Genomic DNA, 282,401 nt, shown 5'->3' with positions numbered 1-282,401 from the left:
CCAGCCTATCTCTCCTTTAAGACTGAAGGACTTACTCTCCCAGCTTCTGAGAAGGCTATGCATTGACAGACCTCTTCAGTCATTTTCTTAATTTAGAATGGTACCTTATCCAAAATCATGCCCCTTGTAGGAGCAGCTTGCAAGAAATGACTGATCAATGGGTGATGGTTAAGACCAGACTTCCTCACCTCAATAAGGGAAAATTCTAAAGAATTTTCCCAGCTTCAGAACCTCCCACAGGGTTGGCTGAGCCCTGGTTGTGACCGTACTGAAGCTCATTTTCTCCTTCTGCCCAATCTTGCTTCCATGCCTTTCCTCCACAGATTCTGAGAGCATCTACCATTGAAGAGGCATTATACACCCAAGTGGAATGACTTAGCCAGTTAGTGTCAGCCAGCCTTTCCATCAGCCACCACAGTACTGGCACAGCTGATTCATGAACAGAGAAGACATGGTAACAAGGAGGAAAGCTATACATGGGTCCAGCAGCATGATCTCCCACTGATCAAGGTTAATTTAACTATTCCCATGGCCAAATGATCAACCTGCTGGCAACAGGAATCATTGTACGATCTCTTGAAGATACCAAACAGCCCCTTGCTGAAAAGGAAACCATATTGGACTCCTCCCACCCTGGATGAGGCAGTCATTCATTTCAGCATGAATAGACTCATGTTCTATGGGTTTGCCCTTGCTGCCTGCTGAGCCTCAGCCAACATGACTGTCCAAGGGCTTCTGTTGTATTTGGTCCACCATTATGGCATCCCACATATCATTGCATCCAATCAAGGAACCCACTGCATAGCAGAGGAGATGTAGCACTAGGCATATGGCCATTGAATCCACTTGGGACCCATCCCACGGCATACCACCCAGAAAGCTTGGCTGAAGTACCAGCCTGGAGATGATACCCCATGAGGATAAAGTGCCACCCTCCAAGGTGCAGTCATGCTCTGAATCAATCACCATTGGATGATGCTGTATCCATCAAAGGAGAACACCTAGGAGTGGGATCAAATGTGTGGAAGCAGAAGAGTCCCTATATACCATCAGTCCCAGTGACCCACCTGGGGGAATTTGTGCTTTTCATCCTCACAAGTGTAATCACAGGTTTAAAGTTCTTAGTTCCCACAGGGGAAACATTTCTACCAGGAAACACAGCAAGAGTCTTCAGTGAGCTTAAAGCTATACCACCACCCAGCATTTTGGGCCCTTCAGGCCCAATTCCAGCAGCCAAGCAAAAGGTCCTCATGGGGGTAGTTGACTCTTGTTATCAAGAGGCAGTAGAGCTACGATTACACGGTGGAGACAGGGAGACATATGTTTGGTGTCCCAGTAATAACTAGGGCATCTTTTAGTAATTGTGCAATGTTGATGGCAAATGGACAAGGGCAGCAGGTGCAGCCCAAGAAGGACATGATAAACAGGAACTGGAACTCACCAGTTTTAAGAACCTGTCACTCCACTAGGTAAGTCACCTAAATCTTCAGAGGTGCTAATCAACAGTGAGGAGAATCTAAAACGGACTGCAGAGGAGAGAGGGGATGAGTACTGCTTGCAGGCTAATGCCAGCTACAACAGCAGGGGGGTGTCGTTCATCCTATTAACCTTCCTTTTACAAGTTTCTCTCCAGGGCACAGATCCGTTGGGAGTTCTGCAAGAAGCTACTTTCAGAACTCATGTGAGGAAAGCACATCTGCACAAGGCATGGACCATAGATTGCACTACTGCCCTGTCCAGACCAGACATGTCAGTCCTCTGAGGAAGTGCTTTGACTGAAGAGAATTGCTTTGCCCAAAGATGGGCCCCTTTCTGGGGTCCGCTGCCCAATGAGGGCCCCTATCTTGCTTTCTTTTGTTCTCAACTGGGGTTGGTTAGAATACTCCCTGAAAACTTCCTACGTGCTAGTCTCCATCTCAGAGTTGACTTACATGTGACAGTCTCCCCTAGGAAGATGACAGTGTGGGGGAGAAGACAAACAGGTGAATACATTTGTTATTTGTTCTCTGAAGGAAATAAACAATAGCAAATAAAGGGAAGTGGTACTTGGAGAGGATGTGGCATTTAAGCCAGGAACCATACAATAGGCTGAAGCTGGCCATGTGAGGAGCAGGTAGGAGAGAGAGTATGTTTCAGAAGGAGAGATTCTTGGATGAAGGCTCTTCCCAAAGAACTTGGTGTGTTGAAGTACCACTTAGAGCTTTGCAGTCTTTTAAAGGATTTTCTTTCAAACGCAATAGGAGGCTTTTAAAGGATTTTTTAGGACAGAGTAAAATGCTGTGGTTTACTTTTTAAAAAATTCTCTCTGATACACTGCAGAGAACAGGTTGGATGAGAGGAAACCATTAAGGAGTTTATTACAATGTCGTGAAACATGACCTAAAGTTTGCCCTTTTCCTCTAAACCACGTTCCAGGTGCCCCAAACTGTAGAATTCCCTGCCCAGACAGCTCCGACCCACTTTCAGAACCTTCATGGGCCTCTTCCTTATGTCCAACCCCCAAGAACAGATTTCATACACTTAGGACCATGGGGTGTCCGGGAAGAGGCTGTTTGTGGGGCTTGGAAATGGAATGTCCACAGACATGTGTGTGAAGCTCCTGGTGGTAAAGGATGAAGCCAGGACTGGGAAACAAGGAGGGTGAGCTGGGAGGCAGGGGCCTGGGTGGTGGTCTCTCCTTACCCGCCCCCAGGATTCCAAGAATCCTAAATTCAAGGCTCGGTCATCTGGGCCCTTAAAAAGTTGTATTTGTCAAAATAGGAGGATAGAACATACTTTATTTAACAAGTTGTTTTATTGGTTTTGGAACTTAAATTTTTTTAGACATATTGTACATGGCCCTCCGCTTGTAATTTTGCCCTGGGTTCTGTGAATGTTTGGGATGAGCCTGAAAGTCACACTGCCTACAAAGACTGATATATAGACAAAGCTGGCTTCTTGTCACAAGCAGTAGATGCCAGAGGATAATGGAACAATATCCTCAAAGGGTGGAGGAAAATATCTGTTAATCTAGAATTCTCTATCCAGCAAAAATAGCATTCAGAGGTAAGAATAAAGATATCGTCAAGCCAAGACTAAGAGAATTTCCCACTCACAGACCCATAAGGTAGAAAAATAAACCTAGAAGAAAAGATCAGAATGCAAGAATCAATGATGAGTAAAGAATTCAATAGAACAATAGCAAATCAAAGTAAACACTGATTATAGAAAATTACCAAATTTAGACAATAAACACAGGATGAAACTAGCAATCAAATTGAAGGTGAAAGGCAAGATTCAGAGTTAAAACATTCTACAGTCCTTATGATATTGAAAATAAAATGTAAAACATTTTCAGCTATAACTTTTAATATGTTTAAGGTAAACATCTTTTTTTTTAAGATTTGATTTATTTATTTGACAGAGAGAGAGAGAGATCACAAGTAGGCAGAGAGGCAGGCAGAGAGAGAAGGGGAAGCAGGCTCCCCACTGAGCAGAGAGTCCAAAGCGGAGCTCGATCCCAGGACCCTGAGATCATGACCTAAGCTGAAGGCAGCGGCTTAACCCACTGAGCCACCCAGGTGCCCCAAGGTAAACATCTTAAGCAAACATGCAAACAAAAAGAAATTTAAAAAGTAAATAGGAGAGAGCCTGGGTGATCTCAGCTCAGGTTTTTTAAAGATTTTTTTTTTTTTTTTAATTTATTTGACAGAGAGAGACCACAAGTAGGCAGAGAGGCAGGCAGAGAGAGAGAGAGGAGGAAGCAGGCTCCCTGCAGAGCAGAGAGCCCGATGCGGGACTCGATCCCAGGACCCTGAGATCATGACCTGAGCCGAAGGCAGCGGCTTAACCCACTGAGCCACCCAGGTGCCCTCAGCTCAGGTTTTAATCTCAGGTTCATGAGTTCAAGCCCCATATTAGGCTACATGCTGGGCATGGAGCCTATTTAAAAAAATTTTTTTTTTTAAGGTTTTATTAATTTTTGTCAGAGAGAGAGAACACGAGCAAGAGAAGTGGCAGGCAGAAGGAGAAGAAGTCTGCCTGTTGAGCAGGGAGCCTGCTGAGCAGTGGTACTTGATCTCAGAACTCTGGGATCATGACCTGAGCCAAAAGCAGACACTTAACTGTCTGAGCCACCCAAGCATCCCCCTCCAAAAAAAATGTTTTTTAGAGTTAGGATGAAGGACAAAAAAAGCAAAAAGCAAAATAAGCTTAATAATACATACAAAATTGTCTTCATTTCAATATGGAACATCAGGCACTAATTTATTCTTTGTAAATTTTCTCTAACCCAAACCACTGACCATTAAAATACCTCATTTCCCACAATTGTCCTCCAACTATAAATTATTAATTATCTCTGAAGAAAATTTTATGAGTTATTATTCTTTATTCTTATAAAGCTCTTTGGAAGATAGATATTAAAATGTTACAGGAAATCTCATAAACCTGGGACTTTCAAACCAATGAGCTGATTATCAATAACTGCATAGACTCTATTTTCTGTGGGCAATGTAAAACCAAAAAAACACAGCCCTTGTCATCAAACTGCTTGCAGTCTGATTAAGGAGAAACAAGCTATATAAACCACCTGAAAATAAATTCTAGCACAGAAGACCGCAAATGGTAGGAGGCTTGGATTGTATAATGTTACAGCCTGAGCGGCTCAGTCCTTGAAGTGTCCAGCTCTTGGTTTTGGCTCAGTTATGATCTCAGGATCCTGAGACTGAGCCCATTGTAGGGTACCGTGCTTAGTAAGGAGTCTGGTTGAGATTCTCTCTCTCCCTCTGCCTCTGCCCCTCCACCACTCTGTGCTTGCACTAGGTCTCTCGCAAATAAATAAATAAATCTTTTAAAAAAATTTGACAGTTCAGTGCAAGTGGGACCCCTGCCAACCAGGATATCCTGGAGAACTTTGACTGAGTACATGAAATTTGATCTGGGCTTTATGTGAGGGAGAATTTCATTAGAGAAAACTGAGAACAGGTATTAATAAAAGCACTGAAGGGGCACCTGGCAGTCTAGTTGGTTTAGTGTGGGACTCTTGATCTTGTGATTGTGAGTTTGAGCCCCACGTTGGGTGTAGAGATCTTAAATAAAATCTTAAATCTTAAATAAAATCTTAAAAATGAAAAAATAAAAGCACTAAAAATTAAGAAGTGTTGGAGCAAAGAAAGAAAACATTTTTAAGATAAAAGGGTTAGCATTGTATAATATACCGAGAGAGAAATCACTGAATCATAACACTAATATCATCACAAGGAAGAAAATTTTTTTTCCAATTTATTTATTTTCAGAAAAACAGTATTCATTATTTTTTCACCACACCCAGTGCTCCATGCAAGCCGTGCCCTCTATAATACCCACCACCTGGTACCCCAACCTCCCACCCCCCCGCCACTTCAAACCCCTCAGACTGTTTTTCAGAGTCCATAGTCTCTCATGGTTCACCTCCCCTTCCAATTTACCCAAATTCCCTACTCCTCTCTAACGCCCACAAGGAAGAAAATTTTTAAATATTATTTTAAAGACAGTACCAACTTGAATTTTTTTATTTGATTTTCTTTCTTTTATATCTGGTTAATTTTTCAAAAAATAGCAAATATAAATGCAAAATATTAATCATGACTTTCTGAAAATTACATACACAAGTAGCTCAGCTTTTTACTGCTTCCACACACAATTTTATTTCTTAGATTTTCTCTAGCTTTCAAAAAAAAAAAAGAAAGAAAGAAAAAGAAAAAGAACTAGATCTTATATACTGCAGAAGATTCTCCATACTATTGCTATGTTTGAAGTCCAGAGTTTTAGGCTCTTGGCTTATATTTATTTATTTTAAGATTATTTATTTATTTATTTGAGAGAGAGAGAGAGAGAGATAGAACATGAGCAGGGGCTGAGGAACAGCGGGAGAGGGAGAAGCTGGATCCTTGATGAGCAGGGAGCCCGATGAGGGGCTTGATCCCAGGACCCTGAGATCATGACCTGAGCTAAAGGCAGATGCTTAACTGATTGAGCTACCCAGGCACCTCTACATTTATTTATTTTTAACAAGATTTTATTTATTTATTTATTTATGAGAGAGAGAGGAGCAGAGGGAGAGAGACAAGCAGACTCCATGGGGCTTGATTCTACCACCCTGAGATCATGACCTGAGCCAAGAGCCACCCGGCACCTCCTGGTTTATATTTAGAGTCATGATATTAATAACATCTAACATTTATTAAGCAGGTATTGTGTGTGGTATTGTGCTAAGTGCTCTACATGCTATTTTAGTTGATGTTAGCTGTCATAATAGATAAGCCCCAGAATCTCAGTGTCTTAACAAAATAGAAGTTTGTTTCTCACTCATAGGGCATTCAAAATGATGGTTCCTAACAGGCACAAAGCTCTCCTCCAAGATTCGATTTGGGGACCAAGTTTCCTTCCGCGTTGTCGTTCCACCATCTTCAAAAGTGGCTTCCATGAGAAACCTGCAGAAGCTGAAAGAGCAAAGAGGATCACAATGGGAGATGTGGAACTCCATCCCAGGATCCTGGGATCATGACCTGAGCTGAAGGCAGATGCTTAACCCACGGAGCCACAAAGGCATCCCTGAATATACGATCTTGACAAACTAAGAACTTATGTCATCCTCTCTAAAAGTTACCTTCCTAAAATATGTGGTTTTAGGTAGTTAAATCCAAACGTTAAAGATTTCTTTTTTAAGATTGTTTTTCTCTGTTTGGGCCTGAAGAGGGAGACTAGAGAGTAAGCCTGCCCCCTTGTGGTGCGGGCATGAACCTACAGTCTGTTACAAATTTCTTTCCTTGGCTTCTAGTTTACTTACTAACCAACCTACACGTGATGCTGCCTGGTAAGAAATTCACACCAAGGGGCACCTGGGTGGCTCAGTGAGTTAGCCTCTGCCTTCAGCTCAGGTCATGATCTCAGGGTCCTGGGGTGGAGCCCCCTATCGGGCTTTCTGCTTAGCGGGGAGCCTGCTTCCCTTTCTCTCTCTCTGCCTGCCTCTCTGCCAGCTTGTGATTTCTGTCTGTCAAATAAATAAATAAAATCTTTTAAAAAATTAAAAAAGAAAGAAAGAAAGAAAGAAAGAAAAGAAATTCACACCAAATTCAAATTATATATATATATTTTTTAATTTCAAGATACATTCTTTCGTCTAATTCTAAAATTATTGCAACATTTCTAAACCTGTTACAGGGGTGACCAACTTTTAAAACATGGCCCAGACACGTTTACCAGAGGTTACTTCAGTGCTTCACAAACCAGGAAACAAACTCAGCAATGAGTAGGACTTATTTTCAGCCCACTCAAAAGTTAATCAGTGAGCCAGATGAGAAAGCAGATTTCCCAGTTGTGCAATAGGTACGTATGGACTATTCAAATGTAAATGGAGCAGCCCTATGAAGACGGAGAGTCAGAATTTACATAGGGTTCAACATTTCCTACAGTTTTAACAGTACCTAAGCTTACTATGTTATAACACACCCAGCAGATACTTCCCCGCCCTTCCCTGGGTTTAGCAAAACAGGAAGAACATCTAATGTTGTTTAAAAGGCAGTAGATCTAGCAGGTAGCTAAATGGAAATCTGGTATTTCTGCTTCTTCTAACACTTGGTTTCAAATGATTGGGGACAGGTCATATCCTGATGCAGTTTTTAAATATCTCTCCTTTTCTTTAGTCTTATTATTATTTCTTTCTTTTCCCACCACTTGCAAACTCTGAAATACCCATTTCACATGTAGCTACTGAAAGCAGTTAAGAGGAAGAAAAAGTGGTTTTTTTTGTTTTGTTTTGTTTTGTTTTGTTTTAATGTTTGAGAGTAAATGTAAAGCCCTTGGAATCCTTTTTTCTCTCTTTTTTCTTTTTCCCTTTTTTGTATGGAAGATTCATGAGGATAAGCTCATACACTGATATAATGTATTATTCCCATCTAATGAGTTCATTGGGATGGGAACATCCATTTACTATGACTGTGTCAGTATCTCTCTAGAGGAAAAAAGGGGGTGCCAATGGAAATCCAAGATCCTTTACACTTTAGGTTTCTCCTCACCTCTTTACCTCCCCCAGCCTCCTTATCTTTCCCAAACATGGGTATATACCAAGGTCAAGAACAGCACTTGGGCTATATTTTTTTTAGAGACCAAAAGTATACACATAGTCTTATATTGTATAAATATCTATTCTTTGTGGGAGTTCTCTGCCTTCCCTCTGGAGCAGTCATTGATCTCCGTATCACTACAGCCAGGTAAAATTGGTGCAGGGAATGCGGCACCACTCCCTATTCTAGAAATTTCTCCCACAGATGGCCTTAATCAGCTTAGAGATTGAGTCATATGTTCTAGTTCTTGTCCATTTTTCTCTTTGACCTAAATGTTCCAGATCAGCCTTTCCTTACCACTGAACTGATAAATGTGGGCTTAGGAATGAGACCACTTAATTTTTCTTTGTTTGCTTATTTGTTTCTTTGTTTGTTTAGAGAGAGAGAAACAGCACAAGCAGGTGGAGGGGCAGAGGGAGAGGGAGAAGCAGACTCTCCGCTGAGCAGGATGCCCAACGAGGGGCTCCATCCCAGGACCCTGAGATCACGACCCGAGCTGAAGGCAGACGCTTCACCGACTGAGCCACCCAGGTGCCCCACTTAGCTTTGCTTAAAGAGTTCATCATGTGGTCTATTGTGGGATTTGAAGCTTTTATGAAATTAAATGTGCTGTTTAGCGCACCATTGTTGACATTCCCTATTCATGCTTCTTTGTGAAAAATAAAGGTACAGTTTCATGGTACAGCAACATGGACGGGACTGGAAGAGATTATGCCGAGTGAAATAAGTCAAGCAGAGAGAGTCAATTATCATATGGTTTCACTTATTTGTGGAGCATAACAAATAGCATGGAGGACAAGGGGTGTTAGAGAGGAGAAGGGAGTTGGGGTAAATTGGAAGGGGAGGTGAACCACGAGAGACTATGGACTCTGAAAAACAATCTGAGGGGTTTGAAGTGGCGGGGGGGGGTGGGAGGTTGGGGTACCAGGTGGTGGGTATTATAGAGGGCACGGCTTGCATGGAGCACTGGGTGTGGTGAAAAAATAATGAATACTGTTTTTCTGAAAATAAATAAATTGAAAAATAAATAAATAAATAAATGTACAGTTTCTGTAAGAAAATGTTCACGTTTTAAAAAACAAACCAGGGACGCCTGGGTGGCTCAGTTGGTTGGACGACTGCCTTCGGCTCAGGGCGTGATCCTGGAGTCCCGGGATCGAGTCCCACATCAGGCTCCCAGCTCCATGGGGAGTCTGCTTCGCTCTCTGACCTTCTCCTCGCTCATGCTCTCTCTCACTGTCTCTCTCTCTCAAATAAATAAATAAAATCTTTAAAAAAAAAAAAAACCACCCTTTTCTCTATGAATCTCTTTGCGGTATGTGCTGGGTATTGCCAGTCATAATTTGACTATCAGCAGCACATATACAAATTATAATTCCTAAAGAATACTGTCTCACTTATGTTGTAAAATATTCCAAGATTAAATTTCCAAGGTTTAGAATCTAAAGAGTATTTGGTCTTGTGTAGTAAATTTCACCTGTGTGGCCAGATTTCACAAATCTGGCACTATAAATTCACGCTTAAAAAGAAGATGTGATACATATGTATGTATATATATTTGTATATATATATTATAATTACAAATATATCACATATATGTGTGCATGCAAGCACACACACACACGAATACTATGCAGCCATCAAAAGAAATGAAATCTTGCCATTTGCAATGACGTGGATGGAACTAGAGGAACTATTTTTTTTTCAATTTATTTATTTTTAGAAAAACAGTATTCATTATTTTTTCACCACACCCAGTGCTCCATGCAATCCGTGCCCTCTATAATACCCACCACCTGGTACCCCAACCTCCCACCCCCCGCCACTTCAAACCCCTCAGATTGTTTTTCAGAGTCCATAGTCTCTCGTGGTTCACCTTAGAGGGCATTATTTTGAGCGAAATAAGTCAATCAGAGAAAGACAATTATCATATGATCTCCCTGATACGAGAAATTTGATGGCAGGGTGGGGAGTTGTAGGAGGTAGGGAAGGAGGAAATGAAACAAAATGGATTGGGAGGGAGACAAGCCATATGAGACTCTAAATCTCACAAAACTAACTGAGGGTTGCTGGGGGGAGGCGGGTTTAGGAGAAGGTGGTGGAGTTATGGACATTGGGGAGGGTATGTGCTATGGTGAGTGCTGTGGAATGCGTAAACCTGGCATAAACCTGTACCCCTGGGGCTAATAATACATTATATGTTAATAAAAATAATTTTTAAAAAAGTATTCTCCACAAATATTACTCAGCCATAAAAGCAAATGAGATCTTACCATTTAAGACAACACGGATGGATCTAGAGAATATTTCCCTAAGTGAAATACATCAGACAGAGAAAGATAAATTCCCTATGATTTTACTTCTATGTAGAATCTAAGAGTCAAAACAAATGAACAAAGGAGAAACAGACTCTTAAATTCACAGAACAAGTTTGTAGGTAGTTGCTAGAGGGGAGATGGGTGGAGGGATGGATAAAATAGACAACGAGGATTAAGAAGTACAAACTTTCCATTGTAAAAGAAATATGTCATGGAGATGAAAAGTACAGGATGAGAAAATAACCAATAATATTGTAATAATATTGTATGGTGACAGATGGTGACTACACTATTCACAGTGAGCAAGGAGTAGTGTACAGAATTGTCAAATCACTATGTTATACAACTGAAACTAACCTAAAATTGGCCTGTAACCAATAAAATGCAGCAGGAGTGGCCCCCTGAGGCTGGGTCAGAAAAGTTGATGCAACTTCCCATTGGTTTACTGTAATACTTACTCTTAGAGCAAATACGGTAATATGATATATAAAAGCTTCCAAACCCATACCTGGGTGTCAGTAAGTGAATTCATGTACAATAAAGGTGATATTTCTTTCTTTCTTTTTTTTTAGAGGGAAGGAGGAGGGATGGGCAGAAAGGGAGGGAATCCCAAGCAGGCTCCATGCTCAGTGTGGAGCCTGACATGGGACTCAATCTCACAACTCTGAGATCATGACCTGAGCCAAAATCAAGAGTCAGATGCTTAACCAATTGTGTCACCTAGGTGCCCCAAGAAAGGTAATATTTCAAGTTAGCCAAGGAAAAAAGATAGCTTATTCAACAAATAGTATTTATTCAATTCATCTAAGCTATTGGTTTTCATGGCATAAGACTGCCCATAATATCTTCTTTGTCCGTTTTTTTGATAGTGATGTCCCTTTTTTAATTCTTCATGATTTTGTTTTCTTCTTAATCAGCCTTATCAGCAGTTTATTGATTTTATTAGTCTTTCCAAAGTATCGACTTTTGACTGTGTTCATATTCTCTATTTTTTCTATTTAATTGTTTTTCATTCTTATTTTATTTCTTATTTTGCATTTAGTTTGCTTTTCTTTTTTTCTCTTACTTAGTTAATTGACTTTACATCTTTCTTCTTTTATTATATAAGCATTTGAATGTATAAATTTCCCAGTGGTTTTGCTATAGCTCACAAATTTTGGTTCTGTTGTATTTCCATCTTTATTCGGCTCAAAATATTTTCTAATTTCCTTACAATTTCTTCTTTGACTTTTGCGCTATTTAGAAATAGGTTGTTTAATTTCCAAAAATTGGGGGCTTTCCAGATATCTTTCCAGTGTTTATTGCGAATCCCACTTTTGTCACACAGAGGAGTATATTCAGTGTGATTTCAACTCTTACAATTACTGAGGCTTATAGCCCACCGTATGATCTATGTTGGGAAATGTTCTGTGCACCTTCATCTGTCCCCAGCGTAATCATTGCACACATTGATCTAATAACATTCTGGCCCAAGATGGCAAATAGGATCCAGGTAAAAGCAGGCTGGCAGGCTCCATGCTGGGAAACAGACTGCATGTGACCTTGAAGGAGGCAGACTTCAGTAATTCAGAAAATAGAGCACGAACCCTCTGGTTGTTACCACATGTCCTCCACTTTGGGGTCTCCTATGGTCATTCTTCCTGGTTCCATGGGACCTCATGGAACAAAAGACAGCTGTTGGAGGGAAAAAAGAGGGATAATAAATGAAACGAAAACACAATGGAAGGGTTGAAAGGTAACATTGAAGAAATCTCCCAGAAAATACTGTGAAAAGGTAAAGATGTAAGAAGGGAAAGAAAAAATACATATTTTAAAGATTTTATTTATTTAGTTAGTTATTTGAGAGGGAGAGAGATTGGTGGGCAAGGGCAGAGGGAGAGAGAAAGAGCCTCTCAAGCCGACTCCCCGTTAATCTTGGAACCCAACACGGGGCTCAATCTCACAACCCTGAGATCATAACCTGAGCCAAAACAAAGAATCAGATGCTTGCTGGACTGAGCCATCCAGGAGGCCCAGAAGCTAATTTTTTAAAATAAGAGAATAAGTTAAAGTTCAGCAACAAAATAATAGGAATTCCAAAAAGAAGGAACAAAAAACATGGATGGGAAGTTTCAGGACATTCCAAAATGAAAAGTAACTTACTTCTAGCAGTAAGAGGCAGAGGAAAGGGCCCACTGAGTTTCCAGCATAATGGATGAAAATAGACTCATACCAAATAAAAAGGTTTAAAATCTTTTGGTTTGTAAATCTTTTTTGTTGTTGTTGTTGTTGTTTGTAAATCTTTTTAACATTTCTCTCATACAAAACCAAAAAGGTAAATTAAAAAATATAGTAAAATAAAAGGAAAGAATAAAAAAAGAAAAGGGGGAAATATTAAAAACACACAAACTTTCACAACATGACAATTTAGTTGAAATTTCAGAACTCTTAGAACAAAGTGAAGATTTTGTAAGCTCCCAGAGAGAAAAAGAGTCACAAACGATGGATCAAGAGTATAGTCTGGTTTCAGATTCTCAATAGCAGCAGTGTGAAGCAATGCCTTCTAAGTCCTGAAAGGAAATGATTTCCGTCCTAGAATCTTATATGCAAACAAACTATTAATAAATTGTTAGAGTTTAAAAAAAGACATTTTAAGATTCAAAGTCTAAAAACGTACCTCCCATGCATTTGAGAGGCTACTGAAGGTATGCTCCACCAAAACAACCAAGCAAACCAAGAAAGGGGAAAATCTGGGATGTAAAAGCAGAGGATCCCACACAGGACAGAGGTCAAGGGCATCTCAAAGGAGATGTGCATATGATGTAGAGACCTAGTTCAAATTGAAGTGGTATGACTTAAGACATAGACACAATAAAGACTCTTATCACCAAACTATCTGCAGTCATTATATTCTCTGTACCTGGAAGAAAAAATTCCCAGGCAAGCTTGGCTCAAATTCTTTTTATTTATTTATGTATTTATGTATTTATTTATTTGACAGACAGAGATCACAAGTAGGCAGAGAGAGAGGAGGAAGCAGGCTCCCCGATGAGCCGAGAGCTCGATGTGGGGCTCGATCCCAGGACCCTGGAATCATGACCTGAGCCGAATGCAGAGGCTTTAACCCACTGAGCCACCCAGGTTCCCCTTGGCTCGAATTCTTATCTGTATTTGGTGGGCTTTGATCATGTGGCAATGAAGTTTCTCCCCTCTTTTCCATGCCCTACAGACAGGACCACCTGACATTACTCCTTTCACCCCAAGAGGTAGTCTGGTTTGCGCATTCCTGAGAGTGGAAAGTGGGGTTGATGTAGAATATACAGAGCAATCCATTCCTACTGACCATGTTCCCACGGGATAGCCAGTACTGGGCCCACCAGCAAGGCCTGCCCGCTGCCCCAACTGCGGGAAGCCCTATGCTTCCTAAGATTTTGTCTGTCATGCCTCTGCACACTGACTGCCCCAGGAGGGACCCTTGTAACAAAACTCCCAAGGAAGCCAAATTCAGACCATGACCCAGACACTCTCTTCAGTTTATTTTCATCTAAGAAGGGCAATGTTCCTTCTCCGTAAGATTTTACTTGCTTCTCAGTGTTTGTATAGATCACTTTTTGCATGTATTTATCTAAAAATAGTTGACAAGGGACGCCTGGGTGGCTCAGCTGGTTGGAGGACTGCCTTCGGCTAGAGTCGTGGTCCTGGAGTCCCGGGATCGAGTCCCGCCTCGGGCTCCCAGCTCCACGGGGAGTCTGCTTCTCCCTCTGACCTTCTCCTCGCTCATGCTCTCTCTCCCTGTCTCTCTCTCTCAAATAAATAAATAAAATCTTTAAAACAAAAATTTAAAAAGTTGACAAAATGATAGAAAATTGCGAATAAAAAAGAAAAACACTAGGCCGGGGCAAATTACTTCATCTTTTTTAGCCTCAGTTTCCACATCTATAAAAGGGGACCAAAAAAGCCTCACCTCTCAAAGCTGTTGAGAGGAGTAATGAAATACATGTAGACATCGTATATGATACAGATTAGGGGCTCAACTGACGACTGCTATGTCTGTAAAATCTCAGCTTAATAAGATAATTCCTTTAGTGTAGGAGTATGTGTGTGTGACTGTGTGGATTGTGTTTGTATACACACGAAGCGTGGTAAGGATAAAGCAGAAATAACCTACACCAGCTGGGGTCACGGCAGATTCTGGAGAAGGCAACTTTTGACTTCTTACAGAAGAAGTGTGGAGTGTGACCACTCATTGGAGACCCAGGGGCCTGTGAGCTGTGGCAGAATCACCCATTTGGCAAACTGGAATATGCCTCTTACATTTGCTTTTCATATTTTACTCCATAAAATTCCAAAGGTATGCAAAACATAGAGACCAATATAATATGCCCCTGTCGACCTGGCTTTGACAGCTTTCAGTTTAGGGCCAATCTTCTATTATATCCAAGCTACTACTTCTCCATTGCTAGATTATTTATAAATTAATCTCAGAATCATACAATTTAATCTATGAATATTTTAGCATTATGCTTCTTGTATTTCTTGAGGTCTTCTCATTACTTAATAAAATCCTATTTAAAAAAAAACAAAAGGGTAAGTGTATCTGAGTTAGGATATATACTAATGTGGAAAGATCTCATAAATGTATTGTTCAATATGACAAGCTACAGATATCACAATTACGTTTAAAAGATGCAAACAAAAAATAAACAGTGAAATAGGGGTGTGTGGTCTAAAACATATAAGTATATATAGAAGATCACTGCAAAAATGTGCGTCAAACTACTAATCCTGATTACCTCAGAGGAGGGAAGTAGTGATTTAAAGGGTGAACTTGGGGCACCTGGGTGGCTCAATTGATTAAGTGTCTGACTCTTGATTTCGGCTCAGGTGATAATCTTAGGGTGATAAGATCGAACCCTGTCTTGGCCTCTATGCATAGTGCAGAGACTGCTTGATTTTCTCTCTCTCCCTTTGCCCTTCCCCCACTCACTCTTGCCCTTTCTTTCTAAAATAATAAATAAAATCTTTTTTTTTTTTTAAAGAACAGTGAACTTAAGGGGCGCCTGGCTGGCTCAGTCAGTGAAATATATGACTCTTGACTGGGCTCAGGTCATGATCTCAGGGTGTGAGACTGAACCCTGGTGGGGAGCGGGGGCTCCACTTTGGGGATGGAACTGGCTTGAGATTCTCTCTCTACCCCTCCTCTCTCTCTCTTTCTCCCTCCCTCCGTCTCAAAAACAAAACAAAACAAACGAAAAAAAAAAGAAAAAGAGAAAAGGGTGAACCTAAGAATTTTGTCCTGTAGACATATACATTGTTTGACACTCAAATGAGAAACAATATATTCATTATTACTTCCATAATTTTGTTTATAAAAAGAAGAGAATCAAAGCACTCATCTGGGAAATACAGAGAAGTCTCAAGGGTGGATTTGAGTTTCTAGCTATAAAGTGACCTTCCAACCTCCTTCCTAATCGAGTTTTTTTTTCCCCCTGCCAACTAAAAATACACTATCCAGTTCAGGAACCGCGGCTGATCCAAGAGCAGCTGCTGCTGAGGACCTACTCTGCATATTGAAACAACCTTGGAGGATAAAGAGCAGCAGCTCACCGTCACGGTCACCGGCACCTGCACGGGCACCAGCACCAGCTCTGAGGCGCTGGGAGCTCATCCCACTTCTGTCTTGGCCTCCGCATCATCCTCATTGCACATGTTCAGGAGGCAGTCTCTGGCCACTGTTGGCTCTTCCCCCTTCGCGACAGGAAGCTCCTGCAAAGGCTGCAAACGCATTAGTCAGGAGTTGAAGCTGCTTGGGTGCAGAGTTTACATCCTTCTGATCTTTCTCAGCTGGCTGTTCCAGAAGGCACCCCCCACACACACTGCTAGTTCCTTTTCCTCTTGTGTTGTTTTTTTTGTTGTTGTTGGTTTTGTTTTCTTTTTGAGAGAGAAAGAGATACTATTTCTGTTTGGAGGGAGAGCAAAGAGAGATAGGCAAGAAAATTCTTCCCTCACCCCCGACTTTGCCAGGTTCCTCATTTGTTTATAAGGAGGGGGCAGTAAGAAAAACAAACACACACACACATACACACACAAAACAAAACAAAAAAGAGATGGTGTTACCAGTAAAATGGAAACTAGAAATAGAAAAGTTCTGGAAGATGAGCTGTGCTGTAAATGTAAAATACAAGGCACTCAGAATGGTAATAATTCTAAATACAATTTATAATGCAAAGCAAAGACAGTTTAAGAGTCTACAATATATTCTGTATCTAATTTTGATACACGATGTCCTAGTCTTCACACACAAAAATGATGCTGACTTCTCCCATTCATACGGCATGCAGATGCATTTTGAAGAGTTGTTTTCTGTTTTTTTTTTTTTTAAATCATGTGATGGGGCACCTAGGTGCCTCAGTGGGTTAAGTGTCTGTGGCTCAGGTCATGGTCTCAAGGTCCTGGGATAGAGCCCCTGTGTCACTCTCCTTGCTCAGTAGGGAGCCTGTTTCTCTCTCTCTTTCCCTCTGCTTCTCTCCTTGCAAGTAAATGAATAAAATCTCTCTCTCAAGTAAATGAATAAAATCTTTAAAAATAAATAGTTAAAAAATCATGCGATAGCCTGTACAAAGCTTTGCTTACAGCTGCTCCATAAAAATCCCATTGTCCTATAAGATATTTGAGCTGAACTAAACTTTACAGTACCTAGTCCAGGCTTTCTTCTCCAAGTCAGCAGCTTCTTCAGCTCCTGTGTACCTCTCTCTCTCTTCCCAGGACTCATACAGAAGGAACCAGAATCAGAGTAATAGCAACCCTGCCCCCTTAACTGCGCCCCAGGCACGCCTTAACCTTGGCCTCCATGTCCTTATGCTCTGCCCATCCTGATCCTCCTGCAAATCAATCCTGCCAGGATCCCCATGGATTCATCAGCTGGACAAGACTGAGTCTCAATTTGGTCTGATCTCCCCGCCCCACAGATTAGGATTAGGCGGACAAGTCCTCCTCCAGACGGTTCTTTAATGCTTGGAGACTGCTCTTGGGTAATGACAAATATTCTTGGCTTGGTTAAACTTTAGTCAGACTCCTGAAGAATCATCTGCACACTTCCTTGTAAAATACCATTTTAGCCAGAACCCTCCTACCTCTTAACCAGAATGCCCTGCCCTTAATATCTAATCACTTCAAAATCTGATCACGTTCCTCAACCCCCACCGTCCCCCAGGTGATGTCTGGCCACCTGGGCTGTCTTCAGCAAGAATCCTGTTGGGTCAGTTCAACCAGAATCCCTCTTGACCCCTGATGTTCCTGCTCAGTAATTTCCCATCTGCTGACACCCCTTCCCGATTTTGGCTGTAAATTCCCACTTGCCTGGTCTGGTTGTAAAACGACTACAGCCCACAACACAGGTACCCCCAAGAAGTAAGCAACAGTAACAGCAGTAACAACAGAGTGGTACGCATAACACACGGTGTTTCTGACTTTTCTTAACAGCTCCCTCCTGTTAAAATCCCCGGGCCTAAGGAAAGCAACGACAATTCCAACAGGATGTTCACTCTCTACAAAGCACTTCCTCGGTGAGTAGCAGACACGCTAGAAGAGGAGAGGAGTAAATCCCAGCAAGATCCTGAGCAAATTATTTACTCTGAGCCCCTTTCTTTATTTGTAAAATGGGAGAGTCATAACCCCCCAACTCAATTCTTGCCATTTTAACGGAATAATGCCTGGGAAAGCGGGAAGCACGGCACACATGTGACTGGTCCCAAGAGTCATGTCACTGCAACTGCAGACGCCCACTGGAGAGCTGCAGAATCAATGGCTTCTGTTTGGCCATAATTCTTTTTAAAAACTGTGTTTTCTGGAGGTATCGTTTCCTGGAAAAACACGATGACATTGCCAAAAAAAAAAAAAAATTAAGCAGTAAGTCTAATTGCGCACAGTTCCACCACACTGACACAACTCTTAAATTCTTGCCATTGGCCTTCAACATAGTTACTTTTTTTAAAGAGTGTTTTAATCATACTTAGGCAGTTTTTAAAAACCTGAAGGGTCCAAGCAAACAAATGAATCTCCAGGCTCCAGAAAAAAAAAAAAAAAAAAAGAATAATAATAAAATAAAATACTATCAAGACATGTGTTCTGAGCTGCTGAGAAACGGGGCTGGTGCGAGGCTGGGCACTACCAAGACCTGACCTGCTGGGGACGCGTCCGTGCGGCCGGTCCCCTGCGGGAGGGGCTATGCATCCCGCCCCGCCCCGACCACCTGCGGAAGGAAGCAGAAAAGGGGAACCAGCCACCGCCACTACAGTTCCTTCTCCTCTTGCTCTTGGGACACCACCGCCGCGCAGAAAGCAGCTGCATGCGAGCGGACTGCCACAGAGGAGGAGCTTTCGGCCGCAGTCTAAGAACACGGAGGTAACTTTACTTTCCCTCTTCCTCCGCTGGCCTGAGGAATGAACCGAGCCCGTCTTATTTCCCTCTAGGGGCAGCCAAAATATCCCCACTTCCCCCCTCCCCCGTTCCTACCCGCCCGGGAAGAGATGTCCCTTCCCAAGTCCCAGCCAGGTTTCCCCTAGGTCGGGAAGAGGTCTTGGTTTTAGAAATTGGGCATTTCTAAATAAAAAATGTGAGTCGTGCTCTATGGGCGATGTACCTTGATAAGGCAAGGGAAGAAATCACCTGGCTGTGACTCGTAAATTTGTCCCCAGGCAACCGTACTTGAAATAGCCACTGTTTGCAGGACACAGTGCTGGTCCCGAGGGGAGCACCAACGGCTGCCCAAGTTACCCAAGCGGACTGTCTTCTTCACTTGGTGCATGGAACTGGAGCTAGCTTCCACTTCAGGATTTAGGTTTATAGAAAGAAAAGAGAGGTGGGAAGCCACAGACTAGAAGGAACTGAAGACATCTTTCGGTCATTCCAACTGAACTAGGTTGTATCTAACTGGAATGAACTTCCTTTTGCCCCTTTGCTTTGACTACCAAGGAATGTGGACGCCTTGTTGGGCGTCCTCCAGGGAGCCCTTCCCTGACACAGCCCCCTTCCCACCTTCTCCCCCCTCTTCCTGATATAGATCAGCTCCTGGTGACTCATTTGCCCTTACTTCCTGGCCCTTTCAGAGCCCAGGCCTGTGTTTGAAACCTGACATTGTAAAGACGCTTCCTACTTTTGGAGGAGAGGCTCTTCTTCCAGGTGCCTGCGTGGATTTGTGTTCCTCTTGAAAAGAATGGCTGATGTGTGCACCTGGCCTCTCTCCCCTAGGGCTTAGCAGTGGCCGCCATGGGTTCTGTGAATTCCCGAGGTCACAAGGCCGAAGCCCAGGTGGTGATGATAGGCCTCGATTCAGCTGGCAAGACCACGCTCCTGTACAAACTGAAGGGCTACCAGGGGGTGGAGACCCTACCCACTGTTGGTTTCAACGTCGAGCCGCTCAAAGCCCCTGGGCATGTGTCTCTGACAATCTGGGATGTCGGGGGGCAGACCCAGCTGAGGGCCAATTGGAAGGACTACCTGGAAGGCACGGATGTCCTCGTGTATGTTCTGGATAGCACAGATGAAGCACGCTTGTCCGAGGCAGTGGCTGAGCTCGTGGGAGTCCTGAACGATCCACACATGGCCAGTGTCCCTTTCTTGGTGCTGGCCAACAAGCAGGAGGCCCCCGGCGCTCTGCCGCTGCTTGGGATCAGAGACAGGCTGGGCCTGGAGAGATTCCAGGACCGCAGGTGGGAGCTCCGGGCCTGCAGTGCCCTCACCGGAGCCGGGCTGCCCGAGGCCCTGCAGAGCTTGAGAAGGCTCCTGAAATCCCGCTGCCACTGTGTTTCCACGTGAGTGCAGGTGCGACAGGGAGTGGGGAGAGCAAGAAGACTGGGTCCAGGCCGAGCAGTGTGTCTGTGCCCATACGAACTGAAAGCAGCAGCTGGTCCTTGAGAATCTGAAACTCAGTTTATCAAAGAAGTCCTTCTGTGCTTGGACAGGATATTTTCTTCTTGGAGCTTATTGTCACTAGTGTTTATGCTGAAAACTAACTATTCTTTGAATAATAATACTCTAAGGGGGAAAAATGCCTCAACATGCTTCTTTGAGTAACTCATTACCAAGGGTGAACTGAGCAATTGTAATAGAACAATGAATGGTCGTATTACAATTAAGACCTAAATTCACAGAGGGAAAGGTTTCAAAATCAGATTAAAATATCATCTGGACATCGTCACAATGTTAGGAGTGATTTTTCCCTGGTGCCCTGGGTTTGTGGGATGATCACTCTGTGTACAAGCAGCCAGGGCAAGCAGAGTTGGGTAGGTGACTCTGTCCTCATGGAATCTTGGGTTTAGAAGTTCACTGGGGCAGTTGGCCCTGGGCAAGAGGCTGGGAGTTGGGGCCTTCCAAAATGTATCCTTTTCTCTGGCCCTGATGAACTCTTCTCTACCTTTTAGTATCTTGTATTGGTCTTTTTATAAAATGTTTCATTTTTATCTTTTTTTCTTTCTTTTTCCTCTGTGCAGTACCTATCTTTCCTTAAAGGTCAATCAAGGATTTAATTAATTCATTCATTCAATTAACAAATATGTAGAGCATTTAATTTGAGGAAATGGCACTGAGTTTTTAGTTATGAACCAGGCCCTTGAGATGGGAGGTGTGAATTTTGAGGATACATGTAACAGAAATGCTTCTTTCTCATTAAATTTTTTAAAAAGTTGAACATAACATACTACAAGGGTTTTAAGGTGATCTTTACCTAGGAACCATGAAGCTCCTGAAATTATTTACAAAATTATTTATAAAATGTTATGCTTTGAGCCTTTTTGTTGGGTGGGGGGAGATCCACAACTTTTATCAGACTTTCAAAGGCTTTTGTGACTCCCAAAAGTTAAGAAACACTGATCTGGTCTTATCTATCATCCACCAGAGGAATACTTCCTATAATTTGAGTGTTTTAATGGCAAGCAGCTTAGATTTGACACCTGCTCTCATGTTAAGCAGCTCTGTATGTTGGCTTTTCCTACCCTGGACTAAAACCATCCTTATAGCTTCTGATGGTATTCTCCCCTCTCTGGAGTGATACAGTATAAGTGGGCCCTCAATACCCTTCCAATATCTGAGATCCACGAGGTCCCTCTACCCAAATTATTCCCTTCTAACATCAGGTTAGGCATGCTAAATTCTTTCCACTACTTGTCAGTAGATAGGTTCTCCTTTGTCAAGCACAGGAAATGTACAAAGATGCAAAGACAGTTTGGACAAGGCCTCAGGCCTCATGGAGCTCTGGCTGGGGAAGCAGGACAAAACTCCCATAAAAAGACAGACAGAGGCTCAATTCAGCAACTGTTTATTGAGCACTTTCTGGGGCCACGTTCTGTGCTCAGTGCTTTCCATAGATTCCAATCCTCTCAATGCTGCAAAGTGGTATAATTTTCAAGTTGCATAATTGGAAACTGAGGCTGGGGGAGGTTGTGACTTGCTTGAGGCATAGAGCTACTAAGTGACATATCTGGAATTTGAAGCCAGATAGGTCTAGCCCAAATGATGCCTGTATTCTTCCACGACATCATGTTTCTAGAAGGTTTAAGCCAAGGCTGACCTTCAGTCAACCGATGTGATGAGGGAAGCTGTCGAGTCAGAGGGAGGAGACTTCTTGGAAGTATGAGGGGGAGTGAAGGAAGGGCAAGTGGCTGGCGTGGGGTGAGGGGTGGATGAGAGGAATGTATTAAAGAGAAAACAAAACTGGAAAGAACTTTAAGTCCAAGCTGGGTCAGGTTTGGACTTCTCTAATCTGGATTTGGCTCAGGAAAGTGAAACCCCCGGACTTGCCATTTGGGAGTGTAATTTAGTGGCAATGTGGGCTGGAGTGAAAAGAAGGGGGGACACTGGAGTCAGGCAGGCAGAGAGACCAGCTAGCTGCCGTTTGCAGTAACAGAGGAGAGGGCAGGAAGAAAGATGAGAAACTGAAAGCCATTTTTGAAGGAAAGAGCTGAGAGAAGTTGAAGATGGCGTAAGGTTTTGAGTGTATGTGACAGGAGGGATTGGCATGGCCTGAGAAGGTGGGCACAGGAGGAACGCATTGGAATGGGGCCAGGACTGGTGGGTTGTGCTCTGAAAGTGCTGGGTAGGGATGTGTGGACAGCTTCTTCAGATTGCTCTGTTACTCTCCGTCTTCAAGACACCGTACTCTGCCTGATGCACCAGCGGTTCCCATGCACAGAGACTCCTTTCCTCACATGATGTGTCAGTTTTTATTGTGAGCTCATCTTTGGCAGGACTTGTTTGTCCTGCGTGACTCCCATGTGCCCTGGGTTGTGACGGTGTTTCTACACAGTGTGGTTGCACATTAGCATCGACTAGGCTCCTGGAGGTTTCAACTGTTTTAGATCAAACATTATGTTAGTTTCTCTGTTTGGGGCTCACGGCCTCACAGGCGGCATCGATCTGGATTCTGTGCCCATTTATGGCATGGGCCCTAGGATTCAATTTCTGACAGGTGACTTTTTTTTCCCCTCCCACCCATGTCTAAAGAGAGATCACTAGCTTCTTCATACTTTCCTGAGCTGGTGGACCGCGTTTCCAATCCTCTTTAAGGAAGGGGCGTCCCTTTGGTACTCTTGCTTTTCTACCGAGCTCAGATGAAAATTTTCTCTCTTCCAAGCAAGCCTAAGACCATACCTCCTGTTCCCATACAGGTGTTATAACCTTAACCTGGTCCCTAGAGCCTAACCGTGGCTTCTTAATATCTCCATGGACTCCAGGACCCAGCTTACATTTACCTGCTTTGGCTGAGGTTTTGCTCTTCATTTCTGCCACTTGAAGATATCCCTTCTTTGTTCAGGGACCACATGTACGAAAATACAATTTTTGGTGATAGCTTAACCAATATTTCTGTACCTCTGTAATGGGCAAGGGTCCATCTTCTAAGAGCTATCTGAGTGTCCTGAACTGTTTTGATATGTGGCAGGGAGATCTGTACTTAGGAAGATGGCTTGGGTAGCTTACTTGGGGTGGACAGAGGGTCCTGAAGCAGGGAGGCAGCATAGAGGGTGACTGGGATGTCTTTTGACTGACAGGAACACTCTTGCCAATGCTGGGGCAAACAGACATCTGCAGAAGCCATCATGCTATGGGCATTTGTTTCCTTTCTCTTGACAATTGTCAGTCTCCTTTCTGACATCAGGATGGACCACACTCTTGTCCAGCTCTGAAAGCGTGCTTCTTGCCTGGACCAAACAGAGTGGACGGGGGACCAGCAGGTAGTATGTGACAACAGCCGCAAATCCTTGAAGGCAGATGTGCTCTTCACAAGCCTCAGGAGCTCTCCTCTCATCATCCGCCCTGGATAAGATGTGGGAGGAAGGATAACAGATTATCATAAGAACCATGCCCATTAGTGCTTCGTTGGTGTTGACCAGAACTCTCTACTGGTCCCTGCTTGGAGGGACCGAATGCCAAATCAGTCACAGAAGCCCAGCAGGTGAGTTCTGGAACGGGAACTATAAAACTCAGGGCGCCTGGGTGGCTCAGTGGGTTGGGCCGCTGCCTTCAGCTCAGGTCATGATCTCGGGGTCCTGGGATTGAGTCCCGCATCGGGCTCTCTGCTCAGCGGGGAGCCTGCTTCCTCCCTCTCTTTCTGCCTGCCTCTCTGCCTATTTGTGATCTCTCTGTGTCAAATAAATAAATAAAATCTTAAAAAAAAACTTAAAAAAACAAAAAAAACTCTATGGACAGGTGGGGCTGGAGAGCCTCAGAGTCCGAGGGCAGCCTGCCAGCCTTCCATCTCCCCAGCTTCTGAGAAGTTTGCCTTCTGTGGGTTTGGGAATCCCGCGGGATGCGAGGCCCCGTGGGATTTCCCAGGACCCTCTGTGTCTGTGCTCTGGCTTTTCAAGCTTCCAGGTCAGCGAGCAGGCCTGTAGTGATGCTAGCTGTGGCAGCAGGCCTCTGGGGTCACACAACTTAGGGAAGCCTCCTGAACCCCTACTGTTTTTTAGGCTAAGGATGTTTTCCTGTTTGACTCTTGCCCACAATTTTAGGGAACCTCAGATCTCACCCCTGCAGGAAGCTCTCCCTCAGCCCATGCTCACCCCCTTCTGAACTCTCCTGGGGCTGACCCCCTTGTTAGTGCCTGAACTGGGGCTGTTCTACATGTGGGTACATCATCTCTCCAAGGATGGTCTAAGTTCCTAGTGATCAGGGGATGCCTTACCTCCTGTAATCCCCTTCAATATAATGGTTTGAATTTATATCCAATCTAATAGTATTAGGTACTGAGAGCTGCTCATTAAGTACCTGGGTGAATGATGAATAACTGTTTAATGCTACTGAACTGAACCTGGCGGGGAGTCCCCAGGTCCTCTGAACTGTCCAGAGTGAAATCCCCAAATGAGAACTCCAAGAGGCTCATGACCTCGAGAGCCAAAACGGCAGCATGCACCTCTACTTCAGGCATCCTCTGTGGCAAAAACAATAGCAAATAGTCATACATGCGCTTTCTGGACCACGACATGCTCAGAACCACCTGACTTTTAGTCTAAGTAGGAGAGGAACTGCTAAGTGGGGGCCGAGTGAGGAATGGTAGGGGGTGCGGAGGAGACCAAGGCCCTGGAGGTAGGTGGCCAGTGAGGTCACGGGCAGGGCCCAGAGCCAGTGCCCCAGAGGAGCACTGCTGAGGCTCCTCTTCTGAAGAGCAAGGCTGCTCTTCTGCCCAGGCAGGGGCCCGGCCTTGCCCACTCCGGGGCTCCCATCCTTCCTTCTGCTTCCACCCTAACACTGGTGGTGCTGGAGGGAGGGTGGGACTCCATCCTTTCTCAGAGCCTTCCCTGAAGACCACAGGGAAGCTAGCCTTGCCTGCATTGAAGCAAAAGTGACAATGAGTCCAGGCTAGCTAGCCCTTGCAAGTGGGAATTATGCTTCCTTTGCTGCTGGCAACTGAGGGGTAGGGCATAAGTAGTCGGTACGGCAGCCTCAGCCCTTGCTTCCCCACCTGAGGCAGGCCAGGGCCCTCCAGGGCCCTGAAGCGGGAGGTAGGGGGGCAGATGAAAGGGTTTCCCTTCTGCTCATCTGCTCAGAGACATAGACATATTCATATATATATACACAGACACATATACATTACAGAGCTACAAACAGGGAACCTTAGGAAAAAACAAATCACGTTTTCTGGTTTGTTTTTTAAATAGTGCTCTCCTTACCTGAGGGGTACTTTGCCTGCTCCAATTCCCCCACACCTTTCAGAGCCATCAAGCTCCCATTAATCCCTGAGAGTGAGTGAAGGAGCAGGAATGTGCGTCCATGAATGTGGCTATAAATGCAGGACAGCAGGTTATCTGTTTTCCTCTTAAATTAAAATGCCTCTATTCTTTTTTTCTGCAAACACTGTGTACAGTGAGAACTGTTCCAGTTTGGAGAGGTGATTTACCCATCTGAATATGAGGCTGAGTTTCTCCCTTTCTGGCTCATGGATTTTAAAGATTTTTCTCCTTCTACTCTTGGTCAGAATGAATCCTTGGTGGAAGTGAACCACAGGGGCTGGTTTTGATGTGTTGTGGTTTTCAGCTGTCTGTCCTCATGGGTCTACACATGTACCTCCTACTGCCTGGCTGGGAGAGTTGTGTTCCTCCAAGTGGACCAGGTGCCCATGGCCCACATGTGGGGGAGCCAGGACCTTGCCTTTCCTTCTTGTCCTCAAGGATTGTCACACATCCACACCTTAAGTGTCCCAGCCCCAGCCTCAGGTGGGACCTCACCTCACAGAAGACTTGCACTTTCCTCAGAAACAAGATAATATAACTCAGTGGGGTGAGTGGAGGATTGGGGGGGAGGGAGGGGGGCCCTCTCTTCCAGAAGCCCAAGGCCCAGCCTTCAGATAGGGCTAAGTCAAATACGAATGATGAGTTGTTTAGTCTGTGCCTCTTTCAGCAGAGGCTGGCATAAGATGGGAGAGTCCCTGAGTGAACAGGAAGTGGAGAGGCCAACCTTTGCGGCCATCTCTTGGCCTGTAAGGACAAATGCAAATTCAAAATAGGAGGCTTAATTGTCCCTTTTGAAAAGAAGATACTTCTCCCTGTATCCCTTTTCTTAGAGTTTTTTTTTTCCTTTAAGATTTTATTTATTTATTTGACAGACAGAGATCACAAGTAGGCAGAGAGGCAGGCAGAGAGAGAGAAGGAAGCAGGCTCCCCATTGAGCAGAGAGCCTGATGCGGGACCAGATCCCAGGACCCTGAGATCATGACCCGAGCTGAAGGCAGAGGCTTTAACCCACTGAGTCACCCAGGTGCCCTTCTTAGAGCTTTAGACAAGGAATTTCTTTCCCCTGTCTCTTCGAAATGTATGTAAATCCTTGAAAAAGCTAAATAAAGCTAAATAAAGCTGTAGCTAGTTTTAGGACTCAGGAATGTCTTTCTCAAGAACCTGGGACCAATCCCTTTGAAATGTCAACATCAAGGGAGATAGGTCCTGCCTCCCAGTCTGTGGAAGAGTAGGAACCTAACTTGGCAAGTACCTCACTCCACGTTGCAAAACTACTTTCTGTCATGAAGATATGAGAGGTTTGTTTCTGTTTAGGTTAAAGCCAATTAGCTAACAGATGGTGACCCCAATTACCAGGTAAATCTAGGATGAACCTTGTATGACAAATGGTGCTGTCATGCCCTCTGACTTGAGGACTAGTTATTATGTAGGTAATGTGTTGTGTCTGCCTGGCTGTATCAGAGGGTGAGATTCCTTTCTGTCTTTGCAATCTCTAGCTGATTGCTCAGGAGGCACATCACATTCTGGATGAATGCTTATTCAATAACAAAACCGTCTTCCTTCCCTACTACCTTTGTGGAGAGGTTTTCTGGGTTGGCAGATTTGTTTTTTAATTATAATTCCTCAACAGTTCCCATTGGTTTGGCTCTGTGAGCTTCTAGTCACACCCGTGATTAGTAAAATAACATTGGTGAGGGCTAATCAACTGGAATGCCTCCTAGAAGGTTTCTGGAGGACACTTAATTAGGAATGATGAACACGAGTTCAGTATGACCCGAGGCATTCTCCTCTCACAAGATTATGGCAACCTGTGACTGCCTCCAACTTACTGAAAGAAGTGTTTCTTGGTGTGGTGAAGCATGACCCCTGTATCCATTTCCCATACGGGCTGTAAAAGCAGCAGCTCAGGAAAAACAAAACAATTTTAGAAAGAAAAAAAAAAAAGGAGTCTTTTATTTTTACCTCATTGTCTTGATTTCCACTCCTCTGACAACATTCACCCCCAAGGAGATTTGGCTCTACAGCTACAGAGCAGAAGTATTTAAAAATTTTCCATGAGAAGATGGCCTTGTTCTGCCTTGAGATGTCAACCTAGGACCTAATAATGAATTCTTCTCTCTCCCCTGACCCACTCCTCCCCACAAGCAACTTGGAACCTGGAAATATCCATGTGGATATTTTTGCAGCCTACTTCAAGCATGAAATCACAAACCTAAACAAATTAGTTCTCACAAAAGCATTTCTGGTTTTTCAAATAAAAGGAGGAATCACGATTATAAATTACCTCCAGATTATGAACATGATACCATATCATTTTGCCATTTTTATTTACCTTTTTAAATTCCTAAAACTTCAATTTTATAAGGCATGAAATGCTGCCTTAACATGGGGGGAAAATATAAAGGATATAAATAAATGTATACAAACTTTTTTTTTAAAAGATTTTTATTTATTTATTTGATAGACAGAAAGAGATCACAAGTAGGCAGAGAGGCAGGCAGAGAGGGGGAAGCAGGCTCCCCGCTGAGCAGAGAGCCCGACGTGGGGCTCGATCCCAGGACCCTGAGATCATGACCTGAGCTGAAGGCAGAAGCTTAAACCACTGAGCCACCCAGGCACCCCTGTATACAAACATTTTGAGGGTTACGAAAATTCTTCCATGAGCAAATCACTACCAAGATGGAGATGCAACCCCATCCTTTGCTCAAATTATGCAGTTAGGTGCTCTGGTTTGGAGACTGGCCTTAAAGTCGGTCAGAACTGACTAGAACACCAGCTCTGTGCCTCAACAGCTGGGTAACCTGGGCAAATTAGTTAACCCAACTAAGCTCCAGCTGCCTCATCTACAGAATGGGAATGATAATAGGGAGTACTCACAAAGTTCTCATGAGAATTCAGTGAGGTAATTGTCCATCTAGTCAGCTTGAATCTCTTGAGCACCTACTATGTGCCAAACACTGAGCTATGTACAAGAACAGCAGGCTGGAGATACACCATCCCTGTCCTCTGACACACAATCTAGCTTTCGATATGGGACAGCTTTGAAGTCATGCTATGGTATGTTAGAGCTGCATACGAAACACAGAGTTCTGGGGGCCCAGACTTTCCTTGCAGCCTTAGAATCTTCCAGACCCAGACTTGTTCTGGAGTAAAGAGGGTGTCATAGCTGGTGAAAGGGTAGAGGCGGTGGGAGTGAGGTCACAAGGCAGCTCTTGGGAATTCTGAAACCTTGAACACTTAGCCTCCATCTGCCTTCCTACCATATCTACTGACAGCTTCTCCTCTGGCTTTTCCTGGTCCAAAGCACTTTCAATAAAAGTACTGTAAGCCTAGAATTAATATCTCCTCGATGCACTTTATTTTTGTATCCTTTGAGTATACTTGACCTACAATGTTACATTAGTTTCAGGTGTACAACATAGTGACTGGACAGGTTTATACAATGTTTTCTTCACCACATTTTTTTAAAAGATTTTATTTATTTATTTGGCAGAGATCACAAGTAGACAGAGAGGCAGGCAGAGAGAGAGGGGGGAGCAGGCTCCCTGCTGAGCAGAGAGCCTGATGCAGGGCTCGATCCGAGGACCCTGGGATCACGACCTGAGCCGAAGGCAGAGGCTTTAACCACTGAGCCACCCAGGCATCTTCACTGCATTTAAATGCACTCTCCTCTTACAAAGGCTAGTAGGTTGAATGGCCAAAAATAATTTCAGAAGACTGGAAATTGAAGCCCACACTCAATTCCAGTCCTCTTTGAAATTCTACATTTACAGGTTCATTCCTTGGACTTCAGTTTTTAAAAGGAAGTATTGCTAGAAGGAGGGCAGCAAAATTATTTGCACTTTAATGTGGATGAATTCTCAATATCTTTTTAGGAGAAGTTTTGTTAAGAATGCAAAGCTAAAAGTTGAGGACAGCTGAGAAAAGGCAGGCATGCCCCCAGAAACGAAAGAGCTGGAAGTTCACAACTTTGCTCAAGGCCATAGGAATGTGGGCCACCATTCTCTCATTGTCCACACAGCAAGGATTTATTGTGTGCAGAAAGAAGGCCCAAGAGGGAAGGTCTGGGTATGTGGGACTGTCACTTTCTCAGGCACTTGGAAAATGGTGGCTTCAGGCCAGGGAGTGGAGAGCTAACTGGCCAGTCTGGGAGGACCCCTCTGGAATGGGGAGTGAGTGGGGAATGAACCATCTGGCCTCTCCTTCCCCTCCTCCCCACCCCATTATCCATCAGAGGCTGGCCTCCAAGGGCATAGAGCAGGGTAGGCAAGGGTAAAGAATGGCACATGGAAAATAAGCAGCCCAAGCTCTTTTATTTCTGCTCAGTAGAGAGTACTAATGTACAAGGGACAACTAGCCAGAAGGTAGCATCAGTCTTTAACTGGAAAAGCCACTTTTTCCTTAATTGTATCCTATACTTGGAGTGGGGCTTCTCTGGGTACAGGACAAAATCATGATCCATGCAGAAGTGAAGATCACAGAATTCCACGGGCCTAATCCTACCTGGGCAGGGAATTCATTCCTATAAACTAGCATTCCAAACTCTGCAAGGAAGTCATCTGCAAAGGTACCCAGTTCTACCACTCTGAGAATAAAATTAAGTTCTCTAGGGATCAGATGATCCCTAGGAATCAAGAGCTCTGGGCTGTGGGGGGTGAGAAGCTTGCTGGTTATTTTGTTCTGATACAGCTGTGGGTCACAAGGTTCTTACACAAGCTTGGGGGTGGCCTGTGATACCATGAGCCCTTCCTTCCCCTCAGCTGGTGATGATGACTCAGATTTCAGAAAGGAGCTCAACCAGCAGGTTCATCTTGGGGCCCTTCTCAGCCATTTTCTAGATCAACATTAAGAGCTGGTTTCAAACCTGAGAAGCCTGGACATTGACTCCCCAGGCTCTGCCAGCAATATTCTAGTAAGTTTGGGCTAGAATATGATGAGTATACTACCTGAAGGGCATCATGAGGAGGGACAGAGAAAGACAGTTGTGGAGACTTGTGGTTTAAGGTTGGGATATGCAATATACATGTAACTCTACTAAATGCCCAAATCTCACTCACGGGACAACAAAGAAATTAAAAAAAAAAAAAAATAGGGAAACCCCACATGACACAGAAAGAGGAAGAGAGAGTAGCAGGCTCGAGAAAGCAATAAAATTATGGAAGATGGAAAGTGATGTCATAGACCAGACAAAGTGGAAACCTAAGCGGGCTGGGGTGTGTATGTATGTGTGTGTGTGAAGCCCAAAGGACTTCCTCTGTACCAGGCACTGGTCTAAGTGTTGAAGGCACACTGATTCATATAATACCCCAACAATGCTAGAAGTTGTATCCTAATTTTGGGGATGAAGCACAGAGAGGTTTAATAACTTGTCCCAGGTCACACAGCAGAATCTGTAGAGGTGTGGCCCAGAGACCATGCTCTATAGCCTCACAGTGACAAGCAAGCCCTTCTGCGCCAAACCATGGGAGATCTCCAGACTTGGAGTATCAGGAAGCTTCAAAATGGGGCTGAAAATAGAATTGGTAGGAAGCCTGTATGAAGAGACAGACCCTCAGACTCCTTCACTATCTTACTCGGGCCAGGCAAGTGCCCCTGTGCTCCCTGGAGGATACCACTGGTTTATTCACTGGAGGCATTACCCAGTTGAGGATGAGATATCTATTAATGCAAGAGAATTCAGTGAAAGTTCATGAACTGACCGGCGAGGCTATGCAGACCCCTTCCCCACTCAGCTCCTGTGTGCCGGCAGTAAGGTCTTGCACTCCCCAGGCAGGGACTGGGGGCTCCTCTGCAGGAGTTCTGACTGACTGGAGAGAAGGAAATTCAACACTGACATCTGAAGGTCCTCTCATGAAACAGCTGGCTCACCAACTGATCAGTCCTGCCCACAGAGCTGGGACTCATTAACAAGCTTCTAACAGCTTTTTGGTATCTTCCCCTTTTTTCTACCTACATTTTTATCATGGAAAAAGTAAACATACAGGAACTAATGAACACCCATATCCCTATCTTTTAAGTTGTACAATAATTAGCATCTTAACATACTTGCTTCATCTTTAAATATAGAAAAATAAATACAGATACATGTGTTCATACAATGTTTCTCTAAACCATCTGAAGATAAGCTGCAGACATTGTGATATTTCATCCTTACATATTTCAGTAAAATGTCATTATCACACAAAATTGAAATCTATACATAATCCATGATTGCACCTAAGAAAATTTAAAATAATTCCTTAATATAGTCTAACAGTCAATCCATATTGAAATTTCCCTCATTGTCCCTAGAATGCCACTGCATTAGATTATTATATCTCTTCATTCTCCTTCCTAGAGTAGTCCTCTTCCCTTGCTTTTCCCCCACCCCCTTTGGAAGGGACCAGGTCACTTAACTGAAGGAGGGTCTCACAACTGATTTGCCTGATTGTTTCCTTGGGGTATCATTTAACTTGCCCTTGTATCTCCTGTCAACTAGGAGTTAGATCTAAAGGCACAGATAGATTCAGATCAGATGTTTTTGGCAAGGCATACAGGTTTTCTACTTCATATTGCATCACATCAGGAGATAACATCTGCTGTCTCACTAGTAGTGAAGTGAAGTTTGGTAAAGGCAATGACCACTAGACCTCTCCACTGTAAAGATCCACTTTCCCCTCTGCGGGGGCTGTGCATGACATCTGGCACAGAGTGCATATCCTGTCCAAGTCCTTACTCCAATGTAAACAGACTAATAAAGGATAGTGGGACATCTGAGAAGGAGCCTCCAACATGTGAGAGAGACAAAAACAAACAAAAACCAGTAACTCAGAAAAGGAGATTGGTGTGGGAAACAAAAAGAAATTTCCCCTGAACAATAAATATCCTTAGAAATAAGAGAAGATATCACACCCATAGGCAAAATTACTATAAAAAGTATTTAGAAAATAGGAAAGAGCTCTTGGAAATCTACACTGAAAATCAAACACAAAGTTGGAAGATGAGGTAGAAACAAAAATCTCCTGGGGAACCTGGGTGGCTCAGTGGGTTAAGCGTCTGACTCTTGGTTTCGGCTCAGGTTGTGACATCAGGATCATGAAATCAAGCCCTGCATCAGGCTCTGTGCTGAGTGTGAAGCCAGCTTAAGGTACTCTTGCTCTAGACACCAGGGTGGATCAGTTAGGTTAAGCCTCTGCCTTCAGCTCAGGTCATTATCCCGGGCTCCTGGGATGGAGTCCCACATCAGGCTCCCTGGTGAGCGAGGAACCTGCTTCTCCCTCTGCCTGCCACTCCCCCCACTTATGCTCTCTCTCTGTGACAAATAAGTAAATAAAATCTTTAAAAAAAAATTCTCTCTCTCCTTTTGCCTCTTCCTACTCCCTTGCACATGCTCTCACTCTCTCTGGAAAAAAGAAAAAAAAGAAGAAGAAGAAAGAAAGAAAGAAAGGTGAAGGGGGATGAATTATAAGATAAATAAAAAACAAACATTTCCCAGAACACATGAATTTTAGCTTGAAAGGGTCTTTGGAGGGCCCAATACAAATATATTTTATAAAGATAAATACAAAAACATAATATTAGGAAATTTCAGAACATCCTAAAAAGAAAAATAGGTCACATACAACAGATCAAAAGTGAGAATAGCATTAAAACATCTTAATGGCAATACTGAAATTTAAAGGATAATGGAGGAAAGCTTTTAAATTTCTGAGAGCAATTTTAACAATGAAGTTGGACTATAAACCCTTAGAAAAAATTAAATATCTATGAATCCATGCTGATGTAAATAAATAAATGAATGACTAAATAAATGGAGAAAGGACAGCTCTACCTTACAAAAGAATTACATTGACAAATGTAAAAGAAAGGAGGAAAATAGAAAATTACCATTAAGAATATTACAGTAGGGCGCCTGGGTGGCTCAGCGGGTTAAAGCCTCTGCCTTTGGCTCAGGTCATGATCCCAGGGTGCTGGGATCGAGCCCCGCATCGGGCTCTCTGCTCAGCGGGGAGCCTGCTTCCCCCTCTCTCTGACTGCCTCTCTGCCTACTTGTGACCTCTGTCAAATAAATAAATTTTAAAAATCTAAAAACAACAAAAAAAGAATATTACAGTAGTAATATTGATCCCAGAACCCTGGGATCATGACCTGAGCTGAAGGCAGATGCTTAACGACTGAGCCACCCAGGTGCCCTGAGAACGCAAATGTTTTTGGAACATTTCTGAAAGTCTAAAGTTATTTTTGAATAAAAAGTAAGAAAGCATTCTGAGAGAAAATTACTGTTGTAACCTAATCAACCAATCGTGTGAATAGAATAATGACATTTTCAGACAAGCAAGAACTCATGCACCTTTTATCAAGAGGCCACTGGTCGTTGTGTTCCCTCAAGCGGAGAGACCCAGGGCACCTGGGTGGCTCAGTGGGTTAAGACTCTGCCTTCGGCTTAGGTCATGATCTCAGGGTCTTGGGATCGAGTCCCACATCGGGCTCTCTGCTCAGCAGGGAGCCTGCTTCCCTCCTTCTCTCTCTGCCTCCCTCTCTGCCTACTTGTGGTCTGTCAAATAAATAAATAAAATCTTAAAAAAAAAAAAAAAAAAGGGGACGGACCCAAATGGAGACAAGGGACGCGGGCAGCATGAATTCAGGACTAGAGGGGAACAAAGGGGGTTTCCAGACCACAAAGCTACCTATACAGCTGGGAACAAGAGAACCAGTGGTTCCCAGATGTGTCACTTAGGTCTTTTGTCATAAGACAACAGAAACTAATAGTTTACCTTATCTGTTTGATTCTGTCAGTGAAGTTTTCAGTTTTGACAGGTTAGGTTGTCTTATTGGTAAGTATGTAGAAAACCAAGCAAACAAATAACAAAGAAGGGCAATTATCAGCTCCTGGGGAAACAAGTTTGCACTGGAAAGAAATGTAACTATAGTGTACTATAATGGCCCAGTTTTGAACAATTTTTTCATATTCATAACAGTGTACACACTAAATACTCATTTAACCAAAAGTTTCTATTGGGAATATGGGGAAGGGATACATGTGTGAGGGTGGAAATTAGGGGAGAGTGCAAGTCTCGCCTTCCTGGGTCAGAAGAGAATAGGTTGAGTCTTTAGCTGAAAAACAATCAGGAAACAGCAACAGAAACATGGGGCAAAGAAGTACGGAAAATATCAGAAGACACAGCTAAAACAGCTGTTTCTGGGGAAAAGGAATTAGGAGTTCGTAGGGGGTGAGGCAGGAGACTGCTGTTTTTCATTATAAGCCTCTACTTTTACTTCACTTCTTAAGCCAGATATCTGTATTCTTTTTATAAAAATAAAAACATTTTAAATAATAAATAAGTTGAGAGCAACCAAAACACCGTGCATAACCATGCTCACTCCACGGTTAATTTAGGCCTCTAAGGCCAACTCCTTGTAGGCTCAAGCCTTGCCCGCTTGGCTTTCCTTCCTACTCTCCCTGATTCTTAGGGAAGGCTGAGCTTCACCTGGCTGGCCCCAGGGGGCCTCTCCCTTCCTTGGTGCTTCCTTGGCGCCCCTTAGCCGTGGAAGAGTTCCCTGGCGGCCATGCTGCCCTTCGTGTGCCCGCCCCCTCCACACTCCTCGGGACCACTCTGGGCGGCGTCCTGTTCTCTGGCTCTCCCAGAGGAGAGCCCGTGACCTTGAGGAACTTCCCGGCAGAGAAATGCTGTGGGAAAACAAAAACAAAAACAAAACAAAACAAAACATTAAAGAACAAGTTTTTTATCCCCTTCCTTTTTTTTTTCCTGACTTACCTTCCAGAGTCTCCCAGGTTCCTCGGAACATCTTTGCAAGAAAATGCTGCTCCTGCAGCAACTGGCAAAGAAACCATTTAGCTCTTCCGGGCGTACCACAGGCGAGCACCGTGGTCCTGCGGGCCCAGCTCTCCAGCGCTCTCTCCACCCACTTCCTTGCCGCGGCCTCATCCCGGTTGGAGGGCCCTTTGGCGGGGAGCGGATGACGTCAGCGGGGCGTGGCCACGTTGCTTTCTTGGGCCAATGGGATGGGCACAGGTGGTACACTTGGAGCGGCTGGAAATGTGCTTGCTTGCTGGTTCTCACTCTCTTTTGCTTCTGCCAGCGCCATCAGAGGAACAAGCTTGGGCCGGTCCACTGTCTAAGGAGGGTGTGAGACACGTAGAGCAAAGCCGCCGGGGGGGGGGAGGGTGGTGTCCAGAGACCTGAAGTGGGAAGCACAGCCCCTCAGCCACTGCAGACTGAGCACAGTGGAGCAGCCATGCCCAGAGCAGATCAGCCATATCCCAGACGACACGGAGCTCGGAAGGCAAATGCTTCCTGTTGCCCTGAATTGAGACTTTTGTGGTTTTTTTCCTCCCCGTGATACTAACAGACACAGGCATCAAGTGTTGGAAAGTACCCGTCTCCTGTTTTATATCAAGATTTCACATATGGGGTGCCTGGGTGGCTCAGCTGGTTAAGTGTCTGCCTTCTGCTCAGGTCATAATCTCGTCCAGGCATCGAGTCCTGCCTCGGGCTCCCTGCCCAGTGGCGAGTCAGCTTCTCTCCCTACCCTTCCCCCCTGCTTGTGATCTCTCTCACTCTTTCTCAAATAAGTAAATAAAATATTTTTTTAAAAAAGATTTCATGTATATAAAATAATGCTCAGGGACAGTATTCCAAGTACGAGTCTGAGAAGTAGCCATTGTCCCTGCAGTCTCCCCCTCTGCAGGTAGGGGTGCATATTCCTTTGTTGTGGTTGTGTTTATGTTGGACTCCCTTGGGTACAAAGTGATAAAGCATATGCTTAAGTAAGGTAGGATCTCTTTTGCCATCTGCCACACCTTTCTGAAGTTATAACTTCTCTTCCTTAGCTCATAAATGATTAAAGACTTAAGCTATTTTCCTGTGTGAAGTTGTGTTAAACTGCAGGTTGGAATTCTTATATTCCTTGGATTCCCACTTTCATGAGCTCTTGGGGTGTTGCTAGCCACCAGACTCTTTCCCATCTTGGCATTGTTTAGTTGAGCTAACATGAACACACTACTTAGATGGTCTGCTGACAGCAGGTTTAAATAAGGGGTGAGGAGCGGGCAATAGGTTCCAGAAGCCAGAGATCCAGCAATGGATTCAAAGCAGAGACTCCTGTATGATGATCACGAAGCCGAGAGGAAGAAACTATCTTGAAGCAGAAGGGGAAACACACCTTGGTTGGGCAGGACCCACGGGGACCTAACCACACCCAGGCCTGTAACAAAGCATTCCCATCCTTCCAGGCAGTGTCAGCTTTTCTTGGAGCAGAGCTGTTAGGGGTGGTGGGGCAGAGGTAGCGGGTAGAGCTACAGGATGGGGGAGAATCCCTGAAAGCTTGCGGGTCTGGGGCTGTGGAAAGGAAGAAAACCAGAGAGGAAGGACAGGTACATTCATGGGCTGTGGTTCACGAATAGTTTTGATTTAAGAAAATAAATGGAATACTACATTTTCAGAATGCCAGCAGGAATAGCCAGGGCTAGTGTTCTGAATCAGGAATGAGGCTGTATTGGATTTGCTCAGCTAATAAAAGCCTCCCCCCAGGCCCAAGGCATTTTAAACAGATGTCAGGGAACACAGTATGAAGAACCAAGAGGGAGGGAATCAGGAAAAGCAAGGAGATCCCTGTCCAATGGGATCCCAGCCTCAAGGTGAATGGTGCCCTCTGGGAGTGAATCTGGTGGACAGTGAAGATGTGAATTCACAGGAGAATCCTCTCTCCTCTCCTGTTGCCCGAGGATGGCTCAGCTACTAGGCAAACAGGAATATGGTAGAAAGCCAGGGCTGAGTAGGATTAGGCCTGGGGAGATGGGCCAAGCAGGGCTGGCTCCTGATGCGGTGAGCTCAGGTTCACTTTTGGGAGGGATTGGTGTCCTCAGAGATGCCATCTGGGGTAGAATGCGGCCACGAGTCAAGGCAGCTGACAACTCTCAGGAGGTGGCTAGGGCGTGGTTTGGGCTCATGCTTCCCAGGTAGGTTCTGTGAAACTCTAGTCTGAAGGATGGGAAGTGCTGTTGACTCGAACAGAGGCTCCATGGTCCAACAGGCTTGGGAAAGGCTTGGTTCAGTGACACGGAAGAGGTTTTTCCACTAGAGGATATCGGAGTCCTTAATATGATGATGGGAATAGCCAATCTGAAAGACCCATCACAACCATGGAACGCTTTCCACATAGAACATGACATTGAACTGGTGAGCTATGGACAACAACCACTTTCCAGCATGGGGGCTGGGCATCAACTGGTGGCTGGTACTCACAGGGAAAGGACCTGGCTCCTTGCTTGGGGGCACCATCACCACCACTGTCAAGGCCCTCTGCCCTAGCTAGGTCTACTTAGGTTTCAGGGTCAACACGCAAATGAACTGAGGTTTGAGCCAGATGTTGCCCACTCCCCAGGGAAACTGGAGCGCTAACTAAACAAAAAAGAGCAGGAAACAGTCCAATTAAAAGGTATCTAGGCACTTAGCCAGGAGACTGGAACCCAGTGGACCCACAGATCTGTGGTGTATTGACAGTCCCTCAAAAGACCAAGATCAAACCTCCAGGAGCCCCTCTCCACCAGCTGGAGACCTCAAGGTTCCGTGGCACACCTTGGCTCCGGAGATGGGGGGGCAGCCACAGGGAGGACAAGCCCAGGGGTCCAGCTCAGCTGCTCTGGGTAAAATGCAGGCGTGGCCAACCTACAAGCGTAGCTCTCTCCAACTCCCTCCCTGCAGGAGGCTTGGGGACTTCACTGTCCCTGGTGCTCCAGGTCTCTTGTGCTGCTGATACCATTCTCTCCAGATGCTGGTGCAAACCCCTCTTCCCGGAAGCCCAAGTAGAATGTTTTCCTGAAACAGAAGGATGGCAAAAATAAGGAATCCCAAAAGCACTTTCCAATCCAGTCTCAGAGGGTCCAACTGACAAAATGTCTGGGCCTACGGGCTTTTTAATCTTTAATGTGCATGCTCAGAAGCCCCAGGTTTTGGCCAGTCCTGCTCTAGGCAGGAGCACCTGAATGGTTGGTTCTGAGACAGTCTCTCCTGTGAGGGCAGTGGCAATGTCATATATTCAGGGCCTGGACCTAGACACATGCAAAGGCAAATAAATTCTGAGCTTTTATTTGGATAAGAACAGCCTATTGTGTATTTTTTTGCAAGATTATGTATTTGAGGGGCACGTGGGTGGCTCAGTGGGTTAAAGCCTCTGCCTTCAGCTTGGGTCACGGTCACAGGGTCCTGGGATCAGGCCCCACGTCGGGCTCTCTGCTCAGCGGGGAGCCTGCTTCCCCTTCTCTCTCTCTGCCTGCTTCTCTGCCTGCTTGTGATCTCTCTCTGTCAAAATAAATAAATAAAATTTTAAAAAAGATTATTTATTTGAGAGAGAGAGCATGCATGAGTGGGGGTGGTAAGTAGTAGATGCAGAAGGGAAACAGACTCCTTGCTGAGCGAAAAGCCCAATGGGGGGCTCAAACCCAGGACCCCGGGATCATGACCTGAGCCAAAGGCAGACACTTAACAGACTGAGCCCCCCAGGTACCCCGCTTTTGTGTATTTTAATAAACAATTCGTTTAATAAATGAATCTCAGATTATTATTATTTAATTTAATAAACAATTCGTTTAATAAACGAATCTCAGTTTCTGGATCAGGAGAAGAGTTAGCGTCTTGCCCTGAATCCCAGCACTGGTGAGCAGCAGAAGTGGGTTCGAACTCAGCACTGCTGGTGGCAAAGCCAGGACAGTCCAGCTTCAGGTTCCAGCACGTGCCCTCCTTGTGACCTTGGGTGATCGCTAGTCTTTCTCCGTCAGCGTCTTCTGCCACAGAAGGAAAATGATCATCGCTGTCCGTGGAGTTCAAGGGATCACTGCAAGGATCCGATCATACAATGAACAGTAAAGTGCTTTGAAATGGAATAAGTATGCATGCAGGGCGGTAATAACACCCGTCCTTTTCCTAGATACCAAACAACCTGGGCTCCCCAAAGACACCACTGTCTCCAGCTCATGCTTCGCGACTGACTAGGAAAAGGAAAAAGGCCAAGAGGTGCAAGAAGTACGTGGTTTCTAAGGCGGAGACCTTGGTGCCAGGAGCCTGCGAGCCCACAGGAAGTTAGGGAAAGAGATTTCACAAGTGGGAGGCTTTGAACTTAAGCCTGGGAAGAGCAAGACCTCATATTTGCCTTCTACCCCCACCCAAACCTCCTAAAGGCTCCAGACACTAAAAATACTCTGGCCATCTGCTGCCCAGGAAGGCAGTAAGTCACTGGCCTTTGAGCACCAGAATCCAGGCCAGGCCTGGCCTAACGTGGACAGTAGCAGCTGACAAGGCCCCACAGGTAAGTTCACTTCCTCCCAGCCAGGCAGTTATCAATAGCTTGTCCATGCTCAGAAGCTGCAGGAGAGTGCCCTGGGGAAGTGAGGATGACGTTGAAGTGTTCTTGGGCCACAGGTGCCAACTGGGTATGCAGTGAAGAGAGAGAAGCGTGTCCAGGAAGGAGGGGGGCTCCCCGGGAAAGGGTGTTGGCTCCTGTGGTGACAGGCCACTGCTTTATGATCTAGAACAAGGTCATCTCATCAACATCCACAGATCAGGCACTCGACTGCTGTCCTATTACCCTGGGGCCACCAGATGTCACTGTTAACAGGGAGCATGAATATTTGTGGTCTGAGCTGGGGATAGGCATTGCATTTATGGAGACCGTTTAAATTGTGCGCGCTCAGGGGAACACCAGTGAGATCTGTTTCTTGCCTCCAGTTCTTTACTAATGAGATCCTACCCCCAGGTACAGAAGTCAGTCCAATTCCCAACATGTAATAAAAAAAAAATAGCCCCAATTTTTTACTGTAAATACAGTCGCATAAATCAGAAAAGAGAAGCCATCATCAACAAACACATTTGTGGGACGCCTGGGTGGCGCAGTTGGTTGGACGACTGCCTTCGGCTCAGGGCGTGATCCTGGAGTCCCGGGATCGAGTCCCACATCAGGCTCCCAGCTCCATGGGGAGTCTGCTTCGCTCTCTGACCTTCTCCTCGCTCATGCTCTCTCTCACACTCTCTCTGTCTCAAATAAATAAATAAAATCTTTAAAAAAAAAAAAAAACAAACACATTTGTGGGGAAGAGGTACTGTGCTACTCTGCATTGCTGCTCAAATCTGAAAAGGTGGGGACCCCTGAGAGAGTGTCCTCTACTTTGCCGCCCCTCCCCCTGGAAAACCACTGCACCATACAAGTTAACTGCTGTCACCTGACCACTTGGTCCAACCAGGGAAAAATACTAACAGGACAATACAAAACACAAAGTCAAGAGATGAGAGATTGAGAGATTGAGAAACTCAGAGGATCAGAAAGGTGCTTAGGCTAAATTTTTTAGATCATAAAAAAATGAACAAAATTGAATAACTTTCATAACTTGCAAGCTCCTATGAATATGTCTAACGCTGCTGGGATAGGAAGAACACTGGGTCCTACCCCACTAAAATGCTGTGTGGCCTTGGGCAGTTAGCTAAGCCCTCTGAGCCTCCTTGTGTATAAACTGTACCTCCCCAAGGCCCCTTGACAGTATAAGGTTCTAGGACTCGGTGTGGCCTTGAGGTTCCTGGGACTTGTGAAGATGGACACCAAAGATAACAATCTGAGGCCACCAGGGCCGCTTAAGTGACATGGAGAAGGGCTATAAGAATTCAGAGTCCTTCCCTCTGACTCTCAGGGGACTGAGGGAAGGCTTCTGGAAGGGAAGGGATTAAACACATAGGACATAACACCACAGCACGCTCAGCACACTTGATCCCTCCCTTGAAGAGCTGGGAGGTGGCCAGTCAAATATTTTAAGATGTCAGCTTGATCTGTGTTAACATAAGCATCTACGGAAAGCAGTTTCCAAAAATAAATGATAAACTGCTACCTCTCCACCTCTGTCAGTGCATGCATTTCTCGAGAATGGGGGCATGTTCTAGAATACTCTCCACAGCTGGTTTTGTGTGTCCGTGTAGAACAGATCCTCCGTGGATAATAAGTTAGGGCAAGGGGGAGAGAGGAAGGAAGGGGTGTTAGAGTCCTACTTCAAATGTTAAAGTCTCCCCAAAATGTTAATACATGCACAGATAAGAGCTTGAGAACTAGAAACTAAATTTGTAATAGTGGTTCTTCCTGACGATTCTGGGTATAATTATTTTTTTTTCTTTATGCGTATGAATTTTCCATTTTTCGGCAATGCAAAATTATCAATTGTGTCATACATTTTTTATGCAAATACATTCAGGAAGGGTAATGGGGTAAAGTATAATCAGTTAGTTATTAATACCTTAATATTAATGAATGGATGTGAGTTGTTTCCCATAAGGAATTGGTGATGGGAAATCAGTTTTTTCAGGTCTGGGGTCTTGGAGGGTCCAGCAGTGGTTAAGTGGGAGGGGAAAGTGCAGAGACTCTAAAAGGGCGCTGGGTAACAAGCCTGGAGGTTAGTTCACATTATGTTTAGGGCTGCTGGGCCCTACCTGGCACCTCGTGGGCACTTAATTACAATTCAGGATGGCAACAATTAACCTTTCTCATATAAGGCTTTGCCCAGTGATTCTCTGTATAAATTTATCCTTACATTCAAACTCTAGCTTTCATAACAAATAAGAAAAAGTTCGTGGATTTTAATAATAACTTTAAAGAAAAACAAAGGTTTCTCCCCCCAACTTTTGGCATTTTGTCTTCCGTCAAGCCAGTCTCTGGCGAGGTGTTATTTTACACTTTCATACTGCAATCTGTAGACTTTTCCTAGAGCCCGGGTGCCAGTACTTCAGGAACTGTAGAATTAACATAATTAAATACAAGGAAACTATCATTCAGATGGGGAACTGAAATTGGTTATGCTGATTCTTTGCCTCAACAGTTATCTGGAAGGGAAGAATTTGCAAAGGAAATTTACAGTGTAAGCAAATACTGGGGAGGGACAGACTGACTTGTTTGCAGGAATCTAGTTACTTACAATATAAGCCATTAGTAATCCACTGCAAATCATTTTATATATTCATCACAGCAGGCCTTCTACAGTTGGCTCCCAGGTAGCAAATGTGAAGGGATGGGGGGAAGGGTGGGAGATATTAAAGTAAGTGATCCCTAAGGCTCCAAGCAAAATTGAGACTTCCACAATAAATTTTGAACTGTCAGACTCCAAGTAGCTCAAGATACTGAGGCTTGAAAAAGCAACACTGAAGGTAGTGACTTATTTAACTGGATCTGAGATACCATCAATTATAAGATACATCATACTTCGAAAGAAAATGAAAAAGCCCTGCCAACTAACTATGCACAGTACAACACATTCTAGTTTTTAGAATATTAAAATACTGGTGACTAACATAACATAATAAAAAATCAGTTAAAAATTTAAAAAAATATTAAAATATGCAGGAAAAAAATCTGTTTTAGGATCAATGAAATAGAGTATTTTATACCTTGTCTCCAACTCTCTCTGACAGGGAGAGGGCTTCTATCTACCCTGATCTGTTCGGTTTTCACACCGGGACACCAAGGTCTCCCCAACTCCCTTCATTGTGAAAACATTTCGATCTGTCCTCCTTTGGCAGCGGCACGTATCTGCACTCCAAGTTCCTGTCAAAGTCTATAATCCCCATTTCTCTCCCAATCAACACTCAGCAAAAATTCTGTTGAGAGACATCATGTTTTCAGGGCTGCCTGCGGGTTCTGTAGCCCATCCATTTTTTCTCTACTCTGTTTACCCTCGGATTGAGCCAGGTCAGCAGAGAGCAAAGTCCCGGAAACAACTAGGTAATCCCTCATGGAAAGGCTTTTAGATTCCCTCTGGCATCCTGCCTTCAGCCCACATCAGGGACGCCCTTAGAAACAGCCCATTATCCTGAACCTACGGTCAAGGACACAGTGTTCTCTTCATGGTGGCCCACTGGAGACAGTTTCCAGGTCTTCGTGCCAGGGTTTTAAAAAATCAACTTTTTAAAAACTGAGGTAGAACCTATGTAGAGAGAAGCATACCATTCCTAAGTGTACAGCTGAATTATCACAAATTATAACTACCGCGCATATGAAAAAAACAGATGACCAGCAACTCCTGGTAATCCCCTCATGACTTCCCCCATTACTACAGCCAACCATCTTCCCCAAAAGCAGCCTTTACCAGGTTTTCTAACACCACAGTTTGACGTGGTTTTTGGACCTTCTATAAACAAAATCCTACAATATGTATTCTTTTAGTCTTTTTTTTTTCATTTATCATTATGTCTGGGAAATGCATCCCTGTTGTTATGAGTGACATAGTTGTTAATTTTCATTGTATAGTAATCCTTTGTATGTCTGTATCACAATATAATCATGTAGGTTGTTTCCAGTTTGGGATTATTAAATGAATGCTGCCATTCTGGTGCACAAAGCAAGCATTTCTGTAAGGTATATACCTAAGAGAAAGACAGAGAGCTCGCATGAGTCGGGGGAGTGCCAGGGGGAGAAGAAAAGAGAGAACCCCAAACAGACTGCCCACTGAGCCTGAAGCCCAACGTGGGGTTCCACCTGGGACCCTGGGATCATGACCTGAGTGGAAATCAAGAGTCAGAAGCTTAACTGACTGAGCCACCCAGGCGCCCCAAACTCTGGTCTTCCACAATGTTGTCCTAGCTTTCCTAGCCCTTGGCATGTCATTCCCCTAGAACATCTTAGAATCAACTTCTTAATTATCATTTTTTTAAAAGATTTTATTTATTTATTTGACAGACAGAGATCACAGGTAGGCAGAGAGGCAGGCAGAGAGAGAGAGGAAGGGAAGCAGGCTCCCTGCTGAGCAGAGAGCCCAATGTGGGGCTCTATCCCAGAACCCTGGGATCATGACCCGAGCTGAAGGCAGAAGATTTAACCCACTGAGCCACCCAGGTGCCCTTCTTAATAATCATTTTTAAAAAATTTTCTGGGATTTTGATTGGGATGAGATTGAATCGATATATCAATTTGGGGAGAACTGACTTCTTTACAATATTGAGCCTTCTAAAATCTGAAGGTAGCCTATCACTCCACGTATTTGGATCTTATATAATTCTCTCAATAATATTTTATAGTTTATTTTCTTGTACATCTTTCAGTTTTCCTAAATATTAGAATGTTTTGATGCCATAGTAAATGGTATTTTATGTTTTAAACCTTTATTGACAACTGGTTTGCTTTTAATTTCATGGATGCGGTACTGCATTGCTCAGTGCTTCCTTAACTGCTGTTCCACGAAATACCGTTGTGCTTGTTAAAGTGGTCTGGTAAATATGGCGGGAAAGAGTGGGGTTCAACAAGTTCATCAAGTTTCTTTATTGCAGGACTTCTAAAGCCTTTACTGTGATAATATAATATTCCTCAAACTTGTCTGGCTCTACTTATTCAATATTCAACAAATACCATTGTCAAGATACACTGGTGGAGAAGAGAAGTCCCTTTAGGAGATTTGAGGAGGATTTAGCCCAGGAAATGAGGTGCTTACAAAATATACTTAGAGGTTGCGAGGGCAGGTACTTGGCTAAGCTTCTAGGAAGGACTCCCAGATGCCCACAGAACGAACCCACCCCCAAAGGAGACAAGACCAAAGAGGCCACCACTGGAGCGACTCAGCCCACAAACCTCATTCTCGTGCCCCAACTCCAACTGCCTCTCAGTACCTAGGAGGTGGGACACAAATGGCAAAACTCTTTACATGTTACCACAAAATGGCAATAATAATAACAATAGTAAATAAATCAATAAACAGGAGAAAAGGGAGGAATAGTCGAAATGATTTCCATGCTTTTACCCTCCAGATCTCATGGAAGCATTTCTGAAAGGGGAAACCAGTTTTGCATCCAGGACCACAGCCTCCAGCCTCTGCAGGATAAGAAGACAACTGGAAGGAGGGGACAACAATGCAGACCAAGCTCTCCGAGCTACAGAACCACCACAACCTACCACGTGCCTGGTCTACGTGCACCGGACACTTTTCTAGGCATTCATTTCATCTCTGGTTTCACTTCAGTAACCGAAAGACAAATGAGAGGAGGCAACAATATGTTCTTGGAATAAAAAATTACTAGGCTCTACAGTATTCTGTGATCATTGGTTTTATTAATGTGGAACAATTAATGCTAGCTATGAAAACATAGAATTAAACGTGTTATTATTACAAGTTAGAATGTATTCTCTGTTCCCCATCTTGTCATTTAATTGGGAAAAACAAACAAACAAAAAAAACAATTAATGAAAACTTGTCACCATACAATCAATTTGAAATAGGCATTTGAGGAACAACAGTAGAAAAAGAAAGTGTACACAGGAATGCATTACATTTTGACCAACCAAAAAGGTTTGACCCTTTCTGGCTCATAAAGCAAGATACCAGCATTTGCGATTTTGAAAATTCACTGGAACTTTTTCCCTGAACTGGTTCCTCTGTAATACATTTTCTTGAGTTCTACCCATGACTGCCACAGTAACAGTCCTGGCATCAGAACCCACACACTATTGAAAAATACAAGATAGACCCCAAAGTAGAGCCAGTTGTTGGTGTTGAGGTTGGGGCTTCCCATAAGCCAGTCTGGGAAGAAGGTCATCCACCCGCCATACAATTCACACACGCACAGGGTAATCTGTAGGAAATGCCTGTTAGAGAGAAAGAAACAAGGAATCAAACTGCCAGCTCGGTACAGCTTGATACCCCGAGTCCTGACATCTTTTCTCGGACGGCAGCATTAACACAGTCTTCCTCAGCAGAAGACCTCTCTGAAGTTGGACCTCAGGTTTTGCATAGTGCTCCTTTGATGGGGCAAGTCAGTCTGATTCATGGAAGACCCATGCAACCTTGGGAGAGGCAATACTGCCCTTTCTAGATTATTCTTAGAGTTAAATAAGGCCTCTCGGGTATCCTGTTCTATTCTTAGGAAGATTCACTGAGGTCAGACCTCACCCAACAAAGAGAAACTGAGGTTTGAATCTTGCTAGAAGCCACAGTTTTACCTGCTGGAAAAGGGGATGGTAAGAACAGTCCCTTCCTCAACTACAGTGGGCAGTAAACGAGATACATGCATCTGTAAATACTCACAGTGGAGATATTATAAATGGTTGAAGAAATTACCAAATGGGGCAAGCAGTGAGTATCCAACCAAGGTCATGGAGCTGAAGTTATAACAAGATACCAATATCTTATCTTTCATAATAGTGAAAGCATTTAATTTCTCCTGCTAACTATCTAAGTAAAATTGGGTGGGAAAAGGTGGGTTCAATGAACTTGGAGGTTCCATTCAACCTGATATTTTGTGATTGAAGCTTTAAACATGACTTCTTTGATTCAAGATGCTAGAAAATGGAATGCAATTGTGCCTACTTGACACTATTTCTGGAATCGTCCCCAGGATAGCATTCTTTTTGCCCTAGGTCATTGTGTCTGCAAGGAGAGGAAGGGAAAGGGCAGGAGGGAGGGCAGAGAGTTTGAAGACTCAGAATCTGACTGACAGCTGGCGGTTAGTCTTCCATCTCCCTCCTTCCTCTCCCCTCTCTTCTGCCTTCCTCACATCTTCCACAACCTGCTTCTGGAAAGATTTATCTTGCGTATCTAATTTCAAATTATGTAAGAGACTTTACTTGGTGTAAAGTGGAATAGGAGTTTTCTAGAGTGATTTGGGGGTGGAAGGAGGGATGGAAATATGACCCTTTTCTTTTCCAAAATATTGGTGAAAAATCGCCCAATGCTTTTCACACTTTCTTGCCTACACAGGGACTACCTAGTCCCTACGATCACATTTCTCAGCTTTTATTTTGAACGATCTGCAATTATCCTGGCGGCACCACGATTCTTACCTAACTCAGGACAATTTTCATCTTTACTCTACTTTTCATCTAACAAATAAATATGGTTCATAATCTATTCCAAATGCCACATGGGCTTTGGGACAGTTCACATGTGTCCTCTCTTCAGCAGGCCAGGAGGAGGGCACTTACCGATAATACTTCTCTTTGACTATGGCATAAATGAGGACTAATGCCAGAGACCCATCCAGGACAACAGTCAGAATTTCCAAAGATACAATGGTTGGGTCAAAATACAGCCATCTTGCATCAGCTTTGCCATATTCTTTCCCTACAAGTGAAATGCATTTTGTTACTCATCTGGCAACCATTTTTATGACAGTCAGTGGAAATTACCTTTTTTCCCCCTAAGGAGAAGGTAAAAAGAACTGCCACCCCCTACATTCTCCACAATGCCTTCGTAGAAGACAGGAGGAGGACTGAAGCTAAAGCACATTTGCTGGGTGACATGAGTAATAATAACAACGTCATGTGACATTTGTAAAGGGATTTTGTTCCCAAAGTGCATCCTCTTCACCCTTGCCCTTTTCACTATAAGCAGAATTCTAAATTAATTCAACGTGGTCAGATTTTGCAAAGACGATCTTTAACAATTATCTTGGTAAATGCATTACAATTCCTTATTTCAAAATTGCTACATAAAGTCTGTAGATGTAATCTAGATGTGGGAAAATATTTATTAAGGAAACGTTTATTTTTTTAAAAAGTGTTTATGAATAATTGAAGAGAAATTGAGCGCCGAGGGGGCAGTAGGGAGGTGGGGGGATGGTAATGACCAGCCCGGACTACAGAAGGGATCCTGGATGGACACGGGGTGGGGCAGGGGGGCTTCGGTCCAGACAGGGGTCACTAACAACGGCTGCCACAGAAGCCCTCACTGTGGTCACCAGGGAGTAAGTATGCCCTAAGAAATGTTTCCAGGCCCCATTATCAGGATGGTTTCTTCTAGAAAAAATGAAGTGAGAAAGTCATTTTAGGTCCGGTCTGAGAGTCGTGCCTTGGGAGAATCCTCCCTCCTTCCATCCCGTCCTTCCTTCTTCCCTCCTTCTTCTCTCTTTTTTTAATTTATCAAAGTAATACATCCTGGTCCTAAGATCTTACATGATCAGAGTGAAAAATGAAAAGTCCCACCTCTTCTCTGGCTTTCAATACTGTTCTCACATTACTTAGAAAAGGCACGAATGATCAAATATTAGCTACATTATCTGATTGGTTGGAGCAGCAGGACAAAGCTCTAGTCTCTAATAATGGCCCAAGTTACAATCCCTTGGGGCCTGGGACAAAGGGGTCTAATGAAGGCTGTCCCCACAGAAAGGCCAATAAACAGGATTAGCCATTTAATGAGAAAAGACACAGACACAGGCTGAGCAGAGATTCTGAAAGGCCAGACACTACCACTGGCAGGCAGAGCTGCCCTGTCTGTCCTGAGCCCACTGCCAGCCAGGAGCCAATTGGAGAACAACATAATAGTGAAAGCAAGTTTTTCCTCTAAATCTAAACATATATAAAGGGGCACCTGGGTGGGTTAGTTGGCTAAGTCTGCCTCATGATCACAGGGATGGAGCCCCGCATCGGGCTCCCTGCTTCTCCCTCTGCCCGTCCCCCTGCTCATTCTCTCTCTCAAATAAATAAAATCTTAAAAAGAAAACCCATCTACACAAAACCTGAGATGTTCCCACTACGGCACCCAAAAATCTAAGGAATTATCATTAGCGTAAAATGTCAGTGTTTTAGGAACTAAAAGATCAGTGGGTGTTTAGACATTCAAAAATAACCCCATTCATTCATTCTTTAATTCAGCAAAGCTTCTGGAGCACAGGGAAGGCTCTCTGGATGGGGCCTGGGGAATGCAGTATTAACCAGGATGGGGGACACAGGCAGCCTCCGAGGGGCTCCCATTCTGAGGTCAAACTGCACAGTAAGTGAGGGCAACTGAACGTGGGACATGGAGAAAGCGACACTTGGGCCACATGAGGGAGGTGAGGTGTGATCACTTCCTCCTTCTCACTGTCGGTGAGGGAGGGAGCCCCACCCTCGGGTTTTGGGGGTGGCCACACACAACAGGTGGCACTGGACAGATGAGGTTGGTGGCAATTTACAAGTCACCTACACTCACAGCCTGGGGAAAGAGGACACTGCACCCATCGAGCCATGGAGGGGGGCTGGGGGGGTGCTGCACTCAGAACCAGAGTGAACCAGGAGGGGCTTCAGGAGGATGGGGCGGCCCCTGGTTCCTGCGGCAGGACGGGACGGGCTTCTCCCAGGAATCCGGAGGGCTGGCAGGGAACTGAACCCCGCTCCTCGGGGATCTATGGGCACCATGCCTGGTCCTGGGGATGAGGAGGGTCGTTTGGCTCCTACTGAGGAAGCAGAGTGGGGAGGTGACTTGCGGGTTAGGCCATGCGAGGCCCTCTGGATTTTATCAGCTGTCAACACATGTTAGTGGATCTTAATGTCACAAGAGGTGAGCACTGGGCGAAGGGTAGGGTGTTTCAGGGAGGAGCATGCCCAAGGCACAGGCCTGGAGTGGAGAGAACACGGTATGTCTGAAATCATGTTTAACTCAGTAGAGCTGAAGCAGACTCTGTGTGTGTGTGTGTGTGTGTGTGTGTGTGTGTGTGTCCATGCACGCATGGGGCTGAGGTGAATGCCAGAGAGCGAGACAGTCCCAGTGCCTCAAGCCTCTGCTGGTCAACTCTAGCAATTTCTTTGCTGAGTAAACACCCACACAGCAAAAGGGCAAGCAGAGCATTCAAAAGCCTAACGATGGAATCGATATCATTTATTTTGTGACTGACGCCAGGCTCCAACAGAGGCTTAGAGGGAAAGATGCACTGAAGTCTGGAGTAGGATCCCAGTCTCCCAAGGCTGGGCCCTTCATCCTTATAGCGGAGATAAGGAGAAGGTGAGGGGTGACAAAGTCTGTCTTCTTGACCCAGCTTGAGTCAGGCTCCTCGGAGCCTTCTCTTGACGAGGCCCCCACCTAGCGCTCTGTCCTTGGCCCACTTAGCCCGGTTCCAGCAAGAGTCCTATTGGGTCAGTGTAGCAAAAGTCCTCCATTCTTGGTATTTGCTCACATTTCCCCCCCCAGTTTTACTGAGACGTCCCTGACATCTAGCACCATATGAGTTTAACGTGTGCGTCACGATGATGTGCCTTACATAGATCATGAAATGATTACAATGAGTTCAGCAAACATACATTCTTCATATAGATAGAAAAAACAAGAGAAAATGGTGTGTTCTTTTTTTTTGATGAGAACTCTTTGGATCCATTCTCTTGATAACTTACAGCAGTGGTAACTACAGCCATCATATTGTACATTATATCCTCAGTGCTTACCATCTCGTAAATGCAAGTTTGTACTTAAGCACCTTTATCCAGTTTCCTCAATCTCCACCCCCCACCTCTGGTAACCACCAATCCCATCTCTTCTTCTAGGAGTCTGAGCATTTTTTAAAATTAAGATTCCACATAGAAGTGCGGTTATACAGTATTTGTCTTTCTCTGTCTGGCTTGTTTCACTTAGCATAATGCCCTCAAGTTCCAACCATGTTGTCACAATGGCAGCGTTTCTTGTTTTTTTTTTGTTTGTTTGTTTGTTTTTTAATGGTTAAATACTATTCCATTGTGCACATGCATGTGCGTGTGTACACACATATCCACAATACCCCCCTTCAAACTTCTTTATCCATTCATCCGTCGACGGACACTTAGGTTGTCTCCATGCATTGGCTACTGTGAATGATGCTACCATGAACATGGGGGTGCAGATACCTGATTACTCTTGATACCTGATCAAGTTCCTTACCCTCCACGTCATATCCTATCATCCTGGCCTGCCTGCAGCATGAATCCTGTTGAGTTGGTCTATTAAGGGTCCCCACTCTTGATGTTTCTTCTTAGTAATTTTCCATCTATGGATCCCACCTGTTTTCTGGCCATAAAGCTCCACTTGTCCTTGGGTGCATCTGGAGTTGAGCCCGATCTCGTTTCCCTACCCCTAAGACTCCCCTGTAGAGGTACCTCCTGAGTAAATTCTTCTTCATCATCTTTAAGAAGTGTCATGAATAGGGGCGCCTTGGTGGCTCAGAGGGTAAGCCTCTGCCTTCGGCTCAGGTCATGATCTCAGGCTCTTGGGATCGAGCCCCACATCGGGCTCTCTGCTCAGCAGGGAACCTGCTTCCTCCCCCTCTCTCTCTGCCTGCCTCTCTGCCTACTTGTGATCTCTATCAAATAAATAAATAAAATCTTAAAAAAAAAAAAAAAGAAGTGTCATGAATAATTCTTCTTTAATAGGGTCCATGTAATGGTTATAGCCCAGCCCTACATCCTGGTGCATCAAAGGACAGCCCGCAGATCAACATCTGGGAGGCTTCCCCGTAGTCCCTCTAAATCCGAATCTGTATTTTGACAAGAGTCCAAGGCAATCTGGTGCACTTTAACGTCTGAGAAGCTTACATTATCTAGTGGATTTTACATTATCTAGTGGATTTTCATCTTCTTAATAAAGGACACCACCATTAAATGAGTTTTTACCTTTTTTAAGGCAGAAAATGTAAACTGAGGACAACTGACAAAGATCATATCAGACTTGCATTTCAAGGGACTGGGCTAAGGCTGGGCTCTTCGCTTTCTCTGATGCCGGGCCAAGCAGCCAGGGTGGAAGACAATGAATTAGGTTGGTCCTCCGGCCCATGGGCTTCCCCCGCAGCTCTCGGGCACAGTTTGATCTGGCCCACTCATCCCATTACACACACGAAAGTGAATAGCAGCACTTCACTGCTGAGGCGGGGGCTCAGCCTCCCTGAGCTACCACTGGCCAGGACCCGACAGGCCTCAGAGATGACACGCGTTTTGCTTTGAGAAGCACTGATGGTAGCTGCCTCGATTCTCTCAAAGTTTCCTAATACTAGTGATGAACAGCAGTCCCAACACAGGTCCTGGCTGGAGGGCCTGATTCCAGAATTATGGGAGAAATGAGATAAACAATGCAGAATTTCAGACGCAAAATCTGAAAGAAGTTGCCTTGCATAAGGCAATTCTATAATGGTGGCAAAGGACCCTGTTGTTGCCTGGCTCACGTGTTTGTCAGATTTGACACAGTTCACACGAGGAAGTCAATACTAACTGACGGAATGCTGACTGATTTACTGTAGCAGGAAGAAGGTAGTCAAAACGAGGTAATATCTCTGCAGAGCAGGAGGAGTTGGGGAAATTATTTGCAAGACTACACACACACACACGTCATATATATATTTGATAAAGTGAAGGTTGATATTGAAAGTATAGAAAAACACCCAGTTTAAATACTGCAGACCCTTCAATCTGCATTATAAACACATTTTTAAAAAGATTTTATTTATTTATTGGACAGAGAGAGAGAGAGAGAGATCACAAGTAGGCAGAGAGACAGGTGGCCCGGTGGGGTGTGGGGGTGGGTGGGCAGGAAGCAGGCTCCCTGCTGAGCAGAGAGCCTCATGCGGGTCTCAATCCCAGGACCCTGAGATTATGACCTGAGCTGAAGGCAGAGGCTTAACCCACTGAGCCACCCAGGTGCCCCATAAACATATTTTTAATATACAGCTTTACTGAGATATAACTCACGTGTCATATAATTCACCCATTTAAAAAGCATAATTCAGTGGGTTTTAGTATATTCGCAGATCTGAATCATCAGAATGAAATTGTAGTACATTTCATTAATTCCCCAAAGGAAACCCAAACCCGTTAACCAGTCACTCACTCTCCATCCCCTGCCCCCCTCCCCTCCCCAAGTCTAGTCTCAGACAACCACTAATCCACCGTCTGTCTCTAGAGATTCACCTACTCTGGACATTTCATGTAAATGAAATCCTACAATTTGTGCTACAGGTACTCATTTAATTGACAGCCACACTTGCAATTAATCTCCTCAAATATTCCAAATGCAAACATTTTAAATTACTTACACAATGAAGCAATCAAGCCTTCGGAATCTGCAATGTTTCCTACAAAAGACAAGTAGACAAAAGGGCCTTCCTGGAGAGAAGAAAATGAATACAGGTTCTAATTTAACATCACAGCCACAGGATGGGACCCCAGATGCGTGGTGGCATTCCCAGGAGCCCACATCCTGGTCCATGCCCTCCGCCCAGCGCAAGACTGGGTGAGGTGTGAGCCTGGAGCCCAGCCCCCCCACCCCCCTCCCCCCCGCCCTTGCAAACAGATATGTCCAAAGGGAATGTTTATCTAATAAATGCTGTTTTCCAATGATTGGCATTATAAAAACCAGAGGTGTGTTCTTATGGGGAAAAATACGTCAAAAATTTGGCACAAGGAAAGAGCTTAAATATTATATTAAATGGGCTAAATTCTGGATTATTCCAGAGATTTTACATCTTTGAGAAATATCTCAAGGCAGTTCCTTTTTTTTTTTTTTTTAATTTTATTTTGTTTATTTATTTGTCAGAGAGAGAGGGAGAGAGAGCGAGCACAGGCAGACAGAGAGGCAGGCAGAGGCAGAGGGAGAAGCAGGCTCCCTGCCGAGCAAGGAGCCCGATGTGGGACTCGATCCCAGGACGCTGGGATCATGACCTGAGCCGAAGGCAGCTGCTTAACCAACTGAGCCACCCAGGCGTCCCAAGGCAGTTCCTTTTGTCTCATCTCAAAAAACAGCCAGGATCTCTCTTAGCAAAAGTGGCATTCACCTATCTATGTCAGAGTTGAACTAGTTCTTTTTCCTGCACAAGGACAAATTTAGGAAAATTAAAATCCTTACAGGCTACATTTTAAATTTTAGGTAATGAAACAGCTGCAACTACACTGAGTACTTTCCTATCACTGAAGTTTCTTGGCTTAAATCTCAAAACTAATTAATTAGAATTCCCTGGGGTATCTAATTGTCATGTTGCTCCTTTGAACAACTTTTATTGCCAGTCACTACAACTTTTTTTCCCGTTTCTTTTTACTAATGCAATTGTTTATATGACATTAAAGTTATATCTCTGCCTAATCCCTGCTCACTTATCATACTACTTCCCAGAGTTCATCACTCAGAGCCTCTGCTGTATTTAGTTCTGTGGATTATCATCCTAACGCAATATATTTAAACTATTTCTTTCTTTCGTCTTTCTTTCCTTCCTTCCTTTTTTCCCTCCTTTCCTTTTTTTTTTTTTTTTTAAGATTTTATATATTTGACAGAGAGAGACAGAGGGAGAGGGAACACAAGCAGGGGGAGTGAGAGGAGAAGCAGGTTACCCACGGAGAAGGAAGCCCTATGCGGGGCTGGATCCCAGGACCCTGGTATCCGGACCTGAGCCAAAGGCAGATGCTTAACGACTGAGCCACCCAGGCACCCCTACACTGTTATTTCTTTAGATATTCTCAACTGACTGCCAATCCTGAAAAATTATGATTGAACTTACGTCTCCCCTCCACTTATCCACTTTTCAGTTTTTTGATATGGTAGGGGAGGAAAACTTCCTTCTGCCCTCTTAGACTCTGTAGCTGGCCTAAGAATTAAGTGACACAACAGTCTAACAGGAGGAAAGCATACATATTTATTTGATTTACTATTTGTACCCGTACATGGGAGTCCTTAAAAGGAAAACAAGACCCAAAGAAGCTGTTAGGCCCAAAAGCTTATATACTTTTTCACACAGAGAACGATAAATTCTGGAGATGTGACAAGACAAAGGGGCATGGACCAGGGGGCAGTAAATTATGGGAAAGTGACTAAGAAATATATGAGGGAAACCAGTGGAAGATAAGGGTTATTTTAGTAGGTCTGTGTGTATAGGTCCATTTCAGCACTGACTCCCAGTCTCTGGTGATAAGAATGTTCTTCTCTTCCTGGGTACAGGGAAGGCACTTTTCTTGTGGGAAATTTAATGACCTGAATTTAGGTAGAAAGGAGGAGGTCAGAGAGGCCTTCCTACATCTGCTGTTTTCCAATAGCCTTCAGCTCAAAACCATCAATATGCCAAAACAGCAAAGTTTAGAGTGGCATATCCTGCACCCCCCCCTTTAAAAAAAAAAGATTAATTTATTTGAGAGAGAGAGAGACAGAGACAGAGACAGAATGTGTGTGTGGGAGGGGGAAGGGGAGGAGGGACAGAGGGAGAGGGAGAGGTTCTCAAGCGGACTCCGTGCTGAGCATGGAGCCTGACACAAGGCTTGATCTCACAACGAGAACATGACCTGAGCCAAAACCAAGAGCTGATCGCTTAACCGACTGAGCCACCCAGGTGCCCAAATCCTTTCAAATAGCCACATTATATTCTTTAATTCTTCCATTAGTTACCAAATTTGTAACTTAAGTAGTAAACCTAAAAACCTCAGCTTCCTCCTTCATCAGTGTTGCACAGCATCTGGACCTCCCAGTGTATAAGATGAGGATGCTTGCCCCTGTCATGCTTTCTTCCTCTCCTCCCCGTTACCAATGCTCAGCTTCTGCCTACTTTGCTTGTTCACTGCTGAGATTGATGACATTTCCATTCTTGTTCTGTAAACGTATTTGTCTTCCTATTTTATGTGGATTCTAAAAGCTGAAAGTCAACAGCACTTATAATAGGGTGATTAGGTAAATGTCATTCACTGCAAAGGGCTACAACTTCTTTCTCTACAGATCCAGTATTCTGACTTGTGTCATTTAAGAAGAATGCGGCAGCTGGAATATCCTTTAGTACACTTATGAATTTCTGAAAACCATGCTATATTTTAGTTTGCAGTTTGTAATTGCCTTTCTTTTGCTCATATTGAGAGAAGAAACTCGACTTTCTCCCCATCTCATTAATATCTTCCAGCTTCTTACATATCCTCATCTCTGCTAAACAGAAGCTTTAAAGTTGGTTTGTTCTGTCTTTTCTGGACACTTTGTAAGTTACTTACTTGGTAAATGTGGCTTACCTCAGAGTATATGTAAAAATTTTATCTTTTAAGGGAGATTTAAACAAATTACAAGGAGATAAACAGCAATATTTTAAAATAAAAAGTAGTTCCCATCCACTGTGTAACACTTTATTTTCACCAATCTTTTATTTTTAGCAGAGACATAGCAGGAAATCCACACCATTTCCCTGGCTTGGGTTGGGGACTTTCTAGACAAAACATATCCACTGGCCTGGCCAGCAGGAGCAATAAGGCTGGGCTGAATTTGATCCTCTGTAGGTCTTAGTCCATCTATCTGTAAGATGAAAGACAGCCTAAAATTAGATTGTGGATCTCATCCTAAAACTAGACACGACTTCCACTAGCAATCTCTTCAGCTGGAGCCATCAGTGAAACAGGGACTCTGACATTAGGTCCAGGACCCTTCCTCAAAAGCAACTCTGTGGGTAAGAGCAAGAAGGGGATCTGGCAATCTATACCATGCAAGGACCTAGGAATGTACAAATTTTGTCCCTTTCATATCTACCTGTTCAAGTTCTATTCCTTTCTCAAATGCCAACCCAAACTCTCCTTCTTCGAAGAAATCTTCCCAACCTCCTAGTGATAGTTCCTCACTCTACTGTGTTACTAAATGCGTGCTTCTGTGATCAACTGTCTGCCGGTTATGAATCTCCAGTGCCCATTAGATCATACATCTCTGGGGTCTAGGGTGCTGTCTTATCTTAGAATCTTCAAGAACCCAGGATGGTATTTTGTGTTCAGCGTTTGCTAATCTTGAATTAATGACAAGTTCCCATAATGAATTACTTAGAAAGATACCCGGAGGGGCTTTTAGAAGGCATCATATGCTTCTTACTATATTAATGTCTCAAATGTAATGGCAGTATACAGTTGACTCTCAAATAACCCAGGGACCAACCCCTGTGAAGTCAAAAATCCACATATAGGGCGCCTGGGTGGCTCAGTGGGTTGAGCCGCTGCCTTCGGCTCAGGTCATGATCTCAGGGTCCTGGGATCGAGTCCCGCATCGGGCTCTTTGCTCAGCAGAGAGCCTGCTTCCCTCTACCTCTCTCTCTGTCTGCCTCTCTGTCTACTTGTGATCTCTCTCTGTCAAATAAATAAATAAAATCTTTTAAAAAAAAATCCACATATAATTTTTAACTTTCTAAAAACTTACCTACAAATGCCTACTACTGAACTAGAAGCCTCACTGATAACATAAACAGTCAATTGACATATTTTATATGCTATATGTATTATATACTGTATTCTTATAATAAAGTGAGCTAGAAACAATTATTAAGAAAATTATAGGGCAAATACACCTACAGTACTGTACTACCTTTATCAAAACAATCCATGTATAAGTGGACCAGTGCATACAACCCATGATGTTCAAGTGTCAACTGTAATCCATGTCAAGTGTAATAAACATATTCATGCCTTCCCCTGCTGATCAGATGCTGCCTCCTCCCGGAAGCGAAAGCTTCAGTGATTCTCTTGACAGGAAGTAGGTGTCTTTCCTATACAGAACCCCACTGCTTACTTGTTCCCTCCTCAAAACCGTCAGTTCCTTTAGGGCAAAGTCTTTGTCTTTTCTCTCTGTATTCCAAATGCCTGATAGATGGTACATGCTAACAAATATTTACTGAAAGAATAAGAAATAAAAGAAGGGGGAAGGTAGTGGGGGATAACAGAGTTAAACAATAGCGGCAAACATGCAAACAATCCATTTAGAAAATGGGCAAAAGAAATGAAGAGGCATTTCAGTAAAGAGGATCTACGGGCAGCAAACACACACTTGAAAAGATGTTCCACATCATTAGCAGTCAGGGAAATGCCCATGAGAACCACAATGAACTCCACACCTATCAGAATGGATAAAAAAAAAAAGTAGTGATCACAACAAATGCTGATAAGGATGTGGGTCACTTCCACTCTTCTGGTGGGATAAAATGGTACCATTCTGGGAAACTACAGAGTCCATCCATTTATTCTAGAACAAAATATGCAATTACTATAGGACGCCAAAATTGCACTCTTGGGTACCTGGCCCTGAAAAATAAAAACTTACGTTCACACAAAAACGAGCACACAAATGTCCACAGCAGCTTTATGTGTAATAGCTTAAAGCTTGATGCCCTTCAGCAGGAGAATGCTTAAGCAAACCACAGTCCATTCGTACTGGAGCAATTCCAAGCAATGAGAAGGAACCAAACATTGATACACTCAACCGACGACTTGGATGGATTGCCAGGAATTTGCCGAGTGAAGAAAGCCAACTCTGAAGATTATATATACTCTCTGATTCCTTTTATATAACACTTTTTTAAAAGATTTTATTTATTTATTTGACAGAGTGAGACACAGCGAGAGAGGGAACACAAGCAGGGGGAGGGAGAGGGGAAGAAACAGGCTTCCTGCTCAGCGGGGAACCTGATGAGGGGCTCGATCCCAGGACACCAGGATCATAACCTGAGCTAAAGGCAGATGTCGAACGACTGAGCACCCCCCGCCACGACCCTATATAACACTTTTTAGAAAAATATTTTATTTATTTATTTGACAGGGAGAGAGAGTGCAGGCAGGGGGAGCAGCAGGGAGAGAGAGAAGCAGACCTCCCCCCACCCCCAACCCCAGCAGACAGCCTGACGTGGGGCTTGATCCCAGGACCCTGGGATCATGACCTGAGCCAAAGGCAGACGCTTAACTGACTGAGCCACCCAGGCACCCCTCTATAAAACTTTTTGAAATGTCACATTTTAGAAATGGAGGACACATTAGTGGTTGTCAGGGATTAGCGGCTGAAAGAGATGGGGGGAGGGCAAGTGCCAGTGGATTCAAAAGGAAAACACTAGGGATCCCTGTGGTGTTGGAACTATCTGGTATCCTGTTGTGGCGGATATTTGAACCTACCCAGTTGGTAAAATGGTACAGAGATTAATACACACACACACACACACACACACACACACGCATGCATACACACATGTGGATCTCGGGAAATCTGAGTAAGATGAGCGGACTGCATCAACGTCTTGCTTATGACACTACACTATGTTATACTATAGGTTTGGAAAATGTTACTGTGGGGAAAGCTAAGCAAGGTTTACATGGGTTCTCTCCGTATTATAACTTACAACTATGTGTGAATCAACAGTTACCTTCCCCCTCAAAAAAATTAATTAAAAAGCCAGGCAGGTAGAACAAGAGATATGGAAAAAAGAATAACATGACTAATTGAATACCATTTTTTAATCAATTGCCAGGACTATTTTTTTTTTTAAAGATTATTTATATATTTGAGAGAGAGAGAGAGAGAACATGAGCAAGGGGAAGAAGCAGATTCCCCGATTAGCAAGGGAGCCCAATGCCGGACTCAATCCCAGGACCTCAAGATCACGGTCTGAGCTGAAGGCAGATATTTAACTGACTGAGCCACCCAGCACAGCCCCCCACAACCACCTTGCCTTTTTTTAAAATTTAGAATAGGCTGGGTCCTGGCCTCAGAGAGTTTGTCTAGCTGGACAACACCAATTGGAAAAAGATGAGGGTCCAGCGGTTGGGACAGTCAGGAACTTCTAGGAGGACGCAGGCGTAGGGTAGGGCCTTGGCAGGCAGGCTGAGAGATGGAAGGAAGGATAGGGATAATGCCCAGGGGTGCGGAGGGCAGGACATTATGAGGCCTGGTGGGTCCAGACTCTGCCCTGCCCAGTACTGGAGCCAACAGTGACGGCCCCTGCCCCTCCCCTTGGGCGCTCTCACGAGGGCAGAGGGCACTTGCACTTGTGTTCTCAGAAGACCTCTTGCTGGTTTCCACTCCTCCAGGCCTGTACATGAGCTGCTCCTCTGTCCAGAGTACCCCGCCTGGCTTTCTCCCCCTCACCCCCAAAGAATATAAATTTTAAAAATATATTATAGTAAAACATACATAAAATTTAATATTTTAACCATTTTAATTGTACGAGTTAGCAGTGCTAAGTACTTTCATATCCTTAGGCAATTATCACCATCACCCACCTTTGTAACTGAGCCCTTCCCAAACTGAAACTCTGAACCCATTAAACAATAGCTCCTCATTCTCCTCCGACCCCCGGCCCCTGACACACTCCACTTTGTCTCCATGCACGGGACTGCTCTAGGTCCCTCCCGTAAGTGGAATCACAGGACCTGCGTCTTCAGGACTGGTATATTTCTCTGCATCATGTCCGCCAGCTTCCCGGTGTGGTAGCCTGGGCCGGAATTTCCTATCTTTGTAAGGCTGACGAATATTCTATTGTATGTGCCCATCACATTTTGTTCCTCTACTCATCTGTCGATTGGCTACAGTGGAGAGAACTGCTCCGTGCAAGTATCAAAGTCCCTGGTTTCAATTTCTTTGGATAATTATGTAAAAGTGGGCTTGTTGGATCACAGGATAATTCTACGACATTTATTCTGGTGGTATACCTGGACTATTTTAAATACTAAAAATATTATTAAAGGGATACATTACTAAAAGTTTTGTTTTGTTTTTTTAAGTGAAAAGGTATAAAGTGAAAGGTAAAACTCTTTTCCTCCTGATCCCCAATCTCATTCTCCTGAGACACTGCTGGTGAGTTTCATGGAGCCCTCGAGAAGCTTTTCATGGGGTCTCCTCGGTGACTCAGTCAGTTAAGAGTCTGACTCTTGATTTTGGCTCAGGTCATGATCTCAGGGTCATGGGACTGAGCCTCGCGATGGGCTCTGCACTCAGTGTGGAGTTGGCATCAAATTCTCTCCCTTTCCCTCTGCCCCTCCCCCTGCTCACTCTCTGTCTAAAATAAATCTTAAAAAAAAACAACACAAAAAACTTTTAATGTATATGTTGTTATGGAGCCATAAATATTTAAAATATTTTCTTTCTGCTATTACATTTTCAACTATAAACCCCCAGGGTGATGAGGAAAATTTTACCATGTTTGTTTATTTAAATAAATATTCAAGTTCTGTGGATCAGCAATTTTGGTTTAAAAACATACAGAAATTCCTATCAGAGGCGCTAATGATTGAAGGATTGAACTGTAGTTAATTGAGCTGCAAAGAAAATCAACTTAAATGCTACATTGTGTCATAGCAAATAAAAGTAACAACAGCAGGGTCATTTTTTCATTCAAGGTGTTCTGGACATTTAATTTTAGTAACTGTGTTTTGGAGGCTGTTAGGCAACTACCAGTCAAAGCTCAGATTAAAAAAAAAAACAAAAACAAAAAGGCTGGGCTAGACAAGCTACTGTAGTTCAATGACCACTTTAGAGAAAATGCAAAACAATTTACTCATTTCAACCCTTGAAGGAAAATTTAGTGGGGTAAAAAAGGCTTTCTAGAAATAAAAAGGAAAAAGAATCCCTTTTTTTTCTTTTTTGGTAATTTATGTTGGTATTTGTGAAGGCTGAATCTGTATTCAAATGTTTCTGCAAGCCTTTTGTTTTTTAGCTTGTTTGAATGAAGAACCAGAGAAAACAGGACAACATTCATTATTAAGAGTGGGAGAATAAAGTGGAATAGGACAGAACCACTACATAAATCCTGTCAAAATTTATTAGCATTTTCTATTCAGACTCACAAAATCTCAGCCTAATCAGACTTGATTTTTCCATGTCATGGCAACAGCACCCATCATTGTTTCTGGAAGGATCAGCTGCTTCAGCCTCCTACAGCACCTCGATGACAAGGCGTTAGTGACTTCATAAATCTAGGCTGCCCAGCTGTCGTCCCCTTAATGACATGACGCCTCCTGTTTGTTGGAACCTGCTGCGCAGATGGGCTGTCGCCTGGTATTCGGGGGACAGTGCTGGCCTCTTCAGAACTCCAGGGATGGAACAGGCACACAAGTGCTGTTGTTCCTACATGATGGAGGCTTAGTGTTTGGTTTAGAACTTGAAAACATCTCTCCTGTTTTAAGAACATACCCTTCTCCACCAAGACTGTTTTTTCTCTGATTAAGGATTTGAAAGGAAACTTTCTAAAGCTCATCTTAGTTGGACAAGTGCTTTGTCACTTTATTACATGGGGACAGGATGGAAATTAAAAGTTAATCCTGGTATGGAGTACTGTGAGAAGGGTCACGAAAGGGCTAGACGAAGACAGAATTAGCACTCGCTGAACACTGCTGGGTGCCAGGCACCACGCCAAGTGCCCTACATCCTGGCTATTCAAATGTGATCCACGGACCCCAACGTGGGCATCTCTCAGGAGCTTGTTAGAAACGCAGAATTTCAGACCCAGACTTACAGAATCAAATCCGCATTGTTAAATTTCCCTGGGGACTTTCAAATTTGAGAAGCACGGCCCTAAACGACAAAGTCTGACTTAATCCTCACAACAATACTTTGAAGAAAATACTGTTTCCATACCTCATGGATAAGTGCTTTGGTCTGAATGAGCAGCACCCAAGCATGTGTTGAAATTCTATCTCCCAAAGATGATGATGTTAGGTGGGGCCTCTGGGAGGTGCTCAGCTCACGAGGGTAGAGCCCACCTGAATGGGATCGGTGACTCTCTCAGAAGCTCCAGGAAGATTTCCTAGCGTCTTCCACCAAGAGGACACAGCAAGAAGTCACCACCTTCAGAGCAAGGAGAGAGCCCTCCCCTGACATGATGACAGCCCGAATCCTGGACTCCAGCTTCCTGAACTCTGAGAAATACATGTCTGCTGTTTAAGTCACCCAGGCTGTGGTATTTTGTCATAGCAGCCCAAATATATTAAGACAATAAGCAAACATAGACAAAAGGTTTCCTTCCTTCTTTCTCGTCCTCCTTACAGAAAGCATTTTGGTAGGGAAAACGTACTACTGTTCAGAATTTCACAGCTGGTAAACGGCAGAACCAGCTTTCGAGAATGCCTCTGTTAGACCCCAAAGCCTGTACTCTTTCTAACTCTCCTCCCTGGCCCAGGCTTCTTGAATAATGGTCAGACCGTTCTAGAACAGTGCTGAGTACAATCCACTGCACTTAAAAGGCAACTTGTGGCAGGGTGAAGGTGAGGGACAAGGACAGCAAAGCATCAGGAACCCACGTCCTGAGAAATGTTGGAAGACACTGACACTAGGGGGCGCTGCAGGGTAGGGTAGCCAGGGGACTCAGAGGGGCGCAACTAGGACCAACCAAGAGAAATCGTAAAGAGGCTATTTCAGCTCACCCTAAGTAAGAATATTCTTGACACTAGAGCCATATCATTCTGGAAAGATGCTATTGGCTGAAAGTTTTCAAGCAAAGGGTGGATTACCTTCTGTCTGTCTGGGTTACTTGTACAATTCCTATTTCAAGGGGGAGACTGGACTCCTTGGCCCCTACTGCCCCTTCCTAGACTGAGGTGGCTTTCTCGCTTTCCACACACAGTACTGGGCAACCCTTTAGATGTGTCCATCATGACGCATGCCATGCCAAGTCTACCCCCAGTCCCCAGACAGTGGACGGCTGTGGAAAACTGTAGTTTACACTGTGACAGCCACTGCTTTGACAACAGGTGATGACGCAGAGGACAAGGAGGGACAAGGAGGGATGACAGGACTCCAGAGCGGACAACTCACAGGCTGGCTGCTGGCTGACAAGGCAGCCTATCCCAAAAGTCACATTCAGAAAGGGACACTGTGGGCCAAGGAAATTCTTGCTCTCTGGAACAGAAATGGACAAATAGGAGTGAATCCAAACTGATTCTGAAAACTAATTATGTAGGCGAGGTCGTGAGAGGCCAACAACTGGACGTGATGAATAAAAAGTTACAAGGAAGCATATGGGAATGGTTCGCTAGGGCTGCCATAACACGGTACCGCCAGCTGGGTGGCATGGAGCCACGTCTGCTGTCTCATGGTTCTAGAAGCTGGCTGTCCAGGATCAAGGTGTCCGCAGGGTTGGTTCCTCCTGAGGGTTGTGAGGGAGAACCCGGCCCATAACTTCCTCCAGCTTTTGGTGGTTTGCAGAAGCATCACCCTGATCTCAGTCTTTTCTTCACATGGAACCTGTTTGTGTCTCTGTGTCCCAATTTCCTCTTTTCTTTTTTTTTTTTTTTAAACATTTTATTTATTTATTTGACAGACAGAGATCACAAGTAGGCAGAGAGGCAGGCAGAGAGAGAGGAGGAAGCAGGCTCCCAACCGAGCAGAGAGCCCAATGCGGGGCTCGATCCCAGAACCCTGGGATCATGACCTGAGCCAAAGCAGAGGCTTTAACCCACTGAGCCACCCAGCCGTCCCTCAATTTCCCCTTTTCAAAAGGACACCAGTCATCCTGGATGAAGGCCCACCCTCATGGCCTCATTAGGTCTATAAAGTCCCCTCAGAATTGCAGGGCCACATTCTGAGGTACTGAGGGTCAGGACTCTAGCATGTTTTGTTGGGGGGAGGACACGATCCGACTGAACATACTTAGATAGGAGGAGTAGGTGTTATGGGAGACACAGCAAGAATAAAGGGCAAGAAAGCCAGCAAGTTACAGAAAGACAGGCAAACCTATAGAGGAGCTAGGAGGCGGGTAATAATTTTCTTAACCCAGAGCTGCCTGTGAATTAGCACCAACCTCCAGGGGCCCAGCGACATCTCAGCTTTTGCGGGGTTTCCATAAGTTTCCACATGTTGTCCTGTTCCTTGTTGTCATGTGTGCCTGCCCATCACTTGACCTACTTTGAGGAAACAAATGCAGAGGTTCTGGCCCCAAAGAGTTCACTAGCAGGTCTGACACTGAGCTACCACTGTCCTCAGGAACTTATATCCTAAAGATGAACCCTGCAATGTATGCTGCCTTTGCCTTTCATCCCCCAAATTAACACGGTGCTCAAACAGGATAGCGACTTTTCAAAGAAGTACACCATGCAAGGAAAATCTCAAATAACACGAAAGCTCCTCTGACTCTCCTCCACAACGTGGTTGCGACTTGGGGCCACCATTTTGAATGGGTAGAAACAGTTATCATCAGGGAAACTGGATAAAGCATTCATGGGATCTCTCTGTATTATCCCTCTGGGAGGAATGGACAGTTATCTCCAGATTACAAGTTTAATTTAAAAATTGAGTGGGGATGCCTGGGTGGCTCAGTGGGTTAAAGCCTCTGCCTTCAGCTCAGGTCATGATCCCAGGGTCCTGGGATCAAGCCCCGCATCGGGCTCTCTGCTTGGCGTGGAGTGTGCTTCCTACTCTCTCTCTGCCTGCCTCTCTGACTACTTGTGATCTCTGTCTGTCAAATAAATAAATAAAATCTTAAAAGAAAAAGATTTAAAAATTGGGCAAATCCCAGTAGAAGATATTTGCAAGGCAAAGAAACATAAGAAAGATGTTCATTATCACCAGACATCATGGAAATGCCAACCAACCCACAGTAGGTTTTGTTCATTTGCATCTACTGGAATGACTAAAATGACAAAAATACTAATACAAAGTGCAACACTAAATGTGTCCCCTCAAATGTATCTGTTGAAGCCCTAATCCCCAATGTGATGGTATTTAGAGGTGGGGCCTTTACAGATAATTGAGTTTAGATGACATCACGAGGGTTGAGCCCCGTGATGGGACTGTTGTCCTTATAAGAAGAAGAGAGACTTGGGCACCTGGGTGGCTCAGTTGGTTAAGCGACTGTCTTCGGCTCAGGTCATGATCCTGGAGTTCCCGGATCGAGTCCCACATCAGGCTCCCAGCTCTGCGGGGAGTCTGCTTCTCCCTCTGACCTTCTCCCCGTCATGCTCTCTCTCTCTCTCTCTCTCTCAAATAAATAAATAAAATCTTTAAAAAAAAAAAAAAAAAGGATGGGGCACCTGGGTGGCTCAGTGGGTTAAGCAGCTGCCTTCGGCTCAGGTCATGATCTCAAGGTCCTGGGATCGAGTCCCGCATCGGGCTCTCTGCTCAGCAGGGAGCCTGCTTCCTCCTCTCTCTCTCTGCCTGCCTCTCTGCCTACATGTAATTTCTCTCTGACAAATAAATAAATAAAATCTTTTAAAAAATAAAAAAAAAAAAGGAGAAGAAGAAGAGAGACCAAGGCTCGCTGTCAGCCACCTGAGGACACAGCAAGCAGGCAGCTGTCTGCAAGCCGAGAAGAGGGGCATCACCAGAACCCAACCTTACCGGCACCCTGATTTCGAACTGCCAAGCCTCTGAAACACGAGATATGGCTGTTCTTTAAGCCACCAGTCTATGATATTTTTTGTAACAATAGCCAGAATGACTGAGACACAAAGTGCTGGTGAGAACGTGAAGGAGCCAGAAGTATAACATGTCACTGCTGGGAATGGAAATGGCAGAGCCACTGTGCAAAATGTTTGGCAGTTGTTACCCCGGTTAAAGAATCCACTCCCTGGGGTGCCTGGGTGGCTCGGTTGCTTAAGTATCTTCCTTTGGCTCAGGTCATGATCTTAGAGTCCCGGGATCGAGTCCCACATTGGGCTCCCTGCTTGGTGGGGAGTCTGCTTCTCCCTCTGACCTCTCCCCATCATGTTCTCTCTCTCTCTCAAATAAATTAATAAAATCTTAAAAAAAAAAGAAAAAAAAAGAATCCACTCTTGGGTATTTACCGCAAATAAATGAAAACATACGCCCGCACAAAGACTTGTAAGCAGATTCTCATAGCAGCATTATTACTGACAACAGTCAAAAATTAGAAACAACCCCAATGTTCATGAACTGATTGGTGGATAAGTAAATTGGGATGCATCCCTGTAGTGCGCCACTATTCAGTAATTTATGCCAAATCAAAGACTACATATTCTGTGATTTCATGTATATGAAATTCCTGAAACAGTAAACCACTAATGACAAGAAAGCAGATCAGCATTTCCCGGTGCCAGAGGTCAGCATGGGGGACATCTGCAAAGGGACGGGAGAAACCTCTGTCAAAAAGTGACGGAAATGTTCTATACTGCGATTGCGATGGTGGTCACACAACTCTACACTCGCCAAACTCATCAAGCTGTACTCCCCGGGGTGGATTTTACTGTCTATAACCCCATAAAGCTAGAATGGGGGAAAAAGGGAATTTAGAAAGTGGCTGGTTTCTATACAGAGATACATCCCAATAGTTTCCATGTAGAGCAACAACCAGTTGAAGTACAAAGGAAAAATATCTCACGGTAGCAATAAAAATATTTAGGAGTCAATTTTAAGAGACTGTAACTGAGGATTTAAATAGACTCAGATCCACTCAATTCTTTGAAGAGACTAAGGATTGTAAAGATATCACTTACTCTCAAGTTAAAGTAGGAGTTGAAGAAAATCCCAAAGCAAAACACCAACTTTTAGGATCTGGCAAAGGGAATCTAAAGTTCACGTGGAAGGATTCATATTTACGTGTTTGAAAGTGAGTGGTAAGAAGTTTGCTTTGTTGGACATTAAAATGCATGATCAGGCTAAAATAATACGACACTGTATGGACAGAACTGAAACCGAAAGATTCTTAAAACAGAATTGAATTTTTAAAATCTCCCAATTATCCATGCATATGAAAGATTTTAGTATGATTAAAAATAGAATCTCAAATAAGTGGAGAAAGGATGGATTAGTCAACAAATGAGACACTTTCTTGGCCAAAAAGAAGAGGGTATGTAATAAAGTATGAGTGAGATCATTTCTATTATCCTATGAACACCCCTGTCAGCTCAATAGGGAAGACAGGAAGAGCCGTATAAAAACAGGTTATCGGGGTGCCTGGGTGGCACAGTCGGTTAAGCACCCAGCTCTGGTTGTGATCTCAGGGTGGTGAGATGGAGCCCCGTGATGAGCCCCAAGTCGGGCTCTGCACTGAGCACAGTCTGCCTGAGCTTTTCCTTCTCTCTCTGTCCTTCCTGCTGGTGTTTTTTTTTTTCTCTCTCTCTCTCTCAAAATAAATAAATACATCTTTAAAAAAAAGAACAGGCTATTAGGGGGTGGATTCCAGGATCCAAGACCCATATTCCTGTCCCAAAGCCTGGCAGAGAACAGCAAACCTGCCCACTTTCTAGAAAGCATGGGGCTCTGTTAGTGAGGGTATCGTGCGATCAGGATGGAGCAAAGATGACACAATCCTTTTTTTCTGGGAATCATGTAAGTCTCCTGGGTTCTCATGAGACTACAGAAGAAGGCAGACTCCTAGAAAGGGGCTGAATTTCCCACCCCTAGACAGGATGGAAGCTTGCCAATTCCATTTATTTTGATTTTTTTTCAGCTTGATTAAACTTGTCCAATAGAAGAAAAGATACCTGCTCCAGGACGTTTATTATGAAATTCCGGCTGTTTTTAGTGGCAAGGAACTTAGAAATAACCTGAAGTTGCATGTTTGGTTCAATCATCCACGCTATGGAATAATGTGTAACTATTAAAAGAAAGAATATCAGGGCGCCTGGCTGGCTCGGTACAGCACAAGACTCTTGATCTCAGGTTCATGAGTTCAAACCCCACAGTGGGAATAGAGATTAGTATAAAAAAAGAGAGAGAGAAAGTGTATCTCAGCCTGGGTCCCCCAAGAAACATTCTAAAGTGTTCTACCACTTTTATGGAGATGGCTCTCCCAGGTAGGCTGGAGGCAGGTGGGGGATGAGAAAGGAGACAGAGAAGGAGGACAAATCTGACCTGAGGCTCTGTCACCGAGCTTAGTAACTCAGTCACACCACTCAGCAACACGCTGGCCATCCCTACCTTGACTTTTTCCAGAGACTGTATATGCACTACTGCTTCTCTGGGAAGTCCATCTCAGGGGAGGGAGGAAGAACTTATCCTGGGGCTCCCAGATATCACTGCAGGCGTCACCATGGCAGGTAGCTGGAAGCTGGGTGGGGCCCAAGGACCTCACACCTGGGCTGCATCCCAGAGGCCTCGGGCAGGAGTGGGCAACAGATGCTGTCTGCTCGGGGCCGAAGGGAGTCAAGTCGGAGCTGGCTGCTGTGGCGGGGGCCGGACGGAGCCTCTTGTAAGGGTCAGATGAGACCCAGAAGACCTAAGCCAGTGAGTGAGAGCTGTGTGATCTAGTAATGACTCCTGGCACTGGCACAGGTGTGAGAAAGCAGCTGACGGGAATATAAAAGCTGACTATCTCTGTGGAGTCTTGATTTTTTTTTTTTAAGATTTTATTTTTATTTATTTGAAAGAGAGAGAGAGAGAGAGCAAATTAGCGAGAGACAGAGAGAAAACGAGTAGGGGGAGGGAAGGGGAGGGAAGGGGCAGAGGGAGAAGCAGATTCCCCGCTGAGCAGGGTGTCAATGAGGAGGCTCGATCCCAGGACTCCAGGGTCATGACCTGAGCCGCAGGCAGAGGCTTAACCCACTGAGCCACCCAGGCTCCCCTGGAAGACTATTTTTTTTTTTTTTTTTTGGGAAGACTATTCTTGAGAATACAAACAATAATGATCTCTGGCTAGTTTTATCTTTTTCTTCCTTTTAGATCTATAAATGTTATATGTTTGGTAGTGATCATGGGAATAGAAAATTTAAACCAATTTTGTTTTAAAACACTGACATAGGGGGCGCCTGGGTGGCTCAGTGGGTTAAGCCGCTGCCTTCGGCTCAGGTCATGATCTCAGGATCCTGGAATCGAGTCCCACATCGGGCTCTCTGCTCAGCAGGGAGCCTGCTTCCTCCTCTCTCTCTCTCTGCCTGCTTCTCTGCCTACTTGTGATCTCTCTCTGTCAAATAAATAAATAAAATCTTTAAAAAAAAAAAAAAACACTGACATAGGAAACGCATTCTGACGTTTTAGATATTTGAGCTATTTGAGGCTTAACATGTAAATGACTGATAACTACCACAAACAGAAATGACAGGATCACTCTTCCATTCATGGGCTATCAACAAATTCTCCAGAACAGCTCCTACAAACCAGGCACCACGCCAGGTACTGGGGATAGAGGAGGACAAAACAATTACAAATTGTGTGTAGTGTTACAAAGGACAAAACCAAACCAAACCAAACCAAACCAAACCAAAAACAAAAAAAAAATGGTATTTTCCCTAGGATATCTCTTCCATTTCAAAGGAAATAAATTTTAGTAGGATTAACATTTTTTAAAGCATTTATATACTTCATTTTATGTTTTAGGATTTTAGGTCAATTACAACAAAAACATTCGATTAAATGGTACATTAAAACTACTTTAAAATGTACTTAAGAATTTTAAAATATTAGTCATAAAAAGTATAAAAATGAATAAGAATCCAGATCAGGAGGCCAGTAAGAATATATATATGTTGTTGTTATTATAGGATTTAATGTGGTTCTGAGCTTCCAAGCAGCCAAATGAAAAGGGAGAAATATTTACATTGTTCTTGCTGTCAGAAAGCAATAGATGAACCAATTTTGGGGAGAGAAACTAAGCTTCTCCTAGCACTTCCCTGAAAAAGCAATTCCTCATATGGATAACACTGACAGTGACATTAGTAACTGTCATTTTCCCTGTGAAACAACTGGAGAAAAACTCTCTGCTACTCTCTAAGCTCTGAGGGCACAAGGCCATGTGTTTTGTCCGTGTCCAGCATAGCACCTGGCCCCCAAGAGGCACTCAAATATTTGTGGCAATGAGGAACAACAGAACAGGACTTCACTCTGAGGTGTAGCTACCCAGACATCTATCCCTAACACATGTCTTGTTCAGGGTGTTAGAAAACAAACTGGATTTTTGTCTGCAGAAGCAGAATGGCTGTGTACCTCATACCCTGAAAAGGCCAGTGGGCCATTATGAGTGCTATTCCTTGGACTTTCAATTTGGCATCATTTTCTAAGCTTGTATTAGGGTTCTCCAGAGAAAGAGAACCAATGGGATAGGGATACACACAGACAAAGACACACACACACACACACACACACACGCACACACACAGGGCCCGTCATAAGGAACTGGTTTATGTGATCATGAAGGTTGACAATGAACTGCAGGGTGAGTGGGCACACTGGAGCCCGAGGAGGGCTGCTGATATAGTTTTGGTCTGAGTCTGGAGGCCTGAGAACCAGGAGAACTGATGTAGTTTTAGCCCAAAGGCTTCAAGTTCGAAACCCAGGAAAAGCCACTGTTTCAGCTTGAGTCTGAAAGAGGAAAAGGCCATTGTACCTACCAGTCTGAAGGTAGTGAGGCAGGAAGCATTCTAGCTTCCTTTGCCCGAAGGTCAGCCTTTTTGTTCTGTTCAGACCTTCAACTGATTGGATGAGGCTCACCCACATTTAGGAGGGCCACCTCCCTTACTCAGTCTACCAGTTGAAATGTTATGTTATGTTATGTTATGTTATGTTATGCTATGTTATGTTATGTTATTTTTTTGTTGTTGTTGTTGTTTTTTGTTTGTTTGTTTGTTTTTATTTGATAGAGAGAGATCACAAGCAGGCAGAGAGAGAGAAGGAAGCAGGCTCCCGGGTGAGCAGAGAGCCTGATGCGGGGCTCGATCCCAGGACCCTGGGATCATGACCCGAGCCGAAGGCAGCGGCTTAACCCACTGAGCCACCCAGGCGCCCCTGTTATGTTATTTTTTTTAAAGGAGGCTCCACACCCAACATGGAGCTTGAACTCAATATCTGAAGAGTCGCATGCTCTACCACCTGAGCTGGCAAGACACCCTTAACTGTCAATCTTATCCAAAACATCCTCACAGAACACCCAGAATAACATGTGGGCAAATAACTGGACATCCCTTGGCTCAGTCAAGTTGATACAGACAATTAACCATTACAAAGCTTTACCATTAATATATAGCGAAACCAACTGTGATTCACCAGGCCTGCCAAATAGCATGAAGTCTATAAATGCATTTACTGGAGAGGAGATCTATTTTATGGCAAAACCAATGAAGATGACTATGCCAAAAAAAGAAAGGGAAAACAGGAGACAGTAACAGACTGAACTAAAAGGCAACTTGAGACCTAATGATAAAGCAAGTAGGAGGAGGAAGAAATTTTTAGGATCCCAAGAGTCGGAGGCTGAAGCTACTGTTGTGGAAAGTGGGAACAGATGGAGATGCTAAATGGAAAAGGGTAATGTCCAAAATACACAAATTAATAGGGACTTGACCAGCCACTGGGACTCAGGACTTCTTAAAGGAAGACCCATGGGTGTTAAGGTAGGATAAATGGGACGGCTGAAGCCCAAGTTTTCCACGACAACTGTCCTTCAGCCTGGAGGTCAAGCCTAAGTCATGCTTTCAATGAGGAAAGTGTGGGAGGAACTAGTCAATCAGAGGGGTTTGATCTGAGGACAGGGAGTAGATTCAGGCAGATTCAGCTCTGCTGTAGGTTAATTCACATGCCCAGGCACAGCACTGGACACCAAGTGCTGTATAGCTGACTTCTCTGCCCCGGACTGTGCTCTTGCTCACAGATGCTCCCAGACCTTCCCATCTCAGACAGAACCCAATGTCCCTGCCTGCTCCTTCAATGTCTTTGAGCTACCCTCTTACACTCTTCTTCCTCCCACCATCAAATTTCTATGTCTTTTATATGCTGCCTCCATTCTTTTTCTACCTCCCTTGCTAAGTTTTTAGCTTCTCAAACAATACTTTTACCAATGACTTTTTTTTTTCTTTTGAGTAAACTTTTTCTTTTGAGTAAACCCAACATGGGGCTTGAACTCATGACCCTGAGATAAAAAGTTGCATGTTCCACCAACTGAGCCAGGTAGGCACTCTTACCAATGACGGCTTCTTCTTTTTTCTTTTTAAAGATTTTATTTATTTATTTGAGAAAAAGAGAGAGAGAGAGAGAGAGAGAAAGCAAGTGTGAGAATGAGCACAAGAACAGGGTGAGGGACAAAGGGAGAATCAGTCTCCCCGCTGAGCAAGGAGCCCGAGGTGGGGCTCGATCCCAAGACCCTGAGATCATGACCTGAGCAGAAGGCATATGCTTAAGCAACTGAACCATCCAGGCATACTAACAATTTCTTGATTGACTTTTTAATCACTGGACCCAGAGGCTCCGGCTCAGCCCTCACCTTTTTAAATTTTTAAATGGTGCTGAAGCAATTGACAGTGATGTTGTCATTCCTTCCCTTGGGTCCCAGGACCCAGCACTACCCTGGTTCTTGGTCCGGCCCACTGTCTCTCCTTCCTGGCTCTTCCTCTTCCTGGCTGTTCAACACATACACATTTTAAAACATTTTTAAAGATTCTGTTCTCAATCCTCAGCATTTTCACCTTTCTGTTCTCTCTTGCTCAGAAAATGCTCACTTCCAGAGCTTCCTGCTGTCTCCTCCAAAGCAGCAAAAACGTCCAACTCCCTCCACTCTGCCCTGAATCTGTCTCTCCAGCTCATCTTACAATTTTAACTGCCTTCTGGCCATTTCTCCTCAACTATACACCAGAACCCCAGATTCAAAGTTCTAAAATCTGGTCTTCCTGTCTTCCCTAAGATTGTCTACAGGATCCCCGTCTTCTCCACCCCCAACGTACAAGTGGTCACTTTGACTTACAACGTTCTCCCCTGGAAGGTCTGTTGGATTTAACTTTTTCCCCCATTTTAACTTCCAATTCCACCTTAGCTCAGTCCTCTTTCATCTCACTGCTCAAATACTGCACTTGATTTTAGCTGATCTTTTTGTCCCTTCACTATTCTTTCCAACCCGCCATCCACTATGCTGGCAGAGAATTCTCTGTGTACCCCTTGTATTCCTGCACCGTCTGAGGTCTCTGAGCACAGGCATTTACAACAGATTTAAGAATCTTTATATAAGGAGACACTCCAAGGTAGTAAACCTAAAGAGATCTCTCCTTCCTAAGGTATTCCAGGGTAGAAAAGATCAAGACCTGCCTTTCCTTCCCAGAGATTTGTTTACCTTCTTGACTAAAGAGAAGGACTCCCTCCCAAGAAGTAGGAGCAGGTCACCAGCAACTCCAGGTAAGATGGGAGCCTGAGCTTGCTGTTCCTTGCCCCGAAACGTCCGCGTTTCCTGTGTAGGCATGAGCAGGCCCTGTGTGCTGCCGGCAGCACTTGGGGAAATCAACCAGGCTAACTTGTTAATTTGTAAGAAAGGTACAATCTTAGACCCTCTACAATTTCTGACTTAATACAACACCACCAAATCATTTTTGAAAGATCTGCTTTGGCCATGCTACTTCCTTGCCTGAAATCTTTCTTCAACGGCTTCCTATTACAGGATGAAATTCAAAGTCCTACTTGTCGTTCAAGTGCCTTTCTAAGCCTGGCCTCCCACTTCTTCCCTAGGTAGACCCTAGTTAATCAGGAGATGTTTCCCAAAACACAGACATCCATATCCTGCTTCCCTGCGCTGGCCATGTCTAGAAAGCTCTACTTAGATTGCAGAGAAGGGGGAAAACCATGAAGCACCCACCCAAAGAACGTCCATGGCCACCTGTGAGGAAGTGTGAGCCAAACCACTGATTTCTCCATGTATATTGCCTTAACTCCTTCCAGGTGCCCTGGTGGGAAATCAGTCTGTCCTTCACTCTGGCCATAACCAACCCAGCTTTGGCCCGGGGCTGCAGCCCCAGGAACCACATTCTGGTTGGATGCCAGGGAGCTGAAATGCCTTTGGGAATGCTTGGTGGAAACCCTGTCCAACGGGGGGCTCTAGAGGCCTTTGATGGTGGCCAACACCTCCTAATGTCTCCTCCCTTTTAAGAAGTTTAAAGGAATAAGAAGAGGCAGCTCAGGTTCTAGTGTGAACAAGAGAGTCGTAGTTCCAGTTCTCTGGGAGGCTTTCTTCCCCAATCTTTGCCTATGCCACATTTTACCGGTATTCTTGCAGTAAACTCCCAGCCAAAGGTACTGTGCGCACACATTTTTCTTGCCGGTTTTAACCTTCATTTAAGTGCCCTCCTCACCAATCTCTATGATATGTGTACAAAGACGCTGGCTTAAGCATGATGTGTAAACAGCAAAATAAAAACATACCTCTTAATACAAGCTAGCTAAGTTATCATATTTCATCAATTATAAGATATATACCAATTTCACAGATATAAAATATCATTGCTCTAATATGTGAAAAAAATGTGCTGTTTAGAATTTAAAAATGAAAGGTATGGTGCATTCATATGGTGGGCTCTTCTGCAGCTGGAAGAGGTAATAGGGCTGTGGGAGGGACACTGCCTTCAGAACAGGGGGTGGGAGGAGACAGGAGCAATGACTCCATGTGTGGGCTTAAACCTCAAGGTGCCACAAATGTGTGATGTTACCTGTAGCAGTCTGTGCTTGAAAAGCAGACTTAATTTTCTTAAACTAGGTGGGCATATGGGTATATGTTTTTGTATCATGATACATGATACATTATGTCTAAAATATACTACATTTTCTTTTTTTTTTTTTTTTAAGATTTTATTTATTTATTTGACAGAGAGAGATCACAAGTAGGCAGAAAGGCAGGCAGAGAGAGAGAGAGGAGGAAGCAGGCTTCCTGCTCAGCAGAGAGCCCGATGTGGGACTCGATCCCAGGACCCTTAGATCATGACCTGAGCCGAAGGCAGCGGCTTAATCCATTGAGCCACCCAGGCCCCTAAAATATACTACATTTTCTTTAAGAGGGCCAGCCACCCTGTTCTACTACCCCTGTTCTTTGGGAGACCATGTGTCCAAGGACACCTTAAAAAATCAACTCTGTAAATGAAGGAGCTGAAGGACTGTTCACTCTCTCTTATTTCCGCATGTAAATTTTCAGGAAAGAAATAATTTCATATTTCAGCAACATCTGGTATGTGCACATATCCAACCCATCAACATTCAGAGACCTAAATGTTTATCAAACCCTTTTTGTTTTCTCCTTCTTTCTCCATACTCCAGACTTCGGCTTCCGATCAACCACAGGTCTGCCTAGATCCAAGCAAGGTCAAATGTGCAAAACAGCTATTTTGGCTAAGTTGTTAAAAAACAACAACAACAAAAACAAAACCTTTAGGGGCTCAGTCAGTTAAGCGACTTCCTCTGCCCCAGGTCATGATCTCAGGGTCCTGGGGTCCGGGGCTCCCTGCTCAGGGGGAAGCCTGCTTCTCCCTTTCCCTCTGCTGCTCCCCCTGCTTGTGCTCTCTTTCTGTCAAATAAATAAAATCTTAAAAAAAGAAAAAGAAAAAGAAACCCTTTAAAAAACGTGTGTGCATGGAGGAGGTAGGCATTTCAACAGAATTCCCTTAAATACTAACCTCCTGGTTATTTATAAAATGGGTTGAATTTTTAGGGACACCGTTTCCCAAACCCAGCATGTTACAAAGAGCGCAAGCTTTGGAGCCAGACTCTACTGACTGAGAACCATGCCAGCTGTGTGGGCCTGTAAAGTCACCTAACTTTGCATGGCGTGCTCTCTCCTCGGGAAAACAGGGACCGTAAGTAGATTACAGGGTGTTGTAAAGATCGGAAATAGTGAACACCGCGCTGTGCCTGGCAGTCATTACCCAAACATGGTGATTACTCTCATGGCACGCGGGATGTTTCGTTTGGGTACCGGTCCTCGCACTTTGCGCAGTGCGCCTCCTCATCCCTCTCTGCTCCCTCTCGGGCACTCAAAAACGCTCACGATCTCAGTTAGTTTCCGTGCAACATTTACGTGCAGGTCACGTAAGCCAAGGCCTTTGGGCTGCTTACAATCAAACTAACATAACACGGTACAGAAATAACCATTTTCAAATGGCTTTTGGTTTTTAACCCGGCAGAGGAGCTGGGACCCCAGGAAGGCACGCGGTCTTTCTACACGAGGGGCCTGAGAGGGGCAGCCCCGCGGCCTCCAGGCAGCTCCCGGTCTCCGCAGACCGACCGTCGGCTGCAGGGCGCGAGGCGGCCCACCCGTCCGGGTCCTTTTCCGGGAGCACCCCGCGACCAGGGAGGGTCGGGTCCCGAGAGCGGCGGCGCCCGCACTTACCAGGGCGAAATGCACCAGGGCGTCGTAGCAGAGCCAGGCGAGCACCCCGCGGTCCGCCCGCCCCCGGCCGCGGCCCAGGCACAGGCCCAGCGCGCAACCCGCGAGCAGCAGCGCGGCGCACAGCAGCAGCGAGGGGCCCGCCGCGGTCCCCAGCTCCCAGCCCGCGCCCATGCTGCCGGCGGCCGGCGGAGCCTGGGAACCGGAGCCCGCGGGGGAGGCGCCGGGACGGGGCGGGGCAGCTCCGCGCCGGCGAGCAGCGGGGAGGCGCTTCCTTTCCCGCCTCCTCTCCTGGCCGGCCCTTGGAGCCCGGAGGTTTTCGGGAGAGTCTGGATGTTGCTCACGAACCCGCCAAACTGCCTGGACCAGACCTGCTCCCCGACTAAGCCCAAAAGCCTGGCAGTAGCCGCACCTTCTGATGGGCTCTTTCAGCAAGATTCAAAACCTTAAGCAACAGGGGCACCTAGCTGGCTCAGCGAGTTAAAAAGCCTCTGCCTTCAGCTCAGGTCATGATCCTAGGGTCCTGGGATCGAGCCCCACATGGGGTTCTCTGCTCTGCAGGGAGCCTGCTTCCTCCTCTCTCTCTCCCTCTCTGTCTGCCTCTCTGCTTACTTGTGACCTCTGTGAAATAAATAAATAAAATCTTAAAAAAAAAAAACAACAACAAACCTTAAGCAACAAAGCGAAGTCCAAATGATAGAAATTTTGCCAATAGACCGGGAAGAATTTTAGGAACAAAAGGTCCTAATGAGGCCCTTGTGAGTCTTGAAGGAGAGAGGAGGGCTAAGGGCATTTTCACGCACCAGCAGGCTTTTTAAAACTCTGGTGGCTTACTCTGACCCTATTTCTTTCTTTACGTTAAAAAAAAAAATATATATATATATATATATAATATATATATATATAATTTGACAGAAATCACAAGTAGGTAGACAGGCAGGCAAAGAGAGAAGGGGAAACAGGATTCCTGCTTAGCAGAGAGCCCAGTGTGGGGCTCGATCCCAGGACTCTGGGATCATGACCTGAGCCGAAGGCAGAGGCTTTAACCCACTGAGCCACCCAGGTGCCCCTCTGAGCTTATTTCTTAAAAATCCACAGAAACAGCAAAGTCTGGGGGAGAGGAGCATTAGGTTATATTGGCTGGACACTGGATTCTTTTAACTATCTTATCCAAGTCACTACAACCCTAGGAGGTCAATGTTTTCCTCGTTTACAAACATGAAAACAGCCTCAGAGTAACTTGCCTAAGGACTCTCAGAGACTACGGAAGCCGGAACCCAGGAGACTTTGCTTTCTGACCCTGCACGCTGACGTCTTGTAGGCAATTATAGCTCTCCCCTAAAGAAGCACCACTTTGTGCTTATCACCACATTAATGTTTTCTCTCTGCATTTGCTAGCATCTTGTTTGCTTTCAACCTTCTCCTCGCTCCCTTTCTTAGGCCTCCGTTACCTAGAGACTTAGCACTGGAGAACGGAGTCAGCGTTTAAGAAGAGTATAACCCTTATTGACCAAGTCTGTGTCTTCACTTTTAGAAAGCCAAATAAAATACAGGATGCTCAGATAAACTGGAGCTTCAGACTTAAAAAAAAGAAAGAAAGAAAGAAAGAAAGAAAGAAAGTAAAAAAGAAAGAAAGAAAGAAAGGGAATTTTTATTTTTATTTTTTTTTGAAAGGGAATTTTTAAATACTTATACTTAATTATCACTAGGGTACTTAGGCTAAAAAAGTATTCGTTTGTTTTAAAATACAATGGAGGGGTGCCTGGGTGGCTCAGTGTGTTAAGCCGCTGCCTTCAGCTCAGGTCATGATCTCAGGGTCCTGGGATCGAGTCCTGCATCGGGCTCTCTGCTCAGCAGGGAGCCTGCTTCCCTTCCTCTCTCTCTGCCTGCCTCTCTGCCTACTTGTGATCTCTGTCAAATAAATAAATAAAATATTTTAAAAAAATAAAATAAAATACAATGGAATATTATTCAGCCATAAAAAGGAAAGATATCCTGTCACATGCTACAACATGGATAAATCTTGAGGGGGTTATGCTGAGATAAGCCAGTCACAAAAGGAGAAATAATGGTATGATTTCATTTATATGTGGTATCTAAAGTAGCCATATTCCTAGAAATAGAAAATAGAATGGAAGATATCAGGGGCTCGGGGAGGGTAAAAAGAGGAGTTGTTTAATGGCTTATAGAGTTTCAATTTTGAAAGATGAAAAAGTTATGGAGTATGATTGCACAACAATGTGAATATTACTTAACACTACCAAACTATACACTTAAAATATGGTTAAGATGGCAAATTTTGTTATGTATATCTTACCACAATTTAAAAATATGCTTTCTGGCATTGAGCACAATTTCAAGAACTTTCTCCCCTGGCTACTCCCTATATATTTTATATAGCATTTAACACCAGATAAATTATATTATTTACGCATTTATCGCTAGTCTCTTGCCACTAGAGTATAATTCCACATGGCCAGGGACTGTGTTTGGCTTCTTGGCTGCTCCATCCTTGTCACCTGTTACAGAGTTTGGCATATACAAGGTGCTCAATTAAGTAAGTGCTGACTGAAAAAGCGAGTATATCCAATCTTGCCACCTACACTTTGGATTCTCTCCTGTAACTTAGAAAAATGTTCATCACTCTTCTCATGTAGAGTTAACATCTTTCTCAATGGGATTTCCCCCACCAATTTCCCTGTATCACCCTTTAGTGGCTCTGCCCTCCCCTTCGGAGCAAAATAAAAACCTGATTTGATTTAATGTCTCCATATTGTGTCCCTGCTCCTCAGTTCTTCCTACTCTAGTTTCCTCCCTTGTCTCAGTGATACACACTATGGTGACTGGTGACATCTATGTGACATTATAGTGACTGGTGACTAACCCAAAGGACATTTCCTGTCCTCACTTTACTTCTCAACGGCATCACAGGACCCTGGAATCTCTTTTCTATTTTCTGAGGAAACACACAGCACTTACTTTTTACTTCCCTATCTATACCTTCTGTTCCCATTGAAAGCTTATCCTCCACTATATGCTCATTCAATGTTTGAATTCCGCATTGCTGTCCTAAGCCCTGTTCTCACTCCAAATGCTGGACACAGGCAGTTTCATGATCACCCCCTGCATTAATAACCACCAAAACAGGCAGAGAATTCAAATCTCTAGCCCAGCTCTCTCCTCCAAGCCCCAGAGCAATATTTCCTACTGCCCTACTTGACTGTCATTTAGATGTCTTAACACGACCCAAACTGAACTCATCACCTTCTATTCCCTATGTCTGAGTCTTTTGCAGTGTTCCCTATCTTGTGCTTCCACTCATCAGTGACTGCAACCCAGAAACCTGTAAATCATCCTCAGTACTTCCCTCTCCTCAAACTCCAGATCTAAGGCATCACCAACTCCTATTTTAGCCGCCAAGTACCTCTTGATCCCATCCACTTCATGGACCAAGCTGTTCACCCTCTCTTGCTTCAGTGCTTCACACTCACTAATGTAACCTCTAGACATCACTAACCTCAAGTACATTTCCTATCCTTACCTTATCAGCCAATGATCGTTACTACACATGATTCTTCTGTCATCATTCTTGTGGAATGATAACGATAATGAGTAATGATGATTGCCCATTGCTCTTAGACTGACTTACCAGCTGTGGGACCTGGCCCCTACCAGCCTCTTTAGACCCTCCCATGTCCCTAGTAATCCTGCTCCCCATCATTATTTTTGCTCTAGTTATATATTTTTTCAAAGATTTGTTTTTATTTATTTAACAGAGAGAGCACAAGCAGAGGGAGCAGCATGCAGAAGAGGGGAGCCTGACACAGGGCTCGTGCTCAGGACCCCGGGATTACGACCCAAGCCAAAGGCAGACACTTAACTGAGCCACCCAGGTGCCCCTGTACTTGCTTTCTATCACACCCTTTAACTTACCATGGTTCTTCCTACATGACTGAAGACATGGAAAGGATACATATAAATAGAATCTGATCTTATTAGATTAGATTAGAATCTGGGCTGAAATCAGAAATATGGCATTTATAAATTCTTATATTTAGGTTTGAAAGTGTAAATGCTAACTACTGAGTAAAAGAGAGCTGATGACAAGGGGAGCTGTGACTGTTACTTGATCACAAGTCTAATTATGATGAAGCTGGTATTATAATGGAAAAACTCTCCTCCACATTAATAGAATTAAGTGTCCAGATAATGGAATGTTCCTATTCCATTTTACTGAGAAACTGGTCACATCACATTATTCTTGGGGTCTTTGGAATGCATGTGACAGGAAACAGTTCCAGGAACGACTTTATACATAGCTGGCTGAAATGCACGGGGTGTTCAGGTTGAGGAAGGCAACTGATAAATGCAGATCTGCCTCTTCTGGTAACAAGGAATAACACAAACTTTATTGATAAAGATGGTCATTTAAGAGCAGTACCTTTTGTTCAGTATTAAGAAGAGTTGGTAACAGCTAAAAAGCTATTCCGCAAAGTAGAATAGGGTCTCATAAGAGCATTTCATCATTGCTTCTCAAACTCTCCCAACTGCTGCAGTAATGTTTCCATAAAACAGCCTTCCTCAAAAATCTGATTTTATCTTTAAAATGTCACAGAAAAGGTATCCTTACTCTGTAACACTTAGACTTGTAAAACCATAAAACTGCTCTACTTATCATCAAGTAAATCTGCTGTCCCATGAAGATGTGTTTATCTTGTGGATTTGCACGTTACTTGGCACAAGTCCCCATTTATCTCCGGGTACCAGTTTGACAACAGAGACTGACTCAAGAAGGTGGATGGCAATTTTGTTAGGGTAAGGAAGAGGGATGTTGTAGAAGTTCCCTGCGAGAACACGTCCTTTATAGCATGACTCATAGTTCCACTGCTTGTGATCATTTTCAATAAACTTGTAGGTTTCCTGATGGGTCCAGTCTCTCACAGGGCTTCAAAGAAGTGCTTTTCAGACTATGCTGTAATTTTCTGGCCCCACCCCAGCTTTCCCAGAGAACTTAAATATCTCAACTAAAAATGTCTGAAAAACACTGCTATAGGGCAGTGTTGTGAAAATTGTGGGCAATTAACACATTTGCTTGTTTCACACACTTTCTTTTTTTTCTTGCCATGGGATAAATTCAAGAAAGTTAGTAGTTCCTCCATATTCCCATTTCTATCCTAAGTCCTTTGCAATAGATGGGGCTCAGTACTACGAGGAGTTCCTATAGGTGGGTGATCGGGCTGGCTCTGATTTCTCCTAAAATGGAGAATGAAGAAAAGGCATATTTCTGTCTCCTCTCTTTTTAGCTGATGGGTCTGAGCAAAGTCGGGACTGTTTACACAACAAAAAGGCATGTCTTAGGCCAGTGGTTTGCACCCAGGAAAATTTGGCTACCAAGGTTTGGACATTTGGCAATGCCCGGAGACAATTTTTGTTGTCACGGTGACTGGGGAATACAGAGGTACTTAGTGGGCACAGCCTAAAGATGCCGCTAAACATCCTACAATGCAAAGGACAGCTCCCCACAACAAAGAATGAGCCAGCCTAAAATGTTGCTATTGTGGGGTTTGAGAAACCCTGATTAAGGTCAAAGTTAGTTGAGTTTCAGGGACAAATAATGCGGTTAAAGGAGGTGAACAGGCTACATTCTCAAACCCTTTCCCCAAACACTTTCTCTTAATGTAATACTGAGCCCCAGCTATACACAGGACAGATACAGGTCTACCTCTATATGGTACTTTTGGTACTACTTTTTAGCTTTATGCACACCATAAAGCATCCCTTTAAAACTTCAGACAAATGGGGGCACCTGGGTGGCTCAGTGGGTTAAAGCCTCTGCCTTTGGCTCAGGTCATGAACCCAGGGTCCTGGGATCGAGCCCCCGCATGGGGCTCTCTGCTCAGCGGGGAGCCTGCTTCCTCCTCTCTCTGCCTACTTGTGATCTCTGTCAAATAAATGAGTAAAATCTTTAAAAAAACAAAAACCAAAAAACAAAAAAACCAAAAAAACTTCAGACAAAAGAATGGTGGGTTATATAGAATACTCCTTGGGTTATACGCCTTAAGACTTACAGCTTAATGTACAGAAATTATACTTCCTTTCTCCAAATAGATTTAATTGAAATCCCCTGGTGCAACTAGGGTTACAACCATCACTGTTAAGACAACAGACATTCATAAATTTTCACTTGTAATAATTAAATAATCCTCTAAAAAGGACAACTCTTCTGAAGGAAATCATGGCAAGATGACATAGAAGAACTATCACATTTATTTACTTATACACACTGACTTCTTTCAAAAATAAATTGAAGTGGCATTATACTAAAGTAAAAATATCTGTATATTCAAAAGTTCAGTTGTTGTCATTTAATTAATCCAAGATTTCATTTAGAGCCACAACCTCTATCTCACAGGTTAAAACTTCCAAGTTTACTTCAATTCCTATCTTCCACAGTTACTTGTTCTCAAGGATTAGACAGGCCGTAAAGTTTGATTTTGTTGTTTGGTTCATGAAAGTCATAATCACACCATTTTCTCAAACGGCCTAAGTCATGGTATTTAAACCTGAGGTGCGCAGGGAGAAGGCCACGTGACGAGGACGACAGCGGGGACCGGAGGGATGCCACTACAAGCTGAGAAACGCCCAGCACTGCCCGGCACCCCAGAAGCTGGAAAGAGACAAAGAAGGGTCCTCCCCAGAGCCTCCAGAGAGGGTCCCAGCCTGCACCTGATTTCCGACTTCTGGCCTCCAGAACTGGACAACAGTAAGTTCCTCCTGTTTGAAGCCACGTGGCTTGTGGTACTGTTAGAGCAAGTCAGGAAATGATAAAGATTTGGGCATTTCTTATTTTTCACAAAATACTCTGAAATCTAGCACTGTTATTGTCCTGGTTTGTTATAATGGAAGAGAGAAATTAAAATACAATGAAAGAGTAATGCATGACTTGCCTCCTATTGTGGTTGTTTGAAAAATAGTTCCAAATTTCAATTTAACCACGCAGAAAACAAAACTACAAAACTAAGAAACTCTTAGAAATAAGTTCTTCAATGTTTTATCATATTTGATAGCAGCTTTTTTTATTGGTTACAAAACCTAAGCCCATATACAAAATTAGGAACACATTTAGATGCCTCTTTTGAAAGAACGTTTTAGTTTTTTTTAACTGAGTTTAAAAAAAATAAAAACAATGCAATTTTTCAACACTGTTCTGAAAACTTAAAAGTGCAGCAATATACTTAGTTTCCTTTGTCTATGAAATGGTGCAATTCCAATTCCAAACTGATAAGGTCACAACAAATTGAATCAAGCAAATGCATACGTATGTCTGCACTACTTGATGCTAATGTCTTATGTTAGTTCGCACTTAAAACACAAGAGGAAACAGGAATCGGCACAGTAGAGGCCCAATTTAATCTCAATGTGTGCAAAATTTAAACGGTAACTGTCAGTAAGTAGTAGGGAGAGTCCAGAAGAAACTAAACTTGAAGGGGTACAATTCACAATATTGAGAAGATTTGGACTTTAAGGGTTTCACCGAAGTTTGTGACCTTAATTAGCTTTGACTTTGTTATTCCTACTTTTAGTGAACACCACATAGTTTCAAAAATTTCGACTACAGTGTCTGAACAGGATGCAGTTACCATATGAAGCTTTAACTCAAAATTTGGATAAAGAAAAAAGGCACAATGAACTTCAACTCAATTTTATGTGCACAAGAGTTGAAAAATCTGAGCCACCTTAAAGAGAAATTGATTCTAAAATTTATAAAACCTATAAATAATCAGAGGCCAAACCACTATATTAAAACAGATTCTCTAGCAAGTAAAAATCTTGCAGTTTAAACATACGCTTGTATCCATTTTAGATACAAGACAAAACTCACTCTTTAAAGTGGCTCCACCTTGGCAGATACATATATTTGTAATGAACGCACACCTGCTATGTGTTGTTTATCAGTGAAAACACCCCAGCTGATTCATGAAGCTCTGATGGCATCTGTCTCATCTTCATCACAGTAAATACACCCCCCATCGGATACTAGATTAGTTTAGATTTTTCTATCCCTTCACATCAATGCATTGGGAAATTATACCCAGTAAACAATAGCAACAAAACCATTTCTGTGACAGCACAAATTATTCAGTTTAAAAATTTTCAAATTCATATTCTTTCATTAATAACTGGGTCAGACAATTTACCGAAAGCAAGGACTTTACATAGTAATACCAAATTTTGCAGAATTGCTTAAAGATCACTGCAAATCAGGTTTATGTCAAATAACTGCAGATTATTCCTCTACACAGATCCTTGTCTGAATCTTTTAATATGTAAATATGCTTTTAGAGTAGGATCTGAATTAACTTTCCCAATACTCAAAGAATGAAGTTTTATAACACTTCTAAATAGTTGCTGGTTTGTTGCCAACCACATTATCAAAAGCACTGGTTACTAAGTAAAAAATATTTTAAGACTAAATTACAGTAAACATGAAAGCTCCACAGTTTAAACCCAATATAAATCAACCATATCCAATTATCAATTTAAAACAAAAAATATTAACTCCTGAAAGCTGAAAGCAAGATTTTTTTTAATTTTTATTTTTTAAACATCACCAATTGGTACTTCAGACCTTTGTTTTTTGTTGTTGTTTTAGATTTGTTTTTTTCTTTATAGTCAGGGACTCTTGCTTTCAACTTAAACAGAAGTTCAAGTCCGTAACAGGTTGCAGCTCAGGTAAAATACCATGCACAGCATTTGATTACTTCAAAACAGCAGGAACACACAGGCTGAAGTGAGTGGTCAAAGAGGGCTTGCTGTTCTCAAAAATTAGGTATAATGGCGAAAGCATTACCATCCATAGCTAAAGTTCTTCCTCCAACCCTGGCTTCTGAGGCAGATAATAAACACATCAATTACTGGTAGATGAAGCACAGTTTTTTTTTAAAACTTATCTGTTTAATCAATAACCAAGTTTCTTTTTTTAAGTTACTTTTTTGTTTGTCAGTTCCACCAATGAAAATCATTTGGCTTGTACTTTAAAATCTATTCTTCCACATAAAGAATATGAAAATATGTTTGTGGAGGACAATGATGGAGGCTCAGATCAGACTGCACCTCTTTAAAGTCTTCCAACGTGTATATGCATCATACCAAAGTGTCTTGATCCACAGCGCACCATTTTCCAAAGGAATATCAAGTGGGCAGCTGACATGCCACCACTATGGAATATTCTAAACTGGAGACTGCAGTTGTCAGCATGTGGCACCAGGGAACAGGGAAAAATAGGGTAGTTGAGATTGTTAAGGAGAATTCTAAAACAGTTTAGGAAATCATGCATATGCATTTACAGTCCATGTGATAGTAACTTTTGGCAACTGCAAAGTGACTGAGACATGGCTTGCTTTAGAAGCATCAAAACGAAGAGGCAAGTGTGTTTTGGAGCCTTTTGTTGTTCTTCTTCTTCTTGTCATTTGGTAGCCATCTGGTGGTGCTTCGTATTGAATTGGGAAAGATGCTGCACTCAACTGAACTTAAAAATTAAATTCTTTTGTTTGAAGGTTGGCTGTTGGGTCAAAATTGTAAGTACCTCCTTGTGTTGCTTCAGGAATGAGGCTAGGATCTTCATCAATCTATAAAAAACAAAAAGTCCTTATTATGTTAAGATACTACATGTTACAGTATAAGCAGAACTTCTTATGAGAGTTCTATTCAAATGCTGTAAAATCATTCTGTATGTTTCAATCAATAGAAATATTTAAATCAATAATATTAAGAAATTTAACAATTTATTTATTTAAAAGATTTTATTTATTTGACAGACAGAGGTCACAAGTAGGCAGAGAGGCAGGCAGAGAGAGAGAGAAAGAGGAGGAAGCAGGCTCTCCACTGAGCAGGAAGCCCGATTCGGGGCTTGATCCCAGGACCCTGGGATCATGACCTGAGCCGAAGGTAGAGGCTTTAACCCACTGAGTCACCCAGGTGCCCCAACAATTTATTTTTTTTTAAGATTTATTTATTTTAGAGAGAGTGCAGGTGTGCCAGCTGTTGGGGAGGGGAGGGCAGAGGGAGAGAAAATCTCCAGCAGGATTCCCTGCTGACTTCTAAGCCCAAAGGGGATCTCAATCTCATTACCTGAGCCAAAATCAAGAGTCCAAGAGCTAGACTCTCAACCAACCAAGCTATCCAGGTGCCCCAAGTAATTTAACAATTTAATTAAACTGAACATTTAAAAAGTGCTCCAATTTTTTTATCCCCTCCCCCATCCCTAGTCCATTCTTAAGCTTCTGTACCTGTAGATTTATTTTACCTATCTGAACACACATCATTTCTATAATTACAGTTGACCCTTGAACAATACGGGGGCAAGGGGCACTAACCCCTCCCCAATGCAGAGTCAAAAATCCAAGTATAACTTCTGACTCCCCCAAATTTAACTATGGAAAGCCTACTGTTGACTAGAAGCCTTACTGATAAACATAAACAGTTGATTAGCACTTATTTTGTATATGTATTATATGCTGTATTTTTAAAGGGATTTATTTTTTTTTAAAGCCTTTATTTATTTATTTGACAGACAGAGATCACAAGTAGGCAGAGAGGCAGGCAGAAGAGAGAGGGGTAAGCAGGCTCCCTGCTGAGCAGAGAGCCCGATGCGGGGCTTGATCCCAGGACGCTGAGATCATGACCTGAGCTGAAGGCAGACGCTTAACCCACTGAGCCACCCAGGTACCCCTATATACTGTATTTTTATAATGAAGTATGCTAGAGAAAAGAAAATATTACTAAGAAAATTCTAAGAAGGAGAAAATATATTTTTTGGAAAGATTTTATTTATTTGAGAGAGACAAAGAGAGAGAGACCATGAGCAGGGGGAGAGGAAGAGGGACAAGCAGACTCTCCACTGAGTGTGGAGGCCCACACGGGGCTCGATCCCAGGACCCTAAAATTATGACCTGAGGTGGTCAGATGCTTAACTGACTGAGTCACTCAGTGCTCCAGAAAATACATTTACAGTACTGTACTGTATTCATAAAAAACAAAAACCAGGGGCGCCTGGGTGGCTCAGTGGGTTAAAGCTCTGCCTTTGGCTCAGGTCATGATCCCAGTGTCCTGGAATCGAGCCCCACATCAGGCTCTCTGCTTAGGAGGGAGCCTGCTTCCTCCTCTCTCTCTCTGCCTGCCTCTCTGCCTCCTTGTGATCTCTGTCTGTCAAATAAATAAATAAATCCTTAAAAAAAAAAAAACCCAAAACCAAAGAAAAGCTACCTATAAGTGGACCTGTGCAGTTCAAACACTTGTTCAAGAGTCAACTGTACTATTTCTTCCCATTTAACAGATTACAAATGCAACAAGAAGTGTTTTTTGTTTTTGTTTTTTTTTTTTTTTTTAAGTAATTTTTATGGGGCTCAAACTTTTAACCCTGAGATCAAGAGTCTCATGATTTACTGACTGGGCCAGCCAGGTGCCCCTCAAAGACCTATTTTTGCATTTTTACCTTGTAATGATGTTTCAAACACAGTATTTTTTTTTTTAAAAGCTGACTGATGGGCTTCTGGGTGGCTCAGTTGGTTAAGCATCTACCTTTGGCTCAGGTCATGATCCTGGAGTCTTGGGATTGAGCTGGGAGTCAGGCTCCCTGCTCAGTGGGGAGTCTGTTTCTCCTCTCTCCCTGGCCCTCCCGCCCTTTTGCACTCTCTCTGTCAAATAAATAAAATCTTAAAATTAAAACAAAACAAAACAAACCAAAAAAAACTCACTGATGGAAAACAATCATTACTTTTTAAAAATTTAGATTATTAAAAATAACTAGAGAATGCCACCTCAAGAATATCTGATAGAAATATAAACTTGTCGTATTAATGATAAAAGGAAAATTCTTAGCAAACTTACAGTATGTATAGGTTTTAATGCATATCCAGGCATAATGCATACTTACATCATCACCAGAGAAATACTGATCTATGATTTCAAATGCTAATTTATATATGTCTTCGTTTTCATGTTGCTGTAAAACTTCAATTTTCTCCAAGCCTGATAAAAACAAAAATATCTAATAATTAAGCAGACACAAATAAAAACTGTTCATTTTCACCACGGAAAATATGAAAGAACTCAGAACACCTTCCCACCACTCTCCAAAGATAACAGTTTTCTAAAAAACAGATAAAACTCTGAGCTTCTCTGGTTGGAGGACCTGTATCTCACTAATTTCTTCCTCTCTACAAACCCCTGAAGTACACTTGTATCTGAGGCAGAAGGTTTAAGAAAACACCTAAGCACTCCATCTGACAGACAAGGAAGCTATGGTCCAGAGATGTAAAGCGATTTACTGCTGGCTGCGTGGCAAGTTAGTGACAGACCTTGAACCAAGGCCTCCCCAGACTGTTTCAGTGGAAGTACACTACCTCATATAGTAATTTTTAACTTTCTCTTTGTTTTCCAAATGTTACTACTTTTATATAACAAGTTTTCAGAAACTTCATGATTGACTCATATAAACAGAAGACAAAGCTTTAAATTTTGAAATAATTAAATAGGGTCCTTATCTCCTATAACCATAATGAAACTGGGAAACAATTTTCCAGAACTGTAGAAGGCTTTCATTTTTATTCTCAATATATTTACTCCATGCATCAGATGCACAAGTCTATACATTTAAATCCTTAACAGTATTCTTCCTTGAGATGTCTTTTTAAATAGGTTATTTTGAAATAGTTGCATTTTTTCTTTACATAGTAATATAAAACCCAGAAAAATGGGACTATAGGTGACAAAGATAATGGATGTAAAGTTGTTTATATAATTATAAAATACTAAATAAATGTGTATCCTAACTATAACTATACCTCCCATAGACCAAAACAACTATATTGATAAAAAGCTGAAGAGTTACAATTCTGCAGTTTAAAGTTTCTGGAGGTAAACTGTTCTGTATTAGACTACAATGCTAATTTCAAATTATCTCAAAATATCTTAAAACCAGAATGAACAGTGAATTAATAGTATGAAGATCTACTTCTATGACCATAGATTAAACTCCTTAACATCTCTAGGATAATTTCTTCTTGTTATTAAGAGAATACTTTCAGTCCGAATATTTTATGATGCTATTACGTTTGCTTTCTCTTAAAAAATAAAATGGGTAGTATAACTACACGTAATAACAAGATATAGAAAATAAAACATCACAACAGAATGAGTTAATTTAAGGTTTGGGCAATTTAGTACATAATGAACAGGTACCTTTAAAAATAAAACTTTAAAAATATATTTCATATGTCATTACCAGAGAAATAATTAATATAGTGTTTGAAATCACAGTTTTCTCATTAAAATGTCGAAGTAACTTCTGTGGTAGTAAGTTCAGCATGCAGCTCTAGCAATCTAAGACTGAAATAAAATATCTAGATGACTCTGGAATCATTAACCTTTGCCAACAACATAGAACAGTATTTCACGAAGTATGGTCCACAGAATCACATGATATTAGGTGTAACATAAAAGAAGTGTTTCAGTGTGGCCGACTCTAAGTTTAACAAAGCTTGTAAGTTTCTCTGCTATAGTGGTTCTCCAGCTTTGAATTTGCTCTCAGGCACTATGGCTTCAAGAGGAGTGTTTATGTTACCTAAAAAGCAACATAAACCTCTAGGAAGGCACAGAATGACCTTCACAACCAGTTTTTCCAAAGTATGGATTAACGCTTGCTGGAAAATCTTCCTGGAATGCTAACATGGCAACAAAGGACAGCAACATACTTTGATGATGGAACAGCAGTGTTTCCTGACAGTTTTCTTCCTAATTAGCTGTCTTTAAAGGAGCTACTGTTTCAGCATTCCAGTGCTCAACTATTTCTCTTCAATCCACTCTTACCTCCACATTCTTCTATGATTTCAGCTATTGTGCTTGCTTCATCACCAGCCATTATCAGAATGTTTTTCAGACCATCGAGGACCACCTGAACAACTTGAGAATCTTTCACAGATAGTAAATTACAGAATGGTGGTATTACATTCTGCTGTACAAGGTACTCAACCTAGGCAACAAAGGAAAGATTTTTATTCATATAATTATCTTTTCCCCCAAAAGAACACAGCATAGGACTTATAAACAATCCGCAGCTCCTAAACATAAAAGAGCAGTATACTTTTCAGTATTAACAATCCTAACAGTTTCTCCATACTCACTTGATCTTTTCTGCCACTTATCGTTAGGTTGCTAATTGCCCAAGCAGCTTCTTTTTGTGTTCCAAAGTCCCCCTGAAGGTTAAAAAAGAAACGATTACATGAATTCTTTATTCGAAAAATCTTGGTTATAATATATTAATGTACATGATAAACTTATAATACCACTGACCTTAGCAAGCTGATGAATAATCATAGGAATTAATCCCGCATCTATTACAGCTTGAACTTGTTGCTGGTTGCCTGCTGTTATGTTGGAAAGGAACCACACTGCTTCCTATAATTGAACAAAATACAAGGTACCTTTGTTTGAAAAATTACTTTTAATGCATTTATATTTTTATTTTAATGTAGTTTACATATACTATAACAAAATCACTTGAGTTCCATTGGGGGAATGTATCCAAAAAGCAAATAGGTGACACATAATCTCTCATTTTAAACAAGTTATAAACCAAACGTCTACCCATAATATTTGGACCCCAATAACCTAGTATTTATCTATCCAATAAAACATATGCCTATAAAAGCTAGACCAATTATTTTATTTTATTTTTAAAGATTTTATTTATTTATTTGACACAGAGAGAGAGAGAGCGAGAGAGAGAGAGAGCGAGCACAAGTAGGCAGAGAGGCAGGCAGAGGGAGAGGGAAGCAGGCTCCCTGCTGAGCAGAGAGCAGAGGCTTAACCCACTGAGCCACTCAGGTGCCCCCCAGACCCCTATTTTAGACAATGGTAATATGGCATTGAAAAAAACAAACAAAAACCCTAACTCATGCAGCTTACATTTCTGGTGCTTAAGGTCCCTCTAAAAAGATAAGGACAGAAATAAATAAAAGACTCAATTTCCTAATAGTCTGTGAAAACTTCTAGGAAAGAATTGTTTTATTATAAAAATAATTACTTGGGAGACATATTTAGAAATTAAGTACCTGATTAGTCTGGAATGGGTCTATATAACAAATTTTATTATAACCTTAAAGAATTTGTAAGTCACAAACCAGCAGGTTCTATTTCAATTTCAGTGTCAAATATTGTCTCTTCTTCTACAATTAAAAAAGTTCACTATAAATATTTTGCCATCCAATTGTGGTAAGATGTTAAGGACTGGTAAATCAGTGTTTAGAGTATATGGGATACTATTCTTACAAATTTCCCATAGATTTGAAAAATTTCAAACTAAAATGCTGAGGGAATATGGGGCGCCTGGGTGGCTTAGTTGGTTAGGTGTCTGACTCCTGATTTGGGCTCAGGTCATGATTTCAGGGTCCTGGGATTGAGCCTCATGTTAGGCTCTGCACTCAGAGGGGAGTCTGGGATTCTCTCCCTTCCTTGGCCTCTCATGCCCCCGCTGCCACCACACCGCACTCACTCGTGTGTGCTCTCTCAAATAAACAAATCTTTTTTAAAAAATGCTGAGGGAATACAATAGAGTTTTATCCCAAGTGCAAATAACACAAATGCTCAAGTTGAAAAACTTCTGAGGAGACTAACTGGCTGCTAAGGCTGAGTAGGTAACTATATGAACCATTTTTCTTTCCCCCATGATACCTTCACTTAGAGCATATCGATCACAGGCCAGAACTTCTCTGCACCCACTTCTGTCCGGCTTCCTCACTTCTCAGCTCTGTTTCCAATTATGGAATACATTTTAGCTGTAAAAATCACCTATATTATTGAAATTTCTACAGTAAAAATAACTGGCCCAGAGTCTAAAAGACTCTGGCTTCTTTCCCTTCATTGGAACAAATGTATTCATAAAATACGCTTTTTGACAACATACTTTTCTTAAGAATCCAACTGTCAAATTATAGTTGGGTAACTATATAAATATAGCTATGACACAGAAGAAATGATCAGTTATGTTGGTTTTGGGGATGGTGGCATTTCAGGAAGATAAAACTACATTAGACTAAATGCAAATCAAAACCACAAGACATCATTTCACAGCTACTAGGGTGGCTATAATAATAATTTAAAAAAAGGAATTGGAACCTTCATACAGTGCTTGTGGAAACGTAAAATGGTACAGCCGCTATGGAAAACAATTTGGCAGTTCCTCAAAAAGCTAAACATAGAGTTACCATATGACTGGGCAGTTCTACTCCTAGATATATACCCAAGAGAACTGAAAGCAGGGACCCAAATAGACACTTGCTTGCCAGTGTTCATTGCAACATTATTCACAACAGCCAAAAGGTAGAAAAACTCCAAGTGTCCATCAACAGATGAATGGATAAACAGAATGTGGTATATATATATGTACAGTGGAATATTTGTTCAGCTATAAAAAGAAACGAAGTTCTGATACATGCTCCAACATGGATGGACCTTAAAAAAATTAATGCAATGTGAAATAAGGCAGACATAAAAGGAATTAAGTACTTAAGTATATATTTAACAATTAACAATTAAGTTTGTATATCAACTCTGAGATTTTTAAAAAAGACTTTTTGATCCTTTAATTTAAGCACTGCCTCTTTTGGTCCAACCTAATTTCACAGGGAGATTAAATTATGATCTCTATATTTATAAAAGATACCAGGCATCCAATGAGAGATTTTGTATGTATTCTTGCTTAGTGGCTACTACTTTACTGACTCTTGCTACTGCCCAATCTATTTTAATAAAAACACTGGTTATTTTATCAGGGGAGCACTTATAACAAAATAACTGCAGGGGTGATTTGAAATAATTCTCATCTTAACTATAGTGGTATTGAAGACAATCATGATCAAATAAATATCAACAGAAAACAAGGGAACAGTTAAAAATGAAATATACAGAGAGAAAGAAATGAACCAGTGAGGCAATTATATGCCTTACCTTATTTATCTTCTCTTTTGGATGTGATAAGAGATTTGGGAAGTGTGACAGGACATCGCAGTTAAGAACAACCTGGGTCTGCTCATCAGTACCAGTCACTATGTTGCCAACTGCTCTGAGTGCTGCTGTCTAGGTGGGGATAAAAAACACTATAAATTTATTTGTTTATGATGAAGCGGGTTCTTTATTTTTCACAATCCTGAGAAAATGTAAAAATGCAAGGGGCAAATGATTGGCACTTAATGTATTCTTAGACAAAGTACTATGTAGAACTGAGAGGCAATTTTGAATTTTAAACAAGTCTTGTAAAAAATGGAAATGTATAGAAAAATTATGTGAAAAACTGCTGAAAAGATTCAAATACTAAAAAGAAATGAAAATTTAAAAAGTAAACTTTCATTTTAACAACAGCTATTTTTAAAATTATTACTTAATTAGTACCACAGAAATAGATTAATAAAGGCCTGTAATGGGCACATATTTCCATCTAGACAGTCACTTTGGCAGAAGTGAAGTGAGTATCTCTATCAGGCACCTACTCCTAATTAGAGTGAGGAGAAATGAGAGATAAGGAAATGCAGTTAGGATGCTGTTACAATTATTTGGAGGGGAAAAAAAGAGTCTTGAACTAAATCAGTGGCTCTAGATAGATAAGGGGCAGACAGATTTGAAAGCTATATAATAAGAATTAACAGGACTCTGTATGGCGGGGAAATGAAAGGAGGCATCAAGGTTTCAAGCTTGGACAATGTGTTCTACTGAAAGGGGATATAAAAAAGAGGAGCAGGTTTGCTATTGTCATTCTGAAACACTGCAAAGAATCTGGGTGAGATAAAGATTTGGAAACCAACAAAATCAGGTTCAGTAAAACAGAGGAGAAATATGGAAGATATGTGCAGATCTTATACATATCTTAAACAGAAATATGGAAGACAGAACTGGAGCCTGGTTGTTCAAGTTAACAGGTTATATAAAAAACACAATTCTATACAAGTAGGAAAAATAAGATACTTACTTGAACTTTCACTTCCTGGTGGCTCAGAAGGGGCACAAGAAATGGCACAACCCCTGAATCAATAACCATCTGTATCTGCTCATTACCTCCATCTGTCAGGTATGACAGAGCCCAAACAGTATCTACAAGAATCTAAAGAAAGTAAGAAAGAATTATCAGCTTAGGTATTTGTTTGAATGCTTAAAATACATTAACATACCTCAGAGGTGATAACATAAAAAGTAATTACACTTTATTTTTTAGTTTGGTGGCAAAGTATCTGCTTACCTGATAAATCTACTCAGCAGCAGAGAACTCTCTCAATGCCTACCTCAGACCATTCTCCACAAAAATGAGACAAGTCTGAGACTTGTCTCACTAACGTCTACACTAACTTCTGCATTTATATATCAGACAGATGAATTGGAAAACAGGCAGAGGGGCGTCTGGGTGGGGTCACCTGGGCACCTGAGTTGGATAAGAATCTGCCCTCAGCTCAGGTCACGATCTCAGACCCCTGGGATTGAGCCCCACATCAGGCTCCCTACTTAGTGGGGAGTCTGCTTCTCCCTCTGCCTCTTCTCCCTGCTTGCATGCTCCCTCTCTCTCTCTCAATAAATAAATAAATGAAATCTTAAAAACATACAAATAAACAAATACAGTCCACACCTTCAGCATTATTGGGAGTCAGAGAATACTACAAATTTCAAATTACCTGTAAGAAAAGAAAAAATTAAAATCTAGTTTTTGTTTGGGCCTCCTGCCCCAAGCCTATGTAAGATTTCAGAGAAGAGAAGAGGGAGAGAGAGTTAAGTGTTTAAAAGCAATATATCCTAGGTAAAACTATGTCACACTAGTGGGACAGAGACCATGTGGTTCCAAGAGCCTCCGATATTTACTATCTGTTCTTTTCAGAAAAATATGCTGATGCCTTCTATACCAGAGGATGAGCTTCATTCAACTAAGAGATGCCTGAAGAATTATTTCATTGTAAATCACAGACTAAAATAAACATGGGATAGGAGTGGAAGAATAATTTACAAATGGTGTATGTTCTGCAAAAATAGAAATATTGCAACTTCAAAAATGGAAGGCCAGAAGGGAGCTATGCCTGAGAGCTGAATGCACCTACAATCCCACCCAGCACTAAGGCCACTCTACTGAAGGGTGTCTGCAGATGTTGTGTGTATGGGCAAAGCCTGACTACTACTCAGTCTGGCAGTAACAGGTAACAAGATTTATACAGAAACCAGAGTCATATAACATAAAACCCAAATGTGCAGGCTTACATTGTTATACCAAGAACCAGGAACATCTCAACTCAAAAGGGAAAAGACAGTCAACAGATATCAATACCGAGATGACAGAGATACTGAAATTATCTGACAAAGATTTTCAAAGAACTATCATAAAAATACATCAGTGAGCAATTACAAATATATTTAAAACAAACAAATATAGGAAATCTTAGCAAAGAAATAAAAGATATAAGGAAGACTCAAACAGAAAATTCTGAGCTGAAAAAATCAGTAATCCAAACTTAAAACTCACTGGAATGACTCACTAGTAAAATGGAGAAAAGGAAAAAAAAAACCAACAAATTCAAAGATAGAACAATACAAATCACCCAATCTGAGTAACAGGAAAAACAAACTTCATGAGCGTTGTAGAACAGTAACAAAAGATCAAACATTGTGCCATCAAGAGTCCCAAGAGAACTTTCTGCCAGTGGGTGCCACCGAGTAAGCATCATTCAAGTTCCCTTCCCACTGCCATCATGTCTAAAGTCAGTGCCTCCCAGAGAGCCTGAAGAGCTGCGGAAGTTCTTCATTGGAGGTTTGAACTTTCAAATAACCAATGAGTTTGAGGAGCCATTCTGAGCAATGGGTAATGCTTACGGACTCTGTGGTGTTGAGAGATCCAAATACCACGTGCTCCAGAGGCTTTGGGTTTGTCACATATGCCCCTGTGGAGAAGGTGGATGCAGCCATGAACGCAAGGTCACACATGGTGGATGGAAGAGTTGTGGAACCAAAGAGGGCTGTCTCAAGATTCTCAAAGACCTGGTGCCCACTAAACTGTGAAAAAGATTTTTGTTGATGGCATTAAGATTTTTGTTGATGGCATTAAAGAAGACACTGAAGAATATCATCTAAGAGATTCTTTTGAACAGCGTGGGAAAATCAAAGTGATTGAGATCATGACTGACCGAGGCAGTGGCAAAAAGAGGGGTTTTGCTTTTGTAACATTTAATGACCATGACTCTGTAGACAAGACTGTCATTCAAAAATACCATACTGTGAATGGCTACAACTGTGAAGTAAGGAAAGCCCTATCTAAGCAAGAGATGGCTAGTGCTTCATCCAGCCAAAGAAGCTGAAGTAGTTCTAGAAACTTTGGAGGTGGTCGTGGAGGTGGATTTGGTGGGAATGACAACTTTGGTAGTGGAGGGAACTTCACTGGTCAAGGTGGCTTTGGTGGCAGTCAAGGTGGTGGTGGATACGGTGGCAGTGGTGATGGCTATAACAGATTTGGTAACGATGGAAGCAAATATGGAGGCGGTGGAAGCTAGAATGATTTTGGCAATTACAGCAATCAATCCTCAAATTTTGGACCCATGAAAGGAGGAAATTTTGGAGGCAGAAGCTCTCGCCCCTACGCCAGTGGAGGCCAAAACTCTGCCAAACCACAAAACAAGGTGGCTATGGTGGTTCCAGCAGCAGCAGCAGCTACGGCAGTGGTAGAAGGTTTTAATAACTGCCAGGAAACAAAGCTTAGCAGGAGAGGAGAGCCAGAAAAGTGACAAGGAAGCTACAGGTTACAACAGATTAGTGAACTCACCCAAGCACAGTGGTGGCAGGGCCTAGCTACTACAAAGAAGATCTGTTTTAGACAATACTCAGGTGCAAGGGCAAGGACTGTATTTGTGACTAATTGTATAACAGGTTATTGTAGTTTCTGTTCTGTGGAAATTGTAAAGTATTCCAACAGAGGGTTTTAATGTAGATTTTTTTTTTGCACCCATGCTGCTGATTGCTAAATGTAATAGTTTGATCATGACCTGAATAAATGTATCTTAAAAAAAAAAAATAAAGAGTCCCAAGAGAAGTGGAACTGAAAAATATTTAAAGAAATGATGGCATAAAATTTCCTAAATTTGGCAAAAGATAAGCAGATTCAAAAAGGGGAGAATGAGGCAAGAAAAAGAAAGCAGAATAAGCTTTTCAATTATTGTATAGGTATTAGACAGGAGTCAAAAAATACTATTTAAAACTGTCAAATCAGGGGCGCCTGGGTGGCTCAGTGGGTTAAAGCCTCTACCTTCGGCTCAGGTCATGATCCCAGGGTCCTGGGATTCAGCCATGTGGGGCTTTCTGCTCAGCAGGGAGCCTGCTTCCCTTCCTCTCTCTCTGCCTACCTGTGATCTCTGTCTGTCAAATAAATAAATAAAATCTTAAAAAAAAAAAAACAACAACGACGAAAAAAACCCACCAAAAACTGTCAAATCAGATAGTAGAAGAAAAGGGCATTTTAAAGGTCTAAGTATGAAGGTAACATTAGAACAAAAACAAAGTTTTCTAAATACCAAAATAAGAAAAAAAAGCATACTAAATAGAAAATCAAACACACATTAAATACTATACAAAATAATGTGACAGAGTTAAAACTAAACATATCAAACAATATGAATAGGATTAACTGACCTATAAACAATAAAAAGATTCTTAAATTGGCTCCCAAAACAGAACCCAGTTCTATGCTGTGTACAAGAGACACATCTAAAATTAAGTAATTCAAAAAGGCTAAAAATAAAAGAACAATAAATAGTGCATAGAAGTAAAGTTAAAAATCTAGATCAAATGAATTAATTTCCTAGGATAAGTTTACAAAAAATTGACCTCAGAAAAGAGAGACAGTTTAAGCAAGATAATTTCCATAGCAAAGATAAAATCATCAAGGAATTAACCCCACAAAGTACTAAGACCCAAAAGTTTCAAGGGCAACACTACCATTCTTCAAAGATCAGATAGACCCAATGTTATATAAATTGTTTTAGAGCATAAAAAAATAAAGTACCATAATGTTAATACCTAAACTTCAATAAAAAGCAATAAAAACATGATATTAATGCCTCATAAAGATAGCACAAAAGTAAAACCACAGACCGGTATCACTTAGTGAATACTGGTACAAAAATTCTAAATAAAACATTAGCAAACAGGATCCCAAACCACACTAAGAAAGCAATGTATGATGATCAGGTGGAATTGTTTAAGAAATGCAAAGGGTCGCCTGGGTGGCTCAGTTGGTTGAACATCTGACTCTTGGTTTCAGCTCAGGTCATGATCTTGCAGTCATGAGATCAAGCCCTGCATGGCACTCCATGCTCAGTGGGGAGTCCACTTGGGATTTTCTCTCTCTCTCTCCCTCTGTCCCTCCCCCACCATGTTCTCCCAGGCGCCTAAAATCAATCAATCAGTATTAAAAAAAAAGAAAAAAGAAATGCAAAAATGGTTCAATTTTAGAAATATCATCAATATGTCACATTAGCCAATTTGAGGAGAAAAATCCTGGTTATCTCCACAGACACTGAAAAATTCAACACCCATTCCTTCTTTTTTTTTTTAAAAGATTTTATTTACTTGACAGAGAGAGAGAAATCACAAGTAGGCAGAGAGGCAGGCAGAGAGAGAGAGGGGAGAAAGCAGGTTCCCTGCGGAGCAGAGAGCCCGACATGGGGCTCGATCCCAGAACCCTGGGGTCATGACCTGAGCAGAAGGCAGAGGCTTTAACCCACTGAGCCACCCAGGCGCCCTACCCATTCCTTCTTTTAAGGGGGTATGAGGGGGAGAGGGAAAGAGAGAAGCTTAGGCAGGCTCCAGACCCAGTGGGGAGTCTGACTCAGACCTCAGTCTCAAAACCCTGAGATCAAGACCAGAGTAGAAATCAAGAGTTGGAAACTTAACTGACTGAGCCACCCAGATGCCCCTCAATACCCATTCTTTTTAAAGATTTTTATTTATTTATTTATTTGACAGAGAGAGAGAGAGATCACAATTAGGCAGAGAGGCAGGCGGGGGGGTGGGGAGCAGGCTCCCTGCTGAGCAGAGAGGCCAATGTGGGGATTGATCCCAGGACTCTGGGATCATGACCTGAGCCGAAGGCAGAGGCTTTAAGCCACTGAGCCAGCCAGGTGTCCCTCAGTACCCATTCTTGATGTCAACACTCATAACAGGATTTTATGGATATTCGCTTAACATAATAAAAAAATCTATTAACTTAGGAAACAAATTTGATTCAACAAAAAGAAGAGATTGATAAATTTGTTTACATAAAAAGCAAAAAGTCTGCATAGCAAAATATATCAATGTCAAAAGACAAATTAGGAAAGTATCTGAAATATGTATCACAAAATAAAGAGCTAATATCCTTAATATATAAAGAACTCTTGAAAGCTAAGGAAAAAGAACAAAAATCTGATAGAAAAACAGGCAATAAATGAAAACAGGCTATTTGCAAAGATGTAAAAATGGCCCTTAAATACATGAAATCATGTCCAACTTCACTTATTTAAAAAATGCAAATTAAAACTGATACACAGTTTTTTACCTATCAGACTGGCAAAAATTAAAAATGTGACATCACATTCTATTTGCAAGCCGATGGAGAAAATCACTTTTGTATGATGCTGTTGGATAATACAAAACAACACAGCCTCTAAGACAAGGAATTTGGGCAGTATATAACAAAATTATAATGCATTCTCCTAGCAATCCTGTTTCTAGGGATTTATCCTCAAGAGTATCTCCAATAATATGAAAATACACAGGATTATTTAATGCTATGTTATTTATATTTGCAAAATTCAGGAAATAGTCTGAATACCTATCCATAATGGTGTGTTTGAATAAATCATGTTCACAAAACTGGTTGACTTGGCCTGTATTTTAGGAGGCTGTTAAATAAAATGTAACCTTTTTTCCCATTATGTGGCACATCCTACTGGCAGAAGACCACTTTTTTCTAATTATCAGATACCTAGAAAAATGAAATATTTAAGGTTTCTAAGCTGAGGCCAATTAATAATTTTCAGTGGGATCTCCACAACAGTATCTGAAAAACTGGTAGGGTAAGGTAAGCTACAGCTAAGTCCTAGGCCTCCTGAAACTGCAGATACTTCCAGTCTCTCTTTAATTTTGTTTGGTAATATAACTGGGTCTTCACTGAAAATTTCATTTTATATAAAAAATTTTTGTATTTAATTTTTGAAAAGAGAGAGAGCACACGAGTGCGCATGGATGTGCAGGAGCAAGAGGAAGGGCAGAGGGAGAGCGAGTGAGAATCTTAAGCAGGTTCCACACCCAGTGAAGAGCCTGAAGCAAAACTCAATCTCAGGACCCTGAGAACACAACCTGAGTCAAAATCAAGAGTTGGGACGCTTAACCAACTGAGCCACCAAAGTTCCCCTGAAAATTCAGTATTAAAAAAGTTCTAAAAACTTTAAAATTCACAGCACACAATTATCAGGCCACTCTAGCTTCTGTTTTCATCAAAGTTTGCTTTTTTCATCTCTATTACCAGGCTAACAGCGAGTGCTCTATGTCTCTGATGCTTGTAATTTTACTTTTTGTTGCCTTTTCCCATGAAAGCTGCTTCTATTATCTTACACCTTCCCCCCTACTATTCTTTTTTCTCAGTTTTCCCTTTTTCTTGATTTCAATGCTAAACTATCTGGGTTTTACAGGGACTACTAGTCAATGAGTATATTCTTCCAGCTAATCATTTGATTAATGATGTGCCAACAAAGTCTTCAGTAATCCTGGGCTACTTTAATTATTTTTCACTATGCATGCCTGTTTTTTCTCTGCTAGAAAGCTTTAAAAGTTTTTACTTCAGCTAGTATATCAGATACTTGAAGATTGCTAGAAAGCTGATCTCTAGACACACGCAAAAGACTTGACAACTCTACATGGTTCTGAGACAATAATCTTGAAAACTGGCATATGAACCAAACAAAAATCTCCAGGAACTTGAAGTCTTCCAATAAGAATAAGCTCAGCTCAAAGACCTTCACTGATCTTTGTCACCTCCAATAAATGTGCTAACAAAAAATGTCCTGTTAGGCACTGTTACAGAAGACTGCTATTAACATGTATAGCATTTCCTAGAAGATTAGGTATCCGTGGAATGTCTACGGAATGTCAAATTCACACATGCTTCAGAGCTAACTTGGGTTACAAGTGTGTACTTCTACTTTATCCTTATATGCAGCAATGGGTAACTTAGAAGACTAGGGGTACTCACATCCTACACATTCCAAAGAAGGACCTGCCCTTGATTAGCTCCTCTGAGATAACCTCTACACTCTTGGATTATCCTGTCTGATTACACTGTATACCTGAGATCTTGGGCAAATAGCTTATGTAACGATGTGATTTTATGTTGAATATCTCTTTTAGTTTGAAGTTGTGGGCGACACTGTTATCAGTTTGTCCTCTAGAGGGGATGGAGACTGAGTAGGTAAAGAGAGTAATGCAGGCTGTCCATGCTTATATGACTGACCCCCCCCAATAAATACCCTGCACACCACAGTTCAGGAGATTCCTCGTTAGCAATATTTCATGTGTTCATATGTGTCACTCATGGCTACTTGGAAAATAAAGCACTGTCTTTACAACTCTACTGGGGGAGGAGAACTGGAAGCTTGTAACTGGTTTCTCCTAAACTCTGCCCTCTGCCTTTTGCCTTTGTTGATTTTAATCTTGTGAAACAGTAAGATATATACATACACACACACACACACACATACATATACAGTATAAATATATTTATATTTATAAGTGACTATCCCTGGCACTGTGTCCTGGCACAGAGCTCCTAAAACTAATTTCTTATGCAGTAAGAGCACTAGGAACACCTCTTGTTCTAGTATCTGACTTTGACCCTGTCCCTGACACAGGACTCCTAAACTCTTATAAACTCCTAAGTAATAAGAGAACCAGGAGCATCTTTTGTTCTATTTAGATGACTCTGGGTAGGCTCTTGGATGGATACTGGTTGCCAGAAAGACCAAGCCCTGATTAGAAATTTGGAGTTTTCAGCCCTATCAAGAGAGGGGAGAAGGGCTGGAAACTGAGTTAATAATGGATCACGCCTAATGAAGAAACCTGCATAAAAATCCCAATAGTACAAAATTCAGTGAGCTTCCTGGATAGAGCTCCTGCCCTTAGGGCCCTCCTAGATCTTGCTCTTTGTATCTCTTCACCTGTATCCTTTATCATCTCCTTTAATAAACCAGCAAATGTGTTACCCTGAGTTCTGTGGGCCACTTTAACAAATTAACCTACCTGAACTCAAGGACAGGGTTGTTGGAACTTCCTATCTATAGCCAGTTAGTCAGAAGCACAGGTGACAATCTGGGCTTGCAACTAGCATCTGAAGTGTGAGTGCTGGGGTGGGGGTGGGGGACCTGAGAGAAATGAATGCTTAACCTGTGGGATCGGATACTCTTTCTAGGTAGACCGTGTCACAATCAAATTAAATTATAGGGTACCCAGATGGTATCACAGAGATTTGCCTTTTGTTGTGGGGAAAACCCCTATACATCTGGCAACCAGACTTGTCGGAAGTGAAGCAGTCCATGTGAGTAGTAAAGGAGAACATACAGAGGATGAACACACAGATGGGAAGGGCTGGGATTTTCCCTATATAGGAAGGAAAAAAACTTTAAGTTTTTCCTAAATGAATCTGTATCCTTTTGCTGTAATAAACGATAAGCATGAGTGTAACAGTTTTCTGTGACTCTTTCTAGCAGTTCATTGAACTTGAGGGTGGTCTCAGGGATCCCTGACACGCTTATCATCAAGTGTCACTAACAATCAAGTCTCCACAATAACCAATCTGCTACAACTGATTAATTTCATTTGCACCAGCAATACAATAAGCTAGATTTGTACCAAATGTTAGGTAACACTCAAAATTGTCTAGGCATGTTAAGCCATGGATGAACAACTTTGAAAAGGGCAGGAAAACCAAATGCTACAGAGTTATTGTAACTGCAAATTAACTTTAAGAAGCACACTAACTGCAATCTGTGCCCTCCTTAATACCCACCGCCAGGCTCACCCATCCCCCTACTCCCTTTCCCTCTAAAACCCCCGGTTTGTTTCTCCAAGTCCACAGTCTCTCATGCTTCGTCTCTCTTTGGATTTCTCCCAATTCACTTTTCCTTTCCTTCTCCTAATGTCCTCCATGTTATTCCTTATCCTCTACAAGTAAATGAAACCATATGATAATTGAATTTCTCTGCTTGACTTATTTCACTCAGCATAATCTCCTCCAGTCCTGTCCACGTTGATGCAAAAGTTGGGTATTCATCCTTTCTGATAGAGGCATAATATTCCATTGTATATATGGACCATATCTTCTTTATCCATTCATCTGTTGAAGGGCATCTCAGCTCTTTCCACTTTGGCTATTGTGGACATTGCTGCTATGAACACTGGGGTACATATGGCCCTTCTATTTACTACATCTGTATCTTCGGGGTAAATACCCAGTAGTGCAATTGCCAGGTCATAGGGCACTGGGTGTTGTACATAAACAATGAATCTTGGAACATTGCATCAAAAACTAATGATGTATTTTATGGTGACTAACATAACACAATAATAAAATAAAAAGAAGTACACTAACTAAAGAGCAATAAACAGAGACTAACCTGAATCAGTCCAGATTTTGTCTCTAGTCCTGTCAATATTTAGTTTTTCTTTTAATATCACATAGGCATATTGCAATCAATAAACCAACTAATTATCTCTACACCCCAACCCAGCTTCCTCAGCATTCTCACTAGTCACTGTCTCATCAATCAAGTCACTCCTACTATTTTATTCCTCTGCCTGCTCTTCTTGATTTCAGTTGTGTCCTACACCTTAAAACTCAAATTAGAAAGATAGGTATGACTTCCTCTTTTCTTACCACCCATATAAAACCCAGCAAATTTCTGAAACATTTCTAGAGTCTTATCTTCTTGATATCTAAGCTCTAGTACTGGTGCTAATCTTTTCTCATCCACACCAGAAAATCACCACCGATTTGTCTTCCCAACTCCAACTTCCCCCTAAAATCTACATTCCACTTAATGATATGAATCATTAAGCCAGAATACAAATTAGACCATTATTCTTTGGTTTGCGATCAGCTACATAAAAAGGACATATGGCCCTTAAGGTGGTATAGAAGATGCTGTGTGATTCAGACACTGCTAAATTTCTGCTGTATTTTCTCCCATTCTTTGTTTTTATAATTTATTCTTCCATCTATCTAGTTTTAACAACTGCTTTGCTGGCTCCCTTGATGTCACTACTCAAATGCAGAGCATTTCTTAGAATTCAACTTTTAGCCCTTTTTCCATATTTTCACGAATCCCTTAAATACTGATAAATCTCAAGTCTATATTGAGTTTCCTTCTTAGAATACTGCTATGGAGGAACTACAAGTAAATCAGAATCAATGTGTCTGCCCTACAATAGACTCATCAACCTTCTCTACCAGTCTCATCCTTTTGCTTTACTCCTTCTGATGGTTAAGGCATTATTATCCATGTGGACTGCTAAATTAGAAACCAAAGTAATTTTTACTTTTCCTTCAATTCGATCCTTTCCTCTCAAAAATCTACTTATTTTATCTCTTAACACCCAAACTTTTCCTCTCTTAATCATTACTGTTTCTAACTTAGACCTTCCTTAAACCAATTATGATGGTAAAATAAGCCCCTACTTACATTCATACCTTCCCCATTCCAAACCCTGCATACCTCTTCTCAGTTATCTGACCATAACAGATATAAGCACATCACTCCTCTATTTAAAAATCTTCAATGACTCTCCACTGATCACAAGATATAGCCAAAACTGTTCAACACAGGATTGAAAACCCTGCAACTTAACTCCCCAGCAAATGTATTGGGTTACTAACTATCTGTATTCTCCAAACCCTCCAAGTATGCTCCTGAGTCTTTCTTATCTTTCCTCATATGCCTGAAATGACTTTTCAACTTGACAAAGTACTACTTGTCCCAGCTGTATGACATTACATAATTTAACTATCTGCCTCTTTTAACAAATTTGTTAGAGGGAGATCATGATGGTACCAATCACATTTTAATAAAGAATAAATGAGTTAACATACGAAAAGTGCTTAAAGTAATGCCCCGCACATTTTCAACCCTTAATAAATGTTAGCTATTAAAATAATCCATCTTTGTTACCCCAGTTGCCACTTCTACCACCATCTTTCTCCACATGATACTAGTTTCAAATGTTACTTTCTCAGTGAAGCTTTCTGGTTGCCAGAGAGAACATGCACTCTCATAATTAGCATTTTAGTCATTCCTCTATTTCACTTTTACTCTGTTTTCACACCATATTCTGTATTTATGGAATCATGTTATAAAAAACGCACAGGGCAGGGACATAGCTTCAAGTCTCAGCTATGGCTCTTATTTATCATATTGGCCCTTAGGTTATTTTACTTTACTGAATTTTAAACTCTTTATCAATAAAATAGGAGAATAAAACTTATCACATAAGGATACAGTAAGGTAGAAGGAAATTACAGTAACAGATTCAGCATAGCAAGTTGTCAACAAAAGTTCATTCCTTCCAACTCTTTTTACCTGCTACTAATGTAAAGGTCTTAGAAGGCAGGGTCTCTATGTCTTTTTTATCTTTGAGCCTACAATTCAAAGCACAATTTAGGCTTAAGTGGTTAATCCATGAGTATTTGTTCAACTCGACAAATATACCTGTAACTCAATACCCCTGGCTTTCAAATAAAAATCATCAATAGATGGTAGAAGATTTCATCTGGCTGTGATCAATTCCATAATGTCCTGGGGTAAAAGTCTTGGTGCCAATATCAGATATTTTGTTTATTTTACCTATAATCTTGCGGTTGGGATGCTTAGAAATAAATTTAGCAACAAATACATTTTGTGATATAATTTTACTTCTTCTTGCTGTTAAGATAATTACTACTTTTTTCACTTTTACTAAGTCACGTTTATATTCATTTTAAAAATAGAACAGTATATGACTAAACAGCTTTCAGTTAGTTTTTATGACATTTCAGGCTAATATGGCACAAATGACAAGTTCTTTAGTTGCAAAAAACATTCCTTCCTAAGAGCTTAAAGTTCTAAAATGAGTAAGAGAAATGTGGTTCAATGTTAGCAATGTTAGCAAATGCATTTTCTTCATGCCAGTGATAAATCACACACATAGCTCTGGGAAACACATACATTTTTATTATATGTGTATGTAAACAAAGACAGCATTATAAAAACAGAAACATGCAGCAAATCAGAAAGAGATCTTAGCCAGAACAAGAGAAGCCAAATCAATGCGAGATGAACACTAACTAAATTTATTCATTATTTTACTCCATGGAAAAATAACATTTTGCTTTGCTACATTAGGGGAGTTTTCAGATTATTTAATAATAAAAAAAAAATCTGCTAGAATACATATAGTAAATTCTTAACTATATCTCACATAATGACCAAATCACCTGAAAATGCCTTTGCATTTAAACTTAAAAAGAATACTTAAACTTAAAAAGAATAATTGGTATTCTTCAATACTATATACCTCCAAAGGTTGTCCTGGGAGGCAGTGTGGTTTCACACAAAAGCACACAAAATCTGCCATTGGAAGATCTCAATTTTTTTTGTTTTGTTTTGTTTTTGTTTTTTAAGAAGATCTCTGTTTTGAACATCAACTTTAATTCTTATAAGCTCTTCAACCTTGGATGAACCATTTAATCTTTCCCTGAGGCCCAGTTTCTTATTCTATAGAATGATGGCATAATATCAATCCTATTAAAACTATCAAAAGAGATTTATTTTTTTAAAAGATTTATTTACTTGAGAGAGACAAAGAGAGAGACAGAGCAAGAGGGGGGATGGAGAGGGACAAGTATACTTAGGGCTAAGCAGGGAGACCAATGTAGAACCCAACTGAGGTCTCAATCCCATGACCCTGCCATCACTGTCTTAGCCAACATCAAGAGTTGGACTCTTAACCAGCTAATGAGGTTTAAAGAAATATGAAGGTGCTTTATAGAGTTTTTACCACTTTATAAATATGGATACTTAAAATAATAGGAATGACACAGATAAATAATTACACATGTGAGATTTCTCTGAAGTTTGCATTTTTGCTATCTGGATGATTTAAGATATAAAGTTAATATAATCTTAATTCTATTTCTGAAAAAGGTTAACATTATGGAAGACTCACAAGTTAGTAAAATACATGCTGACACTTACAAAAGTCTAAAAAATAAATAACCCTTCCAGTCCCATCAAGAGCAAAATCCCAAATCTAAGATTCTACTTTACTTACGTTTATGTCTGTATGATATATGAGGACACATAATGCTGGCAAAATCTGAGGAAAGAAGATAAACAATAAATAACACTAGAGTTGATGAATATGTCTTTGTAAAAATGAATAACTGTGATACAAAAAGCAGTAAATATTACTTGCAAAGCAAGAAAAGATAATGTTAAATTTATTTAAATCTCTATTAGGAAAGTGAAAATCTGATTTCAGTTCATATCTGAAAAAACCAAGAACATAGTTCAGATAGTCAATTAAAATATCCAAATAAGTCTGGCAGAGATTAATGCACCTTAAAGGAAAAACAGTTGTTTTCTGTAACCTTCTTTCTAACATATAATGTCAAGTGGAAAGAATGAAGATGCAATTATACAATACAGCTAGCTAAAAAAAAAAAAGCTGGTTTTTTTTGGGTAAAGATTTTATTTTTAAGTCATCTCTATACTCAACGTGGGTCTCAAACTTACAACCCCAAGACCAAGAGTCACATGCTTTATTGACTGAGACAGTCAGGTGCCCCTAAAAAAAGGCTATTCTTAAAAATGTCATCTCACTTACCTGCTTAAAGAATAAGATAAGATTTTATTTAATTAGCTACTTCAGTCAAATTAAAGTTTCTGATTTCAGATTTAATCAAGAAAATTATAACCAGTACAAAGTATATAGTTTGCTGAATTCAGGCCTTACCTATCCTTTTTTTTTTAGTTTTAATCTGGGAGGGAGGAAGTGGGGATGTGAGGGAATCACACTAAGTACCCTTTCTCTAACAGCAAAACACAGAAACTGGGGAAGATGTCTATTACAAAGGTTCACAGTTAATATTTTTTGACAGCCAAGTGATTAAAGATTGCATAGGGTTTTTCAAAAACTTAAAATACTCAGATCCATTTACAACTTAGATGTAGATAGAAAAGTGTTTACTTTGTTTTAATTCGTAGATTTAACACAAAATATGTCACACATTTAAGAACACTGATTTTGTCAGAAATCTAGAGAAATTTCAATTGGACTTAATGTAAATTCATTCAAGAACATTTGCATGTAAATACACCAGTTTTATTTGTAGCAATCCCCCCCCTTTTTTAGTAATAAACCAACAATGCAATGTAGTAATAAAACCTCTGAGATTTGGTTTTCTCCTTTTGTATTTTTCTTTTTGAAAGTTGTTTTTTCATGAAAATAGTCAATAAAAAATAAGAATTAGGGTGGGTGAACATTTTGTGAGATGCCATAAGATACTCAACTTTCATTTCACGGGAGTCAAAAATTAAATACGATGTTACTTCAAAGATCTCATACTTGCAATGAAGTTAAGTATATGCATTATTTCATTCCCTGAATGAAAATCTAAAGCATAAACATAGGGAAAATATACCATCTGGGCTTTGCAATTCTTCATTTACCTCCTGAACTGTCTCCATAGGCGGTGGGGGGTCCTTATTCCTGCAGAGATTGACAATGACCCATGTGACGTTCCGAAGGAAGGTGATGGGAATGGAGGGATTGATGAAGGACAGAAGAGGTTTGACAACTCCCAGTGATATGACATAATCTCTACATTGAGGACCATCACCTACAGAAATGAAAATTGTATTTAAAAAAAAATTACATTCAGGATGAGAAAGTCTGAAATGTATGCAATGGCTCATGTTGGGACACTGATGTTCTATGTTTCCTCACCATTAGTCAAGGGCATCAAGTGTTGCTCCTTCTCTAGATTTTGATTTGGAGAACACAAATTTAACCTACAAATCCTGATAGCAAATTGCATTATCTGTTTCAAGAGGTACCATCTTAAGTTAGTATTTATGAGGCAAGAAGATAGTCAACCCACGTTAAAATTAGAGGAAACATAGGATGTAATGGCTATGCCAATGTAGGAAAAAAGTTAATTAAGAGTCTTAATTAGAGTCTTTTTAAACCTAAATCCAACTTACCTATAATGTTTCCCAAAGCCCATACTGCTTGTTCACAAACATTCTGATGTGGTGAATGGAGAAGTCTCAAAAAAAGAGGTACGGCATCTATAATAAAAACAAATATTGATATTGCAAAATGTTTAAGAGTTTATAGATTTCAGACTAAATAAGTTGATAAAATACACAGAGCCTGGCATACTATGGTTACCCAATTACAGTTCATTGAATGAATAGATGTGGCAAATAACGTTACCATAAAAAACGTTCATTTTAGTATTTTCCCCTAGTAATATTCAAGTAACACACTTATTGAAAAGATTTACAAGTTACTATTATATATCATTAACTAAAAAGAAAACAGCAGCAGGAAATTTTTCCTTTAAGGCATTAAAAAAAAAAAAGATTCCCCCCAAACACATAAACTTCATAGAATATAATACTTGCAATGAAGTTAAGTATATGCATTATCAGTATGATCCCAATTGCTGATATGGGAGTTTATGTAAAGAACTGATCATTCCCCTATCTGGTTTATCTTATAAATTAAAATAATTTATCATTATAATCTTTACTCTTACATAATTTATACATTAATATAAGTGTAATGTAAAACACTGGTATCACACTCACTCCAGGTAGGAAACTAAATATAAACTAGATCACTTTTTCTTAAATTTCAGTCAACTGTGTACTACTTCCAGGATTTTTTGTTGTATCTCTGCACTACCTGTATTATTTACTTAATACTTAAACTAAAATCAACTTTTAACAGCTTTATTGAGATATAATTTATATACATATATCTGGTACACAATTCAGTGATTTTTAGTGTTTATACAGAGTTGTATAGTTATCGCTACAATTTAATTTTACATGTCCTTCAACCCCAAAAGAATGCCATATATCCACAGCAGTCCTATTGCCCACTCCTCCAGCTTTAGGCAGCCATTTAATTTGCTTTCTGTCTCTATAGATTTTCATATTTTAGACATTTTATACAAATGAAATTGTATTAATATGTGGGGGTTTTTTTCTGGTTTGGCTTCTTTATTTAGCATAGTGTTTTTGAAGGTCATCCATATATAGCACATATTAACGTTTCATTCTTTTTTCTTGCTGAATAGTATACTATTATAGAACACATTCTGTTCATCTACTTATATCAGTTAATGGATACTGGAATTACTTCCACATTTGTGCTATTATACAAGTCTTTGTGTGGACATGTTTTCATATCTGTTGGGTCCACCTAATAGTGGCACTGCTAGGTCATATGGTAACTCTATGATTAATTAGTCTTTTGATAAACTGTTTCTCCAGAGAAGCCACACCATTGCTACCAGCAATGTATAAGTTTCAATTGACTTCACATCAGTAATTTAGCTAATTTTATCACTTCTATAAATAGAAGACCAGTATCATTGACCACTATCACAAACAGAAAGTAACCAAAAAATTAAAAATGCAAATAAAACACTGTTATTAAATTATACCTCCTTGCCTTTATTAATGGTTTTTGTCTAAAACCTGCTACCTTTCTGGTACAACTAATACCTAACTGGAAACGTTCTCCTTTGAAATATCTGAAAAAGACTGGTATTTTCACTAACTGATTCAATGTAATTTATTGCTGTATCATATACTACTTATCATTAAAATCATCTCCAGGGATACCTAAAGCCAGATTTCTTAACCTACATGTTAAGAGTTCTTGGGGACATCTAATTTTTTCAAAGTTGTTGGTTTTTTTTTGTCAGTTTGGATCAACACACGAATCATAGTTAGCCCATCGTGAGGTGGGCAAAATTTTAAAAATATATGTTACAAGTTAAAAGGCGTAAGTTACGCAGCACATTGGAGGTACTAGAAACAGAAAATATAAAACCTGTTGTTAGGAGATGGTCTCTACCCAAAAAGATAAAACTTAGTTCACTTTTTAGTAGCCACAATTAAAATTATTTAGTGATAGATTAATGATAGCTATGGGAAAGATATCAACCATCAAAAGAAACTCATAAAATTCACTAGTTTAAAATGTTGTAAAAAATTCAGTCTTTACAACAAAACTCCACTTCCTTGCCTTTATTTTTTAAAAACTCCCAGCAAGTAAGGATGTTGATTTACTTACTAGACTGTACAACAGCTTGAGTCTGTGCAGAAGTTCCTGATGCTATATTAGTTAATGCCCAAGCAGCTTCAAACTGTAATGAAGGGCTGTAAAACACAATAAAAAATCTTGAGACACAGTAACTACCAGTTAAATTTAGGACCCACAAACCTATACAGTTATTCTTTACCCTGCCCTTGAATTTCGCCTTGTTATATCCAATCGGCTACTGTCTCACTAGCTTCCAAAGTCAGACAATATAAACCTACTTGTTTATCCCCACTGGCAGTCACAACATTTAGCCAGTCCTTATTTTCTTTGACTCCTTCCTTTCCCGTAAACATCTAATCAAAAAGTCATGTTGATTTTACACCCTAAATATTTCTTATATTTATAGCATCACTCTTAAAATCACTGTACTAGTTGAGGCCCTCGCCATTTCACTTGAATACTGTTATAGCCTCTAGACTGGTCTTAAAGTTGAGACTCCATCTGATCCACTACATCATATGCTTTACATACTGGAGATATTACGGTTGCATAATTTTACTGAAAAGATGAAATTTTTACAATTTAGCATTATGATAAAAGACCTCACACAGAAAGTGAAAACTCAACTAGATTTTCAGACAGGTAAGGAAAGAAAGCCACTAACAGCTGGAAATACAAATAAAAGTATCATGGGTGGGATGACCATGATGTGTACAGGTGACAAGGAATAGATCAAGAGAGTGGAAGCTAACTAAGAAAGCATGCAGAAATTTAACAGGGGATGAAACTGGAAAGGTTAGGTTATCAAGTATGTGTTTATGGTCAGGGTGCTAGGGTGGTGAAGGGGAGTAGAACTCAAATCCCAAGCTTCAGAAGTTGGAATTTATTCTACAGACATACTAATATAGAGGGCTACTGAGGTTAAAGGCTAATGGAAAGTAAATTATATACATTGAGTTAGGATAGATAGCTGAAAGAATATAAGTTCCTTTAAACAGAATACCAAGGTAGGAGGGGGTATAGTGGGGAAAAACTGAGAGCCGAAGGTTAGGGACTTAGAGGAAAGCTCTATAAATATCGAAGAAAGTAAGGTTGTTAGTAACAAGGTTAGAGAAATCCAAGAAGGAAAAAGATTTTAAAGAGAATAAATGTCACAGACAGAACAAGCAGTGAGGTTAAAAAAAAAAAGCCAGTAAGAAAATGGAGTAGCAGATAAGAACTACACGATGAATTTTGGTGAAGTCAGGGAATCAGAGGCAGAGAAGAAGCAAAAGGACAATAAGAGCAAAGATGATGAGTTTATGTTGTTCTTGGCTGGAAGAAGAAAGTGTTTTGGGGTTAATCTATTAAGCTAGTCCAGGCAGCTTGGAAAAATACTGGAAATTAGGGCCTTAAGTGAGTAAACAGTGAGATATAAAAAATAAAATTATAAAGCAGGGAGTATTCTAAGATCACATTAAAAAAAAAAGAAAAAAAGAAGATATAGAAAAATAATGTGTAGTAAGTAAACAATAAATGAGCATTTACTCTAAGTTTGATACAGTAGTGTTTTGTGTATATTATTTCCATTCCTGATAACTAACTAATTTTTACTGATGAGGTATCTGAGGCTCAAAAGCCACTTGGTTTTTGGTCATAGCAAACTCTCCACTTAAACCAACATCTATTTGGCTCCAAAGTTAATGGGCTTTTATATGGTAACACAATTTCCCATGACAATTCCATAAAGTCAAATCTAAACAACCAAAAATTTTGTTTTTGCTTTGGGTGGTAGTTGTACAGGCCTGTATATATTTAATCGTAATTTTTATATATATATTTCAAAGACACACAGACACACACAAAACATGAGCCTATGCCAAAGGCTGGAATGTAAAGTAAAAAAAAAAAAAAAAGATAAGGAGATCAAGGGAAGAAGGGAGTCTGCATCCCCCCGCCCCGCCCTGCCACCCTCTCCCTGCCACTCCCCTTGCTTACTCTTTCTCACTTTAAAATAAATAAATGACATCTTTTAAAAAAAATTAAATAAAATACTTTGGAGTTAAAACTTAGGTTCTTCTCCATTAATTCAAATTGATGAGTTTTAAGATACAGCACACTGGGATATCTCTTAAACATTGGCAGAAATGGGGCCACGCCTCAAAAGATACAAAGTAGTGTTTTCCCCTTTCTATTCTGGAAAAGTACAATCTGATTTTTAATTTACCACAAATAAAAAGCATATTATTTAGACAAATAATCATGGTTGGAGTTATATTAAAGATTTTGCAGAAGATCAGTGGATCAGCTGGAATATTCCCAGGGTAAGAGCCACTCAGTTCTGGAAACCATTCATGTTGACTCAGTCATAAGGTTAATCTATATATAGACTCATAAGCAAAGAGTGACTCAAACACTATTTGGGTTGTTTTAAAATATTATTCAAAACAAAAACAAAATAAATAAAGACTATAAATATTTGAAGTAAGTTAGAATAGGCAATAAACATTAAGCTAAAATTTTCCTAGAAAATACACACATACTTCAAAAACTAAAAACAACAACAACAACAACAACAAAACCCCCTTCAGGTCTTTTGAATATGATCATACAATTAAGAAGTTACATAAAAATATATGACAAATGAAGGGATATGGACATTGGGGAGGGTATGTGCTATGATGAGTGCTGTGAAATGTGTAAACCTGGCAATTCACAGACCCGTACCCCTGGGGATAAAAATACATTATATGGTTATTAAAAAAAAAAAAGATAAACATAACTTTTAAGATGATTGTAAAACAATATGACAAATGAAAAACATAATAAATGCAAAACCTAACTGAACCCATTAATTAAATTATAATCCTAAATTTTCAGTTAGCTAAAAATAAGTGAACAGAGACTCAAATCCATACTTACTTATCATCCCTTTCTAGACATTTGACTAGAATTGGTAAAATCCCAGATTTTATTAGGTCATCAATTGGTGGGTTTCTGTCACTGGATAATAGCTTTCTAAAAAAAGAAATATAAGAAATTAACTGCTATAATTTTCAAACTATGAACAGAAGAAACAACGTATTACTTCTAGACTACTAGCTAAGACACCTACAATAACTCCCTGGACAAATTAGTATTTACCTTGCAGCCTGAACAGCACTTAACTGGACCACTGGGTTATCACTTGTGGCATTCTGTAACAGCAAATGTAAATTTAAGAAATTTTAAAAATATCAAATTTAAAATACTTCAAAGTGAGAATTATATTAAATAATAACATACCTGCAATATAGCTTCTAGTGTTACATTTTGCTTAAAAGGAAAAAAAGACAGTTCAGGAAAGAATTTTTTTAATAAAATTGTTTTTATTAAGTCTATTTACTATAGTTATGAATTAATATACATTAATTATCATTGTAAAATTGGGTCTTAGATTACAAATGAGGTTTTCTGCTTATAATAAAAATTATTGTAAAAACACTTTATAACACCAAAGTAACTTACTGCTTTAAAATCAGCATCAACATCTGAATCTTCTAAACTTTCTTCTTGGGGAACATTTCTTTTTTTCAGTAAGTGTTCATCTCTTTTGTTCTGGATAAGGAGAACATGAATTAAATGTGCATACTACAAACCAGTAACAGGCTACCTTCTAGATCTGGTAACAGAATTAACTGGTGACAGTACAGCTTTCACACACACACACACACACACACACACACAATATTAAACACCAGTAGTTCTGACCAACATCATGCTTCCCAGTCTTTTAATAAAGATTCAAATTTGGGGATGCATTATTACTATAAAAGTCTAGCAAACACATTAAATGGTATGATAGCTTTCACCTAATTACTAAAGCAAGAAATCAGCTAGATGGGAAAGAGTTCAAAGCTCAAATGTTAAAGTTTGTATGCTTGTTGGGAATGGGAGGAATGGGAATTCATCAGCATAAATGCCACCTACTTGCCATCACCTCAGATATAAACTCTTGCTATCTGGCTTTTAAAAACAAAAGTTCTCTACTAGCAAATACATTTCTACATTTTATGGGGTTTCAACTGTTTGTAATGGCAGCACCATGTACCATTTCACATATCACTTTGGGTAAATCAATCTTCTTTTAAATTTATTGTTTATCTATGGAATTAAGTAAAAATATATTAGATAAATGACTGAATGATTTCTAGGGTGCCTGGCTGGCTCAGCTGGCTCCTTAAGTGCCTGCTTCAGCTCAGGTCATGATCTCAGGGTCCTGGAATCCAGCGAACCCCACTTAGGGCTCCCTGCTCAGCAGGGAACCTGCTTATCCCTCTCCCTCTGCCCCTCCCCACTGCTCATGCACACACCTGCTTGCTCTCTGTCTCAAATAAATAAAAATCATAAAAAAAAAAAGACTGAATGATTTCTAAAATCCTTTTCAACTCAAAATTTCAGAGCTTATACTATCTAGTCTTCAACACAGTATTTATAGAAGTATTTGATAACAGAAATTATCTGAAGAGGTATTAATATTTATGTTAAAATTCCGATCGAGTAGAAAGTTAACACTGGAAATATATGCGTATCTGCAGTTTACTGGCTTATCTGTATAATATTTTTTGTCCTATGTAGAAGCAAACAAGTTTAAACAAACTGAGGCATATATATATATATATATATGCGCTAATCATTAGATAACCTATCAACTTGCAGTTTTATCACAGCATACTTCTTTAGCAACTACTCAATCAGTTCTACATTATTTTAAATTAATGCATCTTCCAAATATTAAAATCCATGCATTGATATTTTATATTCTCAAGTAGCTCTCCACAAAATACTTATTAATTTATGGTGGAAAAACTTGGCAGACAGCATCTTGAGGAACTGACAAAAGGTTATTATCATGAGTAAAGAACAAATCCACATTATGAGCCTTCTGGTCTCATGTACTGAGAAAACAGTATCATGTCTGTGGTATTCCTACCATAATAACAACAACCACCTGAGGAAAGTGAGACAAACCTAAATCTGCCAATCTACAAGAACTAGTCTGTACTCTTCAAAAATGTAGTCTTGAGAGATAAAGACAGAAGAACTGTCGGACTGAATGAGATTAAGGAAACATGACAAGCACAATGTCTAATCCTAGATTGGATGTTGGATTTATAAAGGACATTAGGAACAACTAGTAAAATATGAGTTAGGTCCATGAATTAGATGGCAGATATTTATCTGCTAATTTGACAAATGGACTGTGGTTACATAGGAAAGTGTATATTTTGATGAAATATGAACTGACAAATTAAGAATAATGGGGCATTATGCCAACAACTTAACGGTTTTAAGTGTGTGTGTGCGCATGCGTGTGTGTGCACGTGTGTGTGTGTTTAAATCAGAGAGAGAGGAGCGAGAATAAGGCAAATACAGAAAAAAGCTAACAAACAAGGAAGCTGGGTACTGGGTAAAGAGTGCACAGTGGTTTTTGTACTAATGTAAATTTGAATTTCAAACTGCAAGTTTGAAATTGTTTTAAAACCTAAAAAAAAATCTATGCATTGTACTTTGTCATTTGTACAAGGGTTAATCTTAAAATTTATTATATCCTAACACTTCTTGGAATTTATTTAAATGTTTCACTAAGCTTTTATCTCATTTTATTCTCTATTTTCCTTTAACCTTTTGAGTCTGAATAATTAAACTTCCAAAGGCCTTTTAGAAATTGTACTCTCTCCATTTCTCCAACTCCACCAGATATTTCAGGCACAATAACAATACATAATAGCATAAATATAACTAAAACCTCCTAAATACACAGATGCCCAATATAGGAATAGCATTTTATCATAATATATGATGCTTGCGGTCTTTCCCACCCCCTACCTCGTAAGGAATCACATTTCTATTCCTAATTTGTTAAGATCTTTTTCTTTTTAGCCACAAACAGGTGCTTAATTTTATTAAACTGTACTTCTTGTGCATCTATTGATATGGACATGTAATTTTCCTCTTTCATTTGTAAATGTGGTAAATTAACTGACTTTTTAATGTTAAACTTAGAACCTTGCAGTGTAAAAGTTAAATGATTATAAGACCTGGGATAAATCTTTCCTGCAAATTTTAAAAAGATATTCACTACTGGACTTAATTTGCTAATATTTGATTTACAATTTTTTTTTTCTTACCTATGTTAATAAGTGAAACTGGCTTGCAAGCACCTTTTCTCATGCTGTCTTGGTCTCATTCTTGAAGTCATGGCTTTGCTAGCCTTCCAAAATGGGTTGGGTATTGTTACCTCCCTACATTCTCTACAATCACTTAATAAGACTGAAATTATCTGTTCTTTGAATGTTTGCTGATAGAACTATCAGCAAGATTACCTTTTCTATCTTAGGTTGGAAGAGGTTAAATGTTTCGCTACTGATATAATTTACTTTAAGATCTCTTCATGTTTTTCATTTCTTCTTGAGTTAAATGGGTAAATCTTTTTTTCCACTAGAAAATTGTTCATTTCAGCTAAGTTTTCAAATCTATTGGCAAAAAAATTGTTTATATTCAAACTGTGGTAGATTGTTTGTAAAAATGGCTATAATTTGCCTTCCCATACCCATGCCTCTGGACAGTTTGGTCCTGTACTAATTCTAGGTGTGGCTGTGTGGCTGGGTTTGGCAATGGGACATTAATCAAATGAACTTGAAAAGTGCTTACACATTTAAGAATGTCCTCTCTTGCTGCTTCTAAAATTCTAAAACCACCACGTGAACAACACTGTGCTAGCCAGCTGGAGGATGAGGCTACATAGAAGACAATCAAGGTCTCATCCAAAAGCCAGAAACTTGTGTGAGACCATCCTTGATCATCTAGTCACCAGCTAACCACCAACTGACCAGAGATGAATGAAGGAGCCCAGCAGAGATCAGCTGAATTGGCCCAGACCAGTAGAACCACTCTGCCAACCCACAGAATTATTAGCTGACTAAAATGTCAACTGTTTTAAGCTACTTGGTTTTGGAGTGGTTTATTATGCAGCAAAAACTAAATGATGTACTAATCTTTTAAAACTTATGCTATAGACACATTAATATGCCTTTTAAATACTATTATTCCTTGTTCTGTATCTCTACTTGCTGTAAATTTCTCTTGTGAAGTACATTTTTAACTGTATTCCACAGGTTCTGACATGTAATATTTTTCCTATTGTTCCTTTCTAGGTAATCCCAATGGCCACTAGAATTTCTGTGATGCTCAACGTATTCAGAAGTACTTTCTTTCTTTCACCATTATGAGATTTTTGTAATTATCTTATTCCTGGACTTCTAATTTAATTGTATGGTGATCAGAAATAGTCTCTACAACACTGTGAAATTAACTGGTATTTGCTTCACACCAGAATTTCCTGAACCTTCTAAGTCCACAGTATAGGCCAAAAGAAATACCTAAGTTTTCTTATTCAAATAGTCAGGTCCAAACAACTTAATAGTCATTGGCAGGGGGTCGTGGGGCTGTGAAGGATGGGGAGCTGTGGGTATATAAATTGAAAGAAAAAATAAATCTCACTTCACTCTTAAAATATGTGATTAAAAGGAATGCAGTGAGATCTAATATTTAAATTGTGAACTACCTCAATACCTAATAGTTCTGTGGTATCTGAAAGATGTCAAATGTTGCTATGAGTCTCTTAAAAATTTAGAATATCCCAAATGTCTCTCTGATTTCATCACGGAGCCCCATGTACCTCAGCACACAGTTTGGAAATTATAGCTTTATACTATCACAAAACTATTTTTCATTGGGTTTTATATATGTTTTTAAACAACACTTGCAAATTAAGTTATTTAACTTTTCTTTCCCCTATTAATTGGTGTGTTTATTAACGACAAGAAATTTCCCACAATGATTATGTCTTTGACAAATTCTGCTTTCTAACTTTGTCAATTTTTGCTTTATATATATTTGGACATATGTTATTAAGCATATACAAGTTTAAAGTTATTGTAGCTTCACAGTAAAATGTTTCTTTTATCAAAAATTAAGTGATAACTCCCAAATTTCAATTGATAGCATCCTAAAATAAGCCAAGAATATCTTAGGGCAGAAAATCATACTTTATCCTTTTTTAAAAAAATTTTTTCAAGGGGCACCTGGGTGGCTCAGTGGGTTAAGCCGCTGCCTTCGGCTCAGGTCATGATCTCAGGGTCCTGGGATTGAGTCCCACATCGGGCTCTCTGCTCAGCGGGGAGCCTGGTTCCCTCTCTCTCTCTCTCTGCCTGCCTCTCTGCCTACTTGTGATCTCTCTCTGTCAAATAAACAACTAAAATCTTGGAAAAATAAAAAATAATGCAAAAATAAAAAATAAATAAATAAAATCTTGGGGGGAAAAAAAAAATTTTTTTCCCCCAAGATTTTATTTATTTGTCAGAGAGAGAGAGCCCATGAGCAAGCACAAGCTGGGGGGGTGGGGTGGGCATAGGAAGAAGCAGTCTCCCCGCTGAGCAAAGAGCCCAATGCAGGACTCAATCCCAGGACCCTGAGATCATGACCTGATCATACCTGACTGAGCCACCCAGACATCCCATTCAAACTTTACTCTTCACAAAACAAAAACTATGTATGAGCTAAGGAAAGATAATCCCTGGGCAGGTTTCTGGTGATCTAATTAATCATAAAAGGAAGTTTCATCAAAACCAGTAACTTAAATAGTCCCTTTACTTAACAACCTAGAGCTTTTTACTCTCCTAGACACTGTACTTCAAAAAATTCAGCATTTATAAAAGGTATCTCTTTCTTTTGTCAAGTGGGAGGAGAGCACAGAAGTTATGGAAACTAACCTAGTTTCAACATCTACTTTATCTACACACACACACACACACAATTAGATCCATTTCTAAAGTTCTTTTAAAAATCTGATATTAATCTATTACCCAACTACGTATTCAATCTCTTTTGACTTTCTGTTTTCTATTAGGGTTGACCCACAGAATTAACACCTTGTAGGTTAAGAAGGCTAACTATGGGTAATTTCTAAGACTCAACCTAATATTTTTTGAGTTAACAAATTCTGTATATTGACCTCTATATAAAGTTCTTTTTCATTTCCAAATTTCTCTTTACCTTGAAAAAGTGGCTGAATATTCTATACCTAAATTTGTGGAATAAGTCAGCAATTACTTCTTAAACATGTTATGGAAAAAAAAGATATTTATTAGCCCCATTTTGAATGTGACATAATTAAATTTGTTTTTATCAAGCAATATACTCATTGTGTTAAGTCTTATCTAGTTTTAGTTCCTGTAAAATTAAAATCTCTTATTTCACAGATGAGTATGGGGACACAGAGAACCAGCCTAAATTAAATTGTATATCTAGAAAATATCAGTTAAGGGGCAGCTGGGTGACTCAGTGGGTTAAGTCTCTGCCTTCGGCTCAGGTCATGATCTCAGGGATTGAGCCCCGCATCGGGTTCTCTGCTCAGCAGGAAGCCTGCTTCCCTGCCTACTTGTGATCTCTCTCTCTCATTCTGTGTCAAATAAATAAAATCTTAAAAAAAAAATATCGGTTAAGATTTAAACCCTTGTTGTGGCTACAGAGCTCTTTCTTAAATATATTCTACAACTTACTATTTCTTTTCTTTTCTTTTTTTTTTTTTTAAAGTAGCCCAACTCTGGTTGCATGTAAATGCTTCTAAATAAGTAGAAAAAGGAGGCACCTGAGTGGCTCAGTTGCTTAAGCGTCTGCCTTCGGCTCAGGTTATGATCTCAGGGTCCTGGGATCAAGCCTGGCTTTAAGTCAAGCTCCCTGTTCAGCAGGGAGTCTTCTTCTCCCTCTCCCTCTCTCTCTGTCCCTTTCCTCTACTCATGCTCTCTCTCTCAAATAAATAAATAAAATAAAATTTAGAAAGTAGAAAAAAATAAAGATATCAAAAAGTTCTTATCAAAAGATAAGACCTTTCCCTCAATATTAACATTTATGAAATGATACTACTGCTGTGTAGATATATGGATATTCAGCCACAAATTTTATATGTTATATTTACATTTTGGCCACTCTCCTCTATATATTATACTTTGATTAAATTTTTTTTTAAAACCTGGGGCGCCTGGGTGGCTCAGTGGGTTAAGCCTCTGCCTTCAGCTCAGGTCATGATCTCAGGGTCCTGGGATCCAGCCCCGCATCAGGCTCTCTGCTCAGCAGGCAGCCTGCTTCCCCATCTCTCTCTGACTGCCTCTCTGCCTACTTGTGATCTCTCTCTCTGTGTCAAATAAATAAATAAAATCTTAAAAAAAAAAACTTTTTTTAAACCAAAACACTACTGATTCACCAATCATGTAAAAATCTGACTACATAACAGAAATTACTTTTCCTGAAGAATCATTTAACTAATCTTATTAAATAGCTGCTTTCTTTTGGATTCTTCTTTACTAATTTAAGGTTTTATACATGATCATTTCAATAGACACAGAAAAAGCATCTGACAAAATATAACATCCATTTGTGATTAAAAACCCTGAACAAAGTAGGTTTAGAGGGAACATACCTCAACATAATAAAGTCCATATATGAAAAACACATAGCTAACATCATCCTTAATAGGAAAAAACTGGGAGGTTTTCCCCCAAGGAAAGGAACAAGACAGGGATGTCCATTCTTACCACTTATATTCAACATAGTACTGCAGTCCCAGCCTCAGCAATCAGACAACAAAAAGAAATAAAAGGTAGTGCACCAGGGTGGCTCAGTACAATTAAGCATCTGACTCTTGATTTTAGCTCAAATCACGATCTCAGAGTTGTGAGATTAAACCCAGCTCCAGGTATGGAGCCTGTTTAATATTCTCTCCCTCTTCCCTTACTCTTCCCCCACTCCCTCTCTTTAAAAAGGACATCCAAATTGGTAAGGAATTAAAACTTTCACTCTTTACAAATGACATAGTACCCTCACAGAAAACCCGACTCTACCAAAAAACTGCTAGAACTAATAAACTCAGTAAAGTTACAGAATACAAAATCAGTATACAGAAATTTGTTACATCTCTACATATCAATAATGAAGCAGCAGAAAGACAAACTAAGAAAACAGTATCATTTACAACTACACCCCAAATAAAAAGATACCCAGGAATAAATCTAATTAAAGAGGTAAAGAACTGTACTCTGAAAACTATAAAACACTGATGAAAGAAACTGAAAATGACACAAAGAAATGGAAACAGATTCCATGCTCAAGGAGTAGAAGAACAAATGCTGTGGAAATGTCTATACTACCCAAAACAATCTATACATTTAATGCAATCCCTTTTAAAATATCAATAGCATTTTTCACACAACTAGAACAAACAATTCTGAAACTTGTATAGAACCACAAAAGGCTCCAAGTAGTCAAAATAATCTTGAAAAAGCAAAGCAAAGCTGGAGGCATCAATATTCTAGACTTCAAGATATATTATAAAACTCTAGTAATTAAAACACTATGGTATGGACACAGAAATAGAATGGAATAGAAGAGAAAATGGAACAGAAGAGAAAACCCAGAAGTAAACTCACAACTAAATGGTCATTAATCTTTGACAAAGCAGAAAAGAATATCCAGTGGGAAAAAGACAGTTTCTTCAACAAATGGCCCTTCGGAAAACTGGAAAGCAACATGCAAAAGAAAGAAAACTGGATAACTTTCTTCACTATCACCATACTGGATAACTTTCTTCACTATCACCATACATAAAAATAAATTCAAAATGGGTTAGAGACTTAAATGTGAGACCTGAAACCACAAACATCCTAGAAGAGAGCACAAGCAGTAAGCTCTGAACATTGGTTATAGCAACCTTTTCCTAGACATGTTTCCTGAGGCAAGGGAAACAAAAGCAAAAATAAATAAACTATTGGTACTACCTCAAAGTAAAAAGCTTTTGCACAGTGAAGAAAATTATCAAGACTAAAAGGCAATCTATGGAATAGGAGAAGATACCTGCTTATGGCATATCTGATATAGGGTATCTAAAGAAAATAATTTAACTAAAAAACGGTAGAAAACATGAACAGACATTCCTCTAAAAGAAGACATACAGATGGCCAACAGACACATGAAAAGATGCCTATCATCACTGATCACCAGGGAAATGCAAATCGAAACTACAATGACACATCGCCTCACACCCATCAGAATGGCTAAAATCAAAAACACAAGAAACAAGTGTTGGTGAGGATGTGAAAGAAAAGGAAAAAAAGGAACCCTCTTACTCTGTTGGTGGGAATTCAAACTAATGCACCCATTCTGGAAAACAGTATGGAGGTTCCTCAAAAAGTTAAAAATGGGCGCCTGGGTGACTCAGTGGGTTAAGTCTCTGCCTTCGGCTCAGGTCATGATCTCGGGGTCCTGGGATAGAGTCCCGCATCGGACTCTCTGCTTGGCAGGGAGCCTGCTTCCTCCTCTCTCTCTCTGCCTACTTGTGATCTCTCTCTCTCTGTCAAATAAATAAATAAATAATCTTAAAAAAAAAAAGTTAAAAATAGAGCTACCCTTATTATATGTTTAAAAAAATAAAAAATTAATTAAAAAAAAAAGAAAAAAATAGAGCTACCCTATGATCTAGCAATCATACTACTGGGTATTTACTCGAAGAATCCAAAAACACTAATTCAAAGGGATTACCTGCACCATTATTTACAATAGCCAAGATATGGAAGCAGTCCAAGTGTCCATGAACTGATACACAGATAAAGAAGATGTGGCTCAGTAGAGTTAAGTGTCTGACCCTTGATTTCAAGTTGGGTCATGATATCAGGGTCGTAAAATCGAGCCCCATGTCTGGCTCCACATACAGTGTGGAGTTTGCTTGGGATTCTTTCTCTTCCTCTGTCCCTTTCCCCACTCATATACTCTCTTGCTTTCTCGCTCTCAAAATAAATAAAGAAAATCTTTTAAAAAGAGAAGCTGGGCTAGGGATTTTTGCATTATTTCTTATAACTGCATTCACATTTATAATTGTCTCAATCAAAATTTCAATTAGTAAAACCTTGATCAATCAAAACTTCAATTAATGAAACCCTGAATTAGTTTTTTCTTAGGTTTTTATTTTAATTTTATTTAATTCTTAATATACAGCATTGTATTACTTTCAGGTGTGCAATAAAGTGATTCAATACTTCCATAAAACACCCACTCATCACAATAGGTGCACTCCTTAATCTCCGTCACCTATTTAATCCAATCCCCCAAATTCTCCCCTCTTGGTAACCATCAGTTTGTTCTCTATAATTAATAAGAGTCTGTTTCTTGATTTATCTCTCTCTCTTTTTTCCCTTTGCACACTTGTTTTATTACTTAAATTGCATATATGAGTGAAATCATATGGTATTTTTCTTTCCCTTATTTTGTTTATTAGCCTAATACTCCTACCTCCATTCATTGCAAATGGGAAGATTTCAATCTTTCCTTTTTTTAAAAAAAGATTTTATTTATGTATTTGACAGAGATCACAGGTAGGCAGAGAGGGGTGGGGGAAGCAGGCTCCCTGTTGAGCAGAGAACCTGATATGGAACTTGATTCCAGGATCCTTGGATCATGACCTGAGCCAAAAGCAGAGGCTTTAACCTACTGAGCCACCCAGATGCCCCAGATCTCAATCTTTTTTTTTTTTTTTAAGATTTTATTTATTTATTTGACAGACAGAGATCATAAGTAGGCAGAGAGGCAGGCAGAGAGAGGAAGGGAAGCAGACTCCCCGCCGAGCAGAGAGCCCTATGCAGGGCCTGATTTCAATCTTCCTTATGGCTGAATAATATTCCACTGTATATATAAATCATATCTCTTAAAAAAAAAGATTTTATTTATTTATTTAAAAGAGAGAGAGAGAGAGCGCATGCAAGTACACGTGAGCTTAATCCGGGAAAGGGGCAGAATCAAGTCCCTGCTGATCAGAGAGCTTGATTCAGGGTTCAATCCCAGGACCCTGGGATCATGACCTGACCTGAAGGCTGATGCTTTGAACTGAGCCACCCTGGTACCCCTAGTCCAGATTCTCTTAATTAACATTTTGCCAAACCGTAGTATAATATCACAATGAAGACACTGACATTGATATAACCCACTGATCTTATTCATATTTCCTGTCTTATTTACATTCACTGTATGAAAATTTATGTCTATTAATTCTATACAATTTTATCACATGCACAAATTCATGTATCCACCATTATACTCAAAATAAAGAATAGTTCCAAAAACTGAAGATGCCCTTCTGTTGCCCCTTTTTAAGCAAACAACCTCCCTGTTGTCTCCTCCCTGTCCCTGAATCTAACCCTTGCAACCACTAATCAGTCCTTCATTTCTTTTTTAATTTTTTAAAAAATATTTTTATTTATTTATTTGACAGACAGAGATCACAAGTAGGCAGAGAGGTAGGCAGAGAAAGAGGGAGAAGCAGGGTCCCTGATGAGCAGAGAGCCCGATGCAGGGCTCGATCCCAGAACCCCAGGATCATGACCCGAGCCGAAGGCAGAGGCTTTAACCCACTGAGCCACCCAGGCGCCCCCAGTCCTTCATTTAAATTTTATCATTTCAAAAATGTTACATAAATGGAATCACACAGTATATAATCTTTTTGTGATGGGCTTTCTTTTGCCCAGCATAATTCCCAAGAAATTCACATTAAGTTGTTGCTTCTATCAATAGTTGGTTCCTTTTTAGGGGCACCTGGATGGCTCAGTGGGTTAAAGCCTCTGCCTTCGGCTCCGGTCATGATCCCAGGGTCCTGGGATTGAGCTCCGCATCGGGCTCTCTGCTCAGCAGGGAGCCTGCTTCCTCCTCTCTCTCTCTCTCTCTCTCTCTGCCTCTCTGCCTACTTGTGATCTCTGTCTGTCAAATAAATAAATAAAATCTTTAAAAATATATATAGTTAGTTCCTTTTAATTGCTGAGTGGTATTTCATGGCAAAAACCTACTAAAGTTTAACCATCTGGATTGTTTCTAGGTTTTAGCTATTCCAAAATAAAGTTGTTATGAACATTCAAGTACAGATTTTGTATGAACACCAGTTCTCGTATCTTTGAGATAAATGAGTAGGAGTTTAACCGGTAGGCTGTTTATTAGCAACATGTTTTCCAGAGTGACTGTACCATTCCACATTCCCATCAGCAACATATGAGTGATCCAATTTCTCTACATCCTCACTAGCATTTCATGTTAACTGTTTTTTATTTCAGCCATTCTAATAGATGCATAGTAGGTTTTAATCCATATTTCTCTGATGGCTAATAATGTATTAATAATCATAATCACAATAAGTGCTATCTCTATACTTCATTCAATGAAACGTCTCTTCTCATCCTTGCCCATTTTTAAAATCAGGTTTTTTTGTTTGTTTGTTTGTTTTTACTGTTAACCTTTAAGAGTTCATTATAGATACTAGCCCTATATTGGATGTGTGGTTTTCTTCTTTATTTCCAGCTTGTATTTTCATCCTTTCATATGAGCTTTCACAGAATAAATTTTTTTTATTTATTAAGTTCTAACTTTCTTTTTATGGATTATGCTTTTGTGGTCAACTGTATGAACCATTTGCCTGGCTCTGGATCCTGAAATTTTTCCTCCACTTTTTTTCCTAAACGTTTTATAGTTTTATCTTTTACATTTAAGTCTAGAATCCATTTTATGTATTTGTACAGGTGTGAGAATGAGGTTGAGGTTATTTATTTTTGCCTATGAATTTCCAATTGCTCTAGTATCATTTGCTAAAGAAGTTATTCTTCTGCCACTGATTTAGTTTTGCCAAAAGAAACTTGGGTGTATCTGTGTGGGTTTATTTCTGGGTTCTATCTTCTGTTACATTGAGAAATGTGTCCATCCTTTAGCCAATATCATGTAGTATTCATTGCTGTAGCTATCCCATAAGCCTTAATATTGGCTGGAGCAATTGCTGCTGTTTTTATTCTCTGTCAGGACTGTTTTAGGTCTTCTAGAGCCTGTGCCTTTCTATAAACATTTAAAAATAAGCTTGTCTGGGGGCACATGGGTACATCAGATAGTTAAGTGTCTGACTCTTGATTTGGGCTCAGATCATGAGGTTGAGCCACGCTAGTATCGTGGTGAGAATTTCTGTATCCATGTTCATCAGGGATATTATATTGGTCTATAATCCTGTTTGGTGGGGTCTTTGTCTGGTTTTGGGATCAAGGTAATGCTGGCCTCATAAAAAGAGTTTAGAAGTTTTCCTTCCCTTCCCATGTTTTAAAAACAGCTTCAGAAGAGTAGGTATTAGTTCTTTTTTAAAGGTTTGGTAGAATTCCCCTGGGAAGCCATTTGGCCCTGTGCTTTTGCTTGCTGGGATATTTTTGATTAGTGCTTCAATTTCCTTGCTTGTTATGGGTCTGTTCAGGTTTTTTTTATTTCCTCCTGTTTCAGTTTTGGTAGTTTATACATCTCCAGGAATGCTTCCATTTCTTCCAGATTGCCTAATTTAGTGGCTTTGCTCATTATAATATTTTCCTGTAACTATTTCTTCAGTGTTGGTTGTGATCTCTCCTCTTTTATCCATCATTTCATTTATTTGGGTCTTTTCTCTTTTCTTTTTGATAAATCTGGCCAGGGGTTTATTGATCTTACTAATTCTTTCAAAGAATCAGCTCCTACACTCGTTGATCTGTTCTACTGTTTTTTTGGTTTCTGTTTAACTGATTTCTGCTCTAATCTTTATGAGTTCTCTTCTGCTGGGTTCAGACTTTATTTGCTTTTCCTTCTCCAGCTCCTTTAGTTGTAAGGTGAGACTGCGTATTTGAGAACTTTCTTGTTTCTTGAGAAAGGCTTATACTGCTATATACTTCCCTCTTAGGACTTCATTTTCCTGCATCCCATAGGTTTTGAACAGTTGTGTTTTCATGAATTTTTTTAATTGTTCTGTAATTTCCTGGTTGACCCATTCATTCCTTAGTAGGATGCTCTTTAGACTCCATGTATCCACGTATTTGAGCTCTTTCTAAATTTCCTCTTGTGACTGAATTAGTTTCAAAGCATCATGGTCCTAAAATACATACAGATTGATCTCAGTCTTCTGATACCAGCTGAGACCTGATTTGTGACCCAGTATGTGATCTGTTCTCAAGAACATTCCATGTGCACTGAAGAAGAATATGTATTCTGTTGCTTTGGGATGGAATACTCTGAATATATCTGTGAAGTCCATCTGGTCCAGTGTGACATTCAAAGCCCTTATTTCCTTGTTGATCTTCTGCTTAGATGATCTGTCCATCACTATGAGTGGGGTGCTAAACTCCCCTACTATTACTGTATTATTGTCAATGTGTTTCTTTGATTTTTATTATTAACTGGCTTACATAATTGTCTGTTCCTATGTTAGAGACATAAATATTTACAATTGTTAGGTCTTGTTGGATAGACCCTTTATGATACAGTATCCTTCTTCATCTCTTATTATAGTCTGGTTCGAAATCTAACCTGTTGGATATAAAGATTGCCACTACCAGTTTTCCTTTGATATCTATTAGCATGATAAATGTTTTTCCATCCCCTCACTTTATATTTGGATTTGGGTCTAAAATGAGTCTCTGGTAGACAGCATATCAATGGGTCTTGCTTATTCATCCAATCTAAATCCCATGTCTTTTGAGTGAGCCATTTAGCCCATTTACAGAGTAACTACTGAAAGATAAGAATTTAGTGCCATTGTATTACCTGCAAAGTGACTGTTTCTGTAGATTGTCTCTGTTCCATTCTGGTCTATGTTACTTTTGGGCTCTTTCTTTGTTTAAAGGATCCCCTTTAATATTTCCTGTATGGCTGGTTTGGTGATCACAAATTCTTTTAGGTTGTTTGTCCTGGAAGATTTTTATCACTCCTTCTATTTTGAAAGACACACTAGCTGGATAATGTATACTTGGCTGCGTATTTTTTTCATTTAGCACCCTGAATATATAATGCCAGTTCTTTCTGCCTGCCATGTCTCTGCTGCCAACCTAATGTTTCTATCTTTGTAGGTTATAGACCTCTTCTCTGAGCTACTTACAGGATTTTCTCCTTGTTTCTGAAATTTGCAAGTTTCACTATTTTATGTCAGGGTGTTGACCTATTTTTATTGATTTTGAGGGGGGTTCTCTGTGGCTTCTGGACTTGGAAACTTGTTTCCTTCCCCAGATAAGGGAAGTTCTTCACTATAATTTGCTCCAATATACCTCCTGCCCCCCCTCTCTCTTTCCTCTTCTTCTGGGATCTGAATTATTCTAATACTGTTCCCCTTGATGGTATCACTTATCTCTCAAATTCCCACCCCCACCCTGTGATTCAGTAATTGTTTATCTTTTTCTCAGCTTCTTTATTCTCCATCATTTTGTCTTCTATATCAATAATTCTCTCTTTTGCTTCATTTATCTTAGCAGTTAGGCTTCCATTTTGGTTGCATTTCATTAACAGCCTTTCTGATTTCAACTTGGTTAGATTTTAGTTTTTATTTCTCCAAAAAGGGATTCTCTAGTGTTTTCCATGTTTTTTCAAGCCCAGCTAGTATCTTTGTAATTGTTATTCTGAACTCTAATTCTGACATCTTACTTATGTCCGTACTGATTAGGTCTCTGGCAGTCAATACTGCCTCTTCTTCTCTTTTTTGATGTGAATTTTTCCATCTTGTCATTCTGTCCCTCAGAGAAGAATAAATGATGAGAGGAAAAAAAATACTAAAATGGCAAAAATGACCCCAGAAAAAAGGATCTGTACTTAGAAAACTATAGAACACTCATGAAAGAAATTGAGAAATACAATAAAAACACTCTATGCCTGCGGATTGGAAGAATAAATATTGTTAAAATGTCTATGCTAGAGCAATCTACACATTCAAGCAATCCCTATCAAAATACCATCAACTTTTTTCTCAGAGCTGGAACAAATAATCGTAAAATTTGTATGGAACCAGAAAAGACCCCAAAGGAATGTTGAAAAAGAAAACCAAAACTGTGGTGTCATAATTCTGAACTTCAACCTCCATTATAAAGCTGTATTCACCAAAACAGTATGGTACTGGCACAAAACAGACATATAGATCAATGGAACAGAATAGAGAACCCCAAAATGGACCTTCATCCCTATGGTCAACTAAACTTCGACAAAGCAGTAAAGAATATCCAATGGAAAAAGGACAGTCACTTCAATAAATAGTGCTGGGAAAAATTGGACAGCCACATGCAGAAGAATGAAACTGAACCATTTCCTCACACCATACACAAAGATAATCTCAAAATGGATGAAAGACCTAAATGTGAGATAGGAATCCATCAAAATCCTAGAGGACAACACAGGCAGCAACCTCTATGACCTTGGTCATAGCAACTTCTTGCTAGACAGGTCTCCAAAGGCAAGGGAAAAAAGGCAAAAATTAACTACTGGGACTTTTCAAGATAAAATGCCTTTTTTTTTTTTTTTTTTAAATTTATCTATTTGACAGACAGAGATCACAAGTAGGCAGAGAGGTAGACAGAGAGAGAGAGGAGGAAGCAGGCTCCCCACCGAGCAGAGAGCCTTTTGCACAGCAAAGGAAACAGCCAACAAAACCAAAACACAACTGACAGAATGGGAGAAGATATTTGCAAATGACATATCGATAAAGGGCTAGTATCCAAAATCGATAAAGAATTTATCAAACTCAACACTCAAAGAACAAGTAATCCAATCAAGAAATGGGCTGAAGACACGAGCAAACATTTCTCCAAAGAAGACATACAAATGACCAACAGACATGTGAAAAAACGTTCCACACCACTTGGCATCAGGGAAATGCAAATCAAAACCACAGTGAGATACCACCTCACACCAGTCAGAATGGCTAAAATTAACAAGTCAGGAAACGAAAGATGTTGGCAAGGATGTGGATAAAGGGGAACCCTCTTACACTGTTGGTGGGAATGCAAGCTGTTACAGCCATTCTGGAAAACAGTGTGGAGGTTCCTCAAAAAGTTGAAAATAGAGCTACCCTACAACCCAGGAACTGCACTCCTGGGTATTTACCCCAAAGATACAAATGTAGTGATCTGAAGTGGCACATGCACCTGAATGTTTACAGCAGCAATGTCCACAATAGTGAAACTATGGAAAAGGCCCAGATATTACTCAGCCATCAAAAAGAAAAAAGAAATCTTGCCATTTGAAACATGGATGGAATTACAGGGTATTATGCTAAGTGAATTAAGTCAATCAGAGAAAGACAATCATCATATGATCTCACTCATATGTGGAATTTAAAAAACAAAACAGAGAGGCTCAGTTGGTTAAGCCACTACCTTCAGCTCAGGTCATAATCCCAGGGTCCTGGGAGCGAGTTCCGCATCAGGCTCCTTGCTCGGCAGGGAGCCTGCTTTTCTCTCTGCCTCTGCCTGCCACTCTGCCTGCTTATGTGCTCTTTATCTTTCTCTCTCTGACAAATAAATAAATAAATAAATAAAATCTTTAAAAAAAAAAAAACCGAGGATATATGATATCCTTGTCTTTTTTAAAAAAAGAAACAAACAAACAAACAAACAAAACAGAGGATCATAGGGGAGGAGGGGGAAAAAATAAAACAAGATGAAACCAGAGAAGGAGACAAACCATAAGAGACTCTTAATCATAAGAAAGAAACTGGGAGTTGCTGGAGGGTAAAGAGGTGGGGAGATGGGGTAACTGGATGATAGACATTAAGGAGGGCATGTGATGTAATGAGCACTGGGTATTATATAAGACTGATAAATCACAGACCTGTACCTCTAAAACCAATAATACATTATATGTTAATTAACTGAATTTAAAGAAATTAAAATCAATAAATAAAATCTTAAAAAATAGTATTATATTCATAATTTTGATTTCTGCATGTTCACTGTTAACATATATAAGCCACTGACTTTTATATGTTACTCCTGTAATCTATGACCTTGCTGAACTCATTTATTAATTCAAGGAAATTTTCTGTAGTAGATTCCTCAGATTTTTCTATATAGACTATCATGTCATCTAGAAACAGGGGCAGTTTTATTTTTTCCTTTTTAAACTAATGTCTTTTATTTACTTTTCTTGACTTATGGCACTGGCTAGAATTGCCAGAACTCTACTAAGTAAGAGCAATAAGGGTAGACATCCTTGCCTTGTTCTTAGATCTTAGGGGGAAAGCATTCAGTTTTCACCATTAAGTATGATGTTAGCTGTAGGTTTTTTTGCAGATGTTCTTTATCAAGTTGAGCAAGTTCTATCTGTAATTGATTGAGAGTTTTATCAGGAATGAGTGCTGGAATTTGTTTCTGTATTAATCAATATGATCATATGAACTTTATTATCTTGTTAACATGAGACAATTCAAGCTATTTTTAAAAAGATATTTTACTAGGGGTGCCTGGGCAGCTCAGTTGTTAAGCGTCTGCCTTCAGCTTAGGTCATGGTCCGGGGTCCTGGGATTGAACCCCGCATCAGGCAGGCTCCTTGCTCAGCGGAAAGCCTGCTTCTCCCTTTCCCACTCCCCCTGCTCTCACAGTGTCTCTGTCAAACAAATAAATAAAATAAATAAAATCTTCAAAAAAAAATATAAATAAAATCTTCAAAAAAAATATTTTACTAAAAGTACAAACAATTAAAACAATTATACTGTATCTGATTAGTCAAGTAGGGCATTTTTGTGGTGTTTTTCATTATGTAAAAACTTAAGCAGTCCTACCCCCAGATCTAATGACAATAAAATCCTAATGGAATATCTAACTGATCAATCACCGAGAAGATTATATAAAGTTTAATATAACGTGCTAAAGTTAAAAATGCCAGTGATAAAGTTTTGGACTGATTTTCAACTCATGAGGTATTATTCACTCAACAAACATTTACTTTGAGAGGCATTATAGGATAATGATTAAGAGCTCAGCTATCATTTATCAGCTATGTGATTTTAGAAAAGCTATTTAACTCTTATGTAACTCTGTTTACAATATGATATAAAACAGAAGTACAGACTTCTGTGTAAATGCCAATGTATTAGTACCCACTTAAATAGGAAAGTAAGATATCAAAGAGGTAAAAGAAGGCAAAAAAGTTAAAAAAAAAAAAGAATGTGAGGCTAATAAAAACAGTATATATTAATAATTAGATCTCACTCTCAATTAGACAGAGCACTATCAGTGTTATTCAAAGTATGATCCATGGACTGGCTAAAATTTCTCAATTTTTTACAGGTCTGCTACAAGATATGGAGCCTGTGCCAGAAATAACTACAAACTAAACACACTTAGTTCCATTATTTATGTATTTAGGCAGAAGGATTTTTTGGTAAAGGAAGAAGCTCCTTGTTTAATATTTTAACACAAGCTCCCTAATTTGTCACAGATTAAGACTTTCAGATAGTACTGCTTTGTATCTATAGTATTTGTATTAAAAATTCAATAAATGATTTTTTAGAAGTTCAATAAATGATTTAAATATATAGAAAATTTTAAGATATCATAATCAATTTCATTCTTGAATACTGGCATTTAGCAAGTACCAACTATTGGTCCAGAATTTGACTAGGCATTTAGGGATAGTCTGGGAGAAAGACTGGAGAGTACCTGGGGTAGGGGAGTGTGATGATCAACCTCACTTTAAAATATTACAATCTAATGCAAATGGTAGAGCTCATCTGTGAATCACAGGAAACTAGCTTTCTTGTATTTTTCAAGAATCTCAATATCAGAAACAACAACACTGTGATTTTCTCCTGAATGGAGCTATAGAAAAAGAAAGACTAGAAGTAGAGACAGACACTGGCTATAAAAAGGAATCTTTTCCTGGAGGGCTCTCCACACCTCTGTAGAATCACCAAAATCAATTAAGCTTTGTCTGAAGTTTAGGATTTGTTTCAGGAACGGTTCACATTCTGCTGCTTAGCCAGGGAATTCTGAAATGTGAAGTAAGGAATTTCTTGAGATTTCTTTAGTTAATTTCATTTTTGGTCCTTTTGTAAAGATTTCTAGGAGTTACTTCTGGTGACTGAAAAGAAAATAATGTTATCTACAGAGAAAAAGAAGAGATAAGAGGAGTCTAAGGTAACCAAAATGGATATTTAAAAAGATGAATTCTGACAAGCAAGAAATTTAATTATATAAATTAAGTCCAGAAGACAGCACAACTACAGAAGGAGGAACAAACAGCCAAATATAAATACAAATAAATAGCTTGTATTTATAAGCATATTAGAAGAGCTAAAAAGCTTAACATAAGAGGAGGATTCTGAATGATACCAGGACCAATACAAAGTTTTAGAGTTGTTTTCCAAGCATGACAATTTAAGGGAAAATAAAGGCTCACATCTGGGGATAGTTGGTATAGTGTTAACAGATGTTTTACTCCTACTGCCTCTATTGAGGAGAATGATCTTTACATGACAAATGAAAAACTAGTCATAAAAGAACACTTAACTGTTCTATTTATATAAGGTTCAAACTATGCAAAATAATCTATAATATTAAAAAATCAAGATAATGCTTACCCTTGGGGGAAAGGATAACTAGGAAAGAGCCTTGGAATACAGGTAATGTTCTCTTTCTTGACCTAGGAGCTTATTACACAGATGTGCTCACTTTGTGAAAATTCATCAAGCTGTACACTTAGATGTGTCGACCTTTTTCTATGCATGTTATAAGTAAATACCATTTTAACTATTTAATGATACATTTTCATGCTGTGTGGTTTAGGGATAAATAATAAAAAGTTTATAAAAAGCTAATAAAAAGTTAATAAAGCTAATAAAAAGTTAAAAAGCAAAAAAAAAGAAAAAAAAGCTAGGTCTGAAGTATCAAGATTGGCAAGGAGCTCTCCTCACTCTCTTTATTAAACTAAGGCTTAGTTTACTTCTCTGGTCCAAATGAAACAAGGATCTGAAAAAAACTTGAAAATATGATGGCCAAATCACCGTTGTTAATCTGTTAAGTATCTCTGAAGAATTTAAGTTGCAAGAACACTGGAATTAGCAAGCAGTTTTCAATTCTACTAAAGACTGGGGGGTAGGCCGCATAGGGAGTTAGGAAAATGGATTTCAGGAACTATATACAATACCAATGAGCTTAATATTGATACTGAGTAAAAATTCATGACCCAAAGTGGGTATTTAATAAACACTTATTAAATAAATAAATGCACAGGTCTATTTATAGTTTTAGTAACTGGGAGTGTGTTACTCTCAGAATCGAGACCTTTCTTTTCTCCAAAATTGAAAAGTTTCAAGATGGTAATTTAATATAGAAATTTCAGGAGTGAATTAAGATCAAGAAAAGAAGCTAATCTAAGATGAACACAAAGATTTAGAAATAAATTTTAAAGTCTATTTTTTTTAATGTACATGTAATATAGAGAGTTAGTTATGTATACTTTCTTGATTGGGAATTAAAATACTAGCTTCAAATAAAATGAGCTTGCATGAATACACAATCTCATGAAGGTTCATTCTAAAGTCCTCAAAAAAAAGAAAAAGAAGAAAATGCAATTTTTTTTAAAATATTTTATTTATTTATTTGACAGACAGAGATCACAAGTAGGCAGAGAGACAGACAGAGAGAGAGAGGAGGAAGCAGGCTCCCCGCTGAGCAGAGAGCCTGATGTGGGGCTCGATCCCAGGACCCTGGGATCATGACCTGAGCCGAAGGCAGAGGCTTTAACCCACTGAGCCACCCAGGTGCCCCAGAAAATGCAATTTTTAACAGCAGTTTCATTTAACTGGTAAGATAAAAGGTTATTTTACTTCTATTTTTCTAAAGTATCTTTAACAAGTATGTGTAACTTTTACATGAAAAAGGTAGAGGAATCCTATCTAGCACACGGCCCAAAGAAAGAGAGGATCTTGAGAAAAAAAGTAAAAACGAAACAGAAGACTATCTAATTTCACCAGATGTGAGAATTTCAATGCAGGCACTAAAATACTTCGCACAGTACCTTAATAAATGAAAGCTGTTATAAGTAAATACCATTTTAACTATTTAATGATACATTTTCATGCTGTGTGGTTTAGGGATGACCACTAATTTGCTATAATATTTTCATTATTCAAGTTATACAGAATTTTAAAATCAGAAAAACCTCCTAATTACTTTCTGTTAAATGCAATCACCCTTACCTTTCGCAGTTCAACTGTCACTTCATTCCGGTGTCTTCTCATTGTCTAAAAGGAAAAATAAAGAACACATAAGTACTGAATATTGATACTGCTAGTAGATAAATTAAGGTCTAAGGCTTGACTTATTTCACTTAGCATAATCCCCCCCAGTTCTATCCATGTTGATGCAAATCGTAGAGCACTGGGTGTTATATGCAAACAATGAATCATGGAACACAACATCAAAAACTAATGATGTACTGTATGATCACTAACATAACACAATAAAAATTTAAGGTCTAAGGCATTTAATATATAGAATTTTCTGGAAGTAATTCATTTTTAAGGATTGAGGACTGGTCAGTTTTAGACTTTAAATGAACCATGGGAATTTAAAAAGCCAAAACTCCTGTCTATTTTACTGGATATCTGTTGGTTAATCTTGTGGGGAGTTTTTTAATTTGGGGGGAGTTGAAGGTGGGGCTTGGCTGCTTAGAATCCATTCCCCTTGTCTAACTGCACCCAGGTATCTCTGGGGAATTATATACCTTCTGCTGTGGACTGCCTTGATCGAACTCCTATTAAAGTATCTCATTCTCTCCTAGTTTTGAATAGGGCACGAGACTGAAATCATGCTAGCAGAGCTTTTGCCCCCATGACTCTGAACCTTGAGCCAAGTGGAAAGGAAAAAAAAAAGGAGGAAAAAGAGAGGCAGCACATTAATTTCCAAAGGAAATATCTGGACAAGATAGTGAATAATACTTATATCCTGGAGTTGCTCTAGTCCCAGTTCTCAGGTGTCCCCACTCATTTTATGAACTACCTATATTCTTCCAATAAATTATGGTTTTGCTTAAGTTGGCCAGAGTTGGTTTTTGACTTCTGCAACTGATGAAATCTATCTCAAATGATTCATGTTTTTAAAAAGTAAAAGACTTGGGGCACCTGGGTGGCTCAGTGGGTTAAGCTTCTACTTTTGGCTTAGGTCCTGATCTCAGGGTCCTGTGATCGAGCCCTGCATTGGGCTCTTTGCTCAGCAGTAAGCCTGCTCCCCCCTCCCACCTCTCTGCCTTCCTCTCTGCCTACTTGTCATCTCTGTCAAATAAATAAATAAAATCTTTCAAAAAAAAAAAAAAGTAAAAGACTTAATTGTAATGGCCTTAAAACCACATGAAAAGGGATATAAATTTGGGATAGATATTTTGCATCAAAAGGCAAAGAGTCCTTCTAAGTTTACAGCGAGGCTCTATCAGGCCCGGTCTTACCAGGAATGACTGAAATGATCAAATAGCCTCTCTCCCCTTGATGTACTGACAGGATGGATTATCTTATTACACATATAAGTATGGTAAAATCCTTAAATTTTTGGATTAAAGGCTACATAAAGATTACATGGTTGTGGTATATTATTATTTTAATATATTGCCAGATTCAGTATGGTACTATTTTATTTAATAATTCTTTTGTTATGGTATCTCTATCAAGTTTTTGTAAATGGCAATGATAAATTAATTCTCTTTTTAGGAAAAAAAATCCCATGAAAATCAAATTACAAAGTTTGTTAAATATCCTGAAATATTAACCTAGATTTAGCTTATGCTTAAATATATATATTAAATGTAAACAAAACTGCCAAACAAAATTCAAATTAGTAGCATTCATTTAATGTGAAGAAATGATGCACTGATAAAACTATTATCACTAGTAGGGTTCAACCCTGAATCTAATTCTATGTTTCTGTGTTTTGACTTTAATATGATGAATATACAGACTGCTTCGTGTATAAATTCATCATGTAGAATGGTAATAAGTGTTGAGCAATTTTCAAATACCAATGTTATTTTGATAACTCTAAACTGTCTTGATTTACTTGAAGATTAGAACTGCACTACAAATAACATTTGCCTATATGAATATCTAATCAAACTGTTACTAGAACTGAGAAGGAAAAATATTTTCATTGCAATAACTACTACACTTAATTATTTATGAACTGTTAATAAGATGATAGGCACACAACAAAAAAAGATCTAGGCAACATATCCCTTACAAAATATGATCAAGTTAAGGCTATACTGTAATTCACATTAAAATACTTCAGCATCAGGGTGCCTGGGTGGCTCAGAGGGTTAAAACCTCTGCCTTCAGCTCAGGTCATGATCCCAGGGTCCTGGGATCAAGCCCCGCATCGGGCTCTCTCCTTGGTGGGGAGCCTGCTTCCTCCTCTCTCTCTCTCTCTCTCTCTGCCTGCCTCTCTGCCTACTTGTGATCTCTCTCTGTCAAATAAATAAATCTTAAAAAAAAAAAATACTTCAGCAGTGGTGTGCCAACTTTGAAAGTTCCCTAAATTAGGACTCCACACTTCAAAGTAAGTTAGTAGCATGTGAAGCATTCATATCAGAAGTTAGCTCCCTGTTAAGTAAGTGCTTCGAATATCAACATCTGAATTTAGACAACGGTTTGTTAATTAGTGTAAGAGATGTTGGAAATAACTTTTTTATTGCTGAAATGAAACTGTGCAAGATATATAGATTGACTAGGAATACTGTACATGTGCCTGATTTTTGTCTATTTGCAGTTTAAGAATCTGGCAAGTCCAGCAGTCTGTCTTCAGGGAAGTTTTTGAATCTATGCCTCCCTTTGATCCTATATATCACCCTTTCTTAGAAGATTTTGTCACCTAGTCCTAATCAGTTCTTTGTGGTATATGCTTATAGTTCAAGTTCTATTGCAAGGTGGCAGAATTCTAAAGCTTCTTTTATTATAACATAACTCACTGGTAGTAAAATTTCTAAGGAAAAAATACCTGTTACTTCACCTACCTCTAATAGTTAAAAGGCTTCCTACTCACCCAAAAGAACCATATGCATGTAAAATAGCCAGATGGCTTAGGTCAATCAGCAACAGGTACTGACCACTATGTATATGATAAAAGTACCACTGAATTAGTCATGATGCATTCTGTTCTCTGAATTACAGAAAAAGGCTCCATCTTGGGCCCTCTCCTCCCTAACATTCTTCCCAAGTGATCTCATTTACTCTCATGTCTTCAATTACTTTTTGATGACCACTCTCAAATATCTATCTTTAGTTCAGGCCTCCTGGCTGATCTCAAATATGTAAGTACTATATTCACTCACTCAACAAAAATTCACTGAATTCATCTAAAATGGACCAGACAATATGCCTGCAACTAGGAGACAAATATAGAATTTATAGTCTAGTACAGTTGTCAGTAAACCACAGCCTGTGCCCCAAACCTTCGGCTGTTTTCTGTAGGAATGAACAGGAATGGTTTTGACACTTTCAGGTGGTTGTATTATATCATTTATTTATTATTTATAAATGATATTAAGTATCCATGTAATATACCTATTTTTGTCTCTTGGCTTCCAAAACCTAAAATATTTACCTTTTCTCCTTTTAAGAGAATGTTTGCCAAAGTCGGTCTAGTGAAAAACACATTAGTGATAAGCAGTAATATAAACATGTTAAATGAAAAAAAAAAATAAACGTGTTAAATGTTAAGATAGGAAAATAAAGTTTAATGTTGGAAGGGGACATGATTAGGGAATCAGGAAAAAGCTTCCTAAAGAAATGAAATATATCTATACGTGGTTTGGGGCTAGACTGTTGCAAGACTTCACATTTAGAATGCTTACAAATACCCTTAATAGCTGATTCCTTTCCTCCTCCCCTCCCAAAAAAACCCTTCCCCCCAAAAAACTACTCTTCCATGAATATTCCCAGTATTAGGAAAAATCACCAGCATCCAAACAGTTTTAAGAACCCCAATCTTAGGAGATCATCCATGTCTGCACAGTCTCTCACACGTTGACACCCAACAAGGCACCAAAACTAGGATTCAACCCTTCTAGCTCAACTGCCATTAACCTAGACTAAGCCACCCTTATCTCCCCTGGACTGCCACAATAGCCTCCTAACTAGTCTACTTGTGTGGTCTTTCTCTTGAATAAAAGTTCTCAATGAAGTTTTTTATCTTCTATAAACTCCCCTAAAAGAGAAACACACACACACACACACACACACAGTCACCAGGACAGTCAAACCCAAACCCCACGGACAAAATCTACAAGGCTAAGTGACAGGGTATCCCCACGAATTCTCAAATACAAGCAGGATCTGGGTTAAACTGTCAACTATAGGAGTCACATGGTATAGCATGTATACACAGAAGGAAACAGAAGAGCTCAAGTAATAGGGTAGGTAACTGAAGGACTTGAGGTCAGAAAAACCCCAAATCATAAATCATTAGAGTTTAGAAAGGCAATATGCAAATAGCTACAAATGGAAAAGCTCTTTTGTATATACCAACACTGTAAGCTATAAGGCTCTACACTCAAAAACTAAGGAGAGAAGACTGCCTTCCTGGACAAAGTCCTACACTGAAAAGAACTTCTGGGAGAAGAATCTCAGTTGAGCAAGACAGGCACAATGAAGCAAAGAAAAGGAGGTATCAGACAAAAGTGGGTTAATTAAAGAGACAATCTCAGAACATAGAAAGCTAAATATTTCTTATCACTTTGTAAAAGTCAACAGAAGAAGGGGGTACAGAGTGGTAAAGCTAGAAAAATTATCCTGACCATCCCTTGTTCCAAAAGGTTCAGGAAAACCTATTACAAATAAGCAACAGAAGAGTGCTGTGAAGTGTGTAAACCTGGCGATTCACAGACCTGTACCCCTGGGGATAAAAATAAATGTTTATAAAAAATAAAAAATTAAAAAAAAAAAAAAAAAAAGAAAAGGGTTGAGATCAAATTCCATGCCATAAAAAAATGGGAAAATAGGGGCGCCTGGGTGGCTCAGTGGGTTAAGCCTCTGCCTTCAGCTCAGGTCATGATATCAGGGTACCAGGATTGAGCCCCACATCAGGCTCTCTGCTCTGCAGGGAGCCTGCCTCTCCTTCTCCCTCTGTCTGCTTCTCTGCCTACTGGTGATCCCTCTCTCTCTCTCTGTCAAATAAATAAAATCTTTAAAAGAAAAAATGAAAATAAGGCACAGAACGTTGACTCCAAAAGCTTGCCACCAAAAAGCCATACCTACAAAACAGATAAAAATTTAATCCAAGAAAATGTGAAATAACATTCCAAATCAGAATGCAAAAAACTCAGAAATCAGGTGCTAGAAATCAGAAAAGAATTTGAAGTAAAAGAAAAAAAATTATTTCAGAAAGGAAACCTAATCAAGAACAGTTATAAGATTCAATACACAACAGATAATGTTTAAGAGATAAAGAATGTGCAAATAAATTTTTAATCAAAAGAAATAAAGGTGAGAAACACCTGGCTGGCTTAGTCAGCAGGGCATGTGACTCTTGATTTCAGGGTTGTAAGTTCGACCCCCACACCAGGTGTAGAGATTACTTAAAATCAAGTAAATAAATAAATAAATAAATAAAGGAAGGTGAAAATATTAGAATGAAAGTGACAATAAAGCTAAGCAAAGATGTTATATCCATACAATAAGAACACGTCAAAGAATAAAACCAAAGCAATGAAATAAAGCAAATACCAAAAACTATAATTAGAGAGAAAAAAGTCCTACAACTAGAAGTCTTTAAATGAAATATTGAAAGAGTGCACTGATTCCTGGGACATTAACTGAGAGAAACCAATACCAAAATATATCAGAAAAAATGAATGAATTTCCAAAAAGAAAAAAAGAAAAATGCCTCTGGGCATTAGTCAAAAACAAACAAACAAACAAACAAAAAACCTCTCCAGTGATTTATTAGGTAGATATAAGAAGTCAGTTCAACAAGGTCATGGGACACAACATAAAAATACAAGTATCAATTGTATGTCTATATACTAGCAATGAATACATGGGTACCAAAATTAAAAATATACCCTGTAGCATTTATAATCTCTCAAAAAATACTTACATATGAACCTAACAATACATGCACAGGACATACATGTTGAAAACTACACAACACTGATGAAAGAATCCAAAATGATGAAAGATAAGAAAAAAATTGAGAGATACACTGTGTTCATGGATTGGTACACTCAACATGGTATAAATATGTCAACTCTCCCCACAATAATACACAGGTTTAACACAATTCCTCTCAAAATCCCAGCAGCATTCTTTGTAGATACAGAAAATAATATTCTAAAATTTATATAGAAAGGCAAAGTAATTAGAAGAGCTAAAACAATTTTTGAAAAAGAAGAATAAAGTGGGAGGGACCAGTCTATCCAATTTCCAGATTACAGAGCTATAATAATAAACACTGTGTGATACTGGTGGATTAACAGAACAGAATGAAAAAAAAAAAAGAGACCTATACAAATATGCTCAAACTGATTTCTGACAAAGGGTAAAAGCAATTCAATAAAGGAAAGAGGCTTTTCAACAAATGTTGCTAGAACAGGTAGACACTGCTAGACAAAATGTATGAAATCTCAATTTAAGTCTCATATTTTACACAAAAATTAATATAAAATGTATTGCATTTAAGTGTAAAACTATAAAGCATTCAGAAAAAAAATCTCTGGGTTCTGGAGCTAGGCAAAGAGTTCTTAAATTTGACCTTAAAAGCATAACGCATAAAAGAAATGGGGGAGTCTGGATGGCTCAGTCGGTTGAGCCACTGCCTTCGAATCAGGTCGGGGTCCTGGGATCGATTCCCGCATTGGGCTCCTTGCTCAGTGAGGAGCCTGCTTCTCTCTCTGCCTCTGCCTGCCACTCTGCGTGTCTGTGCTCTCTCTGATAAATAAATAAATAAAACCTTAATAAAGAAAGAAAAAGAAAAAGAAATAACTGGTAAGTTGGACCTCATCAAAATTAAAAAAACATTGCTCTGAGAAAGTCCCCATGGGAAGGGGATGAAAAGACAAGCTAGAGACAGAAAAAAATATTTGCAAACTACATATGCAATAAAGGACTAGTATCTGGAATATATAGAGAACTCTCAAAGCCCAACAGAAAGTTAATTAAATTAGAAAATGAGCAAAAGAAATGAAGTGTATATCTTAAAGAGGATATACAGATGGCAAATAAGCACAAGAAAAAAGATGTTCAATATTATTAGCCATTAGGGAAACACAAATTAAAACCACAATGAGATATTACTACACATCTATCAGAACAGCTAAAATAAATAATTGTGACAACACCAAATGTTTATGAGGATATGTAGAAGCTCGTGCATTGTTAGTGGGATTGTAAAATGGTACAGCCATCAGGAAAACAGTTTCTTAAAAAAGAAACATGCAGGGGCGGCTGGGTGGCTCAGTGGGTTAAAGCCTCTGCCCTGGGCTCAGGTCATGATCCCGGGGTCCTGGGATCAAGCCCCACATCAGGCTCTCTGTTCAGCGGTGAGCCTGCTTCCCTTCCTCTCTCTCTGCCTGCCTCTCTGCCTTCGTGTGATCTCTGTCAAATAAATAAATAAAATCTTTAAAAAAAAAAAATGAAACATGCAAACACCACAGTATTCAGCAACCACACATCTAGAACTTTGTATCAGAGAATGAAAACTTAAGTTTACAGAAAATCTGTAAACAAACGTTTATACCTGTCTTATTCATAAAAACCTAAGCCTGGAAAAACCCCAGATATCCTTCACAGTTTAAACAAACTATATATACACCACAGAATATTATCCAACAGCAAAAAGGAAGAAACTATTCAGACAAGGAACAATTTGGATGAATCTCCAGAGAATTATGCTAACAGAAAAAAAACAAACTAATCCCGAAAGGTTACATACCATACAATTCCATTTAAATAACACCCCTAAAGCAACAAAATTACAGAAATGGAGAAGAGATTAGTAGTTGTCAGGGGTTGAAGAAAGGTAGGGTGGAAAGGAGGGAGCACGGCTATAAACTGGCAATAAAAGAGATCTTTGTGGTGATAGAAATGCTTTGTATTTTGACTGTATAAATATCAATATTTTACTAGAGTGTTGCAAGAAGTTCCCATTGGGGAAACTAAGTACAGAGTACAATGGATATTTCTATGTTACGTTTCACAACTGCATGTCAATATATATCTCAAAATAATGGTCAATTAAAAAAAAACTTTTTAAAGAAGGATATACCTCCTATCAGATGCTGAGGAAAAGGGAAAAAAGAGGTCACAATCAAATTCAGTAATGCATATAACAGGGAATCAACAGACAATAAAGACTAAAAAACAGGGGGACTAAATAAAGTTAACCACTGTAACAAATATACGAACCTTCCAAAATACCAAAAATAAACTAAAAAAGAGTAAATGAAACAGATCACATAGAAAAATATACAAGAATAGGGAGGAAACATTGTAAAGAGCTAAAGGAAACCAGGCAGCCTTTGATTTCAGACCTATATGAAAATGAACTACATATAAGTAAGAGAAAGCAATTTCTAAAAGAATTTTAAAAATTAATTAATCTAAATGTATATTCACTTGGTGACACAGTTACACTATCCTATATAACTTTCAACATAGTAATTTGTATGTTCCCAGTCAACCATAAAGACAAGGTAAATACAAAGGAAACTATACCATTTTCAGTAATCCTACTACTGGTTACAGTACTGAGATAGATTATTATTCTGACACTGTTGTGTATGTATTTGGAATAGATGAAATTAGTAGTAATATGATATTCTAATTCTACCAACCCTGATCAAAGAAAACAAGGAATTTCAACCTGGGACAAAGGAGATAGAGATATATGGTCGAAGCTCTTTAGTAAAACCCTTCTTTTTGTCTTGAACTTGAATCGGAAATACCAATACATGCAGAATATATCATTTTAAAAACATTCCTCTATCAGTCTACTTAAAATTCCTAGATCTGTCAAAAACACTCAAAATCTACCTTGAAGGGGCTCCAATTGGTTAAGGATGGTCAATCAGAGTATCAGTAAAAATAATGACTACTATGGGGGCACCGGGATGGCTGAGTCAGTTGAACATCTAACTCTTGATTTTGGCTCATGTCATGATCTCAGCGTGATGAGATCAAGCCCCACATCAGGCTCTGAGCTCTGCACGGAGTGGGCTTGTCCCTATTCCTCTGCTCCTCCCATCCTACCCCTCTTGAATAAATAAATAAAACCGTAAAAATATAACAACACAATGAGCTGAATCATACATATGATTCAATTCATGAATTCAGAATATGAAAAAAAAAACAAAACAAAACCCCAATTGGTCATCACTGGAAGGTGCTAATGAACCACCTCATTGTTCTGAAAACTGATAAATGGAGAGAATCAAGCACAAATTTTGCCTTTACCTAAACAAATTTTATCATGAGGGTAACATAACCAATTATTAAGTGAGGGGAAGTTTGTGTTTAAAATAGTAGTCCAGCTAATAAAGTAGGAAGGACAGAAGTAGAATATCACTGTTTACAACTCCTAGTAAATAATAAATTTAGGTGATGTTCCTCAATGGCTGTCAGCATTACAGTAAGAGACAATCACACACTATGTGCCATCCTGATGGAAGAGAAAACCATCACGTATGATGTACTCTTGTCCCCTCTGCCCAAAATAATCTGAATCTGATAATGCTTCCAGATTCAACTATCAATTTACAGAAAATACAGAGGGCAAATAAACACATTAAATGATACTATAAATGGCAAAAAAAGGTGAGATTAAAAGATTATAGATTAAGAGACTATAGGGAAGAAAATGAAGGTTGCTGGAGGGAGGTGGGTGAACGGATGGGGTAACTGGATGGTGGCATTAAGGAAGGCATGTGATATGATGAACACCGGATGTTATATGCAACTAATGAATAACTCAACTCTACATCTGAAACTAATTATGTACTATATGTTGGCTAGTTGAATTTTTAAAAAAAGATTATACTTTTAAAAAGAGACTTCAAATTCATTCAGAGTAAGGCTACAGATCTTTATCTGAATACTGATCCAAACAAACTGTTCAAAAATATGTAACACTTGAGATCACTGGAAATTTGAACAACTGGATACTTTGTTAGTTTTAAAGAAGTTACTGCTAGGGTCAGGGGTGGGTGTGTGTGTGAGACAGAGAGAGAGAGAAATGCAATAATGGTATTTATTTTAAATACTATGCATACATCTTTCTAGTAACAAAAGATGTCACTTCTGGAAGACCTCATACTTCTGAGAAATCTTCTGCTTCATTAAACTGGATCCAAGCCATAACGGAAGAAATACGTTTTAAATGCATTGCTAAGCTCACATAAGTACTAAGGGGGTAAAGGAGTCAGTAAAGTCAGTAAAGTTTACCATGGGGCAAGTTGTCAAAAGTCAGTAAAGTCAGTAAAGTTCACCATGGAGCAAGTTGTCAAAAGCAAATATGTGAAAGGGAAAGTATGAGGTTAATAATCTATTCACACTGGGAATAGAAAATTAAGTCCAGGTTAAAAAACTAAACTTGGGGTGCCTGAGTGGCTCAGTGGGTTAAGCCTCTGCCTTCTGCTTAGGTCATGATCTCAGGGGCCTGGGATCAAGCCCCGCATCGCATCCGGCTCTCTGCTCAGCAGGGAGCCTTCTTTCCCTTCTCTCTCTGCCTGCCTCTGCCTACTTGTGATCTCTGTCTGTCATATAAATAAATAAAATGTTTAAAAAGAAAAAAAAAAAAAACCCACCACCCTGAACTTCTCATTTAGTCCAAACTCTCAAGATGGCCAAAATGCCTCAACAGATGCAAACCTTTTCTGCTAAAAAGCAGTTCCATCAGGTTCTCAGGATTAAGGAAAAGTCACCAAATATACGAGAAAATAAACCACTAAAGAGTCATGGGGCTGGGGCACCTGGGTGGCTCAGTGGGTTAAAGCCTCTGCCTTCAGCTCAGGTCATGGTCCTAGGGTCCTGGGATCGAGCCCCGCATCGGGCTCTCTGCTCAGCAGGGAGCCTGCTTCCTCCTCTCTCTCTCTGCCTATCTCTCTGCCTACTTGTGATCTCTGTCTGTCAAATAAATAAATAAATAATCTTAAAAAAAAAAAAAAAAAAAGAAGAGTCATGGGGCTCCTGGGTGGCTCAGTCGGTTAAGCATCTGGCTTCAGCTAAGATCATTATCCCAGGATCCTGGGATAGAGCCTCACTTCAGGCTCCATGCTCAGCGGGGAGACTCCTTCACCCTCTCTCTCCTGTTCAAGCTCCACCTCACTATCTCTGTCTCTCAAATAAATAAAATCTTTAAAAAAGAGAGAGAGGGGGGCACCTGGGTGGCTCAGCGGGTTAAAGCTGCTGCCTTCGGCTCAGGTCATGATCCCAGAGTCCTGGGATGGAGGCCCGCATCGGGCTCTCTGCTGGGCAGGGAGCCTGCCTCCTCTTCTCTCTCTCTCTCTCTGCCTGCCTCTCTGCCTACTTGTGATCTCTGCCTGTCAAATAAATAAAATTAAACAAAAAAAAGAAAAAAAGAGAGAGTCATAACCACAGATTCAATGACAACAACTAGGATTACAGGTCCACCCTCCTTGGAATCAGAACACTAAAATTAAATTACAAAATATAAAATAATTACAACAAATATTCAAGGAACAGAAAAATGAAATTATAGGGGCGCCTGGGTGGCTCAGTGGGTTAAAGCCTCTGCCTTCGGCTCAGGTCATATTCCCAGGGTCCTGGGATCGAGCCCTGCATTGGGCTCTCTGCTCGGCAGGGAGCCTGCTTCCTCCTCTCTCTCTGTCTGCCTCTCTGCCTACTTGTGATCTCTGTCTGTCAAATAAATAAATAAAGTATTTTTTAAAAATGAAATTATAAGCAAGCCATTAGAAATTATCAGAAATGACCAGATTTAGGGATACGTGGCTGGCTCCGTCAATGAAGCGTGTAACTCCTGATCTTGGGGTTGGGAGTCTGAGCCCCACACTGGGTGTAGAGATTACTGTAAAAAGAAGGAAGAAAAGAAACAAAAGAGAGAGCCAGATCTGGAAGGAGGACGAAAAAAAAAGGACCAAACAGAACTTTGAGATATGAAAAATAATTGTTGAAATACAATACTACAACCAAAATTAAGAACTCAACAGATAGGTTTTATAAGTAGATTTGATGGAGTTTAACAGAGATTCAGTGAACCGTAAGGCAAGTAAGAACAAACGATCAATAATGAAATATAAGAAGCACAAATTTTGTAATTACAGAAGAAAGGATAAGAAACATAGAGGTATAGTAAAACGTTACAAAACAGGGCTTATTTGGGTTCACAAAGATAGCAGAGACATTGCACAGAAAAAATATCTGAAGAGACATTGGCTGAGAACTTTCCAGAATTGATGAAAAACACTGAACCACAGATTTAAGAAGCAAAACAACATTAAGCAGGAAAATAAAAAGAAATCACAGTAAAACTGCAAGACACAAAAGGAAAAAACAAAAATAAAATTAAAAAATCCTGAAAACAGCCAGAGAAAAACAGATTATCTTTAAAACACAAGAGTCTGAAAACAGACTTTAAAAAATTTCTCTATTGATTATATTCACTACAGATGGGCCTTATAAATGTCTATATTTTACAGGTCTATAACTTTTTTATGAAATTGTAATTTTAATTTATTTTTATTTTTTAAACAGCATATCCCCAATCTTTTTCTTTCCTAAACCTTTTTAGTCACAGGAACAATTCGGACTCGCTTTAACAAGATACACTCAATGGTTTTGGCTTTGACAGTAATTCATAACTGTCACTTTACTAAAATTTTGCTTTTTCAAAACACAGGACGTATACAACATATTGTTGACATGCAATTTCAGGTGCTTCTAAAGCTATGAAAAGCCTGGCACAGTCTGTGAAGCATGTGGCTCTTGATCTCCAGTTGTAAGTTTGAGCCCTATGTTGGCTGTGGAGATCACTTAAAAATAAAATCTTAAGTAAGGGGGAGGGGGGGAATCTTTATAATTGCAGGTTGAGAATCTTTATAATAATAAATAAATAATTTCAGAAAAGGACAGGGTTTGGGGTGATGGAACTGTTCTAAAACTGGACCGAGGGGATGGTAACACAATTGTAAAAACTTATTAAAAATCAAACTTTACACTAACAATGAATGAATTATATGATATACAAACAGTATCTCAATAAACCTGTTCCTTTAAAAATCCTCTGTAGTATGGGTATTTATATACTGTTCCCTGGGCTAGGATCTCTGTTTTTCTAGGTATACCAACTGAAGCAAATGTATACATTTTATTTAGGAGGAAGGAGGTAGGAGAGCACAAAAGGACACAAAATTCCCTTTTCAAAAGGCTATAGAGCTAGAAAACTGAAAACTATATCTCTGGGACAAAACAAACAAAAGCCCGAAAAGCAAAAACCAAAACAAAACCTAAAGGGTATTGCGCTGATACTCTAAGACTGCCACCAACTGGGCATCCATGTTTCAAGGAATATATGACAAAACTAACTTCTGAAAAGCAATGGAAACCAAAAACGGTGAAACCATACCTTCAATGTGCTGAAATATTAACTTCAAACTCAGAATTCTAACAAAAAAGGAATGATAGAATTCAAATACCACCACTTTACAACAGTTAATAAATTAATGGATCTAGGCAATGATCATCAAGGCTTGCTAGTATCACAGAAATAGAGAATATGACATTATGTACCACCTAGTAGAAATACATAATACCCAAGAAACTAAAAAGCCATCTCACAGGAGAAAAGATATGCAAATCACATACGTGATAAGGGAATTTTATCTAGGATAACATAATGGACTCTTTTGATTCAATAGGAAGACAACACAATTTTAAAAATGGGCAAAGGATCTGAACTGATAGTTCTCCAAAGATGATAAACAAATGGTGCATAAGCACATGAAAAGATGCTCAACAAAATTAGCTGTCAGAGAAATGCAAATCAGAACTATAATCAAACACTTACTAGGACAGATAAAATAAGCAGACAGGTAACTACTGCTGAGGATGTGGAGAAATTGAAACTCATACACTGCCGGTTGAGATAGTAAAATGGCACAGCTACTTTGGAACAGTTTGGCAGTTCCTCAAAAGGTTAAACATCAAATCAACATTTGACAGGATTTCTACTCCTAGGTAAATACCCAAGAGATAGGAAAACATATGTCTGCACACAAACTTATACACGAATGTTCACCGCAATGCTGTCCATGATAGGAAGAGTAAAGAGTAAACAACCGAAACTTTCATCAACTGATGGATAAATACAATGTGATATACCCATACTACAGCACAGCATTCAGCAGTAAAAAGGAAGGAAATACTGACACATACTAATAACATGCAAAAACCTTGAAAACATTATGCTAAGTGCAAGAAACCAGTCAAAAAAAACCCGCGTATTATATGGTTCAACTTATATGAATGCCCTGAACAGACAAATCTATGGATAGAAAGTAGATTCATTGTTGCTTAGGTCTGGGGAATGTGGCTGTTTAGGGAGGATAGGGAAATGGGGAGGGACTACCAAAGGGCATAATGTTTCTTTCATGACTTTATTCATTCCGGGGGGGGGGGGAGCATGTGCAGTGCACACGCAAGTGGGCTGGGGTGTAAGGAGAAGACTCCATGCTGGGCAGTGAGCCAGACACAGGGCTTGATCCCAGGACCCGGAGATCATGACCAGAGCTGAAGGCAGAATGGCTGAGCTACCCAGACACCCAACACTTCTTTTTGTGGTGATGAAAATATTCTAAAATTGACTGTGGTGATGGTTGTGCAACTCTGAATATACTAAAAACTCCACTGAATACACATTAAATGAGTGAATTATATGGTATGTGAAATGTATGTGAATTGTATCTCAATAAAATGTTTTTTTTAAAAAGTTGGGACACCCGCATGGCTCAGTTGGTTAAGTGTGTCTGCCTTTGGTTCAAGTCATGAGCATTGGGCTCCTGCTTGGCAGGGACTCTGCTTCTCCCTCTGCCTGCCAATTCCCTTGCTTGTCTCTCTCTGACAAACAAATAAAATCTTTTTTTTAAAAAAACAGTATATAATACCATCTATAAGTCAATCATGGCAAATAAACCAAATCGAGCCCCTATATCCAATTTATAGGAAATATAGAGAACAGAAAGACATACTAAACATCACTGGGTTACAAAAAGCCAAATACAGAATAACCCCATTTCTCTAGCAACAGGCAACAAAGCAAAAAAGGGGTGGTCTGGCAAACAGAGTAGGAGCCTACAGATCTAAAAAATTTAAGAAACACATCAACCAGTCACAGTTAAGTGGACTTTATTTGGATACTAATCCAAACACATGTTAATTACATACAAAAGACAGCTGGGGAAATTTTAACACTGACTGGATATTTAATGGTAAATTACTATTACTAACCATGTTTAGCTATAATTTTAAAAACTGAGAAATTTTAAAGGCATGTAAAAAGTATATACACATTAAAGAACAAAATTAAATTTACCAATAGAAAAGAACCCCCCCCCCAATCCAAACACATATGGGAATTTGATATGATGGAGATGGCACAGCAGAACACTAGGAAAAATAGACTATTCAGTAAATGGTGCTAGGCCAAATAATTATCCATGGCGGGGGGCAGTGGGGGATGAAACTGGATTCCTACTATATCACCATCCAGAAAAATCTATTCCAGATTGTTTGAACACTTATAAAAGCAACACTTTAAATTTTTAAAGAAAATTATCTTTATGATCCCTTAGTGGACAAAGATTTCTTAAGGAGGACATAAAAAAATGCTAAAACCAAAAGAACGCTGTTAATACTTAGAATTTCTGTTCTTTGAAAGATGTTACAAAGAATGTGAAAAGACAAGCCAAACTGGAAGGATATTTGGAACACAAATAGTGAATAAATACCCAGAATATACACAGTATTCACACATCAATAAGAAAACAGAAAAAACAAGAGAAAGACAAGAAAGTGGCCAACATGAAAATGCAGCCAACCTTATTAATCAAAGAATAAATTAGGACCACAGTGAGATACCATCTTGTACTTAAGACTGCCAAATATTAATAAGTATAATATCACCAAGTGTTCATAAAGATGCAGAGCAACTGATAAAAGGTTTGTTGGTACAATCATTTTTGGGAAACAATTTGGCAAAAATCTGGTAAGCCTGAAAAACACCAGGGCACATAATTCTACACCACAGTATAATTCTACAGGAACTCCTGCATATATGCACCATGAGACACATACAAGTGGTTTCTGACACTATTATCAGTTTGTGATAGCAAAATACCAAAAATACTGAAAACAACCCAAATATTTACCAAGAGGGAATAAATTAATTGTGAGGTACAACCCAGCAACTAGGAGGAATGAACTATAGCTACATGAACAAATCCAGAGATGTAACATTACATGAACAAAGTACAAAAAAAACCCCACCCTTTTTCATAAATATGAGTATTTCATATTATTTTTATAAAACAAACAAGCAAAACTAAACACTATCTATTATTTTGGGATACAGACATGTATGGTAAATCTAGAAAAGCAAAGTAATGACTTACACATATTTGTGACAGTGAATTATTTCCGGTAAGGACCTGGAGTGTGATCAAAAACATAGGCGTTTTTGTCCTAGTTCTTAAATTGATTAGATTCATGAATGTCTGTTTTCTTACTGCTTCAAAACTTGTATGGACATTACCTATTTTTGTATATCAAATATTACATAATTTTAAAATGTTTAACGGAAAGAAAATAATACTGCTGATGTGTACTAACATGCATTTTGAGTTGTCAATAGTTGTGATCCACTGACATTCTCCCTCTCATCTGACTTGAGTCTAGCATCAGCATACCAAACTGCAGCCATGGAAAGTATAAACTAATGCTAATAATTCCCCATCAGATTTCAATTCACAGAATATGATCCGAAAAACGCTTACAATCTCAATACTACTCTAAGCATCTAATTCAAACTCTGATTCACCTTCTCCTACTACAAATTGCTCTGGGTTAGTTCTCCAACTTTAGCCTGCACTGGAATTGACCTGGTTTGTTATAAGACTGCTGGGCTCCATTCCCAGAATTTCTTGAGCAGCAGGTCCGGAGTAAGGGTTAAGAATTTGTGGGGCACCTGGGTGGCTCAGTGGGTTAAGCCGCTGCCTTCGGCTCAGGTCATGATCTCAGGGTCCTGGGATCGAGTCCCGCATCGGGCTCTCTGCTCAGCGGGGAGCCCGCTTCCCTCTCTCTCTCTCTGCCTGCCTCTCCATCTACTTGTGATTTCTCTCTGTCAAATAAATAAATAAAATCTTAAAAAAAAAAAAAAAAAAGAAAAAGAATTTGTTTCAGGGGCGCCTGACTGGCTCAGTGGGTTAAAGCCTCTGCCTTTGGCTCAGGTCATGATCCCGGGGTCCTTGGATCAAGCCCCACATCGGGCTCTCTCCTCCACAGGGAGCCTGCTTCCTCCTCTCTCTCTTTCTGTCTGCCTCTCTGCCTACTTGTATCTCTGTCTGTCAAATAAACAAATAAATAAAATCTTAAAAAATAGAAAGAAAGAAAAGGATTTGTTTCAAACAAGATCTCAGGTTGATATTACTAGTCCAGGACCCACATTATTAAGAATCACAATTCTAGGGTACAACTCTAGGATATGTCCATAAAACATTTAACAACACAATCACCAATCAGAAAGCATCAAAAAATTCTACTGAACAATTTTCCTCTAAAATACTTAAAAACAATGTAAATTACTCAATGCACATAGAATACATATATATTAGACAAATTACCTTAGTGCACTGCTGCTGGCACAACATGGTGGTTAGAAACCCTGCTTAGGAGTCAGCAGGTTTAAATCCTAGCTCCCTCACATGCAAACTTTATGATATTTTAGGAATACTACTGGTATATCTCAGTTTCTTTACCCATAAAATAAACATATTTTACATAAAACATATGTAAAACATAAAATAAAATAACAATACCTCAGAGTTACTGAAACAAATACATCAAATTCATGCTAACTGTGAATTACAGGGGCAATGTCTGGCATAGTAAGCACTCAATAAATGTTAGTTATCTTCATCATCATTGTTAATGCTCCCATATTCTACATGTATCAAGGTCAACATCTTATCTATCTCTATACCACTGCAAAACCACTGCTTCTACCCAGTTGTGGAAAAGGCTTCTACCATTTAGCCACATACCCTCCTGTGTCCATTCTCACTTCTGTCACCATCTCCCTCATATTCACTGAAGACTCTAGCAGCTAGCTCAATTTTCCTCCCCAAACCAAGCCTTGACAATATCCCTGGTACCTTCAACGATCTTCAAATAATCCAGTTTAAAAGGCTGGTCAGGGATATACCGAGGCTCTTCTTTTTCCCTAAATTTCAGTTTCGCCATGACTCAAGATTCTGTAGCAATCAAGAACCAGCCACAGAGCTGTCTGTCCAGTTAGGATAATTTCTAGATGTTTTACACTTCATTAAAAAACTATGAAATGCTCAACATTTTAATATGATGAATTTAAAACCCTGTACAGTGTTCTCCAATTTGAAAAATCTCTGACCCTAGCAGCAAAACTCTCCCTAGAGCCAATTAAGGCATTGAACAATTTCCCACTAATTAGCCATTCAAAAGATTGACCTAGATCCAGAAAGATTACCTTAATCTCTAACTCCTTCAATTTCTCCCAATTTATCAATCCTCTCTTGTTTTCGCTTCCTTCTTACATACTTCATACTTAACACAGTTTTGGCCCCTGTGATTCTAGCTTATTGCCCTGGCAAAAAGCTCACCTTGGGTCACTTCAATTCTCACTCTAAAAGCTGGGCTGCTAAGTGTTTTTGAGAGAGAGAGAGGAAAAAAAAAGACTCAACCTCCCTCCATTATGGGTATTACCAATTCTAGGTCTCTAATCTCAATTAAGATCTCAAAGCTTTTCAGAAATCTTTCCAGGTTGTCTTTGATTCTGCACAAACAACTACTGCTTTCAAACCCCTTTCTCTATATTCTCCTTTTTAACAGAAGACCAGGTCTCCTACTGAAGAAAACAGAAACCATCAATAGCAAGTCCCTCAACTTCCCATCATGCACATCCAAATCTCCTCCCCAATTCCATCCCTAATAACCCGCATCCCCTGACAACCTTGTCACCTTTTATCCTATCACAAATGACAGAGCAAGAGATGTCTGTCTTTGTTCTAATCTTCCTAGGGGCCTTACTTCATCAATTATTGCCTCTCTTCATGTTTCAACCTCTATTTCCCATCATCATAAAGTAACCCCATGTCTCCTTCATCTTATTTTTTTAAAAGCCTTTCCTTACCCTACATTTTCTTCTCCTTAGCTAAATTCTTGAAAGAGTAGTCTATACTGTCTTCACTTCCATTCACTTAGCCCACTCTCAACCAAAGTTCTACTGACACTGCTATTGCCAAGATCATCAGCAACCTTCTATTCATGGAACACAATCCTTATGTGGCATCTCTGCAGAAAAACAGTTAACCATTCATTCTCACCTCCTTATCTTCCATACCATCCTCTACGATCTTCTTCCTCCACTCATCTATGTTGTTCTTCCCTATGTTCTGTCTACAACCCTGTAGGCCTATTCATTTACTCACTCTACCTAGCATATCACATATATTTCTGTGGCTTTAATTAACAACTACATATAAATAACTGAATCATCTGGATTTGTTTCTTGAAATATATTAAAGAGTAACTTTTCAGTAGGGTCACAGACAAAATACACATAACAGGAAACATATAATCTTTAAATACAAAGAAATATTTATATCTAGTGTTTAAAATAGTATAGTATATTGTTTTTTCTACCTGTATATAGTCTAGTTGTAATTAGTCAATGTATCATGGAACCACTACTCTTTTTTGTATCATAACAGCTTTGAGATATAATTTACACACCATATGTTTCACCCATTTGAAGTATACAATAGCTTTTAGTACAGAGTTGTGTGACCATCACCAAAATCAGTTTGAGTTATTTTCATCACTATAGAAAGAATCCTTGTATCCTGCAGTAGTCACCCCCCCATTCTACCCTCCTTCCCACCCCAATTCTACATAACCATTAATCTACTTTTTGGCGCTATAGATTTGCCTCTTCTGGATAGTCATATAGATGGAATAATACAGTATGTGTTTTCTATGATTGGTTTCTCTTGCTCAGCGTAACGTTTTCAAGGTTTATCTGTGTTAGCTTTTTTTTTTTTAAAGATTTTATTTATTTGTCAGAAAGAGAGAGAGAGAACAAGCAGGGGGAGCAGCAGGCAAAGGGAGAAGCAGGCTCCCCACTGAGCAAGGAGCCCAATGTGGGGCTCAATCCCAGGACCCTGGGATCATGACCTGAGCCAAACGCAGATGCTTAACCAACAGAGCCAGTCAGGTATCCCTATCCATGTTAGCTTTTTAATTAGCTTTCATTCCTTTTTACTGCTGAATAATACTCCCTTTTAAAGATACGCCACACTATCTATTCATCAGCTGATAGACATTTGGATTCCTTCTACTCTTTGTCTACTATGAATAAATTTTTATGGGGATATATGCTTTTATTTCTTTTGGGCATATGACTTGGAATTAGTGGGCCATATGGTAACTTAATGTTTAACCTTCTGAGACTGCCAAACTGTTTTCCCAAGTGGCTACACCATTTTATAACTCTACCAAGAGTTTCAATTTCACTACATCCTCACCAACACTTATTAATATCTGTTTTTATTATTTAGCCATCCTAGTATTTTGTGAAATCCATTTTGTGAAATGGTAACTCATTGTGGTTTTGATTCATATTTCCCTATGATCAATGATACTTGGCATTTTTCCACTTGCTTATTGGCCATTTATATATGTTCTTTGGAGAAATGTCTACTTAAGTACTTTGTTCATTTCTGAATTGGGCTTTCAATTATCGAGGATTTTGTTTTTGTTTTTGTTTTTTTAAGATTTATTTACTTATTTGAGAGAGAGGGAGACGAGCACGTGTGCATGAGTACAAGCAGGGAGCCTGACACAGAGGTCCATCCCAGGACCTTGATATCATGACCTGAGCTGAAATAAAGAGTTGGATGCTTAAGTGACTAAGCCACCCCGGTACCCCTATTATTGAGTTTTTTAAGAGTCTTTCATATATTCTACATATAAGTCCCTTATCAGTAGGATTTGCAAATATTTTCCTCCATTCTGTGGGTTTCTTTTTGCTTTCTTGATGTTGTCTTTTGAAACACAAAGATTTTTAACTTTAATGAAGTTCAATTTATCCATTTTATGTGATTGCTTTTGCTTTTGATGTTGTTGCTAAGAACTACTAATACAAGATCACAAAGATTTGAACAGATTTTTTTTTTCCTCCTACAGTTTTTTATGGATGAGCTCTTATGTTTACATTTAGGTCGTTGACCCATTTTGAGTTATTTTATAGTGTAATGTAGGGGTCCAACTTCATTCCTTTGCATCAGAATATCCAGTTCAGTTGTTCCAACACCATTTGTTGAAAAGATTTTTTTACTGTTGAATTGCTTTGGCACCCTTGAAAATCAATTTACTGTAAATGTAAAAGTTTATTTCTAGACTCTCAGTTCTATTCCATTGATTTGTATGCCTATCCTTATGCCAGTACCACACAATCTTGATTAATGAACCATTACTTTTGGTTGATAAGCTGTTAAAACAGTACTACTAATATCTGAAGACTTCAAGAATAAGCCCCTCCCAAAATACAAAATTAGTTAAAAATTAAAGCGACTATCTACTCCAGCTGATCAGTCTGTGCACAATTAAAACAAATTAAGATGCTATCCATAAAAAATAAAATGTGTGATGGGGACAGGGAAAGAATGCATAAGGAAGCTTAGTTTCTGAGGAGGAAAGGCAGCTGATGTAAATTTCAGACGCCAGACTTGAATCATCCCTTCAACTATGGCTCCCTTTAGCCAGCATACTTTAAATAAACTGCTGTATTTGTAAACAAACAGGTTTTGGTATATTCTGGAAAAACCAACACCCTTGGGAATTTGAGCAGCTTAAAACTTAAGCTCAACACTCTCCTGAGCTGAAGTGCCTCCTGTATCACTCCCCAAGAAACCCCAAGTCTCTTAACATATTCAAAACGGAGCTTATCATTTCTCTCATTGATCTCGTCTCACCCATTGTTTTTATCTTATTCATAAATAATAGCACCTTTCAAAAGTCGGATATTAAATTACCTTAAAAAATGGTTCTGAGAATTAAATGAGAATAAACATTAACAAAAGCACAGTTTGTATCACAAAGTAGGTAGTCATCAGTGTTTATTTTCCTTTTCTACAGGTTGTGATCTCTCTGTATTTTCCATTTTAAATCCTATTACTACTCCTGAACCCGGAATTTTTATGGCAGAAAGCCATTAAAAGGCCCTTGATTGCATATTGAGAAGAGAACACCTCCTGGGATGGATGCAGACTGAAGAGGACGACTTAGCTGCACAGGGACATAGAATTCTAGATACATATTTTATCCCACTAAAAGATACTCCACTTTAGAACAGTGTTGGCTACAATTTGTTTTTCAATCTTTTCTTAGCCTTTAAGTATGGGTTACATTGTTTGTGATCACTAGAAACACCAACTGGTTCTGCCCTGGAGTAGTAGAGGAATTTCCAGAAAAGATGACATTTCTTAAGTGATTTTTTTTTTTCTCAAAGACTCACAGCTTATGAATCTGAAACTTAACAACATTGCCCTGTCACAAAAAAAACCAACCCAACAACTTAGATTCTAAATACCAGAACTCCACATTATTCTTATTACATATAATTTTCCATTCTGAAAATGCCTTCATTATATAATTTGTGCTAATATTAGGTGAACTTTACCTTTTTTTCTTTTAATAACAGTTTTATTCAGAGATTGCACATACCATAAAATTCACTTCTATAAAGGGTAAATTCAGTTCATTTTTAGTACATTCAGAGTTGTGCAACCATCACTATTACCTAACTTTACAACATTTTCATTATCATAAAAAGAAACCACACACCCTTTATCAATCATTCTCTGTACTTCTCCACAACTCTTGGCGACCTCTAATCTACTTTCTGTATCTGTGAATTTGACTGCCTGGACATTTCATATAAATGGAATCATGTACGTGAACTTTTTTGTCCGGTTTTTCAGCATAATGTTTTTGTGATTCATCCAGGGTGTAGCACATATCAGTATTTTTATTATTGAATAATATTCCACTGTATGAATATAACACACTTATCCATTCATCAATTGATGGACACTGGGTTGTTTCCACATTTTGCCTACTACAAATAATGTGACTAAGAACACCTGTGTACCTGTGCTTTCATACCTCCTGGGTATATATCTAGCAGTCAAATTGCTGGGTAATACAGCAATTCTATATTTTGAAGAACTGCAAAAATGTTTTCCAAAGTGGCTACACTATAATCCTTCCAGAAGAATATGAGTTTTTCAGCTGCTACATATCCTCCTCCAACCCGTTATTTATTGTTTCTTTTAGCCATTCTAATATGAATGAAGGGATATCTCATAGTAGTTTTGATATACATTTCCCTGATGACTAATAATATTGAAAATCTTTTCATGTGCTTATTAGTCATTTGTATAATTTCTTCAGAGGATTTTCTACTCAAGTCCTTTGCCCATTTAAAAATTGGACTTTTTAAAAAAAATTATTGATTTTTTCAAGTAATCTCCACACCCAAAATAGGTATTGAGCTCACAACCCCAAGACCAAGAATTGTACACTCCACCAACAAAGCCAGCCAGGTACCCACTAGGCTGTCTTTCTACTGAGTTCTTTATATATTCTAAGTAAAAATTCCTTATCAGATATATGATTTTCTCCCAGCTGTGGGCTGCCTTTTCATTTTCTTGGCAAGACGTCTTTGGAGGCACAAAAGATTTTAATATTGATGAAGTTCAATTAGATATTTCCTTTTATCACTTGTGTTTTTAGTGTCATACTAAGAAAACACTGCTTAATCTGTGGTTATGAAGATCTATACCTGGTTTCTCCTGAGACATTCATAGTTCTTTAGATCTTCAATCAACTCTGAACTAAGTTTTGTATATGCTGTGAGGCAGAGTTTAATTCGTATGCTAGTACTGCACAGTCTTGATTACTGTAGGCATGTATTAAGTTTTGATATTGCTAAGTAGGTGTCTTCCAACTTTGTTCTTTTTCAATATTGTTTTGACTATTTGGAGTCACTTATATCCACGTAAATTTTGGTATCAACCTGTCAAGAAGAAGAAAGAAAAAAAGCAAGCCAGTTTTGGACTCTGATAGGAATTGCATAGAATCTGTAGATCATGTAAGGAGTATCTATCTCAGTTTACTAGTATTAACTCTTCTAATCCATGCATGCACAATGTCTTTTCATTTATTTAGATCTTTGATTTCTTTTGATGAAGTTATAGTTTTCAGTTAGAAGTCTTAAACTTTTATTAAGTTTATTCTTCAGTATTTATTCTTTGTGAATGGAACTGTTTCCTTAATTTCAGATTGTTCATTGACAGTATGTTGAAATACAACTGCTATGTATACAGTGATCTTATATATCCTGGCTGAACTCATATTAGAGCTTCAGTAGATTTTTAGTGGATTCCTTAGAATTGTCCATACACAAGATTGTGTCATCTTGAAAAAGAGAATAGTTTTACTTACTTTCAATCTGTCTTTTCTTTTTTTTTTTCATTAAAAAAAATTTTTTTTTTTTTGGTCTAATTGTCCTGCCTAAAACTTCCAGTACAATGTTGAATAGGAAGAACAATAAACATCTTTGTCTTGTCCCTGATCTTAGGGGGAAAGCTTTCTTTCCACCTTTCACCATTAATATGAGGCCAACTGTAGATATTTTGTAGATGCTCTTTACTTTATCAGCTTGAGGAGGCTCCCTTCAATTCCTAGTTTGAATATTTTTATTAGGAAGGGGTGCTGAACTTTATCAAATGCTGTATCTATACCTATTATGATGACCATGTGTTTTTTATTGTCCTTGATTCCATCAATATGGTATATTACACTGACTGATTTTCATATATTAAACTAGCTTTGCATCCCAGGAATAAAACTGCTTGGTCATAATGTATAATCTTTTTAATATATTGCTGAATTCAGTTTGCTCCCAGTTTCATGAGGACATGTATATCTATACTCATAAGTGACATGGGTTTGTAATATTCTTTTCTTGTGATACATTTATTTAGTTTGGTAATGGGGTAATATTGACTTCATAGAGTGAGTTGGAAAATGTTCCCTCTACCTTCTGTCTAGGGCTTTTCTTTGTGGGAAGTTTTGTGATTATGGATTCAATCTCTTTACCTGTTAACAAATCCATTCAGATTTTCTATTTCCCCTTGAGTCTGTTTTGGTAGTTTGTATCTTTTTAGGAATTTTCCATTTAATCTAGGTTATGTAATTTGCTGGCATATAATTGTTCACAGCATTCCCTTATTATCTGATTTATTTCTATAATTTGAGTCTTCTCTTTTTTCCCCATCAATCTAGTAGAAGTTTGTCAATATTGTTGACATTTTCAAAGAACCAACTTTTTTTTTTTTTTTAAAGATTTTATGTGTTTATTTGACAGAGAGAGATCACAAGTAAGCAGAGAGGCAGGCAGAGAGAGAGGAAGGGAAGCAGGCTCCCTGCCAAGCAGAGAGCCCGATGCGGGACTCGATCCCAGGACACTGAGATCATGACCCGAGCCGAAGGCAGTGGCTTAACCCACTGAGCCACCCAGGCGCCCCCTCAAAGAACCAACTTTTGATTTCACTGGTTTTCTCTGTTGTTTTTCTATTCTCGATTTCATGTTTGTCTTCTCTAATCATTATGATTTCCGACCTTCTGTTTGCTGTAAGTTTACTTTATACTTCATTTTTAATGTAGTATTAAAGATTTTATTTATTTATTTATTTATCTACCTTAGACAGAGAGAGAATAAGAGGAAAGAATCTCATGCAGACTCTGCCCTGAGCATAGAGCTCTACATGGGGTTCGATCCCATGACCCAGAGATCGTGACCTGAGCTGAAACCAAGAGTTAAGCAAAAAAAACAAGAGTTAAACAAAAAAATATTTAACCAACTGAGCCATCTAAGTGCCCCTTAATGCAGGGGCACCTAGCTATACATTTTCTTGAGCATGGCTGTAGCTTCATCCAGTAAGTTTTGACATACTGTGTTTTCATTTTTATTCATCTTAAATTTCTTCTAATCTTCCTCTCTAACTTCTTCATCTCCCAATTCCCTTGTAATTTCTTTGACCCACTGGTTACTTAGGAGTGTACTGTTTGATTCACACATAATTTGTGAATTTTATTCCACTGAGGTCAAGAAACATATTTAGCGTGATTTTAGTATCCCTTAATTTATTGAGACTTCATTATGGCCTAACGTGTGATCTAGCCTATAGAATGACCCTTATAAACCTGAGAAGAATGTATATGTATATTCTAACCTTGTTGGGTAAAGTTTTCTATGGATGTCTGTTACATAGCCAAAAAAAATCCTGAAAAGGAGGAACAAGGTTAGAAGATTACATAAGCTGACTTCAAAACTTAATCATACCCGTATTTTCTATGAAATGTTTTCTCAGAACAATGGGGTTATAACAAACACACTGCTCCTTAAAAAAAAAAACAAAAGACTTACTACAAAGCTAGAGCGGTGGACAGTGAGATAATGGCATAGATCAATAAAACTGAACAGAGATCAGGTGACCGATATGTATACATGCCAATTGATTTTTTTTTTTTAAGATTTTATTTATTTATTTGACAGACAGAGATCACAAGTAGGCAGAGAAGCAGGCAGAGAGGGAAAGAGTTCAAGAAGCAGGCTCACCGCTGAGCAGAGAGCCCGATGCGGGGCTCGACCCCAGGACCCTGAGATCATGACCTGAGCCAAAGGCAGAGGCTTTAACCCGCTGAGCCACCCAGGCACCCATGTCAATTGATTTTCAACAAAAGTGCCACAGTAACTGAACTGCTGCAAGAACTTATCTCATGGTATACACAAATATTAATTCAAAATGAATCATGAAACTAAATGTAAAAAACGAAAGTAACAAATTCAGAAGGAAACACAGAAAAAAAAAAAAGCTTTGCATAAGGAAAACTCTTGGAGTAGGTAAACGTTTCACAAAGCATGAACCATGTAAGAAAAACTGATAAATTGGGCTTCAAACCTTTAAAACCTTTTCTCTTCAAAAGACACTGTTAAGAAAATGAAGAGGCAAACAAGAGATTGAGGGAAAATATTCATAATACATGTATCAAAGAACTTTTATCTTCAGATTATAAAAAAACTCAACTTAGTAGTTAGAAAAATTAACCCAACTTTTAAAATGAACAAGAGTCAGACACTACACAAAGAAGATATATAACTAGCCTGTGAGTGTATAAACAAAAAATTGCTAAACATCATTAGTCATCAGAAAAATGCAAATTAAAACCAGAATGAGATACCAACATATACTCACTACATGATGAAAATTAAAAAGGCTGCCAATACAAAGTATTTGTGAAGGTGTGGAATAACTGGAACTCACATTACTTACGGTGGGAATGTAAAATACTACAACCACTTTGAAAATTATTTCCAAAGTTTTTTTTAAAGATCTTATTTATTTATTTGTTAGAGAAAGAGAGCACAAGCGGGGGCAGCAGCAGGCAGAGGCAGAGGGAGAAGCAGGTTCCCACTGCACAAGGAGACCCATGCGGGACTCAATCCCAGGCCCCTGGCTGGGATCATGACCTAAACTGAAGACAAACGCTTAACTGACTAAGCCACCCGGGGGTCCCAAAGAATTCTGAAGTTTTTTCTAAGGCCAAATACACACCTACTATATATAAAGCAGCCATTTCACTCCTAGTATTTATCCAAGAGAAAAAAAAAAATCACATTTGTTTGTAAACAAATATCACAGCAGTTTTACTCATAACTGCCAAAAACTGAAAAGAACCAAATGTCCAGTACAGGTGAATGGTAAAGCAAATTGTGATATACTCATATAGTGGAATATGTGTCAGCAACTAACAATACTGAACTCCAAGTAAATAAAAAAAATATTAATGTTTTATCACAAAAACAGACACAAAAGAGTATGTATTATGATTACCTTTACATGAAATTGTGGAAAAAGCGCACTAATCTAGAGTGACAGAAAGCAGATTAGTATCTGCTTGGGGCTGGAGGAAAGAACTGCAAAGGGACATGAGGGAACTTCTGAGGGAGACAGAAATATTCTACATCTTGACTGTAATTGTGCTTATAAGGAAGTAATCATTTGCAAAACTCATCAGGCTAAATACTTAAGATGGATAAATATACCCCAATAAAATTTATTAAAAGGAGTTGTTACTTGCAGAAAGAGAGGCAAGTGAGGGTGACATGTCTCATTTTCTCCTTTGAATTTGTATTACTGATTATATGTATTACCTCTAATTTAAAATAAGTTCATTATCCTACTGAGAAATCCTCAAATTATGTAAAACCCTTCCTAAATTAATTTGCTTCAAAGATTAATTTCTTTATAATATATAATTACCAATAACATTCTAATTTTTTTCTCCTATTAAAAACTGTATTATGTACTGGTTGTACTGCTTATCACCACTTGGCAGTTGATATATATTCCTTATAATTAAACAAAATTTGTAAGTGGTCAATAGCTAACCTTCAACAGTGTTATAATAAAACTTACAATGATGTTTACATGACATTTAATTAATGTCACATTTATTTTAAGCAAAAGTGATCATTTTATTTACAGTACTGTTATGTAGCCAAACTAACATTACTAAAGTCTATTAGGCAGAAGAACTAAACAAAAAGAATAAGAGGGTGCTAAATCTTTTCTGAAGACCCCTAAAACACCCCTAGGCATCAAATATCTTTCACCTCACACACACACACAAAAAGTAATGTGTTCTGAAAATCTGTGGCACAAAACTATCACTATCCTAGAATCATCTTAGTGCCTCCTTCTGTGATATAAGAAAGTCAGAGTTCCAGTTTCTCCTCTCTGATACCACTGGGGGTGGAGGAGGTGGTATTTCAAGTCACACTAGCCCCAGAATCTAGAGCCCGAGCATGAATTCAACACTTGCCAACACAACACTTGTCACACAACTAGAGGGCTCCTGTAACAGCTAGGCCTAGGTATCCAGCTGCCTGATTTCTTCAGGGTTGTAAATTCGAAACTTTAAAACTAAGTTTGTCTTCTGGTTCCTTCTCCCTTTTCAGGGAGGAAGGGAGAGGAAGGCAGCACTAGATTTCCTCTCAAGCTATCCCTGCCCTACACAGATTTGCCCAACCTTCCTTCTTCCCCCGTATCTATTCTGCTGTAGAGTATACATATTTCTCTCAGAAACAGGTCCAGTACTTACTATGTTTACCAAGAGGAAAAGCGTAAGAAGGGATATTTTGGTCACATAATTTTTAAAGTTTAGTCATGACCCTAAATGTATCACATCCTCACTTAATACCATCATACTCACAAATACAAAATCACAGAATGAAAGTGAAAAACCTGGCTGGGGGGGGGGGGCCCTAATCACTGCATGGAGCAAATATCTAATATATCAGAAGACTGCACTGGTAACTAATACAATGTACTCAGAATGTGTCCTTATTTTATGAGTATTATCTAGCTATTTTTGATAAAAGCTAAACAATATATTAAAGAACTTATGCCCAGGAAGTAAGTATTAAGTAATCTAAAATTAATCTAAAATCCTGATCTTGGGGAGGCTGGGTCGCTCAGCGGGTTAAAGCCTCTGCCTTCAGCTCAGGTCATGATCCCAGGGTCCTGCATTCGAGCCCCGAATCAGGCTGAGCCTGTTTCCTCCTCTCTCTCTCTCTCTGCCTGCCTCTCTTCCTACTCATGATCTCTGTCTGCCAAATAAATAAATAAAATCTTAAAAAAAAAAAATTAAATCCTGATCTCTTTCACATCATGGCACACAGAAAATATTTATATAGTACACAGAGATTAAGAAACAAGACTGCAAGGACTCCACCACCTAGTTCTTCAGTTGGCCCCCAGTGCAGTACACCAAATGGGAAACAGAGACTTTCATGGTAATGCTCTGGGTCACTGCAACGAATCAGAGGGAAATTCATTCACACATGATCATAAATAAATTAGCTTAAGGAAAAAAAAATGTGTTTTTCTCTGCTATTCTAATTCAACATCTTGTTCAAACCACGAAATGTTTGGTCCACTTCGTGTCAGCTCTGCTATAAAGCTCTGACAAATCTTCAAAGTGGAATTCACCTGTCCTTCTTCTGTGTTCTCAAACTATCTACTTTTATTAAACCACTGCATTCTGCCTTATAGTTACCTTTAGCTGTATTACTTACCCTACTAAGTTAAACGCCCCGTGAAAGTAGGAATCTTATTTCATTCGTTATTTCCCTCTGCTCCACAATACCATAAGGGTATCCTACACAACCAATGTTAAATTTGAACTCGCACGAGTCATATCCAGTGACAATGCTGTCTGCACTATAAGATAATCACAGTATATAGTCCATGTTTTTTCTCCCTCTATACTCCAAATCTAGATTAATTTAGCTCCAAGTCTCTCAAATATTCCACTTTGCCAAAGTTTCAAAGCTCAAAAGGATGAAGAAAAGTGTTTGTATTTGCCCCACATTCACAAAGTTTAGAAAACAAAAAGCAAATATCAAGCCCTTATAGAACTTAAACATCTAAGTACAAATTCCTTTGTTCCAGCAAAATTAATGTTCCCCAAACGTAATGCATAACTGAACACCATACTGCTGCCAGCAGCCATAGTCCATGACAGTAACTGTAAACTGTCCAAGGGGAATGAGGAAGCATTTTAAATTACTGTCACTTAAAAAAAAAAGACTGATTGACTGATTTGGGGGTGAGGTCAGAGGGGGAAGGAGAAAGAGTCTTAAGTAGATCCCCAGGGCTCTACCTCACAATCATGAAATCACTACCCAAGCCAAAACCAAAAGTCACTTAACCGACTGCGGTACTCAGGCACATCAAATTATTGTCACTCTTACTACAGGATTTCAGTCAATGAGAACTTACTTTCATACAGGAGTAAATTGCATTTTATAATTAAAGAGTGTGATAGCTCTACCTGGGAATTATCAGTTTATAAACTTTCTCCCTAAAATTTGTGAATATATATCTATGTGCTGAAATTTGCTCATTAAAATCACGATTTATATTTCGTCTTCTCTTCCCCCTTCAAATAAATTTAACTTTAAGATAAAAGCATAGTATAACTAGTTAGTTATACTACAAGTTTAACTAATAAGTGAATAACTACTAATATGAATTAGTACACAAATCAGTGTTATGCAGCTCCATTCCCAAAACATTCTATCCAGTTCTATGTTTTTGTTTAAAACACCAGATGCTGAAGTAATTAAAAATTTGTTTTTATGAAGTATTAAAAAAGCTTCAATAAATGTTCCTAATTATACCTTATTCTAAAACCAAGATATATATATATATATTATGTTACATAATATATATTATATGTTATATATGTATAGTGTGTGTGTGTATATTTGTGTGTGTGTGTGTGTGTATATATATATGAATGATATTCTTGGAACTAGGTTCAACTTAGCAAATTAAGTTTCAAATTTATAAAAAGATCCTAGCTCTCTGCTAGCTGAGATTAACACTGTATAACACAAAGCATGTAAGCTGTTTCTCTACCATCTTTGTTTGCATCTCTACCATCTACAGCCCAAAGCCCAGCTAACATGATCATCCTTCTCAGGCTACTAACTCCTTTTTTTCTTGCACATGTGAATTTAAGAGGAAGATGAAGACACTATCCAATCTCTAGTTATTTCAATGCCTGCCCAGCTACCTTCCTCCATACTCTGTTCAGCTTTCTACCCCTGTCTCTCTACTGTTATCTTAAATACAGAAAGATGACAACATCTACCTTAACACCCTCTGTATACATCAAAAAGACATCCAGAAAAGCTGAATCTTTACCAGCTTTGCAATTCTGAGATAGTGAATGCAAAGAAAGAACACAGCGTTTTTGGGTTTTTTTCTCAAGATTTTATTTATTTGTTTGTCAGAAAGAGAGAGAGGAGAGTGTGCACAAGCAGACAGAGGCAGAGAGAGAAGCAGGCTCACTGCTGAGCAAGGAGACGGATGCAGGACTCAATCCCAGCACCCTGGGATCATGACCTGAGCCAAAGGCAGCGGCTTAACCCACTGAGCCACCCAGGCATCCCAGAACATAGTGTTTTACCATTACACAAATTCATTGCTGTCCCACTTGATCTCTCTATAATTCTAATGCTTCTACTTTTGATATGAAAACTTTGGGTTGTGTTTTCTTAACAATAAAGGTATAATAAACTGGAATGTATCAAGCTGTTTCAAAGACACAAAGAGTACTTTAATATCTTTCTGATAATGTAGAGCATTCATTAGTCATTTCATTTAAAAAAAGTGAAAGAAAAATCACTATTAAAATATTGCAAACACAGATATAGCTTGATTTCCATGAAGTCTCCTCTGTAACAATTTCTATACTACCTTCATAAAAATTAACTACACATTAATATCGACCTATTCTGACAGAGGTAAGATTATTCCTTTATTTCTCTTTTTAGTTGGAGTAGAGAAGGGAAAAATTATCTAAAATATTATTTATTAATTTTCTATGTCACACCCAACCCCAAACAACTGGCCAAGGTTCTTTTGGTCTCCAAATGTATAATATAATAGCAAGTATTTTTACTTTGAAATTTTATATTGAAAGTACATTTTGGGGGTGCCTGGGTGGCTCAGATGGTTAAGCATGTGCCTTCAGCTCAGGTCACAATCCCAGAGTCCCGGGATTGAGCCCCACATCAGGCTCCCTGCTCAGCGGGGGCCTGCTTCTCCCTCTCCCTCTGCCTGCTGCTCCTCCCACCCCCACTTGTGCTCTTTCATTCTCTCTCTCAAATAAACAAAATCTATAAAAAAATAAATAAAGTACATTTTTAATTGACTAATGATATGACAAACATTGTTTTGGGGTTTTTAAGTAGGATAATACTATATGTTTTACTGTGATACTATGATTTATAATATATATTTGGTTTCCATGCAGTGTTCCTGGCACATAGCTCCTAAAACCCTCAGGGGTTCCTAAGTGTTGACAACTATAAAGGTGTCTTTCATTATGTTAATGAAGTGACTTTTGGAAAGCCCCCCTAGGTCACCTAAGGCTGGGAGCTGTTTGCCGGGTGAAACAACCATGTGATTAGAGGACTGGAACTTCTGGTCCCTCCACTCACCCCAACTTTCACGGAAGGGACAGGAGCTGGAGATTGACCTCAGTAACCAATAGCCAATGATTTAATTAAGCATGCCTCATAAATATCCAAAATGACCAGGTGCAGAGAGCTTCCTGGTGTGAAGACGTGGAGGTACACAGAGAGTGGCACTCTGCAAGAGAAAGCATGTCTTCCACTGGCCATCTGAGTTATATCTTTTTATAATAAACTGGTAATCTAGTAAGTAAAATGTTTCTCTGGGTTTTGTGAGTCACTCCAGCATATTAAACAGGAGGAGGATTAGATTGTGAGAACCTCCAATCTAAACCTGGTAGATCAAAAGGGGGTAGGGGGCAAGCATGAAATCTTGTAAACTAAGCCCTTAACCTGTGGGATTTGATGCTATCAGGTACATAGTGTCAGAACTGAACTTAACTGTAGGACACCCTCCTGGTATGGGAGAAATTACTTGGTGTGAGGAAAAACTCCAAAGTTAGAATTGGTGTCAAAATCAAACTAACTTTTAGACATACATGTTAAAATACTAACACATAAAAAATGATGCCTGGGGGTGCCTGGATGGTTCAACTGGGTAAGCATCCAACTCCTGATTTCTGATCAGGTCGTGATCTCAGGGTCATGAGACTGAGCCCAGCTTCAGGCTCCAAGCTGGGCATGGAGCCAGCTTAAGATTCTCTCTCTCCCCCTGCTCTCTCTCATTCTCAAAAAAAAAAAAAAAAAAAGGTCTAGAATTTGCTTCAAAATAATCCAGAGGAAGATGGAAGTGGTAAGGGATATAAATGAACAAAAACAGCCATAAACTGTAACTGGTTTAAAATGGTACATGGTAATTCATTATCTCCTTCTCTGTACTTCTGTATATGTTTGAAAGTTTTCTAAAATATAGCTTTTGTCAGGGCACCGCGCTGACTCAATTGGTAAAGCATGCGACTCTTGATCGCAGTGTCAAAAATTCAATCCCTATGCTGGGCATAGAGCCTATAAATCAATCAATCCGTCAAGCAATAAAGTATAGCTTTTGTCATCTTTAAGTGTGTTGTGTTAAATAACACAAGTACTGGAATAAAAAAAAATATCCCTGGCTACCAACCAGATGAGTGGACAACATTCATTCTTTCTGTAAGTGCTCAGTTTTCACATCTATGGAAAACGGGATTTGGACTCATTAAATCCTAATATTCCTGTTAGTTCAATTTTTTTATGATTCAACTGAATATGACCTCTATACTCTGAATTTGGTTTAACAATTCTAACTATAATCTAAAATGCAATTACAGCTAAATCTGATACAATCAACTGAAAACCGTTTACAACTATTATAAAATAACAATGTAGTCTCACTCCGTTGGGCCCTTAATCCTAGGTATTTTCCTCCTCAAATAACCTGCATTTCCCAAATCACCCTTTCTTCACGTACTACCTCTCTTAGACCCTTTATTCTCTAGAGATAACGACGCCAAAGAAAATAGAGGCTATTAGAAATAATCTGTTTCAGTTTACCTACCCTACTTCGGCCCATCCTCACTCCTGTCTGTTCTTCAAGTGATTTCCACCTGAGGCACTTCCAAATCCAACCACAACTTAACATCTTTTACATCACCTCCCTAACAGCTCCCTGCTTACTCCTGGCACAATCACTTATTCCTTTTCTAGCCAGCCTCTTAACTCTTTTAGTCTGGCTTCTTCAATTCAGCCTACAAACAACAGTCAATTTCATACATGTAAACAAACAGAAAACAACAAAGAGCCTTCCTCTACCCCTACTTCCTCTGCACGCTAACCTCTGGTTCCTCCTTCCCACGGCTACTAAATTTTTAAATTGAGTTTCTACTGACTGGTTCTACTAACTCAACAGCAATTCACTTCTCACTCCATCATAATATAGCTCCTCCAGCCTCTTCTGCTGTCTAAGTTTTCCACTTTTCCCTGGCCCTAATTGCGAAATACAATGAATGGCTTACTTCAGGTCCTTCACCATACCTCTCCTTTCTGCAGCACTGATATTGCAACTAGTGCCCCTCCTTCAGGAAACTCTCCTCCCCTAAGTCCTGATATACTACTTTTCTTCAATGGCATTTTCACTACAGCCCTAAGATGATGTACTTCCTCGGGTTCTTTCCTCCCCTAGCTTCTTTTCTTCTTATAACCAAGAACCCTCATCTACGTTATCATCTTAATCACTAAAAATCATTGCTTGAACTATATTCCAAGTCTTCACTACTGGCCATATCATTCTAGAACGAGGTTAGGTAAACCACAGCCTTTGAGCCAAATCCAGCCCACCAGACAAATCTAGCCTGCCACCTCTTTTTATAAATAAAGTTTTATTGGAATAGCCGCACTCATCTGTTTGCCTATCATTTATGGCTGCTTTCATGCTCCAGCAGAGATGAATAGTTGTGACATAAATAATATGGCCCTCAAAGCCTAAAATATTTACACTTTGAAAGATATTATGGCCCTTTACAAAAAAAAGTTTGCTAACCTCTGTTCTAGAAGGTAACACATGGGGCACCTGGTGGCTCAGCTGGTTAAGCAACTGCCTTCAGCTCAGGTTAGGATCTCCCAGTCCTGGGGTCAAGCCAAACATCAGCTCCCTGTCTGGCAGGGAACCTGCTTCTCTCTCTCCCTCTGCCCCCCCCATCCCCGCCATGACTTGGGTGCAAGCACTGGCTCTTTCTCTCTCTCTTTCAAATAAATACATAAAATCTTAAAAAAAAAAAAAAAAAAAAAAACTAAAACCACAAACAAACCACTAACACCCAGAGGGTTAACATGTGCCAAATAAACAATCTTCCTGCTTCTGGACCCCAGTGCCAGTGCTGTTAGTCAGACCATCTATCTCTGAGACCTCTGAGAGTTTTCTCACTGTTGCTCTCTAGCTCCCTTCTCACCCTCATCAATCTATCTCCTATGATGCAACTGAAGCCATGGTTTTAAAGATTTTATTTATTTATTTGACAGAGAGAGAGATCACAAGTAGGCAGAGGCAGGCAGAGAGAGGAGGAAGCAGGCTCCCCGCTGAGCAGGGAGCCTGATGCAGGGCTTGATTCTAGGACTCTGGGACCATGACCTGAGCCAAAAGCAGAGGTTTAACCACTGAGCCACCCACGTGCCCCAAGCCATGGTTTTAAATGCACAAAACCCAGGAGAGGTCTTTCACAATCTGGTCCTGCCCACCCTGTCTATCCTATCCAACTTTCCAATAACTCCACCTTAAGAAATACTGATTTACTTTATTCCCCAGAATATATCATGCTGTCTCTTATCTCCAGGTGTCTCTTATCTCCAGGCCCACCCAAGATTTACTACCAAAAAAAGACCTATACACTTTCCAGTTTCCTCTTAAGCATAATCATCTCCATGAAGCCTTCTCTGACTCACGCATGGTGAGTCTTTCCTACGTGCCCACTGTTTTCTCAACATACTTCCATTGTAAGTGTTTATTTGGTTTTACATCATTTCCATATTAATCCACAAATTCCTTGAGCAGGGATCCTGAGGCAGAGTAGAAGAATGGTTAAGGGAAGAGGGCTTTAAAGTAGGAAATCTAGGACTGAATTCCAGTTTTGCCTCCTTCTAGTTGTATGTTCTTAAGCAGATTTCTTTTTTTTTTCTTTTTAAGAGAGTTTATTTATTTATTTGCCAGAGAGAGAGAGAGAGAGAGAGAGATCCATCACAAGTAGGCAGAGAGGCAGGCAGAGAGGCAGGCAGGGGGGGTGGGGGAAGCAGGCTCCCTGCTGAGCAGAGAGCCCAATGTGGGGCTTGATCCCAGGACCCTGAGATCACAACCTGAGCCGAAGGCAGAGGTTTAACCCACTGAACCACCCAGGTTCCCCCTTAAGCAGATTTCTTAACTCATTTTCTTCACCTGTATAATGGCAACTATGTGAGAATTACTTATTATTATTCCAAGAAGCATAGTGCCTTGTACATAGGGAGTTATTGGTTATCACTGTATTCATTGTTTTCTCTCTCATACTTAGTTCAGAATTCAAAAAACTGCTGAGTGAAATAACCAAAGCAAGCTAGTTCTGCACACATTATTTTCAGCTGCATATTAGATATTTCCATCTGAACATTTGGTTCCCCAAAATCATTATCTTTATTCCCAAACTGTTTCAATTACAGTAAAGTGACCAACTTGTTAAGATCTGGTCAGGAATTTACTGGTGTGAACACTGAAAGTCCTACGTCCTGAGAACTCCCTCAGTCCTGGGCAAACCAGGACAGTTGGTCACCTTAAATTAGAGTTATGGCACCAACCATAAAAACAGACTTGAGTTAGTTTAAGAAACAAAGGGGGGGAAGGAATGCAGGAGAATTTACTGAAAAATATAGAGCAATTCACAGAACCAAATAAAAAGCTATAGAATCTAATCTATGAAAAACTCAGGATGAAAACAACTCTGCAGATCTAAGTGGCAGGAATTAATGAAAGATTTCTTCATAGCACCTCTGCAAGGCAAACAACTTAGGTCCCGCTATCAGCTCATTTAAGATTTAAAGGCCAGGGACTGCATTTGATAGGCTTTGTGTTAACCAGAAAGAGTAAGTCACTTCAATTAACCAAAGGAGGCAGGAACACTTAGATTAAAAATATCCCCAAAAGATATCTAATAGCAGAAAAGTAGCTTGCCAAGAAAGGTCAAAACAGAATATGGTCTCCAAAAGAAGGGAATGTACGTAAGGTCACCACATCAACTACTTCTTCAACACATCACGACTTGAGATTCCATGACACAGTCACTGTTACTCACTATTTTTCTTTCATTTTGGCAAACTCCTACTCATTCTTCAAGACCTAGCTAAAGTATGATCTTCTGCATAACTTCATTCACTTTCCCCAGGTATAGTCACTCCCTTTCGCCATGCTCTCATGGTACTTTGCAAATTATGTACCTGTACCATGCTATACAGAGTACAGCTCACTCTTGAACAACATAGGTTTGAACTATGCTGGTCTACTTACAATTTTTTTACAGTACTGTACTATAAATGTATGTTCTATTCCTAATGGTTTTAACATTTTTTCTCTAGCTCACTTTATTATAAGAAACACAGTATATAAGACATACATATACAAAATATGTGTTAGCTGACTGTTTATCTTATCTGTAAGGCTTGCAGTTAATAGCAGGGTATCTGTAATTAAGTGTTTGGGGAATCAAAAGTTATATGTGAATTTCTGACAGCACAAGGGTGGGCATTCCTAATCCCCATGTTGTTCAAGAGTATACTTAGGTATCAGTCTCTCCCACTAAACTGAGCAAGGACAATATTGTTTATATTTATTATCTTTGGCATTAACAATGCCTGCCCAGCCCATAGCAAATGATAAATATGTGTTTAATACATCTATTATCCAAGCCACTAGGATATACAAAGCATCAAATTAAATGGGAAGAGAACTACTATAAGTAAACATGCTGACAATATCAAAGAGAAAGCTGACTGTGCAAGGGAAGGACAGTCAAAAGAATTATGAAGAGCAAGAACTCCACAAAGAAATTAAGGATGAAATTCTACAAATTTAAGAACCTAAAGGCATTACTTATATAAAAGCAAAAACTGATATCCATATGCATAATGGTAATTCTCAAGAAAGATGAAAATAAGTAAATTAGATTCTAACTAAGAAGGCAGAGAAATGTAGAGGACACAGAAACACTAACATTTCAAAATAAAACAAAGTTTGATATGTAAACAAATAACATGTACAGCCCAGAAAACATAACCATTCAGAAAGACTAATTCCAAGTAAATATAGTCATGATTTATTTTTACCGTATTTTAACTATTAATGTTGGTATCCTAGACTGTGACAAAATTTTTCTTTTTTTTTTTTTTTTAAAGATTTTATTTATTTATTTGAGAGAGACAGTGAGAGAGAGCATGAGCCAGGAGAAGGTCAGAGAGCGAAGCAGACTCCCCATGGAGCTGGGAGCCTGATGTGGGACTCGATCCCGGGACTCCAGGATCACGCCCTGAGCCGAAGGCAGTCGTCCAACCAACTGCGCCACCCAGGCGTCCCCAAAATTTTTCTTAATAGCAAAACTGCACATAGTACAGATATATCCTCCTTACGATTCTACTATTGCCTTACCTTCAAAGTAAAGGAACAGAGACTGGGAAGTGAGAATATAGCCGAACTCTACACTAAGAAACCCAAGTCAACTTAGGAACAGTCATGGAAAGAGAATGTCACTGACTCTGAATGAAGTTAGAGTCTCCAGATACATTTTCTAACTCCTTTGCTGGATACCAAGAAGTCAGGTTACTCTTTCACTTCAAATGTTACCCCGTCTGTATCACATTGCACCCAAATAACTAAAATTCATTTCACCAAATGTATTGCTTATGACATTGTAACATTAAACTTTTTTTTTTTTTTAAATTCAAGAGAGGGAGGGAGGGGTAGAGAGAAACAAAGAGGTGGGGTGGGGGAGAGAATCTTAAGCAGGGTCCACGCCCAATGTGGAGCCCAACACTGGGCTCCATCTCACCTGAGATCATGACTTGAGCTGAAATCAAGAGTTGGACACTTAACCAACTTATTAAATTTACCACCCAGGCATCCCTAGTCTTTAACAGAAATGTCTTTATCTAATTTACCTTTATCTATTCTTTATTATCTGAACCCTCTCACTGATCTTAGTATCACTGTAGGGATATAGTCTGAAGTACACAGCATCACCAATGGAAGTTTTTTGTTTTTTGTTTTTTTTTTAATAAAAAATGCTTAAACCAAAGACAATCATGCCTCTGAAGCTAACCTCCAGTTTACAGAAAATCCAGAGGGTGGTAAGAAATAGGCGGAACAAGTTAAGCAATATCACAAAGAAACAGGCATATCCAGTAATTAGGACAGTTTATTAGGTTGAATCATATGAAATTGCTGATATTTGACTGATAACTTGACTCAAAAACGAAAATTTCATGTGGTTCAACCTAATAAAAGAAAACTGACCTGATTTCTTCAACAAATTAACAGCATTTATAAAATGGTGAGGGACAACAGCCAACCAACCTAAGTCCACCAGTGATGAATGGACAAAGTGAGGTACCTACATACAACTGAATATTATTCAGCCATACAAAGAAATGAAATTCTGACACATGCTACAACATGGATGAACCTCGAAGACATTATGCTGAGAGAAATAAACCAGTCACAAAAGGACAGATATTGCATGATTCTACTTATGTGAGGTTCCTAAAATAGTCAAATTAAAAAAGACAAAGTAGAAGGAAGGTTGCTAGGAACTGGGGAAAGAGGGAATGCAGAGTTACTATTTAATGAGGTCAGAATTTCAGTTAGGAAAGATGAAATAGTTCTGTAGATGGAATAGTGATGATCATTACACCACAATGTGAATGCACTTAATGCTACAGAACTGTACACTTAAAATAGTAAATTCTGTTATGTATATTTTACTACAATAAAAAAAAATGGGGGGGGCCTATTCTAGATTAAAGAAGACCTAGGAAACAACCAAATGTGATCTGACCTTGTTTAATCCTGGTTCTAATGACCAAATGTTAAGGAAAAAAGAGTAAGGGACAACTGGGGAATTTAAAATGTGGACTAGATTAGACATTATTAGGAAATTATTGTGTCAGCGTGATATGGTATTTATTTAAGAATGCATTATTTTTAGAGAAGTAGCCTTAAGTCTTCAGGAGTAAAATGTCATGTTGTCTATTATATATACAGATGGAACAAAAGGTGAAACAAAGAGCAAACTGTTACTTATTAAATTCAAGTGATATGCATATGGAATTATACTATTCTCTCTACCTTACTACATATTAGGATATTTCTATGATTAAAAAATAAGAGGAGCAACTGGGTGGTACAGTCAGTTAAGTGTCTGACTATTGGTTTCAGCTCAGGTTGCAACCGTGGGGTCTGGGGATTGAGTCCCAAGTTGGGTTCTACCCTCTGTGTGAAATCTGCTTGGGTCTCTCTCTCCCTCTCCCTCTGCCCCTCCCCAACTTGCTCACATGCTCTCTCTAAAATAAATAAATCTTTAAAAAATAAAATAAAATAAAAAATTAAGAAAAAAAATTAAAATTATTTCAGTATGCATGTGTCTTAACCTCCCAACACTTTACCTATTTTAATAAAAGTTTGAACTTGATTTGGAAAGCAATAGGAAAAGGCACTAAAAGATTAAAAGCATTGGTTCAAAAATGTATTCTAAGGAAATTATTGTGCTGGTGATACCTAGTATAGATACAGTCTTTCAAGAAATATTTTACTGCTTATTTTGTTCCAGCCACTGTACTAAGAAGTAGGCAAAGAAGATATAGAGTCTATGTACTCAAAAAGTTCACAATCTAGTAGGAGAAAGAGAGACAACATAATTGAAATACATTATCGTAACTGCAATGAGAAAGATATATATTCAGGAGCGAAGAATGGTACCTAGCTCAACTTGGGAAGATGAGAGATCCAAAAAGGTTTCTCCAGAGCTAAACCCAGAGTCGAGTATTTAGAGAGGGGTAGGAATTAGCCAGGCAACAGGAGGCAGGGCAGGATATTCCAGTCAGCAGGATTGCCCTGAGAATAGAAATAGCATTGGCAAGCAGGGGAGGGCAGGATTCCAGATTATGTATAAGCATATAAGAAGTTCAGTGTTGCTAGAGCTTAAAGGGGCAGGGAGAGAGGGGAAGTAAAGTTGAACCTGGAAAAATAATCAGTTATCAGACTCCCTGAAAGATCTCATGGACTAGAGAAAGACCACTACTTTGGGGGTAACTTTTAAATTGCCAGATGATAAGTATGAAGCCCAAAAGTGGGCTGGAGGCAGTGAATAGAGAGGCAGAGCCAAAATCCAGAGAGACAGCACAGACATTCAAGCTACATGACTGGCATCTGACTGAATGTGGAAGATGAGGAAGGAGTCCAAGAAGCCTCTCAAGTTTCAAGTTCAGGTCACAGTGAGGGTGATGATAATGCCATAAACAGAAAAAAAAAGAAAGAAAGAAAAAAAAAAGGCAGAACATAGTTTTAAACACTTTGAGCTTAAGGAGCTGATGTGATGTTCATGTGATTCATTAATTTCCAGCAGATGCTTAAAACAGATTTAAGTCCCCCATACTGAAATGATAGTTAAAACTAAGGGGGCTACTTGATGTGGGCAAGAAAAGTAATCTATAGCGAAGAGAGTCACAAACAGAATCCTAAAACATGCCTACACTTAATAGGGAGGGCGAAAAGTTGGCAGAATCAACCAAAAAGAAGTAATCAATGAGGCAGAAGAACAAGGAGAGATTCTATGCCATTAGTGAATTCAGGAAAAGATAATTATAACCTCTATGCTGTGTGATACATAGATTCCTGAAAAACCTCATGGTCTGCAAAATTAAGAAAAAAGAGGGTAATACATCAAGGTGGTTAGGGCAATAAGTATCTTTAAGACAGAACTCCGGGTTAAATGGAGCCTAGAGGCAGAATATGGGTGAAGGGCCATGTGCATACTGTTGGACTTGCTGTGTTCAACAATGTTCTGTACTTCACATGTTTATGTTCAAAAGCGGTTTCTCGGGAGTGCTAAACAGTTAATGTGCTGGTAAAAATAAACTCAAAAAACAAATATGAACCAACATGAATTCTTCAATTCCTCTTCAGCATTCAAGTATGAATTAGTTCATGTTACAAAAATACAGCAGAACAGACTGTCAGAGGAGGGCTAGGCAACAATATCAATGCCATGGAGTCAACACCAAAAGAAATTATCGATGTCCTAGAATCACAATGTAACACTCACTCCCAAATGTACAATGTTCTTAGGTATATTATCTAGTCTCTCTTCTCAAGAGTATTTATTGAATTTTAAAAACTGGTCATTAAATGACCACTCACAGCCCAAGCTCTCTACCCTCAATGAGACTCTTTACAGAGTCTGCATACTCCTTTTATAAAAAATTTTTTTATTTAAATTCAATTTAGTTAACATATAGTGGATTATCAGTTGCAGGGGTAGAATTTAGTGATTCATCAGTTGCACATAACACCGAGTGCTCATTCCATCAGGTGCCCTCCTTAATGAACATCATCCAGTTACCCCATACCCACACCCACCTCCCCAGAGCCCACATACTTTAACAGCTATACACACACACATGCAAAAGTTGTTGTAGATCACAGCAATTTATCCCAAAGAGGTAAAGGAAAGTTCACTGAGGAAAGCTTTAGAGAGACGGGAAAGACTAGAAAATAACAGTACTAAGTATGTTATTGGTCAGTCAGGAAAGGCCCTATAGAGAACTTCTGAAGGGTTGTTGTTGTTTTTTTTTTTTTAACTAGGATAACATGGTATGGCAGAATTACAAATCTTTGTGTTCCAGAGATATAGGAAGGAGTCTGAGTGAAGCAAGAATTTGCTAGAGTGAGCCCCACTAAACAGACAATAAAAGAAGGTATACAGAGAATAGCGTGTGCAGAGGCATGGAGAGGAAATCATACGGTTACTCCGCCATCTCAAGTCTTTAATCACAGCTGGGAAAAAAGGAATTATGTGTGGCATCTGAAGGACTTTTAATTTTATGCCGAAGGCATTGGGAATGACCTTACCAAAAGAGCAACACAAGAAAACTTTTCAGAAAGATCAACCCACAAGATACAATGGGAAGGGAAGATACTGGTGACAGGGAAACCAGGTGCACTATCATATTTAACACAAGTGCTCAGACATCGGCCCAAACTAGTGTAGCTATAGCAAATAAGGTCAATATCAAAGGTAAAATTATGAGGGCTCTTCAGATAATTGACCCGTACAGAAAAGTGAAGGAAGGGAAAAGAGAAGGAAGTCAAGGATAAGTTTCAAGCTTGAGCAATTAGGTAGTACCATTTAGCAACAGAGCCTCCAGAAAAAAAAGCAAGTCTGGTAATGCTGGTCAAATTTGCAGATGAGAAAATGTGTATTATCCCCAGCATTAGAAACTTAAGCATAAAGTTTAAGTGTTAAGCCCAAGGATACGGGTTGTTACATCCTTGGTGAAACCAACTAACTAGCTCCTTACTAATAAGGAAAATTTGTAATAGTAAAAAGGAAAGAAAAAGGCAAATAAACCAAATGATAATTAAGATATCAAAAATTTTTATTAGCAAGGTTCCAAAACACCAAGACAGGAGCTTCTGTGAAATAGCCAAGATTTCTTAAATATTTTTCCCATTAATTAAGTTTCAGATGTATTTCATACAAGTCAGGTCTAAGGCTCCACGCAGTGGAGAGATGGCAAAGAAACGTAAGCAAGAGTTCTGGTGTTAGTGTCATACCGCTTAACTAGAAGCCTAGGTCCTGCCGCTTATACCCCCCTCACCTGTGACGTAGGGCTAGTTACTTAAGCACAGGCCTCAAGCTTCCTCAGCAGTGAATGTGGATAATAACAGTACATACTTCTCAGGATTGTTGTGAAGACTAAATAACCCACATAAAATACTTGGTACAGGTACACTGCAAACAATAAATGTTAAGATTTTTATAAATAATTGTCATTAGTTATTGTTACTGATTAAAAATGTTACATTCTTGGGGCGCCTGGGTGGCTCAGTGGGTTAAGCCTCTGCCTTCAGCTCAGGTCATGATCTCAGGGTCCTGGGATCGAGTTCTGCATCGGGCTCTCTGCTCAGCAGGGAGCCTGCTTCCTCCCCTCTCTCTCTGCCTGCCTCTCTGCCTACTTGTAGTCTCTCTCTCTGTGTCAAATAAATAAATAAGATCTTTAAAAAAAAAAAAAGTTACATTCTTGAGGCATACAGGGGCAAGAAAAAGCAAAGTTGACCTGGGTGGCAATTACCAGAATGTTTGATTTATAGCTATTCATTAAATGGAATATTTCCACTTTGTGCACTTTTCTGTAAGTAGATTGGAAAGTTTTAAATACTTTCGTAAAAGGGAAAAAAGTCCAAGAACAATGCCTTACATAAAAAGAACTACTATTAAAACACACATTCCAAAGCACATGAAGATAATTAAGAATTTCCTTTTCACAAACTATTCCCTAGTTTTTAGCTACAAAATCCATTCCCCCTACTCAAGCTCCAAACTGATACCTGTAATAATTACTCCCTCCCTTATCTATACTACAGAGCTTAGGACACATTTTATCCCTTTTCTCTACTTGAGTTTTAGGAAGAACAGGAAGAAAAAGGAAGAAGAGGAGGAGAAGTTCAAATCCTATTTGGATGTTATGATCATTCCCAATCTCAACTTTTTTGAAAATTCCTCCTTACATATGGGATGAGAGCATTATTCCTCCAGAACTAATTTTAGATATTACTGCCAGTCACCTTTTTCAATTGCTCTAATCATGTTGTACCTTCTAACTCTACTATGGAATAAATTCCTTCAGATCTCTCTGTCAATAAGTGTCCAAGCAACTCTTTGCTAAGACATATTTCTCAGACCACCATGGGCCATACGGAAGTCTCATCTCTTCACTCCCTAAACTATTCCTTCCTCTTTCTCGCCTGAGTTTTCATTCACGAATTTCTTCTGTGCCCTGTTCAAGTTTAGCACATACTTCCTATAAAATTCACCAACCTCTTTTCTATGAAGCCATTCTTTACTATAAAATTATGCTCTTCCTCCACCCTCTCTCCATACACAATTTCCTCTTTACTTTTTTCTTTAGAAAATATGTATTTTATACTTGCACATAGCACCTTATTTATGTATCAGCTGGTTGTATATTTTATGTTTTATCTTTTGTCTATCCTACACATGAAAAGGTAGGAATCACATCTCATCAAAGTGCACCTCACTGTCTTGAAATAGCCTGATAATCACAACTATTTAAGTCACAAAGCTAAACTGTTGTGTAAGTTTCTGATTTAACACAGTTGCTAAAGGATAAAACTAAATTAGAGACAGTGTCTAGTCCTGATTATACCTAAATCCACAACAGAGACACTTACTTACCACATCTGACCCCAGTTTACCCTTTAGTCATATTCCCTTCTCTCTCAGCAGTCCTACTGCATTCTCTCAGGACTGCTGAATTACTCCTCCCACAAGCCTGCAGTGCCCCTTCCTTGTGGCCTCCCTTTTCCTGCATTTTACCCGGCCAACTTTCTTTCATCTTTCAGGATCAGCTTACTCTAATTCACCCACTAGGAATCAACCAGAACATCCCCCACCTGACTGCTCAGCCCCAAGTTAGAATTTTCTCAGAATAAACTTATTGATGTACTACACTGTAATTATCAGTTTACTTTTTTATTACCCCACTGAACTGTAAACTCCTTGAGGTACAGGCTGAATTTTATTCTTTTGCATGTCCAAGACCCAACAGTTAGACATCCAATTGACAATTAGTGAATGAATGCTCATACCCACCTCATGAAATTGTACATGCTACATAAGCACTCTCACATTTCCTCCCCTAAAGTACTTTCCTCCTGTAAAGTAGGAATAATGCTATACCTAGTTCATAAAGTTCTTACAAGGATTAAATGAAGTCTCGTGAAATTCTTAGTGTAGTGTCCACCCCTTAGAACTACCATTTGAATGTCTGCTATTTCATGCCTTAGTTACCCTAATGTATCCTGGGAAATGTAATATTATGACCCCTATTTTCAGGCTAAAAGGCTTGGCAGGAATGCCTCTATTTCTCATGCATACAGAAGTCATTAATTACATTCTGATCATCAGCAAATATTTATTGCATACCTATTAAGTGCAGGAGTCCTTACCTGGTAGCACTGAGCTCCCAGAACACAATAATATAGGCAAGTAATAAAACAAAAACCTGTACCAATATCCAAGAGAGGAAACAATGTTATTAGTTCTTTGGTACAAACAATATGAACATTTTTCAAATTATGTAAGTTTTTCTTTATAATAGTGGTAAGCTTCAAAAACAATTACTGATGGGAAAAGTTCAAAATTAACTATCATCAAGTGGGCCAATAACAGGAGGCAGTTCCAAAATGTTCTTGTTGCCATTCCTAAGTTTCACTTTTGCTTAGAAATACTTCTCCCAAAAGAAATTTCACCATGACCAGAATAGAGAGAGATGACTTTTGTGTTATTCAAATGGGAATTCCTTAGGTTTTTCCCAATTAGCATTTAATTTTGTAGCTCTGAAAAATCGCCTGGGTTTTGTCTGTTTCTCTACAAAACAGAAAACGGATAGTTTCTCCACCACCTTCTCTAAAACAGGAAAAATGCACTCTTCTTAGTTACACTGGCCCTTTATCAAGAATTGCAAAATTGCAAATCATGTCACCTAGCATTAAAAAAGGACGCTGTGGACTTAAAACCACGTTCTCCCTAACAATCCAGAGGTCAGAGTCCCAGGGAAGTTTGTGCTGTATACTACATTGCTTTCAGTAGCTGCAGAGAGACCTCTAGCGCTGCTTCAATAAGCCGAGTTTGCAAATAGTACCTGCTAATGTCACCTTAATGAAACAATGGCAACATGCTGAGTAGCAACGAACTAAGTGACCAAGATGTTTACAGTTTTGCAACCACATGGAAATTGTACCGGCTTGAAGAAAGAGATATATACAAGGCCGTACGAAGCTATGTATCCAATTTATTCCGGTAGAATATGTCAAAGAAATTATTATCCCATGCCCAATCCCACTACAAGAACGGCTGAGAAAACAGGTCCTGTGCGCGGAGGTCGAACAACGTCTCTTCCAAAGCCTCAACACAATAGATGGTAAACTATTGTCCACCTTCGGCTTGCTCCAAATGCCAACAGTAACAGGAGTATGAGCTGGAATAGCTTATCAAGACTGGTCCAAAGGACAGCACTGGAATATGAGAAAATGGTCCTGGCGCATCCTACCCTCCCCCATCCGCCACCCTCAAACAAGTCAGTTACCCGGCTGGTCCCCACCCCCCTCGGCGGGCCGCCACCGCCCGCCTGGGCCCGGCTCGCAGGAGATATGCGCGGGGACCCGCACAGCCCGGCTCCATGTGCGGCAGCGCGGGAGACACCGAGGGGGCCGCGCCGGGCGGGAGGCTGCACGGGCGGCCGGCGCAACTCGCGGCCGCCCCCTCCGCGGTGCGGTCGACGGACTGGGGCGGCAGCATCCCCGGCCCGCGAGGCCCCGGCCCGCGGACCCCGCCTCAGTTCCACATCCCTTCCTCGCCGACAGCAGGCCGCGCCCGCGTGACGGGGCCGAAAACCCCGGCATTTCCCGGTCCCTGTGCCGGCAGGTCCGGAGGGTGGCTGCAGCCCGGTCCGCGGTCCCGTCGCCCGCTCTGCCCAGCCCGCGGCCGCGGTGACGGGAGGCGGCGGCCAACTCCGACCCACCGCGAGCCGGCGAGAACCAGCCCGGCGCCGGTCCCCCGCCCCTCCCCGCCGCCGTGGGGCCGCCGCGGCCAGGCGGGAGAGCCGGGCGGGCCCAGACCACGGAAGCACACTCACTTCCACATCGCGGCCCTTGTTCTTAAAGCTCTTGATGCGGTGGTTCTCCAAGCCCGGGTTCTCGGCCATGGCTGCGCGCGGCTCCGGCGGCGGCTACTCCTGCGGCTGCGGCGGCGGCGGCGAGTCTCGGCGCGGGAGGGGGAGGTGGGGGAGGGCAGGAGGGGATGGGAGGGGGAGGGGGAGAGGAGAGCACGTTCCGTGACGCCTCCGAGCGCGAGGTGGCAGCAGCGCCGGGGGAGGCGCAGGCCGACTGCCGGGCGGGGCGGGGCGGGAATAGCAGTGAGGAGCCGCGCGCGCCGGGCCTGCTGGGGTCACGTGGCCGGGATGGCCCCCCTCGCCTGGACGCCACCCGACTGTTCTCGGGATGACCCCCACCTCTCCTAGGGCCTCCCCACGATCTCTGGAGGATGCAAGTCATGTGCCACGAATGGAGCCGGATCGAGCGGCTTTCACTGCCCCCTGAGACGCGGAGCTGCGGGCAAAAACTACAGTTCCCAGCATGCCAGGTACCAGCGGGGTTAATTCTTCTGGCCTTGACAGAACGGGAAGAATGCCGGGAACTCTGCGCGCGCGGCTTTTAGTGCGGGGCGCTTGGTGCGCCCGGGCGCGAAGCCCCGCCCCCAAGGCAGCCCCTGGGCGGAGAAGTAGGAGGGGCTCCCCAGGAGATGGCACCTTGCGCCCTATTGGGAGGGAGGGGCGGGGCTTCCTGGGAGGTGGATCTTGCTCCCAGTAGCCTAGAAAATTAGAAACCAATCGACGGTTTGTGCTTCGCATCTTTGCTTCTTTGGGGTCTCCTGGAATAGCAGCCACCCTCATTCGTTGTTCCCTTGCTCTGCTTTGGTTTTATAAATAGTAATTATTTCCATCTGACATGTAGATTTGCGATGTGTTTATGTATATGCGACCTGGCTTACTGCAATGGAATTAAGCTCAGTGAGAGCAGGGACTTTTGTTGGTTTATTGCTGAATTCCTCGCGTCAAAACAGTTCTTGGCACGTTGTGAATATTCAGTAAATACTTGAACAAATCAGCGCTGTAGCATTGTTTCTCGGTTTCTTCATCATCCTCCCAAACCCGGTTCTGCAACCTTCACACTGGCAATTCCTGCGTTTCCGTGTCCCTAACCCCTCTTGTTCCATCACCACACCTAATCTTCTCAGCCTTCAGGAAGCAAGTTCTCATCTGCAGACTTTCCGATCTAGTACCTTCCCTTCCGGTCATCGGAGGACTAATGACAGGAAATTTCGATCAGTAACACTAACAGAAAGTGGCTTTCTGGAGCAGTTGGGTTTCTTTGATTATATGTGAGATAATCAGTTTCAGCATCTATGGCAGATATAAGCAGGTATGCAACATTATAGTACAATTCAAATGATATTGAGGTAATTCAAAGGTTGGTAGAAATATAACCCTAAAGAGGTTAAAGAAGACATTTTTCCGAAGCAAGGGGCCCTTAAGACCCCGCAGTCCAGGTGTCAAGAATTCAGAGGCCTTACAATGGCCGTGGCATTTGTTTTGTGAGTGGTAGGATGTGGCCTGTAGATAAACACAGGCCCATTTAAAGACTTCAGACCACTGTTGCCAAAGGTCCAGTTTTTCATAGGAAACCAAAAGGCTGTGTTTTCTCTTCATTTTTAAATGTCAGTTTGCATTTTTAAATGCACTTCAGTGCATCAGTCCCTTGAGAATTCCAGGCCCTCATGTTATAATATCTGATCCAGATCCAACCACTCATTTGAAGGGAAACAACCATAGCACACACCTAAAATTTAGAATGAATAGAAACTCCAACTTTAGTTCTTAAGGCAACGCAGTGTGTATTGGCCAGTCTCCCTGACTGACTGCAAGAGAAACTTCCAGACTGCTGCTCTATTTCTATTATAATTTAGCAAGGCATTCTCTTTAAAGGTTACTTTGCCCTCTTCCATCACTTCTCTCCATCCTTTTTGCTGTCATCAAACGTGTAAGTCTTTCATCATTTTAGAGTTTTAAACATATTTAGTGAGCATGTACCATGTGTCAGTCATTGTGCTAACACTAGGATCTATTTGTAAACAAGACAGCCTGGTTTCTGCCTCCAGACAAGTTATCACCCCAGAAGTGTAGTGGTTGTCAAGAAAGGGGAAGGAAGCTCAAGACTCACAATGGGGAGATCTTTATAACCTGCTGACTCTGAAGACCCCTAATGTATGAGGATAGGATCACAAATGGAGGTCTACATAGTACATCTAAATATTGAGAAGATATGGGGCACCTGGGTGGCTTAAACAGTTGAGTGTCCAACTCTCAAATTCAGCCCAGTTCTGGATCTCAGGGTCATGAGTTCAGGACCCATGTTGGGTCCTGAAAATAAATAAATAAATAAATAAATATTGAGAAGGTGTGAATTAAACTTACAGAATTAAATAAAATATAATCTAACATTTGACATTGACAAATGCACTTTCTTTACAACCTGGAAGTCTGGGCTTGAATTTAAATTCCCTGACTCCTTGGACTTCTGCTTTGGAATGTGAGCATGCAAATAGGGCTGGAAACCAATCCTCCCCCACCCCCCAACCCCAATTTTTGTTTCCCTTCTCTTGCATCTCCTGGCTCCATCCCATACGGGAATAGCACACATGTGTATACCCCTACCCGCGAAGTTCAGGTTCTGCCACTTACCCCCAAAATTTTATTTACATCCCCCTACTCACCTCTAGGGATGATCCTTGGCCATTGTTCAGGCCTGGAGTGTGCAAAATAGTGGCACTGTGTATCTCTACCAGGACAGACCCAGGATAGGGACCTGGGTAGCCCCTGGATGCAGGCTTGTGCATTTGAGCAGGGCAACCCAGGGCTCTGGTACCCAGAGCTGGATCTAGAAGCAGTGAGCATGACCTCTTAGCCCCATGAACTGGGTAGTACCAGGGGGGATACAGAAGAGAGACAGAGTGAGGTTTTTTAAAAGGCAGGGTCCAGAGCAGGGGCCTCTCTTGCCTGGGTCTAACTCAGTCATTTTTACTCTTTGCCATGATCCCCAGCAACTTAAACATGACATGCTGGCCCCAGAGTCTCTCTTCACTCCATATTCTTTTTTTTTTTTTAAGATTTTATTTATTTATTTGACAGACAGTGATCACAAGCAGGCAGAGAGGCAGGCAGAGAGAGAGAGAGAGGAGGAGGAAGCCGGCTCCTTGCTGAGCAGAGAGTCCGATGTGGGGTTCCATTCCAGGACCCTGGGATCATGTCCTGAGCCAAAGGCAGAGGCTTAACCCACTCAGCCACCCAGGCACCCCTTCACTCCATATTCTTAACTCCACCAGATTTCTGCCACTTGCAGCTGCCACCACTCCTTGGAGTTCTTAACCTCTGGGAAATCTCTATATCCAGTGACACAAATTTGGTGTTTCCCATTGTTAGCAGCCATCTCTTTTCCCTCACCCTAATCTCCCTTGTCCTAAAACTTTCCCCCACAAGTCTTCTACGTGGATTTCGTTTCCAGACTTATTTTAGTGTTTACCACATAGCAGGCATTGCTGTCATCAGATACAATAAGGGGAGTGGGGAGCAGAACAGAGACAGGAAGGAAGAGCCCTCTGCCTGGGAAGTCAGTCAAACTCTTCTCCTTCTGACTCACCACCCACCTTCTCAGTGGATAATCAGGCGACAATACACTGAATGCAACACAAACACAGCAGAACCAAAAGGAAGCTCATGATTTTTCCTTCAAAGTCAGCTCCTCGGGTAAATACACCAACTCTGTTGGCATATTTGGCGTACTCTGTTGGCCAACATTCTCCTGGAATCCCTAGGAGAATGGCATTACCATTCTCCTAGGGATGCCACTCAAAGCCGAGAGCCATCTTTACTCCTTGCCTCTTTCTCAACTCCCACACCTAGTCATCATGTTAAGGCATCATTCAGTGCTTCTTAGATCTGGCTCTTCTGCCCGTGCCACCCACAAGTCGACCTTGACACTGCCTCCTAACTGGTTCCCCTGCTTCCTCCAGCTTCCCCACATAATCTGACTTACCACCCCCAGATCTACCTAATTCTCCCTGTATTCAGCACACTCCTTCCCCTCTACCATTGTCTGTCAAATCATTTCTAAACTCCTTAGTCTGGTAGTTCAGATCATGTGTGATCCAGCCACAGTGCAGTGTACTTTTCTTATCTCTGACTCCTCTACAAATAACTATGCTTCAGCTAACCTGTTCTACTCACCCTTTCCAAAATATGTCTTAGCCTTTTGAGCCTTCACATCTTTGCTGTTTGATTTACCTAAAAAGCCCTGGCCCTCTCCCTGTCAAAAGTGGTCCCTCTTTAAATGCTTAGTCCATGAAGTCACTTCTCTGTGAAGCTTTCCCAGTATGATGCAGTGGAGAGAACTTCAGAACCTGAACAGTCAGACCCTAGGGCTGACTTCCTACCCGAGCAAACCCAGGTAAGCCACTCTATTTGCCCTGAATTGTCTTCTCATCTGCAAATGAGAGTTCTGATCGCAGGGTTTTTGTGAGAATCAAGTTCTAAAATGCATGTGGAAGTGCTCTGAAACTGCTCCATTAATACTAGTTGTTCACTGTCTTTCCAACCAGGAGTGATATCTTCCTCCCTGAAACTCTGAGGAATTTACATACTGTTTTGTATTGCTACAATTTGTGTAGTCTTCTCTCTCACGGTCACCTCATGTTTGTGTTCCCCAGCCTAGAATAATTGAATCTCATGCATGTTTTCTGAATGAATGAATGAATGAATGAACTTCCTTCTCTCATAATCATGTTTAACTATTGCACTACTCTTTTAAGAGCACCTAAAGCAAAGAGCGAATACAGAAAATTGAAGAAAATAACACTGAAATTCATCAACTCAACCACCTAGCTGTGCTTCTAGAAACTCTGGTGGTAAAGAAATCTAAAATACTAAGAGTTTACATTTGCTGAATACTTCTGCATGCCAGGCATTTACATAAATCATCTCTAATCCCCCTGAGAACACAGTTGGAATGATCATCTCTATCTCTTTCTGGGGCAGGTGGAGCCTGAGGCTCTGGTTCAAAAGTTAGCAGCAGACACAGCATTGTGGCAGTAAGGTGAGAAGTCAGAGAGAAAGAACTTGAGAACTCTCCGAAATAATGGGAACACATGGAGGGGGGTGGCCAGGATCTGGCCAGTGAGCACTCCTACATAATAATGCAGATAATACAAATAAAGTGGCTTTATTTTGTAATGATGGGCCCATGGACCCAAGACATATACATTACAGTTCCAGTACAATTCTCAAATAATCAGAATGTGGTAAAATAAACTTAATGTTAAAATCACAGTGAGCATACTGTAGTTATAAAAAGCATGATTCAATAATTCCAAATATACTTAAGGACCTCTCCATATCTCAAGGTCATGATCCTGGACCTTAATTATAAGTGTATAATATCCCAGCTATAGAACCAAATGATATCCTAGAGGGGAGCACTGTCTCAGAAGCTTAGTGACTTCCAATTCTTTAAATAACAAGCTGTATGTCCTGGAACAAGTTATTTTGACTCTCTTAAGTCACAAGCTCCTTACCTATAAAAGAAGCAGGTTGGACTGGATGATCTCCAGGCTTCTCCTACAGGTATAATTCTCTGAGTCCCTGAGATCATCTATCCTTTCTATTTCTCATTATTTTATAAATGAGAAAACCAAAGATGGTAAATAATCGTAATTGGAGCTGAGCGTTCTTTTCTCCACTGGTGTCCAGTCCTTCATAGACCTTCTGACCTTCCAGAAGCCCCCACTGTGTCCAGCATGCCAGATCTGCTCTCTCTCAAACGCTATAGGCCACTCCATCACCCCAAGTCACAGTTTTCACTCTCAAGTATTCATCTCAGATAAGGAATAGTTCCTCACATTAAGGTGTGAATGACTTTATTAAACCATGTGAATGGTGTCTGTTTTTGTGTTATCTCCTCTAGTAAACATGAGGACCTGGAGGAAATGTGGCTCATTCCATATTCTGTCCCCATCCCTAAGATGGTACCTGGCCCTTTATGGGGCTTCTATAAATGTTAGATGGATGAATAAATACAGAAACCAGAGTAGAGAAAAAGCTTGAAACTGACCAACTGGAGGAGAAAACATAAAAATTTTTCTTCATGGTATAAAAAAATCATAGTAAGGAGGGGGATTATGGTCTTTAAATAATAATAATAACCAGTAATAACAACAATAAATAATTATTCCAGGAAGTATGCTAAACCCTTACTTGGATCACTTTCATTTAATCCTCATGACAATATTATCAAATAGAAACTATTTCTGTCCATTTTATAGATAAAGAGCATGAGGCCAAAAAATATTTAGTAACCCCTGCATGGTCAAGAGGAGATAGGGTCCAGGCAATCTGATTCCAGTGCTCACATCTGTGATTTGTTTTTCTGAGGGTGGACACAGAGAGGGATGGAGCCAGGAATAGTTTCACAACCGACAGCCAGGCCATCTGCAGGGACTGGCTGAGTACCTGTGTCCTGCAGGACCCTTGCCCCTGAGAACCATGTTGCCCCTTCTGGCCTGCACACATGGAAATTCTCCCTGGATCTCGTGCAAACAAAGGGGTTTCCACAAGACAGTAAAGCTGTAGTCAATTGAAAGAAAAAGAAAGTAAATCTAGGTAGGCTCGTTACTAAGAAATGATGAATTGAACTAGTGCAAGAAAACTAGTCTTTACAGAAAAGAGAATTGACTGTAAAATTGGCAGAGTGGGAGAAAACCTAGCCCAACGAAATGTAAATCCAGAGGTCAGACAAAAAAGGCGTTATCATCTAGAGCTCTACTAAGTAGGCGTCTATGTGTTGTTTATATGTCACTGTTTGTTGGAGATGTAGTCTGTTTATGAATATTGAGCATTAAAGATGCTGATTTGTAAATATTCAGCTCTAAAACCTTTTATGAAAAACAAGATAACTGGAGGCAGGAGACATCTGAAAGTAGAAAGCAAAAAAGCATGGTTATGGGTGCCTGGGTGGCTCAGTCAGTTAAATATCTGCCTTCGGCTCAGGTCATGATCCTGGAGTTCCTGAATCAATTCCCACAACGGGCTACCCACTTAGTGGGGCGTCTCCTTCTCCCTCTGCCTCTGCTACTCCCCCTGCTTATATTCTCTCCCTCTCAAATAAATAAATAGAATCTTTAATAAAAAAAAATGTTTGGTTAGTTTGATTGTAAATATATTACTCTGTCCCTGATACTTGGGGAATTTGTGATTCCCTAGATTGGAAAATGCCTAGAGATCTGACTCTTGCAGGAAGAGTACAGTTCCAGGAACATTTTTTTCCTCTTCAAATTGCTATGTCCCTTATAATCAACATTGTCAATATGTTAATAATCACTAAGCAAAATATATAATAGAAATTCTCCAAAGAAGTTTTTCCTGCCTAAATTTTATAAGTCATTTAACTTTGGGGTCTACCTCCCTTTAAATACTGCAATTTAAATGACTTTTTTGGGGGGTCCTCTAAACCCAGATAAAACTTTTTAAAATAATAATAATAAATGATTTTGATTTTGATAAATTTTTTTTTCTCCAACTACTTCTTTACATTTGCTGTCTTTGTTACCTAAATGTACTACACATGAGATCACAGCAGCTTGAACATTTTTAGGCCAGATAATGTGATATCCTGAGCAACCACTACATGTGGCTATTAAATTTTAATTTTAATTAAAATAAAATTAAAAACTGATTTCCTCAGTTACACTAGTCTCACTTCAAATGCTCAGTAGCTTCCACATTGTAGCTGCCATATGGACCACAGAGATGCAGAACATTACCACAGAAAGTTCTATGGGACAGCACTGCCATAGACAGAGCTGTGTTCAATTCCCATATTTCACTAGAGTTGTGGGGCACCTGGTTGGCTCAGTTGGTAGAGCAAGCAGCTCTCAATCTCCAGGTCATGAGTTTGAGCCCCATTTGGTCTTAGAGATTACTTAAGTAAAAAAAAAAAAATCACTGGCTTGTACTAGACTGGTAACCACAGTGTTTCTTAAACTTTCAAAGCTTCAGTAAGTTAAACTGTAGAGATACAAATACCTACACCATTAAAGTAGGCAGTACAATGCTCAGCATATTTTAATTACTTAATAAGACAATTATTAATATTTAGGGATCAAAAATTCAAATTTTTGAGACTAAAATTGGACACCAATGTTTTCTTCATACTATGAGTACTCAGATCTTGCTGGCTACTCAAAAATATTAAATTGAACTAAAATCAAGAACATCATAACACACTTACATTATTTTGTTTCTTCACTTAGGACATCAAACTTCTTTAGGATAAAAATAACTTGAATTGAATTGCCTTAGAGAAACCTTAGACTCAAGTAGCTGTTTAAATCTATAGAGTGACCCAGGAGATTTCTGACTCCCAAACCATCCCTGCAATTTAATTCACTCACACACCCAGCAAATGTTTGTACTTGTACAAGAAGTCTATTGACTAACTAAGGCTGACTGGCAGAGCAATGAGGCTACATCATACCCCTCTCCCCACCACCCATTAGCTTGGAGATAAAACCCATGCAAGTTACACACCCCAGTGCTTGTGGAAGTACTTCAACTTAACTAAATGTCTCCCCAGCGCCATCCATTCTCCCCTCTTTCTGATCAGTATGGAGCCTTATGTAACAGCATCCAAAACAGAGAGAAAGCTGTGGATAATGTGCCCACAGAGCTTAATCCCTGCCACTCTCCCAGAGAGACACACTGTAGTTAGGAATGCGGGCAGCCAGAGCCAAGATAATTCCAGACTCATAGAACAATTGTTCTATCAACCCCAACTACGCAAAACAACCCAAACAAAAATAACCAGGAGAAGCTATGAGTAACCTACAACTCATCATGATACGAATTGCTAACATCACACTTACTTTGAAATTTCCGTTTTTCTAAGCTCCTCAAAAAGAAAGAAAGAAAGAAAGAAAGATTATGCAATGAGATGATAAAAAGATAGAGGACAATACTCTGCCCTTACTATTCAAAGCTGGATTGCAAAATATATAGTAGTTTTTTTTTAAAAAACCTCTGTTTTGTTCCCTTTGTAGACTGTTAATTGGACTTAGATTTTCTTTCATACCAAAGAAGTACAAATAAAGGGAGGTATAGCTCTTGGAAGACTACAGTCCAGTAACTGATGGGAAGCCAGTGAAAACACATAGCAAAATGCTGTCAGAATGTGTTCTGGGATATGAGCAGATACAATTCCAGTCACTCACTGCCAAGAGATAAATCTAAACCAAGCCAACACCGGCCATCTAAAATGGTTGTAAATCTGAAAAAAAAATAGTCTACAAATGATTCTTTGTTTACTGTAGACATGAGAATAATAATAATGTACATTGATTGACCAGATAACATGTTCTAAGCATTGTTCTAAGTGATTTTCATGTATTATTAACAACAACCCTTTAGGGTAGGTAGATAATGTCATTTCCCATTTTACAGATGAGTACATTGAGACACTGAGTGGTTAAATGACTTGCCCAAGGCACCAGCTAATCAGCAAGAGCGAGGATCCAAGTTCAAGCAATCTCGATTCATCTTGCACTCTTGTCTAGGGGAAGTTGGAACAATGATGAATTTAAACACAAATCTATGACCATTCACCAGAACCAATATTTTATAAGCCATGTTTGTTCATAGGACCAGTATCTCATAGCTGTGTTTGTTTGCAGAAAGCAATTAAAAAGAAGAGCACATTTGATTGGATCCTGTGATCATCATCAAACCCACTTCTCCTTGGTTTTCAAAATCCCCCGTAAGAAGTAGTATCACCTGGCAATAATTTTTGAAAAGTCAAGAGGCAAATTCTGGTGACATTCTTCAGCTCTAAATCAAACCTCACCCAAGATTGAAACACTCCATGAATTTCTCTCTCTCTTTTTAATTATATGAATGAATTAATTTCCCTCTTAAAAATCTGTTTGAGCTTCAATAGAAGGACCCATAACCAATGTATCCTCTTCTTCAATCACTACTATCCCCATTTAGCCAAAGGGATTTTCTCAGAGGTGTACCTATGACCTGAGCCAGTCTATTCAGAGTGGATCTCAATACTTCTGTAGTATGATGAAAAAAGAAGCTCTACTGGACTTGAAATTGGGGAGACATGAACTGGGAGATGCTATCCCCAAGGTTGCCAGAATCTACCATACAGAGTCCAGGGAACCTACTCAGCCAGGGGAAGGTAGGGCCAAGAGATGCAGAGAAACTGAAACCCATGACAGCATTTCAGTCCTGAATCCTTCTCAGTACCTTAAATCAATAAATTACACTTTTTGGTTGTTTTATCATTAGTGATTGAAAGTGCTAAGCCACCCCTTTAATATTTCTCAATTCATTTTCTCCTCACATCTGACCTTGCCTTAATTCTCGTTGACATCCCTTCTTTATGGGAAGCCCCAGTTATACATTGTTGTCTTACAAAAACCCTAAAATGGAGTAGCTTAAAACAGCAATGACTTACTAGTTCTCCTGATCCTGTGTGTTGCCCATGCGCCAGCGCTGGGATTTATTAGTCGGCTTTCCCACGGTAACAAATGACTCCCTGAGTTGGCCCGTAACAACCAAGGTTCCTCACTCTGCTATTGCATGTTCCCCACTACATCAGATAAAGCTCTGCTTCTGCTCTCCATGTGCTTTCACATTCTGAGACCAAGCCTGCAGAAATAGCTCCTATCGGAGACATCATCCCTATGGCAGAATGGAAGAAAGCAAGACAGTGGGTGGAAAAACACACAATGGCCCATCCTGTCACACCTTACTGATCAAAGCAAGGCCCTGGCTTTGAGGGGTCCCCATTAGCTGTCAGGGTAAATTAGGTTGACACTCCAGGTTCTTTATGAGAGGTTAAGTAAGATAAGATAAGGAGATACATGTACACACATAAACACAGAAAGGAGATTTTGTATGTATAGGTGTATACACACATAGAGTATGTATACCACTTTTGAGATACACACACACATATGTTTGAAACTCTGGACTTCCACATGGAAGGTTGAATGTCAGTCTCCATCTGAGATCTGGGACCAGTCCTTTTCCAATCATGGAAAATTGGGGGAATGCCCACCCAAACAAGTCAAGCTTCTCTTGAGCCTGCTAGGATTGTAGGTCTTCATTCTAGTAACTGGGATCTAGCTTTTTGTTGTTTTTTTTTTCTCTTCTCTTAATTGTAGTAAGAAACACATAACATGCAATTTACCATCTTAGCCATTTTTAAGTCTACAGGACAGTTGTGTTACACATGCACTCTTGTACAACAGATCTCCTGAACTTTTTTGTCTTGACTGAAACTCTACACCCCTGGAACAAGAACTCCTCATTTTTCCCGTCCCTGCAGCCCTAGGATCCAGTCTTTTGCTCCAACTGCAGGATCACGGAAGCTCTGCTGGACTTTCCTGGCACCAACAGCCCACCTGCCAGGGATGCTTGGTTCCATGCTGTCTTCATACAACCCTCATCCCAGAGCTTCTTCTCAAAGTCTACTACTGGGTCTGCCCCCAAGTACAGCCCTACCCATAAGCCTCTAATTTCCACCTCCGTGCTGGCTACCAGTTAGGAGCAAGGTAATAATACTGGTAACATAAAATAATAATAGTATTTTTCCTTTATGGCATATGTCCTATGTCATTCGAGATGCCTGACAGATATGCTCTCTAATCCCTACATAACCTAGAAGTACTGCTATTCCCAGGTGTATCTCTGTTTTCATCAGGCACCATTCTTGATGTAGATCTCAACCTTTGTTCAAATCCTCCAGAACAACCCACCAGCACCAGAAGTATTTGTAAGAAGCTGTGGAATTTACTGAAGCCTTCCCAGAGTGGAGCAGAGGTTTACACTGCATATCCAATAAAAGTTAAAAATCCTCAACAGAAGTGACTTTTCTCTAATGTCCTCTTTTGCTGCGCTATCATCAAGCCTCCTCTTCCTCCCACCTCCAGGGTTTAGCCTCTTCAATTTTATGCTGAGTATACAATAAAGAAACAGGTAACAGAATATGTAACTAAATAGAACTTAAACAATAAAGTTTATTATCTCTGGAGGTATCGTTTTCAGGCTTGGTTAATTCAGAAGCACAACGATGTCATCACACACCCAACTCAGGTACTTTCTGTCTTTCCCTCTTTGCCATCCACAGCCTGTAGGTTTTCATCCTGAGAGTTGTCCCTCATGGTTAAGGATGGTTGCCATAGCTCTAGGAATTATATCTGCAGGTAATTACATCCAAAGATCAGAAGAGGAGAATTTCTCCTCACTCCCTGCCCACCCAACTCCCCCCATCACTCACACACACACACACCACAAAGGAAAATGATTCCCAGAAATATTTCAGAGCATTTACCTTTAAATTCATACTTGTGCCTTAATAATACAAGCTAACATTGGCATCTTTCTTCTCTAGACTTGGAAAGTAGGTTGTGGCAGCAAGGGTGAAGGGTGGGGAGAGAAGGGTTGTTGACAAAGAGCCATCAATGTCAGCCATACAGAGCACCTCGGTATCTTTGTGCTCTAATGCACACAGACTAGCTCACAGCCATCTAATACTGCTTAGAGAGGCTTCTTAGAGCCTGACCTCTGCCCCTATCCCTAGTGGGATTATCAAAGCACAGGTTATGGAAACTCTTCCCTCAGAAGACATCTCGGAATCCCTTTACCACCATCTCTATACACACAGCAATTCTGCAGATAGGGCTATTACCTCATTTTACAGATTTGGAAACTGAGCAGAGAATTTAAGTGACTCACCCAAAGTCAAATAGCTATCAAACTGTAGATCAGAGTTTGAACCTAGGGCTGTCTGTCTCCAGTGCCCTGGCTGCCAATGAAAGCAGAACCAAAGGGGCTGCAACAAAACCAAAGGGGCTGCAACTAAGGATAGTAAGGTTCTGGGCCCGGCGGTGACTGAAAACCATCACAAGTTTCTAAGGAGGAATGTATTTTCGGTTCTCAGCTGTCTCTAAAAGATAAGACAGAGCAGTGCTATTCGCCCTTGGCTGAGTACATGGAGGTATTTGAAAGCATCTGAATGAACACAAGCCTTGTTTCTGAGTTCCCGGCACCCAATCCTTTAAGTGGGGCCTGGGGAGATCTTCATTCAACAGGAAGCATTTATTCAGGACCTGGCCCCTGCCCTGAGAAAGGAGGTAAACACATATTTTTGGCTCTGTGTGGTAAGTGCTATTATGGAAGTGTGCACGAAGGCTGTGGGGAAGCTGGTGGGGAAGAGGGGCGGGGAGGATGAATGTTAGAAAGCCCAAGATCATCATCCCCCTGACTGAGGTCATCCTGTGTTTCAGGACAGTGCAGTCACTTGTGTTCAAAATAAAGACCCTGAGTCATAAGGAAAGACCTAAATTGGACTAGGTATATACACCATTACACAAAGTGGGGCTGAGAAATGTTTTGGAAAGATTTCCTTTCAAAATGGTTTATCAGAAAACATTTTAGAATCCTGAATGTCAATTTCAGGGCTATGTTTGTTTCGAAGCTTGGTTTATGGAGCATTTCACGTGGCTTATGTACATTACTTCATGAATGTAGTCAGTAATTTGCATACATTACCTTGTTTAAAGCTTACAGTAATCCTGTAAGGGACATAGTCCTATTTTCCCACTTGAAAATTCAAAACTAATTGTTTACACTTCCCACACTCTTTCAGGTGCAGAACCTAAGGATGAGAGGGGTTAAGAAACTTTCCAAGGGCTCTCAATTCCTAATTGCCAGAGCTTGATTCAGACCCTCCCTGCCACAAGGCCAAGATGCTTTCCAGAGATTTCACTCCCAGAACGCATCTCATAGGAGAGGTAGTTACAGGTTAGTATACTGGATCCAAGTACAGAGTAGGTGTCCTGTAAAAAATCAGCTAATGTAGTGATAAAGGCTGAATGATCCATCAGTAGGAAGGAGAGGAGAATCATTTTTTCTTAAAGGGATATTATACAGTGCTCTAGTCTCACATATATTTCTGTAACAATGCATTTATTAAGGAATTCAGCTTTAAGGAGAACAGTTTTGCCACTTTGATCATCTGCTCAGAATATATTTTTTACAACCTGGGCAAATTTACAAATGCACTCCAAAACATTGAATCTAGAGCTTTCCCACTCAAAGAATTGTCCATCCCCTTATTGCTTTTCAGAAATGCAGATTCTTGGGCCAGTCTGCCAACCCCTGCCCATCCACAAGGATCCTCCGGGTGGTTTGGTGCACTTAAAATTTGAGGAGGGTACTGCTCCCGACAGAAACCTTTCCCTGACATTCTTCCACCCATCTTGGATAGTGTTCTATGAGTCTATGAAAATCAAATGTAAGTAGATCTAGGGCTCTAGAAGACAAATTTTATATCAAGGCAGCATTTGCTATCTTCTAACTGAATTTGTTTTTACTTTAACTTAATCTAAGAGCTTCTTTTGAATAGGTTTTTGGAGAGCTTTCTGGTTGTGCAATAGGAGAGAGAAAATAATGGGGAAAAGAAAATCACTGGGAAGGGAAATGAGGGTGCCTGCTGTGGTTTCCCAATGACATGGACTGATCATGCCAAGCCCTTGATGTCTTACTAAGTTTCTACATAGGTCAGGTGCAAAGCCTATTACCTAGGTGCCCGCTAGGTGGTCTGGATTATGAACAACGGCCCCTCCCATCTAGAACCCTTTGCTATTTTGCAAATGTTTCAATGGCTCTGCTGAAAGCAGTGAAACAACAGCTGGTGAATAATCTCATTTTATATTAATAGAGCAGTGTTGCCCCATCCTGGTCCCTCAGTACTTTATAAACAGAACATCCTTTCTTTCCCAGGGCAAGGAAGGGAAGTCTCAACCTGTGTGCATTAGAGCACAAGTAGGGGCAGAAAGGGCCCTTTCCTCACCGACAGAACTCATTGCATCCTTTTCAGATGAAAATTAAGTTAGAGCAAGGAGGGTGGGAGAAAACACCTTCATTAAATCACCAGGCTTTACCTTTGCTAAGAAATAGCCACAAAGAAGTCTCTTGCCCATGTTGCTACAAAAGTTGGATATTCGTCCTTTCTGATGGAGGCATAATACTCCATAGTGTATATGGACCACATCTTCCTTATCCATTCATCCGTTGAAGGGCATCTTGGTTCTTTCCATAGTTTGGCGACTGTGGCCATTGCTGCTATAAACATTGGGGTACAGATGGCCCTTCTTTTCACGACATCTGTATCTTTGGGGTAAATACCCAGGAGTGCAATTGCAGGGTCGTAGGGAAGCTCTATTTTTAATTTCTTGAGGAATCTCCACACTGTTCTCCAAAGAGGCTGCACCAACTTGCATTCCCACCAACAGTGTAAGAGGGTTCCCCTTTCTCCACATCCTTTCCAACACATGTTGTTTCCTGTTTTGTTAATTTTGGCCATTCTAACTGGTATAAGGTGATATCTCAATGTGGTTTTAATTTGAATCTCCCTGAGGGCTAATGATGATGAGCATTTTTTCATGTGTCTGATAGCCATTTGTATTTCTTGATTGGAGAAGTGTCTGTTCATATCTTCTGCCCATTTTTTGTAGCAACATGGACGGGACTGGAAGAGATTATGCTGAGTGAAATCAGTCAAGCAGAGAGAGTCAATTATCATATGGTTTCACTCATTTGTGGAGCATAACCAATAGCATGGAGGACAAGGGGCGTTAGAGAGGAGTAGGGAATTTGGGTAAATTGGAAGGGGAGGTGAACCATGAGAGACTATGGACTCTGAAAAACAGTCTGAGGGGTTTGAAGTGGCGGGGGGGTGGGAGGTTGGGGTACCAGGTGGTGGGTATTATAGAGGGCACAGCTTGCATGGAGCACTGGGTGTGGTGAAAAAAATAATGAATACTGTTTTTCTGAAAATAAATAAATTGGGAAAAAAAATATACACATAAATCCATGAAAACTTTATGCTATTTTTAAGCATAATAACTACTGTGTACTTATTAACATGTCAGTTTATTTTAAAGATACATTCCATTCACTAACTATGGATCTTCATATTTTTAATGATCACACTCATCTATTGTATAAGTTACATTTAAATATAAGCATTTAAGTGCATGGAAAAAAAAAAAAAAAAGAAGTCTCTTGCCCCAATGCTGCCCCGGTTTTCTTTATGTGACGCTCTATCTATGGAAGCAAGGTAGAGATGGGAAGTTAGGTGACAACCCTAAAAGCTAAATCTGGGCTATTTTTAATACTGGGGGTAGCTGGTGGCTTAATATTAGCAGAGTCAAATAAAACAGAATGTGACAACACTACCGGTTAATCAGCGCTCCTGCCTGTGCCAGTAGCCTTTTCTACACTGTAGAGAATTGCAAAGATTATAAAATATAATCTGTGATTTCAAGGACTTCATTTGGCTGGAGGATTTATTCAAGAGAAATGACTAAAGGCAGGGTTGTAAGATATAAACAGTAAAGATACATTCCTTAGCCGGTTATATACTATCATTGACGCATACGGGGTTGGGGGGTAAGCGAAAATGCTTTGAGATGAAGCAGCATTTCTGAGGATTTTGTGAAAACTTTCTTTTTCTCCACGAGAAAACTAATGCTTTCTTTAACATTATTTAACATTTACTAAAACCGAATTGGGAATTCATGCCCCAATTCTTTCAGTGTAGAATAGATGGAAGTTGCTAGAAGGGAGTTGTTAGGCAGATTTTCTACATGTCACCAAAATAAGTAAGCTATTCTAGGGCCAGGCACAGAAACTGGATGAGCACAGGACCTGACTAGAGAGAAGGAAGGAGGATGGTGGAAATTTTTAGGTGTAGTTCCTCATCTCTACCTTTTGTGTGGGTCGGGATTCCCGTGATGGTTAATTCTATTCATCAACCTGACTGGGCCATGTTGCCCAGATATATTCTCAAACATTATTCTGGATGTTTCTGTAAGGGGGTTTTTGACTGAGATTAACATTTAAGCAAGTGGACTTTGAGGAAAACAGATTGCCCTCCATAATGTGGGTGACACTCATCCAATCAGCTGAAGGCCTGAATCAAGCAGAAGACTGACCTCCCCCAAGCAAGACGGAATTTTCCAGCCCAGCAGCCTTTGGACTTGAACTGCAGCACTGGCTCTTCTTAGGTCTCCAGACAGTCAGCTCTCCCTGAAGATTTTGGGGCTCTGTAAGCCATTTCCTTAAAATGGGCATGTGTGTGTGCGTGTGCATGTGTGTGTGTCTCTGTGTGTACTGTATTGGTTCTGTTTCTCTGGAGAACATTAAGTAATGTGACCCTTTTGTAAGTTTTTAGAAGGAATATTTATTGAATGCCTTCTGTGTGCCGAACTGTGGACCCTCTTCCCAGAAAATTGTGCACAAACACAAATTTTACATAGAGTTTTCACGGAATTACCAATCTCTTGAAGGACATCATGGACTTCCTCCCTCAAATTAAAAACGCCTGAGCCTCTGGCTAGTAAGAGGAATATAACTGTATACTTCCCTCTCCAAATCTTCCTGTCCCAAAAGAACAATTACCACCTGGCAGGTGGAGAAAGGAGGTAGCTGCAGAGTTATACAAGCGCCAGAAGGGTGTCCCGCCAGAAATCTCCCTCTCGTCTACGGCCATACCACCCTGAACGCGCCCGATCTCGTAAGCTAAGCAGGGTGGGCCTGGTTAGTACTTGGATGGGAGAAATCTCCCTCTCCCTCACCTCTCTGAGGGACCATGGACTTCTACTGTCAGCATTCACATTCTGCAGTGGAGGCTGGTTAATGTAATTGGACAAAGGCATTGCTACCTCACATGGTGTAGCTGACACTAGCTGGTTATTCTTAAACATCAGGATGGCCTTCCTTGGTCCTTTGCTCCTTGACTTGTTCTTGCTGATGGAATGTGGGTCAAGGTGATCTGGGCCAGCTTGGGTTAGAAGCCATGGAGATGCCTTTTCACAGTTTGTTCCCTTGCAGTACACCCAGGGAAGGAGTTGATGACAGAGGATGGAGTCTGAAAGAGGATGGAGTCTGAAAGAGCAGATCCCTTTCTCCCCCACCCTCATACTGGACTATGATGGAAGCAAGAAACAAACTTTCCTATGGTTAAACTATGAGATCTGGCAGTTGAAAGCTTATCTTGACTAATACATATGGGACTATTATCATTGGGAGAAAGATACTAGTAGAAATACTAGAAAAATACCCATTTAAAAAACTGATATGATATACACCATTATTATCCATTGATCTTAGCAGAGACTGAAAGCAGGGTACTGAGGAAATAGCCCTGGTTAAGACTAAGGAGTCCAAAGTAAGAGATGGCATTAGGTGACTAGGCTCCTGCTAAGGGCTTCCATGCTGCATAAGTCCAGGGCCATTATTCATACAGGCTCCCTATATCCCTGGAGTTGTGCAGTGCACAGCCTCCTCAGCTGGACAAAGTAGCCCTGCTCCAGGGAATGGGAGAGCAGTAGGAAAGAGGCAGGAAGACCTGAGAGAGACAGTAGGACGGTGGTACAGAAGCATTGTATGTCTCTCTTGTGACACCCAAGCACTGGCCCTGGTCATTGCTGAGGTACCCGAAAAATCTACCCACACCTCAACTAATCACATTGAAGCTAAGCCCTTTTATTCATGAAAAGAAGCCTATCTTCCCTAGTTCTTTATGGTCTCCTGTAAGTTATTGGTTAATAAAGGAGAAACTGTGCAAAGGATGACTTATATATTGGTCCTGTAGTTAGAAAATAGGGATTGTTGGGGCGCCTGGGTGGCTCAGTGAGTTAAAGCCTCTGCCTTCAGCTCAGGTTATGATCCCAGGGTCCTGGGATCAAGCCCCTCATTGGGCTCTCTGCTCAGCAGGGAGCCTGCTTCCGCCTCTCTCTCTCTGCCTGCCTCTCAGACTACTTGTGATCTCTGTCTGTCAAATAAATAAATAAAATCTTAAAAAAAAAAAGAAAGAAAATAGGGATTGTTATTTCCAATTGTCATAGAAAATCTTTCTTAATAACTCCTATGCACGTGAGCATCTCCCCAACATACTCTTTTTTAAAAACTTTATATTTTGAAATATTTCAAACATACACAAAACAGAGAAAATAGTGTTATAGACCATCACCAAGCTTCAACAATTAACAATTTATGGAAACTCCATTCTACCCATTCTCCCTGCCTTTACCCCACTGGGTTATATTGAGATAAGTCCCAGACGTCATATAATTTCATCCATACATTTTAGTATTATCATTTTAGTATTGTGTCTCTAAAAGATAGGGACTTTAAAGAAAAACAAATGCACAAACATAATGTTGTTATCATACCTTTAAGATTTTTAAAATATTATTAAATATTTAATCAGTATCAAAATTTCCCCAATTTCTTCATAAATTTTTACAGGTGTTTTTTTTTTTGTTTTTGTTTTTGTTTTTTTTTAGTATCCAAGTTAGTATCCAATCATGACCCTACATTGCAGTTGGTTACTGTATCTTCTAGGTCTCTTAATTTAAGGGCTCCCCTGCCTTCTTTTCTTTTTCCTTATAATGTATTTTTGGAGAAACTGTGTCATTTGTCCCATAGAGTTTCCCACATTCTGCATTTTGCTGATTTTTAAAATGTGTCATCCAACATATTTCCCTAAGCCCGGTTTTCCTGAAAAGTGTCAGATCTTGAGTAATTCAGGTTCAGGAGGCGCTGGGCTGGCTCAGTTGGTAGAGCATGCGACTTGATCTCAGGATTGTACGTTCGAGCTCCATGTTGTGTGTAGAGATTACTTAAAAATCTGTAGTGGTGCCTGGGGGGCTCAGTCGGCTAAGTGTCCCACTCTTGGTTTCAGCTCAGGTGGTGATCTCAGGGTTGTGAGATCAAGCCCCACATTGGGTTCAGGGCTCATCAGGGAGTCTGCTTCAGTTTCTCTCTTGCCCTCTGCCCCTCACACCCCCCCCTCAAATAAATAAATAACTCTCACCAAAAAAATCTTTTTAAAAAATTCAGTTTCCATTTTTTGACAAGGATACTTTGGAGATGGTTCTGTGGACTTCCTACTGCATCACATTAAGAACACATGATATCTGACTGTCTCCTCTTTTGTGATGTTCAGATTGATTAATGGATTGAGACAAGGATAGCTTGATCCATTCATTTAAAGTTTCCCTACAAGCTAAAATTTTAAAAAAATTTAAAAGAAAAAAATATAAAATTAAAAAAATAAAAATAATTTAAAAATAAAAAATAATACAATTTTTATAAAAGATCCTCATAAGCTTCCCCCCCCATAGTTTTTTTTTTTCTTTTTTTAAGTAGGCTATGCCCAATGTGGGACTCAAACTCCTGACCCTGAGATCCAGAGCCACGTGCTCTACCAACTGAGGTAGCCAGATGCCCCTCCCCTGATAGTTTTTAATAGCCATTGAGGTATCACAGATATATCATTTCATTAAGGGTTACAAAATTATGATACCCTAGTTCTACCATTTCTCCATCTATTAGCTGGGACGCTTTTATTTTATTTTTTTTCCAATTTATTTATTTTCAGAAAAACAGTATTCATTATTTTTTCACCACACCCAGTGCTCCATGCAAGCCGTGCCCTCTATAATACCCACCACCTGGTACCCCAACCTCCCACCCCCCCGCCACTTCAAACCCCTCAGATTGTTTTTCAGAGAGCTGGGACGCTTTTAAAAGAAGAACTTTTTTTCCTCAACAACAATTTAGCTATCCTGAGATACAGTTCATATAGAAAAGACAAGACAAATGCTCAATTCTTTCCCTTTTTAAACCAGTTTTCAGAGTAATGAGTTGGTTCCCTAGCAACCTATAAAGGTGACCTATGAGGGTTTTTTTTTTCTTGGTATAATTATAAACTCATGGATTTTAACATATTTGATGCACTTCAATCCACGGCAGAGTCAGATTATTCCTGTCCTTGAACTTGGGGAGTCTCTTTATACTGGCTCCTAAGCTAATCTTTTGGACACAACTCATAGTCTTTGAAAGCTTCTTTGCTTTCTAGTATGACAGAATGTCCATTTCTTGCCCCAGCTCTGGGATCAGTGATTATCCAAAGCCCCACTTGAATTTAGAAAGCAGAATCTGGGTGCTGGGAGTATTTATTGTTCCAGGGATTGCTACAGTGTGTAAGCCTTCTCAGTGGCCAGAGCCATGCTGTCTCCCTTTCTGATCTCCTCTCCTCCTAGGGCCCTCTGTTCATTCCATTCCAGGCACACCCTCCTCCTCGCTTACTGTGCCTCTAACAGGAGCAGAGCAGGCAACCCCGGGAGGGCCGGAGTGAGGAGGGCATATCCTTGCCTTTGCAGTTCCCCATGTCCAGCATGCACCGCCCCAGACACCGCTGGTTCACTCCTCGTGTCTTTGTTCGAATGTGCTTGCTCATAGCAACCATCCCTGGACATCCTAACAGCCTTCTCTCCCAAATATTCTCTATCCTTCTTCCCTGCCTTAGATTTCTCAGCCTCTAATATTATGTAACTTACTTGTTGATATTTTGCTTGCCATCTGTTTACCCACTGGAATGTAAATTCCAAGAGAGGGGAGGCTTTTGCCTATTTCGTTTGGAGCTGTATCCCAGACACCTAGGGTCTGGTACAGACTTAACTCCTCAGCAAATAGCTGTTGAAGAAATTAATTGAGAGGGAGTAGGCTATCGGAACTGACCTAAACCCACCTGGTCTTTCAATGACTGGACTCTCTTTGCAAAGATCTGTACCTTCCAAAACGAGAAGCTTGTGGGGAATGTAAGCACCTCCCCATTACTTCACTATCAAGTCTGGGACAGGACTAAATTCTGTTGCACATCCCGTTGCTAGACTTATAGGTCATTGTAATGACTGGTTTGGGGGCTGATCCAGAGATGGGCAGTGTGAAGGATGGGAGAGAAGGATGACTCTCCAGGGTCACATTGTTTTATGTTATTATTGTTGTTGTTATTGCTGAAGCCAAAACTTCTAGAAAGGAGTTGCCATTTACTGAAATGGGGAAGAAAATAAGAGCAAGAGGTTTTGAGGGGCCAATCATGTTCGTTTTGAGAAGTTGGTGAGATATCAGAGCTGTCAAATGGGCAAGCAGAAGGGTTTTGAGTTCAGAGGAGAGATTCTGCCTGGGTAGATAAATGTGGGAGTCACCTGTGTCGAGATGGTATTTAAAGCAGTGAGACAACAGAATGAGAAAAGACAGAAGGAGATGAGGTGTGATTCTTAGGTCTCTTAGACACCTAAAGGTCAGGGAGAAGAAGAGGAGCCAGCAAAGGAGGCTGAGAAAGAACAGCATGAAAGCAACAGGAGACCCCAGGAGGGGCTGGGGTCCTGAAAGTATTCCAAGGAGGACGGACTGAGCAACGTCCTTAGATGCGGCCAATGAGGCAAAGAACACGACCACCAAATTAAAGACAGTAACTAACCATCTGTAGGATATAGATCAAAACGAATACACATATACATCTCATTCCCTAGGCTGCTTTATCTTAAAGTAAATCACAGAGAGTATGCTAAGATTTTTCCTGTGGATTTTACTGGATGGGATGGTGGGAGGGGCAATAGCATGGCCCCCTCTGACTTGGCCCAGAATGAGGACCATGCTGCCTAGTCTCTCCTTTCTTTTTTTTTTTTTTTTTTTAAAGATTTTATTTATTTATTTGACAGAGAGAGATCACAAGTAGGCAGAGAGGCAGGCAGAGAGAGAGGAGGAAGCAGGCTCCCCGCTGAGCAGAGAGCCCGATGTGGGACTCGATCCCAGGACCCTGAGATCATGACCTGAGCCGAAGGCAGCGGCTTAACCCACTGAGCCACCCAGTCTCCTTTCTTTAAGGTAACATTCAGGTCACTTCAGGCATTAGAAAACCAGAGCATTTCCTTCGGTAGGAGTTAGAGAAATGCCTTTCAGCCCTGGGAACCCCTGAAGGCAAAGGGGAGGTCAGGCAGCTTTAGAGCAGCAGGTGAAGCAAAAGCTGCCTTAGGGTAGGGGTGTGGCCCTACCTGTCCCTGTGGCTTGCTACACTCTCTGGAATCCGTCTGCACTTAATATCTCTCCTTTCCACTTTCCCATCCCCCCTCACTTCCACGCCCACTGCGTTCCTACCTGGAGTCCTCCTCCTCACATCTTCATTTGATCCCACTTTTCCCTAACCCTTGACTGCCTCTGCTTCTGCCTCGTCACAAGGGAAGAAAAGGTCAAGGGCTTAGAGGAAACTCATGATCACTGAAAACAATTATTCCCTTGATACAGGTAAAAATTGAGAAAAATCTCTCCATTAGTGGAACACATTTAATTCCCCACCTGGATAACTTGCTCCCCGTTTCCTGGGCTGAAGTGTCTATACGCTCCAAAACTAAGGAGGAGGGAGCCCTGCCTTAGCTAGGAGCGAATATTCTTTCATGAGAGCCGTCTCCTTGAGCCTTTCATATAACTGTTTGTTATATGTTTCCAGACAAGCATGTTTGTCCTAAGGTTTTACTCATAAATCTACTGTAAGACTACAAGACAGTGGGACATATCATCTGAAGTCATGGTTTGGGAGGAGGCCTGGACCTCAACCCCAACTGGTCCGTCCACACAATCCAACACTCTCCAGCCACAAAAACTTTTAGACAGATCCACCTGAATAGACCCATTGCTTAGATACTAAGGTGAAAAACAGAGTATTATGTTACCATTTGTGTAAAAGGAAAAAAAGAAAGAGCTTAAATACACACAGGACATTTCTGAATCTGCAACAGATGGGTGCTGAGATAAAAGGGAGACATATTTCACTCCATACCTTTAGTAGTTTTGTAATTTTTAGAATGTACATAAATCTTCTATTCAAAAAATTAATTAAGAAGAACTGAAGAAAGCACTTAGGAAATCAATACCATCCAATTGACTGATTGATCTCGGCTTTCCAAGGAGGATTAGTAGATGGGAATTGAAGAAGGGAGTGCTTAGGGGAATACATTCATCTCCTAGGGAAGGTTTTAAAGCTGGAGGGGCTGGGGATGAGGAAAGTGGAAAAGGTGTCAATACACACCCAGAGACAATTGTACTTGAAAGAATTTGTGAAGTATTTAAGTTTTTTTCTGACGCTGAGATTACACCCTAGCTGTGATACCATTAGAAGATGTGAGAATGTGCTTGTTTAGAAAGCCCAGAGCGGTTTACTTCTGGTCCTGGAGACTGTCCAAGGAGGCTCTCTGCAGTCTTCAACAGTTGTGCCAACTCCATGCACATTTTCAACAGCGGCCATTTGTCTTTCCTGGTAGGGGTGGGGAGGAGACTCAAAGGTTCAGAGGCCCGGCAAAGTGAGGAGAAGTTGGGAGGGAATCTCTGGATCTGTGACACCTTATCTCCAGTATTTGCCATCTTGATGGGGAGTGGGAGATAGAGAAGAGTTTGGTTCATTCTGCAGATATGTCCTGTGGCTGTCCCACGGTGGCAGGTCAGCCTGAATTTGGGATTTTGTTCTGATAAAATTCTATTCTGGGAAGAATCCTCCCTCTAGTTGTTTCTTTTCTGGTTGTTCATTCTAGAATTGCTCTAACCATATAAAAACCAGACTTGCCACTGGCTTCCAAAAAGGAGGGAAAGATATTCATTGGTTAAAGCCACTGATTGCTTACGGCCTCCCTTCACCTTGCCCCTCCTTAGATTGGCTTCCCTGATCAACAGCATTTCTAAAGATGGCATTTTGGGGTGGGGAAGACCCAGGTTAGCATCCCACCTCCTATATTAGTGGAACCACCGTGGGAATTCACACAAACACTCTGAAGCAGTATCCCTCCTCCTTGGCAACACAGGGGACACTAATGGCTACTTTTGTGTTACAGTTAGGATCATGAGAACCTTTGTGCAATTCAATAAGCATTTTTTGAGTACCTATCCTGTGTTAGGAGGAGGGATAAACCTGTCCTTGTGCTAAAGGGCCTCAGTGGTGACCTGTGGACTAACAGCAAGGGGATGAGAAAAGGTTAGTTAAAAAAAAAAAAAATGGTGGGGGGAGGGGGAAGAAGGAGAGAGAGAAAATCCCAACCAGACTACACCAAGCATGGAGCCCGACATAAGGTTCCACCCCATGACCCCCAGACCATGACCCAGGCAGAAACCAAGAGTTGGTAGCTCAACCAACTGAGTCACCCAGGTGCCCGCAGGGGGGCAAGTTTGCAGAGAATCAAAAAAGTTTCTGTTACAGCAGTTAAATCAGATTCTCAAATTCTCCCCACTCCTGTAACCCTCTACCATGTTGCCCTACTTTAGCTTCTTCACAGCTCTTGTCAGCATTTTGTTTTTATGCTAGGGCCCATCGCCTCCTGCTAGCATGAAATCTCCTACAGAGCTAGTGCTCTGCCTCATTCCCCTCTAGATCTCCAGCACCTAGAGTGTCTCTCTTCCTTTTCTCTGCTCCCCTTTCTTTTCTTCTTCTTTTTTTGTTTGTTTGTTTGTTTGTTAGTATCTTACTTGAGTTTTACAATTAGGATAACTTCAATAAGATGTTTCAGGGATTTTTAGGGTTTTTTTTTTCTGTTGTTGTTATCCTAATGAACTAAAGTAGTTTAAATAACATAGAAATTATACACTTACTAAAGCAATGCTACTCAAAACGTGATCTGCAGACATGAAAATGTAAATCAACTTTGTCACTAAATATATTGTTAAGTTCAGCTGACTTTCTCTGTTTCTTCTTTTTTTTTGCCAGAAGAAAGTGATATTCTTTATGAAGCCGTTATGATAGTTCTGGAAGAGATAATGAGGATAGTGGCACAAGGAACGAACATATAGTTGTTTTCTATTATGATATTTATGATATTTTAAAATTGAAGATACTCATATTATTCACCAACATGGAACTGATTGAAAAAGTTATACTACATCCATCCAATGGAATATAATTCAGTTATTATAAATGATGTAGATCAATTTTGACATGGAAAGTCATTCACATTTTTTAAGTGAATAAAAGCAGATTATAAAAAAGTTTGTATACCATTTAATTTGGAGGATACCAACTGCCCCATGTCTGCATTGTACATATATACAAGAAGATTTTCTAAAAGTGTATATTCCAGAGCACGTGACTCTGGGTGTATAAATTAAAGGTGTTTTATCTATTTAAGTTTTTAAAATATTTTTTATTTATTCATTTGAGAGAGAGAGTACAAGAGCATGAGCCGGCGGGGAGGGTCAGAGGGTCAGAGGGAGAGCAGACGCCCTGCTGAACCAGGAGCCTGACAGAACATGGGGCTCTATCCCAGGACTCCAGGATCATGACTTGAGCTGAAGGCAGACTAACCAATAACTGAGCCACCTAGGCACTCTATAGGTGTTTTAAAAAAATACTCTCCCCTCCCCAACCTATAACAATAGTAATACAAAACAAATTGAGACATACATCTGTCTCATCAGCTTAGGATATAAAAGGGCTACAAAATAATTTAATACTCAAATGTTCACTAGAAAATACATATCCCAAGGTGTCTGGGTGGCTCAGTTAGTTAAGCATCTTCCTTTAGCTCAGGTTGTGATCCCAGGGCCCTGGTATGGAGCCCTGCATTGGACTCCCTGCTCAGCTTCTCTTGCTCCCTCTGCTCCTCCCCCTGCTTGTGCTTTCTCTCCCTCTCAAGTAAATAAATAAAATCATTAAAAAAAGAAAAGAAAAGAAATATCCCAATACATAAAAAGTTCATTTTTCTCCCAAGGTTCTCTTCTCTGATATTTCCTTGGACCTGTAGGTTGACTTACTAAATCCAAAGGGTTCAGTTCAGGACACCATTAATAAAATCAGCTGGCTTTTTTTTTTTTTTTAAAGCAAAACTTTCTGAAGGAAGAAATATGTTGATTTATGTTCAGTGTAAGCTCTTTACCTCTTGGCAGGCTGGTAATAAACAGTTCCCTGACTGGCTACTTGAATAACACTGCATTGAAGGATAGAGTGAACACAGTCCCAGAGCCACCTGGGCCTGCTGCTTTTTCAAACGTTAGATTTAAATTACTCTTCTAATCTCTTCGATGGGTATTGATCTGTTTAGCTTTTCTTCCTTTTCTTGGATCAATTTTAGTAAATTATATTTTACTAGGAAGCCATCGATTTCCTCCATATTTTTTAAGGTAGCGCTAGAGCGCAGCACATATTTTCATCGAGTTCTCCTGATCTGTTCATATCTATTTTGATTCCTAAGGAGCACATGGAGGAAGATGCAGTAGAAGAGACTGAGAAAAAGGGCTCAAAGATGAGAGTTGAACCAGGAGAAGTGAGTATTCCTCTGGGCGCTGCAGATGCAAAGATACTCTGGTTCTCAGGGGTTTCGTATTTTCTCTTTTAATTATTCTGAATTAGTTTCATTACTAATCACTATTTGAAGAAGTAGAGATTGCTCTTCTGCTTATGGAATAGTCTAGGTAGAACTTGGTCAAAGTGTTTTTCACATGTTCTTGTTTGTCTTGTCAAAGCATTTTATTATTTATTTATTTATTTATTTATTTATAGGTGGGAGAAGGTTAGAGGGAGGGACAATCTTCAGCAGTCTCCATGCTCAGTGCTTAGCACAGAGCCTGACACAGGGCTCGATATCATGACCCTGAGACCATGCCCTGAGCCAAAAATGAAGAGTCGGCTGCTCTGAATGGATAAAGAAGATGTGGCATATATACACAATGGAATACTATGCAGCCATCAAAATAAATGAAATCTTGCCATTTGCAACGACGTGGATGGAACTAGAGGGTATTATGCTGAGCGAAATAAGTCAATCAGAGAAAGACAATTATCATATGATCTCCCTGATATGAGGAATTTGAGAGGCAGGGTGGGAGGTTGTGGGGGGGGCAGGAAAGGAAAAAATGAAACAAGATAGGCTTGGGAGGGAGACCAACCATAAGAGATTCTTAATCTCACAAAACAAACTGAGGGTTGCTGGGGGTGTCAGGATAGGGATAGGATGGCTGGATTATGGACATTGGGGAGGGTATGTGCTATGGTGAGTGCTGTGAAATGAGTAAGTCTGATGACTCACAGATCTGTACCCCTGGGGCAAGTAATACATTATATTTTAATAATAATAATTAAAAAAGAGTCAGATGCTTAACCAACTGAGCCACCCAGGTGCTTTAAAAAAATTTTTTTTTATTCAAAAAATGTTTAGGAACGAATACAAATAAGGAAATTCCTTTTGCATTCAGAGACTGACCTTAAGATTTATAGAGTATCTCCAGTACTTATATATTACTAATATTATTAACTTTAATTAGTTTTGGAACTAGAGAACAATTAATCAGTTAGTTAATCCAGATATTACAATTATAGTTGACCCTTGAACAATGTAGGGTTTAGGGGTGCCGACCCGCCTAGCTCAGGTGAAAATCCACATATAATTTTCAGTTCCCCAAACACTTAACTACTAATAGCTTATTGTTGATGGGAAGCATTACTGACAACACAGATCATCAATTAACATATATTTTCTTTGTATATGTATTATATACTCTATTCTTACAATAAGCTAAGCTAAAGAAAAGAAAATGTTCCTAAGAAAGTTATAAGGAAGAGAAAATACATATACAGTATTATACTGTTTTTATAAAAAAAAATAAATCTGCATATAAGTGGACCTGCACAGTTGAAAACCATGTGGCTCCAGGGTCAACTGTACTCATTAAAGTTGGTCCAACTTGGATTTGTTAATACCTTTACAATCTTTAAGAGGCATTTCAAGTTCCATGTTTCCATAAGGCATTCATTAGCAGTTGTAGTCTGAGGTAATTTCTTTCCTCCCAAATATCCAGAACAATTATTATCTCTACAATTGGTCATTTAAGTGTATACTTCACTGGTGTATCTCTTTTCTTTTCTTTTTTCTTCTTTTCTATTCTTTTCTCTTCTCCTTTCCTTTCTCTTTCTCTTCCTCCCTCCCTCCCTCCCTCCCTTCCTTCCTTCCGTCCTTCCTTCTCCAAGACAAATTTCAGCAAAGCGTAGTCCTTGAAAAGGGACACTTTCAAAGGAAAGTGAGTTTCCGATATCCAAACTGGAAACTAATGATGAGAAAACTAGGATGGGTATTTGAATCCACACAACCCAATAAAGTAAGTGTCGTCATCGTCATCAACATTATCATTGTCATGGTCATCTTTATTTTAACTTCATAATCAGGAGAGCAAATCCTCTACCCCAAATCCCTGAAGCCCCTGCCTCCAAATCCTGTGCTCCTTTGCAATCAGTCCAGATTATATCCACTAATCATTGAAGATTTTTTTTCTCGTTGGTAGAAGTTAGAACTGATATGCATTGCCCCTGCTTTTGGTTTGTTACGGACTCCTGTCATCTTTTCTTGCTCCCTGCTGTACTGCAGGGAGTTTCCTCATGCTTGGGAATTCACCTATGAATTCCTTCTCCTTTTTCCTGGATATCTGCAAATCTACAAAAGTCATATTGCAATAGAAAATGTTGCTGTTGTCGCTGGGAAAAACTTTGTGGAGTAACTTTAAATTCCAACCCTCCAGGTTACCTTGTCTTTACCTTTTTACTAATTGATGGTTCGTCCTACTTCTTCCTGGGACTGTTTCTCAGTCCTCTGGAGCCTCTTGAGCTCTCATAAGCCATCCTCCATTGGATTATAATTATATGACATAGTCATCAAGATGTAAACCAGACCTCTTACAAATTTGTTCACTCAGTAATATTTATTCCATAGGGGTTTCCATTTACAAACAGTTGTGTTAGATAACTTAGATAACAACTTCAAAGTACTGGCATATATAGGAGTCAAAGCCTTTTGGAGGAAAAAAAAAAAAAACAACCTGTCAAAGGTAGACTAGTAGGCAGAAAACAATAGATAGCAAAAGACTCTATGAGGGTATTAACAACCTTCCTGGTTTCTTTGAAATTATACTGATTTCCTACCCTGTGTATTCCTGGAAGGAGGGGCCCTAGATACTGTAGCTTGATGTGTCCACTGTATCCTCCTGTGAGACAGTGCCCAAGGTCAAGACTTTCTCATTAATATAAAATCAATTCTATGTTTAGTTTATGAACATTCATATTCAGTAGTATGCTCTTTTTTTTAAGATTTTATTTATTTATTTGACAGACAGAGATCACAAGTAGGCAGAGAGGCAGGCAGAGAGAGGAGGAGGAGGAAGCAGGCTTCCTGCTAAGCAGAAAGCTTGATGCGGGGTTCTATCCCAGGACCCTGGGATCATGACCTGAGCTGAAGGCAGAGGCTTTAACCCACTGAGCCACCCAGGTGCCCCTCAGTATGTTCTTGAGTTCACCCAAGTGTAAGAAGTACCTCTCTAGGTTCTCATCCTATCTGCCACCGACTGCTAAGTAATTCTGGGTAAGTTACTCAGGCACTCTGAGCCATTAGACTTCTCTGGCCCTTCAGTTTCAGTCTCTTTTGCTTTCTGTTCTCTTTCCTGATCCTTTGTGCCAGTCCAGACCGGTTTGTCCTGAATCCCTTCTTGCCCTGCCAACAGCAATCTGATCCCTAAAGGTTGCATTTCCTAGGCGCCCACCTCACCTGGCCTCGGGCTGGATTCTGCCAACCAGAGAGTGGAGGACAGCACTCCGCAGCTGAGCATCTCCTCTATGGTTCCAGCCCCCGCTAGACAGGCCCACTGTGATTCTTCCATCTTCCAGGCTCTACTGGCATCACCTCTGTTCTTAGTCCCTCCTGCCTAGACGTCAGTGGTTTCTGACAGGTCTCTCTGCCCCTCTGTGGGCTTCTCACTTCTTATACTGCACATGTAACTATTTCTCTGAATACATTCCTTCATTTTAAAATACTCAGTGCTTTCTAGTTACCTGGTTGGGCCTTGAAACTGAACTTATTGATAGTTTGTTTAGGAAATGACCCCAAGGAACGGGAGTAGTGTCTGGGTAAAAGTAGGAAGGAGGGAGAAATAATCCAAGGCTGGTACTTTTAAGCCAGTTGCTGCTCTGAGTACCTGGGAATTAATTCTGTTGGGGAGAATGGACCTCAGAATTGCCCAGATGCCTCAAACATGGGCAACTCTCTAGTACTTCCAGGTTTTCACTCATATCTGAATAGCTCAATAGGTCCCCACAGGCATGCCATATTTTAGGCCACACAGTAAGCATCAATAATTGGAAATTATTTTACATATATAAATATAAATCAAAAGTTGGAAAATTCACAAATTTGCCAAAGTTAAACACATTTTTAAACGTCTAATAAATCAAAAAAGAAATCACAGGAATCAGAAAATACTTAGACATGGATGAAAACTAAAACACAACATACCAAAATGTATGGGGTGCAGGGCAAGCAATGATAAGGGGGAAGTTTATGGCTCTAAATGCTTACTTGAAAACCAAGAAAGATTTCAAATCAACAACCTAACTTTACAACTTCAGGAACTAGAAAAACAACAAACTAAACCCAAAGGTAGCAAAAGGAGGAAATGGTAAAGATTAGAGATAAATGAAATAGAGAAAAGAAAGTTAAACCAAACGTCCGTTCTTCACAAAGATCAACAAAGATTGGGAGTTGCACATATTATTTTTGTAATCCACTCTCTCCATCTTAATCCATGGCCACACCCAGCAACTAAGGAGGCTGAAAATGCAGTCTTTATTTTGGGATTCCCGGTGCCCAGATAAAAAGTGTACTGTAGTGTGAGTCTATTGTAATGTGAGGGGAGGGGTGCTAGTGGGCGAACCAGCTCCTTCTCCTGCAGTGACCTTTCTGGATGCTTCTCTGGATCGTCACCCAGCTGTTCCTCACTCGAAAACATGCTGTCCATTTTGCCACGGTCCCCAGCTTGTGCTCATCTCACTCATGGATGTACCTGACTGGGCTTTTTAGTCATCTGAGGTTCCCACCCCCGAGCTAAGGAGATGACAGCTGTCCCAAGACAGAGGAGACTGGTCAGTGAACTGGGGTGTGTGGGGGGGGGTGTGGTGTTGCTGTTTATCTTGGTTCTGCTATATTTGGCATAGGGTCTGACATGTAGGTGATTGAAAGGATTCAACTTCTTTCCCAGTTTTTAAATTTGAAATGGGTCCCATGCATGTTTTCAGCATTCATTTGGTCTCGGGCAGCTTGAGAAACAATACCTTACATCTCTGGTCTTTTTTCTGCACCGTATTTCTCCTAGCCTTATTTCTTTGGCTGGATTCTTTTTTTTTTTTTTTTAATGGGACCATTCATAAAGTCTTCCAATATTCAACATTGAAGGCTAAGTTCTACCATTCTAGAAACACAGTTTATCCACTTGGTTTGCAATATTGTAATACTGACTTTTTCCCAAAATTTTATTAGGGAAAATTTCAACTTTGCTCCAAAATTTTCATATTAGAAAGGGAGACAGAGAATAATGAATCCCCCAACATATGTATCATCTATCATCAACAATGATTAACTTACAGCTAATCTTACTTTATCTACTCCTCCACCATCTCTCTCCTACCAACAGATTATTTTAAGCAAGTACAAGCAATATAGAATGTCATCCCTAAATATTTCAGCATGTATCTCTGTACCCATTATCTGCAAACTGCCCCCAAACATAGTGGCTTACAGCAACAGCCCTTTATTTGCTCACACTTCTTCAGTTAGGCGGGGCTTACCTGATGGTTCGCAATGGTCTCCGCTGTGGTGGTTCAAGCAGGCATCCAGTGGCTTGAGGGGGCTGGGGCAGTCTAGGATCACCTCACTCGCGTGTCTGGGGTCTCCGTGCTGGCTGTCAGCTGGGGCTCTCTCTCCACGTCATATCTCTCCCTTCAGTAGTCTAATGCTTCTTCTTACATGGTAATGGCAGCCATGTAAGAAGAAGGTAAAAGTGGAAACTATCAGACTCCTTACTGTCTGGGCTTCAGAACCCATGCAACCTCACTTCCAGTTCATCCTCCTGGCCCAAACAAATCACAGGGTCAACCTAGGTCAAAAGGGTAGGAAAGGGGCTCCTTCGCTTGATGAGAGGAATTGCGAAGTCCTGTGGTCAGGCATTTTAATCTATCACAATCTCTACAAGACAAGGACTCTTTTGAAACAGAATGATTCCACTGTCAAACCTAAGAAAAAAGGTAATAATATTAAATAATGATTTATGATCGACTTGTAACTCCAGAATTATAGAATACAAATAGTGTTAACACAAAACAGTGGTGTTTGCGGATAGTGTGTATGTGTGTGTGTGTGTGTGTGTGTGTGTTGTGTTTTGATAGATATTATTAATGGGGATTTGAACTTGAACAGAAACACAGTAATCTCCAGGATTTAAATTCTAATGTGTCTAACTGGCTGCTTTAAAAATTATTTTTCTAACTTAAAAAAATTGAAGTGTTTTATGATTAAAGGAATAAGGAGCCTCTTCAGAGAAACTATTTAATTCACTACAGTTTGCTTTCTAATTTGCTGAGTAATAATGCAAATGGACCATTAAAATGTTTCTCACGTTGCAATTTTGGAGAGTTTGGAGATGGAGAGAAACTAACCAGATCTGAATCCCTGACCTCCTCAACAGTGATCCTAAATGTGCCTCTATGATAAGCCAGGGCAGCTGCAGACCCCAGCGGCTGCCAGTCTATAAGTGGCCCACAAATCCTGAATGCCAGGAAGTTGGCCAGGTGCAGGCTCTGCCCAGTTCACAGGGCTCCCTTCAACTCTTTTAGTTGTAGAGTCACTTTATTATCAATCAAGGTCATGAGTACATAATTAGTCTTATGAAGGGCAAAAAGATTTTTAGAAATGGGATTTGGAGTTCATTTACCAGAAAAAGAGAGATAATTTACATGTAAAAGAATAAAGTCTAAGGAGATTATATGAGCTTTTTGGAGGGCAGAAATCCTCAAGGAACCTGGGAGGCAGCGCTGAATTGCAGGAGTCATAAAGGTTAAGAACCCTGGCTTTAGAGGAGGCAGCTTGGCCTCCTGTTACTGTGTGACATTAGAGAAGTTACTTAATCTCTCTGAACTTGATCTTCCTCATAGTGTTGCTCTGAGAGTCAAATGAGATGATTTGTACAAAGTATTTAGTGGCAAGCCTGGCACATTGACGCATAAGATACATAATAATTATTATGGGGGGGGTCGCCTGGGTGGCTCAGTGGCTTAAAGCTTCTGCCTTCCACTCCGGTCATGTTCCCAGGGTCCTGGGATCGAGCCCCACATCGGGCTCTCTGCCCGTCGGGGAGCCTGCTTCCTCCTCTCTCTCTCTCTCTCTCTGCCTGCCTTTCTGCCTACTTGTGATCTCTGTCTGTCAAAAAAAAAAAAAAAAAGGTTATTATTATTTTTGGGAAGCATGTATCAGTCATCTTTATATTCCCAGATTCTACCAAAATGCTCCGTTCAATGTAGAAGTTCAATTAACACAAATGAACTGATTGTGATTGTGCTAAAGATGTGTGTTATCTCCTGACCAGTCACATTGTTTTCTTGCAAAACCTGCTCCTGCCCCTTCCTCAGTCCATGTAGTCCCACGGCTGCCTGTTTAGATAAAACTGATTTGCCAGAGGGCACCTGGGTGGCTCAGTTGGTGAAGAATTTGCCTTCATTTGGCTCAGGTCATGATCTCAGTGTCCTGGGATAGAGCCTGGGGTTGGGCTCCCTGCTCAGCAGGGAGTGCCTTTCTCCCTCTCCCTTTGCACCTCCTACCCACTGGTGCTCTCTCTGTCAAATAAGTAAATAAAATCTTTAAAAAACAAAAAACCAAAAACTCTGATTTGCCAGGAGTGGATCCCAGCCTCAGCCTTAACTCACCAGAGCTACCAGGTGGTACTGGGTTCTGGAGGTCTGAGAGGGCAGAGTATTGGGCTGTGAGGTCTTATAGGGCAGAGGTTGGCAAACCACAACCCTCCAGCCAAATCTAGCCCACTGTTGGATTTCATAAATACAATATTTATTAGAACATGGCCCTGCCCCTTTACGCAGACATTGCTCACGGATGTTTCTGCACTACAAAGGCATAGTTGAGTTCAATGGTTGCAACAGAAAGCACAGGGCCTGCAAAGCCTCTGGTGGTTATTGCCTGGTCCTTTATAGAAAAGGTTGGCCAACTTCCTGTGCAGACCAATAGCTGGCAACCAGTTTTTACCATTTGAATATTTAAAAGCAAGCCGCGGGGCACCTGGGTGGCGCAGTCTCTTGAGTGTCCCACTCCCGGTTTCAGCTCAGGTCATGATCTCGGGCTCCATCCTCCACGTGGCGTCTGCTTAAGACTCTCTCTGCCCTCCCCTCTGTGTGCTCTCTTGTGCTCTCTCTGTAAAACAGATAAATCCTTAAAAAAATGAAAAGTTCTCTGCAGAGAGAAGGGGAAAATGGCAAAGGCAACAGAGCATTTGGCCATGGAAAACCAGGGAACAGACAAAGGCATGGCTGAGAAGAGAGAGACTTGATGAGGGCTGGAGGAGCCATTTGGAAGAGGGCTTGACCTTCTGGTTGGCAAGTCGTGCTGGCTGTGGGCGGGAGGCCTCGGATCCTCCTTACCTGGACCTCAGAGATGGCCCCTGGCTTCCCCGAGAGTGAGTGACCCAGAAGGGAGCAAGGGGGAAGCCACAGTGTCTTTTCTGACCTAGCTTCAGAAGCCACACACTATTGTTTCTGCAATCCTGTCAGTTACACACAGATCAGGCCTATTCCGGGTGGGAGGCCCCACACCAAGAATATGTGGAGGGGAGCATCCCTGGAGGCCATCAGGAGACATTCCAGGGTCTCTGAGGTCCCTCTGATCTCCCCGCATGGGAATCAGTGAGATTCTTCTTACTTTTATGACAACTGTCTTCCTCTCCTTCACTTGAGATAACAAGAGAATTTTAGTATCCCTGCAATTAATGAACCCTACGAAAGTGATGAAAGGACAAAAGGACACTGTTATTTGAGCCACTGCCTCTTATCAAAGTGGAGGTCTCTGAGGTCTTGCCCTCCTGAGGGCTTCTTTGGTAGCCTCCTGTCTCTCCCTGGCTTGTGGCATTCCACACCAGCCCCTCCTCATCTGCATAACAGCAGTGACTGTCAGGCCCTGGGGACAGGCCACAGACAAAATAGGAAAAGACCCTGTTCCCTGGAGATGACATTCCAGTGTGGGGAGACAGATACCAAAGAAATAGACATGCCAGAGGCACCTGGTGGCTCAATTGGCTGAGTGTCTGCGTTTGGTTCAGGCCCTGATCTTGGGGTCCTGGGATCGAGCCCCACATTGGGCTCCCTGCTCAGCAAAGAGTCTGTTTCTTTCTCTTTCTTTGCCCCTCACCCCCAACATGCTCTCTCCCTTCCTTTCTCTCTCAAATAAATAAATAAATAATCTAAAAAAAAAAAAATAGACACACCAGATGGTAGAAAGTGTTACAAAGATAATTAAAGATAAAGGGGTGTTTGTGTGTGTGTGTGTGTGTGTGTGTGTTATTTTATAAAGGGTGGTCAGAGAAGGCCTCTCTGCTGAAGTGGCATCTGAGCAAAGGCTGGCAGGAAGGAGAGGCAGTGAGCCCTGAGAATCTGAGGAGAGAAGGCCCAGGAGTTCCCTGGGGAGTCAAGATGAGGACAGTCCACACAAGGGTGTCAGGATCAGGGGAGAGTCTTTTAAAATGGGACTAGGACAGGTCACAGAAATTCATGATTCAGGGATGCAGGGGAGAGAGAGATAAGATCCAAAGGCTGAAGAAAGGCGACCTCGCCCACCTGCTCAGACCCTGCTCGCAGCCCTAGCAGAAGGGAGAATGGGCTGTGAGGCAGATGGGAGAAGGTTGAAGATGGGAAGATGAACAATGAATTTCTGGCAATGCAGAAAGCAAGCCACTTAGGGCAGGGCTTCAGAACTTTGAATATGGGTTGAGTCACCTGATGACTTTGTGAAGATGCAGATCCTGGTTCAGTAAGTCTGAGTGGGGTCAGAGCATCTGCGTTTGTGAGGAACTCCCTGGTGATGCCTGCACTATGGGCCCAGGACTACCTTTTCCGCAGGAGGGGAGGTAGGGTCACAGAGGATTAAAGGGCAGTGTGTAGGGACCTTTGAGTTTCATGGCCATTGACTGGAGTGCAAACACACCCCAGCTGGTGTTCTTCTCTCACTGCTTGGGTGCAGGGATGGAGTCTGGAATAAAGTTGGGTCTCCTCAAGGCTGAAGACAGAGCCAAGGAGTTAGTGATATTTGTGAGGAAGCACTTGTAATGATGGCCACTTTAACCAAAGCTGGGCTGAGTAGGAAGTGAAAAACAGGTACAACAGATGATGAAAACAAGGACAGTGTTGGAATGGGGACATTAGAGGCAGGAGCTAAACTGAGTTGAGGTGGACAGGAAGTGAGGGGCTTCAAACTGAGGTTTAGAGGAGATGACCAGGTCAAACGTCAGACCTCCAGACGGGGCAAGCTGAAGATCATTTGAGCTGAGGAAGTCAAGAAGCGGAGAGGCCCGGGCGCCTGGGTGGCTCAGTGGGTTAAGCCGCTGCCTTCGGCTCAGGTCATGATCTCAGGGTCCTGGGATCGAGTCCCACATCGGGCTCTCTGCTCAGCAGGGAGCCTGCTTCCTCCTCTCTCTCTGCCTGCCTCTCTGCCTACTTGTGATCTCTCTCTGTCAAATAAATAATAAAATTAAAAAAAAAAAAAAAAAGAAGCGGAGAGGCCCAAGTGTAAGAGGGATCATTCCCCAAATAGTGACAGATGTGGCTGCTAAAAATGAAGATTGTGAACCCAATACTCAAGTCATTAAGGAGCAAGGAAGGAGTAATAGAGAGGCTGGCAGATGAAGGCAGGGTTTTTTATCTAATGGCATGAACTTTAAGAGAGTTTTATGCCAGACTCTGCCAGAAGCTGTGAACAGGAGACAGGCACAGTCTGTGTCTGATGTGCAATGGAGGTCAGGGAGGGTTTCAGACAAGTGCCACAGACTGAGTGTGCACCCTGCCCCACCCTATGTTAAACTCCAGCGACCCAAGAGGGTGGATGGTATTAGGAGGCAGGACAGGTGCCCGGGGAAGGTAACACTCTTTACAAAACATAATTACCACCTGCCATGGGCCACCACTTATCCCCACCATTTCATGTGACCGGTAGGTATCCTGTGCACCGATACTGCCGTCCTCATATGGCAGACGAGGACACCGGGCCTGGAGACCCGTGACGGTCAGAGCCACCCTTGCCTCTTGTCCTGCTTCCCTCTGAACACCGTATCCTCCCTGCTCTGCAGCTCTGATGGGCACCAAGGCTGGGGGAAGGGTCCTCAGCCAGAAATGGGGAGAAGCAAAGGGTGCCAAGACCTGAAGATCGGATTTTGTCATCTTGACCCAAGGCACGGGAATTATTCTGTATACTTTCTGCTCTTTTATTATGACTTTCATTGACAAGCACCTTTCAAGTGTCTTTACTCTCCATGACACCTGGTAATATTTACTTAGATATTTGTGATGGCATGTTTGAATAGAGATGTTAGAAGAACAAAGGGCCCCGGGATGGCCTCCCTCTGTCTATGACTTAGAGAACAAAGGTGCAAGGGTTGGGGGCAGGGAGGCTCTCTCGTCCCTGAAGTCTCTTTTCCAGGGGTCTAAATCCAGGTCATTTTGCACAAGGACAGCACTATGGCTAGTGAACGTTGGTGTGGGAAGCTGAGATATTAGAGGAGTTTCAAGGCTGCTGCAGTTGATGACACCGGATGATGACTGGAGAGACTGGGCAGATCTGGAAAAGGAGCCCGTGTTCCTTATTTCACAAATACGCAGGCCAATGGCCTGGTCCACAGGTTCAGCATTGGTTAGAGCAACAGAGAGGACAGGAATACCTGCCTCGCAGCTGTTTCTCTAATCTCTCTAATCCTCTTAAAAAGAATTGCTACAAAACCCAAACAAAAAAGAACGGGCATCTTTTGGATGAGCATGGCCTTCATTAAAGAGATTTTTTTCAGTATGTTCTCGGTGCCTTTTCTCCCATGAATCACAAATGTCTTGTGGGCAAAGCCCTGGCCAAGTACACCTGTCCGTGTCTTTGCATTGTAGACTCTGAACTGTCAGCAGGATGGGTGGATGGGTGGATGGATGGGTGGGTGGGTGGGCAGGTGGCTGGATGGACAGGTGGGTAGATGGATGGATGGACAGGTGGGTGGATGGATGGTTGGTTGTTTGGGTAGGTGGGTAGATGGGTGGATGGATGGGTGGATGAGTGGGTGGAGGTGTGGGTAGCTGGGTGTGTGAATGTATGGATGCCTGTGGGAAGGAGTTGGAGAATATTATCTGGACAGCCTCAGAGTACAAATTCTGTGACATAAAATGATAGAATTAACATTGGTTAGTTTTTCTGGCACAGAAGACTGTGTCTTGGTGGAAAAACTCTGCTGTTGCCTAGCAGTATAGACATGAGTTACTAATTAATGAGTTATTAATTACACGTAGTCACTACTTTTTTTTAAAAATGTGTCCTGACTTCCTCAATGGAAAGGCAGTAAATAATTAAAACACTTGCTCCTAAACAGTCTTAAATACTCCTTTGGAGTGGCTGTGAAAATCACCATCCTGAGAGAGAAGGAGAGAGAAGAATGAGAAGGAATTAACCCTTAGCACCTTCCCTTTCAGAATACATCAAGCAGTAAAAAAAATCACCAGTGGATGCCTAGAGTGGTAATGTCTGTGGCTGTCAGGACAGCAGCAGGTTCCAGGGACAAAAAGGAAAGTATTAATAAAGGCTGTGTTGACTCTCATGCTCCTGGGTCTTCTGCGGGACGTATGACTAGGTTTGCAAGTCACTAGGCTTGTCTGTGGAGGGGTGGGCCCAAAAGTGTTTTGCTGCTTTTGGAATAAGGCAGACCTGGGTGCTACTTTCCCCAGCTTTGTGACCCTCGACTAGTATACTTAACCTCCCTAAGCCTTAATTTACTCATTTGTGATTAAGAACAAAATTGTCCAGATTAAGTGATGTAGCACCTGGGTGTCAGGGCGCTCTCAGGGAAGCGCTCACAATGTGGGTACTCCCTCTCCCCGCTTGCTGCAGGAAGCGGTCACCGAGAGGAAGGACTGCAGGAGACCAGCCCTCCCAGCAGCTTCCTAACTCGCTCTCTGTGCTCCCTCTGCACGCGGACCAGTCCAGTCCCAGGTTCTGGAGACAGCACGCCCCCTAGAGGCCGGCCTCCGGAACACGGGTTCCTTCCAAGATAGGGCTGATTGAAAAGCTTTGGGGGCGCCCTAGGCTAATGCACAGTGTGGAAAGGGGCTAATTAAAGAGAGCGCAGCTGTTGATTTAGTTTTCTGTAGACCTAGAGAGTTTCCTGTCCATCCTAATGTGCCTCCTCAGGCCTTCGAACTGACAGACACAGTTGTCTAAAGCTGAAAAAGCTATTTTGTTCAAGTGGCAAAGACTCAGTTTCAACAACATTTACTGAGCACCCACTATGTTTCAATCTCTGGACTGGGTGCTTTCACTTACATTATACTGTTTAAATTCAGCAACGCTTTGAGGGAGGGTTTATCCTCTGTTTTTCTGACGCAGTAACTGAAGGACTCTAAGAGAAATGATGTGCCGGTGGTTGAAACATGGCTACACCAGCATTTGTTTAGTTTGTTAGGGTTGCAGTCCCAAGCTGCCACAAACTGGTGGCTTAAATAACAGAGACTTACTATCTCACAGTTCTTGAGGCCAGGAGTCTGAAACAAGGTGATGGTAGGGTTGGTTCCTCTAAGCGCTGTAAAGGTAGGATCTGTTTTGGACCTTTCTCTTTGGATTGTAGATGGCTGTTCCAATGGTCACATGGAACTCAGTGTGTGTGCAGATCTGCCCCCACTTTCTGCTTTTATAAGGACACTAGTCATATTGGATTAGGGTCTACCTGAAGAACCTTGTTTTAACTTGAAGATATTTGTAAAGATTTTATCTCCAAATAACGTCACTTTCTGAGGCACTAGGTGTTAAAACTTTAACATATGAATTTTGGGGGACTCAATTCAGCCATAATGGTATTTAACCCAGAACCGCTGATTCTAAGTCTGGAAGAAACTAGCATGGTTCTTATACTTGGGCGTACATTGGATTTACCTAGAGAAGTTTAGAAAAGTTATTGATGCCTGGGTTCTATTCCCCCAGATTATGATTTAATTGAGAGTGTGTTTCTGGACATTGGGATTTAGAAAATCTGCCCAGGTGGTTGGAGCAGCCACACTTAGAACCACTGGCTTAGAGCCTCTTTCCATCATCATTTCTGGGCTCCATCTCAGAGGAAGGCAGCACTCTCTCCTTGCTCTGTGATCAGGGAAAAAAGGTCAAATTTGTCTTTAATGTCCCATATTAGGCCACACTTCTGTTTCCCCTTTTAACGTTTTAGGAACAGTTAGTTCTCACACCTGTCACAATCAGAACCTAGCACAGTGCCTGACACACAGTACATCTTAATAAATGTCTGAAGAAGGGTGGGAGGGGAAAGAATCATAAGGGAAGAAATGCAAAGATATGGGATATAGAATTGAGAAATTCTTGAAAAAGAGATATTTCTGGATAAAGGATATTTCCTACTACCCACTGAAGGAGAATGTCAGTACCAATAGTGACCAATGACAGATAATCTGTCAAGGATGTACCTCCCAGTGATACCAAATGAGGGAGTCAGGTCAGAGTCCCAACTTTAGATTCAATAGTTGTACTTAAAGGGAGGATTAACTAACCTTGGGTTGTCAGTTTTCCTTCCCCTGCATACCCCTCAAGGCTGGTGAATTACCGTGCAAGAGGGTCTTCTCCTAATGTTGAATCTCCCTGGAAGACAAAGAATGAAATCCTGACTTCATTGTCTTGTGAAGTGGAGAGCAAGTGACCCGGTTTTCTTGTGCCCTGGCTACTTTTCCTACCCTGGGCTTAATCCATCCCCACCCTCTGGGCTAACTGGGGCTGACTGAGAACGAACTAATTAGGACAGGTGTTCCCTTATATGCATTACCAGACAGAGTACATACCTCCAGGGGAAAATGAATTCACACGTCAAAGTAATGAGAGATATTTGACAAGCACAATTACTTGAAATGAAAAATAACCTATTAGATTACGGAACCAAGTATACATACAAAAATAGATGAATCAATAATTGACCTAATGGCCAGTATTAGCCTAATAAACATACAAAAGAGATTTAAAAATATATGGCTATTAAAAAAGGAACAAGAAAACAAACCAATAAGAAATCCTAGGTATGAAGAATATAAAAGTTGAAATGAACACATCGGATAGATAAATAACAGAATGGATAGAGATGTAGAACAAGTTAGCAACTTGGGAGACCAGGTAGAAGAAACCTCTCAGAAGTAAGAAGGTCAGAACAAAGAAGTATAAAATATAAAGAAAAAATCAAGGTTATTTGGAAGATAGAAGTACTACCATGTGGGTAAAATGAGGGAAAATAAAAAGAAAGAGAAAGAAATGTTTGAAGGAAAGCTGAGATAATTTTTTGTAATTATAAAAATATGAAAGATTGAAAGGGTTATAAAGGAGAGATAAGGAAAAATTCCACATCAGGACATTTTACATTAAAATTACGAATTTCAAAGAAGTGGGTGCCTGGGTGGCTCAGTGGGTTAAGTCTCTGCTTTCAGTTCAGGTCATGATCTCAGGGTCCTGGGATCAAGCCCCGCATCGTGCTCTCTGCTCAGCAAGGAGCCTGCTTCCTCCTCTCTCTCTGCCTGCCTCTCTGCCTACTTGTGATCTCTGTCAAATAAATTAATTAAATCTTAAAAAAAAAATTCAAAGAAGCAAGGAGAATCTTAAAAAACTGCAGAGAGAGAGAGAGAGAATCATGAAAAGAACAGAGAAGTCAGACTGACATCAGATTTTTCAACACGACCAAGTGATTCAAAAATATAGTAGAATGGTATTTTCAAAATATTGCAGGAAAAGAAATTAGAATCATCCTCTATCCTTATGTCCAATCTGCCATTTAAAGGCAAGGACATTATAAAAAAAATTCTCAGGCAGTGAAGTCTTCAGAAAACTTATCACAAAAAGATTACACTGGAAACTGTTTTAGACAAAGGGCCTAAATAGGGGAGAGAAAAACCTAGTATTAGATATTGCAAGAGATATGTGAAGTAAAGATGATCAAGTATATGGGTAGAATTTGTTTGACTTAAAAGAATAACTATAACTAAAGAAAAAGAGGACACATATCCACAATAAGCTGGCATTAAAATATAGGTAATAACATAAGGAGGCTTTGGGGAATAGAGATGAAGAGATATGAGTGTATAATAAAGTTTTGTTCTTATTAAGGGAAGGATATAGCTATTAGCTTAAAAAAATGGGTAAATAACAACTATAAAAATGTAGGTCAAATAAAAAATAGGTGAAATAAAAAATTAAGATGGCAGAAAGAGTTCAAATATAAAAATAATTACAATAAATATACATGAACTAAATTTATCAAAAAGAGTCACAAATTGGACTTCTAAAAACATATTTTAAAAGATTTATGTATTTATTTATTTGAGAGAGAAAGTGCACGAGCAGGGGGAGGGGCAGAGAGTGTGTGGGAGAGAGAATCTCAAGCAGACTCCCCCCTGAGCACGGATCCTGACAGAGGGTTCCATCCCACAATCCTGAGATCATGACCTGAGTCAAACCCAAGAGTTGATTTAACTGACTGAGCCACCCAGGTGTCCCAACAAATTGGATTTGTTCAAAACTGTGTTACTAATAAGAAACACAAAGCAAAAGGAATTAAAAAGGTTGTAAGTACATGTATGAAAAATGGTATATCAGTAAAACACTAATTGAAATAAAGCTTGTTTAAAAAAGTAATATTAAACAAAATAGACTTAATAACAAAAAGCAAGAAGTTACATAGCATGTATATAATAAATAAAACAAAAGGATACAAAATTTATGAAGCAAAAACAGTGGAGCAATAGACAGAAATGGGTAAATCCACTATCATAATGGGAGATTTCAACATTTTTCTTTTGATTATTGACAGGTTGAGCAGACAACCAGACATGCTTTCTCTTTCCAAATATATTTAAAATTCACTGTAGAAAATAGAAGTAGACATAATTTAGATCTTGGGGTAGAGGAATATTGTAAAGAAGACACAAAAATGTTGACTATAAAAGATAAGATGGATAAATATTATTATATAAAATTAAGAACTTTTGTCCATCAAATGTACCTTAGAGAAAGTGAAAAGTTATATCTAGAAGATATTTGAAGTGCATAAAATTGGTAAAGAATTAACATTAATATATAGATAGCATAAACAGCCAAATAGAAAACTAAGGGGAAAAAATGGAAAAAAAATTTTTCACAGAGGAGGAAAAACATGGCCTGTAAACACATGTAGAGGTGTTTTACATAATTCATATTCAGGAAGCATAAATCAAGACTATAATGACATAAAAATTTTATACACATTCAGTTGGTAAAAAATTAAATAGTCTGATAATACCAAGTCTTTAAATTTTTTTTTAAATTTTATTTATTTATTTTGTAGGGTGGGGGAGAGCACAAGCAGAGGGGGAAGCAGCAGAGGGAAAGGGAGAAGAAGGCTCCCTGCTTAATAGGAAGCCCGATGTGGGGCTGGATCTCAAGACCCCAGGATCATGACCTGAGTGAAATGCAGACACTTAATGGATGGAGCCACCCAGGCACACCCCACTCCGATAATACCAAGTCTTATTCGATACTGGTGGGAATGTAAATTTTTGTAATTACCTGGAAAGCAGTTCAACATTTTTTCTAAATTTGGGCATTTATATACTGTTATGGGCTGAACTGTGTCCCTCAAAAAGATATGCTGAAGTCCTAACTCCTGGAAACTTATAGGGACTTTGCAGATGTAATTAGCTAGTTAAGATGGCATCATACAGAAGTAGGGTGGGTCCTAAGTCCCACATGACTGATGTTCTTAGGAGAAGAGAGGGGACAGAGACAGAAACACTCAGAGAAGAAGACCTTTCTACCTGCCTAAGATTGGAATGCTGTAGCAGAAGCTAGGAGAGGAGAATGAAACAGATTTTTCTTCAGAGCCTCCAGTAGCAACCAACCCTGACAATACAATGATTTTGGATTTTTAGCCTCCCAAACTATGGGAGAGAATAAATTTCTGTTTTAAGCTACTGGTGTGTAATATTGTTAAACAGCCCATGGAAACTAATACACATACCCAAAACCCCAATAATTTTCCTCCTAGGTATAGACACAAGAGAAATGATTTCATATGTGCAGCAAGTAACTATATAAGAAAGTTCACAGTATTTTTGTTCACAAGAGCAAAAACCCACGGAAAACCTGAAAAGCCTAGCTATAGAAGAGAGAATAAATAAATAAATTACAATAAATCTATACAATGGAACATTATTCAGAAGTCAAAATGAATGGACCATAGCAGCACTCAAAAATATGGGTGAATCTTAGCAGTGTATTAAGTAACAGAATTCAGTGCCCAAGGGTAAGATATAGCATGATGCCCTTTTAAACAAAGCTCAAAGTGACTAAGATACAAATATTTCCTTTTGATGAATATAAATAGATTTAATTAAACTACCTAAAAAGAAAAGCGGGAAAATGGTTAGCAAGGAATTCAACATGATGGTTACCTTGAATGGGAAAGGCAGAGAGAGAAAATGGGAGCGGCAACCATATACTTAAATTTAGGTTATGGTCAAGATCTTAATTTTTCTTTTGCATGGTGAATTAATTGGTGCTTATCTACATCCATATCTCTATTTATATCTCTATTAATATAATCATTATCAATGGAAGAGGTTACTTAAGAGCCACTGAGGAAAACATAATAGACACAGGATTATGATTTATCCTGATTCATTCCTGTGTACTTGAGGCTACTCAGTCCCCCAAATAGTTGGACTTGTCCAGATTGGTTCATGATTGTACAAATCTCATTGGCTTATTTTACCAGCTCACTTAAACTTTCACAAGTGTCTGGAAGTTAGGACCATTTTCTCCAAGCTACCTCCTTTGATGAGCACCACGTTTTTGTCAATCCAGATCAGATCTGGCTTGTTCACAATTTAGTTTAATATTAGAAAGCTTAACTGATTGAAATAAAGGAATCTAGACACTGAAACTCATTGAGTTAAGTGGAATCAGTTCAGTGGATGGTGAAAAAAGAAAAGAGAAAAACAATCAGTTCCTATGTAACAGAAGAATGTAAGTTCCCTGGACCCTCTTAGATATGTAGAAATGGGAAGTGGTAGCCAAAAACATGAAACCACACCCTGAGAAAATGAGCATTAATCAGGGGTTACAGCAAGGAGAAAAAACAAAACACAGATGAAAGAGAATATGCAAAATTGCCTCTGCCCATGGATCCGAATTCAATGTTTTGGCTTTGTTCTCTTGTTTTTGAAGCGATGGGGCTGCTTTTCCACTTTAAAAACAATGTATTATAGACACCTCAAGTACCCCATATTCTGCAGGCGAAAGTGAAGACAGAGTTAACATCACAAATGTGCTTCATTTGGCTGCATGAGGGAGGTTCATAGTCTCCTTTAAAGGCCTGGCTTGTGCATTGTTCAGAAGCAGTGCGAACACAAGGATCTGGGAGGCTTCAGGGGTACCCACGTCCAGACAGTGGTTTGCCAAACAAGGAGCGCTGAATTGTCATGGTGTGAATTTGCAAAACTTGATGGCTTTTGTGATGTGATATTGGTCTTGAATTTTAGGGCACAGTACATTTTCTTCTCATTGTAAGGAAAAGGATATGAGCAAAGATAAGGTAGTATAAGTGTGTTTTTCATATTTCTTCCCTCTTCTGCTCTGTAAATAAAAGGGCAAAGATATTATTGAGCAAATGTTCTGTAGAAAAATTTGATTTATTTTCGTGCTTAGAAATTTTGCTAAAGGGATAGTCACTGCTACCGTTTACATGAGACATTCCTACCAGGAAAACTGAACTCTGAAGTATTTACTATGCTTAGATAAATCACATATTTTTCCTTGTGAGTACAGCCTGTTCAGGTTTATACATACCATGTGTAATTCCCCAAGCACTTTTTTCAGCTTAAAAGCATGATGTCAGATGCATTTGTGGAAGTTGATGTGAAAATTCTTTACTCTGAAATACTTGCTAACTGGCCTATTGAAAGCATGCCTTTTTACTGAATTTGGCTTTGATTGGTATTGGCCCCAAGAATACTGATAACATAGGAAGGAAAAACCAGCACCCAACGCCCCGCCCCCGGCAGTTGAATGGAGAAGCCCGAGACTAAGGATGGGACATTTGTTATAAAAATAGCAAAATCTTATAAAGAAGAGATTCACAAATGAAAGTAGCTGAAGAACCCAGAGACTTCTCTGGTTTCTGCCATCATGAGGCTTTGACTCACGTAGTACCCTAATACCTTTCCGTACCTTCCCGTTGTGCCAGAAAAAATCCAGACAGTCCACAGTATTAGGAAAAAAATTAGTCAGTTGTGAACAGAGGTCATAAGGTGGAATAAAATATTTCTGTACTGTTCTCATCATGTTATTATTCAGTCCTGCCACCCAACTACGCTGCAAGGCAAGAACTGCACGACAGAACATCTCTCTCTCTCTCTCTCTAAAGCAACAGAGAAATGCATTAAGAGTGGAGCCCTTGCAAACTCTCTCAAAGGACAGTCCTCTGGCTGCTCTGCTTGACAGGCCAGGTGGAAGATATGGCCACTGACACAGCCTCCCCAAGCCCAGTGGTGATCATGGGACCTTACAGTGGCGGGGAGGGTGGCCACATTTAATCACTGGAGGTAGAGTGGGTACCTCTACTGTGGAGGGTCATTAGAAGCCTTCGCCTGATCTTTGATGGCGGTTAATTTCTCATGCTCCTGGAGTGAAAATAGATGAGCTATCTACTAGAGTAGCTTGATCTATATAAGAGGAAAACACTCTAAGTCTGGTAGCCAAACACTTGCCTTGAGCCACCACCTGGACAGTCATGGCCTTGTACTGGTTTCTAGACCAAGTCAGTTTACAGACCCAAAGCTCCTTGATTACAAAAGAGGCAGGTTGGCGCCTACATAACCAGAATCCAGAGGTGGAAATGGGAATGTCTTTTCCTAGTATTTTACCTAATAACTCACTTCCAGTTCGTGTTTGCTTCTCATCCTTGAGTTCTATTGGTTTGGAGATCTTAGTCCCCAGAGAGGAAATCTTTCCACCAGGGAAAACAACAACGGTTCTATTAAATTGGAAAGTGAGTCTTCCATCTGGCCTTTCTGGGCTGTTTACGCTACTGAGCCAACAGACAGAAAAAAAGTCTGATGGCTGCAACGACTGATCTTAACTACCAAGGGGAAACTAAATTGCTGCTACACTGTAGGGTTGAGGAGAACTTTGTATGGAACTCAGGGGATTTTCTGGGGTGTCTTTAGTATTTCCATGCCCAACGTTAAGGGTTAATGGAAATCATAGAAACAAACAAACAACAAACGCAAGATAATTGGCTACTCAGTCCTTCTGGGAATGAAGGTTTGTGTTAATCCACCAGATGAAGAATCCCCACCAACTGAAGTTCTGACTGAAGGCGGGAGAGATACAGGATGAGTAATAAAGAAAGAAGCCATAGATATCAACTATAGCCTCATGGCCAAATAAAGAAATGAGGAGTATATTACTTTGCATATTTTCTCTTTGCTTGGTATATGTAGGTTTTTATTTGCATATATCAACCATTTTCTTCATCTTTCTCCTTCTCATTTTTATTTTTAAATGTAAGTTGTTGGAGGTTAGCTTTATAGCTTAGTCTTTAGGATAAGAGAATAGCAAATTGAGTTGTGACAAAACTTGGGGATTAGTTCACATAACCATTGTTGGATACCGTGACTGTTTGGACCTTGCCTCTCTTCGTTTTGAGGAAAAGTGTGAGAACTTCTTCACTTGGAAGGATACCTCTATCTTATTAGTTAGAAATATAAAGTTGCAGGGTGTCTGGCTGTCTCTGTTGGTAGAGCATGTGACTCTCAACCTTGGGGTTGTGGGTCTGAGCCCCACATTCAATGTAGTAAAGTTTACTTTAAAAATTTTTTTAAGGCACCTGGATGACTCAGCCAGTTAAGTGTCCGACTCTTGGTTTCTGATCAGGTCATGATCTCAGGGTCCTGGGATCGAGTCCTGCATCAGGCTCTGTGCTTAGCAGGGAGCTGTTTGAGAACCTCCCTCTCCCCTGTCCCTCCTCTCTCTTTAAAATAAATAAATAGGGACACCTGGGTGGCTCAGTTGGTTAAGCTGCTGCCTTCCGCTCAGGTCATGATCCCCAGGTCCTGGGATCAAGTCCCACATTGGGCTCTTTGCTTGGCAGGGAACCTGCTTCCCTCTCTACCTCTGCTTGCCACTCTGCCTACTTACTTATGCACTTACTCTCACTCTCTCTCTTTCTCTCTGATAAATAAATAAATAAATAAAATCTTTACTAAATAAATAAATAAATATTAAAAAAATAAAACCTAAAAAAACCCATAAAGTTGCTTTGCTATTTTATATAATTTGCAATGTTTGTAGAAAGATGTATACGGAAACTGTGTAGCCAAAGCCATTGACAGATTGTGTCAATGATCCACTTATTGCCTCTTGTCTCCAACATCCATCCTTCATTGCCTGCTCTGTGATAGTGGAGATGGACCCTATAAATATTTCTCCTTTGCCTGCCGAGATGATGTTTAGTGTTATTGGTAAAAGGTACTGTAGAAACACTGGAGGAGGGAGGGGCTTGATTACTGATTCTAACATACTTACCTAAAACTAGGCTCCTGCAGTGAGGGGGGCTGGTCAGGCTGGGCTCCTGCAGCATGTAGGGGTGGCCATTGGCATATGGCACATCCCCGTGGGCAGCTTCCCAACAGAATGATGCCATCATGGAACCTCCCTGGGAAGAGCCAGCCTTAGCACTCTGGAAAGCAGATTAAGGCAATTGAGAGGCATGACACCTTCCTCCACATGACTTGTGCTGGCACCCAAACAACCCCTAGCCAGGAAATCTGGCTAGCACAGCACCCTAGCATACATAAGCCAAAGAACACCAAGGATTGTCAGAAACCACCAGAAGTTAGAAGAGGCAAAGAGGGCTTCTTCCTTTAGAGTCTTTGGGAAGAGAATGACCTTGCTGACACCTTGATCTTGGACTTTCAGCCTCCAGAACTGAGAGGCTTCCCTCTATCCCAGGCTTCTGCCAGGTGTTCTCTTCCTTAGTCAGAGCATTACCTAGAGTCAGGGGTAGTGGGACAGAGTACATTACAGTGCATCACCTCTAGTAAGGGATAGCGTGACAAATATATTTTTTTAAGATTTTATTTATTTGTTGTTTGTTTGTTTACTTATTTATTTAGAGAGTAAGTGGGTTGAAGGGCAGAAGGAGAGGGAGAGTGGAAATCTCAAGCCCAATGCGAGGCTCATTCTCAAAACCTTAAGATCATGACCCGAGTCAAAATCAAGAGTTGAATGCTTAACCCACTGAGCCACCCAGGCGCCCCATGACAAAGATTTTTAAATGTTTGTTTAAGATGCTCAAAGAGAAAAATTAAGGCATCATAGCTATAAAAAAATGAATGGTAAGAAACTATTTATTATATCTTTAGTTTTGGGATGCTTGGGTGGCTCAGTCATTAGGCGTCTGCCTTCGGCTCAGGACATGATCCCAGGATCCTGGGATCGAGCCCCACATGGGGCTCCTCAGCAGGAAGCCTGCTTCTCCCTCTCCCACTTCCCCTGCTGTGTTCCCTCTCCTACTATGTCTCTCTCTGTCAAATAAATGAAATACAAAAAAATCATTCAATCAATTAATCTTTAGTTTTTCTTATGGGACCTTACTGCATCTGCTAATTGGCAGGAAAACACCTTCAGGTTCAGGTTCGGACCGCCAACAGACTGTTGATACTTGCAAAGGGCTCTCGAGTATCCATCAGGTTACCTACATAAGGCACGTATAAGATATTCTTGTCACATCAGAACTGGACTGGATACAACTTCCTCTTGCTTCATTGTCACTAATACTGCTCTTTTCTCATGTGTCCTCTCCCTGTGTTAAAGAAGAAAATACATTGCTACTAATAACCAAGATGTTAAATGGTGATTACAACTGACTAATAAGACCATTTTTAAAAATACCTTTTTATATACAAAAATGTGTACATATTTGGAACTGATATGAGAATTCATGAGAAACTCTTCTGTACCCACTTAAATGATATTGCGTAACAAACACAGGTAGCAACAGATACCATTTTCATTTCCCTGTGATTTTTATTTAAGACAATGACCTATGTAGATTGGTTATTTTCCTACTTTGTTTTGCTGTTATCTACTTGGTAGATCCTGTGAGATGTTATTTGGCCTAAATGACCTGAGACTTGACGTGATCTTTTGAGTTTCTGCAACTTGGCCAGAAGGCCTTTGGCACTGAATTAGTTTTAATTTTCCCTGGGGGTATTCTACCTCAGCATTACTTTATAATGACTTGATGCTATCACATAAACTTTAAGGTATGTTTTGGAAATTTTGCTGATTGGTCTATGTTTTATTGCATAGTGTGGAACATGTAGAAAGCTTGGTTAACCTGTATATACATGACTAGCTATAGTGTACTTAGGATTCCCTATAATATTGAAGCTGCTTTTTGATGTGTATAGTGGTAGGAACTTATAATTTTGTACATTATGTTTTCTAAGATGTTGTCTTTTTTATTTTACAAATACTTATACAAATAGAATTCAAGTGTGCCTTTTGCTTCTGTGGGGACTAATTTGGAAAAGACTTAAACGACACTCCACTGATTTCAGATTTCGCTTGAAATTGACTTCAGTACATTGTCCTGTATATTTCAAGAAACCCCAAAACTGAGAAATTATGAAAGACAAGCAGGTAGAAATTAAACAAGAAATAGTGGGTATCAAAAATAGTGAATGGGAAATAAAGAACAGAGGCAGCACGTGTAGACAGCTTTTTGGAGAGGTTTTATTGAGAAATTCACATTCATCAGAGATAAATGTAAATAATTGTGTGTGTGTGTGTGTGTGTACGTTGGAATGGGAATATTTTAAAGGATGAGGAATGCTGGAGTTTTTCTTCTGACTGAAATACACGCCCTGTGATTCAGCGATTCTATTCCTAGGGGTAAAACTGACCAAAGGATTACATGTACACACAAAAAAGTCATGCACAAGAATGTCAGAGCAGCATTACTGCAGTAGCTCTAACTAGAAACAATCCAAACGTCCATCAATAGAATGATTAAGTAAATTGTGAGATAGTAAAAAAAAAAAAAGGAGTATATACAACAGTGAAAATGAATGAATTATAGTTATATGCATAACATGGATAAATCTCACAAACATAAACTGGGGCAAAAGAAGCCAGACACAAATGGTGGTTACCTTTGGGCAGGATAGAGGGTTAGTAGTTGGTAGTGGGCATCAAGGGGGCTTTTGGAGTTGCTGGTCATTTTCTATTTTCTGCTCTGTGTGGTGATTACATGTGTGTATTCACTTTATGGTAATTAATTGAATTCCCTTTCTTTTAAAAGTTGAGGTAAAATTCACATAACATAAAATTGACCATTAGCTATTTTAAAATGAACAATTTAGTGTCATTTTAGTATATTAATAGTTTTACAACAAACACCTCTATCTAGTTCCAAGATGTTTTCATCGCCCCCAAAGAACACCCTACACCCATTAAGCAGTCACTCTCTGTCCCCAAGTTGTTCGTTTTTCTACACTTTTCTACAAGCATGTTTTACTTCAGTTAAGAAATTTTTTTTAAAAGAATGAAACCAGGGAAGTCCATGTGTGATTTTTCTCCAGTGACATTCAGCTGCTTAGATTCAGACATGAAAGAGCTACTCCAGGGTTGAGGATCTGCCATGGAAGAAGAGAGACAGGCTGAGGTATGAAGTGGATTGATAAGGAAGCAGCTATGGTGGGCCACGGGATCTAGGCTGGGCAAGGAGAATGGAGTCATGAGGAAGCTAATGAGCATCCACCAGGGGGGCTGGGTATTAGAGATTTTGCTAAGTGTGAAGAAATACGGTACTGGATGCACTTGAACAAGTGACCTGGAAGAAAAGGTGTGGTACTTAGAGGGCAGGTTGCTTAAAGAAAGATTTTATTGGGGGGGATCATTCCTGGTAGTCCTGAGATGTGACTATGTGAGAGAGTCGCTGAGGAATGGAGGAAGATGTCATTGGAAACGTTGGTTGAAAGCCCAAGAGGTCAGAGTGTTGAATGATTCAACTACATGGTGTTAGGAGGTTCCGACTCATCAACACTGAGGTCACAGAGAATGGTGAGAATGACATGACATGAGCTAGGGAAGAGAGAAAGGTAGGAAGGAAGCTAAATGTTGACATCTCTCCTACATAAAGAGGTATAGTCATGAGGTAATTAACAGCTTCAAGAAGGAAGATGGAGCTAAATGACCTGATCTTCAGAGGAACTCGAGTTCTGGAGGTGGGAGGAGGGATGGGAAGCTGTACTACAAGCCAAGAGGATACTGCCTGGGTACCACAGGGTCCTCAGGAATAATTGGGTTTTGGTGAAAGTCAGAGAAGATGTGGTGGGGGCGGAAGAGTATAGGATCATAGAGAAGAGTTCCTGAGAACACAGCAGCGTGTAGGGAAACGTGATGTTTGTGTCCAATTGGGGGACACACATGACAACACAAAGATGGGGGTGGTGGGGGTGACTGGGAGGTCTGTCCTGCTGCCAGTGACTGGAAAATAGCATGGAGGCAGGATTCGACCTGAAGATTCTTTTGCGGTGAAGGTGGCACCCAAACCTAATGTGGTCTGTCCTGGCGATTTCTCCCCAGGGAATGCAAATGCTTTGGGTTGGAGCAACTGCCAGGCACGTAGTGTTAATAGCTTATAAAAGTTTTTCTTTCTGATAACCTCTTGTCTTAACCACTGTTAGATTACCTCCTGAGGAGGCACGTGCCGCTATGATCAATGCAATAGGGGCTAATTAACTTATCTTTTAAATTATTTTATTTATTTGACAGGGAGAAAAAGAGAAAGAGAGAGAATGAGCACACAAGCAAGGGGAGCAACAGACAAAAGGAGAGGGAGAAGCAGATTCCTTGCTGAGCAGGGAGCCTGATGCAGGACTCAATCTCAGGACCCTGAGATCATGACCTGAGCAAAAAGCAGATGTTTAACTGACTGAGCCACACAGGTGTTCCCAGTAAGGATTAATTTAGATAGATTATTCAATCACTGAGGACTTTGTATTAATTTTCTCAATTACCAAGATAATAAAGTCACAATTGTTATCATGGCTCTTAAGATTTTTCTTTTAACATTAAAAAGTGCTCTACCAAGCATTTATCTGATGAAGGACCTTCATCTAGAATATATAAAGAACACTCAAAACTCAATAATAAGAACAAAACTCAATTAAAACAGTGGGTAAAAAGTTTGAATAATACTCCACCAAAAAAGATATAGAAACTGCAAACAAGTATGTGAAACACCATTAGTCATCAAGGAAATGTAAACTAAAACCGCAATGAGATGTCACCACACACCGGTCAGAACCGCTAAAATTAAAAAGGCTGACCCTGACAAGTTTTGGTAGCAATGTGGAGGGACTAGAACTCCCATACATGGCTGGCAGGAATGGTACATGGCTGAATGTTGGAAAACAGTCTGGCTATTAGGTAAGAATAAAGGTACACCAATCATATGATCCAACCGTTCCACTCATAAGTATTTACCCTGAGAAATGAAAGTGTATGTCCACACAATGACTTGTACACTGATGTTTACAGCAGCTTTATTTATAATAGCCCTAAACTAGAAACAACCAAATATCCATTAACAGGTGAACAGATGAAGAAACTGTAATACACCCATTCTGGATAATACTATTCAGCAGCAAAAAGGAATGAACTGTTGATACACACCATGACATGGATGATCTTAAAATAATTACGTTGATTGGAAGACGTCAAATCTCATCTGCCCCCCGCCCAATGAATACGTATAGTATAATTTGATTTATATAAGATTCTAGAAGATTGAAACTAATTTATAGTGATACAGATCATTAGCTGTCTGTAGATGAAGAAAGTGGGACAGAAAGATATGAAGAAAGGGATTACCAAAGAGATGAAGAAAGGGAAACTTTTCAGGGTGGTGGCTATATTCGTTAAATTGAGTGTGATGATGGTTTCATGGGTGTATGCCCATGTCAAAACATAAAATTGTATGCTTTAAATATGTGTAATTTATCATATGTCAATTACACCTCAATAAAGCTGGAAAATTAATAAATAAAATGCATTGTTACTATATGTCAGGGATTGCAATGCTCTTTTAATTTTTTTTCTCATTTAATTCTTATATAGCCCCTTTGAGTTGGGCATTATCACCTTCCATTTTACAGATTAAAAACAAAAAACAAAAAACAAAAAACAAAAAACAAGTTTTCTCCAAACAGTTCCTTTCTTTTCAATGGGACCTGCCAACTTCAGAGGATCCTAAAGCTCTGTTGGGTGGAGGCTGAATTCCCTCTCACACCAAAATACCTCAGGGTCAGGAACTGGGGGTGGTGCCCCCTCTCTATCCATTTTACCCTTCCAGACTGTTACTCGTCATAAAACCAGTTTTATGAACAGAAGTCCATCAGATGTTACAGCACATGCTCTTTTCCCACCCTCTACCTGCGAAGATAAGCCAGCCATGGGGCCAACTCCAGTGCTCCTACCTCCCAGGCAAATGTACCAGGCAAGTCCTGGAGCTCTCGAGACTTCGGCTCCCCCATCTGTAAAATCAAAGTATACCAGCTTTGTGTGAGTAAAAGGGGAAATGAATGTGAATGGGTCAGTTGCTAGGGAGGGTGTGTACATACTGATTAAGGAACCAAGCTCAACAATTAGAAAGGTCAGAGTTCAAAGGCTGGCGGTGACAATTCTTGGTTGTGTGACCTCGGACAAGTCACTCAACCACCCCACACTTGACTCTGCCTTTCTTTTGACCCAACATTTTACTATGAAAATCCTCAAACACATATAAAAGTTGAAATAATTAAACAGTGAATGCTCATATACCTACCTTCTAGATTCTACAACCCACACTTTACTGCTATCTGCTTTACCCTCATCTGTCCGTTCCTTCATCAATCTGTTACAAACGGAATATTCATGTCTCCCCCAAGATTCATATATTGAAGTCCTAACTCCTAGTGTGGCTGCATTTGGAGATGGGGCCTCTAAGGAAGTAATTAGGGTTAACTGAGGTCTTTAGGGTGGGGCCCTAATCTGATAGGATTAGTGTCATGATGAGGAGAGACACCAGAGAGCTTGCCCCTTGTCTCTCCACAAGAGGTCCTGTGAGCACATGATGAGATCGCAGCTGCCTACAAGCCCAGAGAAGAGTCCTCAGAATGAATGAAATCTAACTTGTCAGCACCTTGACCTTGAACGTCCAGCCTTTATAACTATGAGAAATCAATTTCTGTTGTTTAAGTCTCCCAGTCTGTGGTATTTTGTCATGGTAGCCCTGCAGACTAAAAAAACATCCACTGATCCAACTTACTATTTTGATGCATTTCAAGATAAGTTTACAGATATCAGTACACTTTACTCCTAAACATGTCAGCATGCACATCACTGATGGGGTTCAATGTTTATTTACATATTTCTTTAATCCTATTGAAAATAAATATATATTATATAACTGTTAAAAATATATATGTTGTGTGTGCATATACACAAATATATAACACATATTTTTAATAATTATATAATTATACATATTTGAATACACAGAAAGGATATCCAATAAATTATTAACCTATGAAGAGAAGAGTGAGGGAAACAGATGATACTTTTACCTTTTATTATTTAATAATTAGAAAACAATGAGTTTTCAAAGATGGTGATCATTATATGTACTATTTTCCACCTATTGATAGTTTAATTTTTTTCCTACCATTTTTTTCTCTAAGTCAGTGTTCAAATTCTAATGATCTTTTCCATGTCAATATGTTTTTTGATGACTTTAAAAAAAATAAGGATTCAAATAAAGTCCACATGTCACAGTTAATTATAAGTCTTTTAAATATCTTTAAATTATATTTTCTTCTTTAGTTGTCTCTTTTTTCTTCTTTGCAATTTATATGTTGATGTTGGGTTATATGTCCTGTAGCATTTCCCACAGGCTGGACTTTGCAGATGTATCCCTGTGGTGTTGGTGAATATACTCCTCATTTTCAAAATTTCTGGCAAATTGGTAGTTAGGCCTAGGAGCTTGATCAGGTTCATGTTCAATATTTTTGACAAGATGACTCAAAGGTTCATGGTGTGTTTATTTGACAATCTTAAATTAAGAATTTACAGAGTGAAGAGATTATATACAATAGAGTTTTTTTTTTTTTTAAACTTCAGTTGGAAGAAACTGAGCTTGTTAGAACTACACTTGGTTTTGACACTTTCTGGACATCATTAACAGCTGAAGCATGATTCTATGGAGTGGGAATTGAACTAGGGTCCAGAGCCTGGATTATCATGCTGGCGTGGTCAGATCTTTGCAAGTCCATCAACTAGAAAATTCTAATACCTAGGATACTCCTTCACCTTTTCAACTTATTAAGTTCACTTTCATTCACTCAGTTATTTAATTCATTGAATAATTGGTTTTAAAGTCTCTGGGCCCCTCCTTTGCATAGACCCTTCTAAATCCTGGCAAAGGCAAAAACTCTTGCAACATATTCACATGGTCATGTGTTTTCATAAAATTTACAAAAATAAGAATTCTAACTACAACTGGCTAATGGCTCCAACCTCCCCTCTGTTGTGCTTCTCCTATGCTTAGTGGTGTTGGAATGGCCATACACTCTTTGGGGATTTGGCTAAGAAGTTGAATTGGGTTTCTTGGGAGGCATCTATGTGGTTCACAGTCATTTCATATGTAAAGTTACTTTGAGCTGTCCAGATGGAGGAGTGCCTCCAGGCTTTCTCCAGCTATGCTCTGTGTCAACTTACTGATACTACTCTGACATGAAGAAATATGGCCAGAGGTCATGAAATGTATTCATGGTGCCCACCACCAGAAGTATATGGGTATGAAAAGAGAAGGAAGGTTTGAAATACAGCGCTGGAACCTAATCTGGGGAATACTCTGATCATCAAGATGAAAACTGTGGGTGGAGAATTTGGTTCTGTTGATTGGAAGGTTCTTTCAAACTATGAGGAACATGCTTGATTGTGTCCTGAAATCTTACAGGGCACATGTGAAGAAACATGATAGGGTTTCTCCCAAATTTTATGACAACCCTAAACATTTGTGAGGCATTAGGAATCATGAGTTGGGAAGCTGAAGGAAACTTTTCTAATTACCAACAATAAAAAACAAATTTCAATCAATTATGCTAGAGAAAAGACTGAATATCTTTCTCTTTTCTCTATAAAAATGACAATTCAAATACTGTCATCATATAAACAGGTGATTAAAGACTAAGTATCTCAAAAATGTAGAGAAAAGTATTATTGAGGCTATTTAATCATTAACAAACACAAATTTATTTTTTTCCCACAATTTATCATGTAGAGGTGATTTAGTTAGTAACTAATAAATATTATGTTATTTTTCTGAATTTGTGTAATATTTATAGTATTTGTAAGCTTTTAAAAATTGTATTTTTTTCGCATTCTTAATACTCACTTTCATGGCGAATGTTGTACTTACTTGTAGTTTTGTATTATTTTTCTCAACAAGGGTGCCCCAGATTCAGAATGCTGGATCTGTCCCTAAGAGTAAGCACCATGCAAGACAGTGACCTGATCAGGCCATACCCATCAAGGAAAATGCAGAAAGAATTGTGAGATTTGATAGTCCCACTGGCATCAGTATTATTAATAGGTATTCAATTTTTGTTCCAGCTGCATCCTTTTTCAAACCAGGCAGTGAAAGCTTCCCCATGCTAGCTTCAGGTTCCTGAGGGGCTAGCCTGGCCTCTTCTGGCTCTAACATGTGTTTGTTACTGTTGCTGCAGTTATGATGGGAGTAATTGCTGTGTGCCAAATTCTGTGAAGCATATTACACACAAAACCTCATTAACTGTTCACAACAACCCAGGTAAGTATTAACTTCATTTTACATTTATTCAAAAACATTTACCTGAGTACCCAGGCAAGCCAGGCATGGTGCTAGGCACTGGGAAAACTTTTGGACAAAAACAGACATAGTCCCAGCTCTCCTGGAGCTGAAATGTTAGTGAGGGAGGCAGACATTAAGAACTAGGTGGTGAAATTCATGTTCAGGGAACAAAGAGATTCAATCTGGTCTGTGGAGTGAGGGAAGTTGTCCCTGAGAGGGTGAAAAGCAGACACCTTGTCCAGGTAGAAGACAGGCAGGCAAAGAGGGACAAAAGTCATCAAAGCTGGGTGATCAGCATATGCAGGGGCCCAGATTATACAGGTAAGGATGTCTAGGCTCATTTATTCATTCATGAGTTCAACCAATATTTACTGAGCACCTGTGATATGCCAGGCATTGATCTTGGTTCTCCAGAAACAGTGATGAATCAAGGTTACTGCCTTCAAGGCACTTATATTTCAAGGGAAAAAATAAAAGTAAAAGACAAAGAAGTCTGTGAACAACTATTATATAGTAGTAAATGCTATTGAGGAATAATACAAGACCATGTGTTTGGGGATCTGTTTTTGATTAGTCTTCAGAGATGGTAGCTCAAAGGAATAACATTTACTAGTGAGCTGTAACTTGAATGACAATAGGGAGCTTTCATAAAAGACCTGAGGGAAAAGCAACCCAGGCAGAGGAAACAGCAAGTGCAAAGGCCCTGAGATGGGACCAACTGGGCATGTTGGAGGAACAGTCTGGTAGGGAGCAGAGTCGGAGAGGGAAGCAGGGGTCAGCTCCTGAAGAGTAGAGCTTCCTACTTGGACTTCCTACATGGTGGACCTAGTTCTCCAGCCAGTCTAGGGGACAGCCAGAGCTAAGTACAGCCTTATCTGTTCTCTCAGGGTTAGGAGTTAGGAAGTGATTCTGGGGACTGCAGGAGGCCTTTGGAATGTCATATGCAGGGAGTAAACGGGGCTCTGACTTTTGAAGGCCACTGTGGCTGCTCTGCAGAGAACAGACATTGAGATAAATGGCAGTGGCCCAAAGCCCATTTGCAAGCCTACTGTTGAAGAAGCTAGAGATGCTGACATAAGTACAGACACAGAGACATGAACAAATTTGGGACATTTTGGAGGTAAAGTGCATAAGTAATCTGTCCAAGCCTATATAACCAGCAAGAAGCAGTGCCAGGATTTGTGACATCTGAGTTACATTCAGAGGGGTTCTCTACTGAAATGATTACTTAGACTGAGCAGAGACAGTGTTCATCACAGTTAAGGGCCAGGGCATGAACCTGACTCTGATGCCAGCCAGTTGTGACCTAGAAGAGGTGCTTAACCATATTGTGCCTCTGTTTCTTCATCTGTAAATTGGGATGATAACAACAGCACCTCAAAGGATTATAGTGAGAACATAGAGCATGCAGAATACTTCCTGGCACATATAGACAGTCAATAAATGTTAGCTATTTTTTAGAAATGGACATAACATAAAATTTACCATGTTAGGTGTATGGTTCAGTGGCATTAATATATTCACAAGATGTACAAATATCACCACTCTCCATTTCCAGGACTAGTTCATCTTGCCAAACTGATATTCTGTACCCATTAAATAATGATTCCTCATTGCTTCTTCCCGGTCCCTAGTGTTCTGTATTCTGCTTTCTGTTGCTATGAATTTGCCTAGTCTCGGTACTGCAGATAAGTGAAATCACATAATATCTGTCTTTTTGAGTCTGGTTTTGAGTCCAGTTTATTTCACTTATTATAATGTCTTCAAGGTTCATCCATGGTGTAACCTGTGTTTCATGACTTTGAAGGCTGAATGATATTCCATATTTGTATATACCCCATTTATTTATCCATTCATCTGATGATAGGCATTTAGATTATTTCTAAATTATTATTATATTATTATTTTTAAAATTTCTTTTCAGTGTAATAGAATTCATTGTTTATGCACCATACCCAGTGCTCCATGCAATACGTGCCCTCCATAATACCCACCACCAGGCTTCCCCACCCTCCCACCCCCAACCCTTCAAAACCCTCAGATTGTTTTTCAGAGTCCATAGTCTCTCATGATTCATCTTCCCCTCCAATTTCCCTAAACTCCCTTCTCCTCTCCATATCCCCATGTCCTCCATGATATTTGTTATGCTCCACAAATAAGTGAAACCATATGATACTTGACTCTCTCTGCTTGATTTGTTTCACTCAGCATAATCTCTTCCAGTCCTGTCCATGTTGCTACAAAAGTTGGGTATTCATCCTTTCTGATGGAGGCATAATACTCCATAGTGTATATGGACCACATCTTCCTTATCCATTTGTCCGTTGAAGGGCATCTTGGTTCTTTCCACAGTTTGGCGACCGTAGCCATTGCTGCTATGAACATTGGGGTACAGATGGCCCTTCTTTTCACTATATCTATATCTTTGGGGTAAATAAGCAGTAGTGCAATTGCAGGGTCATAGGGAAGCTCTATTTTTAATTTCTTTTTTTTTCTTTCTTTCTTTTTTTTTTTAAGATTTTATTTATTTGACAGAGAGAAAGAGATCACAAGCAGGCAGAGAGGCAGGCAGAGGGGAGGGGGAAGCAGGCCCCCTGCTGAGCAGAGAGCCCGATGCGGGACTCGATCCCAGGACCCTGAGATCATGACCTGAGCCGAAGGCAGAGGCTTAACCCATTGAGCCACCCAGGTGCCCCTCTATTTTTAATTTCTTAAAGAATCTCCACACTGTTCTCCAAATTGACTGCACCAACTTGCATTCCCACCAACATTGTAAGAGGGTTCTCCTTTCTCCACATCCTCTCCAACACACGTTGTTTCCTGTCTTGCTAATTTTGGCCATTCTAACTGGTGTAAGGTGGTATCTCAATGTGGTTTTAATTTGAATCTCCCTGATGGCTAATGATGATGAACATTTTTTCATGTGTCTGATAGCCATTTGTATGTCTTCTTTGGAGAAGTATCTGTTCATGTCTTCTGCCCATATTTTGACATGATTATCTGTTTTGTGTGTGTTGAGTTTAAGAAGTTCTTTATAGATCCTGGATATCAGCCTTTTGTCTGTACTGTCATTTGCAAATATCTTCTCCCATTCCGTGGGTTGCCTCTTTGTTTTGTTGACTGTTTCCTTTGCTGTGCAGATGCTTTTGATCTTGATGAAGTCCCAGAAGTTCATTTTCGCTTTTGTTTCCTCTGCCTTTGGAGACATATCTTGAAAGAAGTTGCTGTGGCTGATTTCGAAGAGGTTTCTGCCTATGTTCTCCTCTAGGATTCTGATGGATTCCTGTCTCACATTGAGGTCTTTTATCCATTTCGAGTTTATCTTTGTGTACGATGTAAGAGAATGGTCGAGTTTCATTCTTCTACATATAGCTGTCCAATTTTCCCAGCACCATTTATTGAAGAGACTGTCTTTTTTCCACTGTATATTTTTTCCTGCTTTGTCGAAGATTATTTGACCATAGTATTGAGGGTCCATATCTGGGCTCTCTACTCTGATTTCAAGCTTTACTACAAAGCTGTGATCACCAAGACAGTATGGTACTGGCATAAAAACAGACACATAGACCAGTGGAACAGAGTATAGAGCCCATAGACCCTCAACTCTATGGTCAAATTATTAGATTATTTTGGCTATTATGAATAATGCTGCTATGAACATAAATCTAAGTATCTGAACTCCTGTTTTTAATTCCTTTGGGTATATACCTAGAAGTGGAATTGCTGGATCATATAGTGATTCTACACAATTTTAACTTTTTGAAGAACTGCCAAACAGTTTTTCAAGTGGCTGTATCATTTTACATTCAACAAACAACGCACAAGTGTTCCGAATTCTCCACATCCTGGCCAACGCTGACTATTTTCCAATTTTTTGATGCTAGCCATCCTAATGAATGGGAGGCAGAAAAATAATTTTTAAAGGAAAAAAATGAAATTTTCCCAAAAGATGCTTGTAACCTGGCTGTTGGCAGATGCCTTTTGTCTGGCATTGAAAGGTTTTTTAAACAAGAGCCCACATTTTAAAGTCAGATTTCCTTCTCTCTGTCTGTCTGTCACACACACACACACACACACACACACACACACACACACAGCTTCTCCCCAGACAGCCCATAGACACAGGCCAGGACATGTGGACATGGTTGTTATATTTTTGCATATGTGTTCTGTGAATCTTCTTTTTTTAAAAAAAATATTTTTCTATGAACCTTCTTACTGGACTAACCCATCTTACCTTTATTTCCATACTGGATTTTTTCCTCTCCATGGTGGCAATGTGCAATCTCTCTTTGCTGTCCACATCCCTTCTTCTGCCTGGCCACATTCTCCTGTTCAGCAAGGCCTCTGTTCTCACCTTTCCCGATGTCTTGGTTCTCTTCAACTCCCTCTGGGTCAAGGAAAGAGGTGACTGGCAACACTGTTGGTTAGGGGGAGCACCAAATGTCCTAAGGGGGCCCTGAGTGTAGCTGGAATGTGGTAAAGCCCACCAATTAGGGATTCTGAGTCAGTCTCTGATGATTATCCAAAAAGACTAGGCAGTAGCTTTGTGAAAAGTCTCCCAGCCCCCTCTCCAGGACTACACTGACTATTATCATTCATGAATCTCCTCCAAGTATTCTTCCCCTTCTATTATGTCTTCATTCATTCTTTGATTTAGTACGCATTCATTGAGCACCCATCATGTGCCACGCATAGGCTGTGGGGATACAAAGTTGGTTCCTGCTCTTCCCCAGGACTGATGGGGGAGCTCCTAGAACATTGAGACTAGTTGGGTCATTATTATTCATCACAGAAACCACCAGGAAAAGAGGAAAACCAACTGGTAGGATTGCTTGGTTTTATTCTAGCACAGTGGTTCTCAAACTTGAGTTGTGTGTCAGAATTACCTGGAGGGCTTGTTAGGACAGGTTGCTGGGACCCATCCTTGAGTTTCTAATTCAGTAGGTTTGGTGTGAGACCTTTGAATTTCCAACAAGTCCTTAGAGGGTGCTGATGCTGCTGGTTCAGGACACACCTTAATAAATACTCCTCTATGAAAATTATGCCAGGGTTGTTCTAGGAAAATTCATATGATAGCCATTGCTGTTAAATGTTATGGGAGGACTGCTAAAATGACTGGCTGTTGTGATAGCAATCCCAGATTATAACTGTTGGGGCTAGAAATGAGCTATCCCTTTGGCTGGGCAAAGGAATCTTATTTCAGGATAATGAACCAGTAGCTTTCTGAGTTGTAACTTCGGCATGCCAGGGATCTGTAGAGAAGCCCTTTTAAGTCTCAACCTAGCTGAAGTCAGCTTTGAATCTTTCCCTGAATGTGAAGCTACTGAGGCTACTGTCACTAAGACCAATTACTGGAAATGGTGGCTTGCCCAACATAGTCACTTATCTCTGCAGAAACATCCGGAGTTCTAATCACTGGGGTTATGGAAGGGTCACTTACCTTCTCTTTTTCTGGGCAACGAGGCAGCTGTTACCTTGTTGATTCAAGAACTGAATTCTAGGGCTCCTGGGTGGCTCAGCTGGTTAAGTGACTGCCTTCGGCTCAGGTCATGATCTTAGAGTCCTGGGATCGAGTCCCGCATTGGGCTCCCTGCTCCATGGGGAGTCTGCTCCCTCTGACCTTCTCCCCTCTCATGCTCTCTCTCACTGTCTATCTCTCAAATAAATAAATAAAATCTTAAAAAAAAAATAAAGAGCCTTGTATGTCTTTGGGACCAAGGTTATTAAATTAAAAAAAAAAAAAGAACTGAATTCTACAGACTCCTTTTATTTAAATTTTGTCCTAATCAAGAAACAAGCAGTTTTTTATGTATTCCCATAGTCTAAAGTAAAAAAAGGAGCAGAGAAGGAGAAACCCCTAATCAACTGCCCTTTGAAAGTATAAGTTAGTATTTGCAGTGCATATGTCTCCAACTACGGTTCTCTTTTACTTTCAGTTTGGATCTGCCCTATTTTGAGGGAAATCATTGCTTTCATGGTGGTAAAATCCTAAACAGTGTTCTACCTAGAGCTGTGGTTCTCTGCCTTGGCTGCACCTTGGAATCACCTATGGAACTTTTTTTTAAAGTAACATATAATGTATTATTTGTTTCAGGGGTACAGGTCTGTGAATCACCTATGGAAAATTTATAAAGTCTTGATTTCAATGCCCAAAGCTGGAACAATTTGAGCAAGAAAATTAAGTAGTATTGGATTATAACCTAAAATAGAAAAAAATATTCATGGGTCCATACTGACATATATAAATGCCTGAATAAAGAGATAGGAATATAGGCAAATCTTCCGTGCAGAAGAATTCTAAATAAATTATATAGATAGTCTGTCCTCCAGGATTCTTATCTCCAGGAGGTAAACTGCATCTGTTCCCTCCTACAACCAAAAAGGAGGCATAATACCTTGGGCGCCTCTTTGGATTTTGGAAGCAACATATTTTTCACTTGAGTGTGTTATTCCAGCCCATTCACCAAGTAACCTAAAAAGCTGCTAGTTTTGAGTGGGGCCCAGTACAACAGAAGGCTCTGCAACAAGTCTAGACTGATCTACAAGCTGTCCTACTGCTCAAGCCATATGATGCAGCAGATCTGATGGGGTTTGAAATGTCAGTGACAGATAAGGATGCTCTAGGAGCCTCTGGCAGGTCCTTATAGATGAACAGCAGCACATGCCCTTAGGATTTTGGACCAAAGCTCTGCCATCCTCTAGAAATAACTACACTCCTTATGGGAAACAGCTCTCAGCTTGCGACTGGGCCTTAGCAGAGACTTAATGCTTAACTATGGGCCACCAAGCTAACATGAGACCTGAGGTTCCCATTGTGAACTGGATGTTATACGACCCCCTCAAGCCATGCACAGCAGTGCTTCATCATCAAATGGACGTGGTATATATGTAAGTATGCACAAGAAAGTTACATAAAAAAGAGGACCAAATGCACTTGGTCTCACTCCTGGTACACTGTCTTCTCTCCCCCGCCTGCATTTATAGACTTATGAGGAGTTGCCGACAATCAGTTGAGCGAGAAGGAGGCGACTTGGGCCTGGTTTACAAACGGTTCTGCACGTTATGAAGGCACCACCTGCCAGTGCACAGCTGCAGAACGATAGCCCCTTCCTGGGATATCCCTGAAAGCAGTAGTGAAGGGAAACCCCCCAGGGTGACAGAACTTCAGATGGTGCAGCTGCTCGTTCACTTTGTTTGGAAGAAGAAATGGCCAGATGTGTGATTATAGACTGCTTCCTGGACCTTCCTTGGACCGTGGCCAACGGTTTGGTTAGAAGGTCAGGGAAGAAACTGATTGGAAACTCTGTGACAAGCTAACTTGGGGACGTGTATGTAAAAAGACATCTGTGAAGGGGGAAAACATGACTATACTTGTGTTCCATATGAATATTAACCAAAAGGTGAGCTTAGCAGAGGAGGATTTTGATTATCAAGTGGATAGGATGACTCATTCGGCTTTCCCCAGGGAGCGGCTCTGTCATCACCCAGAGGGCTCACAAATGAGTGGCTCTGGTGGTAGGGATGGAGGTTATGCATGGGCTCAGCAACATGGACTTCCACTTACCAAGGCTGACCTGGCTATGGTCACCACTTTGTACCCCAACTGCCAGCAGTAGAGAACAACACTGAGCCCCCAATATGGCATCATTTCTCAGGGTGATCAGCCAGCTACCTGGTGGCAGGCTGATTACATTGGACTGGTTCCCTCATGGAAGGAGCAGTGTTTTGTTTTTACTGAACTGGAAGTTAAGACTGCTGCCCAGTCACTTTGAGCTCCTCATGCTTCTGAACCAACAAGCAAAGAAGGGAGCTATTATGTTGCCTGGGGTGACTGATCTTGCCTACCAAAGAGAAATTGGACTGCTACTCCATAGTGAATGTAAGGAAGATTATGTCTTGAATATAGGAGATCTCTTGGGGTGTCTCTCAGTATTACCATGTCCTATGATTAAGGTAAATGGAAATCTACAACCCAATCCAGGCTGGACTATTTATGGTCCAGATCCTTCATGAATGAAGGTTTGGGTCACTCCATTAGGTAGAGAACCATGACCAGCTGAAGTACTTGTTGAAGGTAAAGGGAATACAGAACAGGCAGTGGAAGAAGATATTTATAAATACCAGCTACCATTGTGTGACCAGTTAGAGAAACAAGGAGTATAATTTTTATGAGTTTTAAAGTTACAGCATATCAAGGAGAAGAGTAAACATTACTCGAGGACTTTATGTCCTCTTCTGGGTAAAGAGTGTGTTGTCTGCTGTATGCAAGCTAGTTGTATCATATTAGGTGGAATTATGATTTTTCCATTGTCTTTATTTGGAGATTAAGTATGGTTTAAGGAGGTGCACATGGATGCCACATTTATAAGATATGGGCTTGCGATGGTTAATTATGTTTCTACTTGCTGGGCCATAGGGTTCCTAGATACTTGGTAAAAATTTATTCTGGATGTTTCTATGAAGGTGCATATGGATGAGGTTAACATTTAAATTGGTGGTATGAGTAAAGCAGATTGTACTCATTAATGTAGGAGGGATTCAACCAACCAGTTGAAGATTGACCTTCCTCCAAGTAAGAGAGAATTCTTCATATCTGACAGCCTTTGAACTGGGATATAGGCTTTTTCTTGCTTTCAGACTCAGACTGAAACAGTGGATCTTACTTCTCACACCTTCAGACTCAGACTAGAACTATACCATCAGGTCTCCTGGGTCTCCAGTTGGCCATCTCACCTTGCAGAGCTTGGGACATGCCAACTTCCATAATTGCCAATTCCTTATAATCTCTTCCTCTCTCTCTGTATGTATATCTTTATATCATATCATACCTGCCTACTTATTGACTATTGGATCTGTTTCTCTGAAGAACCCTAACTAATGCAGAGAGAATGAACATATCTCCCACACAGAATTCCAAATCTATTCTGCTGACAAGGAGGTAGAACATAACTCCTCACTCCTAAGTGTGGGCTATGCATGGTGAATTCCTTCCAAAGAGTACAGTATGGAAGGTGAGGGGTGGTGGAAAGAGTAATGTTATAATGGAGAAACCTTACAAACACTACTGCAGCTAGGTGACCAACATCAACATCAACAGCGTCAAGTAATGCTAATAGTATGTAACCTTGACATGATGTGATGAAAATGGCACTTTACCTTTGTGGTCTTACTTCCCAGGACCCATAACTCCATGGGTCCAACTTCAGGAGCAGGAGAAGAAGCATGGAGTGGTGGTGACTTGGGTCCCCCATGCTATCTCTCTCTCTCTCTTTTTTTTTTTTTAAAGATTTTATTCATTCATTTTACAGATAGAGATCACAAGTAGGCAGAGAAGCAGGCAGAGAGAGAGGAGGAAGCAGGCTCCCCGCTGAGCAGAGAGCCCGATGCAGGGCTCGATCCCAGGACCCTGGGATCATGACCTGAGCCGAAGACAGAGGCTTTAACCCACTGAGCCACCCAGGCGCCCCCACCCCCACCCCCATGCTATCTCTTGGCACTGGGAAAGATTGCCCTCTACATCTATCAGCCTGGGAAGCATGGTCTCAAAGGGGATGGAGTGATCATCTGGAGAAAGAAGAGATAGATTTTTAATACTACAGATTGGTGAAAAAGGTTATATTAGTTTTATTTATATTTTTCTCTCTTTCCATAATTAGTATGTAACATTTTTGCCATTTTATTGGTAACAACTTTATTGAAATCTAATTCATATACTATATCTCTTACTCATTTAAAGTGTACAATTTAATGGTTTTAAATTTACAGAGTTGTGTAACCATCAGTACAATCCATTTGAGAATATTTGCAACCCACCAGAAAGAAATGTTCCCTATATTAGTCTCCACTCATTTCCTCCCTAGCACCAGGCAACCGCTAATCTATCTGTCTCTGTAGACATTTCTGTTTGTAGGCTTCTCTCTGGACATTTCATATACATGAAATCATACAATGTGTAGTCTTTGATGTCTGACAGGCTTCTTTCTTTTCTTTTTAATGTTTTTAAGGTTCATCTCTCCTGTAGTATGTTGGCAAATAACATTCCACTGTAAGGATATGCCACATTTATTTATTCATTCATCAACTTATGGATTGCTACGGACTGACTGTTGTGTTCCCCTCAAATTCATAGGTGGAAGACTAATCTACAATGTGTGGTGGTGTTTGGAGGTGGGGTCTTTGGGAGGTAATTAGGTCATGAGGGTGGATTCCTCTCGATAGGATTAGTGGCCTTATAAAACAAGACATACAAGGGCGCCTGGGTGGCTCAGTGGGTTAAGCCACTGCCTTTGGCTCAGTTCATGATCTCAGGGTCCTGGGATCGAGCCCCGCATCGGGCTCTCTGCTCAGTGGGGAGCCTGCTTCCTCCTCACTCTCTCTCTGCCTGCCTCTCTGCCTACTTGTGATCTTTCTCTGTCAAATAAATAAATTCTTAAAAAAAAAAAAAGAGAGACATACAAGAACTTCCTTCCTCTCTCAACACCCTAGAAGGCTAGAATGAGAAGATGACCATCTGCAAACCAAGTAGAGGATTCTCATCAGAATCCAACCATGATTTTGGACTTCCAAGCCTCCAGAACTCTGAGAAATAAACGTCTGTTGTTTAAAACACTCAGTCTTTGGTAATTTGTTACAGCAGCCCAAACCAGACATGGACATTTGGGTTGTTCCATTTTTTTGACTATTATGAAAATGTGGCTATGGACAGTCATGTATAGGTTTTTGTGTGCACATGTTTTCAATTCCTCTTGGGGTGGGTGGATTTGCTAGGTCATATGTTAGTTCTATGTTAACCTTTTGAGGAAACTTTTTCAAAGCAGAGTACCTTTTAACATCCAAAGCAGTGATGAGGGTTCCACTTTCTCCATACCTTTGCCAACACTTGTTACCATCTGTCTTTTTTTTTTTTTTTAAAGATTTTATTTATTTGACAGAAAGAGAGAAAGCTAGAGAGGGAACACAAGCAGGGGGAGTGGAAAAGAGAAAAGGAGACCTCCTGTCGAATAGGGAGCCCAATGCGGGGCTTGATCCCAGAAATCTGGGATCATGACCAGAGCCAAAAGCAGATGCCCAACCACTGAGCCATCCAGGCGCCCCTATTATCTGTCTTTTTGATTATAGCCATCCTGTGGGTGTGAAGTAGAGTCTCATTTTTTTTTTGTATTCTTTTTTAAAAATTAATTAATTAATTTTTTAATTTTTTATTTTTTATAAACATATTTTTTTATCCCCAGGGGTATAGGTCTGTGAATCGCCAGGTTTACACACTTCACAGCATAGAGTCTCGTTTTGATTCGCATTTCTCTGGTGGCTGATTATATTGTGAGTGTTCTTAGAAGTTGTAGATAATAAATCTTTCTTTTAGTGAATTAATAAAGCAGGTTGCAGGCCCTGTTACTGTTACCTCACTTTCCAGGAGTTAAGGCACTGACTTAAACTATTAACATCTCTAGGACCTTGGCCATAGCCTTCCATTGGTCTCCCTGCCTCTACTCTTACCCTATACCAAACCACCATCCACATGGCTGCTGGAATTATTTAACTATCCTTGTGTAAAACCCTTCTTTTACTCCTTATCCATATGATAAAGGATAATTACCTTAACTGGAATGTAAGACTGGATTCAGCTACTGGATTCAGCTGCCCTTTGGCATTCCCCTGGTGCTGCTTGCTCTTCCTTGACCAGACCTGGTGCCTGTGTCCATTGGCTCCTCCACTTGGAATGTTTCTCTCTCAAAACCCAATTTTCTTCCTCTTCCCACCCCAAGAAAGAAAAAAGTAACTGCTCTTCACTGTATTCCCATTTCTTTTACCATCACACCATAATGATCTCTTTCTCAAGTCTCTAGTCCCAGTGACTCTGTAAGTAACTCTGAGGCAGAGAACATTACTTCTTAATCAAGCTACCTATATATCCAGGGCCAGCCCAGTGTCTGACACTTCCATGGTTGAGACTCAGCAAAAGCTTATGGTCAGACCAGCTGAAACAAATTCATGGAAATGTTTCTTTCTGGTAATAGCCAGAATCATGTTCACTTTTCTTAATCGATTGAGCCAAGTATGTATTATAGTCAATAGATTGAATTGAAGCCTTAAGAGACATCAGATATTCATTTGTTTGTGCACTGGGCAGGTATGGGTATGACATCCAGTTAGGAGGCAACTGCAGTGATCTGGGAAGAGAGACGATGGTGATTTATTTTAGGAACCTTGAAATAGCAGGTGGATAAAGATGCTGAAGCATCCATATCTCTTCCTTGTAGATGAGACAAAGTAAAGAACTCACCCCATCATTTCCATACTAAGTTCCTATGCTCTCTAAACTGATGGTAAAATGATTATTTGGTTTCCATCCAGTAAGCCTATGACCCAGTGAGGAAAATGGACAATTATATTAACTGAGGGAAATTTTTCTTGGGATTTTTCTGTTTCTTTATGAAAAGCTCCGTTGAAAAACTTCCCTTTCATGCACACTCTGGAGCCGAGTCTTTAAGCAGAGGCTGAAAAAAATTATTTAGGAGCTCTCTGTTGGAGTCCTCCCCAACCCTCCACACCACAAATGCCAGCTTTTAAAGGACAAGAATCATGTGTCTCTTTTTATATCTCCTTGCAATGCTTAGCCCACTCAATAAATGTCAACAAATGATCACATTCTTACAGATAGATGGATATGGAAGAAGCCAGAAATCCTTTGTTTAATTCATTAGATTTAATTGTCAGATGAGAAAAGTATTCTTTTGGAGAAAAACAGAAGAAATTCTATCTGATATGAATTAACAGGAATCTCTAGAATCATCCCAAGACAAAATAAAACCATACTTAGGAGTATACAAAGTTTAAAAGCTTATGTATTTAAGTAAAATGATAATGTTCTGGTAACGCCTTAGTGATGTAGCACTTCCTGAATTAAGAACAATCAACTTCCAATATCCCTACAATGAACTGCTGTCTTGTTTCTGCTGCTTTGCCATCACCACCTTCCTTCCTGCCTTCCTGGAAGTATCCCTTGTACTTTTTGCATGTTGAGATGAAAATTAGGTGATAGTCATGATCTTTTTGGAAGGTAAGAGAAAGAGGAGCACAAAGTATTATTTTATTTTGTAAAGCCGACTGCACCATCTCTGTCAATGGGACTTCAGGGGAAGAGATGAAACATCTGTTGAGATTCTACCATGTGGCCAGGTAGAAGCTGGGGAGGCAGAGTTATTTAGGTCACAGCTCTTGTCTGGTTTGGTGAGGGAAGGGGAGACGAAACCTCAATGGGGATGCACAGGGCCAGGATGTGAGTGGGGGCAGCATTCCAAAAATAGAAGAGCCTGCAGGTAGGGGGTGGTTAATAATGTGAAATGGGGGTGGAAAAGGGAAGGGGCAAAGGGGAAATGGGATCTGTTCTAGATGACTGGTAGAGGTAAAAGGAAGGCACTGAGGGGTCTGGCCTTACTGGAGGATTTGTGGGGATGAATAAATAAGCATAAATAAGATAGCAGCATCAAATAGCAGAATAAGGCTTCAAAAATCAGTCAAGGAGTAAAGAAGGGACAGTACAGTTAAAGGCTAATGCATGGGATAAAGAGAGGGACTGAAGTTGAGGGGGCAGCATTATAGGACTGAGATGGTTTTGAAAGAGAGATCCCTAGCCCAAATGTTCATCTCTGAAGAAAGTCTGAGTTACTTAAAATGCACTTGAAGAGAATCACTGCCTGAGAAGACCCAAGATTGAAAGAAGACTGAAAGGAAATTATGTAAATGAGTGAAAAGACCAAATATCATAAAATGTCAATTCTTATATTAATTTAGAGTTCTAACACAATCAAAGCCCTAGCAAAATTTTTGTTTTATTTTTGGAACATGACAAATTATTCTGCAGATTATCTAGAAAAATAAAAAAATGATAATAGCTGTGAGAATCTAGGAAAAGAAGAGTAAAGTGGGCACAAGCCCTACAAGGACAAGAGAACATTCTAAAAAGGGTACAAGCCCTACAAGGAAAAAAGAACATTCTAAAAAGCAACAATAATTAATCCTGTTAACACTGGTGCAACATTAGATAGCTTTGGGAAGATCAGATCTATAACTGATTAGTTAAGAAGAGTGGGTTTGAGGGGCACCTGGGTGGCTCAGTCCATTAATTAAGCATCTGCCTTCAGCTGGGGTTATGATCCCAGGGTCCTGGGATTGTGCCCCTGAGTCGGGCTCCTTGCTTGGCAGGGAGTCTGCTTTTCCCTCTCCCTTTGTCTGCTGCTCCCCTTGCTTGTGTTTTTTCTCTGTGAAACAAACAAACAAATAAATAAAATCTTTGTTTTCTTAAAGATTTTATTTATTTATTTGACAGAGATCACAAGTAGGCAGAGAGGCAGGCAGAGAGAGAGGAAGGGAAGCAGGTTCCCTGCTGAGCAGAGAGCCCAATGCGGGGCTCGATTCTAGGACCTTGGGATCATGACCTGAACTGAAGGCGGAGGCTTTAACCCACTGAGCCACCCAGGTGCCCCTAAGTAAATAAAATCTTTAAATATTTTTTAATTAAAAAAGAAAAATAAGAGTGGGCTTGAATTCTCCAGCCACTTCTTGGCCACATGAACTTGGACAGTTTCTCCATCTGTAAAATGAGGATGGTTATAACTTGCTCATAAGGTCTTTCTGAATGTTAAACAAGAGAATGCACGTCACGTTCTTAGAATAGTGGCTCACACATAATGCTCAATCCATTTTATCTTCTTTTGTGGTCCCTTGGAAATGCTGAAGTAAGTTATAATATTTATACCTACAATCAACTTTTAATTATCTTCCTAAATAACCCAAATTCACCAGATGAGTACCGGCCAAAGTATTATGCAACACTGTTACTAAGAAAAGGAGTTCTTTGATTAAATGTTTAGGTAAGTTATACATTCTATCTCACTCTCTTGGTCACAAGCTAGTTCTCTAAAGTTCTGTAATAAATAGACATGTTTCCTAAAGCAGTTTGGCCCTTGAATCATTTTTGCACAATATCAACTAACACCCTCTAGAACAGGTATTCTCTGAAACACACTTTGGAAAATTCTATGTTGACTAGATATAGATTAGTAGAAAAGCTTAACTACACATTATCTCAAAATAACAAATGGCCAATTTTAATGGCCAATAAAACTGATCAAAATACATTTGTATTAACATATTGAATCCATATTTTATTCCAAGGCATATCTACCAGACCTGAATCAGTAGTCATTTTAAAATAATCAATATGTAATGAAGAATGAAACGGTTACTCAGATAATTAAAGCAAAGGTAGAGAAAGAAATTATGCTTGTATAGAGCTGCCTTTTGTGGGCTTTAAATCTTTATTTTTTCCACTTTTTTAATGGCAAAAACACTTAAAAAGAACTGCTTCTGAAAAATTTATCTGCAGAAGGAATAACAAAGTTATTCAAAGTAAATATGTGGGTTAATGACACCACAGAAATACAAAGGATTGTAAGAGAATATTATGAAGAATTATGTGCCAACAAACTGAACAACCTAGAAGAAATGGTTAAGTTCCTAGAAACATAACCTACCAAAACTGAAGCAGGAATAAACAGAAAATTTGAACAGACCAATTACCTACAATGACACTGAATCAGTAATAAAACAAAACAAAAAAATTTCCCAACAAATAAAAGTCCAGGACCAGATGGCTTCACAGGTGAAGTCTACCAAATGTTTAAAGAGGAGTTAATGACGATTCTTCTCAAACTTTTCCAAAAAATAGAAGAGGAAAGAAAGTTTCCAAATTCATTTCATGAGACCAGCATTACCTTGACTCCAAAATGAGATAAAGACATCACAAAAAAAGAGAACTATAGACCAATATCCCTGATGAACATAGATGCAAAAATACTCAATAAAATATTAGCAAACTGAATCCAACAATATACTAAAAAAAAAAACAAAAAACAAAAACAAATCATTCACCACAATTAAGTGGGATTTATTCTTGGGATGCAAGGATGGTTCAATACTTGCAAATACATCACATCAATGAGAGTAAGGATAAAAACCATATGATCCTCTCATAGACACAGAAAAAGCATTTAAGAAAGTAAAACATCCATTCATGATAAAAACCCTCAACAAAGTGGGTTTAGAGAGAACATACCCCAGCATAATAAAGGCCTTATATGAAAAACCTGCAGTTAACATCATACTCAATGGTGGAAAACTAAGAGCTTTTTCCCTAAGGTCAGGGATAAGACAAGGATGTCCACTCTCACCACTTTTATTCAACATAGTACTAGAAGTCCAGCAATCAATAACAATCAATAAAAATAGCAATCAATAACAAAAAGAAATAAAAGGCATACAAATTGGTAAGGAAGAAGTAAAACTCTCACTTTCTTATACCACACACAAAAATAAACTAAAAATGAATTAGAAGAGAGCACAGGCATTAATTTTTCTCACACTGGCCATAACAATACCTTTCTAGGTATCTCTCCTGAGGCAAGGAAAACAAAAGCAAAAATAAACTATTGGAACTGCATCAAAATAAAAAGCTTCTGTACAGCGAAGGAAACAACCAACAAAACTAAAAAATAAACTACCGATTGGAAGAAGATACTTGTAAATGACCTATCTAATAAAGGATTAGTATTCAAAATCTATAAAGAATTTATACAACTCAACTGAGGGTTGCCAGGGGGAGGGGGTTAGGGAGAGGGTGGTGGGGTTATAGATATTGGGGAGGGTACGTGCTACAGTGAATGCTGTGAGGTGGTAAACCTGGCGATTCACAGACTGTACCCCTGGGGCTAATAATACACTATACATTTATCAAGAAATAAAAAAGTAAATAACATATCAGAAGCAAAAAAAAAAAAAAAAAAAGAATTTGTACAACTCAACACCCCAAGACGAAATCATCCAATTTAAAAATGAGCAGGAGATGCAATTGCACTACTGGGTATTTACCCCAAAGATACAGATGTAGTGAAAAGAAGGGCCATCTGTACCCCAATGTTTATAGCAGCAATGGCCACAGTCGCCAACTGTGGAAAGAACCAAGATTCCCTTCAACGGACGAAAGGATAAGGAAGATGTGGTCCATATACACTATGGAGTATTATGCCTCCCTCAGAAAGGATGAATACCCAACTTTTGTAGCAACATGGACGGGACTGGAAGAGATTATGCTGAGTGAAACAAATCAAGCAGAGAGAGTCAAGTATCATATGGTTTCACTTATCTGTGGAGCATAACAAATAACATGGAGGACATGGGGAGATGAAGAGGAGAAGGGAGTTGAGGGAAATTGGAAGGGGAGGTGAACCATGAGAGACTATGGACTCTGAAAAACAACCTGAGGGTTTTGAAGGGACGGGGGGGGGGAGGTTGGGGGAACCAGGAGGTGGGTATTAGAGAGGGCATGGATTGCATGGAGCACTGGGTATGGTGCAAAAATAATGAATACCGTTATACTGAAAATAAATAAAAAGTAAATAAATAAAAAAAAAAGAAAAAAAAAGTGGCATGAGGAAAAGAAAAATGAGCAGGAGACATGAATAGACATCTCTCCCAAGAAAACAGACATATGAAAGGGTGTTCAATGTCACTCATCAACAGGGGAATGCAAATCAAAACCACACTGAGATATCGCCTCACACCTGTTGGAATGGCTAAAATAAAAAACTCAAGAAACAAGTGCTGGTGAGGATATGGGAAAAAAGCAATGCTGTGCACTGCTGCAGGAATGCAAACTGATGTAGCCACTGCAGAAGACAATGCAGAGTTTCCTCAAAAAAATTAAAAATAGAACTACTCTGTGGTCCAGTAATCATACTACGGGTATTTACCCAAAGAATATGAAAACACAAATTCAAAGGAGTATATCCATCCCTGTGTTTATTGCAGTATTATTTACAATAGTTAAATTATGGAAGCAGCCTAAGTGTCCATCAATAGATGAATGGATAAAGGTGATATATATATATATACACACACACATATATATATATGCACACACATATATGTGTATATATAAACACACACAATGTGTGTATATATATGTATATGTATGTGTGTGTATGTATACACACACACACACAATGGAATATTATTCAGCCATAAAACAGAACAAAATCTTGCCATTTGCAACAACATGGATGAATCTAGAGAGCAGAATGCTAATAAGCCAGTCAAAGACAAATACCATGGAATGTCACTCATATGTGCAATTTAAGAAACAAAACATATGATCAAAGAGAAAAAAGGAAGACAACCCAAAAAATAGACTTTTAATTATAGAGAACAAACAGAGGGTTACCAGAGGGGAGGTGGGTGGGGAGATGGATGAACTAGGTGAAGGGAATTAAAAGTACACTTAATCTTGATGATCGCTGAGTAATATATGGAACTACTGAATCACTATATTGTACACCTGAAACTAATATAACACTGTATGTTAACTACACTAGAATTAAAATAATGAGTAAATGTATATATATATATTTTTTATATAGATGTTGGTTAACAACCCAAATTTATCAAATAATGATGTATAAAATAAATCCTAAGGATTCTAGTCCATTGTTACCATGAAACATTTTCACCGTGATGCTGGTAAAGACAAGTCTATGTCAGTTTCCTTCTGTTACTGCTTCTAGAATAAAACTGCAGCAGCACCAAAGGCACAGTCGAGCACTTCCTTGAAGGTGAAGACTGTTTTACTCATCTTTGCATCACAAGCCCAGCCTTGCGCTTGCCACATTATAGACGCTGAAACATGGTTATTGAACAAATAAGCTCAGTCCTATAAAAACAATCAAATTTACTGTATCATGAGATTTCAAGAGCTTACTCAGTTTCCACCATCATCTCTGAAAAGAGCTATGGATTACTTAAGTTATATTGTCTTGTTTTTCAAGATTCCTATCCAATAGGTAGGAACAGTTTTATGATTACTGTGACAACTGCTTAAAGGAAGATAATATACTTCTAAAATGTTGGAAAATTGTTTTTGTGATGAGTTTAAACCTTTTTGTTATAATTTATATTATTATATTTGCTTTAAAGTGTTCTTCAAAAGTAAAAATAAGAAGGAGCTTCGGAGTCTGAATCTTCATAAAATCTGAATCTATAAAATCTAGCAAAAAATGATGCTTTTCTTAAGATAATTTTATTTTTATTTTTTTTCAAAGATTTTATTTATTTGACAGACAGAGATCACAAGTAGGTAGAGACGCAGGCAGAGAGAGGAGGAAGCAGGCTCCCTGCTGAGCAGAGAACCCAATGCAGGGTTGGATCCCAGGACCCTGAAATCATGACCTGAGCTGAAGGCAGAGGCCTTAACCCACTGAGCCACCCAGGCGCCCCCTAAAGATAATTTTAATAGGAGGAACTGGGTCTAGGAAAAAATTCAGAAATGACAAATACAGAAGATATATTATAGCTTACTTCATTAAAGCACTGTGGATTTTCCAAGCTTCCATGGACATATTTCAGTCTAATTACAAGAATATAATACAAGGAGAAGAGTCAAATATTTTCTTGTTATTTGTCTTTGCAAAGGCCACACCTCCATGTCTGCACAGGACCCAGGGATGAAAGTGAGTAAATTATTAACTGCTGTTTATTTGTGCTAATGGAAAGGTGTCACAAAGACAATACAAAAAGGTAGATATTTATTTAATCATTTCTCACAACCATTAAATAAGGGTAATCAAATGTCAATCTACTTAATGGTCTAGCCTGGTCTTTGTCTCAGACAGTTGTATCAGGGTATGTTTTGTAGGATTGCTAAACTGTCTTTCATTCTGTCAATGTGAAAAATTATATATTCCTAAATTTCTAGCTTCCATCAAAAACCCTTTAGAGGGGCGCCTGGGTGGCTCAGTGGGTTAAAGCCTGGGCCTTCGGCTCAGGTCATGATCCCAAGGTCCTGGAATCGAGCCCTGCGTCGGGTTCTCTGCTCAGCAGGGGGCCTGCTTCCCTTCCCCTCTCTCTGCCTGCCTCTCTGCCTACTTGGGATCTCTGTCTGTCAAATAAAATAAAACCTTTAAAAAAAAAAACCCTTTATAAACCTCTAGAAATTGTTAATGGATTAATCTAACCACATGTCAGGGTAGAATGAACTTTTTACAGTGCCTGAGTGTTTACGTTTACTTAATGAATTTTGCATTACCTGGATTTTGCTAACCATGTCACCCTCCAGGACACCTAATTTCTCTTGGGCCATTTTGCCCATGTGGAAGTAAGAATTTGCACAAATGGCCTCCAGTCTGTCTTGGTGCTTAACAACTCGGTTTCAAAACTATGCCTTCCTACACCACCTCTGGGTGGAATGATCCATTTCTTATGTAGCATAAAGTTTTTCTGCCTCTGAGTATTTCTTTTTTAACTTTCAAGGGTTGCTACCTTATTTATTAGCACTCAGGAATCTGGTCAGTAAATCCAAGTTTAACCTACCCATCAGTACTCACCCTGATTTTGTAGATTTGGGTAATATTCATTCTCAGTCTTGACTTCCAGACTGATGGGCCTACTTGTCTAGTGACTGGCCTTCTTTTGGTCACTTGTGCCATTCTTCCTTGGGCTTTCTTCAACTTATCTGTTCATCTGCAATGCAGTACGTAAATCATACACAGGTAAAGAGAGACAAATTTTGTTTTGTTTCTTATAATGGTAAGATGCTCTGCTTAATTTTCTAAACCCTTCCTAATAGTAGCATTTTATAGACACTTTTGATTATGACCATACCCTGGATTGGGAGCTATAGAAATCTTTCTGAGCTTAAATAATATGTAGGAGACCATGATTGCCTTTCCTGAAATACATTTGTGAGAATCACACGCATGAACCTACAGAACTTCTTGGCTTTATTTCTAGTCTCCTTTTTTTTTTTTTTTAAAAAGAGATTTTATCCATTCATTTGAGAGAGAAAGGGAGCACATGAGCAGAAGGGCAGAGGGAGAGGGAGAAGCAGATGCTCCCCTGAGCCCAGCCACAGGGCTTGATCCCAAGGATGACAGGATCATGACCTGAGCAAAGGCAGACGCTTAACCGACTGAGCCACCCAGGCGCCCCTCTAGTCTCCTCCTTAGAATGATCAGCATTTCACAAATCACTGTGGCTTCAATAGCCCAGTGAAATGAATATTTTCTCTGAACAGTCTCATAATCATTCGTTCATTCATTCAGCAGCCTGGTAGCCTTCACTATTTTATCACCATCCTTTTAAACAATGTAGTGTTTACTAGAACTGGTCTACTCCGTATGTGGCTTCACCAGCACTAGTACTTTCCTGGGTCTAGGGATCAGGTTTATGCTGGTGCCAGTCAAGGCATCAACTAATAATTTACCAGATAAATTTATCAGTAAGAGATAATTCCCTGTAATCTTATTTCTAAGATGTAGTATTTCTTATATAATTTTTGATGGTTTATATTAAACACTGAAATGTTTAACAACTTTTTTTTTCCATTTATCAATGTATCTTGGGTATTCTAGAGCCATACTTATGAATTTTAATTAGTGAGCTCGAGAGCAGGGACTATCTTATTTAAGTATTTATGAAACACAATACACAGATACAATTGTTGAATGACTACATGGTATTGATTCCTATGTAAATACAGATTACACATTTCAGCCAATACTGAGACAATTTTTCCTTTAAATTTCTGTAGAATTCTTGGATGGTGTGTGATTTCATTTATATTGCTAATTATATTTATCATTATTCTGTGTTATACCTACTTCAATAATTTTGTCCCAGTTATTTTAAAAAAGCAAGTTGAAGGGGAACCATGTATCTTATTCAGCACGTGGAAGAACGACAGTTAATTGATTCTATTATTACGTTTCCACTCATTGACGTGAACAGCCTAATTAGCTCCCAACAGTATTTCCCCCGCCAGGTTGCATAATGAATGCAAATTAATTTAAGTGGTAGTTGATTATATTCCATGTATGAATACTATGTTTGGTTGTATCTGTGTGCAGGGAAATTCTAGCTTTGATGAGAGATTTCTTCTCACGATCATATCTGGGGTTTTTGAATTATCTAAAAGAAGTTGATTTAATGTATTTTATCAAAACTTGTCCAAGATCTCACTTGCATTTCCAGCTATGCTTTTGCTGTCCCTAACTACTTATAGTGGAAAATAAACATATACCAACAAATCATATGTTTGTTCTTGTTAATGATTTAGAAAAGCCCTAATTCAAATTGTCTTATACCATTCTGAAGTTAATGTGTAGTAGTCTGTAATCCAAGTTTAAAATATGTTCATATGATCTTAATGAATGAGCCAAAGGCAATTAAAAGCCAAATTTGCTTTTTATGGCTTTTAAGATTTTATTTACTTGAGAAAGAGACAGAGAGAGATAGAGCATGAGCAGGGAGGAGAGGGACAAGGAGACTTCCTGCTGAGAAGGAAGCTCAATGTGGGGCTCAATCCCAGGACTCTGAGATCATGACCAGAGCCAAAAGCAGACGCTTAACAGATTGAGCTACCCAGGCATCCCTTTTTTTTTTACTTTTAATATGTAAAGTGATCAAAAGATTTTCATTGGTTTCACATATCTAACATTATAAATCCTTTGCAATATTTATATTATTGAAATAACATGGATAATGAGTAATTTTCAGTCTAAGGAAAATTGCACTAGTATGAAAATATGGATTTTGCAATATACAGAATCAAGACATCTGTCTCTTCAACCAGAACAAATGCAGGTCTTTGTGTGTTTTATGCCCTCTCTAAGCCTGTACTTCCCTACCATGAACTATTTAAGGTATGGGTTTATACCGTACTAATATTCTTCATGATGACTTCATGACTTCATTTTTAAATTTCTCCTAGCTCAATGTAATTTTTTTTTTGTTTATGTATTTAATCTCTACACCCAACGTGGGGCTCGAATTCACTATTGCGAGATCAAGAGTTGCATATTCTTCTGACTGAGACAGCCAGGCACCCCATCAACGAAATTTTTTAAGACTTTATTTTTTTGAATAGTTTAGATTTACAGAAGAATTGAGTAGTACAGAATTTCCACATATTCTCTCTCCCAGTTTCTCCCATTATTAACATCTTATAGTAGGATACATTTGTTACAATAAATGAATATTGATACTTTATTATTAAAATCCACAGTCTATTCATACGTCCTTAGTTTTTACCTAATACCTTTTCTCTCTTCCTGGATCCCATATTACATTTACTTGTTATATCCCCTTGGACTCAGTTCCTCTTGGGTATGATAGTTTCTCTGACGTTCCCTTTTTTTGATGACCTTGACAGTTTGGAGGAGTACTAGTCAAGTATGTTGTAGGATGCCCCTCTACTGGAATTTGTCTTCCTTAAGATTAGACTGAGGTTATAGGTTTAGGAAGGTAATTTTCCCAAGAGGATTAGGTAACTTCGGATTAAAGACACATCTATACTTCATCAAACTGTTGTCACAGACATGGCACAACTCATGTATCATTTTAGTACTGTGCCTATTCCATAAAACTAGAGGCAGAAAAGATAGTCTTGAGTAAAGAACAGGATAATTTAAAAAAATTTGGCTTAAAAAAAATAACTAAGAGGTAGATAACATTATAAAGACAGCAAACAGTAGTCATTTCAATTCGCTTTCCATAGTAAGCATGTTCTTTACGAATTAAGATTCAGAAAGTCAGACAAAAATGCATAAATAATATCATTCAATTCTGTATCTTCAGAGGTAAATATGGGTTTTATGTAAATGAATGTACTCAAGTATATTTATGTTTTCAAAGCATATTGTCACATTTTCACCTACCAAACAAACAATAAACACTGCAGGATTCTCTTGCCTATGGGTCAAAAATAGTCTTAAATCCTTAGAAAATTTATAGTAGGCAATAATTGTCTCCTGAACAGTGGTTCTCAAACTTTACCATGTATTACAATCACCTGAAAGTCTTGTTCACAGCTTCCTGGGTGCTATCCCCAGCGGTTTCTGATTCAGTGGGTCTGGGGTGGGCCTAAGAATATGCATTTCTAAAAAGTTTTTGAGGAGGCTGGTCTGAGGACCCTATGAAAACTACTGCTTAAGAGTCAACAAGGAAACTACATTCTTTAAGTGCGTATGATGATTTGGGTATTTTACATATATTACCTTATTTAACTAGTTACAGAATCTTATCAAGCAAATATGAGTATCCCTTTTATAAATGGTGAACTTGAACTCAGGGATGCTAAAGAACTTAGCTGAGGAGGTAACCGGATTAGAGGGCAAAATAACAATTCAGATTTCTGATTCTAATGCCCATGGTTTTCTAGTACAACATACTTCTCCTGTTCACAAAGGAGTGAAACATATATGTCCTTGGCTCACTAGCAAAGGAGACTCTACCAGAGTGTGTACAGTGATTAGTTCAGGTCAGTAGGGTATTGAAGAAATCTTTACTGAAGACTTGGCAGAGGCTCAGGGTCATGGAGAGGACTCACTTTCTCTGAACTTCTGAAATAATCAAGGATGACGTGAATTTAATGTATAATTAACAAAACAGGAAGAACATGTATTTAATACAGTACTAATTAGTTACTATTATTTTATTATTCCTTACAGAAAAACATACTTAAATAAAAGTTCTTAAAAGAATAATCTCATTTACAATTAAGTTTAAAGCATCATACTATTCTAAATGTCTGCCAGTGTACACTACATTGCCAATCAACCACTACTTACTCTGGTATTGAACTAACACAGCATGATGGTCTTCAAAAAAATCGGTCTGACAGTTACCAAAACATTCACCTCCTTTCACAAAGCAAATTAAAAGCAATGACATACAAAGTAAGCAATTTAAAGTTTATGAAAAGTGGTACACTTTACTGTAAATAAATCACCAAAAAAGAAGTTGCCAAGAATATATTTTCTATCCCTTTGTTATACTCTATATAAAAAAGAACACTCAGACACAAATTAGACTGTAGACTTAAAATAGTTAGTGAGGTCTAAATTTCAGAATGAGAAAAAAACCCACCCAACTCTACATCTCTATTATAAAAACAAATATTTTATGTAAGAAAGATTCCCTTTTAAATATCTATATACATATTTCCACTTAATACTGTTAATCAAACCCATAGTTATATTTATTTAAATAAGAATTAAATAAACTGCCCCAAATGCTGATTTCATCTCACAAAACAGAAGTATTTCAAATCACAACTTCCAAATGGTATTTTGAATATACTGGTTCCTTGAACAACATTAACAAGCATATTTTTAAGAATATATTTTCATCTACAGGTCAGGTAAAGCTTTATTAAATGGTAAACACTTTTAAAAGTGCAGAAACACAAGTTTCAAAAACAAATACATTCAGAAGATCTGCTGTTCAAATAATATTTTTTCAAAACCAGGTGGAGGAGTATGATAAAATTCACTGAACTGGCAATCCAAAATTGCACTGTCATCAACTAAAGACAGAAAAAGAAAGAAAGAAATTAGAAGCTTACACCTTAATTCACAAGAATACATAATTACAAAAGACTGTTATCATAATTTCATAATATTAACAGGCAAAAAGAAAAAATACACCTGCTTCCCAGGTTATAAAACATAATCTTATTGGGTAAAAAGATCTACAATAAAAAATTAAATTAAAAACACTGAAAGGATATACATATTATACATAGTATATATGTATGTATATATGTTTGTATGTATTATATATGTATGCATATATGTATAAAGGATATATATTATATAGTATATTATACTATATATAATATAAAATATTACTAATAGATAGTGTGAATGTGAGTACTTTTAATTTTTTCCTTTTTTGCCTACCTCTATTTTCTCAATTTTACACATTAAGATGTGTTACTTTTTAAAAATTGTTTTGAAAAAATTACAGATTCAGATAAGGTTGCAAAAATAACAGCGTTCTCTATACTCTTCATCCACTTTCCCCTAGTGGTAACATCTTACATTAACCACAGTACCATATCAAAACTGGAAAACTGACATTGATAAAGTACAGTTTAACAAGACTGTAGGCCTTATTTAGCTTCTACATCTTTTTACCAGCATTTATCAAAGAGAAATAAATGCATATAACCAAACAAAGACCTGTACATAATGTTCATAGCAGCTTTATTTGTAATGGCCCGAACTGGAAACAACTTAAATATCCATTAACAGGCAAAAGGAAAAACATATTATGATAAAAGCAGACAATAAACCACACATACTACTTGGCAATAAAAATGAATGAATTACTGACACATTCTACAACATGATCAATCTTAAAATAATTATGCTGAGACATGCCACACAATAAAGAATACAAATTTTATGATTCAGATTATCTGTAGTGACAGAAAGCAGATCAGTGGTTGGTTGGGGCTGGGGTGAAGAAAGTGAGTAGGAAGGATTATAAGGGAACAGGAGGAAATTTTAGGGGTAATGAATATATTCATTGCGTTGACTCTGGTAAGACATGAATATTCATAGCTACTTGTTAAACTACACACATATATTAAATGCACATCACCAAATATTTTATATTTCGTAATAAATGCAGAAAAAAGTTAAGTACTGGATTTGACATTTATGAAAGCAGTAGAGATTTTAACAAGGGTGGTTTCAGTGAAGTGGTGGTAAAGGCAGTGAGATGCGGCTGAAGAAAAACTGAATGATACAGTAAGTGGTACCATTAGTACTGCAGTTGGATAAAGAAGGGCAAACATAGGGCTACTGAGGCTAGGAGTTTAGCTGGGATAAGGATGATTCAGAATATTTACAGGCATTGAAGAGAGATGTTCCTTATGTGACATGTAAGTGAAATAAGTGACAAAGTGAAGTCCCAGAGTTCGGGAATTTGAAATCTAGACTGTACAGTGTTTTTTTTGTTTTTTGTTTTTTTAACATGAAGGATACCACTTCGTCTAAGATGGGACAAAAAGAAGGCAGGATTGGATTTGATTGAGAAAAACTTCAGGAGGGATGGGGTGAGAAGGTGGAGTTCACTATTAACAGCCTGTTTCTTTATAGAGTAGAAGGTAAGGTCATCTGTGGAGGATGAGAAGAGAATTCAAGAAATATGGCGAAGGTCTGGAATGTGCAGAAATGTAAAAGAATTGCCACAAATGTTGAGAGCTTAGGTTGTAATAGGCCTAACTTTGTGATAACCCTTTTCTTCAGTGTGATATGGCTTTTTCTCTCCACAATATGAGTCCAAGAACTGACAAAATGAATTAATTGGATGGATCTAGGATTAGGGATGGGATGGAAGATAAAAGGTAAAGGAATTAAAGTTTATTTTTATGTATGTATGTATATATGTATGTATTTATTTATTAATAATCTCTATACCCAACACAGAGCTTGAACTCACTACCCCTAAATAAAGACTTGGATGTCCTATTGACTAAGCCAGCCAGGCATCCCTTAACTTTAATTTTTATCTCTGATATTATTAGACCATTAAAATACTTGGCTTAATTTAACTGATTTATCAATGTCAATTTATGAAATATACTTTATATAATTTACTGCCTATAAATTTATTACATTAAAAATTATGCTAAATCAAAGAAACACTCTGGAATAAAACTGTATTTGCTATACTCATTTGTATAATTGATATCTCATTTCTCAGACTAAATTATTTAGAATATTAAGCTACATTTCCATTTAAGTAGATAAAGGAATTATTTTACCCAATATGGCAAAGAAACTAATCAAAATCAAACTTAAAAATGCACTTTTATATGCAAAGATAGTGGAAAACCACTGATAAATAATTTTTGGGAGAAAAGACTAATGAAAACAACTAAAAAGTAAAGCATAAGCTTTAGTTGTTATTATCACATTATTAAATATTTTTATTTGTTATCTGTATAGTTTTCTGACATCGTAGTCTATCGCACTAACACTGCTACCTTTCTAGTAAATTACTATAAAGATTAATAATTAGTTCTTATAATGGCTTAAATCTAAGAACTTAAAGTAATTAAATGAGAAAATATTTTTAGATTACTAATACTATAGGCAGAAAAACACAGCTGTTGATTTAAACTTGGTAACATAAAAAATAAAGCAGAATAGAAGGATAAAGACACCGCACTTATGTTTTTTTTTAATAAAGAAACACCTTATTTTTTAGAGATACATATAAAATATTTATGAATAAAATGATATAACATCTGCCATTTGCTTCAAAACAATCCCAGGAGGGAAGGTGAAAAACAGATGAGTATTAGCCATTAGGGGATAGATGAGACCTGACAGGCTCCAAGCTGATACCTGTTTGAAGCTGGGTAATGGGTACATGAGGGTTCATTATACCATTCTCTTTACTTCTATACATGTCTGAATTTTTCTATAATAAAAATTACCATAATTATATGGTATAGAGTCATCTCTTAAGTAACCCAATCCTTGGGAAGACACACTTGTATAGAAATTATAGTACATGCATATACATGACCACCAGAAGTAAAACAATCAATACGAAACTGTTCTAATCACAATTTCTCTCGGAAGAGTTTTAAAACTTAGGTAACTTTATAGAGATAACTAATGCTCAGTCTATATAAAATTCCCATCCCTGGCTCCAAAATATTCTTTACAATTACTTTTCCTGGTCACCTAAATCTCCCTAATAACTGGCAGAAAGAGCTCTGTAAACTCAGCAAAGCTCTTTGGAACTTTCTAGAATATAAGACTACATGATTAGAAAAGGGAGTATGGTTATTGCATATTTAAGTATAATCACTTTATTTGGAAAAAATGTTTAATACATGGGGAATAAAAAACTTCCTTATTCTTGCAAAGTGGGATTCTAATATCCTACTGAGTACATTTCATATAAAAGAGGTCCTTATTAGCTTGCCCAGATTTTTGAATGATAGAAAGTTAATGAAAATGTCAAGTAAAAGTTAACAATCCAATAATAATAACATTTAGAAATATTTTAGCTTACCATAAACAACTGGATACACTGTCCCTCGTATACCTGATGCTGGACAATGCATATTTTTTCCATTCAAATATACATTTAATTCTACATGGTCATATGTAATACCCTAGGAAGGAAAGAAAATATTAAAAAATTAAATTATAAATTTTAAAAAGCTTAAATAGAAAGCACCCACTGGGAAGCATGGGAAAAATTTCATTAATTATAATTGTGTCACAATAGCTTTCATTAAGGGTTTACAATTTGGTGGGGTTCTGCTTGAACTGAGATTTAAAAAAAAAAATTACCGGTGATTATGTGGGGGAAAGTCAGGTAAAGTTCCGAGAGTTCACATCAGAGTCAAACAAATGAGAACAGTCTGATGCCTAGCATTATATTCAGATAATATGAATTTTATTTTGTGAACATTAAGATAATATAAGTACTGCCTGTCATGTACAAAGAGACCTTTTTTTTTTTTTTAACTTATTTGAGAGAGAGAGAGCAAGTGCACTGGGGGGAGGAGAGGAAGAGGGAGGGAGGGAGAGAGAAGCAGACTCCCCACTGAATGCAGAGCCCAGTGCAGGGCTTGAGGCATGGCTTGATCTCACAACCCTGAGATCATGACCTGAGCCGAAACCAAGAGTCAGACGCTTAACCGACTGAACCACTTGGGCATCCCCAGAGAGACCTTTGAAAATCATACAGAAATCACTGCTCTCTACAGAATTTGATCTTAAGGGGAAAAACAATGAGGTTTTCAGCATTGGGGCTTAATACCTGTCACTGTTATCAAGTTGTGAAGTATCTTCATAGAACTTATTTCTGAAAAGAAATACATTTCCATCTCTTTACCTTGCTTTCAAATTCATCAAATATATTATACCAAGGTAAAGCTAGTGTTTACAATAGAATGTAATTGTTAGCTAGTATCAAGTTGAAAAACAGAAAATAGCTCAAAAGAGTAAAAAAAAAAAAGAAGAAGAAAAATAGATCAGTCTATATATCTGAAAGTTATTAAAGGTGCAAAAGTCAAAACTAATAATAAATAGTTATTATTATTAAAATGCTGGAAAATACTTTGAAAGCCTCTATTATGTACCAAGCACTATTCTAAGTACTTCATATTTAGTCCTCACAATAGTAATAATAATAATTACTATTATCTCCATTTTGCAGATGAGGTAGCTAAAACACAAAAAGATTAAAATAATTTATGTAAGGTTACAGAACTAGGAAGTAGCAGAGCTGGGATTTAAACCCATGCAGTATGGCTTCAGAATACTACTCTATTTGCCATGCCATACTACCTCTCTTTAAAACTTTATATAATAGTTACTAACTACTGGCAGAAAGTCTTAATTTGAAGAATTAAGAATAGACTGCAGAGATCTTTCAATAGCGAAATCATCACAAACCAAGAAGACCACTCCAAGGATTTCTGACTGTGGATATATTGTATCAACTTTAAAAACTTTTTAGAGGTAGATTAGGACATCTGGGTGGCTCAGCTGGTTAAACATCTGCCTTTGGCTCAGGTCATGATCCCAGGGTCCTGGGATTGAGTCCTGCATCAGGTTCCCTGCTCAGCAAGGAACCTGCTTCTCTCTCTGCCTGCCTGTACTGCTTGTACTTGTACTCTGGTACTTTCTCCCTCTCTGGTAAATAAATAAATCTCTGAAAAAAGAGGAAAAGAAAATTTTTAGAGGAAGAAAAAGATCTTACAGATGATCTAGTCTTAATTCCTTCACTTTCTCCTTAAAACAACAAAGGGCCAGAAGAGTCAGTGTGTTAAGTGCTATAAAAGATTCTCCTGGGGCTCCTGGGTGGCTCAGGTGGTTAAGTCTCTTGCTTTCAGCTCAGGTCATGATCTTATGGATCCTAGGATCAAGCTCTGCACTCTACAGGAAGTCTGGCTCTCTCCCTAAAACAAATACATAGACCTTTTTAAAAAATCTCCTCAAATCTCAGTAAAGCCAGCGTTAAAGAATAATTTTTTAATAGTTAAGAAATATTGAGAGAGACATTGTTTCATTTCAGTTTATGTATTTAAATATAACAAAACTAACTGATGGCTGGGATTAGTCTTTGTAATGAAGAGGCCTTTTTTCATTTAAAAAAACAAAAACAAAAATCACACAAAAACAATGTGTCCTCTCTCTATAGGAACCACCTTACAGGGTGTCTAGTGCAGAGCCGAGGTTTGTTATCCAGTCACCCTTCACCACCTAGTGGCAGCATAACCTACTGCAAGCAAGCAGGTATTAAAAGCCCAATCTGCCGGTGGGGGTGGGGGGGAGCCTAATCTGCGGCAGCACGGCAAAATTCCAGCACTAAAGAAAGAAGTGAGAAAGGATGTAAGAACCCCCAATTCCTATTAGCAAAGTTGAGCTTAAGTATTTCTAACTTAATCTGTCTTTTTATATGATCCAGAAACGGTTTCATTCTGCCACAATGATACCAAAATATCTGACACGTTCAAGGCATTTATCAATAATTGCTTGCATGTTCAGTGAAGAGAATCTGTAATTAAACTGCCTGTATTATACTCCAGGATCGCTCCATAAAAGAAGTTACTTAACTTCTCCTAATCTATGAAATGGTGATAATAATACTATCTATTTTATACAGTCATTACAGGGATTAAACCAACTAATCGCTGTCAGGCATTTAAAACAGTGCCTGGGTGGCTCAGTGGGTTGGGCCGCTGCCTTCGGCTCAGGTCGTGGTCTCAGGGTCCTGGGATCGAGTCCTGCATCGCGCTCTCTGCTCTGCAGGGAGCCTGCTTCCTCCTCTCTCTCTCTCTCTGCCTGCCTCTCTGCCTGCTTGTGGTCTCTCTCTGTCAAATAAATAAATAAAATCTTTAAAAAAAAAAATAAATAAAAAATAAAACAGTGCCTGGCCCACAATAAATGTGAGAGAAGTGTTCGCTATGATGATGATGATGATGATGATGATGATGATGATGGTGGTGGTATAGAATGTTTAATAAAACTTCTCTGAAATTAAACTGAAAAATGCAATTTTAGACTATAATTTCCACTTCTCAAAACTATGTATAAAAGGAAAAAATAAGCATAACCCAGGTATGCTTTCCTAGTGCTACAGTAGGCCCTGTGGGTACTATAGGATTACTGCATGAATATAATAATTTGGTCAGATGTTGAAAGCTTATTTTTCTTGATTTCTCCTCAGGGAATGGTACATGACTAAAATTCCACACATATGAGAATGTTTTTCCTGTCTTAAATCTGTTCTACTTTTCCTATGCCACTGTCGGCAATTTGGTGAAATTTGTTCTCAAGTGTTTGAACTAGGAATATAAAGGTAATAAGGTAGGGTAATCTTTTATTTTTCTTGACTCTGGATATATTTCATCCTTTTAAAAGTCCTCCTTTTATCAGAATAGATATGAAAACTCAAGTTTAATTTAATAAAGCTGATCGTTCTTAAATCTCTCAATTTGTGGTATCAGTTATCTCAATAAATGAGATAGGAAGATAAGAATAACACACATTAGAAGTTCAACAACAAAGAAAAACATTTGTTACTGATTATCCTTATGTCTGAATTTTATCTTCATGTAAACAGGCTGATAGCATCGACTTGACTTCAAGACTCTCCTTCAAGAAATATCCATTTGAATAAGGGTGTTCCATATTATGGACATCTGGCAATGATCTACAATACAAAGCCAACTATTCAAAAAGAACAGGGAAAAGCAGATTTTAAAAATGGTTTATACCTTTTGTCTCCTAAAACAACTTTTTTTCTTTTCCCCTAAAACTCAACAATTTACCTATTTAAAAACTAGGGGAGCACGGATGGCTTAGTTGGTTAAGTGTCTGACTCTCGGTTTTGGCTCAGGTCAGGATCTCAGTGTCATGACATCAAGCCCCATGTCGGACTCCATGCTGGGTGTGGAGCCTGCTTAAGATTCTCTCTCTCCCCCTCTCTAAACAAAACAAAACTAAACTAAACTAAATGTTCTTCATAATTTTTAATTTGCAGAAAAGAAAAGAAAGATCGGGGCATCTGGGTGCCTCGGCTGGTTAAGCATCCGACTTGATTTTTTGCTCAGGTTATGATCTCAGGGTCAGGGACTGAACCACCCATCTGACACTGTGCTCAGCAGGGAGTCTGCTTGAGGGTCTCTCTCTGCCTCTCCCACTCACTCTAAATAGATAAATAAACCACCACTCTCTCCCTAAAATAAATAAACCTTTAAGAAAAATCAAAAATCAGACCACAGTTAAAAATATCAATTTCCACAACTCTCCTTCTTTTCACCAAAATACTGCATTTTTCTTCAATAACCTGGGTTTACCCTGTGTCATCTTATTATTAGAAACCTTCCCTCATTATGTAGATTCCTTTCAACTTGGTACCACAGCCACGAACACAAAGTTCTATGTATAAGGGCATCTTTGCTGAAGGAGATCCTAGGACTCTGTTCTCAATCAATAGCTAATAGCCTGAATCCAGAGTATAAGGTTATTGGATAATGCCATTTAAGAAGTAACTGGGAGAGCAGAAAGGAATCTTTGGATTACATTTTCAACAGGGTGGTTTTGGCAAAGACTTAGCTGGGAATAAAAATAGAGCTGTCTTAATATATGTAACTCTTTCTATCCCCTGCTTTCCAAAAAACTTCTCTCCAATCAAACCTTAGAAGTTTTAGTCCAGTTCTTTGAAGAGTTCTGTAAGTGAAGAAGTTTAATAAGTTTAAGTTTAATGAGGATCATCACTCCTAATAAAATGCTGTAATTCTTTAATGGAAGTTCTTAACAAATTAAATACAGGCATACCTTGCTTTACTGCACTAAACAGATAGTGCATTTTTTACAAATTGAAGGTCTGTGGCAACCATGTGTTGAACAAGTCTATTGGTGCCATTTTTCCAACAGTGTTTGCTCACATCAAGTCTCTGGGTCACATTTTGGTAGTTCTTGCAATACTTCAAAGTTCTTCATTATTTTGTTAAGATGACCTGTGTTCAGTGATCTTTCATGTTACGAGTGCAATTACTTTGGTGTGCCACAAACCATGCCCATATAAGATCATTCAATAAATATGTGGGTTTTAACTGCTCCACTGACTAGGTATTCCCATCTCTCCCCATCTCCTCTGGCCTTTTTATTCCCTTAAACACAATATTGAAATTGGGCCAATTAATAACCATACAATGGCCTCTAAGTGTTCCAGTGAAAGGAAATCACATGTCTCTCCCTTTAAAACAAAAGTCCAAAATGATTAAGCTCAGTGAGGAAAGCATGTAGAAAGCCAAGACAGGCCAAAAGCTAGGCCTCTTGCACCAGACAATTAACTGAGTTGTGAATACAAAGGAAAACTTCTTGAAGAAAATTAAAGTGTTACTCCAGTGAATACACAAATAAGAAAGCAAAACAGACTTACTGTTGATACAGAGAAATTTTGATGGTCTGCTTAGAAGATCAAATCAGCCATAATATTCCCTTAACCCAAAGCCTAATCCAGAACAAGGCCCTAACTCTCTTCAATTTCTATGAAGGCTAAGAGAGGTGAGGAAGCTGCAGGAAAAAAAAAAAAACAAAAAACCTGGAAGCTAGCAGAAGCTGGTTCATGAGGTTTAAGGAAAGAGGCCATTCCCATAACACAAAAGCCACAAGGTGAAGCAGCAAGTTATCCAGATCTAGTCAAGTGAAGGTGGCTACGCTGAAAAACAGATTTTCAGTGTGGACAAAAACAGCCCTATCCTGGAAAAAGATGCCATCTAGGATTTTCAGAGCTAGATTCTAGAAGTCAATGCCTGGCTTCAAAGCTTCAAAGGACAGGCTGACTCTTGTTAGGGGCTATATAGCTGGTGACTTTAAGTTGAAGCCAATGCTCATTGACCATTCCAAAAATCCTAAGGCCCTTAAGAATGATGTTAAATCTATTTTGTGTGCTCTACAAATGGAACAATAAAGCCTGGACAACAGCACATCTGTTTACAACATGGTTTACTGAGTATTTTAAGCCCACCGTTGAGACCTACTGCTCTAGGAAAAGGACTTTTTTCAAAATATCACTGTTCACTGACAATGCATCTATCTGTTCACCCAAAAGCTCTGATAGAGATATACAACGAGATTAATGCTGTTTTTATGCCTGCTAACACAGCATCCATTCTGTAGCCCAGGGATCAGGAGTAGTTTCAACTTTCAAGTCTTAATTACTTAAGTTTCGTAAGGCTCTAGCTGCCATACACAGTGCTTCTTCTGAAGGATCTCAGCAAAGTAAACTGAAAATCTTCTGAAAAGGATTCACCATTTAGATGCCCTTAAGAACATTCATGATTCAGGGCACCTGGGTGGCTCAGTCAGTTAAACATCCAACTCTTGGTCTCAGCTCAGGGCTTGATTTGCGGGGTTATGAGTTCAAGACCCGTGTTGGGTTCCATGCTGGCCATGGACCCTAGTTAGGAAAACAAAGGAGTATTTATGATTCATGGGAAGAAGTCAAAATTTCAACATTAACAGGTGTCTTAAAGAAGCTGATTCAACCCTCACGAATGACTTTGAGGGTTTCAAGACCTCAGTAGAGGCTTGAACTGCAGAGGTGGAAACAGCAAGAGAACTAGAATTAGAAATGGAGCCTGAAGATGTGACTGAAATGCTGCAATCTCATGATAAAACTTTAGTGGATGAAGAGGTGTGTCTTGTGAATGAGCAAAGAAAGTGGTTTCTTGGGATGGAATCTACTCCTGGTGAAGATGCTGTGAAGACTGTTGAAATGACAGCAAAGAATTTAAAATATTATATAAACTTAATTGATGAGGGAGCAGCAGGGTTTGACAGAATTGACTCTAATTTTGAAGAAGTTCTACTTTGGGCAAAATGCTATCAAAGAGCATCATATGCCATAGAGAAATTGTTAAAGAAAAGAAGGGTCAATCTTTGCAGCAAAATGCACTGTTGTCTTCTTTTAAGAAATTGTGAGGGCCACCCTAACCTTCAGCAACCACCATCCTGCTCGGTCAGGAGCCATCAACATTCAGGCAAGACTCTCCATCAGCAAGATTATGACACACTAAAAGTTCAGATGATGGTCAGCAATTTTTAGCAATAGAATATTTTTAAATTAAAGTACATCCATTTTTTTAAACATAATTCTATGTACACTTAAAAGACTACAATGCAGTGTAAACATATACATTCACTGGGAAACCAAAAACCTCATTTGACTTGCTTTACTGCAATATTTACTTTATTGCAGTGGTCTGGAAACAGACAACAGTATGTCCGAAGTATGCCTGCAATAAATGTCAAAATTTTCTCTAAGAGAGCGTTAGGTGCAAAAATACCTAACATTTTCTAATATGAATGTCAGCAAACTTTCAAAATTATGGGCCAAGATTTCTCTGATGTGAGAGAAGCAAGAAATGCTGATAAGCAGCCAACCTGTCAAAATTCTCCTAAATGGAAATAAGGGCTTATGCCGATTTTCGTGGCCAGCAACAGCTCTAGAAAGGAGAGTAGTTAGGTAAGGTAGCAGAATCTACACCAAGTGCTCTCTTTGGAATATGTACCACCTCATTAGATCCAATCCCAGTGCCTCAGAATTCAAACCACAAACTCCCAGGCAAAACTATATACACTAAAAGCAGTTTAACTTTAATAATTTACAGTGGAAAACAACTCCACAGTAAACTTACCACCACATCTCCCTCCTGTGGAAGACTGTTTGCTGGCAGCCTATTTTTCTCCTCGTTGTTGTGGTATAGGGCTCCATCATTCCTCATCACCAGACTATGCACATCTCGGCCAAGAGGAATCTGATTCAAGTTAACTTTCTGAGTTGCAACGCCAATACCCCATATTCCTAAAAAAATAATAGTTTAGATGCCCCCAAAATCTGAAGAATACAAATATGAAAGAAGGGGTTGTTTTTAAGAGTGTAAGTTGTTTTTAAAAGAAATCGTGTACTATCACTAACCTGTTTTTTATTAATTTTTTTAAAAACAAATCTTTTAAAAGTAGTTTGCGAACTACCCTATGTTCTCTACAGATGCAGTACAATGTAGGAGATAAGAGTGGGTTCTGAATCTGTACAGCCTAGGTTAAACTCTGGCTTAACTAGGTGATCTGGGGCAAGGTATTTAACCTGTCTCTGCTTCCTCACCTGTGAACGTAGGGTTCTAACAGTACTTACTTCAAAGGGTTATTAAAAGATATAGCAAGGTCACTAATACTTGGAACAGTGTAAGTATTCCCCCCAAAATTGGTTAAGCAGAGCATTTTTTAAAAAGATGTTAGGTATTATCATTACTATTCTCTAAAAGACATTTTGAAAAAGCACATAATTAAATGGCCTATGGTTCTAGTCAAACACTACCTCAAAGAAGTGGGAAATTAGTCTTTAGTTTTTGCATCTATAATGTGTGACAAATAACATAGATCTGGTCAATACCACAAAGAGGAGAAAATTAATG

General features: G+C 40.0%; 4 protein-coding genes and 1 pseudogene across 7 annotated transcripts in view; 2 read left to right on the top strand and 3 right to left on the bottom strand.

The window, feature by feature from the left end:
- The first annotated feature begins 18,485 nt into the window (after positions 1 to 18,485).
- ARL11 (ADP ribosylation factor like GTPase 11) lies at positions 18,486 to 20,598 on the top strand. 3 transcript variants are annotated; one of them, XM_044249681.1, is made up of 2 exons: positions 18,486 to 18,784; positions 19,631 to 20,598. In XM_044249681.1, exons 1-2 carry the CDS (start codon positions 18,608 to 18,610, stop codon positions 20,195 to 20,197), a joined length of 744 nt encoding a protein of 247 aa, XP_044105616.1. In that variant the 5' UTR covers positions 18,486 to 18,607; the 3' UTR covers positions 20,198 to 20,598. The 3 variants fall into 3 exon arrangements, with proteins under 3 accessions (XP_044105616.1, XP_044105618.1, XP_044105619.1); XM_044249683.1 differs by having other exon boundaries at positions 18,707 to 18,784; positions 19,110 to 20,598; XM_044249684.1 differs by having other exon boundaries at positions 18,715 to 18,784; positions 19,489 to 20,598.
- Positions 20,599 to 45,646: 25,048 nt separating this feature from the next.
- On the bottom strand, positions 45,647 to 77,195 carry EBPL (EBP like). The gene is made up of 4 exons (XM_044249685.1): positions 77,025 to 77,195; positions 53,355 to 53,424; positions 47,536 to 47,674; positions 45,647 to 46,200 (listed from the first exon to the last, which is right to left on the bottom strand). The coding sequence occupies exons 1-4, from the start codon at positions 77,193 to 77,195 to the stop codon at positions 45,960 to 45,962; spliced, it is 621 nt and encodes a 206-aa protein (XP_044105620.1). The 3' UTR covers positions 45,647 to 45,959.
- Positions 77,196 to 84,075: 6,880 nt separating this feature from the next.
- Positions 84,076 to 186,219, bottom strand: KPNA3 (karyopherin subunit alpha 3). Its single transcript, XM_044249680.1, has 17 exons — positions 186,110 to 186,219; positions 137,509 to 137,553; positions 115,932 to 116,021; positions 115,710 to 115,739; positions 115,569 to 115,621; positions 115,347 to 115,442; positions 112,476 to 112,561; positions 110,366 to 110,452; positions 109,832 to 110,001; positions 108,432 to 108,476; positions 95,044 to 95,175; positions 94,029 to 94,157; positions 91,374 to 91,478; positions 91,205 to 91,276; positions 90,891 to 91,053; positions 88,957 to 89,051; positions 84,076 to 86,650 (listed from the first exon to the last, which is right to left on the bottom strand). The coding sequence occupies exons 1-17, from the start codon at positions 186,176 to 186,178 to the stop codon at positions 86,552 to 86,554; spliced, it is 1,566 nt and encodes a 521-aa protein (XP_044105615.1). The 5' UTR covers positions 186,179 to 186,219; the 3' UTR covers positions 84,076 to 86,551.
- LOC122907280 lies at positions 96,383 to 97,866 on the top strand (annotated as a pseudogene).
- An 81,768-nt stretch (positions 186,220 to 267,987) lies between the features above and the next one.
- The window catches only part of SPRYD7 (SPRY domain containing 7), a 17,408-nt gene continuing 2,994 nt past the window's right edge, over positions 267,988 to 282,401 (bottom strand). For both annotated transcript variants that reach the window (XM_044249679.1, XM_044249678.1), the window contains exons 3-5: positions 281,625 to 281,791; positions 273,974 to 274,076; positions 267,988 to 270,458 (exon numbers count right to left, since the gene is read on the bottom strand). In XM_044249679.1, the coding sequence (XP_044105614.1) occupies positions 270,361 to 270,458; positions 273,974 to 274,076; positions 281,625 to 281,791 (368 nt within the window). In that variant the 3' untranslated portion in view covers positions 267,988 to 270,360. The remainder of the gene's footprint in view (positions 270,459 to 273,973; positions 274,077 to 281,624; positions 281,792 to 282,401) is intronic.

This window comes from Neovison vison, chromosome 5 (assembly GCF_020171115.1).
Source record: "Neovison vison isolate M4711 chromosome 5, ASM_NN_V1, whole genome shotgun sequence".
Lineage (NCBI taxonomy): Eukaryota > Metazoa > Chordata > Mammalia > Carnivora > Mustelidae > Neogale > Neogale vison.
Note: the sequence above shows the minus strand (reverse complement) of the source record. Positions and strands in the feature narration are given on the sequence as shown.

Excerpts from the sequence above, each read along its gene's own strand:
- KPNA3 (XM_044249680.1), bottom strand. The coding sequence starts at position 186,178 with ATGGCCGAGAACCCGGGCTTGGAGAACCACCGCATCAAGAGCTTTAAG. Across the intron at positions 115,622-115,709 it reads CACTAGAAGCTATATTGCAG|AATGCCACAAGTGATAACCC; the intron begins GTATGTTATTAT and ends TTGCTGTTACAG. Across the intron at positions 89,052-90,890 it reads AATCATAGAAGAATGTGGAG|GCTTGGAGAAAATTGAAGTT; the intron begins GTAAGAGTGGAT and ends TGTTTTTATCAG.
- EBPL (XM_044249685.1), bottom strand. The coding sequence starts at position 77,195 with ATGGGCGCGGGCTGGGAGCTGGGGACCGCGGCGGGCCCCTCGCTGCTG. Across the intron at positions 47,675-53,354 it reads AGGCTTGATTGCTTCATTGT|GGAAAGAATATGGCAAAGCT; the intron begins GTAAGTAATTTA and ends TTTCACTTGTAG. Across the intron at positions 46,201-47,535 it reads GTCAAAGAGAAGTATTATCG|GCATTTCCTACAGATTACCC; the intron begins GTAAGTGCCCTC and ends TCTCTCTAACAG.
- ARL11 (XM_044249681.1), top strand. The coding sequence starts at position 18,608 with ATGCATCCCGCCCCGCCCCGACCACCTGCGGAAGGAAGCAGAAAAGGG. Across the intron at positions 18,785-19,630 it reads CGCAGTCTAAGAACACGGAG|GGCTTAGCAGTGGCCGCCAT; the intron begins GTAACTTTACTT and ends TCTCTCCCCTAG.